Raw genomic sequence first — 242,540 nt, forward strand, 5'->3', positions numbered from 1 at the left:
ATTTCTCTGATGAGCAGCCGCGCTAAGGTGCCGTTTGGTGGAACCTAGTTAAATCGAGTAGCTGTGTATTTCCGAGCCTGGTAATTGCCCCTCTTTAGCGAAGAGCCTGGAGGAGTTGTCACACTCCAGCTGTCCCCAAGGGGCAAGGCTGATCATCACAGCGTTGTTGTTTATGATGGCGGTGGGGTGTCCATGGCAACCTGATGCCCATCACCGGGGAGGAGGACGTGCCCTTGGCGTCCAGGGCGGGGATTCTGAGCCGAGGAAAGCAACAGTCTAGGGCAGGCCAGTGGTCGGCTAACCGCGGCTCGCGAGCCACATGCGGCTCTTTGGCCCCTTGAGTGTAGCTCTTCCACAAAATACCACGTGCGGGCCCGCACCTACAGTGCGAAATTGACGTAACACTTTTAAAAAATATATATATATTTCTTTATTGATTTCAGAGAGGAAAGGAGAGAGAGATAGAAATATCCATGATGAGAGAGAATCATTGATTGGCTGTCTCCTGCATGCCCCCCACTGGGGATCAAGCCTGCAACCCGGACATGTGCCCTTGGCTGGAATCGAACCTGGGACCCTTCAATCCGCAGGCTCTATCCACTGAGCCAAGCCGGCCAGGGCTGACTTAAAACTTTAAGTAAAGTTTATTAAATTAATTTTAGGGAACGTTGTGGAGTGAAAGAAGATGTAGTGTCGAGGATTGAGAAAGGTCTGTTGAGATGGTTTGGACATATAGAGAGGATGAACGAAAGGAGATGGACGAAACAAGTATACAAGACGAGTGTGGATGGGAGAGTCGGAAGGGGTCGACCTCAGCGAAGGTACCTCAATCAGATTGAGGACGTTTTTAGCAAAGGCCAGCTTAGGAGCACCCCACTTAAGTTAATAACAATATACCTACCCATATAGTTTAAGTTTAAAAAATTTGGCTCTCAAAAGGAATTTCAGTCGTCGTACTGTTGATATTTGGCTCTGTTGACTCATGAGTGTGCTGACCACTGGGCTAGGCTGTGCACACAACGCAGGAATGGATCTGATGAGTGGATGAAGAAGGAGTGGACTTTACTCAGCCATAAAAGAAAATGAGGTCTTGTCATCTGCAGCAACATGAATAGACCTGGAGGGTATTATGCTAAGTGAAATAAGTCAGTCAGAGAAAGACAAATACCATGTGATTTCATTTATATGTGGAATCTAAGAACAAACAAACAGCCCTAGCCAGTGTGGCTCAGCGGATAGAGTGTCAGCCTGCCGACTGAAAGGTCCCGGGTTCTATTCCGGTCAAGAGCATGTACCTCGGTTGCAGGCCATATACCTCAGTTGCAGGCTCCTCCCTGGCCTGGGCCCTGGTCAGCCTGGGCCCTGGTCGGGATGCATGCAGGAGGCAACCAAACACATAGATATTTCTCTCTGTCTTTCCCTCTCTCTTCCACTGTCTCTAAAAATCAATGGAGAAATATCCTTGAGCCCTGGCTTGCGTGGCTCAGTGGTTGAGTGTCGACCTATGAACCAGGAGATCGGGGTTCGATTCCCAGTCAGGGCACATGCCTGGGTTGCCGGCTCGATCCCCAGTGTGAGGCGTGCAGGAGGCAGCTGATCAATGATTATCTCTCATCGTTGATGTTTCTATCTCTCTCTCCCTTTCCCTTCCTCTCTGAAATCAATGAAAATATACTTAAAAAACAAACAAACAACAAAACATTGTAAAAAAAAAAAAAACACCAGCATATCCTTGGGTGAGAATTTAAAAGAAAAAACATTATGCTTTATGCACATATCACGACTGTAAAAATGTGTGCCTGTTGCTGGAATATTTTCAAAGGGCTTGCTGTGCTCTGTGAACTTGCAGTCATTGGCATAAGCTAGGGCATTCCTGAATGAAGGCACGCCTTCTTAGCATATTTAACTGGCACACAGCTTTTTTTAACTATGCCCATTTGACAGATGTAAAACCGGAGGCTTGGGAGGCTCCAGCCACCTCCTCTAGCAGCCAGGATGGGCGACGCTAATGGTTTGTTGGTGTTAATTCAGGCGGGGGTGGGGGGGGATGGGGGGTGGGTGCCAGGGTACCAGGGAACCGGTTGGAGAGATTTGGCTCTGAGCCCAGTGCAGGAGGCAGAGTTAGAGGCGGGAGCTCCAGGGCTCCGTGGGTGCTGGTGGGAGTGTTTTCCCACAGTGCCCAGCCCCGTCCCCAGACCACACTGTGTGGTTGCAGGAACAGCCCCCTGGCCTCACGCTCTGCTGTGGGAGGCTGCCGCGGGCGGGACAACCCCTCGGGAAAACTTCTGGCAGAATCTACCAACGCTGGCCACGTGCACATCCCCTCCTCGCGGGTACCCAGCAGAAGTGGGTGCAGGCGGCTGCCAGGGGAGGCGGCTCCTGGCGCCCACAGCCCCGGGCGCTTGGCGATGAGCCCCAGCTGGAGGAGGCGGGCTGCGGGCTGGTCACGCCCGGCGGGTGTCTTTTTTAAGTTAGTAAAAAACGCTTCCCTGTTTTCATGTTTTTTCATTCAAAGCTCGTGAGTGTTTTCCCGTATGTTCCAGCAGCCAGGTGTAAAGATTAGTGTCGCCCTGACCCGCCCACTTCATGCCCCCAGGGGACACCCGTCCTGGCTTTGCTCAGCCTGCCCCGCGCCTTCCTGCTAACTGAGCTCCGTGCCTCTTACCCGCCGGCGAGAACACGAGGCTGAACCTTTCCGCCACTGGAACAAAATTAAAAAAAAAAAAATTAAATTGATTTTAGAGAGAGTGCCCCCAGGACAGGGCCCAGCCTGGCAGGCCAGGCCCCTGGCCACACTCTCCCTCGCGTGCCGTCACCTGTCACCTTTGCCGTGTAGACTCTGGCGCTCAGCACGGCCTGACTCACGCCTGCACACCCTGTTGGGTGCAGCTTTTCTCACCGGGAAGGCCCTCCCGTCCTCCTCTTCCCCCGGGAACATGCCCTTTGACCCCGCCACCCCAAGTCTAGGAATTGAGCTTTCAGATAACACTGGTGCACGAACTCCAAGGACTGAGCACGAGGACATTGGTTGCAGGACTCGTCATAGCAGCGGGGAAATCAGCCTGCGTGTTCATCAGGAGGGGGCTGTCCCGGGAGCCCCTCTTCAAGACGCGTTACTAAGTGAAAGACGAAAGGTGCAAAGCCCGGTGGACCCTGTGCCCTGCCCCTCCCTCCCTCCCTCCCTCCCTGGCTGCGTGGCCTTGGGAAATGGCCTCACCTCTCTTAACCTGCGTTTCCTCATCTACAACACAGGCTATTCATGATCTCAAAGGTCACGGTGAAGATTATAGGACAGAACACGTGGGGAAACCATCTATAGAGCATACAGTCAGCATTCAGAGAATGTTTGCTTTTTTCTTTTTTTAAAATATATTTTATTGATTTTTTACAGAGAGGGAGAGAGATAGAGAGTTAGAAACATCGATGAGAGAGAAACATCGATCAGCTGCCTCCTGCACACCCCCTACTGGGGATGTGCCCGCAACCCAGGTACATGCCCTTGACCGGAATCGAACCTGGGACCTTTCAGTCCGCAGGCCGACGCTCTATCCACTGAGCCAAACCGGGTTCAGCAAAGATGCTTTTATTGAGTGTTAGAGAGAGGGGAAGGGAGAGGGAGAGAAGCAGGGATGTGAGAGTGGAACATCGATCGGCTGCCTCCTGCACTCCCCCCCCCCGCCCCCCAGCCCAAACCGGCAACCTTCTGGTGCACGGGACGATGTCCAAGCAACTGGGCCACACCAGCCAGGGCCAGAAAATGTTTGCTTTTAATACTAGGGTGGAGGTTGTCAAACTTCTGTGAAGGGCCAGATAGTAAGTATTTTTGGCTTTGCAGACTATATGATCCCTGTTGTAACCACTCACCTCTGTTGTAGCCAAAAGCAGCCACATTCAGTGCATCAATGAGGGACCCAGCTGTGTTTCAATAAAACCTTATTTGATAAGACCTACGGCTTGGAAACAAATAAAACCAGCGGGCCGTCCATGGGCCCTGGGCAGCCAGCTCCCGTAATAGAACTGAAAAAGAGGCGACTGTTCCATAGGCTTACTGTGCACTCCTCCTCCGCAGTCCTTCTCACACCGCATTGTGCCTGGAGGGACACGGACATTCAGTCCATAACTGGAGAGTGTGGGGCAGTGGGCAGCGGGAGGGGGGAGGGGACGGGATCCAACTGAGGTGTGAACATGAACAAAGGTTCATGATCAGAGCAAGTGACAAGCTAGTTTCAGAGTTTGTAAGGCTGTCAGTAGAGAAGATTCTTTTATTTTAAAAAATGTGTTTTTGTCCATTTTTAGAGAGAAAGGAAGGGAGAGAGAGAAGCATGGATCGGTTGCCCGACTGGGGATCGCGTGCACCACCTGGACGTTTGGCCTGACTGGGAGTCGCACTCAACCAGCTGAGCCACACCGGCCAGGGAGAGCCGAGGGGATCTTAGATGTAGGGTTCAACGTTTCTTTTGCTGGAATGAAAGCAAGCAGGGACGATCCCCTTTATCTGCAGTTTCAATGAATGAGTTGTGTCGTGTTCGGACACCGGTGATGTCGGAGAGAGTCTGTGTGGCTTATTCTGCGTCAGTGGCGCCGGAGAGACTGCCCTGAGCCATGGGAGTGGACAAGCTCCCGGGCCATTTCTCCAAGGGGCTCTTCTGGGCTTCAAAGTCAATCTTTTTATTTTATTTTTTATTTTATTGAATTCAGAGAGGAAGGGAGAGGGAGAGAGAGATAGAAACATCAATGATGAGAGAGAATCACCGATTGGCTGCCTCCTGCACGCCCCACACTGGGATGGAGCCCGCAACCCGGGCATGTGCCCTGATCGGGAATCGAACCGTGACCTCCTGGTTCATAGGTCGACGCTCAACCACTGAGCCACGCCAGCCGGGCCGAAGTCAATCTGAATTCCTTAAAGCTTCCTGGCGACATCCAGAGTCTAGGCCTGTCTCTCTCGGGAGCCCCGCTTTTGTGGGCATGTTACTGTCAGTAATGCTGGCCGGGGTGATGGCTGTGACGGTTGGAGAGCTGGCACGGCGGCTGGCACCCACCAGAGGCCCCCAACCTCTGGCTGGGAGTGGGTCTGCCGGCTTCTCAGCCTCACAGCTGTTGGGGCTTCTCAGAGCCGCTCGCTGACGGCGTGAAATTGACACCGACGGTGGGAAAAGTCTCAGATTCTTACGGGAACCACGAACCCCGCCTCAGGACTCGACTCCCTCCTAACCGCATGGGTTTCAAACCAGGAAATGAGCAGGGCGGGGAACAGATTAAGCACCTCCGAGATGCCAAGGGAAATGCCATGCATGCCAGGTGATGAAATTCACGTTTGTTTCTCAGAGAGAGCAGTGTCAACACCACTCCTTTGGGCTACAGCTCAAGTGTGCCCTCCACAGACACACCCTCCCAGGCGCCCGATCTGATCCGCTCCCAGGGAGCAGCTGCCTGTCCCACCCCCTTCCTGGCCCCTTCTCTGCCCTGGTCTTCTTCTTTAAACATTTTATTATTATTATTATTATTTTAAAAAAATATATGTTATTGATTTCAGAGAGGAAGGGAGAGGGGGAGAGGATAGAAACATCCAGTGATGAGAGAGAACCATTGATTGGCTGCCTCCTGCACACCCCCTACTGGGGATCGAGCCTGCAACCCAGGCATGTGCCCTTGGCCGGAATCGAACCTGGGACCCTTCAGTCCACAGGCTGACGCTCTATCCACTGAGACACACCAGCTAGAGCTGCCCTGGGCTTCTTAGCGTGTGTGACCGTATGTTCAAGTCCTAGCCCCAGGAGCTCAGAACGTGACCTGACTTGGGAATAGGGTCATTGCCGATGGAATTAGTTAAGCTGAGCTCATACTAGCAGGATGGGCCCCTCATTCAACATGGCCTCACAAGAAGAACCCCATGTGAAGACACGGGCATGCAGCCCTGGCCGGTAGCTCCGTTGGTTAGTGCATCATCCCCATACACCAAGGTTGCAGGTTCGATCCCTGGTCAGGGCACATACAAGAAGCAACCAATGAATGCATAAATAAGTGGAATAGCAAGTCAATGTCTCTCTCTCTCTCTCTCTCTCTCTCTCTCTCTCTCTCTCTCTCTCAAATCAATAAGTAAAATAAAAATTTAAAGATACAGAGAAAGCCCTAGCCAGTTTGGCTCAGTGGCTAGACTAGAGTGTCGGCCTGTTGACGGATATTTCTCTCCCTCCCTTCTACTCTATCTTAAAAAAAAAAAAAAAAAAAAAAAATCAATGGAAAAATATCCTCGGGTGAGGATTAACAATATCAACAAAAAAAGATTGGTTTTTTTTTTTTTTAAAAATGAAGATCTATAATAATAAAAGGGTAATATGCTAATTAGACCAGACTTCATTCCAGACGTCCTTCCTGATAAAGCCGGTGCCAGAGGGAAGCCAGTGCCAGCAGCCGGGGGGAAGGAAGGCCTACTCTTGCACAAATTTTCATGCATCGGGCCTCTAGTACAGAGATAAAAACAAATAAAGATACAGAGATGCAGAGGGACCACGCCATATGCCTCAGAGGGTATGTACTGGTCTGTCTGAGGGAGTCAGAGAAGTCTTTCTGAAAGAGGGGATAATTGCAGTGGGTGTTGAAGGATGAGTAGGAGTTCGCCAGGCAGAGACAAGGGAGGGAATTCTGGGTAAAGGGAGCTGTGCTTATGCAGAGATGAAAGAGAGTACTTTTAGTGACCACAAAGGCAGGCTCGGGGTGATGTAGCTGTAAGCCACGATATGGCAGAGATTGCCAGGCACTGTCAGAGGCGAGGAAGAGGCGAGGAGGGTTCTCTCCTACAGGCCTGGGGGGAGTAGGGCCCTGCTGACGCCCGGGTCTCAGGCTCCGGCCTCCAGAACTGTTTCCACTTTGGCAACACAGAGACGTACTGGCGGCTTATTTTGTAGAATGGCCTTAGGTGTGGGTGGGTTTGATGTTTTGATGGAGGTGAAGCACTCTGGGCAGGAACACATGGAAGTGACGCGTGTCCTGCTCCGTGAAGACATCAGGGAGCCCAAGATGCCAGGAACTCTCACTTTTGATCGTATCAGCTTTGTCAGCTTGCTTCAGGCACTGTCTTCCTGGCGTCTCCTCTAAACGTAACTATTTTCCACACAGGTTCCCTTAGAGCAGCGGTTCTCAACCTGTGGGTCGCGACCCCTTTGGGGGCCGAACGACCCTTTCACAGGGGTCGCCTAAGACCATCCTGCATATCAGATATTTACATGACGATTCATAACAGTAGCAACATGACAGTGATGAAGTAGCAACGGAAATAATGTTATGGTTGGGTCACAACATGAGGAACTGTAGTTAACGGGCCAGGAGGTTGAGAACCACTGGCTTAGCGGTTAACGATTACTTATCCTTCTTCCCGCATTTACTGAGCACGTGCCCCGTGCCAGGCCCTGTCCCAGAGGTTGTGGCAGCTAAGACGAGGAACAGCCCTGGCCGGGTTGCTCAGTGGATAGAGCGTCAGCCTGTGGACCAATGGGTCCCGGTTCGATTCTGGTCAAGGGCGCGTGCAGGAGGCAGCTAGTCGATGTGTTTCTCTCGCATCGATGTTTCTCTCTGTCTTTCCCTCTCTCTTCCACTCTCCCTAAAAAGCAATGGAAAAATATTCTCAGGTGAGGATGAACAAAACAAAACAAAAAAATAGTTGCAATAAAATGACATGTTTATGTTTGTTTGTTTGTTTTAAAAAAAAGATGAGTAATACTTTTCCCTCTGGGAGGTGAGGTCACACCCATAAGGAAGACTGATAGGTGGTCAGAAACGCACAATTGAAAGAGACTGCTAGGTGACCACAGTGTCACAGGGGACTGCAGGGGCTCAGAGGGTGTGCACCGGTCTGTCTGAAGGTGTCAGAGAAGTCTTTCTGGAAGAGGGGATATCTGCGGTGGGTGTTGAAGGATGAGTAGGAGTTGGCCAGGCAGAGACAAGGGAGGGAATTCTGGGTAAAGGGAGCTGTGCTTATGCAGAGATGAAAGAGAGTACTTCCAATGCCAGACTGAAAGGCTGGAATTCTGTCCTGGAAGCGCGGGGAGGGCTGTGAGCAGGGGAGGGGAGGGTCTTCTCTGAGTATTAGAAAGACCCTGTGGGGCCACATGGGGAACAGGCCAGAGGGGAGAACCTGGACGCTTGGGAGGAGGCTGGGATAAGGACCCAGCGGGGAGAGGACGAGGCCTGAATTGAAGTTGGGGCCAAGGGATGGGGAGCAGGGCTTGGGGCAGAGGCCAGGGTGGGGGCCAGGAACAGAGATGCCGTGACCACGGCGCCCCTGGTATCTGATTGAGGTACCTGGCCGTCCTAAGAAATCTCTCACCAAGAGGGAGGAGGATACAGGTGTGGGAGCAGGCTGGGCAGGGAAGGGCATGAGCCCTGCTTTGGCATAAGCGCTTGGCACTCCTGGGAGAGCTCTCCTTCCAGGCTGGCTTGGCCCCACGACGGGCGTGGAGTTTAAAGAGTTAATCCCTCTGCTGTTTGGAGAAGAAAGGGCTTGGCTGAGGTGTTCTCTGTCGCTCCCACAATTTCTCTGGGAATAAACACATGTCAGATATCATCGAAACCCATTAGACGGCAGTGATGCGAGGATTTTTTTAATGTTTAATGTAATGAGTACTTACTCGGCGCCAGATCATTATTACTGCAGTTCATGGTTTTTTCTCCTTCTCATCTCTCCTTGATTTCTCCCTTTCCTCGCCCCCAGTGGTCTGACAGAGTAACACACCCATGTAACCGCCAGAAGGCTGTCCTACCGCAGGAGACAGGCTGGTTTCCCTGTAGATAGTTCTAGAGCAGCGGTTCTCAACCTGTGGGTCGTGACCCCTTTGGGGGGGTCGAACGACCCTTTCACAGCGGTCGCCTAAGACCATCGGAACGCACATATATCATGACATATTGTTTTTGTGATGAATCGCTATGCTTTCATGATGTTTCATTTGTAACAATGAAATCGGGGGTCACCACAACCTGAGGAACTGTATTAGAGGGTCGCGGCATCAGGAAGGTTGAGAACCACTGCTGCAGAGAGTTCTAGAACGTCCTGCGATGTTGGAAATGTTGCCTCTCTGTGCCGCTGGAGCCACCAACCTCATGTGGCTGTTGAGCTCAGTATGTGGCCAGCTGGACTGAGGAACTCAATTTTTAATCTCATTTCATTCTTAAAAAAAAAAGTTTCTATTGATTTTTAGAGAGAGAGGAAGAGAGAGGAATAGAAAGATAGAAACATCGATTGGCTGCCTCCCACACGCCCCCTACTGGGGATCGAGCCTGAAACCCTGGGCATGTGCCCTGACCGGGAATCGAACCTGCGACCTCTGGTTCATGGGCCAATGCTCAATCACTGAGGCACACTGGCCGGACAATCTTCTCTCATTTTAATTTATTTAAACTTAAATGTACTTATGTGACTAGTGGCTCCCATATTGGGCAGTTTGGTCCTAAAACTAAGCCTACTTCCCAGGAAGTGTACAAATTTACTGTGCGTTTTTAAAATATATATATATAGAGATAGATAGATAGATAGATAGATAGATAGATAGATAGATAGATGATAGATAGATATAGATATGATATAGATATAGATATAGATATAGATATAGATATAGATATATTGATTTCAGAGAGGAAGGGAGAGGGAGAGAGAGATAGAAACATCAATGAGTCGTAACCGGTTTGGCTCAGTGGATAGAGCGTCAGCCTGCGGACTGAAGGGTCCCAGGTTCGATTCCGGTCAAGGGCATGTACCTTGGTTGCGAGCACATCCCCAGTAGGGAGTGTGCAGGAGGCAGCTGATCGATGTTTCTGACTCTCTATCCCTCTCTCTTCCTGTCTGTAAAAAATCAATAATATATATATATATATATATATATATATATATATATATATATATGAAACATCAATGAGGATAGAGAATCCATTGATTGGCTGCCTCCCGCACACCCCCTACTGGGGATTGAACCCGAAAACCAGGCATGTGCCCTTGGCCGGAATGGAACCCAGGACCTTTTGGTCCGCAAAGCCTCCGGGACAGCTGAGGTGACAGGGGAGGGGGGAGAAGAGAGGGGAGAGAGAGAGAGAGAGAGAGAGAGAGAGAGAGAGAGAGAGAGAAGAATAACAAAAGAGGGCGTGTGGGGACCCTTCTACTCGGAGGATGGGAGCGTGAATTGAGTTAGACAAATAGAAGGGACACGCGTCCTTCCTGGAACTCAGTAATGAAAAGACAAACAACCCAATTCAAACACGGACCAAAGACCTGAGCAGACACTGAGCAGACACTTCTCAAAGGAGCGGATGCAAATGGCCAGGAAGCGCATAACAATGCCCTTAGTCACCAGGGAAGGGCCCACTGAACCCGACGTGAGAGGCCAGGCCCTGCCCGACGGCTGATGTGAAAGGGACTGACGGACGGACGATGTTACACCTGGCAAGGATGGGGGGCCACGGGAACGGCTGGCGGGGATGGGAAAGGCAAGCAGAACAGTATCCCCCAGGAGTACCACACCCCCCTCCCCAGGACCTGTGAGTGTGACCTCACATGGCTAAAGGGAATTGGCAAATGTGATTCAAGTGGGAATCTTTTTTAAAAAATTGATTTCAGCCCTGGCCGGTTTGCTCAATCGATAGAGCATCGGCCTGCCGACTGAAGGGTCTCAGGTTCGGTTCCGATCAAGGGCATGTACCTGGGTTGCGGGCACATCCCCAGTAGGAGATGTGCAGGAGGCAGCTGATCGATGTTTCTCTCTCATCGATGTTTCTAACTCTCTATCCCTCTCCCTTCCTCTCTGTAAAAAAAATCAATAAAATATATTTACAAAAAAATTTATTTCAGCCCTGGCCAGTTTGGCTCAGTGGATAGAGCGTTGGCCTGTGAACCGAAGGGTCCCTGGTTTGGTTCCAGTCAAAGGCATGTGCCTCAGTGGCAGGTTCCTCCCTGGCCTGGGCCCTGGTCGGTGCATGTGCAGGAGGCAACCAATCAATATTTCTATCTCACATCGATGTTTCTCTCTGTCTCTCTTTCTCTTCCACTCTCTCTGAAAATCAATGAAAAAATATCCTTGGATGAAGATTGAAAATAAATAAATAAATAAATAAATAAATAAATAAATAAAATTTTTGAAAAAATTGATTTCAGAGGGAGAGGGAGAGAGAAACATTGATCGGTTGCTCCTTTTGGTGCATGGGATGCTGCTGCAACCATCTGAACTCCCCAGCCAGGGCTAAATTAAGAATCTTGAGTTGGCACCCTGGCCGGTGTGGCTCAGTTGCTTGAGCATTGTCCCGTGTGCACCAAGTGGTCACAGGTTCCATTCCCGGTCAGGGCACACTTCCGGATTTGGGGCTTGATCCCCAGTAGGGGGCATGCAGGAGGCAGCTGGTTGATGTTTCACTCTCACATCCACGTTTCTCTCTCTCCCTCTCCCTTCCTCTCTCTCTCAAAAGAAAAACACACACAATAAAAACGTATTTTATTTTATTTTTTAAAATATTTCTTTATTGATTTCAGAGAGGAAGGAAGCGGGAGAGAGATATAGAAACATCAATGATGATAGAGAATCATTGATTGGCTGCCTCCTGCACGCCCCCAACTGGGGGTTGAGCCCGCAACCTGGGCATGTGCCCTTGGTCAGAATCAAACCTGGGACCCTTCAGTCAGCAGGCCGATGCTCTATCCACTGAGCAAAACTGGCTAGGGCTAAAAACGTATTTTAAATAAAGAATCTTATATTTTTAAATGTTTTTATTGATTACAGACAGAGGAAGGGAGAGGGAGAGAAGTACAGAAACCTCAACGATGAGACAGAATCACTGATCGGCTGCCTCCTGCACACCCCACCCTGGGGGTGGAGCCCGCAACTCGGGCATGTGCCCTGCCTGACTGGGAAGCAAACCGTGACCTCCTGGCTCATAGGTCGACACTTAACCACTGACCCATGCCAGACGGGTGCAAAAAGAATCTTGAGCCCTAACTGGTTTGGCTCAGCGGATAGAGCGTCGGCCTGTGGACTCAAGGGTCCCAGGTTCGATTCCGGTCAAGGGCATGTGCCTTGGTTGCGGGCACATCCCCAGTGGGAGGTGTGAAGGAGGCAGCTGATCGATGTTTTTCTCTCATCGATGTTTCTAACTCTCTATCTCTCTCCCTTCCTCTCTGTAAAAAAATCAATAAAATATATTAAAAAAAAAAAGAATCTTGAGTTGGAGAGATTTTTCTGAACTCTCTGGTGGATCCTAAATGTCACACAAAGGCCTGTATATGAGGAAGGCAGAAGGGTTCGTTTCAGAGGAGATGTGATGATGGAAGTAGAGGCTGGAGCGATGAGGCCACAAGCCAAGGAATGCAGGCAGCCTTGAGAAGCTGCAAAGGGATGGGAAATTCTGCTCTCACCGTGGCTCTAGCCCTGAAACACCCACTTCAGGCACCTGACCTCCAGAACGACAAGAAGATAAATCTGTGCTATGTGAAGCCCTTAAGACGGTGGCAAGTTGTTACAGTTGCCATGGAAACCTAAAGCAGCTACCTTGGGAAAGGTCTGGCTTTTTTTTTTTCTTTTTTCTTTTTTAATACATTAAACCTCCTATTCCATGACTAAGAAATTTCATTCCGGTATTTTCTCAAGAGAAATAAAAACATGTGCCCACAAAAGAGGGGCGCAGGAATGCTGATAGCAGCTCTATTCACAATAGCCCCAACCTGGAAACACGCCAGGCGTCCCTGCGCGGGAGGATGGGTAAACAAATGGGTCCGTCCACACAAGGGGATACCACGGACAATAGACGGCAACAAAGATCCTGGTTCCAATAACAACCGGTCTGGAAATCAAAAGCATGACGGGAACGAAGGAAATCAGGTACAAAGGATCACCTACTCGAGGATTCTGTGTGTGAAAAGGCCCAGAACAGACCAAACTAACCGACGATGACAAAAACCAGCACAGAAGCTGTCTGGGGCGGGGTCAGGGGGTGGGTGGAGGTTGGGATTGAGCATAACAGGGAGAGAGCACATAACATCCTGGGATATGGAAATGCTCTATTTTTTTTAAAAATAGTTGGGTATATATTTGTTAAAACACATTGAATGGTATACTTAGGAGTTGTGCATTTCTTTTTTTTAAATATATTTTTATTGATTTCAGAGAGGAAGGGAGAGGGAGAGAGAGAGATAGAAACATCAATGGTGAGAGAGAATCATTGATTGGCTGCCTCCTGCACGCCCCCTGATGGGGATCCAGCCCACAACCTAGGCATGTGCCCTTGACTGGAATCGAACCCAGGACCCCTTCAGTCTGCAGGCCGACGCTCTATCCACTGAGCCAAACCGGCCAGGGCGGAACTGTGCATTTCACTGCTTATAAATTTTACCTCAAAAAGGGAACAATAGCTCTAACCGGTTTGGCTCAGTGGATAGAGCGTCGGCCTGCAGACTGAAGGGGTCCTGGGTTCGATTCCGGTCAAGGGCATGTACCTTGGTTGCGGGCACATCCCCAGTAGGGAGTGTGCAGGAGGCAGCTGATCGATGTTTCTGACTCTCTATCTCTCTCCCTTCTTCTCTGTAAAAAATCAATAAAATATATTTTTTTAAAAAGGGGGGGAACCATAGCCGTGGCTGATGTGGCTCAGTTGGTTGGGCTTTGTCTTGTGTATTGAAAGGTTGCTGGTCAGGACACATGCCCGGGTTTCAGCTCTATCCCTAAAGGATGAGGAGCTGAGCTATTGAACTGTGCCTTTTAGGGGGTATGCAGGAGGCAGCTGATTGATGATCTACTCTCACATAGATGTCTCTCTCTCTCTCTCTCTCTCTCTCTCTCTTTCCCCTCTCCTTTCCTTTCTCCCTAAAATCAATAAAAACATATTTAAAAAACTATTCTGAGGCCCTGCTGGCGTGACTCAGTGGTTGAACATCGACCTATGAACCAGGAGGTCACGGTTTGATTCCCGGTCAGGGCACATGCCCAGGACACGGCTGGATCCCCAGTAGGGGGCGTGCAGGAGAGAGCCGATCCATGATTCTCTCTCCTCATTGGTGTTTCTAGCTCTCCCTCCCTCTCCCAAATCAATAAGTAAAATATATTTTTTTAAAAAAACGATTCTGAGGACTCTGCGGGTTTTATCAGACACTGAAGGGATCCGTCACAAGGTAAGAACCAGTAGGTGCAGGAGGCAGGCTCGGGGGCTGGGCGGGGGCACGGCCTGGGCACATCAGTCTCACCTGGCTAGATGCCAATGGGAGGGGAAGGAAGGACTGTCCAAGGAGAGGGCCCTGCCTGGGCCCAGGTGGAGGCTCGGGGGCAGGTCCGACCAGGGGACTGGAATGCAGGGAGCCAGCAGGGCGTGGCCGAGGGGAGAAGAGGCAGGAGGCCGGTTGAAACCAGATGGGGACTCTCGGTGTCCACGGTCTCTCCCCTGTCACCAGGCTGTTATCACCTGGGGCCTGCCATATATTCGTTAATTATACACCTGCCTTATCTGCCCTCCCAGCCCGTGCTCTGTTCAGGTGAGCAGATGGTTCTGGAGGCCCAAGGGATACCGGCCGCCATGCTGGGCTCTAAGGAACCGGAGGCGAACCGACCTTGGTCCCTACCCTCAAGGAGATCTCAGACCAGCCGGGGAGACCCACAGGTGAGCAGGCAGTGCCCCACCTGGGAGAGAGGGTATAGTGGAGGGGCCACAGGGCCCAGCAGAGCTCCCTACTAGAAATCACGGAAGGCTTCCCGTAGGAGGAGGCACTGGGGAAGGCCTTTCCCAATGTCCTGAGGCCAATCTCAAAAAAGAATACATGAGCCCCGGCTGGTTTGGCTCAGTGGATAGAGCATCGGCCTGCAGACTGAAGGGTCCAGAGTTTGATTCCGGTCAAGGGCATATGCCCGGGTTACGGGCTCAATTCCTAGTAGCAGGCATGCAGGAGGCAGCCAATCAATGATTCTTTCTCATCATTGATGTTTCTATCTCTCTCTCCCCCTCTCCCTTCCTCTCTGAAATCAATAAAAAAAAATAGATTAAAAAAAGTACTCTATATGGTAGAAACTTCAATCATCATCCCCTTGTACAGATTAGGAAAATTGAGGCACAGATTCGGTTTCCCACCCCCCAAAATGCTCCTGGTCTGGTTGGGAAGACAGTCGCGGACAGAGACTCCACCTAGTGATCTTGTACTTTTAATGGTGACAGCTTCCGGCTCCGGAGGGAGTGGCGGGTGGGGAAGACCTCCGAGAAGAGAAGGACCTAAGATGCATCCTCTTGCAGGACATGGAGTTAGGCCCCTAGAGCTGCGGCATATTTTCAGCTGTTGTCTCCCTGTCACTTGTCCACACCCTATTTTCCCTCCCCCTCCCCCTCTTTGCCCTTTAATTCTCTGGCTTATTCCTGTTTCCTCCCCGGCGCCCTTGGACAAAGGTTCCGCATCCGTGCACCGTTGGGTAGGGACAAAGGCCTGCAGACCAGCCAGCATTGCTGAGTAGAACTCTACCTTCTCAATCCATACGGAAGATATAAATTATATCTTTTTAAAATATATATATATTTCTTTATTGATTTCAGAGAGGAAGGGAGAGGGATAGAGAGATAGAAACACCAATGATGAGAGAGAATCATTGACCGGCTGCCTCCTGTACAACCCCCACTGGGGACCAAGCCAGCAACCCAGGCATGTGCCCTTGGCCAGAATCGAACCCGGGACCCCTCAATCCGCAGGCTGACGCTCTATCCACTGAGCCAAGGCAGCCAGGGCATAAATTATATCTTTAGAGTGGTGCTATAGGCCTGATTTTTTTCTTACTTTCCCCCTCAACATTAGGTTTTTAGGATCTCCCCATGTTCCCATATGTAGCCCATCTCTTGCTTCCAGGACACCATGAGGAATCCACTCCCTCTGACTCACCATCTCCCCAAGGAAGAGACCCCAGCCCCACCTCCCTGTCCCCACCCCCACCCCATGCTGTCCGGGGCACCTTCAGACCTGTCCTTGTCTATCACCTGGGTCAACCTCTCCTGGGGGTTCCTAGTGGGAGATGGGGTTGCTGGGACACAGGGTAAGTGCGTAGTTAATGCCACAAAAATTCTGTCCCATCCTCTCAGGTGGATGTTGGGGTCCTTGCGGAGCAGGGCAGAGAAGGGTGGGGAAGGGAATGGCCAGCCCAGGGGGCGAGACAGTCCAGGGTGCGTCCCGGGGTCAGAAGGTGATGGGCGCACCTCCTCGAGGCGTGGAGCCTTCCACAGAACAGCCATGTCATAAGTACTTGCTCTCTCTTTCTTTTTCCCTAAAAAGGAAACTAGTATTGTTGTGGGGGGCGTTTGGCGATATCTATTTAAAAATCTTTACTGCGTTATACTCTTTGGCCCAGCCATCTCCCTGTGTGTACGCGGGGAAGCGGGTAAAAGGTCACTGGGCTGCCACTAAAGGTGACAAATGGAAAGCTCAGATACTAGAAGACGGGTCAGTTAACTGCAGACTGGGACTGCGGAATACTACGCAGGTGTGAAAAAGGTTAGGGTGCATTTAAATCTAGGGGCATGGAAAGTTCCCCAGGATACATTGCTTAGTAAGAAAAGTCACAGTTCAATAGCCCAGTATATCGAGTATTAGCCTATTTACTCATCACATGAAATCATCAGGAATATTTTTTCAGTTATTTATTTCAGCAGGTCCTTGAATAGCATTGTTTGGTTCGATGCTGGTGCATGATAACACCGATGTGATGCCGTAAAATTTTTTTTAAATATATTTTTATTGATTTCAGAGAGGAAGGGAGAGGGAGAGAGAGATAGAAACACCAATGATGAGAATCATTGATTGGCTGCCTCCTGCATGCCCCCTACTGGGGATCGAGCCCACAACCCTGGCATGTGCCCTTGACTGGAATCGAACCTGGGACCCTTCAGTCCCCAGGCCGACGGTCTATTCACTGAGCCAAACCGGCCAGGGCTGATGCCATAAACTTAACTCTTGCTTCTACCCATGAGCCTCTGGTAAGGTTGATTTTTTCATACGTTGTTTCACTTACCGACTACATTAAGGGAGGACTTAGTGTATATAAATCCAGAGGCTGGTAAACTTTTCCTGTGAAGTCTTCAAATAGTAAATATTTTTAGCTTTGAACTGGAAATCATATGGTCTTTATCATAACTCCTCAACTTACCGTTGTAGTGTGAAAGCAGCCATAGATGATCATAGACAAATGAATGACCTTGGCTGTGCGCCAATAAAACTTTATTTACAAACACAGGCCGAGGGCCAGGCATGACCCACAGGCTGTCATCGGCTGACCCCTGATGTAAATAACAGTACAAGTGTTTGGAAGAATTCACACCAGAATATTACCTGGAATACATCTGGAAGGGGGCGGGGAGAGAAGGAAGGTGCTGGTCGAGGTGACTGTTTCCACCTTGTGTAATTCCAATGGTGTTACTTCGAAAAGAAAATCATGTTTTAAAAGTAGCATGGGTGGCCCTCTCACCCTTCCTGATGACAAGGTAATGACTGTCATGTTAGGAATGCCAGCAGCAAGTAAAAGTAATGAGGAAGTAAAGTTCCCCGTCATTCTACTGGCGGGAGCAGAATTTCCTCAGGGGTTTATTTCATCCGGGGGACAGGGGGCCAGCACTCACTGTGTGGGGAACTGTCCCAGGTGCTGGGCACAGAGTCCGAATGAAGCCGAGTCCCCCCCCTCTCTCTACGGCTCGTAGCCTGTGGCCCAGGAGATACAGACAACAAAGAGCAAACACGGTAAATAAGTAGATGACATAAGAGGTTGGAAGGTTAGATGTGCTAGAGCAGCGGTTCTCAACCTGTGGGTCGCGACCCCTTTGGGGGTCGAACGACCCAATCACAGGGGTCGCCTAAGACCATCGGAAAACACATATATAATTACATATGGTTTTTGTGATGAATCACTATGCTTTCATTATGTTCAGTTTGTCACAATGAAAAGACATCCTGCAGATCAGATATTTACATGACGATTCATAACAGTAGCAAAATTACAGTGATGAAGCCGAAACCGGTTTGGCTCAGTGGATAGAGCGTTGGCCTGCGGACTGAAAGGTCCCAGGTTCGATTCCGGTCAAGGGCATGTACCTGGGTTGCGGGCACATCCCCAGGAAGAGGTGTGCAGGAGGCAGCTGATCGATGTTTCTCTCTCATCGATGTTTCTAACTCTCTATCCCTCTCCCTTCCTCTCTGTAAAAAACCAATAAAATATATTTTTTAAAAAAAATTACAGTGATGAAGTAGCAACGAAAATAATGTTATGGTTGGGGGTCACCACCACATGAGGAACTGTATTAAAGGGTGGCGGCGTCAGGAAGGTTGAGAACCACTGTGCTATATAAATAGAAACAGGAGAGTCGGCGAAGGGGGCTGGGGGGCTCCTGGGGGCTGGTTGCGATATTCAAGGGGATGGTGAGAGAGCACCTCATTGCCGAGACCAGGATGAATGGGGGGAGCGGGCCATGGGGGTGTCTGGGAGGAAGAGCTTTCCAGACAGCGGGAGCAGCCCGTGCAAAGGCCCTGAGGTGGGAGCATGCCGGTGTGTTCAAGGGGCAGAGAGGAGGGCGGTGAGGCTGGAGCAGAGGGAGGGGGGGGAGAGGGCGGGCAGTGAGGTCAGGAGGAGACACGGGGGCCATCGCCTGCTGGCTCTCACGGTGAGAACTTGGCTTTTATTCGGAATGAGCTGGGAACCAACCGGGGGAGGGCTCTGAGCGGAGGAGGGACGTGAGCGATCGTGGGGGTTAGACCGAGGAAGGGGAGGAGCAGAAGCAGGGAGACCAGAGAGGAGGTGACCAGCGTGGTCAAGGCAGGAGACAGTGGAGGGCTGAGTAGACCAGAGTGGCAACAAGGGGTCAGGTTCTGGATCCTTTTTGAAGGGCAACTTGACCTTCCATCGGTTCATTCATGCATTAACTGATTCTTCCAGCCATCTGCCCACTGACTTATTTATTCCTTGTGTGCGCCCTCCATTTATTCATCCACTCAGACGCCTCTGTTGGTCCTGAGGGTGCAGAAAAGGCTCAGGAACTCAGAAATGGAGGTAGATGGAATATCAGGATATGTGTTGGGAGGGGTGGGGAATGGGAATGTGGGAGAATTCAGAGCTCCCAGAGAGAGGGATTCCCACCAGCTGGCACAGCCCTCATCATTCTAAAGTCATAAGCACCTTGTTGAGCCTAATCTGAGTAATGGGCAGCACAGGTGTGGGGGCAAAGCCAGTGGGGAGCCAAGCTCATTTATCAGAATAAAACGTTGGCTCTGGCTGGTTTGGCTCAGTGGATAGAGCGTCAGCCTGCAGACTGAAGCGTTGGCCTGCAGACTGAAGGGTGCCGGGTTCTATTCTGGTCAAGGGCCCATGCCCAGTTTTCAGGCTCGATCCCCAGTAGGGGGCATGCAGGAGGCAGCCGATCAATGGTTCTCTCTCGTTATTGAGGTTTCTATCTCTCTCTTCCTCTCCCTTTCTCTCTGAAGTCAATAAAAATATATAAAATGAGCATGAAAAATGCAGAAAAAAAGGGAAATAAATATCAGAAACTATTAAAGTGCTTTGTACAGGCGTCCAGTTCATAGACCACCCTCAGTGGAAGGAAGCTTATTGTTATTATTCAGTGATGTCATCTTTGACCCCAGAGATGGAGCAGAATTCATGACATCTCCAGTTTAGATCCTTGGTGGGAATGATGACATCGTTAGTTGCCAGGTAGAGTTAGCCCTAACTAGGGCTGATGACATCACCGGTTACCAGGCAGAATATGGCTAGAATGTAGGTGCCCGGGCTTGCTTTCCTGTTGAAATGTCCGTTGTGTCCCAATCACACACTCTTCCCCTGGTGCCCTCAGGCACATGGAATTTTTATGGGTCTGAGCCTCGATTTTCTATCGGTCAAATGGGGATAATAAAAGCACCGCTCTCATAAGATTGTCCGGAGAGTCCAATGCGTGAGTTCATACATACAAAAGACGCAATGGCCCTAACCGCTTTGGCTCAGTGGATAGAGCGTTGGACTGCGGACTCAAGGGTCCCAGGTTCGATTCCGGTCAAGGGCCCTCAGCTCAGTCTTGGTTAAGCGCACACACTCTGGGGTCTGACCTAGTGCAGTCTGAGCCCAGATCTGCCATCAGTGGCAGCCAGGAGACCCTGGGCACATGGTTGGCTTATAAGGTGTGGAAATGACAGTGCTAACCTTATAGGGCTGGCACAAGGGTGCATGGAGATCATGACAGTCATGTTCCCAGCACATAATCAAGCTGCAGCCGCCCTCAGTAAGGTCCCTCCCTCCCTCGATAATGGACCCGAAACCAGTGTCCCCAAGTGCATGGAAGTGGGCAGTGCCCTGGCCATGTCAATGCCTCTTACCCACAAGGACTTGCCAAGCCCATGCGTTGGGGGCTGGATGCTTGTACCAATATCTGCCTTCCCCTCAACTCCAGCCTCCCCTGCTGTCTCTTCGTTCCCCCCCTCTTACCTCTCAACCTCTTCCCTTCTCTGGCTCTTTCCCTTGTTCTGGACTTTCTCCCTCTCATTTCTCTCCCACATGTGATCAGAAGGCTGTTTGTAGGGAAATAATAAGGATGATGATAACCATCATTATCTGTTTATTTAGTCTTTTCCCAATGCATCAGCTCTTTGCATGCATCGACTCTTCTCTTTGCATGCACTGACTCGTTGAATTCACACAATGCAAAGACTTATCAGTATCGACTCCACACTTACTGAGTGCCTGCTGTGTGCCAGGCCCTGAAGAGCCATCACTGAACAAAACGAAGATCCTTGCCCTTGTGGGACTTGCATTCTAGTGGGGACACGGAGGATAAAGAAATAAACTCTGCCAGAGCCACGAGCTGAAACCAAGCAGGGTCCTGGGGAGAGAGTGAGGAGGGGCGCTGCTTTATATAGAAGGGTCAGGGAAGGCCTCCTGCAGGAGGTGACATTGGAGCAGACCTGAGGCTGTGAGAGGGATGCAGCAGGAAGAGGAAAAGTAAATGCAAAGGACCTGGGGCAGGACCAGGCTTGGGAAGCATTTCAGGAATTGAGGAAGGGCCAGAGGCCAGTGTGGCTGGAGGCAAATGAGAAGGAGATGAGCCCTGGCCCATGTGACTCAGTGATTAGACCAGGGGTGGGCAAACTTTTTGACTCGAGGGCCACAATGGGTTCTTAAACTGGACCTGAGGGCCGGAACAAAAGCATGGATGGAGTGTTTGTGTGAACTAATATAAATTCAAAGTAAACATCATTACATAAAAGGGTACGGTCTTTTTTTTTGTTTTGTTTTATTCATTTCAAACGGGGGCCCGCGGGCTGTAGTTTGCCCACGGCTGGAATAGACCATGGGCCTGAGCACCAAAGGGTCTGAGGTTAGATTCCTGGTCAGGGTTGCGCACTTGGGTTGCAGGTTTGATCCTTGGCCCCTGTCAGGACGAGTGCGGGAGCCAACCAATTGATGTGTCCCTCTCACATCTCTCTCTCTCTCTCTCTCTCTCTCTCTCTCTCTCTCTCTCTCTCTCTCTCCCTCCTTCCATTCTCTCTAAAAATCAATGGAAAAAATAACCTCGGGTGAGGATTAACAAAAAAAGAAAAGAAAAGGCGATGAGATCAGACAGGGGTGAGTATGGGGTAGGTGTCATGCAGGGCCTGTGGGCCACGGTGTGCACATCGGCGTTTACTTGAAATGGAGCCATGAAAGGTTCTAAACCAGCGGTTCTCAACCTGTGGGTCGCGACCCCTTTGGGGGTCGAACGACCCTTTCACAGGGGTCGCCTAAGACCATCGGAAAACACATATATAATGACATATTGTTTTTGTGATGAATCACTATGCTTTCATTATGTTCAATTTGTAACAATGAAAATACATCCTGCGCATCAGATATTTACATGACGATTCATAACAGTAGCAACATTACAGTGATGAAGTAGCAACGAAAATAATTTTATGGTTGGGGGTCACCACAACATGAGGAACTGTATTAAAGGGTCGCGGCATTAGGAAGGTTGAGAACCACTGTTCTAAACAGAGGAGGGGAGCTGTCAGAATAAAGTTTACCAGGATTCCATTGGCAGTAGACAGTCTCTGTGTTTGGGGGGTTGTCAGAGTGGAGGCAGAGAGCCATCACCCCCGTTCTACAGATGCAGGAATAAATGGAACCTCAAAAGAGGCCAGCAGCTGGCCCAAGCCCACACAGCTGGTGAACAGCAGAGCCAGGCTGGCAGACTGGAGCCCCAGTGACCACCTGTAAAATGGGGACACAGCTCAAAGACTAGGGGTGCAGGGCTCACCAGCCAGCCACAGGTTAGCTGCACTCGCGGTCACCGCCTCGGGGTTTAGCAGAGCCTTTTCTTTGTGACTTTGAGAAGTCGCCTGACTTCTCTTGAGCTTGTTTTCCCATCTGTCAATTGAGAAGCATTAACCAACGTTTGGGTGTAGCATGGTGGTTAAGGGCAGAAGTTCTGGCCCTCGCTGGTTTGGCTCAGTGGATAGAGCGTGGGCCGGAGGAGGTTCGACTCCAGTATCCTCCGGTGAGGATTAACAATGAATGAATGAATAAATGAATGAATAGCTTCCTGCTGAAATAATAATTTAAAAAAAGCAGAATTTTTGAAGTTAGGTTTAGTGGGATCCGAGTTCTTGCTTTGCCACTTGCCGGCTCCGTCACTTTCTGCAACTAACAACCCTCTTTCTAAGCTTCGGTTTACCTCACCTGCAAGATGAAGATCTTAATAGCATCAATTCCAAAGGGGAGTTGTAAGGAATCACATGAGATCATGCCGGTAAAGCGCTTAGCACAGCTCCTGGCATACACCGGGCACTCAGTGAATGATCATTATTACGGACCGTACTGCCCACACCTCCCCGGTGGGTGAGAGCCTGGGAGAGTGCCTGGTACGCGGTCGGCGTTCGACAAAAGTGAATTCTCTCTCCGGTCTCTGCTGCCCGCCAGCTCCCCGGGGACCCAGGCATTCCGGCCTCCAGTCGGCCCCCCCACGCGGGCCCTCACAAAGGCCCCCATTCATCTTCCCTTACAAAGCGACCCATTCACCCGGGTCCCTTGGGCCTACCGCCCCCAGCCGCCCCCCGCGCCTCGCCATTGGTCTAACGCGCTGCCCGTCAGGCCTCGCGTCCCGCCCACAACCGCGCCGCCAGACTCCGAACTCCGGCGCGGTTCTTTTCCCACGGCTGGCACACTCCGGAAACTTCTGATTGGCTTCGCTCGCCAGCTGCTTCTCTTGATTGGGTGGCTCGGCGCCCCCATGGGCGGGGCCGTAGCCTGCCGCAGCGGGCTCCGATTGGCCTCTTCTGCGCTCGTGTGGGCGGGGCTTTCCTGACGGGCCCGCCCCTCTTTCTCCTCAGGCCGAAGCCTCGGGACGGCCCTGGAAGCCGGTGAGTGGCCGGGGTTCACTGCCCGCCGGCGGCGGCGGAGTCGGGCTGGACCCGGGAGGCTGGGCCTCGGGGCTGCGAACGGGCCCCGGAGGCCTGGGCAAGTGGCAGGGCAGGAGCGGCGACGGGGACACTCACCTTGTGCTCTGCGGGACTGCGGCGGGGGGTGGAGGGGGGGACGGCGGCGCTGGGCGACTCTTCTCCCCGCCCCCTCCCTCCCCCCCAACGCGAGTTCCTACTGTGTGCACGGCCGGGTCGGGGTCCTCGCCGGCGGCCCCGGGCCTGTTCCGTAGACGGGGAAACTGAGGCTCGCTTTGGGACCTGGAACCCTTGAATACCTGAGTCATCGCCGGCAGTGCCCGCCCCCAGAAGACAGTGTCTCCGTTTTCACTTGTAAAAACTGCGGACCCGAAACCGGGGTCGGGGCTGGCCGAGGCAGAGCGGTGGGGAAAGACATCTGTAAAAGCGCCTACCATGCACGGGGGCTGGCTTTTATTTTCTTGTAACTAAATAACGCCCCTTAGTCATAACTCCAAGTGGGCTAGAGTGTACCCATTTCACAGAGGGGCAAACCGAGGCTGGACAGAGCTGGTGACTGCAAGGGGCCGGCGTTGAGGGTAACACTTGGGAGGCCGACCGTGTGCTGGGTGCCTTAGCCTTCGCCACCCCGCAGTCGTCCCCTGAGGAAGCCTGCGGGGCCCTGTGGCTTGCGGGGAGGCGGGGGGGGGGGGCGGCGCGGGGAGCCGGCTGGAGGGGGTTACCAAATGAGAGGAGAAAATGAGCCTCTTTGAGGACCCAATACTACACGTCTCCCCCCCCCCCAAACCCTTTAGATTAGAATGGCAGAAAAGGACCTGGGCTTGAACCCAACTCTCCTTGCTCCTGTCGGTCTGACCTTGAGCGCTTTACCTCGGTTTCCCCATCGGAGAAGTAGAGGTGGTCATGGTCCCCATCTCATTTAAAAAAAATTTTTTTTGAGATCATTCTCGGAGTTGAAGCTCGGAGAGCTGTTCTAAGAGCAGAAAACACCAGGCACATAGTAGGTGCGCTGGCCCCTATGGAGCCCCCATTTCACCCATGAGGAGACGAGCTCCGCAGGACAGGGAGCCACGTTTTGTCGTCTTCTTGGGTTTTGTCGTCCGCTTCTCCTCTGCAGACAAATTTCCAGGGCCGGGGACACCGAGGCTCAGAGAGATTAAGCGAGGTCCCGAGGCTGGGCTCTTTCTCCCATGGCGTTTTTATGTATTTCTCTGGGCGTAATTGATAGAGAGGAACGTCGAGGCCCAAAAAGCTGGAGCGGGATTCGAACCCTGGAGTGGCCAGCCCTCTCCGCCGCGGGCGCCTGACCTTTACCCGCGGGAAGGAGGGGGCCCCTGGCGCCGTCGCTGCCGCCGCGGCCGCCCACCTGGCCACTGGCTCATCCCGCCTCCCCCACCCCCCGGTCCAGGGCCCTGCTCCAGGACCCGCCCCCTTCCCCAGCCCGGCAGGTGCCGGTGACATCAGAGCCCGGCTCCCTCCTGGTGACGCGACGTGGCCCCGCCCCGCGCTGGACCGCCGAGGGAGCCTCACCTGAGAGCTCTGAAAGGGACTCGGGATTCCCGCGCCCCCGCCCCGTCTTCCCGCTTCCCGCTTCCCGCACCGGCCGGCCGGCGCCCCCAGGTAGTGCCGAGGATCCGCGGGGTAAGCGGGGGCGGCGATCGCACGCTTGGGTCTCAGGGAAATGTGGGTTGGGTGCCGGAATCCTGGTTCGGAGGAGGGGGGTGGGGGGCCTGGACTCCTGGGTCTGAGGGAGGAGGGGCTGGGAGCCTGGACCCCTGGGTCTGAAGGAAGAGGGGGCTGGGGGCCTGGACTCCTGGGTTTGAGGAAGGGGTGGGAGGCCTGGACTCCTGGGTCTGAGGGAGGAGGGGCTGGGAGCCTGGACCCCTGGGTCTGAGGGAGGAGGGACTGGGGGCCTGGACCCCTGGGTCTGAGGGAGGAGGGACTGGGGGCCTGGACCCCTGGGTCTGAGGGAGGAGGGACTGGGGGCCTGGACCCCTGGGTCTGAGGGAGGAGGGGGCTGGGGGCCTGGACCCCTGGGTCTGAGGGAGGAGGGGTGGGGGGCCTGGACCCCTGGGTCTGAGGGAGGAGTGGCGGGGGGCCTGGACCCCTGGGTCTGAGGGAGGAGGGGCTGGGGGCCTGGACCCCTGGGTCTGAGGGAGGAGGGGTGGGGGGCCTGGACCCCTGGGTCTGAGGGAGGAGTGGCGGGGGGCCTGGACCCCTGGGTCTGAGGGAGGAGGGGCTGGGGGCCTGGACCCCTGGGTCTGAGGGAGGAGGGGCTGGGGGCCTGGACCCCTGGGTCTGAGGGAGGAGGGGCTGGGGGCCTGGACCCCTGGGTCTGAGGGAGGAGGGGCTGGGGGCCTGGACCCCTGGGTCTGAGGGAGGAGGGGCTGAGATCCCAGGTTTCTGGGTCTGGGGGAGGAGGGGCTCCTGAATACTAGCATTCTGCTGAGGTCAGAGGCTGGATGCCAAGGGCCCCAACCCTTGCCCCAGGGGCGGATCCCTGGCTCCTTTTCCTTTCCTAGCCCGGCCGCTCTGCCCCTCCCAGTTGCAGGTGCTTTCACCTGCCCTGGTGACAGTAATGAGCCCGGGCAGAGGCGTTCCTGCCGGCAAAAAAGGGTGGGGCTGCCGGAGGGGCTCGGGCTGAGGCCTGCAGCCACGCCTGGCCGGGCTGTCAGAATCAGCCCCAGGCATCCTCACCTCTGTCCCCCCTCCCCCGCCCCGGGTAGTGAGGTGAGGGGCCCTGGACTTCTGGGGCTAAGGGAGGAGGGGGCTGAGGGTTTAGATTTCTTGGTCCTGGGTGACGAGGGTGCCGGGAGCCTGGACTCCTGGCTCTAGGGACTGAAAATACAGGCCTGGGTCATTGCAAAAACTCCCAAACCCTTCCTGGTCAAAGGCCGAGGGCTGGAGAGGAAGTGGGTGAGGCGGGGTGGCGTGAAGGTGGGGGTAAAGTCCCAGGGATGGGCTGGGCCACGGGTGGAACGGGGCCACCCTGGAGGCCTGGGCTGAGCCTTGGCAATTTGGGGCCTGGGAGGTGGAGAAACGCCATCCGCTGGTGGTGGGACCCTGTTTGAGTGCAGGGGGGCCCCGGGTTTGAGGCCCCAGAGCTTCGGGAGCAAGCATAGCCGTGGGCGGGGACTGCGGGTGCTGGGCGGGCAGGAGAGGCGAGGGCCTGGGAGGCAGTGGGCCAGGGGCAAAGGCTCTGCAGGAAAGAGGAGAGAGCCTGACGGAGGACCAGATCTGGGGGTGCCTCCAGAGGTGCTGGGTGTTTGAAGGGACTTCTCCAGGGGTACGTTGGAGGCGGTGCCCTGGAGGGCGGAGGCAGAAGCACCAAGGTGGGGGAGACAAATGTTCCTGTGACTGGGGCGGGGGGGGGGGGGGGGGAGCAATGCAGATGCCTGAGGCAGCGGAAAAGAATAGACTGCAGCGGTTCTCAACCTGTGGGTCGCGACCCCTTTGGGGGTCGAACGACCCTTTCACAGGGGTTGCCTAAGACCATCGGAAAACACATATATAATGACATATTGTTTTTGTGATGAATCACTAGGCTGTAATTATGTTCAATTTGTAACAAATGACATTGGGGGTCACCACAGCATGAGGAGCTGTATGAAAGGGGCGCGGCATTAGGAAGGTTGAGAACCATTGGAATGGAGGCTCCTTCTTCAGGAGGAGGGCGCATCGAGTGACGGGAGCGTGTTTTTGCTGATGGTGCTTAGTTCCGGAATTGCTGTGTTCTGTTCGCCACTGGTCTGTGACCCCTCGGAGGGCGCCGAGGGACCTAGCTCGTTTGGGCACATCCAGCGCTTCCCTTATTGCTCAGTTGGGTTGTGACCATCTGAGACTAGACCCGGATCACCAGGAGCTCCTCAAGGCTTCGCCCGACTGGTCTCAGGGCCCCCAGACTCCTTGGCCTAGGGCAGTGGCCGGCAAACTGCGGCTCGCGAGCCACACGCGGCTCTTTGGCCCCTTGAGTGTGGCTCTTCCACAAAATACCGACTTCTGCGCATGGGCCACGAAGTTTCAACTGCACTATACGTGCGTGCCCGCGCGTGGTATTTTGTGGAAGAGCCACACTCAAGGGGCCAAAGAGCCGCATGTGGCTCGTGAGCCACAGTTTGCCGGCCACTGGCCTAGGGAATGAATGGGGCCAGTCTCCCCATTGTACAGAGAAGGAAGGCGCTGTTAACTGAGGTGGAGTTTCGAGTCTGTTCTGCGGGCATGGGGCAGACCAGAGGTGTAGCCTGGGTACCTGGGACACAGACATCAGATTGACACCCTTCCAGGGCTCCCAGCTAAGAGGTCAAGTTCTTCGTCGTGACCTGCCCTGGCCCGCTTCTCCCCCAGTCTTACCTCACCTCCCACCCTCTCCCCCTCCATAACTAGACTCCAGCCTCCCTGGCCTCTCGCAATGCCAGACATACAGGTCACTCCTGCCCCAGGGCCTTTGCACGGGCTGCTCTCCCAGCCTGGCATGCTTTCCTCCTGACATTCCCATGACTTGCTCCCTTCATTCCCCCTGAGGTCTATGTTCAAATGCCACATCAGAGAGACCTGCCCCGGCCTCTCTTCCAATTAAAAACTGCAGCACCTCTCAATCCTAGCATCCACCGTTCCCTGCCTTATTTCCCCCTGGGCATTTCTCATTATTTAACATACTATATAATTATTTATCTTTTTATCTGTCTCCTGGGATTGCAGCAGCATCATTCAATAGAAACATAATGCAAGCCAAATGTATAATTTAAAATTTTCTAGTAGCATCATTAAACTTTTTTTAAAACTAAAAATTAATGTTAGCTCTGACCAGGCGGTTCAGTTGGTTGAGGCATTGTCCCTTACACTGAGAAGTGGCAGGTTCTATTCCCGGTCAGAAGACATACCCAGGTTTGGGGTTCAACCGATCAATGTTTCTCTCTCTCTCTCCTCCTTTCCTCTCTCTAAAATCAATAAACATATCTTGGGGGAGGATCCCCCCCCATTGATTTTTAGAGAGAGTGGAAGGGAGCCGGGAGGGGGAGAGAGAGGGAGAGAGAGAAGCATCAATGTGACTGAGACACACCGATTGGTTGCGTTCCAATCCCACCTCGACTGGGAGGCGGGGATTGGACCTGCAACCTAAGTACGTGCCCTTTACTGGGAATCGAACCCAGGACCCTCTGGTAACCACTGAGTCACATGGGCCAGGGCTTGGGTGAGGAATTTTTTTTAAGTAAAAATTAATGTTAAAGGTATATTTTTTAAATACTCAATATGTCCAAAATATTATTGCAGTATGTCATCAGCTAGGAATCTGGTATATATGGTATATTCATATAACCCCATCTCCGTTTGGATTCTCCCTTTCAAGTGCCCCGTAGCCACATGGGGCCATTTATATTTAAATTTAATTAAAGTTGAATACAATTAAAAATTTATTTCCTCAGTCCCACTTGCCGCATTTCATGTGCCCAGTGGCCACATGGTGCGGTGGCTTCGTATTGGACAGCTCAGGGCTAGAATGTAAACGCTTTATAAAGTCAGGGGTCTTTTTCTGGCATGTTCGTTGCCACATGACCAGAGTCTTGAACAGTGCCTGGCTCACAGGCTGACTTATTCTATAGTTATTGAATACATGAATGAACGAATGAATGAATGGATGGATGAAGAGGTGAATAAATGAACTAAGAGGTCTGTGGACCCATTTTACAGAAGTATAAAAAGAGGTCCGATGAACAAAGACAGTGGGGACTGCCTGGGGGGAGACTTAAGGGGGGTTGGAGCCCCATATGACCTCCATCCTCTTCTCTTCCCCTGCAGACCATGGCAGCAGTGACCATGACGGTGCCCGGGCGGAAGGCGCCCCCCAGGACGGGCCCGGTGCCCGAGGCGGCCCAGCCCTACCTGTTCACAGCCCAGGGGCCAAGCTTGGGTGCCGGGCCTGGGGGCTTGGCCACCTCCCCGGAGTGGACCGCGCGGCGCCTGGTGTGGGTGCCTTCGGAGCTGCACGGGTTCGAGGCGGCGGTGCTGCGAGATGAGGGCGAGGAAGAGGCCGAGGTGGAGCTGGCGGAGAGCGGACGGCGGCTGCGGCTGCCGCGGGACCAGGTCCAGCGCATGAACCCGCCCAAGTTCAGCAAAGCCGAGGACATGGCCGAGCTGACCTGCCTCAACGAGGCCTCGGTGCTGCACAACCTCCGCGAGCGCTACTACTCCGGCCTCATCTACGTGAGTGCCCCCTGCCCGGCGGCGCATGGCTGGGGCGGGAGCTGGCGGCAGCGCCCTGCCTTGAATGAACGTGGGGCTGGCTGTGCATAATCTTTATCCCACGCCCTGTGACCATGCCCAACCTTAGTTGCCAAATTATAAATTATTGGGGTTACCAGGACTTCCTCGGACCCCAGTGGGGGTGCCCCAGGATTTGTATGGTAGACGTATCTTATTATTTCCCTAAAGTAGAAAGAATTCTGAATTCTCCCCTGGAGTGGGCACCCAGCGTGCTCCGAGAAATGGAAGTGGGTCTCTAATGATAACTAGAACCACTGAGTATGGAAAAACACTACGTGCCTGCCATACATGAATTCATCTCCTCTTCCTCACACGGGTAGAGTCTGTTATCGTCCCCATTTTATCTAAAAGGGAACCGAGGCCCAGAGAAATTTAATACAATACAAGCTAACATTTATTCATTTATTTATTTAGGAAGAGAGAGGGAGTGATAGAAATATCAATGATGAGCCCTAGGTGGTTTGGCTCAATGGATAGAGCGTTGGCCTGTGGACTGAAGGGTCCCAGGTTCGATTCCGGCCAAGGGCACATGCCTGGGTTGCAGGTTTGATCCCCAGGAGGGGGCGTGCAGGAGGCAGCCAGTCGATGATTCTCTCTCATCATTGATGTTTCTATCTCTCTCCGCCTCTCCCTTCCTCTCTAAAGTCAATAAAATATATTTTTTTTAAAAAAGAAAATAAAATATCAATGATGAGAGAGAATCGTCGATTGGCTGCCTCCTGCAAGCCCACGCCGGGGAATGGAACCAGAATCCCTAGGTTCATGGGTCAACACTCAACCACTAAGCAATACCGGCTGGGCATAAACTATCATTTATTAAGCATATACGAGGCTCTCTAAAATATATTATCTCATGGGGGTGGCTGAAAAAAAATTAGGGTAGCAGATTGTAATGACATATACTTCGAGGAGATAAAAACTGATGAACACACACAGCTTACATAAAAACATGCATATTGTCTCAATACGTCTTCACAATTATAAAGCATTTATAAAGAAACTGAAGCACAGAAAGATCAAGTTCCTTGACCAAGGTTACCCAGTTGGACACGGTGGCCCTGAGTGGTCCAGTTCTAGGCTCTACCATTTTGCCAGGTTGCCTCTGAGATTAAGACGGGATCGAGGAGCCCTGCCCGAGGTTGCTCAGTGGTTAGAGCCTCACCTGGCACACCAAAAGGCCCAGGGTTTGATTCCCGGTCAAGGGTGCATACCTGGGTGGTAGGTTTGATCCCCTGTCTGGGTGCATGCAAGAAGCAACCCATTGATGTGTCTCTCTCACATCGATGTTTCCTCTCTTTCCCTTCAACTCTCTCTAAAATTCAATGGAGCCCAGCTGGCATGGCTCAGTGCTTGAGTGTCAACCTATGAACCAAGAGGTCAGGGTTCGATTCCCAGTCAGGGCACATGCCTGGGTTGTGGGCTCGATCCCCAATAGGGGGTATGCGGGAGGCAGCCGATCAATGATTCTCTCTCATCATTGATGTTTCTATCTCTCTCTTCCTCTCCCTTCCTCTCTGAAATCAATAAAAAATATATATACATATTTTTAAAATATATTTTATTGATTTCAGAGAGGAAGGGCGAGGGACAGAGAGTCAGAAACATCAATGAGAGAGAAACATCGATCAGCTGCCTCCTGCACACCTCCTACTGGGGATGTACCCGCAACCGAGGTACATGCCTTTGACGAGGAATCGAACCTGGGACCCTTGAGTCATCCACTGAGCCAAACCGTCTAGGGCTAAAAATATATTTTTTAAAAAATCAATGGAAAAAATATCCTCAGGTGAGGAGTAGCAAACAAACAAACTGAAAGACAGGATCGGCCATAGCGAGGAGGACTGCGGCAGGGCAGTCTCTGTTAACAAAGCATTTCATGTCTCACGTTATGTAATCTTCACAGCAAACAGACGAACGAGGGCAGCGGTTCCTAGCCCTGCCTTCACATTAGGATCACCTGGGGAATTTTTTATTTTTTTAAATACCCACACCCGAGTCCCACTCCAACCCATTACACCCAGGCTCTCGGGGGGTGTGGCGGGGTATTTGGCATTTTTAATAAGCTTCCAGGGCAGTTTTAAAGGGCAGCCAGAGCGTTGTTCAGAGCAAACAGGATTAGAGAGACTGACAAGGAATGTCGAGAATAATAGTGAAGAATAATCATGGTGGGTGGCTAGCAAATATTGACCGAGCACTTACGCGGTGCCAAGGACTGTTCCGAGGGCTGTGTGGGGGTTATCAGCTCGCCTCTGTCGCCTGATGTTCAGGAATGTTGAGTGTCTCGGGTCCCGGGTCACACACACATGATGGAGTCCTGCCAGGATTTGAACCCGGACAGCTGGCCCCGGAGTTAATTCTCCAAACACCAGCTTGGAGGGCTGGGGTCTCACTGCTTTGCTCTTTTAAAGTGGCCACACCGAAGAAATCATCAAAATGCCTAGCTAAGCCCTAGCCCAGCGGTTCTCAACCTGTGGGTCGCGACCCCTTTGGCGGACGAACGACCCTTTCACAGGGGTCGCCTAAGACCATCCTGCATATCAGATATTTACATGACGATTCATAACAGTAGCAACATGACAGTTATGAAATAGCAACGAAAATAATGTTATGGTTGGGTCACAACATGAGAAACTGTATTTAAAGGGCCAGAAGGTTGAGAACCACTGCCCTAGCCAGTTTGGCTCAGTGGATAGAGCGTCAGCCTGCAGACTCAAGGGTCCCAGGTTCGATTCTGGTCAAGGGCACATGCTCGGGTTGTGAGCTCGGTCCCCAGTGCGGGGTATGCAGGAGGCAGCCGATCAATGATTCCCTTTCATCATTGATGTTTCTATCTCTCTCTTCCCTCTCTTCCTCTCAGAAATCAATAAAAAATTTTTTAAAAAATGCCTAGCTAAAAGCCTAAAAGGCAAAGTGCTAGTTTTATATTTTAAAAAAGCTACAAAAACTCAATGAGAATAATACATTTTTTTCAATAAATGATGCGATATATAAAAATATGAAAATGAATAAACTGGCTCCAATATCCACCCTCGTAAGGGTCACAAAACACAAGATTCGATTTTTTAAAATTATATATATTTTTATCGATTTCAGAGAGGAAGGGAGAAGGAGAGAGAGACAGAAACATCAATGATGAGAGAGAATCATTGATCAGCTGCCTCCTGCAAACCCCACACTAGGGATTGAGCCCACAACCTGGACATGTGCCCTGACCGGGAATCGAACCGTGGTCTCTTGGTTCATAGGTCAATGCTCAGTCACTGAGCCATGCTGGCCGGGCAAGATTAGATATTTTTATGAGTTTTGACTCCTGATTGGGAAGGAGGAGACCAAGGCTGGGAGGGGCCAGTGGTTGGCTCAGGGCCCCTCAGCTTGTGGTGGCAGATGTGGATTTGAATTGGGGGCTCTCTGATCCTGGATGGGGTTGGCACCTTCCCCAGGCTGCACTGGCCTCTTCCGATTCCTCACGCGCCTTTGTAGGCCCTGGGAAGGGGGCCTCTGCCCCAGCCACTGCCCTGCTCACCAAAGGCAGGGAGATCGGAGAGACACCCACAACACCCAGCCACCCTTTGCCTCTTTTTGTTGTTAATCCTCACCCGAGGATATTTTTCCATTGATTTTAGATAGAGTGGAAGGAGGGAGGGAGGGAGATACACAGATGTGAGAGACACATTGCAATTGGTTGCCTCCTGCACATGCCAGACCAGGGCTGGGGGGTCTAACCTGCAACCCAGGTACATGCCCCTGACTGGGAATTGGACCCTGGACCCTTCAGTGCTCAGGCCAACATCCTAACCACGTAGAGGCACCGGCCTGGGCCACCTTTGCCTCTTAATAAATACTCTGAACTCTCTCAGTAGCCTGGTAAGGTATCTGCTGGCACCCCCATTCTTCCAGTGGGGAAATTGAGCTTTAGAGAGGGGCCAGGACGTGGACGAAGCCCCAGGGCTAGTAACAGGCTAAACTGGGACTTGAACCCAGGTCATCTGACTCCAAACACCACGTCCTGTCTACTGCAGTAGGAAGACCATTGGGAAAGTTCAGGGGAAAACAAATGGTGAGGCCTGAGCTACGATTGTGGCCCAGGAACCAGAGAGCTGGGGCCTGACAAGGGGAAGTGAAACGAAAGGTTCCAGAAGCCCAGATGGGAAGTGAGTTGGGCCTGGGGGTGAGGGGATTAAGGGAGATAATGATTTCCCATTGGGTGCTATTGTAAACTTCCTTCCCGTATGCTCTTGTTGACCCCTCTCTACATACGGCTGTGAGGTAGGGATTCTCCCCCCTCCTCCCACAGCTTGGAGAGGAGAAGCCATTGGCCCAGCAGAAGTTAACAGCTAACGTATCATGCACATTTGGTCTTCTGGGGCCCATGCTCGGCTCTGTGCGTGCAACATGAATTCGTGGGTGGCTCCCAGCATCCCTATATGGGGGCACTGTTCCCGGCCCCATTTGAGGAGAAAATGAGACTCAGCAAGGGCAAGGTGGATGTTAGCTGGATGTCAGCAGTGCAGTGTGCCCAGCCGGCGTGGCTCAGTGGTTGAGCGTCATCCTATGAACCTGGAGGTCACAGTTCGATTCCCGGTCAGGGCACATCCCTGGGTTGCAGGCTCGATCCCCCGTGTGGGGCGTGCAGGAGGCAGCTGATCAATGATTCTCTTTCATCATTCATGTTTCTATCTCTCTCTCCCTCTCCTTTCCTCTCTGAAATCAGTTTAAAAAAATTTTTTTTAATTAAAAAAAAGAAGTGCAGTGCAAGCTGTGGCCTGCTTGTTAAGCCCAGGCCTTGCTTAATACATATCTGCTGACAGGCCACTGGTGATGGGGAGGTAGTGTTTCCCAGTGGAAAGTAGGGCTTCTGGGGCCCCAGAAATCCGGTTTCTGCCTCTAAGAGTCACTCAGGGTCACCGTCCTTGACTGGGACGCTTGGGGCAGGGAGGGCACCTGTCTGTTGAATACTCCTGGTGCTCCCTGCTCTGTGGGACACCGGGAGGTGCATTGTGGGCCTTCACTTTTATGTATGTATTTATTTAATATATTTTTATTGATTTCAGAGAGGAAGGGAGAGGGAGAAAGAGAGAAACATCAATGATGTGAGAGAATCATTGATCGGCTGCCTCCTGCACGCCCCCTACTGGGGATCCAGCACGCAGCCTTGACTGGAATGGAACCCGGGACCCTTCAGTCCGCAGGCGGATGCTTTATCCACTGAGCCACACCAGCTAGGGCTGGGCCTTTACTTTTAGAGTCCTTCTAGGACTCGGTGGTGGTGTGAAAAGTCCCATTTTCCAGGAGTGGAGACTGAGGCTCCGCGAGGGCACACCCCTTGTGTGAAGTCACACAGCTAGACACCCCCGGGGCCGAGCGAGCGCCTAGCTCCCAGGTGGATGGGTAAGAGCGTCCCAGGGTAATAGTGCGAGTGCTTTATGGGCCCCGCCTTGGGCCGGCTGGTTTTTACTCATTATCTCCCTTAATCCCTGCAGACTCTGTAATGAAGTGGGGAGTGTCACCCCAGTTTCTCAAGGGGGAAACCGAGACTGGGGAGAGTCTCGGGCTGAGAAGAGGTGGAGGCGGGAGCTGGGCCCCCTCGGGGCTGCCTTCAGGGCCCCCAGTGCTGGGACAGCCACTCCAGACCCGTCCGGACAGTCTTCCCCTCCTGCTCTCTGGGCGCAGCAGCCTCTGCCCTTTGGCCCTGGCCTTGGCAGCCGGCTCAGGTTCCTGTTGAGGTGTCACCCAGGCGACAAGGTGTGGCTGGCAGGATGGGGCTGGGGTGGGAGGGTGGCGTGGGGAGTGGGTTCGTCCGCCAGCCAGGAGTGGGGGCCGGGGCGCCAGCAGCCATGAGATACCCTCCCAGGGAATGTGGTCCGGCCGCCCCGCCCTCGGAGAGCCCGGGAGCTCCCCGAGCACCCAGCAAACCGGTTGCTCTGCTCCTGGCTGGCCACCCACCCTCCGCCTGTGAAAAGCCTGGCACCTGGGAGCCGGGCAGCTTGTGGTGGCCACACCCTGCGCTGCTGGAGCAGCACAAGCTGTCAGGGAGTTGAAAGCAGCCCTGTTACTAACCAACTAAGTAACCGGCCAGCCAGCTAACTAGCTGCTTAGCTGTCTGAGTGGCTAACTGGTTTAGTAGTTAACTAGCTAAGCCACTAAGCGGCTAATTTTCTGGCTAGCTCAGCTAGTTAGCTCTCTGGGTTAGTGTAGCCAGGTAACTAGCTAGCTCTCTCGTTGTCTAACTACCTCTATCAGTCCTGAGTGCCTGTTGTCTACCTGGGGCCCGGAGGGAGCTGGAGCAGTTCTCAAACCGCCCCAGGGTCCCGAATCCAGGCCCAATGGGTGTGTGCACATATTCAGGAAGTCTGTGAACATGAATGCCAAAAAAAAAAAAAAAAAAAAATTAAAGAAGATTACATCTTAATTTCCATGCACCTGGATCCTGAATTCTAGCATTTCCTCCAATAAGAGTGAACCCCAAGTTTGAGTATAATAGACAATCTACACTATACCTGTTTTATGCAGCAACATACTTATTGTTTTTAAAAATTTTTTTTATTGATTTCAGAGAGGAAGGGAGAGGGAGGGAGAGAAACATCAGTGATGAGAATCATTGATCGGCTGCCTCCTGCAGGCACCACATTGGGGATCGAGTCTGCAACCCGGGCATGTGCCCTGACTGGAAATTGAACCGTGACCTCCTGGTTCATAGGTCGATGCTTAACCACTGAGCTACGCTGGCTGGGCTAGGCAGCAACATACTGAGATGTCACGTTTTTATGCTCACATTATAAATTTGCATTTAATCATAGGTAACACTTATTTGGTTATATAATCTAATTTGTGTAAGCAAGACCCATGAGTCTGTATTAACAGAAACCGCAGAATATGTTTCAGTCGAGGCTGAGATTGTGATCACCCTTTCCCAGATATGTGTGTATTCAGGCACATACACAAAAACATCCTGCCCCCCCCCTTCCCCCCTGCCCCGTGCCATGCTAACACTCCCGCCTGGTTTCCTGTCCCTTGATAATGTTTCCGAGATCACTCCATCCCCGTTCGCCGAGAGCATCATAGAACCATGTACAGACACGTATCCAGGTCGTTGCCGTGTGAAGAATGCTGCGGCAGAGGAGTTTGCACGGGGCCCTTTCAGGCGTGTGAGTCCAGGCAGTGACAGGCTGTGACCCACAACTGGCCGGCTGCAAAGCCCACCTTCTCTCTCTGGGTGAATCCTTGCCCATGCAGCCCCTCCGTGCAATTTGGAAAGATTCTTTCCCACCGGCCGCCTGACAATGTTTGTAACATGTTCAAAGCCGACATTGCCCGGCGGGTGTGGCTCGGTAGTTGAGCATCAGCTCATGCACCCAGAAGTCCCTGGTTCGATTCCCCGTCAGGGCACATGCCAGGGTGGTCGGCTCGGCCCCCAGTCAGGGGCGTGCAGGAGGCAGCCGATGGATGGTTCTCTCTCATTGATGTTTCTATCTCTCTCTCCCTCTCCTTCCTTCTCTCTCTCAAAAAAATTAATAAATCAATAAAAAATATTTTTAAAAAATTTGACATTGCCCTGGCTGGTTTGGCTCAGTGGATAGAGCATTGGCCTGCGGACTGAAGGGTCCCAGGTTTGATTCGGGTCAAGGACATGTACCTTGGTTGCAGGCATATCCCCAGTAGGGGTTATGCAGGAGGCAGCTGATCGATGTTTCTCTCTCATCGATGTTTCTAACTTTCTATCCCTCTCCCTTCCTCTCTGTAAAAAAATCAGTAAAATATACTTTTTAAAAAAATTGACATTGTCACTGTGAATGGCAGCCCCTTTGAGGGATGTCGTGCAGTGGGCAGCCCGCCCACCCGGCTGTCCATGGCGGTCCCGCGCTGCCCCCAGGCCGGGCGGCGGGCAGGAGCTGAGTCCTCTTCCTTCTCGTCCGCTGCAGACGTACTCGGGCCTGTTCTGTGTGGTCATCAACCCGTACAAGCAGCTCCCCATCTACACGGAGGCGATTGTGGAGATGTACCGGGGCAAGAAGCGCCACGAAGTGCCGCCCCACGTGTACGCTGTGACGGAGGGGGCCTACCGCAGCATGCTCCAGGGTGAGTGTGGGCCGGGCGCGGGATCTCAGCCTCTGCGGCTTCTTGTGGGGCAGAAGGAGACACAGTGGTGGGCGGGCCTCTGAGTCCCGCTGACAGGCCCCTTTTTCATCGGCCTCCGTGGCCACCCCTTCTCGCAACAAGCACCGTTTGGGAGTCACGTGGGCCAGGGTTCTGCCAAAATGTCTCTTGAGACAGTGATTCTCAGAGCACTCATCCGCTCACCGTCTCTGCTGCTGGTGGGATCTGCATGGACATGGGTGGAGAGCAGCCCCTTACGTGATGGGCAGATGGGGTTGCCGGACCGCTGGGCAGGTTGTGCACTGCACAGGGGTGTCTGTTAAAGGGGCCGCCGTTCGTCCCACGCCAATGTGAATCAGTCCTGGCGAAATTACACGGCCCACACACAATGTGCTCATTCCTTATTTACTATACATCACCTATTTTATTTTATTTTTTGTTAATCCTCACTCGAGGATCTTTTTTCCATTGATTTTGAGAGAGAGAGTGGAAGAGAGGGAGAGAGGGAGAGAGAGAGACATTGATGTGAGAGAGGCACATTGACTGGTGCTTCCCATGCACCCTGACCAGGGCCAGGATCAAACCTGTAACCCAGATACAAGGCCTTATGCAGGAATCGAACCTACAGCGCTTTGGTGCGTGGGCTGACGCTCTAACTATTGAGCAACACCAGCCAGCGCTATCATCTACCAGTATTTTAATAAATATTTTGTATGTATTAAGATACATATTAAATATTTTAAAATGTATACCTTTCAATCATATGACATAGAAGAGTATGCAGCAGTATATGTGTATTGTATGTATTATACTTACATCATTTAATAAATGCTATGTGTATTAGCATTTATTAGGGTGTATTATAATGATATATTTATGTCGTAGCACGCAGCGGCTCTCAGCGTGCCGTGTCACCAGCAGCAGCAGCAGCACCTGCTGAGTCAGAAACTGGGGGGAGGCTCAGCAGACAGTGTTTAATGAGACCCCCAGGCTCCTTCTGCAGACCCTGAAGCAGGCGGCGGGTGTAATGGACGATCTAGAATGCGCCTGTTTCATGCAGTAGGACGAGTTTAGATGTCACGTTTTTATATTCGCGTTATACATGTATCCTTCACCCTTGGTGACACATGTTTACATAGTCTAATTTGTTATACATTTATTTGTATAATTTTCAGCTCTTATTATATCCCACTTATTATTATACCTTAGGGATAAATGTACAATAAAGTAAGGGTGAGTGCCTACTTCGCGCCAAGCACATTTCGTGGATTAGCACGTTTAACCTCATAGCAACCCCATGAAGCAGGTGAGCTCATCTCCCTGGCTTCCAGGTGGGGAAACTGAGGCACAGTCCTTGCCCCCACTGGTGGCTGAGGTAGGATTTGAACCCAAGCTCCCTGACTCTAGCCTCCCTGGGGTCCAGGATGCCCCTCTCATGTCTTTGGATCTCACATGGCACAGGGTAGGGGCTCAAATTGATGTTTGATGAATGAATGCCATGCTATTCAGTTGGAGTTTGTTGTCTCCTCAGGTGAGTAAACTGAGGCTCGGAGAGGGGCAGCTGCTTTTCCAGGGACACACAGAAAGCAGGAGTTGGGTGTGGTATTAGAATCCAGGGTGTCGCACATCAAAACCCAAGCCTTCCCTTATCCTCCAGGAATTATTTTGATTAGGGAGTGGCCAGCATAAGGGGCCTGGGGTCCTGCAGGAGAGACCCTCCCAAGTGACATGTTCTCCTCTCTCCCCTACAGATCGTGAGGATCAGTCCATTCTCTGCACGTGAGTAGTCCTGAGGGCTTCCTGGTGGAGGTGGTCCCAGCTGGGTGTGGCTCTCCTTGGAGCGGAATCATTGCTGACCCCTCTTGCTTCCCCTTGTTCCCCCCACAGTGGGGAGTCCGGAGCCGGGAAGACAGAAAACACCAAGAAGGTCATCCAGTACCTCGCCCACGTGGCATCGTCACCGAAGGGCAGGAAGGAGCCGGGCGTACCGGTAAGTGCCCTGCTCTAGAGCCTGCCACCTGCAGTGCCCCCTCCATCTCAGGCTCAGCTTCCCCCATAATTCCCTATCTTCCTCAGGGGGGCCATCGTTGTGGGTCTTCTCCTGGCTTCCCATGCTGCTTGAGCACCCACTGTGTGCCTAATAGATTGCTGGGAGCCGTGGCAGGTGGGAAAGAAATGCAAGGGCCAGTTGCTGGCCTTTGGAACAGTATCGGGCACATAGTAGGTGCTTACATTCCTGAGCACCCACTGTGTGTCAGGCCTAATTCAGATACCTGCAGTGCCCTTGTTGGCTTTATAAGCGGGCATTTATATAGCGCTTGTCCCTGTGCTCACATTAATTTAACGCTCCAGGGACGTGGGTGGGGTGTTGTTTCCCTGTGTCAAAATGAGAAACCGAAGAAAGGGCTGGAGGAGGTCACACACTCAGCAAGGGCTAGAGTGGATTCAGACCCAGGCATGTGGTCCCCCCAGGCCACCCGGCTCCACCCGCCCAGTTTCCCCTTGTCGCTCTCCTGCCCTGCCCACTGCCTGAGACCACCAGCTCACTTGTGTGTCTGTCCACGTTTCATGTGCTGTGTCCTGATCCATGTCCCGGTCCGTGTCTCGTGTCCCGTGACTTCCTCAGGCTTCCACCGGCACCATGTCTTATGTGAGTAGCAGGGAATCACCTCGAGTCATGATGCCACCCAGGTCACCCCAAACTACAGTCTTTCTGACACACAGGGCCCAAGGCATTGACGGTTATACCTGCTAGGGAGTCACAACTGCTGCTTATGGTGGTCCTACTAGGTGCACACCAGGCCCTGCACTGTCACTTAATGCAACCCTGCTACGTACACACAGCCCCCCGCTCCCACTGTGTACACACACCTAGGGCCCGTGCTGTCATTTAATGTGGTCCTACTGTGTGTACAGACCCAGTCTGAATTGCTACTTATATTAGCTCTAAGGAGTGTGCAGACTGGCCACAAATATCAACATGAAATAACTCAGAGACCAAAAGTACCATTTATTGCCGATCTGCTAAATGTTTGTAGATGGGGCCCTTAGACACCATGAATTCACACAACCCAGAGACACACACTGCCATGTACAGTTCCTCGGCTCAGGCTGGTCTCTGAGGGCTCTCAAGGAAATTAAAGAAATAGGCCACGCCCTAGAGAGCCTGGCTAGGAAGGAGGAAAAGAAAATTGACATTTATTGAGCACCTACTATGTTCCTGGCTCTGACACCAAGGGGCTGTGGGGAAGTTCAGAGTCAGAGCCCCCACCCACAGGGAAGGAAACTGCCGTTTCTTGAATGCCTACAATGTGCCAGTTGGAGGCACTTTATGTACAGATGGTATAGATTTTTCCTCAATCATTTCACAAGTAATGCATGCGTACGTATTCCCTGTAACAACAGCAAAAGCAGATCAAGTGGAATTCCTTTCTTCCTGTCAGTGCCTCTTCCTTGGAGTGGCTTACACTGTTGACAGTTTGGTGTGTATCCTTGCAGACCTTTCTCTAAATGTTTACAAACATATATACATACCTGTAGAATCGGGAGTCTTGTTTTGGGTGGGGTTTTTTTCCCCTCAATTTATTTATTTATTCTTTTTTTTATTTTATTGATTTCAGAGAGGGATAGAGAGATATAAACATCAGTGATGAGAGAGAATCATTCATTGGCTGCCTCCTGCCTGCCCCCTACTTGGGGGGGATCGAGCCGGCAACCCAGGCATGTGTCCTTGGCTGGAATCGAACCTGGGACCCTTTAGTCCACAGGCCGACACTCTATCCACTGAGTCAAACCAGCTAGGGCTTAATTTGTTGTGTGGTTGTTTGTTTGTTTTTTTTTATCAGTGGGATTACATTGTAGGTACTGTCCTGCAGGGTTTTGTTTTGTTTTGTTTGCTTTGTTTCCACTCAACAATATGTCTTGGAGATGGTTGCTAGTTCCCCTCACCGTAGATTGACAGCACCACCCGGATGCAGGGAGGTGGGCACACACCCAGACACACAAAAGGCCCCCCCCCCCACATTCGGTCAGCTGCAGCACAGACCCCCATCTCCTGCCCCCTTCTCACTGAGGTGCCCCCCTCCCAGGGTGAGCTGGAGCGGCAGCTTCTTCAGGCCAACCCCATCCTGGAGGCCTTCGGCAACGCCAAGACGGTGAAGAATGACAACTCCTCCCGATTTGTGAGTGCAGGGAGCGCGCTGCCTGGATGCCTGGCGCCAAACAGCAGCTGGGCATGAGGGGGGGGGGGGGTCGGGGTGTGGGGGGGTGCAAGATGTGTGAGTCGGCCGAAGGGGGAGGGGCTGGGGGCCTGGGTCCCGAGGAAAGAAGTCAAAGGAGCCTGGACCTTGGATTCCCCAGGGAGCCCCCACTGAGACCCCGTGATTGGGGCGGGGTTCAGGTGCAGGGAGAGAAAGACAAGAGGCAGGCCTGGCTCCGGGAGGGGTGGGTGTGGGTGAGGGCTGCTCTTCAGACCCTCAGCTAAGCCCCCACGTGCTTACCTCCCAGGGCAAGTTCATCCGCATCAACTTCGACGTCGCCGGGTACATCGTGGGCGCCAACATCGAGACCTGTATCCTTCCCGGCCTGGGGGCCTGGGGGAGGCGCTGGGGATCTCACCGCTTCCAGGGAACAGGCTTCTGTCTACACGCACAGGAAGCCCTGGCTCCCCGCTGCGCAGAAACCGTGCCTCAGTCTCCCCCTCAGTGGAAAGGGAAGGATCACAGAACCTCAGGAAAGGACAGAGACGGCATCTCTATGTGGAGGGAGGAGGGGAGGGGCTCCCGCTGCGTTTAGGGGAAGGCGGGCACAGCCCCGCTGGGGGGCGGTGGGTCGGGGTCCCCAGCACCATCTCCGGGTTCGGTGACCCACTCGGAGGACTCACAGGCCTGGGCACACAGTCACGCTCACGCCCTGGTTCATCACGGCGGAAGGACACCGCACAGTTAGCCAGGGAAGCAGCCCGGCTTCCAGACCCCTCTCCCGGGGCCGCCACAGGGGCACGCGCGTCCCCCATACGCGCGTCCCCCAGCAGAGAGAGGGGCCAGGAAGCTCGTCAGAGGCGCGGCGCCCAGGGTTTTATTGGGGGCAGGTCCCCAGTCAGCACCCCCTGCCCGGAACATGCCCATCCCAGCTCCCAAGGGAACGCAGATGCCAGCAGAAGCCCCGTTGTTTGGGAGAGTTTAGGGCCGGCTCAGGGAGCCCCGCCCGAAACCCAGGCTCCCGCACACCAGCCAGGGGCAGCCGCAGGCGCGCAGGGGCCTCAGGCCTGCTGTGTCTGCCCGGTTCTGTGTCAGGCCTGCACGCGCCGCAGGAATTTACAAGCTAAAACAGGGGCCCCAAGTGCAGATGGAACAAGGCGCCGAGCTGGGCTCCAGTCCAGCTCTGCTGTTTTGAGGCTGTTGGGACCCTGGGCACATGATGAGACCTCTCTGTGCCTCAGTTTCCTTCCATAGAAGGGGAAGGATCACAGAACCTGCCCCAGAAGGGTTTAGAGAACAGCGTGGGTCAGATTCTCAGCACTGCGCCCACCACATAGTAAGCAGTCAATAATGAGCTCTAGTTATTAAAAGTAAATTAATATTATTTTAATCCTCACCTGAAGATATGTTTTTGTTGATTTTGAGAGAGAGAGAGAGAGAGAGAGAGAGAGAGAGAGAAACATTGATCGGTTGCCACCTGGACAGGAAAAGCCCCATCCGGGAATGAAACCCACAACCTAGGCATGTGCCCTGACCAGGAATCGAACCCAAAATCTTTTGGTTTGTGAGACGACGCTCCAACTAATTGAGCCACCCAGCCAGGACTTGATGTTAATATCCCTGATTCATAATCATTCATCACCATGTTAACGGCATTAATAAGAAACTGCATCCCTGCCCAGCTGGCGTGGCTCCGTGGTTGAGCGTCAACCTATGAACCAGGAGGTCACGGTTCGATTCCCAGTCTGGGTTTTGGGCTTGATCCCCAGTGATTTCACCATGTCTGTCTCTCAGCCCCCCTCTCTGAGCCCGCGAGTCGGGTGCCGTCATCACCCCGTGTAACAGGAGGGAACTGAGGCTGGGGCTCTCTGCATCCAGGGTCACATGGGTCGTGTACGCTTCCCCCACCCTCCCTGCCCTGTGCGACCCTCCCCCCTGCGGCTCCCCGTTTCCCAGGGGTTGGTGACCCCAGGGTTTAAGTCAAAGGACAGCCCGTGTTAACGACTGTCACGCAACATACGTGTCCGTGGGCCATGCACAGGGGATACAGAGGGGTGAAAGAGTTGTTGGGCGTTTTATTTACCCTGAGGTGTGTCGCCGATTGTTAGTATGTGCACGAGTCACATGGCTTTCCTAGAGGGGAGGAGCCAGTAGCCCCGATATCCGTGCAGGGAAACTGAGGCTGGGAGGGTACTGATGGCAGGAGATGTTCTTACTGTAACTCGTCTACCCTCCCAGCGACTCGTTGGTGGGTGTTGTGATCAAGCCCCTTTCACAGATGAGGAAACTGAGGCACAGGGTTTCAGTGACGTCGTGCTCAAGTCCGCTCAGCCAGTCAGTGGCAGGGCCCCGGGCGGGGCTGGGAAGGGCTCCACAGCCTTACGGGATAGCAGGGGGGCTGAGGGGATCGAGGGGGCTGGGCGGGGTCCGCTCAACCCTCTTCTGCGGCACCTTGACTCCTCCACCCAGATCTGCTGGAGAAGTCGCGGGCCATCCGCCAGGCCAAGGACGAGTGCAGCTTCCACATCTTCTACCAGCTGCTGGGCGGCGCCAGCGAGCAGCTCAAGGGTCTGTGTTGCTGCTGGGCCCCAGCAGGAGGCGTGGGAGGAGGAAGGGGGGGGCCCTGGTGCCTGTCCGGCTCCTGCTGGGCAGTGGATGCTGCCGCCTCCTGGATCCCGCGGCCCCTGGTTCCTGTGGCCTCACGACTTGTGCCCACAGAGTCCCGCCACCCGCCCTGGCCCCCGCTGCCCTCTGGCCCTGCTGCCTCCCGGGTCTTGATCACACTGGCCCGGTGGCCACGTGGCTCCTGCTCACGCTCATGTCTCTCTGCTCACTCCAGCGGGTGTGACTCCAGCTTTGCTGTGTCCTCTCCTCCCGTGGTCCTGGCCTGGGCGGCTTCCCAGCTCTCCTTGCTCTGCTGCTGCCTGAGGTTCTCCTGCCTCTCGCTCCTGCTCCTCCCGCCACTCCTCCCGCTCCTGCTCCTCCTGCCGGTGGCTACGACAGCAGCCCCCACTGTCCCCGCTGCCTGCTGTTCGAGGCTCCTCTCATTCTGGCTCCTGCCCCCCTCCCGGCCCCCCCTCACCCAGGCTCCCGCTTACGGTGGCTTCTGAGCCACACGCCCTCTGCTGCTGCCCCTGCCATGGCTTCTGCTAACTCGGCGCCCCTCGGGCCTGTTGCTTCTGCCGACCAGCGGCTCCTGCCTGCTCTGGGCAACCCCGGCACAGGAGAATCCCTATGGGAGGAGGGAAGACTAATGGTCTAAGACGTGCTAAGTAAGCACCCACTCCACCCCCCGTCCAAACCGGGCCCGTGAGGAAAGGCTCCTCCCTCGTTTCACCGAGGAGGAGACCGAGGGTCCCAGTGGGGAAGGGCCTGCCTGGGGTGGCCTCCGAGGAAGCTGGGATGTGAGTCGACCTCCACCGTTCGCCCTTGACCTCGGCCCCCACTCCTTCCCCTGCAGCCGACCTCCTCCTGGAGCCTTGCTCCCACTACCGCTTCCTCACCAACGGGCCCGCGTCCTCCCCCGGCCAGGAGCGCGAGCTCTTCCAGGAGACGCTGGAGTCCCTGCGTGTCCTGGGGTTCACCCACGAGGAGATCACCTGTGAGTGTGCCCTGGGCCCGCGAAGGGTGGGGTGGGCTCTGCATGGGCAGGCAGGGCGGGTGGGGGGGAGGGCTGGTCATTCATTCCGTGGATTATTCGCTCGAGCGTTTATTGAGCAAGTACTGTGTGCACACTGGGTATGAGACCGATAAGCATTCCTGCCTCCGGGAGACTGGCTAAAGGAGAACTACAGTCCAGATAAATCAGGAATTCTGTGCTCTCCCAGAAGGCGATGAATGCCAGGGAGGAAAATAGAACCAGGGATGGAGCGGGGAAGAGGGGACAGCTTTAAGTGGGGAATCAGGAGGGGCCCACGGAGATGGTGAGCAAAGGCCTGGGGAAGCTCAGGGGGTGAGCATTGGTGATATCAGGGAAGAGCATTTCAGGCAGGGGAGCCGCCTGTGCAAAGGCCCTGGGGCAGGGAAGGCATGGCATGTTTGAGGGATGAGACTTCCATCTACTATGTGATAGAAGGGAGTGAGGGATGGAGCTGCAGAGGCAGGTGGGGCCTCAAATTCCAGCCTGAGGAGGGGCTGGGGCTTGTCCTGGGGGCCCTGGGGAGCCTTGGAGAGCTCAGGGCAGGCCAGGGCAGCTCTGGGCCGTGCGGAGGATGGACGGAGGTCAGGAGGAGGCGGAGGCGAGGGTGCAGGGAAAATGGTGTTGTTCCGGGTGTGGGATACTCAGATCGTCACCTTGTGTGATGCTGGTTTGCCCCTGAGCTTGTCACCAAACAGTGTGTTTTGACCCTAGTCCAGCTGCAGTGCTGTATTCGCTCACTAGGCCACCGTAACAAAGGACCCCACCCCGAGCCCCTCAAACGGCAGGAATGGGTTTGTGTCACGTTGTGGCGTCCGGGAGACCAGGCGTGGGCAGGGTCGGCTGGTCCTGGGAGAATCTGTCCCCCGCCCCTCCCCTCTCTTCTGGTGGTTTCCTGGCAACCTGCCCAGCTCCTGCGCCTGTAGGAGCGTCACCTGATCTGCCTGTGTTCACATGGCACTCTCCCCGTGCGCACACCTGTGCGTGCAACTTCCGCCTGGTGTGAGGACGCCCACCCCGTCCCACTGGATTAGGGGCCCAGTGCGACCTCGTCTTAGCTGCCGTGATGACACCTGCCATGACCCCACACCCAGATGCGGCCACATTCTGAGGGGCCCTGGGGTTAGGGCTTCAGCATACCTTTGTGGGGAGGGCATGATTCCTCCCATAGCAAGCACATAGAGGTGCACCTCCGCCATGTTCCGGCGGCGCCTGAGGTTCGGTGGTTTGGGTGGCCTGTGGTTTTTTTCACCGAGGAAAGACCCTGATTTCCTCATTCTCCTCTGGTCCCTGGCGCTGCGGGAGGCCCCGGGAGCCAGGGTTGGTGGCTCCAGGGCCCAACTGGGAGGGCTGCAGACCGAGAGCCAGCTTGGCCGCCTCCCGGGGCCCATTGACACAGGTCGCTGGCCTCCCCTGCCGCATTTCCCAATCGCTGTTGCACAACGCCCGCCTGCCCGTCTCCGCTCGCCTCCCTGGGCAGCTGGCAAACAGATTCAGATGGTGGGGGCCTGGGCCGCCTGCCTGGCCCCTCAGGTTCCGCCTGACCTCCTGACACATGTCACCTCAAATAACCCTCCCGGCCCAACGAATGGCACGCAGCGACAGGTGAATAGGCCAAAGGTCGCCCTGGGAAAACCAAGTCTCCTAACCCCCCCACCTCCACCCCCCTGCCACCTGAATTTCACACCATTAAGCTTCCTGCTTCTCCTTGTAGAAATATTTCAGATAACTTAGAAAAGATGCACATATTTTTCCCGTGATGACAGGCATTCTCTAGCCGAGGGCTGGTGCTCAGCTGAGCTGGTGATTCAACTGTTAAGATGCTTCTCCACCGATTTAAAATGTCCCCCACAGCCTTGCTCCAGGTGGGCCCTGCCCCCTGACCTTCCTCCCAAGACACCTGAGATGCCCGACCAGCAGGTGAAAACCACCTGGCACGTCAGCCCCACGTCGGGTCCCAGGGTTAGGCAGCTCATCACCCAGTGATCGGGGGCTTTGCTCCCCGCTTTTCCCACCAAACGGTGCATTTTGGCCATCATTGTGTTTTAGTCCCTGTGGGCGAAATCCAGTCCTTTTCTGTGGCTGCGTAAGTTTTCATTGTTTATAATATACTAGAGACCTGGTGCATGAAATCCATGCACAGTTAGGGTCCCTAGGCCTGGCCGGCGATCAGGGTCGATCTGTGGGGCGACTGGCAGGGCAGTCGAGGGCCCCCGGTGGCACCTGCCTTGGCTGGCCTGGGACATGCAGGCTGGGGGCAGCTCCTGCATTGAGCGTCTGCCCCCTGGTGGTGAGTGTATGTCATAGCGACTGGTCATTCCACCTGTCAGTCTATTTGCCTATTAGGATTTTATTATATAGGATATTTTTTAACCCTCACCTGAGGATATGTGTTTACTGATTTTTAGAGAGAGAGAGAAAGAGAGAGAGAAACATCCATGTGCGAGAGAAACATTGGTTAGTTGCCTCCCATACCCGCTCTGCCTGGGGATTGAACCGGCAACCTTTTGGTGTATGGGATGATGCTCCAACCAACCGAGCCACTGGGCCAGGGCAGCTTTCACTGTTTAGATGAACCATGAGTCTTTTTTCCAAACCCTGTTCCTGGGAGGTAGACCCTTGGGGTGACTACCTCCCATTGCTATTGGACGACCAAAAAGAATGCCCTGAATATCCTTGTCCCTCGTCTTCCTGCTCATGTGAGAACAGGCCTGTAGGTTCAGTTCTTAGAGGAGATAGGGGGGACTCAGGGAGAGGTGCAGGCTTTGTTTTTATCCTGTTTACATGTTTACCAGCCTTAGTGAGATGTGATTAACCTACCCAGCCGTTCACCTAGTTCATTGGTCGGCAAACTGCGGCTCGAGAGCCACATGCGGCTCTTTGGCGCCTTGAGTGTGGCTCTTCCACAAAATACCACATGCGGGCGCGCACATACAGTGCGATTGAAACTTCGTGGCCCATGCGCAGCAGAAGTCCGTATTTTGTGGAAGAGCCACACTCAAGAGGCCAAAGAGCCGCATGTGGCTCTCGAGCCGCAGTTTGCCGACCACTGACCTATTTCAAGGGCACAAGCCTGTGGCTTTCATTGCGTTCGCAGAGGTGTGCGTCCATCACCACCAACGATGTGAGACATTTTCCATGGCCCAAGGAGATAACTTTCGCCCTTTGCCGTCACCCTCCCGTTTCCTCCGCCAGCCCCCGGCAGCCACTCACCGGCTTCCCGACTGCGGATTTGCTTATCCTGGGCTGGTCCTGTCAGTGGGATCATAGAGGCCCCCTGTGCCTGGCTTGTCACTCAGCATGAGTTTCCCCGTGCACCCATGAGGTAGCCTGTATCAGCGTCGCTCCTTTTTATTGCTGAATAGTTTTGATTTTCTTTTTATTATGGGAAATTTCAAACACGTGTGCAAGTAGAGCAGAGGGTGATGACCCCTGGGCACCTGGCATCAGGACCAACAAGTACCCACTTGTGGGTTTTTGGGTTTCACCTCTGACCTCCCCCCACCTTCTGTTAATTTTAATTGTAGAGAATCAACCTCATCGCGGACCAGTAGGTGGCGCTAGTTCCCACTCCCCGTGCCTGCTCGCTGGCTCTCTGGCTCGCACAGCCTTTGTGAGTTTGTTGGTAGATTTTGTGTTTCACTTATAAGGAGTGGAGCCAGCGGGTCACCTTTTCATAGACTGTTCTTTTGACAAAAGGAGACAGAGGTCCAGGGACATGGGGCATCTGCCTGGGACTCACCCCACTGTGGCTGCAAGGCCAGCCCCAGGTCCTTCCCAGAGAGGCAGGTGGGTACCTCTGGGTTGCCCTCCGGACGCCCAGGGCAGCCTGCTGTAGGTGTGCTATGTGGTCGACTCAAATGCCGAGCGCAGCTTTGCTGTGGGAAGCCAGAGGGTTCTGAAATGCTGGCCAAATCTACATAAAATTCTGAACAAAAGTAACAACAGTCTTTCCTCCGATTACACAGTCCCCCCCCACCCCCCCCGGAAAATTCACTGTGCATTCAAACCAGATGCTTATGTGTTTATACGTAAAACAGGAGGGATTCTTGTCAGATCACTGCAAACCATTACTTCACAGATGTGACTGCCCAATGGGACATTTAGGAGTCACACGGGATGTGGGCAATTTTTTTTTTTAATATGTTCTTATTGATTTCAGACAGGAAGGGAGAAAGAGAGATAGAAACATCAATGATGAGAGAGAATCATGGATCAGCTGCACCCTGCACGCCCCCTACTGGGGATCGAGCCCGCAACCCGGTCATGTGCCCTTGACCAGAGTCAAACCTGGGACCCTTCTGTCTGCTGGCCAACGCTCTATCCACTGAGCCAAACCGGCTGGGGCTGATGTGGGCGATTCTTTGCAGTAAGAGGGGCGTCTGCCTTGTCCCCACCTGCCCACTCCCTGGGACACCCAGAAACACTCCACTCCTTGCCTCAATGTCCCCCAACTTTACATCAGCCAAGTCCTACACATTCCTGAGATGTACACTAGGGGGCAGCATTGCCCACTTTAAATTTTTTAAAATTGATTTGAGAAACATTTGATGTGAGAGGGAAACATCTATCAATTGCCTCCAGCACGTGATCCAGCCAGGGATCGAACCCAGAACCTGGGCATGTGCCCTGGCCGGGAATTGAACCGCCAGTTTTCAGTGCACGGGACGATGCTCCAACCAACTGAGCCGCACCGGCCGGGGCAGCATTGCCCGCTTTTGGAGCTCTGCACAGACTGGCAAATACAGACGCTCTTAGACTTACGCTGCGGTTGCCTCTCAATAAACCCATGGGAAGTTGAAAATGTCATAAATCGAAAATGCATCTAACACACCTACTGGACATCACAGCTTAGCCTTGCCAACCCACTGCTGGGCAAAACCACCTCACACAAAGCTTTTTTTTTTTTTTTTTTTTAATATTTTTTTATTGGTTTCAGAGAAGAAGGAAAAGGGAGAGAGAGAAACATCAATGATGAGAGAGAATCATTGATCGGCTGCCTCCTGCACGCCCCCAACTGGGGATCGAGCCCGAAACCCAGGCATGTGCCCTGACCGGAATCGAACCTGGGACCCTTCAGTCCTCAGGCCGACGCTCTATCCGCTGAGCCCAACCGGCCAGGGCTAACACAAAGCTTTTATGCTAAAGTGTCAAATACCTCCTGGAACTTATGTGATTATGGCTGTGGCCTTCATGCTGGGCAACGATGTTGAGTTTCGTCTCAAGAGTGATTGCCACTCTAACATACTCCTGTGCGTTATAACCAGTACTCCTGGTGCGTTATAACCAGCACTCCTGGTGCATTAGAACCAGTACTCCTGGTGCGTTATAACCAGCACTCCTGGTGGGTTATAACCAGCACTCCAGGTGCGTTATAACCAGCACTCCTGGTGCGTTATAACCAGCACTCCTGGTGTGTTATAACCAGTACTCCTGGTGCGTTATAACCAGCACTCCTGTTCATTATAACCAGTACTCCTGGTGCGTTAGAACCAGCACTCCTGTGCGTTATAACCAGTACTCCTGGTGCGTTATAACCAGCACTCCTGGTGCATTAGAACCAGCACTCCTGTGCGTTATAACCAGCACTCCTGGTGCGTTATAACCAGCACTCCTGGTGGGTTATAACCAGCACTCCTGGTGCGTTATAACCAGCACTCCTGTGCATTAGAACCAGCACTCCTGGTGCGTTATAACCAGCACTCCTGGTGCATTAGAACCAGTACTCCTGGTGCGTTATAACCAGTACTCCTGTTCATTATAACCAGCACTCCTGGTGCGTTATAACCAGCACTCCTGGTGCGTTATAACCAGCACTCCTGGTGCGTTATAACCAGTACTCCTGTGCGTTATAACCAGTACTCCTGTGCGTTATAACCAGTACTCCTGGTGCGTTAGAACCAGTACTCCTGTTCATTATAACCAGCACTCCTGTTCATTATAACCAGCACTCCTGTTCATTATAACCAGTACTCCTGGTGCGTTATAACCAGTACTCCTGGTGCGTTATAACCAGCACTCCTGTTCATTATAACCAGCACTCCTGGTGCGTTATAACCAGCACTCCTGGTGCGTTATAACCAGTACTCCTGGTGCGTTATAACCAGCACTCCTGGTGCGTTATAACCAGCACTCCTGTGCGTTATAACCAGTACTCCTGGTGCGTTATAACCAGCACTCCTGTGCTTTATAACCAGCACTCCTGGTGCGTTATAACCAGTACTCCTGTGCGTTATAACCAGTACTCCTGGTGCGTTAGAACCAGCACTCCTGGTGCATTAGAACCAGTACTCCTGGTGCGTTATAACCAGTACTCCTGTGCATTATAACCAGCACTCCTGGTGCATTAGAACCAGTACTCCTCGTGCGTTATAACCAGTACTCCTGTTCATTATAACCAGCACTCCTGGTGCGTTATAACCAGCACTCCTGGTGCGTTATAACCAGTACTCCTGTGCGTTATAACCAGCACTCCTGGTGCGTTATAACCAGCACTCCTGGTGCGTTATAACCAGTACTCCTGTGCGTTATAACCAGCACTCCTGGTGGGTTATAACCAGCACTCCTGGTGCGTTATAACCAGTACTCCTGTGCGTTATAACCAGCACTCCTGGTGCGTTATAACCAGCACTCCTGGTGCGTTATAACCAGTACTCCTGTGCGTTATAACCAGCACTCCTGGTGCGTTAGAACCAGCACTCCTGTTCATTATAACCAGTACTCCTGGTGCGTTATAACCAGCACTCCTGTTCATTATAACCAGCACTCCTGTTCATTATAACCAGCACTCCTGGTGCGTTAGAACCAGCACTCCTGGTGCGTTATAGTCAGTACTCCTGTGCTTTATTACCAGTACTCCTGGTGCGTTATAACCAGTACTCCTGTGCGTTAGAACCAGCACTCCTGTGCATTATAACCAGTACTCCTGGTGCGTTATAACCAGTACTCCTGTGCGTTAGAACCAGCACTCCTGTGCGTTATAACCAGTACTCCTGGTGCGTTATAACCAGCACTCCTGTGCTTTATAACCAGCACTCCTGGTGGGTTATAACCAGTACTCCTGTGCGTTATAACCAGTACTCCTGTGCGTTATGACCAGTACTCCTGGTGCATTATAACCAGTACTCCTGTGCGTTATAACCAGCACTCCTGGTGCATTATAACCTGTACTACTGGTGCGTTATAACCAGTACTCCTGTGCGTTATAACCAGTACTCCTGGTGCGTTATAACCAGTACTCCTGTGCGTTATAACCAGTACTCCTGGTGCGTTATAACCAGCACTCCTGGTGCGTTATAACCAGCACTCCTGGTGCATTATAACCAGCACTCCTGGTGCGTTATAACCAGTACTCCTGTGCGTTATAACCAGTACTCCTGGTGCGTTATAACCAGCACTCCTGGTGCGTTATAACCAGTACTCCTGTGCGTTATAACCAGTACTCCTGGTGCGTTATAACCAGCACTCCTGTGCGTTAGAACCAGCACTCCTGGTGCATTAGAACCAGCACTCCTGTGCATTATAACCAGCACTCCTGTGCGTTAGAACCAGTACTCCTGGTGCGTTATAACCAGCACTCCTGGTGCGTTATAACCAGTACTCCTGTGCGTTATAACCAGTACTCCTGGTGCGTTATAACCAGCACTCCTGTGCGTTAGAACCAGCACTCCTGGTGCATTAGAACCAGCACTCCTGTGCATTATAACCAGCACTCCTGTGCGTTAGAACCAGTACTCCTGGTGCGTTATAACCAGCACTCCTGTGCGTTAGAAGCAGCACTCCTGTGCATTAGAACCAGCACTCCTGGTGCGTTAGAACCAGCACTCCTGGTGTGTTTGTGGTCATTCACTGAGGGGTGAACGTTTTGAGTTGCGCGGTGCATACCGCTGAGGTCAGCTCTCCTCCCGTGAACCAGTGTCCTTTGGTGTTCTGTTGGGTTTTTAGCATTTTGTGCTTTTGTTGATGGTGGTGAGTGTGTCTGTAATGCCTTCCAAGCGGAGCGCTGGAGCGCTGGCCGCGTTCCTGAGCACACGGCTGGATGTGCCTTGCGGAGAGAGAATCTGTGTTAGCCGAGCTTCCTTCAGGCGCGCTTACAGTGCTGTTGGCTGGGAGCTCCGTGTGAATGAAGTGACAATACACAGGGTGGGGCAAACGCAGCTTGACAGCTGTGAGCACGGATGCACGGAGTTTGTTCTTGCATCATCACTTATTAATTAGTGTGTTATTTTCCATGTGAACAGCTGTAAACCTACTTTTGACCTACCCTGTGTATGAATAAGATGTTTTTATTTTTAAAATATATTTTTATTGATTTCAGAGAGGAAGGGAGAGGGAGAGAGAGAGAGAGAGAAACATCAATGATGAGAGAGAATCATTGATCAGTTGCCTCCTGCACATCCCCTACTGGGGATCCAGCCCGCAACTGGGCATGTGCCCTGAATGGGAATCGAACAGGTGACCTTTGGTTCCTGGGTGGACGCTCAACCACTGAGCCATGCCGGCCGGGCTGGCAGGGTTTTGAAGCTCCGTGTCTAAGGGGTAGCTAATCTGGAGCCGCAGTGACCTCTCTCTCTGCCCCCCCTAGCCATGCTGCGGATGGTCTCGGCCGTGCTCCAGTTTGGCAACATCGTCCTGAAGCGAGAACGGAACAACGACCAGGCCTCCATGCCTGACAACACAGGTGACGCCCCCTGCCTGCTGCCCACCCACAGAGCACCCCTGCCCAGCCGGGCGCTCTCAGATCCCGCCCTTGGCTGAGTCTTTTCCAAAATAGCATTTCCCACCGTCTTCCTGGTTTTAAGTGCAATCCCCACTCAAAGTTTGACTGGCACCAGCGTGCCAGCGGGGAGTGGGGTTGGGGGAGAGGGCATGGGGGTGGCAGGGGAGGAGCAGGGTCCCCGGGCATCCCAGCCCCTCAGACACCTGCCTTTAGCATTGGGCATGTCTCCTCCTGGCCTCTGGGCTTGCATATATATATATATTTTTTGCCTTTCAGAAGCAGAATTATAGTTGATATTCTTTTTTCTATCCAACTGGAAATAGCTCTGCTTTATTATTATTATTATTTTAATATATTCTTTTTTTTTTTTTTTTTTAGCATACCTAGTGCCAAGATCTTGGTCTCTTTTTTTAAAAAAAATATATTTTATTGATTTTTTTTACAGAGAGTAAGGGAGAGGGACAGGGATAGAGAGTTAGAAACATCGATGAGAGAGACATCGATCAGCTCCTTCCTGCACACCTCCTACTGGGGATGTGCCCGTAACCAAGGTACATGCCCTTGAGCAGAATCGAACCTGGGACCCTTCAGTCCACAGGCCGATGCTCTATACACTGAGCCAAACCAGTCAGGGCTATTTTAATATATTCTTATTGATTTCAGAGAGGAAGGGAGAGGGAGAGAGAGAGAAACATCAACGATGAAAGGGAAACATGGCCGAAACCGGTTTGGCTCGGTGGATAGAGCGTCGGCTTGCGGACTGAAAGGTCCCGGGTTCGATTCTGGTCGGGGGCATGTGCCTGGGTTGCGGGCACATCCCCAGTGGGAGATGTGCAGGAGGCGGCTGATCGATGTTTCTCTCTCATCGATGTTTCTAACTCTCTATCTCTCTCCCTTCCTCTCTGTGAAAAATCAATAAAATATATATTTAAAAAAAAAAAAAAGAAAGAAAGAAAGGGAAACATGGATTGGCTGCCCCCTGCACGCCCCCTAGTGGGCATTGAGCCGGGAACCGGGCATGTGCCCTTGGCCGGAATGGAACCCGGAACCCTTCAGTCCACAGGCCGACGCTCTACCCACTGAACCAAACTGGCTCGGGCAAGGGGAGCTCACTCTTAGGACCGGAGGTGCCTGTGGTGGGAAAGGCGGGGCTTCTGTTCCCCACAGCGAGGGGCGGTGCCCCTTCCCGGTGCTGAGGGGTCCGCGTGCCCGTCTGTCCTCAGCTGCCCAGAAGCTCTGCCGCCTGCTGGGACTCGGGGTGACGGACTTCTCCCGCGCCCTGCTCACCCCCCGCATCAAAGTTGGCCGGGACTACGTGCAGAAAGCGCAGACCAAAGAGCAGGTGGGCAGTGCGGAGAGGGGGGTCGGGGGGACAGGCGTGGGGAGAACCCCAGCCAAGGTCCCGGGTCTCAGTGGCTTATGCCGTTTTTCCTCGCTCACTCAACCAACTTTTGCTGGGTGTTGGCCCAGTTACGGCTCTGGTCTGGGTGCCGGGGATAAAAGCAGTGGTAGGAACACAGATAATACAAGATAAACAGGATGCTTCGAGGCGGGGATGCCTTCCATGAAGGAGAGGGCCAGGTGGTCAGGAAGGTCCTCTCCGGGGAGGTGATGTTCAAGTTGAGACCTGGACGTGCAAAGGCCCTGGGGTTGGAACAAGCCTGGCGAGTTGGGAACATTAAGGAGGTCAGTGAGGCTAGAGAGTGGGGAAGAGGGTGGTTGAAGCTGCAGGCAGAGGTTGGGAGGGGATAGATCATAGAGGGTCTTAGAGGCCACAGTAAGGAGGTGAGTTTTATTAAAAGTGCAGCAGGAAGCCAGCGAGGGTTTAAGCCAGGGAGCAAGTTGACTCCGTTTGTTTTGTGTAAAAAAAAAAAAAAAAAAAATCTCCTTTTCTTCTTCTTTTTTTTTGGTTAATTTTCACTCGAGGACATTTTTCCATTGATATTTAGGGAGAGTGTGAGAGAAACACATCGATCGGTTGCCTCCTGCATGAGCCCTGACCAGAGCCCAGGCCAGGGAAGAGCCTGCAACCGAGGTACATGCCCTTGACCAGAATCGAACCTGGGACCCTTTGGCCTGTAGGCCAATGGTCTATGCACTGAGCCAAACCGCCTGGGGCTCCTTACCTTCTTATAAAAAAAATGTTTTTATTGGTTTCAGAGAGGACGGGAGAGAGAGAGAGATAGAAACATCAATGATGAGAGAGAATCATGGATCGGCTGCCTCCTGCACGCCCCCCACTGGGGATCGAGCCTGCAACCTGGGCATGTGCCCTGACTGGGGATCAAACCCTGACCTCCTGGTTCATAGGTGGACACTCAACCACTGAGCCACACCAGCCGGGCAAGGTCTCCTTATCTCCTGTGTGGAGAACGGAGTGCAGGGGGCACGGTGGAAGCAGCGAGTCATGACGAGGCTGCTGCCATAATCCGAGCAAATGACCATGAGGCTGAGCCCGGGCTCACAATAGCCGGGGGAGGAAAGGAGTCAACATGGGCTAGAGGTTTGCAGGGTCCAGCTCTTGGGCAGAGGCCTCTGCCTGCCCCAGGCTGGGCACTCGAGGTGCAAGAATGAAGACACACAGGGGGAGACGGGGACCAGAGGTCGGAGGTCACACTGACCAGGATTCTGCTCTCTGCTGAGGTACGGTTAGGATCCATTTCACAGATGAGGACATTGAGGCACAGAGAGGTTTATTCACATGTCTGCGGTAACACAGCCTCATGGCAGAGCCAGGATTCAAACCCAGGTTGGCAGGCCCCAGAGTCCACCCTCTTGCTGTGATGCTGTCTAGTTAGTTCAGGGAGTAGGGGGAGGACGAACGGACTGATGAGCCCCGAGTGCTTCACACCCCAGGGCTCGAGGAATGGTCGGCTGCTGTTCATGACCTCCTTAAACCATGGGGAGTGGGGAGGGGGCCAAGGACGGGCTGGGGCCCCGGTGTGCGGGTCGGGCCTCACTGTGCATCCTGTCCCGCACGCAGGCTGACTTCGCGCTGGAAGCCCTGGCCAAGGCCACCTATGAGCGCCTCTTCCGCTGGCTGGTCCTGCGCCTCAACCGGGCCCTGGACCGCAGCCCCCGGCAGGGCGCCTCCTTCCTGGGCATCCTGGACATCGCCGGCTTCGAGATTTTCCAGGTCTGCACTCGGTGCCGGCCGAGGCCTGAGGGCCCCATCACGCTGCCCCTCACCCTCCCTCTGGGTCCCTGTCCCCCTCCTTCTGGACCCCTGTCCCCCACCCTCTGGGTCCCCGTCCCCCTCCCTCTGGGTCCCCGTCCCCTCTCTCTGGGTCCCTGTCCCCCTCCCTCTGGGTCCCCGTCCCCTCCCTCTGGGTCCCTGTCCCCCTCCCTCTGGGTCCCCGTCCCCCGCCCTCTGAACCCCTGTCCCCCTCCCTCTGGGTCCCCGTCCCCTGCCCTCTGGACCCCTGTCCCCCTCCCTCTGGACCCCTGTCCCCCTCCCTCTGGGCCCCTGTCCCCCACCCTCTGGGTCCCCGTCCCCCTCCCTCTGGGTCCCCGTCCCCTCTCTCTGGGTCCCTGTCCCCCTCCCTCTGGGTCCCCGTCCCCCTCCCTCTGGGTCCCCGTCCCCTCTCTCTGGACCCCTGTGCCCCTCCCTCCGTACCCCTGTCCCCCTCCCTCCGGGTCCCCGTCCCCCTCCCTCCGGGTCCCCGTCCCCCTCCCTCTGGGTCCCCGTCCCCCTCCCTCTGAGCCCCCGTCCTTTCTCACACTCCCCCTCCTCCCCGCAGCTGAACTCCTTCGAGCAGCTGTGCATCAACTACACGAACGAGAAGCTGCAGCAGCTGTTCAACCACACCATGTTCGTGCTGGAGCAGGAGGAGTACCAGCGCGAGGGCATCCCCTGGACCTTCCTGGACTTCGGCCTCGACCTGCAGCCCTGCATCGACCTCATCGAGCGGCCGGTGAGCCCGCCCACAGCTCTGCCCGCCGCCCACAGCGTCCCCCCACCCTCCTGTGGCCCAGGTCCAGGCCCCCCCCCACCCCACCCCCCCTCCCGCCTCGGGCCTCCCCATCAGTTAAATGGAGAAAACAACCCAGATCTGTGTGACCCTGGGACGAGCTGCCTCAGGGCCCGGCTCCAACCACGGGCTCATCATGGCTGTCACTGTAACTGTTGTCCTCATGTTCCGTCCGACATCCACGTGTCAGTTATAAGAACTAAAAACCAGCCACCGCCTAAGTGCCCAGTATCTGGGGACCTGACTCGCTCTCCCTTCCTGTCAATGGTCAGGCCAACCCGCCTGGGCTCCTGGCCCTCCTGGACGAGGAGTGCTGGTTTCCCAAGGCCACGGACAAGTCCTTTGTGGAGAAGGTGGCGCAGGAGCAGGGCGGCCACCCCAAGTTCCAGCGGCCGCGGCAGCTGCGGGACCAGGCCGACTTCAGCGTCTTGCACTACGCGGGCAAGGTAGGGGATTGGGGCATGTGGGTGGGAGTGGGGGCCACTTGGCTACAGATCGGGGGGAGGGTGCTGACCACCAGAGGTCCACTGGGACAGGACACAGCCAGGCCAGGGGCTAGGAAAGCCCCAGGAGGAGTGAGGACTCTGTCTGGTGACGTCAACAATGGCTTCCTGGAGGAGGGGATTTTCACAGTAGGTTTTGAGGGGTGGGTAGGAGTTCGCCAAGAGGAGAATCATGTGCATTTTATCTACTCACTCAGCAAACAGGCGTCCTTGTGCACCCAGCCCTGTGCTGAGCAAAGTCGGGGTCCCAAGTCAGACATGGTTTCTGTCCTCACTGACTTCCTTATCTGGAAGAAAGAGAAATACAAACTATTGGCATGTAAGGCTGACGGGTACTTTGGTCGGGGTCCCTAAGGGCAGTGTCAAAGCCAAAGCCCAGATGGGGAGCCCCAGGGACGGTTTCACAGAGAAGAGCAGCGCTTGATCTGAAACCTAAACGAAGGGCCAGCGAACAGTTTCTGTAAATAGCTACAGCTTCGTGGGCCAGACACTGTCACAACCACTCGCTTCTGCCACTGCAGTGTGACGGAAGCCACTGGTAACTCATAAATGAAGACCTAAATGAATGCCATATTCCAATAAAACTTTATTTACAAAAACAGGTGGCAGGCCCGATCTGGCCTGCGGGCTGTCTGGCCTAAATGATGTGTGACAGGGGCCAGAAAGGACGGGTGAAGGGCGGGAAGGGCTCTGCAGGTGGAGGGAACAGCATGCACGGCGGCTGGGAGGCAGGGCCCCCTGTGTCCTGTGTAGGGCACTAAGTTTCCCAAACATTTTCTAAGATCTGTGTGCCTAGCTCTGTGCTGGGCTGGGATAGGCCCGGGCTCTGGCCTCAGGGAGCCCCTGTCTGGTGTGTGTGTGTGGGGGGGGGGCATGGGGGCGGGGACAGGGACATATGCAGGGTGTTGTGGTCAAGACCGTGACTCTGTGGGATCCTCAAAACAAAACCCTGAATTCTCCCAAGCAACCATCCGTGGGAAATGCCACAGCGAGGGGCTCCCAGGTGGGGGGCGGGGGGCGGCAGAGGTAAAATCTTGAGGAAGTGAGGTGCACGTTTGAGGAACAGCGTGGAAGCCGTGTGTCTGGAGTGGAATGAATAAGGAAGAAAGTGGACGAGGTCAGTGGTGGACCGGGAAGCACAGGGAGAGGGGTCATGCTGGCGGAGGGTGCAGTTCCAGAGATGGACACAAGGTGGCACCAATGCTCTCCGGTGGTGAGCCCCAGAGCCGGAGCCTCAGAACTTCTGGGGGGGCTCCTGGAGAACTCAGGAGAGCCCCCGAACCTGCAAGTTCACCCCCTCCCGTGCCCGACTCCACTCAGGTCGACTACAAGGCCAGTGAGTGGCTGATGAAAAACATGGACCCTCTGAATGACAATGTCGCGGCCCTGCTGCACCAGAGCACAGACCGGCTGACGGCGGAGATCTGGAAAGACGGTGAGGACCCGCTTCCCCGGCCCCGCAGTTCTTGGCGTCCCTTCCCCAGCCCACAGTGTGAGCTCCTTGTTTCCGGGGCTGAGTTGTCTGCTCAGGTGCAGAACTTACACAGGCCGGCCAGTCGGTCTCACAGCAGTGTTCGCAATGAGTGGTTGATTGATGTCTCAAGCCAGCATCCTATCCTATATACGGTGGGGCCTTGACTTACGAGTGTCCCGACTAACGAGTTTTTCGAGATACCAGCCGTCTCTTGGCCGATTTTTTGCTTTGAGTTGCGAGCTAAAATTCGGGTCACGAGCCAGCTTCAGACACCCCACCGCTAGTTGGCGCAGCGAACGTCACAGTGAACGCCACATCAGCCCAGCATCACCTGTCTCATTCGTTCACTTTAAGCGGTTAGCTCTTAGTTGAAGCATCAGTGTTGTGCTCGCATTTGTGCTTGCAGTTATTTTGCAAAACTTTGTTTTTTGGGTGTCCGGAATGGATTAATGACATTTCAATTCATTGTAATGGTGAAAATTGATTTGACATACGAGTAATTTGAGTTATGAGCTCCGTCACGGAACGAATTAAACTCGTAAGTCAAGGCCTCACTGTAATAAAAGGGTAAAATGCAAATCGATAAAGCGGAAGAACACAGGTCGCTATGATGCGCACTGACCACCAGGGGGCAGACACTCAACGCAGGAGCTGCCCCCTGGTGGTCAGTACACTCCCACAGGGGGCGCGCTGCTCAGCCAGAAGCCAGGCTCAGGCTGGCGAGGGCAGCGGCGGTGGTGGGAGCCTCTCCCACCACCTTCGCTGCAGGCGGGCAGTAAGGAGCAAGGGGGGGTCTGGGACTGTGAGATGGATGTCTGACTGCCAGCTTAGGCCTGATCCCCGGAGGGAGCGGGCCTAAGCTGGCAGGCAGACATCCCCCAAGGGCTTCCAGACTGTGAGAGGGTGCAGGCTGGGCTGAGGGACACCCCCACTCCAGTGCACGATTTTTGTGCACCAGGCCTCTAGTTCAATGATAAAACACTGCTCCTTAAACAAGACAAGGATGCCCACGGTCAACACTGCTGTGAAACACTTTTTTAGCGATACTAGCCTATGCAATCAGATGAGAAAAAGAAATAAGTGTGCGCGCATTGTAAAGAAAGAGATAACATTATTTGTAGATGGCATATGACCACCCTGCCTCCCCTAAAACGCACACACACACACACACACACAAGAGATTTGACTGGAAAAGAATTAATAACAATAACAAGCCCTAGCCAGTTTGGCTCAGTGGATAGAGTGTCAGCCTGCGGACTGAAGGGTCCCAGGTTCGATTCCAGTCAAGGGCATGTACCTTGGTTGTGGACACATCCCCAGTAGGGGCGTGCAGGAGGCAGCTGATCGATGTTTCTCTCTCATCGATGTTTCTAACTCTATCCCTCTCCCTTCCTCTCTGTGAAAAATCAATAAAATATATATATATTTTTTAAAAAAGAATTAATAATGAGAACTCAGAAGGGAGTACTTTACAGGTAGATCAACTTTTAGACTTTTATTTATTTTTATATGTTTGTATTGATTTTAGAGAGGAAGGGAGATGGGGAGAGAGAGAGAAAACATCAATGATGAGAGGGAATCATTGATCAGCTGCCTCCTGCAACCCCACCCTGGGAATCAAACCTGAAACCCGGGCACTTGCCTTGACCGGGAATCGAACCATGACGTCCTGGTTCCTAGGTCGATGCTCAACCACTGAGCCACGCGGGCTGGCTCGACCTTTATTGATTTGCTTTCTCACAAAGTTCCCTTCGGGGCCCCTGGGAAGAAGGAAGGTAGCAACAGGCTGAGATACAGTGTTGGAGCTTTCTTGCTCCAAAAGGGCCAGTGGGAATTTGCCGTTAGTCTTCTCGGAATGTCACTTCTAAGAGGCCCGGGCAGAAGCCGATTGCCCGTGAGGTGGGCCCCGGGGCTTTCCCCAGCCTCATCGGTGGCCCCCGTCCTGAGAGGAGGTTTGAGAGCTGATTGGCTACAACTGGCAGCACCAGCACCCAGGTTTCCTGAAAGTGTCGATGTGCCTTAGTCTCTGATGAAGTGAAAAGCGTAGCTGTAGAGGCGCCAGCCCATGCAACCAGACAGGAGAACAGAATGAGCAGGATGAGTGGTTCCCGGAGCAAACCCGCAGGCACACGGGCGTGGCGCCTCGACCTTGTGAGCTGACTCGAGGAGGGAAGCTTTGACACCTGGGTCTCATCTGGTTTACACTAGAGGGATTGCCACGCAGGGTTTGACGTTCGGCAACAAAACCAGGTCCTGCTAGGAGAGGCAGCGCCTTCAGACCGAAAGGCCCCCCCTGCCCCACGTCTTTAACGTCTGCGCCTCGTTCACGGACACACGGTGTCCCCGGTGACCGCTCCCACGTCCCGCCCCATCTGTGGCCGACTCTGAGGTTTCCTAGAGGAAAAGTGGGAGCAGCAAAGCGCTCCCCGAGTCCCAGCCTGGAACATGGCACAGGGTCCCCCCAGGTCCCCTGAACACAGCAGCCACAGGCCAGCCCAGGCTCAAGGAGCTGCAAGTCACATGAGGGGTGGGAAACTGAGGCTACTGGGGCATGAATCCCTCTTACAGCTGCCCTGAGCCCACAGCTGGGTGCCCAGCGTCCTGGAAGCCCCGAGGGGGCGGGTGGGAGACAGATGAAACGCGAGACAAAGGCAGCAGCCTGGGCGGAAGCGTGGAGCGAGTCCGTGAGTCCGTGAGCTTCCGGGTGGTCGGGGGGCAAAGAGACACTAACAAAACAGACACAGAAGGAACCTCCAGGGAGAGAGACCTTTTTCCCTCCGGCACGAGCTCCTCCCAGAGGACACGCGTCCCGCAGCCACGCTGACGCCCGGCGGGTGGACACAGCGGTGACCGGGGCCGCCTCCCCGGCTGTGAAGGTCTATGGTCGGGGCTCAGGCTTCCCTCCTGCTCCGCCTCGCGCTGCTGACTAACCATCCTCTCGTCTCTCTCTCTGTGCCACCTTCTCTCCCTTGTCCCGTCCATACTGCTCCCTTCGCATCCCCCCATCTCTCTGCCATCTGCCCTCTCCCCCCATCTGTCTCCTCCCCCAGAACAGGGGGGCTTCCAGCAATTCTCTTTCCTTGGCTCCTTCCCACCAGCACCCCCAGGATCTTCAGGGAGGCACGGCTCTGCCATCTCTCCGCCAGGGGGTGGGTGTTGCTCTGCGTGGATGGGTGAGATTTGCCAGACGAGGAGGGTGGGCCTGTTGGACCGGGGACCTGGTTTTGAACACCCGCCCCTTTTCTCTCCACAAGGAGGCCTCGCATGCATCCTCTTCCTCCCTGTCAGCTCCCTCAGCGGTGTCCAGATCCAGTGCCTTCCTCTAAGTCTAACCAAATTGCTCAGATCAGCTGGCGTTTAATGACACCAACTGTGTGCCTCGCTCTGTGCAAAGCCCTTCTACGATTTTTAACACATAGAGTCCTCTGAGCGGCCCACTGAGGCAGGTGTTAGCACTATGACCCGCCCTTACACAGATGAGGAATTCAAGCACAGAGAGGTCAAGTCACCAGCCCGAGATCACACAGCCAGTATGTGGCGGAGCCGGGATTTGAACCCAGGATATCGAGTCCCCAAGCCTCAGCTCTTAGCTGTGCTGTAAGAGCTTAATAAGTGATCATTATCCTTTTGATAATAACTGTAAGTGTGGGAGGGAGCGTTGAAACCTGGGTAGAAAAATGCTATATCTGAGCCCCCACCACACATCACGTCCTCCCTAAATGCAGATGATCAGGTGGAGCCTATGACCCTCATCGCCAGGGACAGCAGGGCAGCAGATTGGGCCCCGGCTGCAGGGTCCTGAGAAACCGGGCATGATGCGATCACCGAAGTTGAGTGGGTGTTTCTCACTTGCTGAAGTGACACCATCAAGTGACAATAGAGAAACAGAGTTGCCGTGAAATCAGGCCTTTCTAAAAGCATGCTTAATGTGAAGGCAGATTGCCTTATCTCACACATTGCACAGGAAAGCCGGACTCCATTCCATTTTTTAGAAATGTTTTATTGATTTTTTTTTTTTTTTTTTTTTTTTAGAGAGAGAGAGAGAGGAGGCGAGAGAGATAGAGAGAGAAAGAAGCATTGATCAACTGCCTCCCTCCCACATGTTCCCCCCAGAGATCAAACCTGCAACCTGAGCATGTGTCCTGACCAGGGAATGGAACCGGCAACCTCTCGGTGGCCTGGGACAACGCTCAACCAACTGTGCCACACCCACCAGGGCTCTATTCCATTTTTTAAAAAAATATATTTTTTTATTGATTTCAGAGAGGAAGGGAGAGAGAAACATCAATGATGAGAGAGAATCATTGACCAGCTGCCTCCTGCGCACCCCCTGCTGGGGATCGAGCCGACAACCAGAGCATGTGCCCTTGACAGGAATCGAACCCGGGACCCTTCAGTCCGCAGCCCGATGCTCTATCCACTGAGCCAAACCAGCCAGGGCCCTAATCCATGTTTAATGTGACTGTCTTGTGTTCCTAACAATGCAGCGTTGCTGTGTTTGTGGCTACCCTTTTCCTTCTCTGTGACTTGGTTCCCTCATCTGTAAAATGGGAGCGACACTGTCTGTCTTATGAAAAAGCCAGAGGAGGTAAAGTCTTTTTGAACAGTGCCCGGCAGAGGATACGTGCTAAGTAAGCATTTGCTGTCCTCGTCATATCTGCCCATAGGAAAAATGGAGAGCTTAGTCCTTGAGGAGCAGAGGGGTCAGAGGTCAGGGTTTGCGAGGACTCACACTGCCTGGGTTTAAGTCCTGGACCTGCAGTTTCTAAGCTGTGTGGCCTGGGGCGCAGTTTCCCCCTTTTTCCGAGCCTCAGATGCCCGCCAGTCCAGTGGGGCTGGGACTCCCTACCCTACCAGGCTGTGTGAGGTGTTTCATATGTAAAGTGCCACGCCCTATAAATAATAAGACCCTTCACCTTTGGCCAGCCCGGTGCCCCCAAACTGAATCCCGGTCCCCTCCTAACCCTGCATCTGATTTCCTCTTCCCACAGTGGAGGGCATCGTGGGGCTGGAGCAGGTGAGCAGCCTCGGGGATGGCCCCCCGGGTGGCCGCCCCCGCCGGGGCATGTTCCGGACCGTGGGACAGCTCTACAAGGAGTCCCTGAGCCGCCTCATGGCCACACTCAGCAACACCAACCCCAGCTTCGTCCGCTGCATTGTCCCCAACCACGAGAAGAGGGTGAGTGACCTGGGCCCGGACCGGGGAGGCTCTGGCAGCGGGTAAAGGCCTGGCTGCAGGAGCCACATCTGTGCCAGGCTCACCTCTGACCAGATGTGTGACCTTGAGGGACTCACTCCCCTCCCAGAATGAGTGCCCTGTTCAGGAAATTTCACTGGTTCATGGGACTTAAATTTTATTGAGCACCTATTACGTGCCAGGTACTAGGGGTACACTGGAGAGAAGCACAGTCAACCCCTATTCTCACAATCTAATGCAGAACACAGATGTGCAACTAACCACCCACAGTGAACGTCTGGTTGAATTTGTAAGGGTGGTAAGCACCGCATAAGGCTTGTTCTGCTCAGTGAATTCAGGGAGGGCTCCCTGGAGGAGGTGACAACTGAGCTCTGAAGGATAAGTGGTATTCTGAGCAGAGAATAGCTTGTGCAAAGGTCCAGTGGTAGGTCAGAGCATGTAAGGTACAAGGGATGGAAAGATGGCCTTTGGGGCTGGGGATGGCATGTAGATTTGGGGAGATCATCTCTGGCCTCCCAGGGCACTGAACTTTTTTTTTTCAATTGGGAAAACCAAAGAGCAGGCCCACAGAGAAGGGAAAATGAGTCCACAAAGTTAGGTGCTTGAGGCTTACACTGTCCTTAAAAGGCAGCTGTGGTTACTGGGCAGGTGGGTGTCCTTTCTCAGGTCTGCAGACACTATATTTTATCAAATCTAAGATGCATTTATTTCTGACACTTTAGCATCTCTAAAGTGGGGATGTGGCTATTCATCAATAGCTTGTCAGAGTGTTGTGTGGTTTTTGTTTTTAATTTTTATTGTTGCTTGTCAGAGTTTAATTGCTCTCTTGGCGGTATATAAAATCACAGTGTGTCTTACTATTGGTGGTGGCTTATATTTGATGAAATGTAACAGACACAGCCATTTCTTCAAGAAGCCCTGGTGTTTTTTAGTGGAGAATGGTGCTTAGAGTCGAAGATCGATCTGGGTGCTAAGTGTGCTCAATGGTGCTAGGGTGTCACTCCCGGGACACGCCGGCTGGGCAACATACTGTTTAGATTTTTACCATTTTTACCAAAAATAATGATGTATGAGCTTTGTTCACACAGCACCTTGGCTGACTATCCTATGTGCTAATTCAGCCCTCCCTGCTCTCCCCCCTCCTGTTCTGTTCTACTTAATACTTATTGCTATTTGTTTATTTCATTTATTAGGGATTTTGCCACCACATTTCCCGCCAGTCTCTCCCACGGGACTGTGAGCTCCCGCAGGGCAGGGATTTCCGCCAGGCACGTAGTAGATGCTCAGTAAATTATAGATCAAACTACACGAAATTGCCAACCATTGTTGACCAGGCTGTCGGCCAATGAATGGCGCCCCCGTGCGGCCGTCCGTGGAGTGGCGCCCCCGTGCGGCCGCCGCTGACCCTGCGTGTCCGCCTTGCTCTCCACAGGCCGGGAAGCTGGAGCCGCGGCTGGTGCTGGACCAGCTGCGCTGTAACGGCGTCCTGGAGGGCATCCGCATCTGTCGCCAGGGCTTCCCCAACCGCATCCTCTTCCAGGAGTTCCGGCAGCGGTGAGCGAGTGAGGGTGGGGTGAGGGGGCTCGGGTCTGGAAGCCACCATCCCTGCATCCAAAACCTCCCACCACTCCTCCTCCTCCTCCTCCTCCTCCTCCTCCTCCTCCTCCTCCCTCTCCTTCTCCTCCCCCCACTTCTTCTTCTTCCTCTTCCTCTTCCCCTTCCTCCTCCTCCTCCTCCTCCTCTTTCTTCTCCTCCTCCTCCTCCTCTTCCTCCTCTTCCTCTTCCTCCTCCTTTCCCTCCTCCTCCTCCTCCCCCCACTTCTTCTTCCTCTTCCTCTTCCCCTTCCTCCTCCTCCTCCTCCTCCTCTTTCTTCTCCTTCTCCTTCTTCTTTGATTTCAGAGAGGAAGGGAGAGGGAGAGATAGAAACATCAATGATGAGAGAGAATCATTGATCTGCTGCCTCCTGCACGCCCCCTACTGGGGATCGAGCCCACAACCTGGGCATGTGCCCTTGACCAGAATCGAACCCAGGACCCTTCAGCCCACAGGCAGATGCTCTATCCACTGAGCCAAACCAGCTAAAGCCCACGGCTACTTCTGAGCCTGGACCCCGGGGAAGCTCCTTAGGTTTGCTGAGCTTCAGCCTTCTCCTCTGTGGTGTGGGCAAGCAGTACCCACTCAGTGCGCTCCCAGAGAAAAAGGGCATAGAGCGTCACATGGCAATCAATGTGTTGTAATTGGCATTTCTTTATTTTTTTATTTGTTTGTTTGTTTTGTTAATCCTCACCCGAGGATATTTTTCCATTGATCTTTTAGAGAGAGTGGAAGAGAGAGGGAAAGACAGAGAGAAATGTCAGTGTGAGAGAAACACATTCATTGGTTGCCTCCTGCACACGCCCTGACCAGGGCCCGGGCCAGGGAGAATCCTGCAACCGAGGTATGTGCCCTTGACCGGAATCAAACCCGGGACCCTTCAGTCTGCCTGTCGATGCTCTATCTGCTGAGCCAAACAAGCTAGGACTATTTTTTATTTTTTAAATATATTTTTATTGATTTCAGAGAAGGGAGAGGGAGAGAGATAGAAACATCAGTGATGAAAAGAATCATTGATCGGCTGCCTTCTGCATGCCCCACCCTGGGGATCGAGCCCACAACCCGGGCATGTGCCCTGACCGGAAGCGGAACTGTGACCTCCTGGTTCATAGGACGATGCTCAACCACTATGCCATGCTGGTCGGGCTGCTTCAGTTTTTAAATTTAAATTTCAGTTGTGAAAATTAAATACAGTTATTGGGTCAAAATGGCGAGCCAGCATCAAGCCGGTGGCTGGAGGGGCCTGGAAAATGGTATTACAGTGCTGCGGGATCCCACAAACCGAGGTTAATGAGAGAGATACACTACATGGGTATGAGGATGTGAAAGAAGCGTAGGCAGGCTTCCTGAGAACGTGTGTGACGACAGGGTGTTTCGTGTTAAGCGAGCACTGGGCCTGCCCACAGATCTGCCTAAAGAGCAGTGGACAGGACGTGAGGAGGGTGCACCGTGCCTCGCACCGTACCTGAAAGAGGTTGTTCAGGAAAGGAGAGAAAGAGGAGAATGGGCGAGGCAGCAATCATGCAGTCGAAATCTGTGGGCGCGTCTGTCGTCAGAATGTTAATTTTGTTGGTTAAACCTGAAATGTACAATTTAGAACCATCTGGGTTTCCACTATATTACTTTAAATAAATGTCTCTTATAACAAAACAAAAAAAGAAAGTTAAATACAGTTAAAAATCTAGCTCAATTGGCCCTGGGAGGTGGCTAGGCTGGTTGGAGCGTCGTCCCGTTCACCAAAAGGTTGTAGGTTCGATTCCCGCCAGGGCACATGCCTAGGCACGCACATACACGTTTCTTAATCACCAACCATAAAATAATGTATATAGTTATTTTTAAAGGATTCTTTTTTTTAAAAAATGTGTTTTTAAAATTGATTTTAGAGAGAGAGGAAGGGAGAGGGAGAGGGAGAGAGAAACATCGATGGGCTGCCTCCTGCACTCCTCCTGTCAGGAATCAAGCCCACAACCCGGGCATGTGCTCTGACCGGGAATTGAACCAGCGACCTCTCAGTGCACAGGATGACACTCAATCAGCTGAGCCACACCGGCCAGGGCAAGATAATGTACATTATATACGACATATAAATGTGAACATACTTATATACATATTATATATATAATATACATTATTTTATAAGAAATGCTGAGGGCACGGCAGGGGAGAGGCACTGAGAACAGACACGTATATGTTTATAAAATGTATTTTTAAAATTCAGAGTTCACTCAGAAATTTGAAAGAAATTGCTGTAAATCACTTAGCCCAGGCCTGGCACATAAAAAGTGTAAAAATATCAGCCGTGCCCGGCCGGCGTGGCTCAGGGGTTGAGCATCGACCTATGAACCAGGAGGTCACTGTTCAATTCCCAGTCAGGGCACGTGCCCGGGTTCCAGGCTAGATCCCCAGTGGGGGAGGTGTGCAGGAGGCAGTCGATCAATGGTTCTCTCTCATCATTGACGTTTCTCTCTCTCTCTCTCCTTCTCCCTTCCTCTCTGAAATCAACAAAAACGCATTTTTAAAGCATCCGCCGCTGTTTTTTGTTATTCTCATCTTCCCATTCTGAGACCTGCCGCTGTTTCCGTCTCGGTGAACTATGTGGTGATGTAATAAATACTCCTAGCGCCCTGACCGGTTTGGCTCAGTGGATAGAGCGTTGGCCTGCGGACTCAGGGGTCCCGGGTTCGATTCCGGTCAGGGGCAGGTACCTTGGTTGCGGGCGCATCCCCAGTGGGGGGTGTGCAGGAGGCAGCTGATTGATGTTTCTCTCTCATCGATGTTTCTGGCTCTCTATCCCTCTCCCTTCCTCTCTGTAAAAAATCAATAAAATATATTTAAAAAATAAACACTCCTAGTCCGCACACAACAGCTGTCCAAGGACTGGGGCTTTTATTGTCGCTGTGGGTGGCGGCATGAACGCTCAGCCCAGTGTGTGGCTGAGAGCGAACGTCCATATTTCTTTCTGTTCTTGTCATTGGTTATTGCTATTTGTCACTCTGAGCCCAGGGCCCTCCATGGTGACAGTTGCTGTAACACCCCCCCCCTCCCCACACCTCTGCCCACCTCGTCCCTGCAGGTATGAGATCCTGACGCCCAATGCCATCCCCAAGGGCTTCATGGATGGGAAGCAGGCCTGTGAGAAGATGGTGAGTGAGGGAAGATGTGTGTGGGGGGCGGGGGGGGGGGCCAGGACCTCCCCTGTCATTGCATCTTCTCCGTATCACCCCTACCCGCCACAGATCCAAGCCCTAGAACTGGACCCCAACCTCTATCGCGTGGGACAGAGTAAGATTTTCTTCCGGGCGGGAGTCCTGGCCCAGCTGGAGGAGGAGCGGGACCTGAAGGTCACGGACATCATCGTGTCCTTCCAGGCGGCTGCCCGGGGATACCTGGCTCGCAGGTGGGGCACCAGGCTGTCTGCCGCGGTCCCCTTGGCTGAGGCTGGCAGGGAGGGGTTGACCAGGTGGCCCCCGGTGTCAAAGCCTCTGAGATGGTGGAGGGGCTAAGAGACCAAGGGAGGGAGCCACCAGGTCCTGCGGCCCCTGCGGCCCCTGCAGGCCAGGCCAGTGCTGAGCGATGCTGGAGGCACCACGAAGAGCTAGACTCTGTCGTCGGTGACCAGCCTGGCGCTGGCGGGACCCCGGGGGCACGGGTTCCAGTGCTAACACAGAGAAAGCGCCGGGGAAACTAGGTCAAGGTGGTCACCCTACCGGCCTCAAGTGTGAGGGGCTGCCATCTGGCGGGGCAGACAACGCAGGCACAAGCGTCATGGCTGTGCTTTGATGGGGTCGTATGCTTGCAGGGGAGGCCCTGACCACCAAGGCATCCCAGGTCACACTTGACAACCAGGTAGACCGAGGCGGTGGGAAAGGTGTTCCAGGCTCAGGAGCGAGCAGGAAGTCTGCAGGAGTGTCTCCTTCCCTCCTCAGACCTGGCCCAGAGGAAGGATCAGCAAATACAGGGCCCCCAAACCCCAGGCTGAGGGGCGGGGACCCTGTTTAGGGTGCTGGGAGCCACCGGAGGGCTGTGAGAAGGGGGGGAGGGTGTAGAAAGACCCCCTGGAGGCGCATTAGGATGGACTGGAGGCCGGGAGGCTGGGGAGGAGGCTGGGTGAGGGTCCCGGTGGGTGAAGGTGAGGCCTGCATTGGGGCTGGGGCTACGGGGGCAGAGGAGGGGACAGGGCAGAGAGGGTCAAGGGCAGGACTGATGAATTGTCCACAACAAGAGTTGCCCAATGACAGAATGGTGCTTGCACACAGTAGGCATTTAATCATGGTTGATGAGCCGAAGAGAGCTCTCGGGGCCTGGAGGGGCCGAGCCCCCTCCCATGTGCCCATCCATCCGTCCGTCCGTCTCCCCGCACAGGGCCTTCCAGAAGCGGCAGCAGCAGCAGAGCGCACTGCGGGTGATGCAGCGGAACTGCGCGGCTTACCTCAAGCTACGACACTGGCAGTGGTGGCGGCTCTTCACCAAGGTGAGGGCACCCGGGAGGTGGCCTGAGCGGCAAGGAGGCAGGACTGTGGGGGCAGGGCTGCTGGGCCTCAGATGGCTGCATCTGGAAAATGGGACCCATCAGCCTGACCTTTGCTCAGCAGGATCTGTGGGTAGCAAGTGACCCAAAACCCTGACTCCAACCGACGTGGATAAAAGCTGCAGGACAGCTTCAGGTGCAGGTGGATCCAGGGCTGGACTAGGGGGTCCTGGGACTCCTCAGATCCAACGATGCACTGGGAGAACTCAGGGAAATGGCTGCTGGTGATACTCCTGCTCACCCTTTATTCAGGTTAAGGATACAGATTAAAATCAGTAAAGAGGAAAGGCGCACAGGGCCGAGCTCAGGAGAGACCGGGTGCCAGCTTCCAGGTGTCTCCCAGTGGCGTCGTATAGACAGCTCCGGACCTTCCAGAAACGATGCGTGACAACACTCATGGGGAATTTGCCCACTGGGAAACCTCACTGAGCCTCAGTGTCCAGGGGATTTTGGTTTTGTTTTGTTTAATGTATTTTGATTGATTTCAGAGAGGAAGGGAGAGGGGGAGAGAGATAGAAACATCAATGATGAGAGAGAACCATTGATCAACTGCCTCCTGCACGCCCCCCACTGGGGATCGAGCCTGCAACCCAGGCATGTGCCCTGACCGGGAATTGAACTGTGACCCTCCTGGTTCACAGGCCAGTGCTCAACCACTGAGCCACGCCGGCCGGGCAGTGTCCAGGGTTTTGATTGTGGTCACTCACGTAGGCATGGCTGACCGCCCACGTAATTGACCTCTGTGACAACCTCCAGCCCTTGCAGAGGTCAGGTTGATACCACGTGTCCCCAACCACCAGATAAACCAAGTCACATATCAGACCGATACTCTAAGGCAGTGGTTCTCAACCTTCTGGCTCTTTAAATACAGTTCCTCATGTTGTGACCCAACCATAACATTATTTTCGTTGCTACTTCATAACTGCAATGTTGCTACTGTGATGAATCGTCATGTAAATATCTGATATGCAGGATGGTCTTAGGCAACCCCTGTGAAAGGGTCGTTCGACCGCCAAAAGGGTCGTGACCCACAGGTTGAGAACCGCTGCTCTAAGTTCTTAGAGGTTTTCTCGAGGAGCCGGGCAAGGGCCAGTCCTTCCTTTGGGGTTTGGACACCACAGGCCTGGTGAGTGACCCCTCACAGACAGGGCCCACACAGGGATGTCAGCTCCCCAGCCTTCTGTCTCCTGCTTGACTGTCCTCTGTCATGGTCACCTGCAGACTTACCCGCCAGGGAGCCACCCGCCGACTCAGACTGGCCCCCAGCGAGGCTGGTGTGGGCTTGTCTTACCTCAGAGCTCAGAGTCTGGGTTTCGTTCCCACTGGCCCGGCTGCAGTCCTGTGACCATCCAGACCACTCACCACACATCAGATGAGCCAGGCCGACTGCCCGTGCCCACCCAAAGCCGAGGGGCAGAGCCAGGCCATCCGGGCCCCTGTGAGCTTCGAGCAGGGTGTTCCCCCAGAGGGGAACGGATAGGAGGCAGGAGGATGGAGATTTGGAGGAGAAAACGCAGCTTTTCAGTGTAATTCTCAATAAGACGTTTGAGCTATCAGCCTACGTGCCCTCAGCCAGTGTTAACTGAGCACCTACTGTGCGCCAGTAACGTTTTAGGGGACCGTGATAAAATGGTGAATAAAAATAGACAAAGCCATGCTCTATGGAGCCCTTAGTTCAGGGCAGGGGTTGGCAAACCCACAAGCCAGACGCCTATTTTTGTAAATGCCTGCTGGATGGTGTACTGTCTGGGGCTGCTTTTGTGTTACAGCAGCAGAGTGGAGTCGTTAAAGCAGAGACAGAGTGGCCTGCAGAGCCTCAGATATTTCCCTCGCTGGCCCTTTATTTATTTTTATATGTTTGGTGTGGTTTTTTTTTAGAGAGAGAAAGGAAGGGAGAGGGTAGAGAGGTAGAAACATTGATGAAAGAGAAACATCCATCAGCTGCCTCTTACACGTGCCTCACTTGGGATTGAGCCCACAACCTGGGCTTGTGCCCTGACGGGAAATTGAACCGTGACCTCCTGGTTTATAGGTTGACGCTCAACCACTGAGCCACACCGGCCGGGCATTAACTGTCCCTTTAAGAAAACGTTTGCCTACCCTAGGATGGGGGCTAGGGGTAGGCTTGACCGGCGTCAGTGAGTGAATCCCACAAATAAATATAAAGCTATAGCTGTGATAAGTGCTATGGAAGAGAAAATAATAGACTAGAAAAGACTCGAGCAGAGAAGAACCAGGAACCGCTAAGAACCGAATCCGAGGCGATGGAGCAGAAATGTGGCCAGGGGAGGGCGGTCTGTGAAACGTCATTTGGGTGATGGGTGCGCACCGTGTAAGGTGCGTTTCTCTCCTTGGACCCGGGGCCGAGGACTCTGAGAAACGCCTGCTGCTGGGTACCAGTGTCGCTTGTGTACAAAGGGTTCACTTAGCAAAAAGGAAACACGGACAGGGCTGCTCGCCCTGTTCCCGTACCCGGAAACCCTGCTATGGCCCCCCCTCCCCGCCCCTTGTATAGATGGGACCCTGCCGTGCCTGCCAGGTCCCTCGCTGGCCGGTGGAGGAGCTGGCCTTGCAGCCCAGGAGTCCGGCCCTTATTCAGAGCGTGAGCTCTTGGCTCCCGGGCCAAGCGGCCTCCCAGACACCCCGCCACCTTGACCTCCCCGTAGGTGAAGCCGCTGCTGCAGGTGACCCGGCAGGATGAGGTGCTGCAGGCGCGGGCGCAGGAGCTGCAGAAAGTGCAGGAGCTCCAGCAGCAGAGCGCCCGCGAGGTGGGCGAGCTGCAGAGCCGGCTGACACAGGTGAGGGGGCGGGGCCGTGGGGTGGGCGGGGCTTTCTGGAGGGGCGGGTTTGTGGGCGGGGCCTGGTTACAAGGGGCGGGGCTTGTGGCTGAGGGGGGGGGGCAGGGCTGCGGGGCGAAGCGGTAGGATGGGTGTATTGGGGCCGAATAGGGGTCGAAACTGTGGTGTGGTTTGAGCCATACTGTGCAGGATCCTGGGGTGTAGCCAGGGCATTGGGTGGGGAGGGCTGGTTCCTGCCGGGCTAAGATGCTCAGGGGGCGGGGCAGGGGACCAGCCGGGTAGCAGGATGCTGGTAGGCAGGCGGTGGGCCTCTCTTCCTCTCCAGGATTTCTGGCATCTTAAAATAATGCTGAAGCAAACCTCTGGAGCATTTGTCTGTTTGCTTTTCCTGCACTACTTCCCTTGGCTAAATTGCTGGGCGTGGGAGTATTAAATGAAATGTGAGGTGGTGGAAAGGCTTTCCTGGGGCTGTCTCGCGGGTGGACTGGAGGCGGGGAGGCTGGGGGGAATGTCCACTGGGAGAGGACGAGGCCTGAGTGTGTTGGGGCTACAGGGACAGAGGAGGGACAAAGCAAAGGGAGTCGGGGGGGGGGGCAGAAGGGACAGGGCTGGGGGCCCATGGGGTCATCCTGAGATGAGGACCTGGGGGAGGAATGGGGTTGGGGGCTGTACCTCAAAGAACAAATCAGGGGGCAGGAGGGACCTGGTGCTCCACTGAGGGCCGTCCTGGGGGCGCTGCCTGCTGACCTCTGACCTCCCACCCCACCCCCAGCTGGAAGAGGAGCGCACCCGCCTGGCAGAGCAGCTCCGAGCAGAGGCAGAGCTGTGCGCTGAGGCCGAGGAGACCCGGGGGCGGCTGGCAGCCCGCAAGCAGGAGCTGGAGCTGGTGGTGTCGGAGCTGGAGGCTCGCGTGGGGGAGGAGGAGGAGTGCAGCCGCCAGCTGCAGCACGAGAAGAAGAGGCTGCAGCAGCACATACAGGTCTGATCCCCACAGACCCCCTCCCCTCCTTTTCCCGTCTGTCCACCCTGCCTCCCTTTGCTGCTGCAAACAGTGTCTCTTTTGGCCATACATTTGCAGGAAAAAAACCCTCAAAGTGGATCAAGCAGAAAGAACTCTTTTTTGGGTTTAAATACTGGGAGACTCCAGAAAGGATAAGCTTCAGGCATGGCTGGATCCAGGTGCTGAAGTCAGCTCCTCCGTACTCGGCCTCTGTCCATCCGGCTCCATGGGCCTCCGTGCCACTGCATTCCCAGGCAGGCGCCCTCCCGTGGTTGGCCTTCAAAGCCCAGCGCGTAGTTTACACTTAAGGCACATCTCAGTTCAGGGGCCACGTTTGCATGGGCAATACTTCAAGTGCATTTACATCTCATCATTTGTTCAGTTGGAAAAGTTGATTTACATTCCCAGGTTGTTCCAAACATACTTAAAAGTTTTCCAGGGATTCATTGGGCGTCCGACTTTAAATTTAAAATAAACACAGCCGAAACCGGTTTGGCTCAGTGGATAGAACGTCGGCCTGCGGACTGAAAGGTCCCAGGTTCGATTCCGGTCAAGGGCATGTACCTGGGTTGCGGGCACATCCCCGGTGGGAGATGTGCAGGAGGCAGCTGATCGATGTTTCTCTCTCATCGATGTTTCTAACTCTCTATCTCTCTCCCTTTCTCTCTGTAAAAAATCAATAAAATATATTTTTTAAAAAAAATAATAAAATAAAATTAAATAAACACAATGAAATAAAAAGGGAGATTCAGTTGCTCGTTCACATTGGCCACGCTAAGAGCTCAGGAGTGGGTTTGTTTTTTTTTTGTTTGTTTGTTTTTTTAAATATATTTTATTGATTTTTTACAGAGAGGAAGGGAGAGAGATAGAGAGTTAGAAACATCAATGAGAGAGAAACATCGATCAGCTGCCTCCTGCACACCTCCCACTGGGGATGTGCCCGCAACCCAGGTACATGCCCCCGACCGGAATCGAACCTGGGACCCCTCAGTCCACAGACCGACGCTCTATCCACTGAGCCAAACCGGTTTTGGCAAGTGGGTTTGTTTTTAAAAAATACTTTTATCGATTTTATTTATTTTTTTATTTTACCGATTTTAGAGTGGAAGGGAGAGGGAGCATCATTGATTAGCTGCCTCCTGCATGTCCCCATGCCCCCCACTGGGAATCAAGCCCACAGCTTGGGCATGGGGACCTCCTGGTCCTTGGTCAACGCTCAACCACTGAGCCACAAGGACTGGGCAAACTGGAGTGTTTTGCTTTTTTTAAATATATTTTTATTGATTTCACAGAGGAAGGGAGAGGGAGGGATAGAAATATCCATGATGAGAGAGAATCATGGATCGGCTGCCTCCTGCACGCTCCCCACTGGGGAGTGAGCCTACAACCCAGGCACGTGCCCGGAACCGAACCCGGGACCCTTCAGTCCACAAGCCAATGCTCTATCCACTGAGCCAAACCGGTCAGGGCAGGAGTGTTTGAATTGCCTCCTCCTTACCTGGTTGGTGAGGGTGGGATCCTGCCCTTTGGTTACGGATTTGGCCTAACAGGCGAGGCAGGCAGCAGGTTATTAGTCGAGAATACTCACAGCTGAGCGAGCGGAGACCACGCCACAGAGAGCCGCGTGGGGGCGCACTGGGGAGGATGAATGAGCCGTGGCCGTGGGAGGCAGGCTTTGTACCAACAAGAGGGCGAGGTGGCCCTGTTCCTGCAGGAAGCAGGGATTGGTTTGTTTGACTAATTCCAGCTGGCAGGCGCCTGAGAGCCAGTCTGTGGGGATCAGCAGGCCTGTGCCTGGCCCCTGTCTTACAGCGGGCTCCCTGCTAGGGGCGCTGATCCCAGGAGCAGAGCGGGCAGGCGGTTGGGCTGCTGTAGGTCCCCCCAATTTTACCAGCTGTCAAGGCAGCTCATAATATTGCATCATAGTTTCTGGTTTCACACCAAGGCCTCCACATGTGCCAGTCACCGCCGTAGGGGACGGTGCCCATCGACACGATCTGTTTATTTATTATTTATTGATCAAGATCTTCACACACACAACAGTGCAGCTTCCACAGGACGAAGAAGTGTTTTGTTGATCCTCACCCGAGGGTAATTTTCTCATTGATTTTTTTTTTTTTAAATATATTTTATTGATTTTTTACAGAGAGGAAGGGAGAGATAGAGTTAGAAACATCGATGAGAGAGAAACATTGATCAGCCGCCTCCTGCACATCTCCTATTGGGGATGTGCCCGCAACCCAGGTACATGCCCTTGACCGGAACCGAACCCGGGACCTTTCAGTCCGCAGGCCGATGCTCAATCCACTGAGCCAAACCGGTTTCGGCTTCTCATTGATTTTTAGAGAGAGCGGAAGGGAGGAGGAGAGACACAGAGAGAGGCATTTATGTGAGAGAGACACATCGATTGGTTGCCTCCAGCACGTGCCCCGACCTGGGGTCTGGGGGATGAATCCACAACCCGGGTACCCACTCTTGGCTGGAAATCGAACCTGTGACCCTCTGGTACATGGGCTGATGATCTACCATTGAGCTACACTGGCCAGGGCCAATTATTTTTTAATTCAATTGAAAAGTTTTTCTTTATTTAGCGACTTACAATATATGTTTACTCCTGGGCCTTGAGAGAATATTTGGGATTGTACAGAAGTGAGGAACAGCCAGGGAAGGACAGGAGGTTTTTAGGTGAGAGACCAAGATTTAGAACAAAGACTTCTTTATTCAGGGCCAAATATTTTTTTTAGAGAGAGTAAAGTTGAGAGCAAGAGCGATAGAGGGACATCCATCAGTTGCCTCTGTACCCACCTCCACCAGGAATCGAACCCACAACCTTTCGGTGCACGGGATGATGCTCCAACCAACTGAGCCACCCGGCCAGGGCCAGGACAAAGGCTTTTTATCTCTCCTCGGTGCCCAGAACAGTGCCTGGCACACACGAGGCACTCGGTAAATGCTTGCTGAGCTGATGAATGAAACAGACCAGGAAGGGTTTTATCCTTCCCAGCCTCGTGCGGAGTGTGGACCTGTCTGAGCCGCCAGCCCGGGGGTCCATGGACCAGCCCCTCCCCACCCTCCCCATCACACCAGCCCCCGGTCCCTGGGTCCTCACTGCCCTCCTCCCACCCCAGGAGCTGGAGACCCACCTGGAGGCCGAGGAGGGGGCCCGGCAGAAGCTGCAGCTGGAGAAGGTGACGACGGAGGCAAAGCTGAAGAAATTTGAGGAGGATCTGCTGCTCCTGGAGGACCAGAACACCAAGCTGAGCAAGGTCGGTGGCCCGGAGCCCCCACGGGGGGCGGGGGGGGGAACGCTGGTGGCCCCTGGGCTCCTGTCTGCCTCTGCCCCCAGCCGGCCCTGCCTCCAGGATCTTGCTCACTCTTCGTCGGGGCTGTGTTTCCCTGGAGCCCTTTCTCTCTCCTCATCTCCCTTTGTCACACGGTCACCCAGGCAGCCGTGACTGAGCAACAGCCGTGTGTCATCATCACCTGTCCCTGTGTCACAGGCACCCCAAAGCCGCGTGGCTGGAAACAACGCCGTTTCATTGCGTCCCATCGTCCTGGGGGTCGGCTGCCAGGGCCCCCTGTCCGCCTGTGGCCCTCACAGCGGTCACCGTCACAGGGCGGCCGGACTGGATGTCCGGTGTCTCCGTGCTCCTGTGTGGCCTCTGTCCCCCCAGCGGAGCCGGAGTGTGTGACACAGCAGCGCGGGGCTCCGGGAGAGGGAGGCAGAGGCAGTGGCCTCCCTCCCATTGAATCCTGTCTGCCGCTCAGGTGTCGGCAAACGTTTCCAGATGGTGGACATCTGTGGGCCATTCCGCTTCTGCCACAACCACTCCGTTATTTTATCTTATTTTTAAAAATATATATTTTTATTGATTTCAGGGAGAAGGAGAGAGAGAGAGATAGAAATATCAATGAGAGAGAATCACTGATCGACTGCCTCCTGCACGCCCCACACTGGGGACCAAGCCTGCAACCTGGGCATGTGCCCTGACTGGGAATCAAACTGTGACCTCCTGGTTCATAGGCCAATGCTCAACCACTGAGCCACACCAGCTCGGCCAATTCTTTTTTATTTTATTTTAAAATTTGTTGATTTGAGAGAGAGAGAGACATCGATTTGTTGTGCCACTTCTTTGTGCATCCATTGGTTGATTCCTGTACGTGCCCCAACTGGGAATCAAACCCGACACCTTGGCGTGCCAGGATGACACTGTAACCCACTGAGCTACCCGGCCGGGGCACAGCCACTTAATCCCATTATTGTAGCGAGAGAGCGGCCACAGACTATGCATCACCGAATGGGGGTGGCTGTGTCCCAGTGGAACTTTAGGTATAAAAGCAGGCGCCGGGCTGCATTTGGCCTGCACACTGGTTTGCAGACCCCTGAGCTTAAAGCAGCCACAGATTCAAGAGGTGGGGAGTTAGACTCCATGTCAGAAAGGCACACAGGGAAGAATCTGCCACCGTCTGTAACCAGCCACAGCCTGGGCTGCGCTGGGCACGGGGGATATGGCATGGAACTAACTGGAAAGCCATCGGCGCCCTCACAGGGGAGAGGGGGCTGCGTCCCCAGAGGAAATCGATGTGATCGCACTTTGTAACTTAATTATAAGCTGTGTCGGAACAGGACAGAAAACGGGGGGGGGTGGGGGGGACGGGGAGGACATAGTCTGTTCCCGGCATCAGGGTGACCTGGGAGCTCCGTGGTGCACGGGGGCTTTCTGGAACATGCCTGTATGGATTTTGGAAACTGCTCACGGTTGGAAAAGTACTGCTCTGGCCTGTGCTTCTCAAACCCCGTGTGCCCCGGAACCCCGTGGGGAGCTGATGGAAGCAGACTCTGACGGAGCAGGTCCGGGTGGGGCGAGATTCGGCTTCTGAGGCTGACGCTGTGGGTCCGTGATCCCTGCTTCGGGCCGCAGCAAGGGTCCGGCGCTCGCACAGGGATGGGGCAGGTGCAAAGGACGTTGGCCGCAGTGTCGTTTATAAGAGCAAGTGATTAGACCCCCAGCCGGTTTGGCTCCGTGGATAGAGGGCCCGCCTGCAGACTGACAGGCCCAGGTTCGATTCCTGTCAGGGGCTCAGACCTCGGTTGCAGGCTCAATCCCTGGCCCTGGCAGAGGCAACCAATCACTGTATCCCTCTCACATCGATGTTTCTCTCTGTCTCCCACTCTCTCTGGAAATCAGTGGAAAAGTGTCCTCGGGTGAAAATTTAAAAAAAAAAAAAAAGAAAAAAGAGCAAATGATTAGAATCTCCCTCAGGGCCCATCAGGGGCTGGTGGTCATGAATGGTGCTGTGTTTCCAGTAATGGACGTCTACACTCACCGTGTGGATCGGGCCAGAGAATAGACCTTAGCAAGCATGTCCAACTCAAAGGCTAACACGGGCCAGATACACAAGGCATGTGGCCCGAGGACCGCGAGTCTGACATGTTTGCTTTAGAGAATGGAAGTGGGGAAGAGGTTGGGGCAGGAGGACAGGGCAGAATGGAGGCAGCAGACCCGCTGACGCCCCCGCCTCCCCCGCCCTCACCTCAGGAGCGGAGGCTGCTGGAGGAGCGGCTGGCCGAGTTCTCCTCCCAGGCCGCCGAGGAGGAGGAGAAGGTCAAGAGCCTCAATAAGCTGCGACTGAAATACGAGGCGACGATTGCGGACATGGAGGGTGAGCGTCGCCCGCAGTGGGGGCTGTGCACGCGGCCTGGGGGACCTCGGGCCGGCCGCCTGTGCTGCGGGGCCTCAGCGGTTGTACCTGCTAAATGGGGCAGGAAAGGAGGCTGGAGACAGGTTGGGTGTCTTCTCAGCGCTGAGTTTCTGTCTGGCTCAGGGCCATTCTCTTTGGTGTCCTGGGTCACTCTCTCTCTCTGACTGTCCCACCCACTGTTTCAGACATTTTTTTGTCTCTGTCCCTTGCAATGGACTCGGAATCAGAAGCCAAAGGGACCAAGCGCAGGAGGTGGCTGGGGAGACAGGGGAGAGTGGGGGGGCAGAGAGAGGCAGTGAGCAGGAGTAGGGGCTGTCCTTGCGGCGGGGAGGACAGTCTGGGGTCTGGCCCAGGGTCTGGGGCGCTCCCCGAGAGGGGGAAGCTGGAAAGAGGAGGCTGAGCTGAGCCTCACACACCCGGCAAGGGAGAGCGGGACCGTGGGTCTCCGTGGGAGCTGCGGCTGTGGGTGTGGAGCCCTCGCACACGGTCCCCTCCCGCCCCCAGACCGCCTGCGGAAGGAGGAGAAGGGCCGCCAGGAGCTGGAGAAGCTGAAGCGGCGGCTGGACGGCGAGAGCTCGGAGCTGCAGGAGCAGATGGTGGAGCAGCAGCAGCGGGTGGAGGAGCTGCGGGCCCAGCTGGGCCGCAAGGAGGAGGAGCTGCAGGCCGCCTTGGCCAGGTGCCCTGGGGAAGGGGGAGGAGCGCTTGGCGGGGCGCCAGGCACACAGCACAGCCTGCCGGTGAGATCCTCCCGGTGCAGAGCCCAGCGGAGAACCACGCACAGCCGTGCGCACCCCGCCCCCTCTGAGCCTCGGTATCCCCTTGTGTAAAACGGCCCGGGGGGCTCCAGCCCCGCCTGCTTAAGGGTCAGAAGCGAGGCCAGAAAATGCGTTTTCTTCTCCCCCTACTCCCCTCCCAACCCCGAGCAGCCCAGAGTCAGTGACTTGATAAGAGGTCTGACCATCTGAGGAATCATAATCATTACGACAGCCATTCACGATTATTGAGCGCCTACTGTGTGCCGGATAGGGCAGTGGGTTTTTTAGGTGCTTTTGACCCACTGTGCTTCATGCAAACTGAGACGCCTTGATTATAGGAGAGATGTGCTTCTTAGAATCGCTGGTACACGGTGTATATGTGTGTGTGTGTGGTTAAGAACACACAACTGGAGTCTGACTTCTGGGTTCCATTCCTGGCCATGTGACCTCACCCAAGTGACATTACCTCTGTGGCCTCAGATTCTTCATCTGTAAAATGGGGGTTAGTGTAGAATTAAATAAGAAGGTGCTCATCGAACGCTTGGCACACCCTGGGCCCTCGGTGAATGCTGGTGTGTCTGTTAACCACTTTTCATTATTTTATTCCTGTGGTCTTGTTATTTTCTCCTTTTTTAAAAATATATTTTTATTGATTTCACAGAGGAAGGGAGAGGGAGAGAGAAAAACACCAATGATGAGAGAGAATCATTGATCGGCTGCCTCCTGCACGCCCCCCACTGGGGATCGAGCCCACAACCCGGGCATGTGCCCTTGGCCAGAATCGAACCTGGGACCCTTCAGTTTGCAGGCCGACGCTCTATCCACTGAGTCACACCGGCTAGGGCTCCAGAATGTTTTCATCGCCCCCAAAAGGAGGCCCGGTGCCCACTAAGCTGTCACTCCCATTCCCCGCCCCCCCAGCCCCTGGCACCACCAACCCACTTACTGTCCACATAGGACATTCCCATTCTTTTTTTTTTTTTAATGTGTTTTTATTGATTTTGAGAGAGAGAGAAAGAGAGAGGGAGAGAGAGACGGAGAGGGAGAAACATTGATGTGAGAGAGAAACATTGATCAGTTGCCTCCAGCACACACCCTGACCAGGGACAGAACCCGAGACCCAGGCATGTGCCCTGACTGGAAATCAAATCGAGCCAGCCACCATTCTGTGCACAGGGCGATACCCAATCCACTGAGCAACACTGGCCAGGCAGACTTTCCTGTTCTTGACAACACGGATCATACAGCAGGTCGCCTTTTGCACTCCCGTCGTTTTTGTCGCCATTCCCGCAGCAACCCTGGGAGGTGGCTGTTCACATCCTCTCACAGGCCAGGACCTGCCGTTCAGAGAGGCTGTCACTTGCCAGGCAGATGGTGGCCCGGCAGGGGGTGCAAACCCATCTGCACAGCCCCGGCCTGCCCTGGCCTTCCATTCAGTTCTCTCTGCAAGAGGCTGTGTCCCTTAGGGCTCATGAGGTGGGTCTGTGCGGTCAGCTCTGCCACTCACTGACCGTGTGACCTGGGCAAGGCCTTTCCCTGCCCTGTGCCTCCGTTTCCTCATTTGTCATAAGCTCTGAATGAGACCATGGAGTAAAGGGCTTGCGTGTGGTAGGAGCTTCATAAATGTCCCTGGGATTACTATCAGCGTCGTTCCCATTTTACAGCTAGGTAAACTGAGGCTGAGTACTGGAGGCACATGCCCAGGGGCAGAGCTGAATTTGAACCCAAGACAGGTCGCCCCAAAGTCCTCATCTGGCCTCTTTGCCCCGAGAAGTCACCCTGCCCCCTGCCTGCTCCTGTGGCTAACTCCTTGGTCCTCGTCTGCCCCCAGGGTGGAGGAGGAGGGCGGGGCCCGTGCCCTGCTGCTCAAATCCCTGCGGGAGGCGCAAGCAGGACTGTCCGAGGCCCAGGAAGACCTGGAGGCCGAGCGCTTGGCCAGGGCCAAGGCCGAGAAGCAGCGGCGGGACCTGGGCGAGGAGCTGGAGGCCCTGCGGGGTGAGCTGGAGGACACGCTGGACTCCACCAATGCCCAGCAGGAGCTCCGGTGAGGCGGGCTGCCCGCGGCCGGCACAGCCTGGGCACATGCGGGGCGAGGGAGGGGAGAAGGACTGGGTGAGAATTCTCCATCTACACAGAGATTTAGTAATTCAGCAATTGGTTATTGAGTACCGGCTCTGGCCAACCTGGGGTTAGAGATGAGTCACACCCAGGCATTGCCCCCTGGAACTTCCAGTCTAGGGGAGGGCATATTTGGGCACAGAACAGACCCAATCCAGGACAAAGCCTGCTCTAATGGAGTAGCATTGCATGATAAGCGAAGGCCCCTAAGGCACATCTGTGGGACGGAGTTCAGGAAGACTTCCCTGAGAAGGGGCCTTTTGAACAGGGTTTTGAAGGATGAGTAGGAGTTCACCCTTAAAGCCACATTCCTTGCACAGCATCATTGTCTAGATTCTTTAAGGAATGTAGCATGAGGTCCCCATCCTTGGAGAGAAAGAATAAAAACAAGCACAACTCGCTATCAGGGGCTCCCCCAAAGTCCTTGCCTTCCTCTGTTCTGAAATTCTGTCCCCTCCCCTTGCCCCGAAGGTCCAAGAGGGAACAGGAGGTGACGGAGTTGAAGAAGGCTCTGGAGGAGGAGACCCGCATTCACGAGATGGCGGTGCAGGAGCTGAGACAGCGCCATGGCCAGGCGCTGGGAGAGCTGGCGGAACAGCTGGAGCAGGCCCGGAGGGTGGGTTAGGGCAGGAGTAGGGGGTTGAGGAGGGAGGAGGGAGGGCAGTTCTGGGGGCCATGGTGCTAGGTTGGAGGAGGTACCGCTGGCTGGTTCTAGGCCGGCCCATCTGTCTGGGATTGTTTCCTTACGTATTCATGTCCTCACTTCCCCTTCATTCAGCATTCACTGAGCACACACTGTGTTCCAGGGATGGTACTAGGCACCCAGCGGTGAACAAAACAACCAACGCTCTCTCCCCTGTGGGGTGCCCGTTCTGGCAGGAGCGGCAGAGAGCAGACAATATAAACTTTCCCACAGTACTAAGTGCTGTGGGAAAACGAGGGCCCAGAAGAGGGGATCAGGTGTGAGGTGGGCAGTTTGTGATTTTAAGCAGAACCTTGGAGGGACTGGGTGAGAAGGGGACATCGAATTAAGAAACTGAGGGAGGTGCCTGGCCACGGTGGCTCAGTGGTTGACCTATGACCCAGGAGGTCACGGTTCGATTCCTGGTCAGGGCACATGCCCAGGTTGCAGGCACCATCCCCAGTGTGGAACTTGCAGGAGACAGCCCATCCATGATCCTCTGTCATCACTGATGTTTCTTTTTTTTTTTTTTTTAATACATTTTTATTGATTTCAGAGAGGAAGGGAGAGGGAGAGAAGGATAGAAACATCAGTGATGAGAGAGAATCATGGATCGACTGCCTCCTGCATGCCCCACACTGGGGATCGAGCCCACAACCTGGGCATGTGCCCTGACCAGGAATCGAATCATGACCTTCTTGTTCATAGGTTGATGCTCAACCACTGAGCCATGCCAGCTGCACTCATCATTGATGTTTCCATCTCTCTCTCCTTTTCCCTTCCTCTCTGAAATCCATAAAAATATATTTAAATATATATATATTTTAAAACTGAGGGAGATGAGTTGAGCCATCCCGGCATCAGGGGGGGAAGTGAGTTCCAGGTAGAGGGAAGAGCCAGTGCAAAGGCCCTGAGGCAGGAATGTGCCCGGCCTGCTTGGTGGGGGAACCTTAAACCTTTGCTTGTTTCTCTCCCCCTGCCAGGGCAAAGGTGTCTGGGACAAGACCCGGCTGGCTCTGGAGACCGAGGTGTCTGAGCTGCGGGCAGAGCTGAGTAACCTGCAGGCCTCGCGGCAGGAGGGCGAGCAGCGGAGGCGCCGCCTGGAGTCACAGCTACAGGAGGTGCAGGGCCGGGCCGGCGACGGGGAGCGGGCACGCGCAGAGGCTGCGGAGAAGCTGCAGCGAGCCCAGGTGAGCGGGGCCGCGGTGGTCTCTGCTCTGTGACCTTGAGTGAGACCACCTCTCTGGGCTTCTGTTCGGTCCACGTCGGCCCTGTTGTCCGTCCCTTCCAACTTTTCCAACATCATCACGCATGGGTGGCTAGTATTTGGAGAGAGGTTACTGCGTACCAAACATCCTGTGTATTTCACGGCATCCTCCCGACTCCTCTTTGGTGGCAGTGCTAATCCTGTTCCCACTTTACGTACAAGGAAACTGAGGCCCAGGGAGGTGAGGTTGAGTGTTTAAAGCAGCGGTTCTCAACCTTCTGGTCCTTTAAATACAGTTCCTCATGTGGTGACCCCACCATAAAATTGTTTTCGTTGCTACTTCATAACTGTAATTTGCTACTGTTATGAATCGTAATGTAAATATCTGATATGCAGGATGGTCTTAGGTGACCCCTGTGAAAGGGTCGTTCGACCGCCAAAGGGGTCGGGACCCACAGGTTGAGAACCGCTGCTCTAAAGTCATTCAGAGCTAGAACTCGAACCCAGGCCTGCCTGACCCTGTAGCTCTTAAACCCTGCCATAGCCCAGCCTCCACTCTTCTCTTTGGGCCTTAAATGATCCATGGTCTGATTAGAAGAGGCCACTGTGAATGCCTGGAACCATGTGAGGACAATACCATTCTGTGAGTACGAGGCGAGCAGTGGGTTCTGGGCTTTTTAACTAAATGACCAGTACCTATTATTATTGAGGATACAACCAGCAAAAAGAACAGAGGGAAGACTGACCTTAATTCCCCAACACCCCCACACACACACAGGGGAAAACACCCCACCGCTACACTTCTTAATTTCCAGATGAAAAGTGTGTATTCATTAGAGTAAACGTTAGGCTGCTATAACAAAGAGACCCCAGAAATCATCATCTTGAATAAAATACACATCTTTCCCTCTCAAGAAACAGGCTCAAGCCCTAGCTGGTTTAGCTTAGTGGGTAGAGTGTCAGCCTGCGGCTGAAAGGGTCCCAGGTTTGATTCCAGTCAAGGGCACATGCCTGGGTTGCGGGCTCGATCCCCAGTGGGGGGCGTGCAGGAGGCAGCCAATCAATGATTCTCTCTCATCATTGATGTTTCTATCTTTCCCTCTTTCTTCCTCTCTGAAATCAATAAAAATATTTTAAAAAGAAAAAGGCTCAAGGTAAGCATTTGAGGCTGGCGGGACCCTATGCTCCATGCGGTCACTCACGAGCCCGGTCACTATTCCCGAGGGCGTTGACCTCGCCATCTTCAGAGTGGAATCTGGGTTGTGGGCACATCTGTGCTCCAGCTGAGGAAGGGACAGAATTTGCATACATCACTTGCTTGCATGTCATTGGCCATACCATAATCACATGACCACAGCTCACTGCAAGGGAGGCTGGGAAATGTAGTTTCTAGCTGATAGTCATGGGCCTGGTTAATAGCCGGTCACAGTGGGACCAAGGGAGAATGGATCTGGGGGGACCACAAGGGTCTATCCCAAATGGAACCATGCTATGCAGCCACCACTGTGCCAAGCACTTGGCATATTGCAGGAGTAAAAGTGGCACCAAGAGTCCAGTTTGGTGGCTGAGAGCAGAAGTCCTATCCAGAAGTTTCTTTAGTGTTGGGGATTTTCTGTATTTGTGCTGTCCACTTGGCTAGTGAGCCCTTGAAATGTGGCCAAGTACAGCGAGGAACTGGATTTTTGCTTTTATTTCGTTTTAGTGTAAATGGCTGCATCTGGCTGGTGGCTGCCATCTCGGACAGCTCAGCTCCAGAGCCATTCTGCCTGGGCTCAAATCTCAGTTCCACCAGCTATAGCTGTGTGCTCCCAGGCACCTTTCCTGACCTCTCTGTGCCTCAGCTTTCCTTTATGTAAACTGGGAATAGTAGTGGTATCTGCCTCTGAGGGTTGGTGTGTGAATCCAGTGAGCCAAAAGTTGTAAAGCCCTTAGAATAGTTCCTGGGCACGTTCTGTTTATCCACTCACCAGTTGATGAATATTTGAGTTGTTTCTACCTTTCTCTATTGTGATGTTGTGACTAATGCTGCTATGAACGTCCCTGTACATGTGTTTGCTTGGACATATGTTTTCATTTCTCTTGGGTTCACACCTCAGAGCGGAATTGCTAGGCAATAGGCAGACTCTATGTTAACCGTTGGAGGAACTGCCAGACTGTTTTCCACAGTGGCTGTGCCAGTCACATTCCCACCAGCCGTGTGGTAGGGATTGGAGGTGGAGGAGCTGCTGGGGTCGGCTGGGTGGAAGCCGCCATTGGAAGGTGCCCCTTTCCCACAGGCTGAACTCGAGAACGTGTCTGGAGCACTGAGTGAGGCCGAGTCCAGAGCCATCAGGCTGAGCAAGGAGCTGAGCAGCACAGAAGCCCAGCTGCACGATGCCCAGGTGACCTCTCCCCCCTCCCCGGCCCCCCGCCCTTGTACCCAGCCCCTCCCACCTTTCTGCCCACATCTGACCTCCATTCTCCCCCCCACCTACAGGAGCTTCTGCAGGAGGAGACCAGGGCAAAGCTGGCCTTGGGGTCCCGGGTGCGAGCCTTGGAGGCTGACGTGTCCGGGCTACGGGAGCAGCTGGAGGAGGAGGCGGCCGCCAGGGAGCGGGCCGGCCGTGAGCTGCAGACCGCCCAGGTCCAGGTTAGAAGTCCTGGGGGGAGACCAGGGGACACTTGGTCCCCCAACCTGCTCCTGCTGGTTCCCTGGCTCAGAGACAGCCCCGTTATCCGACCAGTCAGAGCCCAGACTTCTGGGTGCCCATCCCGCCTCTGACTCTCACTCAGCCCCATGACCCGTCGGTGCAGAGCCCGGACTTCCTGTTTTATCACCCACTTTCCGTCTACACCGCCCAGCCCTGCTGAGGCCCCGTCCTCTGCCCGTGGATCCTCCTCTCACCCTCCCTTCACGCCCCCCTGCCTCCGGTCTCTCCTCTCTCTTCCGGCTCATTCTCCGCACGGTCTTCCTGCCCCAGAGCTGGCCCTGCCCTCCCCTTGCTGACAGCCCGGCCGTGGCTCCCGGCTCCCCTGGACAAAGCGCATGCCTCTCAGCCGGGCGTCAGAGGCCCTGCATTCTCTGGTCCTCCCCTTTGTCTTTGGCTGCATTCCTCTCTCCTCTCTTTCCCCACTTCGCTTGGGAAACCCGTTTCATTCTTCAGGACTCAGCGTCAGCGCCCCCTATCGTGGGAAGTCCCTGGCTACCCTCCTCTGAGCTCCCACAACCCTCTTTCTCCCCGTTCCCATGCCAATCACCCTGGGCTGGAACACTCTCTGCCCATGAGTCCCCCCACCACCAAATGGGGAGCTCCTTTAAAGGGGGACCCTGAGTTAGATCTGGTCCCCAACGTGGGCCAACAGAGAGCCTGGTTTATGGGAGGCCTTGAGCAATGCCTGCTGAATGAATGAGCATGGAGTGCATGCCTGCAAATGTCCTCCTTTAACTGGCAAACTCCTGTGTATACTTTAAGATCCATTGCAAATGCCCCCTCCTCCAGGAAGTCTCCCTTAAATGTTCTAAACAGATGCTGAGCCCCTCCTGAGGACTCCCCTGGCTCCCATACCTTAGCCGCCGTCACCCTGGCTGCGACATTCAATTCTCTCCGTCAGACTGGGGGTTCCCCAGGGCAGAGCCCGGGTCTGACTCGCCGTCTTGTCCCAGAGGGAATAGTTTTAATCTTCTGGGAAAGCTGAGGGTTGTAGAACTCACAGCCTCAACCCTCCTCCAGTGCAGTGAGCCATTTCCCTCTTCAGGCCTCAGTCTCCTCATCTGGGAACTGGGGTGCTACCAGCTCACACCTCAGTCACAGCCATGACTGCCACCCACCCTCTCTCTCCCCCCCCCACCCCCCACCCCAGCTCTCAGAGTGGCGGCGGCGCCAGGAGGAGGAGGCAGGGGCACTGGAGGCAGGCGAGGAGGCCCGGCGCCGGGCTGCCCGCGAGGCGGAGGCCCTGATGCAACGCCTGACAGAAAAGACGGAGGCGGTGGAGCGGCTGGAGCGGGGCCGCCGGCGGCTGCAGCAGGAGCTGGACGACACCACCATGGACCTGGAGCAACAGCGGCAGCTCGTGAGCACACTGGAGAAGAAGCAGCGCAAATTCGACCAGGTGGGCCCCCTCGGTACCCCGTACCCCGTTACTCTGCTGGGCCGGCAGGATGCTAATCCTGCCTCCCAGGGTCACTGTGGGCAATGAGGAATGTGTGATGTCACAGCTCCACTGTGAACTTGGGGGGGTGGGGGGATCCTAGGGCAAGATGCTTCTTCCCTCTGAGTCTATAAAATAAGACACCCATTGGCAGCCCCTCCTTTTCCTCCCAAACATGTCCTGAAGGTGCACCAAAGGGTGCTGGCGGAGTTAAATGAAATACATCTCACTGCTCCTGCCGGCTCTCCGTGTGCCTTGGGCAAGCAGCTTTCCCCATTTCAGCCTCAATGTGCCCATCTAGGAAATGGGGATAATAACAAGCATCGGGCGATCTGAAGATGAAACAAAGATCACACAACCCCAGCGCATTAAGATCAGCCAGCCTGGAGTTTTGGATCTCAGCTCAGTCCCTTCCAGGCTGTGTGGCTGGGCAAACTGCTCCACCCTCTCTGAGCCTGGTGTTTTTTTCATCTAGAAAATGGAGGCATCACTATTGGGCCTTCACTTTTGAAAGCTATTTTCGCTGGATAGAGAATTCTAGGTAAACAGTTTTGTTCTTTCAGCACTTGGGAGAGATCATTCCATGATCTCTGGCTTCCATCGTCTCAAGTGAAAAGTTAGCAGACATTGAAATCATGGTTTCCCTGAGGGTCACGTGATATGTTTTTCTAGCTGGTTTCAGTTTGTTCTCTTTATCGTTGGTATTTGACAATATGTACCTCTTCTAGGTCCTACGCATTTTCATATGTATTTCAGAATCAGTTTGTCAGTTTCTGCACCACAAAAATCCTCCTGATTTGAGATTGCATTGAATCTCTAGGTCAATTTGGAAGGAACTGACATCTTAATAATATTGAGTTTTCCGGCCCAGGAACATGGTCCATTTATTTAGATCTTTATTTTTTTAAAATATTTTTTTTATTGATTTCAGAGAGGAAGGGAGAAAGAGAGGGATAGAAACATCAATGATGAGAGAGAATCATTGACCAGGCGCCTCCTGCATGCCCCCTGCTGGGAATCAAGCCTGCAACCAGGGCATGTGCCCTAGCTGGGCCCCAACCGGGAATGGAACCATGACCTCCTGATTCCCAGGTCAATGCTCAACCACTGAGCTACGCTAGCCGGGTTAGATCTTCTTTTTGGGGGAGAGTGGAATGGGGGCTTAGACTTTTAATTTAGCTCCGGAATATTTTGTAATTTTCAGGGTATATCTTTCACATCTTTTTTCAGATTTATTTCTAAGCATTTTATATTTTTGATGCTATTTTAATGGTATTGTTTTTGTTTCAATTTCTGACTGCTAGTGTATAGAAATACACGCAATTTTTGTATATTTTGATATTGTTTCCTACACTCTAGCTATACTCGCTCATTAGTGCTGGTAGATTTTTTTTTTCTAGATCCCATTGGGTTTCTTCCAGTTCCAAACACATGTATGTTTGACTGCCTGGTGCTGGCTTGTGGATTATTAAAGCTCTGTTAATTTTTTTAAAGTATATATTTTTATTGATTTCAGAGAGGAAGGGAGAAGGAGAGAGAGATGGAAACATCAATGATGAGAAAGAATCATTGATTGGTTGCCTCCTGCAAGCCCCCTCCTGGGGATCGAGCCCACAACCCTGGCATGTGCCCTTGACTGGAATTGAACCCAGGACCCTTCAGTCCACAAGCTGACGCTCTATCCACTGAGCCAAACCAGCTAGGACTGTTAATATTTTTACACTTTTTTTTTTCTTCACTCTATTTGGATCATTTCTATTAACCTGTTTTCAAGTATACTAATTCTTCTGTGTCTAATCTACCCTCAGTTTCTTCCATGGACATTTTGAGTTTGGAAATTACAGTTTTTAGTTCTGATTGGTTCTGTTTCACCATTTCTAATCCCTCCTGAAATAACCATCTCTTCATCCATTGTATCCGTCTTGTCCTGAAACTTACTTATCATAGCCCTTGTCTGATGATATCAAGGTCATCTGTGGATCTACTTTCATGGACTGATTTTTCTCTTGACTGAGCCCACCCTCTTCCTTGCTTTGCCTCTATTGTAAATGTTATTGTTTTAAATCACTGTGCCTGCAAAGAAAACAGTAAAGGTTCAAGTACATTTTTGAAATATAGGTATATGTTTTCTTCTATCATTTCCCCAAAAGGAAGAAGCCCTTTCCTCTGTTCAGTGTCCACAGTGAGCAGCTGATGAGTTTGACCCATTGGAGAGCGGAGCTAGTTTGCAATCTTAATCCCTCTACCTTCCTCTTGTGTCTCTGCCTCTGCCTGTCTGCCTGTCTGTCTGTCTGTCTCTATCCCTGGCTGCTCCCTATTCCCCACTCCCTTGTACACTCCTTTCAGCTAATCTATTTCCCCCACCCTGTCTCCCGCAACCCCCAAGCTCCTGGCAGAGGAGAAGGCCGCTGTGCTGCGGGCGGTGGAGGAGCGAGAGCGGGTGGAGGCCGAGGGCCGGGAGCGTGAGGCCCGGACCCTGTCGCTGACTCGGGCGCTGGAGGAGGAGCAGGAAGCGCGTGAGGAGCTGGAGCGGCAGAACCGGGCCCTCCGGGCGGAGCTGGAGGCACTGCTGAGCAGCAAGGATGACGTGGGCAAGAGCGTGAGTGGGGGCCCTCTCCCCAGACACCCCTGTGACAACTGCATGCACACGTGTGCTGTCGCCTGCAGAGCATGAAGGGACCCAGTCATCCATGTCACGTGTTCATACACACGCACACAACAGGAGCAGATCTGCTGACCAAACCCACGTGTTCACAGACACACAGACCAGGTGGAGAATCTTCCATCGAACACACATGTTCACACACAACACGTGAGCGCTGCCCACAAAACATACCTGTCCGTGTGTGTGTCCATGGCATGTGAGGAGAATCTTCCTACTGGGGATGTGCCCGCAACCAAGGTACATGCCCTTGACCGGAATCGAACCTGGGACCCTTCAGTCCACAGGCTGACGCTCTATCCAGTGAGCCAAACCGGCTAGGGCCTGAAGCACAGACATTCACATGTACACATAGAGCATGACCATCACTCGTCACACGTGTGTGTGAATATTCTGAGACAGAAAACATGAAGAGAACTTACTACAACACACACAGGCTGAGAATCACTCCCTAGACATGAGTATGTGCGCGCGCGCACACACACACACACGCACGCACGCACGCACACACGCACGCGCACACACGCGCACGCGCACACACACATGCACACACATGCACGCACACGCACGCGCGCGCACACACATGCACACGCGCACGCACACACGCGCACGCACACACACACGCACACACGCACACACGCACACACGCACACACGCACACACACACACAGTGTGAGGAGTCCCCACCTCGTCACCCCGAAGCCCACACAGGCCTCCCCCTCAGGCCCCTGTCTTCCCCCAGGAAGGGGGGACTCATCCCTCCCTCCAGGGCCTGTGAGGGGCACCCCAGGCCTGTTCCCAGGCCCCTCACCCAGCCAGTGCCCAGCCCTCTGAAAGGCCCACCCCCCCTTCCTCCTTCCTTCACCCAATACATACGTTTGTGAGGCACCAGCCATGCCAGGCCGGGGACAGAGCCACCTGCTTGATTTCAGCGGCACTGACTGAATGCGTGTTTATTATTATTGTTAAATATATTTTACTGATTTTTTACAGAGAGGAAGGGAGAGGGATAGAGTGTTAGAAACATCGATGAGAGAGAAGCATCGATCAGTTGCCTCCTGCACACCCCCTACTGGGGATGTGCCCGCAACCACGGCACATGCCCTTGACCGGAATCGAACCTGGGACCCTTCAGTCCGCAGGCCGACGCTCTACCCAGTGAGCCAAACCGGCTAGGGCCTGAATGCGTGTTTCGTTGAGTCCCTGGGCTTTGGCGTCGATACAATGGAGCTTTTAGCCAGGCCTGGAGAGAACCCCCAAACTTGAAATGGACCTTTGGCCTGCACCCCCCATGACTGGAGCCAAAATCCAACTCATTCTCAAGCTGCTAAAGCCTATCCTTGGGGGAAACTGTCAGGTTATATGGAGTGGAAAAGGGTATTGATGTGACAAAGTTGGACTCCTTCATGTAAACCAAGTTGATTGGCAGGTGCCAAATAGGAGGGGAGACCAGTGCCCCCCTCCCAGGGCTAAAAGTAGACACTGTCACTGACACATTCCCATGGGGGTCACTGAGCCATGGTCACACCAGACACAGTCCCTGCCCTGTGGAGCCGCAGTGCAGTGTGGGAGGCGGGTGTTGCGGAAGGACCGTTAGGCACGTGTTAAATGACTATTGATGAGGGGTGAGTCGGAGAGGGGCTCAGGGCCAGGAGTGTGGGTAACAGGGAGGCCCTGGCAGGTCAAGGGACACTTCTCTGAGGACGCGACAAAGAGAGATAGGGGAGGGGTTTCTCTCTAAGAATCCATAAGCCCAGATCTGTTTCACAGTGTATTTGTGTGGGATTTTTAAAAATAATTTATGCTTCCCTGAAAGGTCTGGGAGCCCCCCCGCCCCCAAGCTGAGATATCCTGGGGAGTCTGAAGTTGCACACCTTCAACCCATTTCCACACGAGATTCCTGAAGATGAAGTCCCAGTGAAATGAACTCACAATCCAAAATCACAAAACCCGTGAGAAAATAGCCCACCATGAGTGAGAGTCTGACCCAACAGACACTTGAATGGACTCTCAGGAGCTTTCAGATAATAGGATTATCATACTCGGGGTTCTTCATGTTTTTGAATGGCTCAGAATGAGACATAGTAAGTCTGTGTACAGGAAATGCCAGAGGCGTGAATGAGTGAACGAACTAGGATGGGCACATGGGTTTGGGGTCCCCTCACTCCCCCAGGGTCCTGGCCTGCCCCCTCCCTAGTGACCCCGGTGCCCCGTGCTCACTCTCTCTCCCCCCACCAGGTACATGAGCTGGAGCGAGCCCGCCGGGCGGCCGAACAGGCGGCCAGTGACCTGCGAACGCAGGTGACGGAGCTGGAGGACGAGCTGACGGCCGCCGAGGACGCCAAGCTGCGCCTGGAAGTGACCGTGCAGGCGCTCAAGGCCCAGCATGAGCGAGACCTGCAGGGCCGAGACGAGGCTGGCGAGGAGAGGCGGCGGCAGCTGGCCAAGCAGGTACCCGCGGGAGCTGCAGGGTGGCATCCAGCTGGCTGTGCCTTGGGGCTTCCAGGGGGCGAGAGGCCGGAAGTCCCACCCTCCCACCTACGCACCTGCTCTGCAAGTCCCACCAACCTCCTCTTCCCCAACTCATTCCCCACCAAGGCCCTAGCCCGCAGCACCCCCCTCCCCCCCCACACACTCATCACGTGCTCACTGGCCAGCTTGTCCACACCCTCTTCACCCACAACCTCACTCCCTCCTTCACTTCCTCTTCCACCTGCTTCCTCCTGTGTTCCATGCGTTCCCTCCGCACCATTCATTCATTGCTCTTCAGTCCTGTGGTCTGTGTTGGGCGGGGCCTGTTCCATGTGATGGGTGCTGAGCATGGGGGGCGGGGCAGCTCTGAGTGTCAGAATGACCACTGGGACCCTGGTGGGCAGCAGACTGGAAGGGGAGAAACTGGAGCTGGGAGGCCTGGAAAGAGAAATGGAAACCGTGACCCAGGCTGGGGGGTCTCTGAATATTATTAAAAAATATATTTTTATTGATTTCAAAGGGGAAAGGAGAGGGAGAAAGAGATAGAAAAACAATGATGAGAGAGAATCACAGATCAGCTGCCTCCTGCACGCCCCCTACTGGGGATTGAGCTGCAATGACTGGGAATAAACCAGTGACCTCTTGGTTTCTGGGTCATGCTCAACCGCTGAGCCATGCGGGCTGGGCTCTCTGGGTATTTTTTTTTTATCTCCCCTGATCCGGCCATGAGTGAAGGCCCAAGACTTGGCCCCCAGGGCGCTGGGGAGCCCACGAAGGCCAGGAGCAGGGAAGGGGCAGGGTCAACTCCGAGTGTAGAGAGACCCTCTGGAGCCCCGCAGGACCGGCCGGAGGGGCGATGGGCGCAGAGGGGAGGACTTGGGTGGGGCCGGGGCAGGAGGAACAGGGCTGCAGGTCCGGGCAGGGGTTGAACGTCTCTGTCACTGGCATGTAGGGGGAGCCTGGGCCCCCGCCCCACCCCCCCCTCGTGCCCTGAGCCCATCCCTCCCATCCCCCCCAGCTGCGGGATGCAGAGGTGGAGCGGGATGAGGAACGCAAGCAGCGCGCCCTGGCGGTGGCCGCGCGCAAGAAGCTGGAGGCGGAGCTGGAGGAGCTGAAGGCCCAGACCTCGGCCGCCGGGCAGGGCAAGGAGGAGGCGGTGAAGCAGCTGCGCAGGATGCAGGTGAGGGGCGGGGCCTAAGCCGGCGGGGGCGGGGCTAACGCCCGGGGATGGGTGGCCCCACCTTCGCTCCTGCGAGACCAGCTTGGGCCCCTCCCCCCCCCCCCCCCCCCCCCCCGCCCCAGCAGCACCCAGATTTCCCACCGGGTTTATAAACATCCATGCCCCAAAGGCTCACTTGGTTCTTTTAATATTTTTATTGCCTTTATTTAAAATGCTTAATTTTTAAGGCCAATTCACCCATTTTATTTAATTTTTGAAATGGAAATAACATGGTGAAAGTTATATTTGGCGGTTTAGGGAAAAAAAATTTTTTTTAATAATGATGTAAAAAGGTGGGTTCATCATTTGTAACAATGTCCCGCTCTGGGGGGGATGTCCATGGTGGGGAGGCGGTGCCTGGGGACAGGGGTCTATGGAAAACCTCTGCGCCTTCTGCCCAATATTGCCGTGAACCTAAAACTGCTCTAAAAAGCCAAGTCTATTTTATTCTTTAAAAATTTTGTAATCCTTGCTCAAGGATATGTCTTTATTGATTTTTAGAGAGAGGAAGGGAGAGGGATCGAGAGTTAGAAACATTTGCCGAAACCGGTTTGGCTCAGTGGATAGAGCGTCGGCCTGCGGACTGAAAGGTCCCAGGTTCGATTCCGGTCAAGGGCATGTACCTGGGTTGCGGGCACATCCCCAGTGGGAGATGTGCAGGAGGCAGCTGATCGATGTTTCTCTCTCATCAATGTTTCTAACTTTCTATCTCTCTCCCTTCCTCTCTGTGAAAAATCAATAAAATATATTTAAAAAAAAAAAAAAGAAAGAAACATTGATGAGAGAGAAACATCGATCAGCTGCCTCCTGCACACCCCCTACTGGGGATGTGCCCGCAACCAAGATACATGCCCTTGACCGGAATCGAACCCGGGATCCTTGAGTCCACAGGCTGACACTCTATCAACTGAGCCAAACCGGTGAGGGCATTGAACCCACAGTCTTTTGGTGCACGGGACATCACGCCAACCAACTGAGCCTGGTGGCCAGGGCACCAGGCCTCTTTTTTTCTTACGTATAGATCTGGGCTGTCCACAGTGGGTGCCAGCCCCGTGTGGCTTTTGGGGATCTATATAATGTGGTGGGTCCAAAATTATGATTACCTACTGGATTCGGAAGGCTTAGTACAAAAAAAGAGAAAAAAGGTAAAATGTCTCAATAATTTTTACATTATTAGAAGCAGAAATAACCTTTTGGGTGTATTAGGCTAAATTACCCTTCACACTCATTTCACCTCTCATGAAACTGCTTACATCCTCCTAGTGCGTTTCCACTGGGCAGCTCTGGGGCAGAAAGATCCCCCCGGAAGTAAGAATTGCCACAATGTGGTCCCGGAGAGAAAACGCCTACACTGAGAAGCTATTATTATCGAGCAAATGATATTTTTTTAAAAACATGTTCATTGATATCAGAGAGGAAGGGAGAGGGAGAGAGAGAGATAGAGACTTTGATGATGAGAGAGAATCATTAATCGGCTGCCTCCTGCACGCCCCCACTGGCGACCAAGCCTGCAACTCAGGCATGTGCCCTTGACTGGAATCGAACCCGGGACCCTTCAGTCCACAGGCCAACACTCTGTCCACTGAGCCAAACCAGCCAGGGCCAAGCAAATAATATTCATAACAGTGACAACGGTCTTACTACCCTCAAGCCCGCTGCTGCCCTCACTATGGTTACTAACAGCTATGCACTATTCTGTTGTAAAAATAGAGTGGGGGTTTTCATGGTGGCTTGTGTTTAATTTTTTTTAAAAAAAAAATTTATTGATTTTAGAGAGAAGAAGGGAGAGGGAGAGAGGGATAGAAACATCAATGATGAGAGAGAATCATCGACTGGCTGCCTCCTGCACACCTCCTACTGGGGATTGAGCCTACAACCCTTGACTGGGAATTGAACCGTGACCTCCTGGTTCATAGTCGACCCAACACTGAGCTGTGTTTAAATTTCCTTTGTTTTAAGCATCCTTGAAGAGAAAACCCTTACACACTCAAAGCCGTATTAACCAGGTGGCAAAGCAGCTAGAAGTGTAAGCCCTGAAACCGGACGGCCTGGGTTCGAGTCCCGCCCCGCCACTTACACCCTGGCCACTCATAAACCTCTCCTCTGTTCTGCGCAGGCCCAGATGAAGGAGCTGTGGCGGGAGGTGGAGGAGACACGCACCTCCCGGGAGGAGATCTTTGCCCAGAACCGGGAAAGTGACAAGCGCCTGAAAGGGCTGGAGGCGGAGGTGCTGCGGCTGCAGGAGGTGAAGCCCTGACGGACGGGGTCTGGGGTGGAAAGTGGGGGTGAGGGTGGGCCAAGCTGGGAAGTGGGGGGTGGTACCAACTACACTGGGCTTGGGGGTATGGGGGAGCCCTGGGGAGGGTTCTGAGCATGAGGGCAGCCTGGTCTGGGGCCTGAGGGAGGATGAGCAGGAGAGGGGCTGGAGGCAGGAAGTGGGAGAGAGGATGAGCCCTGAGTCCGGTCTCTGGGCACACGGAGGGAGGAACCAGGCAGAGAGCAAAGGGGCAGGATGGGCGTGGCTGTGGGTGGTAAGGGGTCAGAGGACGTGAGAAGAGAGGTGGGGGTCTGGCCCGGAGACTGGGGGAACCTCAAAGGGGGGCAGGTTTGAAAGGAGATGGTTGAGCTCAGTTTGGAGGTGATGAGGGTGAGGGGCCTGGGGATGGACAGCAAGAGGTGGATCGTGGCCAGGGCCCCGGAGAATTCTGTGTGTGGATTGAAGCTCACACCAAAGTCCCCCATGTTCATGTGCAATGAAAAAAAGGCCACAGGACTTGAGGCGTGAGAGGCAGCGAGGCTGGTGCCCAGGTGCCCGCCCCCCGCAACCCCGCTGACCACCCCTCCCTGGTCATCGCAGGAACTGGCCGCTTCCGACCGCGCCCGGCGGCAGGCCCAGCAGGAACGGGACGAGATGGCAGACGAGCTGGCCAACGGCAGCCTTAGCAAGTGAGTGGCCCACGGTCACGCGGGGCGAGGTTCCCCCCCCCCCCCCCCGGCCGTCCTGCCCTCTCACCCGCCTTGTCGCGTTCTCCTAGGGCAGCCATTCTGGACGAGAAGCGGCAGCTGGAGGGGCGCCTGGGGCAGATGGAAGAGGAGCTGGAGGAGGAGCAGAGCAACGCGGAGCTGCTCGGTGACCGCTACCGCAAGCTGCTGCTGCAGGTGAGCCGCCCAGCCCCGCGGCCGGCCCCACCGACCGACCAGAACCTCAGGCCTCTTATTCAACAGACATAACAAAAGGAGCGCCTGGGTTGGGTTTTGAAGGTTCAATAGGAGTTCTCAGGAAGGGAGGTAGTGATGCCTTCATTCGCTTGTATTTCTGAGGCTTCTTGAGGGCTGAGCCCAGAGATGAACTACACTGTCACATTACAGGTGGCATGTGCGGCAATAGGAGTGTCCTGGGCCCAGCGGGGAGGTAGTGGGAATTGGTCTCTGCAAGAGTCACAAGAAGAGAGAGAGAGAGAGAGAGAGAGAGAGAGAGAGAGAGAGAGAGAGAACACAAGAGAACATGGATTTGTTGCTCTAGTTATTTATGCATTCATTGGTTGCCCTAACTGGGTATCACCAGTGAAGGAAGGAAGGAAGGAAGGAAGGAAGGAAGCAGTAATCCTAAATTTGACTTGGATGTGTTCACACTTGTCCAAAAGGCCTAGAAACAATCATCAATCTAGTAGCATTGAGCACCCCTACACTCTAAATTGTGGTCTAGCCCTGGCTGGTTTGGCTCATGGATAGAGTGTCGGCCATGCGGACTGAAGGGTTCCGGGTTCTAGTCCGGTCAGGGCACATGCTGGGGTGGCAGGCTCGATCCCCGGTGTGGAGCAGTGTGGGGCATGCAGGAGGCAGCTGATCAATGATTCTCTCTCATCATTGATGTTTCTACCTCTCGCCCTCTCCCTTCCTCTCTCTCTAAAATCAATTAAAACTTTTTTTTTTTAAGTAGTCACTTCCCTTTTTTTAAAAAAAGCACATTCATGGAGGCCACTCAGACCTGCTGTATTACAGTCTCTGGAGGGTGAGACCATGCAGTCCGCATTTTTTTTTTCATAAGTTTCCCAGATGATACTGTTGCAAAAAAAAAAAAAAAAGTGTGATAACCCTTGGAATAGACTCATTCACAGTCAGAGGTAGAATTTATAGCATTTAAGCAAGTTTGTGATAGTCTTGTGGGCTTTTTAAAATAGCAAAAACCTGTTCTGGTTTTGGTTAGAGCATCGTCCCGATATGCCAAGGTTGTGGGTTCGATCCCCGGTCAGGGCACCTACAAGAAGCAACCAATGACTGCATAAATGAGTGGAACAACAAATTGATGTTTCTCTCTCTCCCTTCCCCTCTCTCTCTAAAATCAATCAATAACTTTCTTTTTCTAAAATAGCACAAATCTATCCAAAAAGTAATGCTGTCGGCTGCTAGGTGGATCTGGAAAAACACACGTTCATGTGTGTTGAGTGTTTAGTGTGTATCAGCTTTGTGCTCTGCACTTGGCAGTCATCTGCGTACTCAGCTGTGGGAGGTGCCTGGACTCACCCACCGCCTCTCCTCTGAGACACCCTGCCTCTCCCGCCGCTCCAGGTGGAATCGCTGACCACAGAGTTGTCTGCTGAGCGCAGCTTCTCAGCCAAGGCCGAGAGCGGGCGGCAGCAGCTGGAGCGACAGATCCAGGAGCTCCGGGAACGCCTGGGCGAGGAGGACGCGGGCGCCCGGGCCCGCCAGAAGATGACCATCGCTGCCCTCGAGTCGAAGCTGGCCCAGGCAGAGGAGCAGCTGGAGCAGGAAAGCAGGTAGGTGGGAGAGGGGTGTGTGGCTGGCGGGGGGGGGGGGGTGGGGGGGGAGGCAACCCTCACATTCTGGTCAATGAAATGAAGGGGAGTTGTTTTACAAACATCTGGTCTGAAACATCGCAAAGGCATCATAATACTAATGGTTGCTGACTTTCTGTATCATTTAAGAGGCTTTGAGCTGCAAGAACCTGTACTTCCACTACAAGTATGATTTAAACAGTAATGTAGCAGGTAGCTAAAGCTGCATAACAAATATCCTAAAACTTAGTGGCTTAAAACAACAACCATTTCCCCTGAAAACCAAATAATTTTATTAACCAAGTAGAGGCCCAGTGCACGAAATTCATGCGTGGGTGGGGTCCCTCAGCCCAGCCTGCACCCTCTCCAAATTGGGGCCCCCGGGGGATGTCCATCTGCAGGTTTAGGCCTGATCCCTGCAGGATTGAGCCTAAACCAGTAGTCGGACATCCCTCTCTCAATCCAGGACCACTGGCTCCTAACCGCTCACCTGCTTGCCTGCCTGATGCCCCTAACCACCTCTGCCTGCCTGCCTGATCTCCCCTATCTGCTCCCCTGCTGGCCCAATCACCCCTAACCGCCTCTGCATGCCTGCCTGATCACCCCTTAACTGCCTCTGCCTACCTGCCTGATCTCCCCTAACTGCTCCCCTGCTGGCCCAATCACCCCTAATCGCCTCTGCCTGCCTGCCTGATCGCCCCTAACTGCCCTCCCCTGCCAGCCTGGTCACTCTTAACTGCCCTCCCCTGCCAGCCTGACCGCCCCTAACCACCTCTGCCTTGGCTTCTGCCACCGTGGCTTTGTCCGGAAGGATGTCCGGAAGATGTCTGGTCTAATTAGCATATTACTCTTTTATTAGTATAGATGTCACCCCATGAAATCCAATTGAAAATTAGCATTTGCCACATGCGTAATAAGATTGAACACGTTTTCATTTGCTTACTGGCATTTTGGATCACCTCTTTTGTGAAATGATTGCCTGTTTAAGTCTTTTGCCCATTAAATAACAACCACCACCACCATTTATTATTGCTCAGGAGTCTTTGGACTGGCTGCTGGGTCAGCTGTTCTGAGCCTACAGGGTCTCACTCATGCGCCTTTGCTCACCTGAGGGTCAGCTAGATTGGTTTGCTGATCTTGGCTGGCTCTCCCATGTCGAAGGTCTCACCTGGGACAACGAGGCTAACTTGTCTCTGCTCCAGGCTGGCCCAGGATTGCTCACATGGCAGAGTCAAAGCTCCAAGAGGGAGGGAAAGTGTTAAAGGCGTTCAGGGCCCTAGTCAGAGGAGAACATTGAGAAAGAAAAGACAGAGGGAGAAAGAAAATTCCCGGCCCAGGAGGGAAGGTCAGGTGGGTGGGATGAGGTCTGAGCTGGGGGTTAAGGCTGTGAGGACAGGGAGGAGGGGTCAGGACAGAGTGCAGGGGGCAGTGGGACAGGGTTTGGGTACTGACAAGCTGGGGGCCGGGGGGCACGGGGCAAAGGAGGCACAGGGAGCCAGGACAGTGCCCATGGTTTGACCAGGGAACAGTGGTCAGTGGGTCAGCTTCTGAGTGGAGGATTAGGGGACATACAGTTGAGGGGGGGTGGCCCAGTGGGTTATAGAAAACTGATGGAGACGCTTTAAAGAACATCAGGCACCCAGCCGCCTTGGCTCAGTTGTTGAGCATCAACCTATGAACCAGGAGGTCAGAGTTCGATTCCCAATCAGGGTACATGCCCAGGTTTGGGGCTCGATCCCCAGTGGGGGATGTGCAGGAGGCAGCTGATCAATGATTTTCTCTCATTGTTGATGTTTCTATCTCTCCCTCCCTCTCTTTTCCTCTCTGAAATTAATTTTAAAAATATATTAAAAATCCTATATAATAAAAGCCTAATATGCTAAATGTCCAGTCATCTGGTTGTCCGTCCAACCAATCAAAGCATAATATGCTAATGATATGCTAAGGCCGCTCAACCGCTCACTGTGATGTGCACTGATCACCAGGGGGCAGACGCTCCAACCGGTAGGTTAACTTGCTGCTGGGTTCCAGCCAATTGGGACTGAGCGAGATGGGCCAGACATGCCCTGGAGTCCTCCCTCGGTCCCTCCCCGGCTGGCCAACCTCCTGTGTCCCTCTTAGGCCCCGATTGTGCACCAGTGGGGTCCCTCGGCCTGGCCTGCGCCCTCCCGCAATCTGGGACCCCTCGGGGGATGTCAGAGAGCCGGTTTTGGCCCGGTCCCACAGGCCAGGCTGAGGGATCCCACTGGTGCATGAATTTGTTCACCAGGCCTCTAGTAAATAAAGAAAACACCAGGCACCTTAGTAGAAGCCAAGGATGTGGGGAGCCTGGGTGCTAATGGCTGAGTGAACTGTGGGAGTCGGTTGGGGGTGGGAAAGCAGGAAAAGGCCAGTTAGAGAACAAGACAGCAGCCACTGGATGAGGCCAGGGGACAGAACTCAGAGTGCGCCTCTCCTGACTCTCCCCTTCACGCCTCTCTCCAGGGAGCGCATCCTCTCCGGCAAACTGGTGCGCAGAGCTGAGAAGCGGCTTAAAGAGGTGGTGCTGCAGGTGGAGGAGGAGCGGAGGGTGGCCGACCAGCTCAGGGACCAGGTGAGTGGCTGACCTCACTCGGGAGCAGTCAGGGTGGGGACCACTGACAGAGAAATAGCACACGCTACCTCTGGAGGCAGCGAGTTCCCATCACAGGAGGCAGCACGCAGGTGCTGCTGGACTGGAACTAATGCAGATACCATCCGGGGCGTGGGGCCATCGCAGAAGGCTGGAGTCAGTGACTTTGTGATCAATAAATATTGAATCTAGGAAAGCTGAGATTTCTGGGAGCTGAGACAGCCAAGGAGAGGCTAGGCCAGGGCTAAAATAACACATACTGTTTATTGAGTGCTTTCGATGAGCCAGGCACTCTGCTAAACACGTACTAGGTAGTCCATTTATTTCTTATCAGAACACTGTGGTAGTATACTGTTATTTTTCCCCTCGTGTCCAGATGAGGAAACTGAGGCACAGAAAGGTGAAGCAACTTGCTCAGAGGTATTTTGCTCAGAAGTATTTTGCTAGAAAGATCTTGAGTGAGGGTTCAGATCCCAGCACAGTGGCTGCAGAGCCCATGCTCTTAATTACTGAGCAGTTACTGAATCCCAAGTTCTGTGCTACCTGCTTTTTCTTTTTAAGTTCTTTTTTTTTTAATATATTTTATTGATTCCTTACAGAGAGGAAGGGAGAGGGACAGAGAGAAACATCGATCAGCTGCCTCCTACCCACTCCCCACCGGGGATGTGCCCGCAACCAAGGCACATGCCCCTGACCGGAATCGAACCTGGGACCCTTGAGTCCACAGGCCGACGCTCTATCCACTGAGCCAAACCGGCCAGGGCTTAAGTTCTTTTTTTAAAAGATGTTTTTATTGGTTTTAGAAGGAGGAAGGAAGAGAGATAGAGAGATAGAAACATTGATGAGAGAGAATCATCGATTGGCTGCCTCCTGCATGCCTTCCACTGGGGATCCAGCCCGCAACCCTGACTGGTAATTGAACCAGTGACCAAGAGGTTCATGAGTTGATGTTCAACCACTGAGCCACTTGCTTTATTTTTAGTGTATTTTTTATTGTTGATAGTATTACACATATCTCCCGTCTCTCCTTTCCCCCCTCTTCCCAACCCCTCCCCTCCCCCCCACCCGGTCTTCACTACCACTACTTAAATACCGCTTTTTAAAAAATACATGCTTGCGTTCTCTCACTAGCCTGATTTCCCAGGTGAAGAAACAAACTTTTAAAGGGGATATAATTTTCATCAAAGTCACAGTCAGTAAAGACAGAGCCTGGGTCAGATTCCAGGTGTGTCAGACTCTATACAGCAGTCACCAACCCGTGGTCCACAGACCACTGGTGGTCCATGAGGTCCAAAAGGTTGCGACCACTGCTCTATATAGTATCACTGTGCCCTTAAAAGCTCAGCTGTATTCACCATTCATTCCACAAACAATTATTTAGTACCCACTACATGTTGGGCACTGTGCTAGGCATTGGAAATATGGCTGTGAATGACACAGAGAAGGTCCCTGCCCTCACAGAGCTCACATTGTCAGCATAGAAAAAGAAAGGCACAAGGAATCAATAAATAAGCACAGATAATTACAGATTGTGACAAAGGCTATGAAGGAAAAAAGAGAATGAAGAGCAAGGGAGACACAGAGGACTGGGGAATCCTCTCTTAGGAGGGGACATGTGAATTGATACCTGGAGCTTGAGGAAGAGACAGGCAGAGGGAACGCCAGGTGAAAAGGTCTTGGGGTGTGGAAATAAGCTTGGTGAGTTTGGAGCAAAAAGATTACCAGTGTGGCTACGGAGAAGAACTGGGTGGTGGGGCAGATTGAGTGATAAGAACGATGCCTGAGGACGAGGACGACACCCAGAGGCATGACCTGGCCTCCTTGCTCCCACCAAGCTGGAGAAGGGGAACCTTCGAGTGAAGCAGCTGAAGCGGCAGCTGGAGGAGGCTGAGGAAGAGGCATCCAGGGCTCAGGCAGGTCGTCGAAGGCTGCAGCGTGAGCTGGAGGATGTCACAGAGTCTGCTGAGTCCATGAACCGCGAGGTGACCACGTTGAGGAACCGGCTCCGGTATGGCCGCCCTGCACATATACACCCTCACTCCATAAACTCCTGTCCCCCATTTCTCAGTCCTCCCATCACTCTCTGTCCCTTTATATCTTTTTGGTCTTCTGTCCCCATCATTCTCAGTCCCTCTGTCCTCATCTCTCTCTGTCCCTGTGTTCCCCCATTTCTCTCTGCCCCCACCCTTGCCCTCTGCCCATCTCTCTCCATTCCTCCCATCTCATCTCTCCCCTCTCGTTTTATGATATCTCTCTCCACCTCTCCCTATCTCTCACGTTTCTGCTGGTCTCTCCTTTTGCCCACAGACGCGGGCCCCTCACCTTCACCACCCGCACAGTGCGCCAGGTGTTCCGACTGGAGGAGGGTGTGGCATCAGATGAGGAGGCTGAGGAGGCAGAGCCAGGTTCTGGACCGCAGCCCCCGGAGTCTGATGGGCCCCAGGAAGTGCAGCCCCAGTGACCCCTCCCTGTTCCGAGCCATCAGCCCCTCCCTCCCTGGCCCTGGAGGGTGCAGGTCCCATGAACCCACCCTGTGGCTTCTTGCACTTTGGAAATGGTGCCACCTGCTGGCACTACCCACTTATCAACCGCACCCCAGAGGGCCCCCTGAGACCTCCGCAAACGCAGAACACTGGAGAGCCCAGGTGGGGAGCAGGAGGAAAGGACTGGGGCTCTCTCGCTGGAGTGGAAATTCGGGTGTAGTTTGCACGGTGGACCCATACAGCTCCCATACTTACTTCAGATGTTAATGGTCTTTATTAGGAAAGGAGCATGGCCCCCCTGCCCTCCTCAGCCAGGGCGGGCCATGGCCTCCCCCCACCCCCCCTCCACCCCGCCCCGTCTCCCAGGACTCCCAGCCTTTGATTCCTGCAGAGGAGCAGGATAAGGGGGCCTGTCTCATCCCACTCTTTCCGTGCTCTGCCCTCCCTTCTGTTGCTATTGTGTGATCACAGTCTGCTCTGGTTAGAGTCCCTGTGGGGGCTGGAGGGGTCTCCCTGACTTTCCAGCCTCCAGCTGTGGCAGAAATAAACTCCAGCCCCAACTGGACCCCGCCCGGGTGGTGTGTGTTCCTGCAGGGGGGGGTCTCTGGTGGGTCCAGAGGGGCACTGACTTCTTCCACCTGCTGGCTCTGGTCACAGCTGGCCAGTGGTGGGGGACCTCCTGGTACTGGACATTGCCCCACACCCCAGCCTCCCTTCAAAGCATTGCCTCCATTATACAGAGGAGGAGGCCGAGGCTCAGAGCTGTGCTGCCCCTCACTCTACACCAGGAGAGGCAGGAGGGGTGCTTGCTGTACTCTGGTCTCTGGCTGACCTTCCAGTCTTTGCAAAACAATGACATTGATGACTGTTGAGTCCGTGACCGTGGCCCTGACCGGCTATTTAGCGGTGCTGAACACACACCAGACGTTTGTCTCAGTTCTCAGCACAACCTCTAGAGGCGAGGATCGCCTTGCTTTCCAGCACCTAGGACAGTGCCTGGCTCCTAGCTGGCTTTCATAATATAGTTGCTGAATGACTAGATCACGCCGTCCTGGCCTTTTATTGTTTTAAAACGTATTTTTACCGATCTCAGAGAGGAAGGAAGAGATAGAAACATCAATGATGAGAGACTCATTGATCGGCTGCCTCCTGCATGCCCCCCACTGGGGATCAAGCCCACAACCCAGGCATGTGCCACCGGAATGGAACCTGGGACCCTTCAGTCCCCAGGCCACCGCTCTACCCACTGAGCCAAAGTGGCCACGGCCCGTCCTGGCCTTTTAGAGTGGCAAAAGCCCAGAGAGGGCGAGACTTGCCCAAGGACACACAGCTACGAAGTCGAACCCACGCAGACTGTCTCCATGGTCAGCAATGCGGAATGTGCTGCCCTTCGCCCTGAGCACACACTGGGGACCCAGGTCACTCCTCTCCTGGGGACTAGTCGCCCTCACTCAGGAGCTCCCATCATCCAGGGGCCCTCAGACTTCCCAGTGAGGGGTGTAGGCAGGCACTCACCCCAAACCACAAAGTGAGAGCTTTGTGTTCAAGGGGATTTCTGGGCCCCCAGGATGCACACCCATGCATGCCGCTTTCCAGCGGTTCTCAACCTTCTGGCTCTTTAAATACAGTTCCTCATGCTGTGACCCCCAACCATAACATTATTTTCGTTGCTACTTCATAACTGTCATGTTGCTACTGTTATGAATCGTCATGTAAATATCTGATAGGCAGGATGGTCTTAGGCGACGCCTGTGAAAGGGTCATTGGACCCCCCCCAGAGGGGTCGCGACCCACAGGTTGAGAACTGCTGCATCCGACCCCATGTCTTGAAGACCCAATCCCTCTGTGGACCCCCAAAAGCTCCCCAACCCTCCCCGGGACACACACACAGGACACAGCTTTTAAATGAAAAGGAAACTTTAATCTTGGTGGGGAATGAGAGGGCGGGCGGAAGGGGGCCATGACACTTTTTCTTTTGGGGGGTGACATGCGGCAGCTTCTGCATCGGGCGGTTCATGCACCCAGGGTGGGCGTGGGGGAGGCTTGGGGGAGGGGCCTGCCGACCCCTCCCTCCCTGCCCTGGGGGTGGGCTGAGAAGACCCGCCATTAGCACCAGAGTTGGACGATTTGCAGACCTCCCCTCCCCACACTGACTCCGGACACCCGCCCCCATCCCTGAGAGCGCCCCCTGGCCACCCCCCCTCCACCTGGACAGGCCAGGCTCGCCCCGCCCACGTTGGAGTGAGAGAAACTTATTGCTGTGTGTGTTGGGGAGGGGAGCCGCTGAGCTCGGGGGGACCCCCGCCATCCGATCCTCTCCCCCCGCCCCGCCCCCCGCCCCGTGCCCGTGCGTCCCGAGCGCAGGAGGGCGCCTCATGCGAGTGGGGAGCGTCATGCAGCGCATGCGTGCAGTTGCGGGCACCCTGGCGGCCGGGCGGAGGTGGGGGGGAGGGGGAGGAGGGAGCGGGACGTGGAAGTCGTCCCTTTAGCTCGCCCTCCCTCCCCGAGTCCCACGCTGTTTATTGACTTGGGGGATGAGAATCACGTGTTTGTAGAGGCTTGTCATGATCGTAGTTATTTTTAAAAGCTGAACTAAAAAGCTGGGTACGTGTGGCAGGTTGGCGAGCAGGGGGGAGACGGAGGGAAGAGGTCTGTACCCTTCGGAAAAGACCCTCGCCCCCTCCCCCCGCACCGTTCGTCTTCCGTGAGGGTCTGGGGAATGGGAGGGGGGGGGGACTTTTTTTTTTTTTAAAGAAGTTAAACCCTTTGGCAATATAATCAGTCCCCACCCCCGTACCCTGGTGTCTGGGGCCCCTAGCCCTTTGCCCCGCCCCGCTCCCCGCAGAACCTGCCCCACCCCTCACCCCAGATTCGCCAGGGTTTAGGGTCCGAGGGAAGGATGGGGGGGACTCAAAGTGCCCCTTGCATAGGAATCGTTGCATCAAGAATCGTGCTCAGTGACACCCCCCCAACCCTCGGGTGGGGTTCCTGAGGCTGTGGGAGCACAGGGAGGAAGGTTGCTAATTCTGCGGGCCCCCAGCTCCGAAAGGGGGGTTCTCTAAGGATTCTGGGACCGGTGTGGCCTCCAGGCGTGGGGGAGGTAGCGCATCCTTGAGCCAGGATGGGGTGTGAGGAGTGATTTTCCACCCGCGGGCGGGGCGGGGATCGCGGGGGGCGGCGGGCTGGGGTCCCCGCCCAGGTGGGTAGGTTGTTTCCTAAGCCTCGATGTCCCAGTGTCCGTCCGTCCGGCACAGCCTCTGGATGGAGACACTCAACCTAAACAAACGGCGTCCGGGCCGGCCGCACAGCACAACCTGGACTTACTGGCCTGTGAGCCAAGCGCCCCAAAGGGCAGACCCTCTCGGGGAAGACACAGCTTCCGGGTGTTTGTCCTCGCACTGCCTGGACCTCAGCACGTCAGGGGCACGAACACGACCCTCTGGGAAGCACTGGTGTCCGTGAAGGGGGTACCATTCAAGGGAAGACATGTTGGGGGGGCGGGGTTGGGCCTAAGAAACGGGGTGCCCTGCAAAGATCAGGTTCCCTGGAATTGCAGACAGGCCGGGCCCGTCTTGGAAATCCTAGCGGCAGGGGAACCTGAGGTGGATGTCTGGTGGCAGAGATCTGGGGGTGTCTGGTGGAGTGGAGGCCTGAGGATTTGGGGAAGGTTCTGGAGCATCCCAAAGGCTGAGATTGAGCTGCAGGCTGGGGCGCCCCTTGGAGGCCTGGGGCGCCGGGATGCACTCCAGGGAGTGGCTGGCGGCGGGGCTTGGTTGGGGCAGCATCTGTGTGCAGGGGTTAAGTTCCAGGGGTGCGTGGGCGTTTGGAGGATGCGGGGTGCCAGGAATTCTGGGTGCAGGGCTCATGTCCTGGGGACCCGGAGGGGCGCCGGGGAATTTCGTGTGCTAGGGCCAGACAACCCAGGAGTCTGGGGCGGGAGGTCTGAGTCCATGCAGCAAGATCAGAGGCGAGCAGATCCCTTGGGGGTAGGGGTGGGGGTGGGGATGACAGGGTGCAATTCACCAGAGGGATCCTCCTAAAGGCAGAGGGAGCAGCTGGCCGCAGCGCCCCGCTTCTACTATCTGAGCTCAGCTGGGGTTTGGGGCTGGGTGACTGTTCCTCCTTCCCCCGTATTGTCGCTAATTATTTTTTTTTTAAATCAATGCATGATGATGGGCTGCCCTCCAGGGGGGGAGGGTAAGAGGCTAGGAGACCCTCCTGCAGCCCCACCCGACTCCCTCGAGGTCCGCCCCCTCCCAGAATGCCCCTGCCCTCAACCGCGTGGCATGCAGCCCCTGGCGCTTATTGCTGAGGTGGAGTCGGGGGAGGGGTCCAGGTTGGAGCATGCACAGTAGGGGAGGTGCCCCCAATGTGATTGGCATAATTTGGACGTATTTACACGAGTGGATGGGAGAGGGTGTCCTATGGCTCATGGAGACCTGAGAAGGCTTTATTTGGGTGGGGGGAGAGTTGGAGGGCGTGGGCTTTGGCCCCTCCCCCTCCATCCTGGGGCCCAGGTCGGGGTGAGGGGCCCGGGGGTGTCTGCTGGCGTGGTCGTCTCCGTTGCATATTATAATGACTTTTGATTTTTTTAAAAAACCCTTTCCCCCACCCCCAGCTCCTTTGACCTTCTTCCCTGTCACCCCCGAGTCCCCCCACAGGGGGGAGGGGAGCGCTAGAGGATGGAGGGCAAGGTTGGGGGAGCGCGGCGGGCGGCCCTGGGAGAGCCGGGGGGAGTGGCTAGGGGCGCGAGGCGCAGGGACACCCCGCTCAGGCCCGCGATGCTGCTCAGGCTGCGGGATTTCTCGTAACCTGGGGGGAGGGGCGGAAACACGGGGAGGAAGCAGGGAGTAAGGGTGCAGGGGGAGGGTCCCACAGACAGAGAGACCCCAAGACAGCGGGTGGGAGGCAGGAGAGAATCAGACAGAGAGGATACCAGATGGAGAGAGAGACAGCGGCAGGGAAAGCAAGAGACAGAGAAGGCGAGAGCAGAGACATGGGAGAGAGAGAGGCCGGCAGGCACCAGGACACAGGAGACAGGGCGAGGCGGAGACGGACAGAGGCGGGCCAAGGAGATGGAGAGAGAGAGAAGTGAACAAATCGCACAGTCAGTCGCATCGAGGAGAAAGGTTCAGACATGGGGAGGGGGGAGAGACTCAGGGTTAGGAGGCAGGTGGCGCCCGCCGAGCCTCCCCCACCCATCCCTTCCCCACGCAGCCCGCCCCCCCAAAACCCGCCCCCCGTAGGCCCCCTCATCTGAGGCATAAAGTGGGGGCAGCAAGGCGGATGGTGGCAGCAAGGGCATGGGCGGGAGCTCGGTGGAAGCCACAGGGGAGCAGCCGGGGAGGGAGCGGGCAGGGCTGCAGGGGGAGCTGACCTACTGCAGAGAGTGAGGGGCTGAGTGGGGGGGCCGCGGCCGCAGCGCCCCTGGGGCCCCGCAGCTGCAGAGCAGTCGGAGGGGCGAGGCTGGCTCACCTGGAGGCGTGGCAGGGACGGTAGGGGCTCAGGGAGTTTCAATGGGAACCTTCTGCCCGGAAGGTCCTAACTGTCCCGACAGCCGGGACCTGAGATGGGTGCTAAGGTCAGGGAGCGGGTGGGGGGTCCTCGGAGCTGGGGGGCGCCTGCCAGCGCCAGGGGCTTTTCCAGGCAGAGCCAGGGGCCTGTCTGGGCACCGTGTCTAGACCACAGGAGACAGAGCCTGAGGGGTCGGGAGCCCACTGCCTCGGGGACACCCCTTCCCAGCCATTGCCCATTGCTAACCTGGGGGGAAGGGGCAGGGGGGGCCGAGGGTCTCTCGAGGCCTCAGGCGGTGACAAGAGCTGGGGACAGAAATACACAGAGTCATGGCGGGGGAGGGCGGTCGCGGGAACCCCCCCAACATGGTCTCACTGTTGGGGGTCGGAGAAAAGCCGGATCTCTTCCTCCTCTCTAGTGTTTTCCGGGGGGAGGGGAGCAGTGAAATGGGGCGGCCAGAGACATCAAATATGGGAGGAGCTTCCGGGGTGGCTGGGGGGGGGGGGAGGAGAAGGCTGGGGAGGAAGGGGAGCACGTGTCCAGGGTTATACTCCGGTGGCTGGGGAGGGAAGATGAGGAAGGGGGCGGTCCTGGGGCAGGTAGGGGACAGGCCAGGAGGAAGGGGGGGGGGGGGGAGACACAGTGGAGGGCGGGCCATGGGGGGGGAAGGTGAGGAAGGGGGGTCCAGGGTCCAGTCAGCCCCATCAGCTCCAGCCATTATTTGAGTTCAATGAATGGATTTCGGCATCAGAGGCAAGAGAAGCAGAGACCTCCCACCCCCAGCCCACCCCAGCCCTCCCTCACCCACATTCCCACCCCCACCCCCGCCCCTCAGTTCCAAGGGGCCCATCCAGACCTGAAGGAGGGGGACAAAGAGTGGGAAGGGGACTGGGTGCAAGCAGGGAGAGGGGTGAGATGGGAGCGGGAGGGGCTGGTGATGAGATGACAATGAAGATGTGGGGGGGGGGGGGGTGCAACAAGGAGGTGGAGAGAGGGAACAAGAGCAGACAGCCCCCTCGCGGTTCTGTCTGACCCGGAAGCCTGGGCTACCCTCCCTCTGCTGTGTGGCCTGGGTCGGTCATGGCCCTCCCTGAACTTCTGTGACACAAGGGGGCTTAGCCAAGGCCTTCCTGGAGGCTCCCCAAGTCCCACTCCAGCCTTTCCTTAGGCTGCCTGCGGGGATTTGGGATGTGTCTCTATTTCTAAGGAAGCATCCGCAGGTGTTTGTGGAACGAGGAAGTGATGGGTCAAATTCCTTCAGGTGGCTCCTCCTCACTCTTAAGGCCAGGCCAGGCCCTCACCGTGGCCAACACCCTCCTGCTCCTTCTGCACAGGCGGTCCGCACCCTCTCCCTTCGGCTGCTCAGCTCCGGCCTCACTTCCCTTTCAGCACCAAGCTCGCCCACTGGGGACCTCAGGGCCTTTGCACTCGCTGTTCCTTCTGCCTGGCCGGCCCTTTTCACCTTTAGGTTTCATGTCGCCTCCAAAAGCCCTTCCACAGACCAGAGACTTTTTTTTTTTTTTTTTTTAACTGGGTTTAATTTCTGCTTCCTCCAATCAGGGGGCATCAGGCTTTTCCTTAAAGGGCCAGGCAGTAAACATTTCGGCTCTGTGAGCCACACGGTCTCTGTCCTAACTATTCTAGTCCACTCTTGGAGCAGAACAGTGGCTATGTTCCAATAAAGTTTTATTTACAAAACAGCTGGCTGACAGAGCTGGCCCCTGGGCTGGAGTGTGCCAACCTGGGCTCTAGAGTATCAACTCTGAGGGCAGGTTCTGGCCTTGTGCGGTACTAGGTTACGGCGTCCTAGGAGTCAGTTGTGACATGAATGAATGGGTGGGTGAGTGGAGCTAGGGGTTCTCGAGGGTGGTGTGAGGGCTACAGAAGGTATGTTAAATTCCGGGCGTGTGGTACGTGCTGGGCTGTGTTTGCTGAATGATTCACTGACGAACAACTCTCTCTTCACTGTGTCCCCTGAGCTCCCAGGCCAGTCCCCAGCCCTTTTCCTCCCGTCCCCTCTCTCTGCCTCCCTTCCCTTCCATCCCCACAGCCCTGACCAGGTTCAGGACGTGTCCTGTCCCCACGGACCCTTCTCCTGGTCTCTTCCCTGGCCCTGACCGCCAGTCAATCCCCCAGGGCCCAGAGCTGAGCTGCTCTCCCGGGTCCCTGAACAAGGTCCCGGCCCTCAGCCAGCCCTGCCTTCCTGCCTCATGGCCACCTCCTTGCCCCGGTTGGTCCCTGGCTTTGCTGTGCTCTGCTGTGCTCTGCGGTCACTACAGTCTAACGCAGCGGTTCTCAACCTGTGGGTCGCGACCCCTTTGGCGGTCGAACGACCCTTTCACAGGGGTCGCCTAAGACCATCCTGCATATCAGATATTTCCATGACGATTCATAACAGTAGCAACATTACAGTTATGAAGTAGCAACGAAAATAATCTTATGGTTGGGTCACCACATGAGGAACTGTATTTAAAGGGCCAGAAGGTTGGGAACCACCGGTCTAACAGGACCACGTCCCCATCGAGTACCAATTCCTTCAGAAAGCCTTTCCTGTGGCTCCCCCACCCGGGGCTTTGCCTGCCCCTCTGACTGTACGTGCGACCTGTGCCACCGCCACCTCCACATGTCACCTCGACGGCGACTTTCTCCGACTGCGTCTGCCTCTCCCACACGGGGCTGCCGGGGAGGGGAGGCCCCTTTGCTCACTGACGTCTGTGCGGGACCTGTGGGTGCTTTGTGAGCTGGCCAATTCACAAGTGACTGACTGGGTGGCTGAGTCTTTCTCATCCCATCTTGCACCCCAAGAGCATCCTGGGCGTGTACCCCGTTTTCTTGGTGGAGTTTTTAAAACCCAGAAGGAGAGGCAGGGAGCAAGGCGTTGATGGGGGTGAGGATGGGTCAGTCGGGAGGGCTGGGAGGTCAGGCACATGGTGGGAAGGTTGGGGTCAGTGCCAGGGGGTTAGTGAGGGGTGGGCAAGTCCGGGTGGGCGGGTGTGGGGTCAGCGTCAGGGCCGAAGGTTAATTAGATGGAGCTCTTCATGGTGAGGGGCGCGAGTCTTGGTCAGTGGGGGCTGCATGTTCTCAGGGGGGTTAGTCAAAGGGCGGGGTTCAGAGGACAGGAGCTACTTACCCCGGGGGGAGGGGGTTCGTCCACTAGGGGGATATCCAGGCCGCAGCGTTGGCGTTGAGGTCGGGCAAGAAGCTTGGGGGGCCTGGCTTACGCCAGTCTGGGGGGGGCAGTGGGGGAGCACCGGTGGCTGGGGGTGGGGGAAGAGGCCAGAGGGTCGGGGTGGGGGAAATGGAGATGCAATAAAGACAGGTGAAGGATCAGTGGTGAGGAAACTTGGGGAGCGGGGGCAGGGGGGGGGCGCTTCTGGGAAGGAGATTTGGGGCCATGGAATGGGGAAAGGGAAGTCCATCACCTCCCCCCTCTCCCCCTCTCCCCCCTCCCCTAGGGGAGGCGAGAGAGGGAGGGTCCCGGGGGCCAGTGGAGGGCACCTCACCTTTCCGGATGGAGCCATCAGGGGAAGGGGAGTAGTCCGTGAGCAGGAAGCAGGCTCGGTCCCGGCTGTAGCGGCCCCGGCTCCCAGGGGTGATGGGGCTCTTGTCTTCCGGGGACATGGCGGGCTGATCGATGGGTGGGCAGTCCTCATGGGCGAGCGCAGCTGCTGCTGGGTCCCCGTTGGGGCGGGGATCTGTGTCCCAGGGTCAGACAGAGACACAAAGGAAGGGGTGAGTGTGGAAACGCAGGGCAGAGTGAGACCAACAGGGATGGGGTGCGGGTGGACTCAGGTGCAGGAAGATGACTCAAGGGCAAGGTGCCAGGAGATGACAGGAGGGGCTCAGTTGGGAGCAGGGTGTTAGGGGGCATGGCTGGTGGATTTGGGGAGCAGGTCACTGGGGAAGGATGTTGAGTTTCTTTTTGTTAACCCTCACCTGAGGATATTTTTCCATTGATTTTTAGAGAGAGAGGAAGGGAAAGGGGGAGCGGGAGAGACAGAGAGAGAAACATCGATGTGAGAAAGACATACCAACTGCTTGCCTCCCGCACACAGGGGATCAAGCTGCAACCCAGGTACCTGCACTTGACTGAGAATGGAACCCGACACCCCGAACCCGAGCACAGGCTGGCGCTCTAACCACTGGGAAACACCGGCCAGGGCGGAAGGGTGTTGCATTTTGAGGACAACAGGGTAGGCAGAGATGGTTAGGGGACAGGGTTGGATGAAGGTGAGTGGAGGAGGGTGCTGAGTGCTAGGAAGTGCTAGCCAGGCCAGGTGCCAGGGCTGGGAAGGGCAGGCTGGGGTTGGATGCTGGGTATTTGGAGGGATGGGTGGGGGAGGACATGGGTAAGAGGGGGCTGGGAAGGGGGCTGGGACAGAGTGTTGGGGGGGGTCGTTGGGTCAGGTGAACTGGGTCGGGCAGGACTGGGGTAGGGTGTGGGTTGGGGTAGATGGCTGGGCGCTGGAAAGGACACAGTGGGGAAGGGTTAAGGAGGTGACAGATGAAGGAGGGGGGAGTGGGGGTCCCCAGGCTCTGACTCGGGCTATTTTTAATTGGTGTGAAACTGGGTCAGTGGCTGAGGGAGCAAGATGGGGGCCGGGCGGCCCAGCTCCCTTTCTTGACCTACTTAAGACATGGGGGTGGGGCCCCCCGGCCTCTCCCTCCTCCCAGACTGACACCCCAGTCACTGCCTCGGAGGCAGCTCCCCTGGGGGAGGGACAGGCACAGGCACAGGCACAGTCCACTCCACTAGCGCCCTGGTCTCACCTCTTCCTCTTGGCAGCATCTGACTCTCCCAGACCCTTTCTGCAGAGCCCGAGTCTGGGCCTTGGGTCCCAAGCCACTGTCCTGTCACGTGGCCTTCCCACCCTCCGGCCGGTCCCCCCTGGACACCCTCTGACTCTTCGTGTTTAGTTTTAAGTCTTACTTCCTCTCTTGGTCTCGCTGTCATTCCAGCCTGAACTCCCTGCTGCCGACCCCTCACCGCTCCCTCCGTCTCTGCCCCCCATCCTTCTCAGGGACAGTCTCTTGGTTTCAGACTCGGTGGCTTTGGGACCATTTTCTCAGGCTCTCCTCCGGGAAGCTCAGACGCTGAAACCGTCTCTTGGTCTCCTCTCTGGCCAGCCCGTGGTTCACGTACGAGACCCTCTCCCCTGGGCCCCCCTGAATATTTGGCTGCAAGTCTGTTCCCCCCCCAAACTGGCTTTCACGGGAAATCTCTCTCTGTTGTTGTCTACCTCTGTGCCACTTCTCTGGCCCCAGCGATTGCTATTCGCTTTTCTCTCCCCTCTCTGCTGCTGACCATCCCGTCTCTCTGAACCTAGGGCACCCGCCTCCTGCCCCCCCTCAAAACCCCCCCACCTCCTCCCACGCATCTCCGCCTGTGCCCCCACAGCCCCTCAGGCCCGCTCCTCACCTGCCCGGTTGATCTCAATCACTTCCTCCTGAGCCAACGGGCAGGGCTCCCCAGGGGCTGGCAGAGGGGGCAGCCCCATGATCCCGAGCCCACCCGCTCCCCCCCTGAGCAGCCCGGGGTGCGAGTGGGGCCCCGGAGGGTAGGCCCCGGCCATCGTCATCCCCATGGAGGGCGGGGTGATGGGAGGCGGGGGGCTGATACCACCACTGCCATGGTGAGGGGGAGGCAGGGGCGGCAATGGCGGGTCGGGCTTGCAGTAATTGGGTGAGCCGGGCAGCGGGGGCCGGGGGATATGTTTATTCTTCTTCTTGGGCAGCTTCTGCTTGGCCATGGCCAGCGAGTAGTACATGCCAAAGTTGTTGACAATGACGGGCACGGGCATGGCGATGGTGAGCACCCCCGCCAGGGCACACAGCGCCCCGACCAGCATCCCCGACCACGTCTTGGGGTACATGTCTCCGTAGCCCAGGGTTGTCATGGTAACCACGGCCCACCAGAAGCCGATGGGGATGTTCTTGAAGTAGGTGTGGTTGGAGCCCAGGATGTCATCCGGGTCGGCGCCAATGCGCTCCGCATAGTAGATCATGGTGGCGAAGATGAGCACGCCCAGCGCCAGGAAGATGATGAGCAGCAGGAACTCGTTGGTGCTGGCGCGCAGCGTGTGGCCCAGCACGCGCAGCCCCACGAAGTGCCGCGTGAGCTTGAAGATGCGCAGGATGCGCACGAAGCGGACGACCCGCAGGAAGCCCAGCACGTCCTTGGCGGCCTTGGAGCTGAGGCCCGACAGGCCCACCTCGAGATAGAAGGGCAGGATGGCCACGCAGTCGATGATGTTGAGGCTGCTCTTGAGAAATTCCACCTTGTCCGGGCAGAAGGTGATGCGCATGAGGAACTCGAAGGTGAACCAGACCACGCACACGCCCTCCACGTAGGTCAGGAAGGGCTCCGTCTCCACCTCGATGTTGGTGATGTTCTCCGGGGGCGCCCCGGGGATCGGGGAGGCCTGCGTCACCGTCTTGTTGATGATGTGGATGAAGCCTTCGTGGGTCTCCAGGCAAAAGGTGGTGATGGAGATGAGGATGAAGAAGAGGGAGGCGAAGGCCACATACTGCGGGGCAGGTGGGAGAGAGAAGGCAAAAGGTGACCCAGGCATCTGGTCAGCCAGCCACCTCCATAGGACCCTCCCAGTGGCTCCTTTCCCAGCCCAAATGCTTCCCTCTCCCCACTAAAGCGGCAAAAGGGAAGGCAGGAGACGGGGCAGCTGTCCCCCGGCTTGCAGGAGGAGCTGGCCCCAGTAGCCGCAGCACATGAGCAACTTCTGTCCTGGAAACAGCAATTGCTGGCCTCAGGCTCTGTCGCCTAGACCAGTGGTCGGCAAACCGCGGCTCGCAAGCCACATGCGGCTCTTTGGCCCCTTGAGTGTGGCTCTTCCACAAGATACCACCTGTGGGCGCGCAGGTACAGTGCGATTGAAACTTCGTGGCCCATGCACAGAAGTCGGTATTTTGTGGAAGAGCCACACTCAAGGGGCCAAAGAGCCGCATGTGGCTCGCGAGCCGCGGTTTGCCGACCACGGGTCTAAACCACCCCCCCTCTTGTTCCCCATGTCCATCTCTGGCCTCAGGTGGGAGAGGAGGAACTGAGATCACTCACGCTCTGTATCTCAGAGGGTTTGGAGGTGGGCCTGGAGCTGAGGGAAGGGGAAGGGGGGAAGGTAGGTGGGGAGGCGGAATCATGAGGCGGCTAACAGTAAAGTCTTGGGTGTGAATCCAGCTTTCCCTCTGCCTGACTTGGGCAAAGCAATTAAGCTTCCCAAACCTCAAGTTTTTCCGGGATTATTGTGAGGATTACATTAGATGAGTAGACAGAAAGCCTAGCCGCAATAAACAGTGCTTGGCCCAGTGTCTGGAACTCGGTCAGGTCTGAGCTCTTAGGAGGGGATGGGGGCATCAGTTAGTGGGGGGGGCAAGGAGCCAGGGTTTAAGGACCTGGGTGCCAATGTCTGTGCCCCAGAAAAGCGAGAAGGCTGGGTGAGGCCCTGACCCAAGAGGACAGGGCAGGGGCGGAACCACAAAGTGGAGGGAGGTGTTAGGGCCCTGAAGGTGGAAGGAAGTGAAGTGTCAAGTCTGCAAAAGGGGAGGCGGTACCGATGAGGAGAGGTGGGGTTTAGAGCTCCCAAAGGAAGGGAGGGTCAGGGGCCTGGACCTTGGGGAAAGGGCAGGACTAGGGCCAAAGAAAGGTGAGGGGCTGTTCAGAGGTGCAGAGAATTGCGAGTGGAGGCGAGCCTGGTCCCTTCCGTGCGGGGGATGACTAGAGCCCTGCCAGACAGTGCTGTGGGATCTGATGAAAGCCCTGCGGAGGGGAGAAGGGGATGGATGAGGCCCTGCAGGTGACAGTGGGCTGCATCAAATGCGTAGAGGGGACGGAGGCTAGTCCTCGGCGAGGGAAGGGGATGAGCGTTGGGGCAAAGAGGAGGCTCTAAGCAGATGGGGAAGAGGAGGCGGAAGGGCCTGGGGTGCAGAGAAAAGAGGGGGGCCAGGGTCAGGCTGCGGAGACCCTCCGCCCCGCCCCCCTCCGTTTCTCCGCAGTGGTTTAAGAGGCCACAGGCCGCTGCAGAGCGCATGCCTGGCGCTCCCCCGCCCGCCCCGAGCCCCGGCGCGCGGCGCAGGCTGCGGCACCCGCAGTGGGGGCGGGCCGGCCGGGCCGGGGGGCGGGGCGCGGCGGCCAGCACCGCGGACAGCTCCCCCGCCGCAGTGCGCAGCCGCAGCCGCTGGGAGCCGCCTTAACCCCTTCGGCGCCGCGACCGAGCCGGCGGTGCGCAGCCGCAGTGCCGCCGCTTCGCCGCGGGAGGCCGCGGGCCCGGAGCTAGATTAACTCCTTCCCTCCCGGGACACAGAAAGGAAGGTGGGCCCCGCAGTGCACAGCTGTAGAGGCTGCACAGCGTCGGCACTGGTTTAACCCTCTGCCCCCAGATGGTTCAAAAGCAGAGTAGGCCATGAAGTCCCTGCAAGGAAGGGAGAGATGACGAAGAAGGGAGTGTAGTGTGTGTTGGGGGGCGGGGGAGGGGGATAGGTAGACACCCTCCACTTCTCATTGGTCTCAGCTCCTACCTCTACCAAGCTATCTACTTGGAGCCTGGAAAGGGGCACGCTGTGGGCACTCAAAAGATACTTGCAGAGTAAATGAGTGACCCCCTCTCCCCCCATAGCTGTCCCGGGCATCTAGCCTCACCTCAGGACCCTTCAATGGGGTAGTAAGAAGGAAGGGCACCCCAGGCCATGGGGGGGAAGGAGCCCTCAGAAGCCCGAGGGGGCATCTAGGGCCATGTCCCTCCTGTACCTCGTCCTCCGCACCTATCCCCACCCAACCCCAAATCTCGCCAACTCAGCGCTTCCTGGGGACCAAACTTTATGCGGTGCCTCCGGGCCCCCCTCCCCCTCGTTCCCTCCCCAGCGTGAATGCGGCACTGCGGCTCCGTGTCCTTCCCAGCTCAGGACGCGGCACGGTGGGGGGAGGGGGCCGAACGGGCTCCTCGGGGTGTCTGGGTCCCCAGGAGGCTAGGAGGGGTCCCTGCAGTCGCTACTCTTTCCCTCTAATTCCCCCCATTTTGAACTGCTCTCCTCTCTTCCAACACGGGGAGGAAGTTAGGACGAGAAAGGGAGAACTAGGGGGAAGGGTAGCTATTTAGCCTAGGAAGTTGGGAATGTTTAAAGTTATGAAAGTTTTGGGGGGAAGTAAAGGGAGCTGGAGGGGGTAAAATCTGGAATTTCAAGGGAAATAAGACTGGAGGGGTGCGCTCTCTGTTCACCTTGGGGATGGGGGAGAAGCTGAGGGCTTTGGACTGAGGCTGTCTCACTCAGGGGGGAGACTTGGGAAAGGGGGAGCAAGCAGGGCTGGGGTCAGGAGGAAAGATGCCACGGCAGGGAAGAAAGAAGTAGGAACTATTTTGAGAAGAAAGTTTTGGGGCTGATAACTTGAGGGAGGTCTGAGGATTAAGCTTAGATAAATTTCTGCAGCAGCAGCAGGAGAAGTGATTTATCTACTAGGAAAGTGGCTGGGAGGGTGGGGGGCAAGGGGTTGTCCCAGAGAGAGGGAGTGGGCTGTGCAGTAAATGATGGAAGGGAGAAGCTGGGAGGATCTGGGGGTGAAGAGGAGGCATTCTGGAGCGGATCAGCATATTATTGGGGGGGGGGGGGTCAGGAGAAACTGAGGGGTGGGGAAGGCTCTGGGGAAGTCTCGAGCTAATTTATGGGAAAGTCCTTGGGATGGGAGTTGGCGTGGAGGATGCAGGAAGGAACTTGAACAGAGGGGTCCAGAAGGTCCCAGGAGTAAAAATGTCCTAAGATTGATTGTTGCCGGGAGGGGGAGGTGTCCTAGCCAGAGCAAGTGGTTTGGAGGTTCAGAGGGGTCCAGGAGGCTCTGAAACTGGGGTGCAGGAGCCTTCTGAGACTTTGAGGGCAGAAGCAGGAGATTTCAAAAATAGCCAGGAGATTCTCACTTGGAAGGGGCCAGGGAGAGGGGCAAAGGGAAAATGAAGCAGGGAGCTGTTGGGAGAGCCTGAGTAAGTGAGCGCTGGAGAGGGGTGGGGGGCAGGAGGGGATCTGCAGGGGGCAAAGGAAGGGAGGCAGTTTTCACAGCACTTGGAACACTTGGAGGGGTAGCAGAGGATGTCTTTTGAGGGTCTGGAGAAGGTCCAAGACACTGGGGGCTGGGGAAGGGTCTTCTGAGGGTCTGAGGGTGCCCAAGGGAAGTGAGAAGGAGCTTAGAGGGGTTCCGGTGACCGAGGGCTGGGGAAAGGTCTTCTGAAGGTCTCGGGGGGGTCCAGGAAAGGTGGGGGTGAGGCTGTTCAGAGGAGCCCAGGAGGAAGTTCCTAAGGGCCTAGGCAGGGTGACCTAGAGAAGCGGGGTGAGGGTCGGAGGGATCTGGGGGTTCAGAAGGTTGGAGAAACGTCCCCTGAGCATCTGAGGATGACGGGACAGGGGGTGTGTTCCAAGGGGTGCGGGAGACCCAGGAGGGGCTGGAGGGCCCGTGGGAGTCTGAGGGTTGGATGGGGCGCCCCTGAGGGCCTGGGAGCGCGTGGGGAGGGGAGAGGGACGGGGGCTCCGACAGCGCTGCTCACCCTGGCTGCCCGCGACGAGTAGGGGTCCTCGAAGAGCGCCCACACGCGAGGTTGCCAGCGGCGCCACCACGTGCCGCCTGCGCCGCCCGCGCCCCCTGGCGGTCCCCCGGCGCCGCCGCCCGCTTCCTGGAAGCAGAGGCGCTTGAGTTCGCCGCCCGCGCCGTCCAGGCCGCCGCCGCCCACGCCCGCCTCGTCGTCCAGGCCCGCGTCGTGGGCGCCCGCGGCGTTGGCAGCGTTGGCGCCGCCCGCGGAGTCGGGCGCCTCGAAGGAGTCGAGCGCCTCCTCGGCATCGCGGTGCTGCCGGTAGGTCATCCAGCAGCAGGCCTCCACGTCGGTCTCGTCGATGCCCCAGAAGCCGAGCTCCTCCTCGAACAGCGGCCCGCACACGTCGGACGGGCAGTGCAGCTTGCCGGTGCGGTAGTAGTTGAGCACGTAGGCGAAGACGCCCGGGTGCCGATCGAAGAAGAACTCGTCGGTGCCGGGGTCGTAGTCGAAGCGCGCCGCCGCCTCGGGCTCCGTCAGGCAGGCCAGCCGCGTCCCCGGGAGGGTGCGCAGCGTCGAGCGGTACGTCTCATGGCGCACGCCGCCCACGTTGATCACGATCTTGCCGCTGTCGCCACCGCCGCCGCTGTGCCGCCCCATGGCCGCCGCCGGCAGCCCGGGGCATGGCTCGGCGCGCCGGTCCCCGGGCCCGCGGGATGCCGGGGCGCCCGCCGGGGACGCGGCGGGGCCGGGCTGCGCAGGCAGCTGCTGCTGCTGCAGCGGCGGCGGCGGCGGCGGCGGCGGAGGGGAGTCGGGAGGCTGCGGCGGTTGTGCGGTCTGCTGCTTGCCGGCCCCCTGGCGCCCGCGGAAGGACGAGACGCAGACTGAGCTCAGCATTGGACGGGGGGCGGGGCTGGAGGGGCGGGTCCTTGGTGGGCGGGGACTCAGGGGGACGACAGACGTGATTGGGTGGGGGAAAACTATAAATGAGGGGCGGGGCCTAAATAGAGTAGCAACGAAAGTGATTGGCCTGGAGGGGGATGGGGCGGAGTTGAAGCAGAGAGAGAGAAGGGCTGAGACACTAACCCGGCCCAGCTGAATGGGGCGGGGCGGCAAATGAAACACACCGATTGGGTCTTTCTGAAAACAGGGGCGGGCCGAGGTGCTAAGAAGGCGGAACGCACCGCTAATGTGGGCGGGCTTGGCAGCACCGAGAACGAAGGGGGCGGGGCTAGATATAACTGAAAAAAAAAGGATGGCGCGGAGCAGAGAAAAGGGACAAGTCCAAACTATTTAAAGAGGCAGGACTGGCCGTGACAGACGGGGCTAGGGGGCGGGGCCACAATCGGAGAGACCATTCTGATTGGACAGAGCAGGGGGCCCGAACCTAAAGAGTAGATAAGCAGAATCTGGTGGGGAAGGACAGATGGAGACTGTGGGGTTGGGCTCCTAACATTGCTTGGACTGGAAAGGGCGGATCTTAAAAAGAGGCGGGGACGGGGGGGGGGGGGGAAATGTAGTAGAAACTTCTTGATTCGTCTGGAGAGTGAGGGTAGGATGGGACTAAACGAAGGCGGGAGCTGGAAATGGAGAGTGGAGAGTACAGTCTGGAGAAATGGCGCTAGGCTGCTGGACTGAAAGGAGACAGGGCAGGGGTTACAGGAACTGAAACCCAGTGAGAAGTGGAGGAGATGAGCGAGCAGCCCTGCAAACCCGAGAGCGTCTGGCTAGGAATACCCGTCGGGGCCGGGGCTGCAAAGTTGGCCTAATTAGATGGGGCTGGACCGGGATAATTAGTGTCAGGACTGAGGAAGGTGGACGGGGTCTAAGAATGGCAGATAACCTCTTGAATGAGCTGAGGGAAGACGAGACTAAGGGAGGAGCGAGGCTTTAAGGGGCTTGAAAGCAACTAGGCTAGTCTGGGGCGAGGCAAGGGTAAGAGAGGGTAAAGAACGGGAGATGGGGGGAAGAACGGGAGATGGGGATGCTAAGGAACCTGTAAAGAGTACAAAGCTGCCCTAGCCAATTTGGCTTAGTGCACAGAGTGTCGGTCTGCAGACTGAAGGGTCCCAGGTTCGATTCTGGTCAAGGGCACATGCCTAGGTTGCAGGCTCAATCCCCAGTGTGGGGTGTGCAGGAGGCAGCTGATCAATGATTCTCTCTCCTTCTCCCTTCCTCTCTGAAATCAATAAAAATATATTTAAAAAAAAAAAAAAAGAGTACAAAGCTACCAGGCTGCAAGGGGGTGCGAGGACCTGGAACAGGGAGAGAGTCCTAAGGGTCAACAGCGGCTTAGAGGGCAGGGCGAAAACTTCCAACTGGTGAGGGAAAGAAGACAAGGTCTAGATACCGGCCGACTGCAGAGAAGAGGCCTAAAGGCTGGATAAGGACTGGTGAAGAAGGAGCCCCGAGGAAGGAAGACGGGAGAAACCCAAGCGCCAGGAAGCACAGTGGCCGAGCAATGGGCGGGGCGAGGTGTGAGTCCTGGTGGGAGGAGAGAGATGGGGGAGTGGGCGTGGCTAGTGGAGGGCGGGGCCAGAACTAGGGCTACTGTCCCGGAGCGGGCCAATCGGCTTCCCAGGCGGTCCTAGCGGGGGGCGGGTGGCAGGGCGCAGGCGCAGGGCTGGGGCGGGGCCAGCGGCTGCGGCGGGGCTGCGGCGCGAGGAGGCGGTGCCTGTGGGAGCGGAGGGGGCGGGTCAGGGGCTGCGGGGTTCCTCCCGCTGCTGGGCCCCTGGCCTGCCGCCTCCTTCTGCAGGTGCGGCGGCTGGTTCGTATCGCCCCCACCCCCACCCCCGCCACCTACCCCCGCTCCCGTTTCTGCGTGTCTTTTGAGCCCCTTTCTCTAAATATTTGTCCTCCCGTCTCTGCACTCCTACTTTTTTTTTTTTTTTTTTGCACTCACACTCCTAAGTCTCCCTCCCTCTGGGTTGCTGCCCCATTGCGTTTTGAATGTGTCCCCCTCTTTCTGAGTCTTTGCCCCTCTTCTGAGCGTCAGTGTCCTCTCCCACCGCCGTGTCTCGGTATTCCCAACCCCGGTCTCTTTCTCTTGGTCTTTATACCTTTTCCTCCGGGACTTGCCTTTCTCTCTGGGTCCCTGTCCCGCCCCCACCCCCCACCCCTCCCGGGCCTCTGTCCCTCCTCTGTGTTTCTCTGTCCTACACTGCCCCCACCCCAGGCTTTCTTCTCCCACTCTCTGGATCCCTGCCCATTCATCTGGGTCTGTCCCCACCACCCTTGCCATCTGGCCTCCCTCCCCGTGTCTTTTCCCCCTCCTCTGTCTCCGCACTCCCCCACTGCCTTTTCTCTTTCTGCCCTTTCTCTTCCTGGCTGTCCCCATCCACTGGTCTCTATTGCCCCCCTCCCAGGTCTTTTCATATCCCCCTCTGAGTCTCTGCCCCCCTCTCTTTGCCCGCATTTCTTTGGGACTCGGTCCCGCTGTCCTTCAGTCTCTGCCCCTGTCTCTGGGACCTCTGGGCATTTCTTTCAGGTTCCCCCACCCCCACCCCATCACCCCCTCTAACCCTCATCCTGGCCAGGACACCGGGCTGCGTCACTGCAGGGAGTTGCAGAAGTGGAGCTTGTCCTGCAGACCAGAGAGGTAGTTCCCCTCACCACGCAGACCCTGGGCTCCCCACTGCCCCTGATTCCATACTCTCGAGTCTTGAAGACCCCCCCAGGACCCAGGAGGGCAGAGAAAAGACATCATCGGGGCTTCCGACTCCTCTCTGCCCCGAATTCTGGTGTATCCCCGGGCAAAAGCAGTGAATCCTGACGTGTGGGATTGGGCTTGAGTTGAATGAGGCTCTGGGCAAGTCAGGGGGTTTGGTAGGCACTAGGAGCTGGGGGTAGGGGCCAGGGTAAGGACCTTAGTCAGCTATCCACCCTTATATCCCCCAACCCCCCAATGCTACTTTTATTTTCTGCTTTTGACAGCAGCTAGGCAGGGGATCAAGTTACCAAATCAGCGTTTTTTGCAAAGGTCAGGTGTGTGAGAAGGTGCGGGCTGGGATGGGGGTGGGGGGCTGGAGAAGGGAGAGTATGGCAGGAGACCCTGGAATAGAGACCATGAGAGGCGGGAGGCGGCCTCGGGCCAGGAGTAACGGGTTGGTCCAGGCTCCATCAGGCCCTGGGAAATTGGATGCCATCACTCCCTCATGGCTGTCCCCAGGCCCCACCGGAGTATGTGGGGGATTTGTGAGCTCGGATTCTCTACCCACGCAGGGCCGGAGTGAGTGGGGGACTTCTGGAGGCATTATGACGGCTCGGTTAGGAGATCAGTGCAAGTGGACTTGATTTTTTGGCCCCTGGCATCAGGTTGGGGCAGGCCCATGTCTGTCCGCGTCTTTAGATCGTTTCCTATCCCCTTCTCCTTCCCAAACCATCCTTTCCCAGGTCCTCAAGGCACAACATTCCGGAACGCTCCCAACTCCCACCTGTCATCCTCTGCGTCCCTTCCTAACTCTCCCTTCCCGGTTCCCCAAAGCCCTGGAATTGGGGGACTTCTAGGATATTGTTCCTTCTCCCCATTCCTGTCGGTTCCAAATCCAGGAAGGAAGGTCTCTCGGATACTAAGCTGAAAATGTGGGGACTCTGCCCACGATCCTTGGTCCCCGAGACCCTCCAAATACCTTGCCCCCGCCCCCCCAAAAATAGATCGCTACTGAGGGGGAATCTCTCCGCTGTAATTTCTGAGTCCCCGTCTCCCGAGTCCCCCGCCTCCACAACTAGGATTTGGACTGTCTCACCGTCCCTGTTTCCTGAGCCTTCTACCCGTCTCGGTACTCACCCCAAGTCGAGGCGGGGCGGGGATGGGGGAATCCGGGGCTGGCGATGGGGGGAGGGGTGACCCAGCTCTGGGCAGCAAAAGGCTGCGTAGGGGGAGTGACATCATCGCCGGAGGAGGGGCAGCACAGCGCCCCCAACCCAGGGGCTTCATACCCCGCCTTTCTGGGGTCCGAGAACCCAAGAGGGGAAGAGGAGGAACAGGAGATGAAGTCTGCGGGAACGATATCCCCTCCCCTTAGAATAAGAATCGGGAAACTCTTTACGATCTCATCCAACCCCCATTGCCACCTGTCGCTGCCGCCGCGACCTGTCGCCTCCCACGCATGTTGTGTCTGCGCCCGCCCCCAAGGCCGTGAACACCGCCCGAACTACAACGTCCGTGATGCTCCGCAATGCCGGGAGCCTTTGACGAGAGGCAGTGTGGGCGCAGGGCTTCATGGGACTCGTAGTATAAGACACCCGCACCAGTGCGAGCCCTGAAGAAGAGCGATACCTTTATCCTTCCTTTCCTCGACTACAGAGAGTCAGACACTAGTTTTTCTTGCCCAAAGTTGCGCACTTAAATAAAAGCTACTCGGGTAGGTTCAATGGAAATAGCGAATTTTTTATTGAGTAGCGGGACCTCGGCTGTCACCCAGTGCGCATGCGTCTAACCTGGGCGTCGTCGGGAGAACTGCGCCTGCGTGAACCCACTGCCGAGCGGTCCGGCGCGGCGAGGGCGAGCGCGCGCCAGCCCGACTCGGGCGCCTTTCTTCACGTCCCCGCGGTCGAAGACCGCCACGTAGCTGCGCAGGAAGACATCGCCGAGGATCCAGAGCGGCCCACTCGGCGGGGGCACGTCCAGGGCCTGGAAGCCTAGCAGGCAGACGCGGGCGCCACCGCGAGCGATCTGCAAGGTGACACGCCGGGCCACCGGGCGTCACGCCCACCGAGCCTGCTGCGGCCCTGGGAGCCAGAGCTCCGCCCCGCCCGCTACCCCGGGGCTCGGTCCAGGTTCCTCTGGCCCCTGCTCGGCCCTTGTGAGTGTGAGGTCTCACTCCCAGCTCCACCCTCTGAGGCACCCCCCCGCCCCCCACTTACCGCGTCCCCCTGACGTCGTGCTGACCGCTGCCTACCTGGATGACGTAGTCCTGGGAGGTGAGGTTAAACCAGGCACCCCCGAGGCTGAAGGACACGGGAGGGAGCGCGGGGATGACCGAGCACTCGATGATGTACTGCGGGGGAGAGGAACGAGTGGAGGTGCGGGCTTCCTGCTCCGCGCCAGGGCCTCCCGTGGCGCCCCAGGGCCGTAGGTGACTGGGCAGCCCTTACCCAGCCGGTGTGGCCCAGTGGTTGAGCGTCAGCCCATTCACCGAGAGGTCACCCGTTCTATTCCCCATCAGGGCACATGCCTGGGTTGCGCGCTCCATCCCCAGTCGGGGGTGTGCGGGAGGCAGTTGAGGTTGCCCTCTCAGGGATGTTTCTCTCTCTCCTTCAACCTTCCACTCTCTAAAGCAGCGGTTCTCAACCTTCCTACAGCCGAGACCCTTTAATACAGTTCCTCATGTTGTGGTGACCCCCAATTTCATTGTTACAAATCGAACATAATGAAAGCATAGTGATTCATCACCAAACAATATGTAATTATACATGTGTTTTCCGATGGTCTTAGGTGACCCCTGTGAAAGGGTCGTTTGACCCCCAAAGCGGTCGCGACCCACGGGTTGAGAACCGCTGCTCTAAAGTCAATAATTAAAAACACAAAGACATTAAACAAACAAAAAACACCCCTGATAGCCCGTTTTGGAGTGCCCAGGTGTATTTAATTTGTCTTACACTGGGTCTAAAATGTTTTTTGAGCCCAAACCGGTTTGGCTCAGTGGATAGAGCGTCAGCCTGCGGACTGAAAGGTCCCAGGTTCGATTCCGGTCAAGGGCATGTGCCTGGGTTGCGGGCACATCCCCAGTAGGAGATGTGCAGGAGGCGGCTGATCGATGTTTCTCTCTCATAGATGTTTCTAACTCTCTATCTCTCTCCCTTCCTCGCTGTAAAAAATCAATAAAATATATTTTAAAAAAATAAAAATAAAAAAATAATAATAAAATGTTTTTTGAAAGACTTTTTTAAAGAATATTTGTATTGATTCAGAGAGGAAAGGAGAGGGACAGGGAGAGAGAGAGAGAAACATCAATGAGGAGAGATAATCATTGATTGGCTGCCTCCTGCACACCCCCTACTGAGGATCCAGCCCTCCCCGGGAACAGGAATGGAACTGGTCTTTGCTCAACCACTGAGCCACATGGGCCAGGCTAAAATGATTTAAAAATTCATTACCACCTGTATGCCAGCACAGTACAGGTTGTATCCTGGGGAGCCTGCTGCTGTGCAACCTTACACAAGTTCCTGAACCTCTCTCTGCTCAGTTCCCAATCTGAACGTGGAGACGGTGATAACACTCACCTTGTGTGACAAAGAAGTGAGTTAGCTTGGGAAAATGCCTGACACATAGTGAGTGCTATTATTATTTACAAGCCAGGGGCTTTCAAAAAACCAGCGATCTGGCTTTCCCCGGATAGCAACACTTGGCTGGAGCTGCGTAGCTGAGAGCTACCCTTTTAGATTGATGGGGTATGTGCCCCCTCCAGTGTACCTCGATTTCCGCCACTCCCAAGGTCCGAATAATACAGTATTAGACTATTATTAACAACCCTAGACGTTTATCTTCCTGAAAAACCAATGGGAATGACCTCGTTGGGAAGACAGGAAATGATGGGAACAGGGCTGATGATAACATCAACAGGCAGGCATCAAGGCGTTGTTCCAAGCACCTTACGTGGATGTATCGATTCAGTCCTCACAGCACACCAGAGAAGTGGGCATTAGTAACCCCATTTTACAGATTGGGAAACTTAGGCCAAGGAATGTTAAGTGGCCTGTCCAAGATCACACAGCCACCCGGGGCCACGCACAGCCACAACCCCTGTCACCTCCCGGTTCCTTTAGCTCAGGGGTCCTCAAACTACGGCCCGCGGGCCACATGCAAATACAAATATTGTATTTGTTCCCGTTTTGTTTCTTTACTTCAAAATAAGATATGTGCAGTGTGCATAGGAATTTGTTCATAGTTTTTTTTTTTAACTATAGTCCGGCCCTCCAATGGTCTGAGGGACAGTGAACTGGCCCCCTGTTTAAAAAGTTTGAGGACCCCTGCTTTAGCTCATTACAGGCCTACAGACGTCCTAGGCGTTTCACTTGATCCTTAGCAACCGAGTTTTCTCCACCCTCAGAAGCGCCAAAGAGCACAGGGATGGAGTCACAGAAATTCAGACCTGGAAGGACCCGGGCACAGCAGGGCCGGAGGTGGAGGTGGGGGCAGCTCTTAGGTTGCACGGAGCCCCACTCCATGCGGGAAACACCCTTTGTGTGGCTTCCAGGAGCCTCCCCTCTCCAGGCACTCCTTCCTGCCTCTGGCTGCACCTGTCCTGTCCCCACTTTCACTCTAGGGGATTGTTTCCCCAGGATGTTCCTGGGACCCCTTCTGTCTCACCTTTCCATGGCTGTGATTACTGTCTGAGGGCTGGTGGCCCCTAAATGTGGTGCCTGAGCTTCTTCCATGCGTCCCCCCGAATGCCCCGGGACCCCTAGCCTTCTCACTCCCATCCAGTCCTGCACAGACCTGTCATCATCTCCTCCCTTCCACTGAGTCAGTGCAGACGGGTGGGCGGTGTCCTGCTTCCTCCCACTTCCCCAGCCCGTCTCACTGCCCAGTGCCTTCTGCCCTGGAATGCCTCCTGGCCACCCAGTTGTCACCTGTGGGCCCCAGCATCCTGCTCAGGTTCTGCCATTAAACCCCTATCAGCCTCCCCAGCCCGCCCCCAGCAGACACTGGGTCCTCACCTTCCCCAACAGGGGGAATCCCCCGATAGCTCTGTGCAGGGCCCGGATCTCCTCAGTGGGTCCCGTGATGAGAGATGTGCCTGTGTCCAGAATGGCAGGACAGCCCTGGGCACAAAGAGTCAGCCCTGTGCCCACCGTCACACTGTGATGTAGAAGGGGCAGTCATTAGAGCCGGTGTCCGAGGAGTCCAGGCCCCCAGGCCCTCCTCCCTCGGACCCAGGGGTCCAGGCCCCGGCCCCTCCTCCCTCGGACCCAGGAGTCCAGGCCCCCAGCCCCTCCTCCCTCAGACCCAGGGGTCCAGGCCCCCAGGCCCTCCTCCCTCAGACCCAGGAGTCCAGGCCCCCAGCCCCTCCTCCCTCAGACCCAGGAGTCCAGGCCCCCAGCCCCTCCTCCCTCGGACCCAGGGGTCCAGGCCCCCAGCCCTCCTCCCTCGGACCCAGGGGTCCAGGCCCCCAGCCCCTCCTCCCTCAGACCCAGGAGTCCAGGCCCCCAGCCCCTCCTCCCTCGGACCCAGGAGTCCAGCCACCAGCCCCTCCTCCCTCAGACCCAGGAGTCCAGCCACCAGCTCCCTTCCTGCCAGGACACTGGAGAGCAATCTCAGCACCACCACCCCCAACACCCACCCCTGCCAACCTAGCAGGCAGCTCCCTCACCGTTCCATGTGGACCTGCCAGTAGGCAGGAACCGTGACTGGGACGTAGGTGAGGGGTGGGATGTAGTGTGCTGGGTCGGAACCACCCAGAACCAGCTCTCCTCCTTCGGCCGCTTCAGGGTCCCTGCAGAGACAAGAGTGCTGCAGTGTCATCAGAGTTTGCCCTGCCAGCCCCTAACCGCCCCCCCCCACCTCCCCAGTGGCCAAGGGAGGAACTTTCTGACAGTGGGGTGGTTTCTGGGCTCTAGATGGGGCAGTGAGATGCAGGCAGGGCCTCCGTGTTGGAACTGGAAGCAAGAAGTGTAGCATTTCTTGGTATGAGGATTTTAAAAACAAGCAAACCATTGTTATTGATCTCAGAGAGGAAGGGAGAGGGATAGAGAGATAGAAACATCATCGATGAGAGAGAATCATGGATCAGCCGCCTCCGGCACGCCCCCTAGTGGGAATAGAACGCACGACCCTTTGGTCCGCAGGCCAATGCTCTATCCCAGGGGTGGGCAACCTTTTTGTGAGTGCGTGCCAAAACCAGCAAAATCTCCGACTCAGAATTCTCCTGCGTGCCAACCCTAATTTTTTGAGAACATGTTACGCATACTTGATATCTCTTAAGGTGTACGTATGTGAAGAACCTTGAAGAAATAATAAAATGCGTTCGAGCGACAAAAACACAGTATATGATGATGAAAAATACATTTATTTTTTAATGTATACATGTTATGTAAAATTATTTATTTATCTAAGATGCACCTACACTGAATTTATCTGAAAAATAAAAAAGTCGATATTAAGAAAAAAAATTGTAAACGGAAGATTATGAGAGAGGGTTTCGAGTGCCGGCAAAAGTTACTGGCGTGCTGTGTTTGGCACGCGTGCCAGGGGTTGCCCACCCCTGCTCTATCCACTGAGCCAAACCGACCAGGGCGTGTTGAGGACTTTATGGTCTTGCAGGCTGCCTGGGGTGGAAGTGGGACTTCCTGATTTGGCTGGGGGAGGTAGAACCTCTGGGGGTAAATTTTAATGAGTTTATTTGAGCTAAAACTGACACCATAGGCCAGGGAGCAAGATCTCAAATGTTCTTGGGGGGGGTGGGGCATGGATTTAGGTGGAGCATTGGGGTTTCCGGCCTGACTCTGAAGGTGTATGTGATTGTGGTAGAGTGGGGTGGCTTCCGAGTGGGTGCGGAGACTATTTGAATCCCATGTCTTGCAATTCAGAGGCCACAGCTTTCCTGAGTTGGCTGAGAGTGATGGGGGTGGGGGCCGGTCTTCCTGGAGGTGTGGGAGGGCAGGATCGACTAAGGCAGTGGTTCTCAACCTGTGGGTCGCGACCCCTTTGGCGGTCGAACGACCCTTTCACAGGGGTCGCCTAAGACCATCCTGCATATCAGATATTGACATGACGATTCATAACAGTAGCAACATGACAGTTATGAAGTAGCAACGAAAATAATTTTATGGTTGGGTCACCACATGAGGAACTGTATTTAAAGGGCCAGAAGGTTGAGAACCGCTGGCACTAAGAGGTGGGTGACTCCTGAGTAGGCTAAGGTCAGAATCACTGAATGGGTGTAGGATTTTCTGTCTGTGAGAGATGGGCCTGGGCAGGAAGGTGGCGACCCCCTGGACTGTCTGAGCATAAAGCTGAGCTTCCTAAGAGGTGAGTGGGTCTTCTTGGATTAAAACAGGCACTTCCTGCCCTGGCTGGTTTGGCTCAGTGGATAGAGCGTTGGCCTGCGGACTGAAGGGTCCCAGGTTCGATTCCGGTCGGGGGCATGTACCTGGGTTGCGGGCACTTCCCCAGTGGGGGATGTGCAGGAGGCAGCTGATCAATGTTTCTCTCTCATCAATGTTTCTAACTCTATCTCTCTCCCTTCCTCTCTGTAAAAAATCAATAAAATATATTTAAAAAAAAAAATGGGCAGTTCCTGACTTCTGGAGTGTTCTCCAATGGAGGGCGGGCTTTCTTTATGGTGAAGAAGGACTCTTAACTTGAGTATTTAACTGGGTCGGGCGTGAAATTCCCCGATCTGAGTTGGAAACACAGAGCTTTTTAACTGATGGTGAGTTTCTTGAGTATATTTTTGGGTGTTGCTTAGTGAGTGGGACTTATCTATCGGGGTCAGGTGTTTCTTATGGGGTATGTGAACTTGCTGGGCTGGGTGGATGACATCCTAGACCTGTGGTCGGCAAACCGCGGCTCGCGAGCCACATGCGGCTCTTTGGCCCCTTGAGTGTGGCTCTTCCACAAAATACCACGTGCGGGCGCACACGTCCAGTGCGATTGAAACTTCGTGGCCCGTGCGCAGAAGTCGGGATTTTGTGGAAGAGCCAGTATTTTGTGGAGGAGCCACGCTGGGCAGGTAGGCCCGCCCACATTACCTGTTGAGGTAGAAGGAGAACACAGGCTTGTCCAGCAGACCTTGGGCCACCATTGTGTCCAGCGGCGGCCGAACCCCGCCCACGGCCAGAACGGGAAACCCGAGGCCCAATATCCCATCGAAGTGGGCAAACACGAAGACCAGGCTGGGCTCCCACAGCGCCTCCCCGAAAACCACGGATGCGTTCATGATCCCCCCAATCTAGGGGGAAGAGTCCAATGGGGGGAGTTATTTCTGCGAGGACATTTCCCTTATATTCCCGAGGGGTCCCCATCGAAGGCCTGAATCCGGGGGATGTCGGGAAACAACTCCAGCAGCCTGGGGAGCTTCACTCCATCCCCCCCACCCTAAGGATCCCCACCCCTTTACCCGGGAAGCCCTGCCCATCTCCCCAGGAAGCTCCGCCTCCTCGAGCCCCTCCCTAAGCCAGACCATCTTAGACATCGGGGTTCTCCCAGCTTCAAGCCTTCCTGGGGTCAAGGTCGCTTACGGTCAGCTTGTCCTCACTCAGGATGCCGCTTAGCTGCCCGGATCCGTACTGAATGGCGAACTTGGTCCCGTTGGGCTTGAAGGTGCTGGAGGCTTTGGGGTCAAAGCGGTGGTGGAACCCTAGGTCGGGAGGGCAGGGGTCTGTCACTGGGGGAGCAGAGTCTCCCTTGCAAGGGCGTGTCAGAAGAGAAGGGTGCCCCCAAATCCCTTGGGAAGCTGAGGCCTGGCCCCCTTCTCCCTGGAACCCCACTCTTCCTCATTCTCCGCCCCCCGGAAGCTCACAGCAGGGCAGACTGAAGAAGCGGCATCTCCTGGACGGGACCCAGAGGTTGGAGGAGCCAGTGTCAAAGACAACAGAGAAGTTCTGGGGGGGCGTCCCCAGCCCGATCTTCCCGTAGTACTGGGCCTGAGGGCAAAACCAGGAAAGGAGGGGGGTGAGGGAAGAACCTGACATGAGGGCCAGAGAGCGGGGCTGTGGGGGCTGACACTCACATTCATGTAATTGGAGAGAGGCACAAAGGCGGACTTGCCCCCCGGGGGTGGGGCCCCCAGCCCGAGGGGCTCTTCTGGGCTCCCCCATCCCCTCAGGGGGTTCGGGGTCCTGCTCCCGGTGTAGACTCGGCGAAGAGGGATCCTGTGGGGAGGAGGATAGGGACAGCTAGGAAGGTACCCTTCCCATAGACCAGCGGTTCTCAACCTTCCTAACGCCGCGGCCCTTTCATACAGTTCCTCATGTTGTGGTGACCCCCAATTTCACTGTTACAAATTGAACATAATGAAAGCATCGTGATTCATCACAAAAACAATATGTAATTATATATGGGTTTTCCGATGGTCTTAGGCGGCCCCTGTGAAAGGGTTGTTCGACCCCCAAAGGGGTCGCGACCCACAGGTTGAGAACCGCTGCCATAGACCTTCTATCACAGTCTTTCCCAGATCCTCTATAATAAAAGCCTAATATGCTAAGTGGACGGTTGTCTGGTCGTCCGTTCAACCAATCAAAGCGTAATATGCTAATGATATGCTAAGGCTACTCAACTGCTTGCTATGAGGTGCACTGACCACCAGGGGCAGACAGTCCCACCGGTAGGTTAGCTTGCTGCTGGGGTCCGGCCCATTGGGACTGAGTGAGATGGGCCGGATATGCCCTGGAGCCCTCCTGCGTCCCTCCTCCGCCCCGATCATGCACTGGTGGGGTCCCTCGGCCTGGCCTGCGCCCTCTTGCAATCTGGAGCCCGTTGGGGGATGTCAGAGAGCTGATTTCAGCCCGATCCCACAGGCCAGGCCGAGGGACCCCACTGGTGCATGAATGCACCAGGCCTCTCGTAGAATATGATGCAAAGCAAACATCTCCGTGGCCCTACGGACAGGAACAGTCATTACCAGAAACGCTAACAAACACCGACCAGACCATGATGGCACATTTCCCCAAGACTTTACAAGAGCGAACCAGCCGAGACAGACCAACCCCAAAAGCTTTCCGTAAGAGACCCATTCCAATGAACATAAAATAACACTCACAAAGGTTCCCAAAGACCCTCCATAAAACTAGTCTTTTTTTTTTTTTAATATATTTTATTGGTTTTTTACAGAGAGGAAGGGAGAGAGATAGTTAGAAACATCGATGAGAGAGAAACATCGATCAGCTGCCTCTTGCACACCCCCCACTGGGGATGTGCCCGCAACCAAGGTACATGCCCTTGACCAGAATCGAACCCGGGACCTTTCAGTCCACAGGCCGACGCTCTATCCACTGAGCCAAACCAGTTAGGGCATTATCAATTATTATTATAAACACATTCCAGACATATCAACAACCTGGTGTGAAATGTAAAATGGTCAGAGCACTAGAAAGAAGCAAGATGTTTAAAGAGCCCCGCCGGTGTGGCTCAATTGGTTGAGCATCGTCCCATGCGCCAGAAAGTTGCCGGTTCGATTCCCGGTCGGGGCACATGCCCGGGTTGCAGGCTTGATCCCTGGCGCGGGAAGGGGGTTGGGGGGGTGCAGGAGGCAGCAGATTGCTGTTCTGCTCTCACATCGATGTTTCTCTCTCTTCCTCTCTCCGCTCCCGTCCTCTCTCTCTAAAATCAGTCCAAGCACTTTTAAAAGTTCTGAGCGCTTAGCTGCTGGTGGAGTAGATCTGGGAGGGGTCTGCGAAGTGGTGTTTCTAACAAGTCCCCCGGCACGGGGTGCTGTTGGCTGGACAACACTCAGAGAATCACTCTCTACGGGCAGCCGGACTTGGGGAATAAGGGCCGTGACCTATTAGGTAACACAAGCAGGTTAGCCAACCTCGGTGCAGTGCCAGCTCTTGTGCCTGCCTGCAGTCACTCCTGGAGCCCTGCCCCCCCTCACTGCTGTGCTCCCCTCCACCCCCACCACCCCCACCCCCGTCCCCGTGACTCCCTGCCGTGGTCCTTGAGAGGCCCAGGAATGTGAAGTGGGGAAAGTGCACCCCTCCTCCCCATCCGGAGTTTCCGGGGGTGGGGAGAGGAAGGGAGAGATTGAGGTGGCACTGGCCGGATGCGGGGGATCGTCGGGGTCCCCCAAAACTGGGCTTCCTGAGACCCGAACAGTTTGGAAGATGCGAATAGGAGGAAGTGTCCGTCTATAGGTCCCAGACCTGGGTCCCTGTCCCTGCAGGGAGGTGTTTCACCGCCTGGAGACCCCGGGTACCAGCTCATCAGAGCTCCCCAGACCATGAAGGGAGAAGAGGGGAGGGTCCCCAGTCAAGGGTTTTGGGGCTGAAGGATCGTGGACTAAAGGGGCTGTGTCTGCCCTAACCGGTTTGGCTCAGTGGATAGAGCGTCGGCCTGTGGACTGAAGGGTCCCAGGTTCCATTCAGGTCAAGGGCATGTACCTTGGTTGCGGGCACATCCCCAGTAGGAGGTGTGCAGGAGGCAGCTGATGGATGTTTCTCTCTCATCAATGTTTCTAACTCTCTCTCCCTCTCCCTTCCTCTCTGTAAAAAGTCAATAAAATATATTAAAAAAAATAAAATAAAAAGGCTGGAGTCTGCCCTGGTGAGAGTTGCTCAGTGGTTAGGGCGTGGCCTGTGCACTGTGGGGTCGGGGGTTCCATTCCAGGTCAAGGGCAGGTACCTGGGTTCTGCAGGTTCATCCCGGCCCCAGTCAGGGCTGCCTGCAGGAGGCAACCAGTGGATGTGTCTCTCTCACATCGATGTTTCTCTCTCTCTCTCTCTCCCTCCCTTCCCTCCCTTCCAGTCTCTCTAAAAAAATAAAATAAAAAAATCAGTGGGGTCTTAGGACATGGCAGGGTGGAGCCCCTGGAAGCAGTCAGGAGTTGGGGCGCCAGGGTGGAGAGTCCCTTGAAGGGGAAGGAGGGGAGAGTCCGTCCCAGGTTTGGGGGTGGGGTGGGGGTCCCCAGTACCGGATCAGTGCAGCGCCGGCGGGCCCCGCCGCGGTCAGCAGTGGCAGCAGCAGCAGCAGCAGCAGCGGGGGCGGTGGCGGCAGGGACATCTCTGGGGACCGGTGTGGGCCCGACCTCCCAGCTCCCTTTTCTCTCTCCCGAGACTCCGCCCTGCTCACCGCCCACCTCGGTTTTGGAGGTGAAAGTGGCCTGAGTCCCTGGGGGGCGGGGGGGGGGTGACGCAGGAGGAGGCGGCTGGCGGGGGGTGTTTTTGGACGGATGTGCAGAGTATTTTGGGGGTTTGCAGAAGCATCATCCAGTGTCACTGTCGCACCCCACTCCCAACTTCGGTGGCGGCGATGGCGGGGCGGGGGGGGGGGTCTCCTGCACCCCCAGCCCCCGTCTGTGAGCGCCTCCGGCTTTAGCGTGTCACTTCCACTTCCCTTTTCTGAGACTCATTAACCACAAGGGTTTTCTTGGGTGAGGAGTTGGTGGAAGGGCCGGGGGAAGGGAGAGGGGGCCAGACCAGACATCCTCCTTCCCCTGCCAGGTGGGCCCTCCAGAGGGTCAGGACCCCCCCCCCCGCAACTCTGTTTTATTGGAAAAATAACTGAAACACAAATAAAAGTCGCCCACAGCCCCACCACCAGCCGAAAAAGCACAGTCCTGGCTGGGTAGCTCATTGGTTAGAGCATCCTGCAACCTTGGCGTATCAGTCACGGTGACGCTCTAACCAACTGAGCTACCCAGCCAGGGCTAAAATGCACAAAACTTTTTTTTTTTTTTTAATCCTCACCCAAGCATATTTTTTCCATTGATTTTTTTAAAATATATTTTTTATTGATTTTTTTACAGGGAGGAAGAGAGAGGGATAGAGTTAGAAACATCGATGAGAGAGAAACATCGATCAGCTGCCTCCTGCACACCCCCCACCGGGGATGTGCCCGCAACCCAGGTACATGCCCTTGACCGGAATCGAACCCGGGACCCTTCAGTCCTCAGGCCGACACTCTATCCACTGAGCCAAACCAGTTAGGGCTTTCCATTGATTTTTATAGAGAGTGGAAGGAAGAAAGAGAGGAAGGGAGGGAAGGAGGGAGGGAGAGAGAGGAGGGGGAGAGAAACATCAATGTGAGAGAGACACATCGATTGGTTGCCTCCCGCATGAACCCCAACTGGGGCTGGGATTGAACCTGCAACCCAGGTACGTGCCCTTGACCGAGAATCGAACCCGGGACCCTTCAGTGCCCTGGCCAACCCTCTAACTGCTGAGCAACACCGGCCAGGGTTGAACTGCACAAATCTTTTTTTTTTTTTAATATATTTTATTTATTTTTTTACAGAGAGGAAGGGAGAGGGATAGAGAGTTAGAAACATCGATGAGAGAGAAACATCGATCAGCTGCCTCCTGCACATCTTCTACTGGGGATGTGCCCGCAACCCGGGTACATGCCCTCGACCGGAATCAAACCTGGGACCCTTCAGTCTGCAGGCCGACACTCTATCCACTGAGCCAAACCGGTTAGGGCTGCACAAATCTTAAGTACACAGCACTATGGCTTTATTTCTTTTTATTTTTAAATACATTTTTATTAATTTCAGGGAGGAAGGAAAGGGAGAGAGAGAGAACCATCAATGGTGAGAGAAAATCATTGATCGGCTGCCTCCTGCATGCTCCCCACTGGGGGTCGAGCCCACAGCCTGGGCATGTGCCCTTGACCGGAATCGAACCTGGGACCCTTGAGTCTGCAGGTCGACGCTCTATCCACTGAGCCAAACCGGCTAGGGCAATGGCTGTATGTCTTTTCCCTGACATACTGTTATGAAGATTTTGAAGCAAAGTTGAAAGAATTACACAGCGAACCCCCTTACTCACCACCTAGCTGCTGCGATTAACGTACTATGCCTGACTTCCTTCGTTATATGTCTATCCGGACGTCCCCCTATCCATCCAGCAACCTGTCTGCTCTCCTTCTATATTTCAAGAAAGTTGCCAACCTCACATACTTCACCCTTTAACTTTGGAGCATTTACGTGATCAGCTTACTGGGGTGTTATGTATATACCGGCTCAAGATGTAGCACATTTCCTGCTCCCCAGAAAGCTCTCTGTTGCTGTCTCCCGGTCAGTGTCCCCCCCAACAAGTACCCTGATGGCTATGGCCACAGATTAATTTCACCTGTTCTTGAATGTCACATAAAATGAATCACATGAATGCTTCCTTGGTGTCCAATTTTTATCACTCAATATTATGTCTTTGTGAGTCTTTTTGTTGTTATTAATTTTCATTGATTTTTAGGGTGAGTGCAAGGGAGGGAAGGAGAGAGGGAAAGAGGGAGGGGAGAGAGAGAGAGAGAGAGAGAGAGAGAAACATTGATGTGAGAGAGACACATCGATTGGTTGCCTCCCGCATGGACCCCAACTGGGGCCGGGGATCAAACCTGCAACCCAGGTACGTGCCCTTGACCGGGAATCAAACTCAAGACCCTTCAGTGTACAGGTTGATGCTCCAACCACTGAGCCACCCCGACCAGGGCCAGAAAAAGAGCTTAAAAAAATACAGAGGTGATTGCCAGAAAAACAATAGAATGTTTACATTATTACAACCCTGTAAATGCTCTTTTCATTTACAAGACTTGGAAAACCCTAAAGAAAAGCAGACTGGGGCGGGTGTACTTGTCAGCTAATGCTGTGTAACAAATCACCTCAAAACGGAGTGGTTTAAGACAGAAATAACCACGTTCTCTTCTGTGACCTCCCTGAGTTAGAAATTTGAAAGCAGCTTGGCCGCGGGGTTGCAGACAGATGTCAGCCGAGGCTGCCGTCATCTGACGGCTGGAGGATCTGCTTTTGGGATGGTGGGGACCCCAACTCTTGAACTTGGGTTTTTCTCTGTGTGTGTGTGTGTGTGTGTGTGTGTGTGTTTAGGTTGGTGTAGCAGGAAAGTCCCTTAGGTGGACCCTGGAGGAAAGGGATCTTAAGGATGGAGTTACAAAGGTGGGTGTGTCCCAGGCAAAGAGGTGGGTCTAAGATCCCCCCAAGTTTCAGAAAGCTTCCTCAGCAGCACCATGAGGAAGGGGGGCTATCCAGGGGGATCCTAAAGGAACAAAGGCTCAAGGGTTGTGCAAATAATGATGCAAGAGAGAGGAGGAAATACCGCAAGAGGGAATGTTTTGAGTAGGGACAGGGGGAGGGAGTGGGCGCCTGAGTGGAGGGTTGGCCTCTTACCGCTTGTCCAAACACGGCCATGGGAGGGGCAGCCGCGTGAGGCCCTCTGTGCATGGGCTGGGGATGTCCCTGGGGTCGCTTCTATTTTGTTCTTGCAGAAAAAGAAGAAGTGAGAATGAAGAGAGGAAGGGGCACTGGAGGCTGAGAAAGAGAAAGTGAAAAAATGATTTCTTGGCGACGGGAGAAGAGAACGGTGGGTTGCTTCTGAGTGTCCCCTTGATGTCTGCTGTCGCCCGTCTGAAGTGCTCCTCTCCTCTCGCAAGCTCAGCTGGGAGCGAACGGGCACAGAGAAGGCAGGGAGTTCCTGCTCACCAGGCAAGGACGAACCGGGGAGAAAGAGCAAGGAGGTTCGCCTTATGTGCACAAGGACTCGATCACGGTGGCTCACCGTCGAAGCTATGCGTTTGAAGAAGGAAGTGGAGCTGAAGGAAACAGAGAAAACCAAAGGGTGGGGTCAAAGGAGCAGAGGTACCAGTGGCATTACAGAACGGAAAGGCCCTACCTGATTTGGTCCCACTCCCTCCCTGCTGTCAGCTCTTCCCTCTCTGCCTCACTCACCCCAGTTCAGCCACAGTGGCTTCCTTGCTATTCCTCAGACACCCGAGACATGCTCCTGCCTCAGGACCTTTGCACAGGCTGATCTGCCTGAGAGTTTTCCCTCCAGAAAGCCTTGCTCCCTCTCCTCCTTCAAATTTTTGCTTAAATGTCACCTTCTTAGGGAAGTCAATCCTGAACACCCTATGGAACATGGCAGCCAATCTCCCCCACCATGTATCCTGATCTCCATTTTTCATAGCCTCCAGGCTTTCTAACATGCCACTGACTCTAAGATTGTGAGCCATGTGCATGTTAGAATCAGTGATAGTGTCTATGTTGGTAATTTACTTATTACCTTTAATGCCTGTTTCCCCCCCCCCTTTTTTGTGTAAGAGAGAGAGAGTGAAAGGGAGGAGGAGAAACGAGAGAGAGAGAGGGAGAGAGAGAGAGAGAAAGAGAGAGAGAGAAACATCGATTGGTTGCCTCCCACACGGCCCCAACCAGACCAGGGCTGGGGATTAAGCCTGCAACCGAGGTACATGCTCTTGACCGGAATTGAACCCGAGACCCTTCAGTCTATAGGCCAACGCTCTGCCCATTGAACCACACCGGCCAGGGCAGAATATTTTATCTTGATCCTTCAAGATCTCTGCACTAGCCCAGTCCCAGCCTGCATTTCCCCAGATGGCCACATGGTGGCGGTGTGGTCCTAGTTACACACACACACACACACACACACACACACACACACACACACGAGTTTGTTTGTTTTCTTTTTCTTTTAAGGGTCCTAGTTTATGACTTCTTCAAACGTTATGAGCCATATTCCTAACAGCTAGAATATTCCCTAATCAGTACGAGGAAAGTGTTTTCTGATAGACTATTTTTACATGAATTCCGGTAATACGGTTACATGTATTTTTCACGTACATCTCAACACACATTTTTTGAAAGTCATTTAAAAAGTAGTAATGCCCGCTCTAAAACTGGTTGACTCTGCACACAATGTTTTTACATTGGCATTGATATCTGATGAGCTTTCCTGAAACAAAGAACCAGTCTCTTAATTCAATTTAATTCTCTGCCATCCAACAAGCATTTTTTTAAAATATGTTTTTATTGATTTCAGAGAGGAAGGGAGAGGGAGAGACAGAAACATCAATGATGAGAGAGAATCACCTATCAGCCTACACACACACACACACACACACACACACACACCCCTGGGGATCGAGCCCACAACCTGGGCATATGCCCCTGACCAGAATTGAACGCAGAACCCTTCAGTCCGAAGGCTGATGCTCTATCCACTGAGCCCAACCAGCCAAGGCCCAAGTATTTTTTTTTAAATATATTTTCTTGATTTTTCACAGAGAGGAAGGGAGAGAGATAGAGAGTCAGAAACATCGATGAGAGAGAAACATCGATCAGCTGCCTTCTGCACATCTCCCATGTCAAGAGCACATGCCCATGCTGTGGGCTCGATCCCCAGTAGGGGGCGTGCAGGAGGCAGCCGATCCATGATTCTCTCGCATCATTTATGTTTCTCTCTCTCCCTCTCCCTTCCTCCCTGAAATCAATTTAAAAATATTAAAAATTTAAAAAAAAAATGTTACCTCCCCAGGTTCCTGGCAGCAATCCTGGAACACAGCTGGCTTTTTTAAGCTTCCCTGCTTTTGCCCCTACCCTTCCCACTGCCCGCTCTGTGGGAAAAGGGGCCCCCACCGCCCCTGCCCAAGGAAACCAGGAGATGTCTTCTGAACACACTCAGCAAAGGAGACCTGGGTCACCCCATTTTGTCACATAATGGTTTGTGACCAGGTCGACCTCCACCACCAGACTAGGTGACCCGTGAGGTAAGGCTCAGACCTGACTCCTTTCTGAGTCGTCAGACTTGCTCAGCACGATCCCAAAATTGGATAAGGAATTACTAGATTTTTCAATCCACCATTTTATTTAATGGCCCAGAAACCTTGTAAAAGAGGGATGATTGTGCACATTTCCTAGAAGAGAAGGGGGAGGGGACAGCCCGCCTGTGCTCTGGGTATTTGAACCCAGATCTTGAGGCTCCAGGCACCTTTGAGCCAGCCCAGAGCCTTGCTTTCAACCTTGCAGAGGCCGCTTTCGCTCCAGGTTCCCTTGACAGGAACACAGTCACATGGTCTCACCTAGCTGCAAGGGAGTCTGGGAAGTGTAGTCCACTTGTAGACATGGAGGGAAAAAAAAGTTCTTTGTTGTTGTTGTTTTGTTTTCTTGTGAATGCTCAGCCAGTGTTGGACAGGTCCGGCCCAGAGGGCCGCATGATCGGACCTCCATCCCACTTGGGTCTTACCTTGTACCCTCCTCCTCAGACCACTCACCTCTAGCCACCCTGGCTTCCTTTTTAAATATGCCAAATTGCCCTGGCGGGTTTGGCTCAGTGGATAGACCCTTGGCCTGTGGACTGAAGGGTTCCAGGTTCCATTCTGGTCAAGGGCACAGGCCTGGGTTCTGGGCTCAGTTCCCGGTGGGGGCGCATTCAGGAGGCAGCCGATCGATGATTCTGTCTCATTATTGATGTTTCTATCTCTTTCTGTCCTTCTCCCTTCCTCTCTGAAATCAATAAAAAATATTAAATAAATAAATAAATAAATATGCCAATTTACACAGGTGGGTGTGGCCCAGCGGTTAAGCACTGACCTATGAACCAGGAGGTCATGGTTCCATTCCTGCTCAGGGCACATGCGCTGGTTCCCGGGGCTCGATCCCCAGAAGGCGGCGTGCGGGAGGCAGCCGATCAATGTTTCTCTGTCATCATTGATGTTTTATCTCTCTCTCTCCCTCTCCCTTCCTCTCTAAAATCAATAAAAATATATTAAAACACACATAAAAATAAATATGCCAGAATTGTTCCTGCCTGGTCTTATTGATGACTTCATTAAGACTTGGCCACAGTTTTGGAAGAATCACATCACGCAGACAGTGCTATTTGAGGCATGTGAGTTGGCGACACGACACTCCTGGGTCAGACTGCACTGCAGCTTTCAAATTCACAGTAACTCTAGGTTTCAAAGTAAGACCTGACTACCACATCGTACCTCTCTTGTGTGCCTCTGGTGAAGTGCAAATCACTTTATTACCAGCTCTATTGACTTCTCTTTTGTATTGCAGTTGGTGAGGTAAAATGATATTTTGTTGTTGGGGACATAGATCCGCTATACTATCCCCGGGTTTCACTAGTAAAAGCAGAATTACACGTTACAAATTATTGGTGATAAAAGAAATCGAATTGGCTCTCAGAGAAGTGCAAATTAAAACCACAATGAAATATCACTTGGCACCCACTAGAATGGCTATCATAAAAAAAGATAGATAGGTAAGTGTGGGTAGGGATGTAGAGAAGTTGAAATCCTCGCATGTTACTGGTAGGACTATAACATGGTGCATGCAGTGTGGCAGCCCTCAAAAGGTTGAACATATATACAATCCCCGTAAATATGACCCGGTAATTCCATCCTAGGTATGTACCCAAGAGAAATGGAAACGTATCTACACAAACACTAGCATTTGAATGTTCATAGCAGTACTCTATGCAAGAATGGAAACAACCAAATGCCCATGCGCAGATGATGGGTAAATAAAATGTGGTCTAGGGAGTTAGTACTCAGACACAACAGAAACGAATACCTGATACAACATGGGTGAACCTTGAAAACCTTATGCTAAATGAAAGAAGCCAGCCCTAACCGGTTTGGCTCAGTGGATAGAGTGTCAGCCTGCAGACTCAAGAGTCCCAGGTTCGATTCTGGTCAAGGGCATGTACCTTGGTTGCGGGCACATCCCCAGTAAGGTGTGTGCAAAAGGCAGCTGATCGATGTTTCTCTGTCATCGATGTTTCTAACTCTCTATCCCTCTCCCTTCCTCTCTTTAAGAAATCAATAAAATATATTTAAAAAAATAAAAATCATCATTTTCCCCTTTAAAAAAAGAAAGAAAGGAAAAAGCCAGATACTGAAGGGCATATAGGCTAAGATTCCATCTATAGCAGTGGTTCTCAACCTTCCTAATGCCCCGACCCTTTAATACAGTTCCTCATGTTGTGGTGACGCCCGATTTCATTGTTACAAATTGAACATAATGAAAGCCTAGTGATTCATCACAAAAACAATATGTCATTATATGTGTGTTTTTCGATGGTCTTAGGCGACCCCTGTGAAAGGGCCGTTCGACCCCCAAAGGGGTCTCGACCCACAGGTTGAGAACCGCTGATCTATAGGAAATGGAATTTGCCAGGATAAACAAATCCATAGAGACAGAAAGTAGATTAATGTTTGCCTAGGGCTTGGGATGGGATAATTGAGGGTGATTTAGTGCAGTGGTAGCCAACCCTTCGGACCTCACGGACCACTGATTGGCGACAGCTGATTTAGTGGGTATGGGGTTCCTTTTCCAGTGGCGACAAACGTGTTATAAATAGTGGTGATGGGCCTAACCGGTTTGGCTCACTGGATAGAGCGTTGGCCTGTGGACTGAAGGGTCTCAGGTTCGATTCTGGTCAAGGGCATGTACCTTGGTTGGGGGCACATCCTCAGTGGGGGCTGTGCAGGAGGCAGCTGATCGATGTTTCTCTCTCATTGGTGTTTCTAACTCTCTATCCCTCTCCCTTCCTCTCTGTAAAAATATCAATAAAATATATTAAAAAAAATTGTGGTGATGGTTGCAATAAGTCCATGTATATACTAAAAACCATCAAATTGTACACTTAATTTAAAAAAATATGTTTGTATTGATTTTAGAGAAGAGAGGAGGGGGAGAGAGAGCTAGAAACATCAATGATGACAGAGAATCATGGGATCAGTTGCTTCCTGCACACCCCGCAATGGGAATTGAGCCCACAACCCAGGCCTGTGCCCTGACCGGGAATCGAACCGTGACCTCTTGGTTCATGGTTTGACGCTCAACCACTGAGCCATGCTGGCCAGGAAAATTGAACACTTTATTTATTTATTTTTTTAAATATATTTTATTGATTTTTTACAGCGAGGAAGGGAGAGGGACAGAGAGTCAGAAACATCGATGAGAGAGGAACATCGATCAGCCTCCTGCACACCCCCCACCGGGGATATGCCCGCAACCAAGGCACATGCCCCCGACTGGAATCGAACCCAGGACCCTTCAGTCTGCAGGCCAACGCTCTATCCCCTGAGCCAAACCAGTCAGGGCTATTTTTTATTTTTTAAATATATTTTTATTGAATTCAAAGAGGAAGAGACCCCCCCACCCACCCATGAGACTTGCCACCAGAGGAGCGATGGGCAGCGGCAGCTCGTCCTGAGCTAACCCCTGAACCCTTTCCTCTGACTCTCCAGGGAGCTGACGGCAGTCCCGCCGCGGCTCATTTCTTTTCTGTGACATTTCTAGAGAGCCAGCGCAGCCCGCCTCGTCTCCCTCCTGTTGCTTCTTCCGTCCTTAGGCCCATCCTCGTTTCACTGTCCCCAGCTTCCATAAACGTCCTCCAAGAAGCACTTAGGCCTGGCTGGCGTGGCTCAGTGGTTGAGCGTTGACCTGTGAACCAGGAGGTGGCAGTTCGATTTCCTGTCAGGGCACATGCCTGTGTTGCAGGCTCGATCCCCAGTGGGGGGTGTGCAGGCTACCGCTGCCCATCACTCCTATGGTTGCAAGTCCCAAGGGGGGGGGGTCCTTTAAAATTTAGGAGATGCACACCCGTGGTGGGGGAAAGAGGGAAAGGAAAAGGCTTGGGTGTGCTCCCTGGAGGGGAAGTGCAGGCTGGGTTCTTAGGTTTGCGGGTTTTAAAGGCTGGGAGTTAGGAGAGGGCTTAGGGAAGAGTTGCAACAGAATATTATCAGATTTTCCAGGTGCATTGTGTGTGTTTTTAAATATATGTTTATTTTTTATTGATTTCAGAGAGGAATAGAGAGGGAGAAATAGATAAAAACATCAATGATGAGAGGATTATTAATCTACTGCCTCCCGCATGCCCCCCACTGGGGATCGAGCCCACAACCCAGGCATGTGCCCCTGACGGGGATCGAACCCAGGACCCTTCGGTCCACAGGCCAACGCTCTATCCACTGAGCCAAACCGGCTAGGGCTAAATATATTTTTTATTGATTGCAGAGAGGAAGGGAGAAGAAGAGAAAGATAAAAACATCAATGATGAGAGAGATCATTGATCAGCTGCCTCCCGTACCCCCCCCCCCCCCCCGCACTGGGGATTGAGCCCACAACCCAGTCATGTTCCCCTGACCGGGATCGAACCCAGGGCCCTTCAGTCTGCAGGCCGATGCTCTATCCACTGAGCCAACCTAGCTAGGGCTCCAGGTGTATTGTTTCAGGGTCATGGTCTCTACTGATTGGTCAGTGTCAGGGGATGAGTCATCTAGCTGGTCTTGGTGTTGCTGGCCTGGTTTTGCTGCTTTTTGCTTTGCAGGGGCTTGGAGCTGGTATCTCCATGGAGGAAAGCTCAGGGCGTCAAAACCGCACGGCCAAGGACATGTCAGGGGAGGAAAGGCCACCCTGGGGGCCAGGTTCAGCACCAGTTTTGCCCTTTGTAGGCACCGAAGGCTTTTGGCCCTGGCGACCTGCTGAATCTGGCTGTAAAGTGTTCTGCCTGTTGGTTCAGTTATCTGCCTCAGTCTCCTCATTCCACTTGCCAAGGAATGTTCCTAGCTTCTTGCTATCCTGCCTCAAAGAGAATTTTCCCCGAGACCAAGAGGAACGCGGCTTGCTCCAAAACTGTTGCAATTCACCTGCATTCTATTTCAGCCCTTGGCACTGTTCTGCTGGTGAAAAGCTAAACACAACTTTAACATCCGCAAGAATGAACATAGCTCAACACCCTGGGCTCCTGATTTGAGCCTCGCCCGGTTCGTGCTTTTTACTTCACGTAATCCTAATGGCCATGCAGTGAGGTCTTGTTCCCAATTTACAGATGAAGAAACAGAGGCACAAGGAGGGTAATCAGCTTGGCTTAACATGACACAGCGAGAAGGCAGACATGGGTTCGGCCGGCCCCCCTGATGCCCACCTTAACCACTTTTTTTGTGTGTATTTTTAAAATATATATATATTTTTTTATTATTAATTTTAGAGAGGAAGGGAGAGGGAGAGAGAGATAGAAACATCGACCAGAGAGAATCACTGATTGGCTGCCTCCTGCGTGGCCCCCCACAAGGGATCCATCCAGCAATCTTGGCATGTGGCCTGACCGGACTCGAACCCTGACCTCCTGGTTCATAGGTCCATGTTCAACCACTGAGCCACACCAGCTGGGTTTAACCACTCGTTTTAATGGTAACATCCTCAGATGAAAAACGTCACAGCTTCAAGGCCATGCCAGATGGACTCAACAAGCTACGAAAATCATGGGTCAGACACTCCCATTTTTACAAAATATATACATGCTCAATATAGAGCTGATTGTCATGGGGAGGAAAAGACTTTGGAACAACTTCCATCTTTTACCTGGTCAAGTATTCTGAGTTTTCTTTAAAAGCTATTAGTTGTATCTTTTTTTACTAGGAGAAGGCTATGGTATTTTAATTCTTCCTATCACTAAGTTATTTAAAAAATGTTTTTGGCCCTGGCTGGTTTGGCTCAGTGGATAGAGCGTCGGCCTGCGGACTGCAAGGTCCCAGGTTCGATTCCAGTCAGGGGCATGTACCTTGGTTGCGGGCACATCCTCAGTGGGGAGTGTACAAGAGGCAGCTGATCGATGTGTCTCTCCCATTGATGTTTCTAACTCTCTATCCCTCTCCCTTCCTGTCTGTAAAAAAAAAAATCAATAAAAAAAAATGTTTTTGTTCTGGGTCAAGGTTTGTAATTTAACTTATTTAAAACTAATAATCAGAGCATCTCCAAATTGAGAAAACTTCTAACAGCCAAAAAGGGACAAACGTGCTTGAACTCAGTCCTGCGCGAAAAGGAGCGCTGGTTGGGGAGATAGATGCCGAGTGAGTCTTTTCCCGGGAGCCCAGAGAGACACTCGGCGCCTGGCGGGGAGGTTTGGCACTGGCCACGTCCGACAGAATGAGTCCGGAACGCTTTTGCCTCTAGTGGACCTGCCGGGAGGGTAAACTTCCAAAGGGCGCACGACTCCCCTGCGGGGCAACTGACTTGGCTAGTTCTAGGCGGACCGGAAGTCCGTCATCCCCGACTCCCCTCCCCTTGCCGGAAGTGATGCACAGTGGGGTTGCCGGAAGAAGTGGCGAAGTTACTTTTGAGAAGACCGGAGCGGCGGTGGCGTACAGGGGACACAGAAGAGGAGAAAGAGAAGCAGAGTAAGGGGACAGGCGCAGGTGCATCCGAGTGTGGGGAGATGCGGGGAGCGCCCCAAGCCCGGGGCTTCCCGGAGTTCCCCGCACTTCTCTGCTCAGCCCTTCTCTCCTTCTCGCCCTCCTTTCCGTAGCTCGCGTCGCCCCCGGCTGTTTCCAGGGCAACGGGAGCAGGAGACCCCGCGAGAGACCGCCCACGAGACCCTCGCGCGCAGCCATGAGCCCCGCCCCCCACTGGTGTTTGGAGAGGGGCGGGACCTGGAGAGAGGTGTGGGGGCGGGGCCTGATGGGCGGGACGGAGGCGGGGCTTCACGGGAGGGGAGGGGTCGGGGTCTGGGGGGAAGGGGACCGATGGAGCGGGGCAAAGTGATCGGCAGGCACTTGATGGGAGGAGTGAGGGTGCAACCTGGGCGGTGGAAAGGATGGGGGCGGAGCATAATGGGAGGAGGCGGGGGTAGAATGAGAGATGGGTTTTCTTCCTCGGCTGAGTGGGATGGAGTAAGAGTAGGTGGGATGAGCTCTAACCGGTTTGGCTCAGTGGATAGAGCGTCCGCCTGCGAGCTGAAGGGTCCCAGGTTCGATTCCGGTCAAGGGCATGTACCTTGGTTGGGGGTGTACCTTGGTTGGGGGCACATACTCAGTGGGGAGTGTGCAGGAGGCAGCTGATCGATGTTTCTCTCTCATCGATGTTTCTTAACTCCCTATCCCTCTCCCTTCCTCTGTAAAAAGTCAATAAAATATAAGCAACATATTTAAAAAAAAGAAAAAAACTTAGTGGTAAGAAGCGACGGGACCTGGACAGAGCTGGTGGGCAGAACCTGGAGTTGGGGGGGCCTGCAGGGGGCGGGATCTAGCTGAGGACGTGGCTTGAGGCCAAGCCAGGGGCTGTCCTGAAGTAGAAGGGGCGGGCCCTCTTAGAATTGGGGGGCTGGGCTTGGGTTCTGTATGCCCTAAGGGAGGAATCTGGGAACCTTGGAAGGAAGGTGTGCCCCCTCAAGACCCGTGGCTGAACTTCCCTGGCCCACAAGCCTCTCCGTCCCCCCCGTGTTTTGCAGGCTGCTCCGTGACCCCACCATGTCCACCCCGACCTCGAGTTCCCAGAACACCCCCTTGCCTGGTGAGTGAGCCCCTTCCCAGCCCAGCCCACACTGCTCCATCACACACGTGTCCGGAGAAACTCACTGTGCTTCCCTCTCTCAGGAAATGTCCCCCCTCAGCCCAGCGCCCCCTCTTCGAAACCCGTGGTAAAGGAGGAGCGTCCTGAGCCGTGGCCTGGGGGCCCGGACCCCGATGTCCCAGGCAGTGATGGGGTCGGCTCAGCCTGCAGCGTGGGTGAGAACGGGGTCCAGGAACCGGTTGGGACTTGGTACGGGAGGCTGGGGGAGGGATCCCGGGAGAGAGAAAGATCGGAAATGAGGACAAGGAGGCTCTGATTTCTTGTTGATATTTTTTCTTCTCCTCCTGGACCCCTCTCCATGTGATTCATTCTTGGGGTTCACTGACATACACATCTGTCCCTCTGAAGCGCCATCTCCCTGGGCCCCCCTCTGTACCCCCTCTGCTCGCTCATGGGCCTGTCTGGCTGGCTGGTTTGTTTTCGTGACTCTCTCCCGGCTTCCGTCCACTCGCCCCAGTCATCCCAGACCCCGCAGAGGAGCCAGAGCGCAAGCGCAAGAAGGGCCCGGCTCCGAAGATGCTGGGCCACGAGCTGTGCCGCGTGTGCGGGGACAAGGCCTCCGGCTTCCACTACAACGTGCTCAGTTGCGAAGGCTGCAAGGGCTTCTTCCGGCGCAGCGTGGTCCGAGGCGGCGCCGGGCGCTACGCCTGCCGGGGCGGCGGGACCTGCCAGATGGACGCCTTCATGCGCCGCAAGTGCCAGCAGTGCCGCCTGCGCAAGTGCAAGGAGGCCGGGATGAGGGAGCAGTGTGAGTGCCCGCGAGGGACCAGTGCCAGCCTGGCCGCTGCCCAGCCCTGGGGCCTCCGCTGAGGCCTGCCTCTCCCCGCAGGCGTCCTCTCGGAGGAGCAGATCCGGAAGAAGAAGATTCGGAAGCAGCAGCAGCAGCAGCAGTCACCCTCGGCGCCCGGAGTCAGCAGCGGCTCCGCCTCTGGGCCTGGGGCCTCCCCTGGAGGGTCCGACGGCGGTGGCCAGGGCCCCGGGGAAGGCGAGGGTGTCCAGCTAACAGCCGCCCAGGAACTGATGATCCAGCAGTTGGTGGCGGCCCAGCTGCAGTGCAACAAGCGCTCCTTCTCCGACCAGCCCAAAGTCACGGTACTGCCCCTGGCGCAGCCTTCAGGGGCCGTGGGCCTGGCATGGGAAGGGAATGAGGCTCCGGAGGGCAGGGGCTTGGAGAGGACGAGCTCCCGGGGTGCAGGCTTTGCCTCAAGGTGCCCCCCGGGCCTTGGGTTCTTGGGAAGAGTCCAGAGAATAACTCCCCCCCCCATCCCCACCCCACTCCCATGCCCCAGCCCTGGCCTCTGGGCGCAGACCCCCAGTCCCGCGATGCCCGCCAGCAGCGTTTCGCCCACTTCACGGAGCTGGCCATCATCTCAGTCCAGGAGATCGTGGACTTTGCCAAGCAGGTGCCCGGCTTCCTGCAGCTGGGCCGTGAGGACCAGATCGCCCTCCTGAAGGCGTCTACCATTGAGGTAACAGCCGGCCCTCCCTTCCCTCCTGCCTGCGAGATAAGCCCTAGAACAATCACAATCCCCCTAGTCCTTGCCTTTGTGGGCCTATATCTTTTTTTTGTTTTTTAAAATATATTTTTATTGATTTCAGAGAGGAAGGGAGAGGGAGAGAGAGATAGAAACATCAATGATGAGAGAGAATCATTGATTGGCTGCCTCCTGAATGCTCCCTACGGGGGATCGAGCCCAAAACCCAGGCATGTGTCCTTGACCAGAATTGAACCCGGGACCCTTCAGTCCGCAAGCCGATGCTCTATCCACTGAGCCAAACCAGCTAGGGCTGTGGGCCTGTCTCTTATGGAGGAATGTCAAAATACTAAACAAGGTCATCAGAGGTTCCCATGGGCCAAGGGGAGGAAGGAAATGGGCTGAGGCTGGAGGGACACGCTTGAGAACTTGCCAAGGAGCCTATTTGGAGTTGATGACATTTGAGCCAAAACAACGGTGACAAAGAAGGACTGAGTGCCTAGTGTGTGCCCGGCTCCCTTCCACGTGCTGGGCACCTGTCAGTGGACAGAACACACACAGCCCTCCCCTGCGCCTGCTGACCACCGGGGAGCACGTCCTGAGCGGACGGTGCTGAATGAGGAGGGAGAGAGCTTGGGGCGTCCAGCGTGCTGACTGCAGGCTGCTGTGGCTGAGAACGGGGGGGGGTTTGGGGGGGCAGAGGGACCAGGGATGATCCTGGTGAGATCGGGCCCCCTTCCAGGCCAGGAGAGGAGGGACTGGTGGCCAAAGGGGTCCCAGGGGCTCCTCACGCCCCTGCCTGCCCCCTCCCTGCTGCCCCCTCAGATCATGCTGCTGGAGACGGCCAGACGCTACAACCACGAGACGGAGTGCATCACTTTCCTGAAGGACTTCACCTACAGCAAGGACGACTTCCATCGCGCAGGTACGGCTGAGGGCAGCGGGGAGACCTGCCTGGGAGGCCTCGGCTGCCTCGTCCCTGTCCGAGCCGCCGTTTTTCCATCTCTAAAGCGGGGTGAGCCTGTGGCTCAATTGGCCGGGCATCGTCCCGTGCACTGAAAGGTTGCCGGTTCGGTTCCCAATCCGGGCACGTGCCCAGGTTGCAGCCTTGATCCCCGGTCGTAGGAGACATACAGAAACATCACATGGATGTTTCTCTCTTTCTCCCTCTTCCTTTTTCTCTCAGTAAAAAAAATCGTAAAAAGAAAAAAAAGTGGGGTGAGGGTTGAGTGCCCCCCGCAGTGCGGTAAGAGCACGTGTATTGGTGGTTGACGCTGCCCACTGGGACACAGTGCAGCAGGAGACAGAGGGCCCTGCTATCCCAGAAGGCATCTTGGTGGGGCTTGAAAGACACTCCGTCCACCCACAGCCCGGTCCCACCCGAGGGCGGCTGGCTCGCAGTCCATTGTGAAGTGTGCAGCCTACGCAGCTATGTAGGGCAACCCCAGTCCCTGCCCTCTCTCAGAGCACTTAACTTGGGGGCGTGGGCGTGTGGAGGAAGTGCAGGCGAGCTGAGGGCTGAGAGGCCTCGCCAAGGAAAAGGGGGGTGGGGAGTAGCATTGCCCCCATGTGCAGAGGCCTCTCTCTCGGCCTCTGGTCTTTCTCAGGAAGTCCTGCTCTCCCGGGGGCACCTGTCTGTACTCCCCGATGTCTGCTTCTCACCCCCTCTTCCCTTCCTCTAACGCGCGGCCCTCCCATCACCCGGACAGTCAGTCACCCTTTAAGTAGGAGGTTGTCAGCAGGGCACAGCGGGCAGGGTGTCAGCATGTGCAAAGGCCCTGAGGTGGAGAAGAGCTGGGCAGTTTTAAGGAACTACAAGGAAACCTTGGAGGCTGGAGCGCAGAGATAAGGCTGGAGAAAAGGTTGGGGTCCCACCACTCCCCCCACCCCCCCCATCCTCTGCCACTGCCACAGTCCAGGCCTCCGCTGTCTCCCTAGCCCACGGCAGGGTCCCTCATGGTCTCCCACCTCCACCCCTGCCCAGTATTAACACCCTATCGGCTCATGTCCCTCTGCTCAGAACCCTCCCTGGCTCCCATCCCCTGGGAGGGAAGTTACCACAGGCCTGCAGGGTCTGGCTCCATGCCCTCCCCTTCCTCATCTCCTGCCCCCTCTCCTCACTCACTCTCCTCCTGTCCTCCTGTCTCCTCTTTCTTATTTGAATCATCAAAGATACTCCCGCCTCAGAGCTTTTGTACTTGCTGGTCCCTTTGCCCAGAACTAGGGTACCAGCTTATCCTGGCTTCCTTCCCAGTGTTTCCCCCCTGTTTTGTGTGTATGTGTGTGTGTGTGTGTGTGTTTTCTGTTTTTTTTCCCCCCAATGTTTTAAAAATATATTTTTATTGATTTCAAAGAGGAAAGGAGAGGGAAAGAGAGATAGAATCATCAGCGATGAGAGAGAATCATTGATCAGCTGCCTCCTGCACGCCCCCTACTGGGGATCAAGCCCGCAACCAAGGTACATGCCCTTGACTGGAGTCGAACCTGGGACCCTTCAGTCCACAGGCCAACGCTCTATCCATTGAGCCAAACCAGCTAGGGCCATTTTTTTTTTTTTTAAATATATTTTATTGATTTTTTACAGAGAGGAAGGGAGAGAGATAGAGAGTTTGAAACATCGATGAGAGAGAAACATCGATCAGCTGCCTCCTGCACATCCCCCAATGGGGATATGCCCGCAACCCAGGTACATGCCCTTGACCGGAATCGAACCCGGGACCCTTCAGTCCGCAGGCCGACGCTCTATCCACTGAGCCAAACCGGTTTCGGCCATTTTTTTTTTTTTAATCCTCACCCGAGGATATGTTCTAATTGATTTGAGAGAGAGAGGCAGGGAGAGAGACACATCCATCGTTACACGCCCTGATCGGGGATCAAACCCTGGGTGGATGCTACAACCAACAGAGCCACGCCCGCAGGGCCTTCCAGCTTTAACACTGAATGTCTCGTGGCCCAAAAGGCCACGCAGGCTCGGGCAGAACAGATGGTAGTACCCCTCCCGGAACACTCACTTCCTCGTAACGCGCTCCCTTCCCTCCTTCCGGTCCTTGCTCAAAGGTCCCCCTCCACTGAGGCTCTCCCACAGCGTCCCCCTCACAACCGCCTTGTCCGAGACGCTGACATGATTCTCAGAGGCCCCTTCCCCTTCCCGACATTCGCTTGATCTCTAGACGTCACCACTGCCTCACAGGTTGGAGAGGACGTATCTGTTATCTGTCCCCTCGGCCCCCATGTGAGTTCCACCGAGCACGGACTTTGGCTTGTAAATGGCTCTCTCCACTGGCATGTAGTAGGTACCCAGGGAAGTTTGACGAATGAATGAATGAACGAATGAATGAATGAGTCCCTCTTGGGGATGAGTTCCACTGAGGGCAGTGGAAGCCACGGCAGGGGGCGACACACTGTGACCTGGGCTTCAAACTCTCCTTTTCCTGCCGAGAGGCCCCGGGAAGCCCAAAGAAGCGCAGGTGGTGATGGCGTAGCAATTGCTGCCCAAACGGCCGCTCTCAGACCCCGTTCCCTCACTCGGGGCAGGTTTATGGCACAGCTTCTCCGTGCCAGGCACTCCCCAGGCAGCGGGGACACGGGCCAGCGGAGGTGACGGGAGCACGAGCATGGCCGCCGCCTTCCTCATCCCGCTGGGCAGTGTCAGGCCGGGCGTGGGGGCCGGTTTCGGGCGGCGTGTTTATCGGGGGGGCCTCCACCTCCCGCCCCGCAGGCCTGCAGGTGGAGTTCATCAACCCCATCTTCGAGTTCTCCCGGGCCATGCGGCGGCTGGGCCTGGACGACGCCGAGTACGCCCTCCTCATTGCCATCAACATCTTCTCCGCCGACCGCCCCAACGTGCAGGAGCCCAGCCGCGTGGAGGCCCTGCAGCAGCCCTACGTGGAGGCGCTGCTCTCCTACACGCGCATCAAGAGGCCGCAGGTACCAGCTCCCGGGGTCTGGGAGGCCCAGCAAGTCCAGACCCACGTGGGGTCAGCTGGGGCCGGGGTCCTGCCTCCTGGTCTGAGCCTGGCTTGTCTGCCTCCCCGGCCTTCCCCGGCAGCACCCTGAGCTCTGGCCCATATCCTCTCATCAGAACCTGTGCCCAGGCCCTGTCCCCTCACCCAGGAGCTCGCCTCGTCCAAGCACAGGGGCGGGGTCCCCATGCTCTCCTTGGCCTCTGCCCACACTGGCTCTCCTGGCTCAGCCTGGGGAGGGGGGCCCTCCTGGCGGGCTGGCCAGAGCCTCAGCGCAGGGCCTGGCCAGCGCCCACCGTCCTCCTGTCGCCGGCAGGACCAGCTGCGCTTCCCCCGCATGCTGATGAAGCTGGTGAGCCTGCGCACGCTCAGCTCCGTGCACTCGGAGCAGGTCTTCGCCCTGCGGCTCCAGGACAAGAAGCTGCCGCCTCTGCTGTCTGAGATCTGGGACGTCCACGAGTGAGGGTCCAGCAACCCTGCCCGCAGCCCTGCACCTTCCAACGAATGGACGTGGCCGCGCCTTCCACCTGGGGGAGGGGGGGAAGGAGCCGAGCCTGGGGGCCCACCTTGTGGCTTGGAGCACAGGCCCTGGCCCAGCCAGCCCTTAGCCCTCAGGATAAGCCCCCGTCAGGGTCCAGGAGGCTCCCTCCCTGCCCACTGAGTCTTCCTGGGAGGTGTGGATGGGTCGCAGGCCCTGACCTCTGACCTCTCCAAGCACTTCCAGCTGCTCTCCCGCCCAGCTTACACTCAAGCCCACTGCGCAGTGCACCTTGAACAGAGGGAGGGGAGGCCCACGGCTCTCCCACAGCCTGAGAGACCGCAGGTCCCCTCTCCTTCTGCTTTTATTTAATAAAAACTAAAAGAAAAACCACACAAAAAAATGGGAAAATAAAATACGAATAGAAACCTGCCCTGAGCCAGAGTGAGTGTGAGGTGGGCTGGGGATGGGCCGCCAGGGTCTTACCCCACACTGGCCCTTTAGACCAGCGGTTCTCACCCTGTGGGTCGCAACCCCTTTGGTGGTCGAATGACCCCCTGAAAGGGTCGCCTAAGACCATCCTGCACATCAGATATTTACATGACGATTCATCACAGTAGCAACATTACAGTTATGAAGTAGCAACGAAAATAATTCTATGGTTGGGGATCAGCACATGAGGAACTGTATTGAAAGGGCCAGAAGGTTGGGAATCACTGCTTTAGACGGTTGCTGGGCGGGTGGGAGGGGTGTTCGCAGTGAGGGGTTCAGGAGAGGCCCCTGATGGCCTCAGGGTCACCCCCCTGTGTAAGGCGAGTGGGAGGCAGCTCATGAAAGAATTAACGTGGATGAGGGGGCTGGGACGTTCCCTCCGTCGACAAGTACTTGCCGAAGCCACCCGTGTCCGTTCTGGGAACACATGCCATTCCTTCTGGTATGTATGGAGGGTTTCCCATGTGCCAAACACGATTTTAGGCACCGGAAACCAGCAAACAAGACAGAGTCCCTCAGAGGTGGCAGCGGGGGAGTGCACGGGGACAGCTAGGATGCAGGGGGATGGGGGCGGGGGCCGGAGGAGAAAGGCAAGGCTTCACAAAGATCACGTCCTAGGCGGGACCTGAACCTGAGAGCACGGGGCCTGGGCCCCCACGTTGCAGGGCACGTGCCGGGTGTGGAAGGTGAGAGGCCCTGGTGAGTTCAGCATAGGGAGGGGCACCGAGGAGTTCTCTTAGCCGGATGGGCAGCCCTGGTTGAGGGTGAGGGAGGTTTTGCTTCGAGAGATGGGCTGGTTACTGAAAGGTTATGTGGTTTGTAGGACGGGGGAGAGGGCTGCAGAGATGAGAGGAGTTACAAACGGTGAGCTGGGCACCCCACTGCTGTGCCCGTCACCCCACTGGTGTGCCCGCCCCACGCTAGGTCTAGTTTACAGATGGGGAAACTTGAGGCCGTGAGACAACAGATCAGGCCGGACCTGAGCACGTATAGCCCAGCTTCTGCAGGGAGGGCGGACGTTGGGCTGCCGGTGCTCAGCTGGTCCCCGGAAGCCCCCGCGGGCAGCAGGCGGGAGGGGTTGCGGAGGCTGCGCGCGCAGCGCCCGGGGGGCTGGGGGGGGTGGTGCCCGGGGTGGCTGCGCGCGCAGCCTTCGCGTGGCCGCGAAGCAGCCGCAAGGAGGGGCGTGGCTTTGGGCAGCATAAGTCAACAGGGGGGCGGGTGTTTTCGAGAATTTGCCTGCAATTGGAAGGAGGGGGCGTGGCCTCCCCTACTTGGAAGAAGGGGGTGTGGCCCGGTGCCGTGGTGGGCGTGGTCTAGCCCTATTTGGGCGTGAGGGGGCGTGGCCTGCTCGGCGCGCCGCGGCTCTGGGCCTGCGCGCGCTGGAGTCAGGGGTCACGGCGGCGCAGTCCGTGGCGGGAAACGCTGTTTGAAGCGGGTGAGTACAGGGACGAGGGGGGATTGCCGGGGACCCCGCCTGGCAGGGAAGGGGGCTTGAGGCGCCGGCGCGTAGGCCTGAGAGAGGGTCGTGAGGGGTCGCTAGGGCGTGGCGGCGGGAGGGACCCCCTTGGCTCGGGGGCGCGCGGGGAGATGACGGGGCCGGGGGTACCTTGGCCTGCCGCTGGGCACCCAGTCCCGGGGCACCCGGTTCCGGGGCGAGATGGGGCACGCCTTCCGGAGGGTCTTTGGGGCCACCGGATCCCGGCGGCGGGGAGGACTGAGTTGTGCACGTGGGGGCCTGGTGTGGTACTTTATTCCCCAAATACGGAGCGCTCGGTGCCGGACGGTGTTGCCGAAGCAGGGGCTGCCGCACGAACCAGTGAGAGAAGGACAGGACAGGAGGGTCGGCGGGCCCGTAGTCAGGAGCAACGGGGAAGCAGCGCTTTCAGGCTCTGATGCCTGGTCCGAAGGGGCATGAGCAGGGCACCTGCTGCCTTGGCTGCGGTGGGCAGGAATGGCCCCTCGGGGGAAGTGGCATTGGAGAGAAGTCAGCCACGTAACGAGAAACCCGGGCAGAGGGACCGTCATGTGCCAAGGCCCTGAGGTCGGAAGGGAGCAGGTGAGGGTGGGGACGAGGTGGGGAAGCAGATCCGTAGGGCAGTGGTTCTCAACCTTCCTAACGCCGCGACCCTTTAATACAGTTCCTCATGTTGTGGTGACCCCCAGCCATAAAATTATTTTCGTTGCTACTTCATAACCGTAATTTTGCTACTGTTATGAATCGTCATGTAAATATCTGACATGCTACATGTGTTTTCCGGTGGTCGCGACCCACAGGTTGAGAACCGCTGCGGTAGGGCCTTGTGAACCTTGCTGGGGGGTTTGGCTCTTATTCGGGGTTCAGCGGGGCGTCGTGGGAGGTTTTCAGCGTTGGAGCCACGTGACCCCGCCCTGCGACTTGAGAAGCTGGCCGGTGGGGAGAAGATGGAATGGTAGCTGGAGGCAAGCAGCTGGAAGGAACCTGTCAGGCTCAGGTTGTCTGTGGGGTTTGAGGCAGCAGGACGCGGGGCTGGATGGAGAAGGCCGAGGGAGAGCAGGTCTGGGGGCGCCGCTCTGCAGGCAGAGCTTTCAGCGGTTTTTAACCTATGGGTCGCGAACAATGAAAATACATCCTGCGCATCAGATATTTACATGACGATTCATAACAGTAGCAAAATTACAGTGATGAAGTCGCAATGAAAATAATTTTATGGCCGAAGCCGGTTTGGCTCAGTGGATAGAGCGTCGGCCTGCGGACTGGAAGGTCCCAGGTTCGATTCCGGTCAAGGGCATGTGCCTGGGTTGCGGGCACATCCCCAGTAGGAGATGTGCAGGAGGCAGCTGATCGATGTTTCTCTCTCATCGATGTTTCTAACTATCTCTCTCCCTTCCTCTCTGTAAAAAAACAATAAAATATATTTAAAAAAAAATAATTTTATGGTTGAGGGTCACCACAACATGAGGAGCTGTATTAAAGGGTCGTGGCATTAGGAAGCTTGAGAACCACTGGGATGGGGTGAGTGGCAGGGTTTAGAGAGGGCAGGGTGACGTCAGTGTCCTGGCTTTGCAGCCCCACCTACTCTAAGAATCTGTTGTTGCCACATCACCACCCAGGCCTCCCATCTCTTAGGTTCCTTCCCCACTGGGGGGGCTGGGGGGGGGGCCTTTGCCACACCCGTCCCTCCTGCTGCAATGCTCTTCCCTTGCTTCAGGCCTCCAGGCAGCTGCTCTGTGGCAGGTCCTGTGCTGCGCATGAGGGAACCAGTGATAATTCAGTTCAGGTGGGGAAGACTCACAGGGTTGGGACACTCGAGAGCAGTCTAAACTGGCCCTGTGCTGGGGACCCCGACATGAGCGAGACCTTGACCCTATTTTGGGGGAGCTCGCAGCCTGAAGCACTCCCAGCTTGGGGTGCACGTGTGCAATGACAGACGTGGCACAAGGCACTGTGGGAGCCCCGAGGGGGCAGAGGGTCAGTCTGGAGTGAGGTGGCCGAGAAAAAGGAGGGTTTCGTTCAGCAAACACTTCCCAAGGCCACGCCCTGTGCTGGGCGATGCAGCTCAGAGGAGCGCCAGGCCCTGCCTTGCCCTCTGAGGGGTCCCTGTCTGAGACACAGGCCCGAGGGTCCCCGGCATGACAAGGGCAGCAGGAGGCGGGGAGGCCCGGGCTCTGCCCTGTGTACCTTACCCGGTGCGCCCGGAGGCCGGCACTCTGGAGTCCTGGTTAGCCGTAGGCTCCGCAGTCTGCCTGCCTGGCTGGGACCCTGGCTTTCCCCTCTGAGCTACCTGTGCCGCCTTGGGCAGGTAGCTTCCCCTCTCTGGGCCTGGGTCCCAGTAATTGTATGTGTTGGAGGGTAACGACAGCACCTCCCTCAGAAGTTTTTGTGACAATTCCATGCGTGCCCTCCTTCATTCTTCTGGAAGCTGTTTATTGAGTGTGTCCTCTGTCCCAGGCGCTTGGCAGGTGCATGAGACACAGCAGGAAACAAAAGATCTAGTCCCTGCTCTCAGAGCTCCCGTTCTCCCTGTGGGGACAGGCAGGAAGTGAGACCGATAAGCCATGGTTCTCAGACTTGAGCGCCGAGGGCCGGATTCAGTGGGTCCGGGCAGCGGCCCGACCGTTAGCATTGCAACCAGTTCCCACCCAGGGCTCAGGCTGCTAATCCAGGGGCCGCACTTGGAGAACTCGGAGAACTGATACAGGGCACCAGACAGTCACAAGTGGCAGCAAGAAAAATAAAGCAGGGAAAGGGGTTGGAGGTGTCAGGATGGGGCGGTGGGGCTGCACTTTTAAACAGGACTCACTGAGACTGACATTTGAACAAAGACCGGAAGGAGGGGAGAGAGGACGCCATAGTGCCATCTGGGGGAGAACATTTGGCCGGGCAGCGGGAGCAGCCTGTGCAAAGGTCCTGAGGCAGGGACTAAGCCTGGCGTGCTTCAGGAGCAGAGAGAAGGCAAGTGGCTGGAGCCGAGTGAGCAGGGGGGAGAGAGTGGGAGGTGGTGTCTGAAAGGAAACGAGGCGATTGTGCAGGGTCTTGGGGGCCACGATGAGGACTTTAACTCAGCGTGAGACGGGCCTCGGGGGTGGGCTCTGAGCAGAGAAGGGATGGGCTGATCAGACATATTTGTATAGGATCCTGCTGACTGCTGTGTGGAGAATACACTGAGGGGGGCGGGGTGGAATGAGGGAGCCCTGGAAAGGCTCTTTACTCATTCAACAGGTATTTCTTTTTATTTTTTTAAAAATATTTTATTGATTTTTTTTTACAGAGTGAAAGGGAGAGGGATAGAGAGTTAGAAACATCGATCAGCTGCCTCCTGCACACTCCCTGCTGGGGATGTGTCCGCAACCCAGGTACATGCCCTTGACCGGAATCGAACCTGGGACCTCTCAGTCCGCAGGGTGACGCTCTATCCACTGAGCCACACCGGTTAGGGCTCAACAGGTATTCCTCGAGGACCCTCTCTGTCCGACACTAGTAGACGCCTGCCGTATTTCAGTAAACAAACAGACGGGTCCTGGCCCTCACAGCTCATCTTCCAGCAGGGGGAGACAGACCAACAGCAATGTGCAAAATAAAGAAGCCAGCAGCAGCCTGAGGGAACAGAGGGGCCAGGCGGGTAGCCGGGGGCTGAGAAGCTGTGGGACTTAGGTCTCTTGGGAGGCAGAGCTGACGGGATTTGCAGAGAGAGTGAGCACGTGGCCTGAGGGGAAGAGAGAAGTCGGGGTGACCCCACATTAGCTGGCCTGATGGGAGCTGTCATTTGTTGAATAGGGGGAGACAGTCCATGAGGTGCAAGGAGCAGGTTTGGGGCGAGATCAGGGGCTGGTTTTGGAGTCTGAGGTGCCCAGAGAGACGTCCCCACAGTGGGCAGCTGGACCGGTCAGCCTGGAGCCCGAGGAGCGGTCGGGGCCAGAGACACAAAGGCAGGAGTGATCGGCATGGAGATGACATTTAAAGCCACAAGGTTAGCCCTGGCCGGTGTGGCTCAGTGGTTGGAGCATCCTCCCGTGCACCGAAAGGCTGTGGGTTCAATTCCCATCAGAGCACATACCCAGGTTGCGGGTTCGATTCCTGGTTGGGGTGCGTACAAGAGGCAACCGATGGATGTTTCTCTTTTACATCGAAGCTTCTCTTTCTCCCTCTCCCTTTCTCGATCTCTAAAAGCAATTAACACACACACACGCACACACACACACACGCACACACAATGCCGTGCAGTTAGGTGAAGTGCAGTGAGCACCGAGGGAGTGCGGGTCACAGAGAAACCAGCACTGACCCAGAGCGGGCACTCCGCATTGTGTTACTGCCGCGGGCGCTGCTCAGGATCTGCTGCCGAAGGGCTGGGAAGGGAGTACAGTTTGCCAGGCTCCCGTCTGGTGCCAGGCCAGCTGAGGGAACACACAGGGGCCTCCTTCCTTCTAACGCTGCCTTGCCTGAGGGTGCATTTAGGATGGTGCCGGGGATAGGGACCTCCACTTTGCTGCTAGTGACACCTTCCCTCCCGCCACACCCCGCTGGCCACAGCCCATGGACCCAGGGCAGCCCCCTTGTGCCTTTCTCTGCCAGGTCAGGCCAGGCCTCTCCTCGGGGCTCCTGTAAGCCCCTCAGCTTCCCGTGTCCCGCATTTTCTTAAACAACTTTTTATTTTTTTAAACAAATATATTTTATTGATTTTTTACAGAGAAGAAGGGAGAGGGATAGAGAGTTAGAAACATCAATGAGAGAGATCGATCAGCTGCCTCCTGCACGCCCCCTACTGGGGATGTGCCCGCAACCAAGGTACATGCCCTTGACCAGAATCAAAACCGGGACCCCTCAGTCCGCAGGCTGACGCCCTATCCACTGATCCAAACCGGTCGGCTTAAACAACTTTTTGAGTCCAAAAGATAACACTCTAAGTCCACCCTTCTGTGCCTTGCTTTCGCTCCCTAACAATGCGTCTTTGAGAGCCCTCCAGGTTAGCACACAGAGCGCTTCCTCATTCCTTTATCCAGCTGCATAATATTCCACGGGGCGGAATTAATGGGATTTATTCAAACAGTCCCCCAGGGGAGAACATTTAGGTGGTTTCCAGTCTTTTGAGATGGCAAACAATGCCGCCGGAAATAACCTCGTAAATGCAGTTTTTCATTGTGCGATAGTGTATCTGCAGCATAAACCCCTGGATGTGGGATGATGGCCGCCCCCCCTTTTATGTTTTTAATTGGGGTCTGATTTGCATAAAGTGGCATGCACGGTCTCGAGCGTACAGTTGGATGTACAGTATGTTGCTCTCACCCAGAAAATTCCCCCATGGCCCTCCCCAGTCAGTCTCCCACCAGAAGCAGCCGCTAGCCTGGACTCTAGCATCAGAGGTCAGTCAATGCTAGAACCCTGTGTAATGCCGTCATACAGTATATACTCAGTTTTTAAAAATCGATGTGGAGTGTCAGCCTGTGCACTAAAGGGTCGCAGGCTCGATACCTGGTCACAGACACGTACCTGGGTTGGGGTTTGCTCCCCACCCCAATCAGGGAGCGTGCGGAAGGCACCAGTCGATGTGTCTCTCTCTCTTGCATCAATGTTTCTCTCTCCCTCCCTCCTTTCTCTGAAGAGCAATGGAAAAAATATCCTCAGGTGAAGATTAACAAAAAAGGAAAGAAAATTGAGGTGAAATTAACTATCTTAAAGTGCACAGCCAGTGGCATTTAGGACATTCACAGTCTTGTGCAGCCACCACCTCTCTAGTTCTAGAACATTCCCATTAGCCCAGAATGGAAGAACATTCCCCTTCCCATTTGCAGTCACTCCCACCTTCCCCAGTGTGCACTCATGTGCCTGGCTTCTCTTACACGTTTGAGATACGTCCATCCTGTGTGTATATCAGTAGCTGCCTCTTTTTATATATATATATATATTATTGATTTCTCCACAGAGAGGAAGGGAGAGTGACAGAGAGCCAAAAACATCGATGAGAGAGTAACATCGATCGGCTGCCTCCCGCACACCCCCCACTGGTGACGTGCCCCCAACCAAGGCATATGCCCTTGACCAGAATCGAACCTGGGACCCTCCAGTCCGCAGGCCGACGCTCCATCCACTGAGCCAAACCGGTCAGGGCAGCTGCCTCCTTTTTAATGCTGAGAGATAATTCCATTGTGGACCGACATTTGCTGTAACACATCCCGGTCCAGAATTTTTCTGTGATGTCATGGTCTAGGCCAGTGGTTCTCAACCTTCTGGCCCATTAACTACAGCTCCACATGTGGTGACCCAACCATAGAATTATTTTCGTTGCTACCTCATAACTGTCATGTTGCTACTGTGATGAATCGTCCTGTAAATATCTGATATGCAGGATGGTCTTAGGCGACCCCTGTGAAAGGGTCGTTCGACCGCCAAAGGGGTCGCGACCCACAGGTTGAGAACCGCTGGTCTAGGCTAAACTCTGTAACAGAGGTTCCAAAGCACAGTGGCCCAGACAGGACACCAATCTGTGTAGCCACATAACTATGCAAAGGCAGGCAGGTGTGCTCCAGAGGCTGCTGAGGGCCCAGGTTCCCTCCGTCTTGTCGCTCTGTGTGCCCTGCAGTGTTGCCCTTGTCCTGGTGGTCAAGGTTGGCTCGTGGCCACCACACTCACGCTCCGGCCGCCTGGAAGGGGGCAGAAAGAGGATGGAGGGCAGGCTTCCTCTTCGGGCTGTCCTGAACGTCGCACTCCTTACAGTCACCCTAAGTCCGTGAGCTAGAACTTGATCCTGTGACCACCATCTAGCAGTGCATCCTGGGAAATGTAGTCTTGAGCTTGTCGGCTTGTGGTGCCTCCAAGACGAAGGATGTGTTGCCAAAGAAAGGACCAAAGGGAGACGGGATCTGGGGGGTAGTTATGGGATCCGGAGGTGTTCCCTTGACCCTGGGACAGCTGATTTGTCCCGAACCCCCTCCTCCCTCCCGTCTGGGGCTGGGATCTGCTGTAGGTTTCTGTAATCCCCTGTCTCAGCCAGGGAGACACATACTGTTTTACAATTCCTCATTTCTTTCTCTCTCTCCCCTGCTCCCTCCCTCCCTCCCTTCCCTTTTCCCTTTCATATTAATCCTCACTCAAGGATATTTTCCCATTGATTTTTAGAGACAGTGAAAGAGAGGGAGAGAGAGAAGCATTTATGTGAGAAAGACACATTGATTGGTTGCCACTCGCACATGCCCCAACTGGGGCTGGGGATCGAAGCTGCAGTTCAGGTACATGCCCTTGACTGGGAATGGATCCTGTGACCCCTCTGTGCACGGCCAGCACTATCCACTGAGCCACACCAGCTAGGGCTACAACTTTTTCTTTGTAAATAATTTCAAATGTATAGGAAGGTATACGACAAAGAACACTTGTTCACCCTTCACCCAGCGTCACCTGTTTTCACATTCTACCCTGTTTGTGTTATGATTTGCATGCACACTTCAAAAAAACACTTTCAGAGTAGCTTGTATACATCATGGCCATTTACCCCTGAATACCTGAGTGTGTTTCCTTAGAATATTCTCTTACTGGGTCACAGTGAAGTTACCAAATCGAATAGGCTTATCCTGAGTGCAGTCTTCAGTCTACCAGAGGATGTGTACCTTTATATCAATATATGTTGTCAAGCCCTAGCCGGTTTGGCTCAGTGGATAGAGCGTCAGCCTGTGGACCAAAGGGTCGCAGGTTTGATTCCGGTCAAGGGCACGTACCTCGGTTGCAGGCTCCTCCCCAGCCCTGGCCCTGGGGGTCAGTGGGGGCTGGGTGAGGGCTCCTGTCCTCACCACGGCCTCCCACGGGGATGCGTACAGGGGGCAACCAACTGATGTGTTTCTCTCACATCAGTATTTCTCTCTGTCTCTCCCTCTCCCTTCCACTCTCTCTAAAAATCAATGGAAAAATATCCTCGGGTGAGGATTGAATATATATATCTTGTTAAAATAATAATTTCTGCCGAAACCGGTTTGGCTCAGGGGATAGAGCGTCGGCCTGCGGACTGAAAGGTCCCAGGTTCGATTCCGGTCAAGGACATGTACATGGGTTTCGGGCACATCCCCAGTAGGAGGTGTGCAGGAGGCAGCGGGTCGATGTTTCTCTCTCATCGATGTTTCTGACTCTCTATCCCTCTCCCTTCCTCTCTGTAAAAAATCAATAAAATATATTTTAAAAAAATAAAATAAAATAATTTCTGATAGGTTACAATGAAGAAGACCACACTGAGAGGCCAGATGATGATGACCACCCCATCAGTACCGCATTGACACTTCCAAAAACACTGAATATTGAAAACTTCCTAAGCAGATACTCTCAAGGTTTTATTATTATTATTATTTGCGTAACTAATTCGCTTCATTGTACTGATGGGGCGGTCGTCATAATCTGGCCACTCAGTGTAGAAACGTACGTAAGTTATGATGACACGTGCGTATTACATACGGGAGCAGCGGGAGTGAAAGCAGAGGTGGCAGTACCTTGCGGCCTGGGGAGGTGGGGGAACGGTGCACATTCAAAGTAAGAAGGGCTTTTGCTTTTGTGTTTAACGGGACGGGAGCCTCTGAAGTGTGTTCGGCTGGGACGGGACCCGGTCAGATTGGTGTTTCAGCCACTCGCGGGCGCCCAGCGCAGTGACTGGCCCAGAGGAGGCACCTCCCAGCCGCTGGGTGAACAGGGGCCGGGCCGTGGGTGATGCTGGGTGATGGGTAGGCGAGGATCTCGGGGGCAGCTGGTAGGAAAGAGAGGAGAGAGCTGAGGACCAAGGCTGTGCCGGAGAGGGGGCATCCGGTCTGCAGGGGCAGGCGAACGGGTGAAAGGATGTGGAGGGCTGGGGCATGAGGAAAGGGTCAGACGGGTGGCAGTGGGCATAGTTACACTGATGGTGACTGCGCGTCGGGGATGCGCCAGCTCCTGTGAGCCCGCAGAGCTCTGAGGCTCAGCCACGGGTGCTCGGAGGCCGTGGGGGGGACAGGAGCCCTCACCCAACCCCCACTGGCCCCCAGGATGTATGACAAGCGGCGGCCGGGCCCGGGGGCCGGGGCCGGGGTGCCCCCGAAGCGGGCCCGCGGGGGCCTCTGGGATGAGGATGAGGCCCCTCGGCCATCCCAGTTTGAGGAGGAGCTGGCGCTGATGGAGGAGATGGAGGCCGAGCGCAGGCTGCAGGAGCTGGAGGAGGAGCTGCAGTCGGCCCAGGAGGGGGCTGCCGACCGTGAGACCTGGAGCGGGAGCCCCCACCCCCACCCCCCCACCCCCCCACCCCCCGCCCTTCTTGCCTCTGAACTGAGAGTCAGCCACAGAGCTGACCTGTATCCTCTGACCTCTGGCCCACTTTGGGCTCCACATCGGGCTGGCCTTTGACCCCGTGCCAGTATGCCCCCTCTGTTGTCTGCTGCTTTTACTCTGACCTTGACCCCTTGGCCTGGCAATCTCTTCCGAGTTTCCTGCCTGATCTAAGCCACCACCTCCACGGACCTTCCTTTTGCACTTTGGGAAGCCGCCTGGGCCGGGCTGGGAGGGAGGGTGGTTATTTACGTCTGAGGGAGGATCCCGGCTCCACTTAGTGTCATGTCATCCACCCCTGCCCCCACCCCCCCAGGGCACTTCTCCCCGACAGCCAGAGATGCCCGCTGGCTTCGGCCCACCCCACCTTCCCTGGACCCCCAGACGGAACCCCTCATCTTCCAGCAGTTGGAGATCGACCATTATGTGGGTGAGTTTGGGGACAGGCCCGGAGGGTGGCAGGTGGGGCCCTGGGCTCCTGGGGGGAGCAGGGCCCTGGTCAGCCCCTCTGGCTCTGTGTGTGGGAGGAGCTGGCCCAGGAGACCAGGGCTGTGTGCTGGAGGGGCAGGGCTGGGGCTGCCCAGGCTGGGCAACGAGGAGTCTGGCGAGGGGGTCGGGGTGCCTGTGCCAGGGGCTGGGGTGGGGAGGGGGCTATGACTGCAAAGGGGCGGCTCAAGGGAGCTATTTAAAATGACAGCTAGCCAGTTTGGCTCAGTGGATAGAGCATCGGACTGAGGACTGAAGGGTCCCGGGTTCGATTCCAGTCAAGGGCATGTGCCTCTGTTGCAGGGGTTGCAGGTCATTCCCCAGTTTTGGTGGTGATTGCACGAACCTACACCCATGTTCAAGTTCATAACAACACATGCAACACACCGAGTCCATTTTCCTTTTTCAAAGATTTTTTTTTTTTTTTCATTAACAGGTGGGGGCTCCCTCAAGCTGTGGGTGGGAAATGGACCACAGGGGCAGGTGGAAACAGAGGGGCTGAGACGACCCATGAGAAGCTGATGTGGGCGGAAGGGCTTCAAGCTGCAGGAATGGGGGCTGTGCTCCCAGGGCGGGAGGGGCCGGGGGACCCTTTGAGGAATGTGAGGAGCACCTGCCTTGCCTGTCCCCTCCCCAGGCCCAGCACGGCCCCTGCCTGGGGCGCCTGCACCCTCCCGCAGCTCCGTGCCTGTGCTCCGCGCCTTTGGGGTCACCGATGAGGGCGTCTCCGTCTGCTGCCACATCCACGGCTTCGCCCCCTATTTCTACACCCCAGCGCCCCCGGGTGAGTGGCCCGGCCCAGGAGACCCCTCTCCCTCCTGACCACCTGGTGGCCCCTGCGTTCCTGACCAGCCCTCCCCCCCCAGGCTTTGGGCCCGAGCACCTCGGTGACCTGCAGCGGGAGCTGAATGGGGCCATCAGCCGGGACCAGCGCGCGGGCAAGGAGCTACAGGGGCCGGCCGTGCTGGGCGTGGAGCTGTGCTCCCGAGAGAGTGAGTGCCACCCGGGGCTGAGCCGGTGGGGTCCCCCTGGGCCGGTGCCAGCCTCCTCTGTCCCCTGCAGGCATGTTCGGGTACCATGGGCACGGCCCCTCGCCGTTTCTGCGCATCACCCTGGCTCTGCCCCGCCTCGTGGCCCCCGCTCGCCGCCTCCTGGAGCAGGGAGTCCGTGTGGCAGGCCTGGGCACCCCCAGCTTTGCGTCCTATGAGGCCAACGTTGACTTTGAGATCCGGTACCAGCCCCCACCTCGCTTCTCCGCCCTCCGCCCCACTCCCCCCAGCTGGTCTCGGCCCACTGACCTCATCCCCCTCCAGGTTCATGGTGGATGCGGACATCGTGGGCTGCAATTGGCTGGAACTGCCCGCTGGGAAATACGTCCTGAGGCCGGAGGGGAAGGTGCGGACCTGCCAGGGGTGGGGGACAGGGAGCCGGGGACCCAGCAGCCACTGACACGCCTGTCCCCGCAGGCCACACTGTGTCAGCTGGAGGCAGACGTACTGTGGTCAGACGTGGTCAGCCACCCGCCAGAAGGGCAGTGGCAGCGAATCGCACCCCTGCGTGTGCTCAGCTTTGACATCGAGTGCGCCGGCCGCAAAGGTCTGTCCCCAGGGCGTGGGCTCCCCTTCCCTCCCTTTAGATCCGTGACTTGCCAGTCTCGCCCTGGGTCCCCGTGCTTCTGGGGAAAGAGGGAGTAAACATGCAGGTGTTTGGGTTATTGTAAGACTCGAGGGTGGTGGTGAGGGCGCTCCAGACGGGGTGCGAGTGGGGAGAGCATTTCCCACAGAGAGAGCAGCAAGTGCAAAGGTCCTGGGGCAGGACCATCCCCATCTGTGTGGGGGAGAGAAGGCAGGAGGTGAAGGCAGAGGGGAGCCAGGATGGATCTGGCGGGGTCTGTGGGCAGTCGGGAAGGAGCGGGGTAGACAGGCCAGGGGAGATTTAGAGGTGTCGCCCCCTGGTGTGTCCTGAGAGCGAGGAGGGGTCAGGTCCCCACATCCCCTCCCTCCCTCCCTCCCTCCCTGTGCAGGCATCTTTCCTGAGCCCGAGCGGGACCCTGTGATCCAGATCTGCTCGCTGGGCCTGCGCTGGGGCGAGCCGGAGCCCTTCCTGCGCCTGGCGCTCACCCTGCGGCCCTGCGCCCCCATCCTGGGTGCCCAGGTGCAGAGCTACGAGCGGGAGGAGGAGCTGCTCCAGGTGACTCGTTCGCGTCCCCCCCCGTTTTCCTGAGCGCCCCCACCCGAACCTTCATAGCCCAGGCTCCCCTGATCCCGAGACTCACGTCCAAGAGTTCAGACCCCTTCACACTGAGGGGTGAGCTTCCAGCAGCCCCTGCCAGGTCTTTCTACCACGAGCAGGAGGGCTTCCAGAACATTCCAGGATCGGGGGGGACTGGGGCAGGGGGTGACCAGGAGGACAAGCAGAGTGACCCTGCGTGTGCCTCCGCCCCCGCCAGGCCTGGTCGACCTTTATCCGCACCATAGATCCCGACGTGATCACCGGCTACAACATCCAGAACTTCGACCTACCCTACCTCATCTCCCGGGCCCAGCACCTCAAGGTAGGGCAGGCCACGGCGGGGGAGGCTCGCCTCAGACAGCGCCCTACACCTACCCCCACCCTCTCCCTGTAACTCTGTCCCCACGGAGGTCCACCTGGCTCTGCACCTGCCGCCCCAGCGGCAGATCTTCTAGGCTTTAACATATGTGAGCAACAAATAAAGAACCGGGGCGCTGGCTGGTTTGCTCAGTGGTTAGAGTGTTGGCCCGTGGGCCAAAGGGTCACAGGTTCCATTCCCGGTCAAGGGCACATACCTCAGGTGCAGGTTCCCCAGCCCCCGTAGGGGCACTTGCAGGAGGCAACCAAACTATGTGTCTCTGTCATGTTGGTGTTTCTCTCTCTCCCCCTCCTCCCTCCATCTCTCTCTCGCCCTCCTCCTTCCCCTCCACTCTCTCTAGAAATCAGTGGAAAAAATATCCTCGGGTGAGAATTAACAAATAATAATAAATAAAATAAGAAGATGGGGTCCTGGCCAGTGTGGCTCAGTTGGTCGCAGGTTGTCTTGTGCATGGACAGGTTGCCGGTTCGATTCCCAGTCAGGGCACATGCCCGGGCTGTGGGCTCGATTCCTGGTGGGGGGCATGCAGGAGGCAGCTGATCAGTGGTCTGCTCTCACATCAGTGTTTCTCTCTCTTCCTACCCCTTCCTCTCTCTCCAAAAATCAGTTAAAATAATTTTTTTTAAAAAATATATTTTTATTGATTTCAGAGGGAAAGGGAGAGGGAGATAGAAACATCAGTGATGAGAGAGAATCATTGATCGGCTGCCTCCTGCACGCCCCTTACTGTGGATCGAGCCCACAACCTGGGCATGTGCCCTTGACCGGAATCGAACCCGGAACCCTTCAGTCTGCAGGCTGACGCTCTATCCACCGAGCCAAACCGGCTCGGGCTAAAATAATCAACCAATAAGGAAATGGGGGTGTTCCTTGAAGTGTGTGGTGAGACCCGGATGCTCATTGAGTCCCAGCTCAGGGTATGAGGTGTGTTCAGACGAGCTGCCTGGAGGCTGCAAGTCCAAGATCCGGGTGCTGCAGGCTCAGTGCCCTCTGAGGCCTCCTGGCGTCTGCTGGCCTCAGGGCTCCTGGGTTTAGATGGCGCTCTCCCGCCTCCGCTGCACCCACCTCTGCGCCTCTCTGCTCAGATCACCCCTTCTGAGGATCGAGGCATATTGGGTCAGGCTCCCCTCCCTTTGCCCTGTGGCTCCAGCCCAGCTCAGGCCTCTGCTCTCTGCCTGGCCACTCCCAGGCGACCGTCTCCAGGGCAGACGCCTCTCCTGACCCCAGACCTGGTTCTCTGTGCCAACCCCGTGCTCCCACCTGGCCCTTCCCCAGGCCCCCACCCCGTGCACCCACCACCTTCCCACTGAGCTTGGCGTTATCCCACCTGCTCCTCCGGCTCCCCATCTGGGTGCAGCCCTCCAGCCATTTGAGCCGTCCTTGCCCCCTTTACCCTCACAGCCCTCAGGCCCCTGGCTCTCCCGGTCCGGTCTCCCGTCCTCCCCTCTAGTCCACACCTGCCCAGCCCCGGCCCCCTGGCCCCTCCAGCCGGAAGAGCTGTGTTGTGGGGAGTGGCATGGGTGGTCCGGTCTCCATTCCTCTGGCACAGGCCTGGGATCCCGGGTCAGGCGCCCGACCCCGTCTGCAGCTCCACCTGCTGTGCCCTCAGGTGCAGGACTTCCCCTTCCTGGGCCGTGTGGCTGGCCTCCGCTCCACCATCCGGGACTCGTCCTTCCAGTCGAAGCAGACTGGCCGGCGGGACAGCAAGGTGGTCAGCATGGTGGGCCGCGTGCAGATGGACATGCTGCAGGTGCGGCCCGGCCGGGTGGGGGGGCCTCGTCCTTGTGGGGCCGCTGCCCGGGGCCTGTGCCCACCCTGCGCCTCTGCCCCAGGTGCTGCTGCGGGAGTACAAGCTCCGCTCCTACACGCTCAACGCCGTGAGCTTCCACTTTCTGGGGGAGCAGAAGGAGGACGTGCAGCACAGCATCATCACCGACCTGCAGGTGAGCCTCAGCCGTGACCTCTGACCCCACCTCCTGCCCCTGATCTACTCCTCTGACCTTGGGCTTCAGCCTGTGCTCCTACCTTCACCTTGGCCTCCTGCCCCTAACCTCTGACCTCGCCCTGCAGATGTCATTTTTCTGCCCACTCACATGACCTTGATTCTGTACTTGTCTACACCAGCCTTTCAGACTCCCTCCCACCTGTCAACTCCCTGACCTCTGCCTGCTCCCGCCCGCCCAGACCCTGGCCCTCCCCACCCCCCGACGCCATCGGTGTCTGTCCCCAGAACGGGAACGACCAGACGCGCCGCCGCCTGGCAGTGTACTGCCTCAAGGACGCCTTCCTGCCGCTGCGGCTGCTGGAGCGGCTCATGGTGCTGGTGAACGCCATGGAGATGGCGCGCGTCACCGGCGTGCCCCTCGGCTACCTGCTCACCCGCGGCCAGCAGGTCAAGGTGGTGTCGCAGCTGCTGCGGCAGGTCAGTGGCAGAGCCCAGGGCGGGTTTCTGGCCCTAGCGGCGGCCCCTCCCTCTGCCTGTTCCCATGGGGCTGCCCTGTCGGCGCCCACCCTCCGTTTCCTGCCTTCTCCCCGCCCAGGCCATGCGCGAGGGGCTGCTGATGCCCGTGGTGAAGACAGAGGGTGGTGAGGACTACACGGGAGCCACGGTCATCGAGCCCCTGAAAGGGTGAGCCCCCTGGCCGGGCGGGGCTGGTGTGGGGGTGGCGAGCGGTCTCGCCCTGACTGCTGCCACTCCCAGGTACTACGACGTCCCCATCACCACCCTGGACTTCTCCTCGCTGTACCCGTCCATCATGATGGCCCACAACCTATGCTACACCACGCTCCTGCGGCCCGGCGCCGCCCAGAAACTGGGGTACGGCACCCCCTCGGCATGAGGGCCCCAAGACTGCCAGGGCCGGGCTCAGGCAGGGTGGGGTGGGGGACAGAAATAGTGCGGAGGGGAGAGGCCGGGGGGGAGGTGCCGAGGAGGAGGCCGGGCGTCACCCCCTGCCATCCCCCCACCCAGCCTGACTGAGGACCAGTTCATCAAGACGCCCACCGGGGACGAGTTTGTGAAGACGTCGGTGCGCAAGGGGCTGCTGCCCCAGATCCTGGAGAACCTGCTCAGCGCCCGGAAGAGGTGGGCTCCGGCCCCCCCGCCCACCCTGCTCAGAGCTCGGACCTGCTGAGGCTCCCCCGTGGGTGACCCTGTCCCTCGTGGGTCCCCGCGCTGCTGGGCACCTTCACTTTGTCTGTGTGGGAATTAGAACGAGTCGCCCCCTCTGGCAGCTCCCCTTCGCCCCTGTGCCTGCTGCCCCTGTGCAGTACACAGCACACCCAGCCACACACGCACCCCTTCCCAGAGAGGCACCCTGACCGCATGCCCAGACCCGGGCCTCGTCTCCCCGAGACCTGGGCGCCACCTGAGTGCCGTGCTTCCCCTCCCCCCAGGGCCAAGGCCGAGCTGGCCAAGGAGACAGACCCCCTGCGGCGGCAGGTCCTGGATGGGCGGCAGCTGGCGCTGAAAGTGAGCGCCAACTCTGTGTACGGCTTCACCGGCGCCCAGGTGGGCAAGCTGCCGTGCCTGGAGATCTCCCAGGTGAGTGCTCAGGCCCCGCGGCGGGCAGCTGGGGTCGGACAGCACCTTCTGGGAGAACCAGGGCCCGCGGGAGGGGCCGCCCGCTCGCCAGCCTTTTGGAGAGGGTGCTTGAGTGATGGGTCCGTTCTGTTGTTCACCAAATACTTGCCAGGCTGCCAGCGGTTGGGCCTTGTGCCCTGTGGGTCCAGCAGGTGGCAGGGCCAGGGAGAGTTCCTGCACAGGGAACCCTCATGCAGTGCCCAGCCCTTCGGGGACACAGCCCGTGGGCGTGAATGCGTACGGGAAGGCAGGCGTTGCCAGGGCCCTGCAGACACATGGGCAGGGCAGGCAGAGGCTGAGGGCTGTGGGGGAGAGCAGAGGCTTTGCTCATTCTTCATCTGCCACCGTCACCCCCATGTCCCCAGCAGCTGCACCCTAGCCCACATCCTCCCCGGTCCCCATGGGGGTGGGGGAGTGGCGGGCAGGCCCCCCTCCCTCCTGCTCATGGGAGAACAAGGCCAGTCTCTGCTGGGGGTCGGGTCCTGGGGCAGGACGGGGGGTCACCCACAGCACAGTCAGGCTCACCCATGGGTTGCTGTGTGTCCTTGGTCACCGTCAGATTAGACAGGAGGGTCCCCCCTCCAGCGGTGAGGTCCCCCCTGGGGATGTTGAGTGGGTGCTCGGTTAGTGCTCTGTGCTGAGGAGGAACTGGGCCCGTGGCCTCCCTCCCCACCCCCAGTAGCATCCTAGGCCTGTTTACTGGAGGCAGCTGTGCTCCCGGGACAGGAAAACAGACCCCAGCGAGACCACAGAGGCTCTGAGGTTCTGCCCAGCTGGGAGCGGCGCCTCAGCTCGCGGCCCAAGAGGTCCTTTGAAAAGTCTTCCTGTCCAGACTTGGTTACCTCCAGCCATGGGGAGCTCCCTCCCTGCCTGGCCATTGTGCGAGGCCTCTAGGCGAAAGGTTTGGAGGAATCCCCTCCCACATGCAGTTCAGTGGTGCCCCCGAGACCCCTCAGATCCAGTGATTGACTAGAAGGACTCAGAGATCTCAGAAGAGCCGTTTACTCACAGTTATGATTTGATACAGTGAAAGGAGAGGGATTAACACCAGCCGAAGGAGGAGGCCCGTGGGGCAGGGTCCGGAGACCAGGCACAGCGTCCGTGACTGCTTATTCCTCCCGTCGTGCGTGGCGCATCCCCGGGGTGAGGCCCACAGGGAGGCTGGTCCCGGAGGCGTGGCTGACCCCTGTGTGGCTGACGGGTCCTCCGCCCATGTCGGGGTCAAGCTGATACCATGTGGCCCCAGGTGAACAAAGACTCTCATCAGGCAGGACATTCCAAGGGCGAGAAGCTCACTCCCAGGGGCTAACCAATCGCCATTGACTACCCAGTCCCGGGCTTCCCTCAGCCCCTGGGTGTTTGGCCCTTAGGGTTTAGCACAGCCGTGGGCAAACTACGGCCCGCTGAATAAAACTAAAAAAAAAAAGACCGTACCCTTTTATGTAATGATGTTTACTTTGAATTTACATTAGTTCACACAAACACTCCATCCATGCTTTTGTTCCGGCCTTCGGGTCCAGTTTAAGAACCCACTGTGGCCCTCGAGTCAAAAAGTTCGCCCACCCCTGGTTTAGCCCCTGAGCAAGGCCCGGTGGGAAAATGCGGCTCTGCTCCCCCGGGACCCAGGGCTCCGTCAGCGGGGACTGCCGCTTCCTGGCCGTGTCGCTAGGTCTTTTCCCTCTCCGTTCCTCCCCTCTGTTTCTTAGCTTCTTTCCTTATTTCTGCCTCAAGTGTTTGGGAGCAGGGAGATGGAATAATTTTAAAATACGAAATCATTCCAGAAAAAGGTAGGAAAGCAAAAGGGACATGGAACGGTGGAACAAATAAAAGGCTGATTAAGTGAAGTGGTGGATTGAAGTCCAGAGCTAATGAGTAATTAATTACACTAAATGTAAGTGGCCTAAATGCTCTAGTTAAAAGACAAAGCTTTTCTGACTGGACCCAAACAAACAAAAACAGAAGAATCACACCCATCTTTCCTTACCTGTGCCCCTCCTCCCTCCCCCAGCCTCAGTGTCCTTATTTGTAAAGTAAGACTTGGAAAGGTACATTTCTTCATGGAGCTGGTGCAGACCCCTCCCTGGGGGCATTGGGCTGTGTGGTGTCATTCCCAGTTGCCCAAAGATGGGGGGTGGGGGAGGGAGGCCCTGCTGACTTGGGGGGAAGAGGCCATGAACATCAGTGGTCACGGCACCCCTGCGGAGAGAGACCCCGAGCTCACGGCTGCTTCTGGCTGCAGCACCTCCACTCGATGCAGCTCTTCCTCCTCCGCCAGGAGCCCGCTCTTCCCCACAGACCGCTGCGGACCAGCTCAGTAGCCCCGCTTGGCAGATTGGGAAACGGACGCACAAAGGGATAGAATGGCTTGCCCAGGCCCACACCTACAAGGAGCCGTGGAGGTGGGCCCCCAAGTGCGTGTCCGCTGCACACGGCTCCTGGGCCCTCACCGCGATTCTCTCCCCAACAGAGCGTCACCGGGTTCGGCCGCCAGATGATTGAGAAAACGAAGCAGCTGGTGGAGTCCAAGTACACAGTGGAGAACGGCTACAGCGCCAGCGCCAAGGTCAGGGCCACCCCGCCCGCTGCCCGGAACGGGCCTGGGATGGGCCTGGTGCGGGGAGCACGGGCCCGCGGTCACACGCCCCTCCCCGCCAGGTGGTGTACGGCGACACCGACTCCGTCATGTGCCGATTTGGTGTCTCCTCCGTGGCGGAAGCAATGGCTCTGGGGCGGGAGGCTGCAGACTGGGTGTCCGGCCACTTCCCCTCCCCCATCCGGCTGGAGTTTGAGAAGGTAAGGCCCCTCGCCCTGGGCTTGGGGTGGGCAGGTGAGGGAGGGTCTTGGCAGTTGCAGGGGGGCCTCTTTCTCAGGGTGCCTGCAAAGCTCACAGATGCCTACATTTGGGGTTCCCCTGGTCAGCATCTGGGAAACCCCAGTGTTGGCAGGGTCTTCCTTTTGGGGTGCCCGATTGGGGTACTCGGGGTGTCCTGCTCTTTGGGTTCATGGGCCCCGTGTCAAGGTGTTTTGCTGCCGGATCCTCCTGAGTTTGGGGCCTTGGCTATCAAAACCGCCAAAGCCTGGGCTCCGCACGCTGCGTGCTGTTTTGTGACAACCGGTCCGTCTCGGGGCGCCTCTGGTGTGGTTTCCCAGCACCTGTCTGGGGGTCTGTCCTGGGTGGCGGGGACTCTGACAGGCCAGGCCTGGGTCAGGGAGCCATTGTCTGGGGTTCCCGGCTCCTGGTGTGTGACAGGCTGGGATGGGGGGCTCTCACCGGACTTTATCCTCAGGGTTCAAACCAGGTCAGGCCAGGGGCACCCCTGCTCTTGGAATCAGAGCCTCCCAGTTTGGGAGGTCTGTGCCTCGGGGCTCACTCCAGGCCTCGTCTCCTCTCCGGGGGTGCCCCCTTCTGCCTCAGCTTCTGCCCCAGACCCAGATTTGGGGCTTTCAAGGCTTTAGCCCAGAGTCTGGATCTCATATTTGGGGCCTGTTTCTAGGTTTGTCCCAGCCTCTGTTTTAGACTTGGGGACCCTGGTCTGGGGTTCCCTGGAAAGCTGAGGGTGTTCCTGGGCTCAGGTGTTGGGGTCTCAGGGTCCAGTCCCCCAGGCATCCCAACCCTACATCTCAGGAACCATACCTGCCTGTCACTTTCTGGGGGGTGTCTCAGGATTGGACACCCTGCAGTCTCAGGGGCCTCAGCCACGGGTCCCCCCCAGGTCTACTTCCCTTACCTGCTCATCAGCAAGAAGCGCTATGCTGGCCTGCTCTTCTCCTCCCGGCCCGACACCCATGACCGCATGGACTGCAAGGGCCTGGAGGCTGTGCGCAGGGACAACTGCCCCCTGGTGGCCAACCTCGTCACCGCCTCACTTCGCCGCCTGCTCATCGACCGGTGTGTGAGATGAGACCCCTGGATCCAGACCCCAGTCCCCCTCCCTCAGGCCCGGGAGCCCGCCCCTCCTCCCTTGGGGACACGGGAGTCAGGCCCGCTTTTCCTCAGTGAGAAGCTTTTCCTCAGCGAGAAGCGGTGGGAGGCGTGTGGGGTTGGGCAGCTGTGGGGTTGTAGCCTGTGGCTGAGCAGACGCCCTCGTCCTGGACCTCAGCCCGGAGCCCGTCCTCGTCCCCAGCCTTGGGGGCGTGGAGGTGCCAGCCTGGCCCTCAGCAGCCACTGGAGATGCCCCATCTGGCCCACAGAGACCCCGAGGGCGCCGTGTCCCACGCACAGGACGTCATCTCGGACCTGCTGTGCAACCGCATCGACATCTCGCAGCTGGTCATCACCAAGGAGCTGACCCGCGCGGCCGCCGACTACGCTGGCAAGCAGGCCCACGTGGAGCTGGCCGAGAGGTCCGCTGGGGGCCTGGCCGCCCAGAAACAGCCCCTCCAGCCCTCCGAGCCCACCACTTCCTGGCCCCGCCCCCCTGCCGTCCACCTGCCCTCACCCACCCTCTCCCCGCAGGATGAGGAAGCGGGACCCCGGGAGCGCGCCCAGCCTGGGAGACCGGGTGCCCTACGTGATCATCGGGGCCGCCAAGGGCGTGGCTGCCTACATGAAGTCCGAGGTCAGGCCCACCTGGCTGCCCGCCGCCCAGCCCGCCCGCTCTCACTTCTGCTTTCCGCGGTGGGAAGGTGTTTCCCTCTCTGGGCCCCGTGGGGCCCTGCCAGCCGCCCCAGCACACCCGGGCGTCGGCTCCAGGATGCTCTGCTCCCAGCCGCCTGTGCCCGCTGGAGGGTGCCCCCACCCCAGTGTCTGACCTCTCCCTCGCTCCCCCTGGCGAGGGGTTCAGCCTCGCTGCACAGGGCGTCCCTCCATCTCTGTCTCCGTGTCTGTGTCCCCTTCTGTCTCCTTGGCCCTCGTTCTCCAGCCTCTGGGTCCCTGAGATCTGTACCCTCCATCCTGCTCAGACGTCTGTAACCTCTGACCTAGTTCTTGTCCCCCTTCATCCTTCATCGCTGTGACCTCTGACCCTTCCTTGATTACCTGAGGGCCCCACCTATGGACCTCAGCATGGATCACAGAGCCTGTGGCCAGGGACCCCCAATGACCTATGACCCCATCCCAGACCCCCCACCCCCTTCCTGGATGCCGCTCCCCACAGGGCAGCGCTGTGCCCAGGAACGGCCGCACACCACGGTCCCAGTCATGACTGGGGGAGCCCTGGGTGTTCTCAGTGCTTGTTGCCCCCGTGTCCTCTGTCCCAGGCCCAGTCCCTCCACGGCTCTGGCCTGGGGTGACCCTGCGCTCTGCCCGCAGGACCCCCTGTTCGTGCTGGAGCACAGCCTGCCCATCGACACGCAGTACTACCTGGAGCAGCAGCTCGCCAAGCCGCTCCTGCGCATCTTCGAGCCCATCCTGGGCGAGGGCCGCGCCGAGGCCGTGCTGCTGCGTACGGGATGCCCCGGGTGGGGGGCGCGCAGGGGTGCCTGGGGCCGGGGGGCACCAGCCCACGCCTGTTCTCACCCCTCACCCCTCACCTGCAGGGGGGGACCACACACGATGCAAGACTGTGCTCACCGGCAGGGTGGGCGGCCTCCTGGCCTTCGCCAAGCGGCAGAGCTGCTGTATCGGCTGCCGCACTGTCCTCAGCCACCAAGGTGAGCCGTCCCAGCCCCGCCCCTGCCCTCCATCCACCCCCGGGGCCCCCGAGGTCCCCGGCCCCTGCCCCACAAGCTGGCACTGCTGCCCAGATGGGGTCTCCCCTGGGTGGGGGTCTCCTCTCTGCAGTCACCCCAAGAGGGGGGTCCTGGCCCCCCACCCCAGGAGTTCCCCAGGGAGTTTTCCCCCCACACACTCTCTCCCTTGTTCTCCGTCTGTGGGGACTTTCAGAAGTCGGGATGGGCAGCGGGCGGGGAAGGGGCAGGGGTGGGGTGGCCTGGGCCCTGGCTCGGCCCCAGCTCCCCCATTGCCCCCCCCCCTCCCCCCCGCAGGAGCCGTGTGCAAGTTCTGCAAGCCCCGGGAGTCGGAGCTGTATCAGAAGGAGGTGAGGGTCGGGGAGGGTTGGGGCGAGGGGCCGGCCTGGGCTGCTACTGAGCCCCCCTCCCCCCCCCCCCCCCCCCCCCCCGTCCGCAGGTGTCACACCTGAACGCCCTGGAGGAGCGCTTCTCGCGCCTGTGGACGCAGTGCCAGCGCTGTCAGGGCAGCCTGCACGAGGATGTCATCTGCACCAGGTGCGCAGCCCGTGGCCCCGGGTCCCTCCATGCTCCCCAGACCTGGGGAGCTGGGCCCCAACTCCAGGGTCTCAAGCAGCCCCACCCCCACTTCCCTTCTGGCTGCAGAGTCCCCTGACCTCAGTGTCATGGCTGCAAAACAGGCCGTGCGCACCCAGCCCTCCCAGGGGTCGGGGTGGGGAGCCACTGAGTGGGGCAGGGTCGGGCGCCCAGTATCTGCCCCAGGGGAGATGGCTGCCCCGACCCCCTCCCCCAGGGTGGGGCTGGGCTTTCCCCAGGGAACGGGTGGGCGGGGCGGGTTCCCACGCCAGGTGACAGGTGATATACGGCTGTGGCCCAGCGCCTCCGCGGGCACCCGCTGTTATCGCTCCCCCCCATGCCCGCTGAGCAAACAGCCCCACACGGGAGGGGGGCGGGTGGGCAGCAGGCCGGGGCCAAAGTCCTGGGAACGGTCCGCTCCATCCTGGGGCTGGGCATCGGGCCTGCTGCAGCCCGGGCAGCCGCCCTGGCCCTGGCCCTGACCCGCCCGCCTGCCGCCCGCAGCCGGGACTGCCCCATCTTCTACATGCGCAAGAAGGTGCGCAAGGACCTGGAGGACCAGGAGCAGCTTCTGAGGCGCTTCGGGCCCCCTGGCCCCGAGGCCTGGTGACCCCTGACCTCCGCAGGCTTCCCAGGAGGGCCCTGCCGGCGGGGACCGGTGGAGAACTAATAAAGTTTGGACCTTTTGTTACCTGGTGCTTTGTGTTTGGTGTCTGGGGGGGGGACAAAGTCCACGGTCAGGCCCTGACCCCCAGGTGCCCCACTGGACGCCTCCCCCTGTGCAGGGCACCTGGGCTCCCGCCCCACTGCCAGCCCTCACAGGCCCGGCCTGCCTCAGTCTCCCCCCGGAGCCTGAGTGGGCATCTCTGGGCACCCACTCCCCTGCCGACAGCTCTGCTCTGCCCAACGCCCCCTCCGTGCGGCAGCTGGCCCTCCAGGTGCTGGCCCGTTTCCTCCAGGCCTGGGGCAGCCCCGGCTCGCGGGCTCCCACTCCCCACGACCCAGGGGACCCCCCTCCGTGTCCCACACCCACGATGTTTCCACCTTAGGGTCCCTCATCCGCATTGGGCCTGGGTTTTCCTCAGGGACACGCCCCCCTGCTTTGACCCCCACTTCACTGGCCAATGACCCCTTTTAGGGTCCCCCAAGTCCAGCTCCTCTCCACCCCTCAGGGTTACCCCTGCTCCCAACTGTGGGGATCCCCAAATCCAGCCAGCTCCCGGGCCCGCCCTCCCCACCACGTGACCCAGAGGTTGTGCAATCCAGCCCCCTCCCCTGGCCCCCTCCCTGAGGGGATTTTCCAGGAGGGCTGAGCTCAGGCACCCCTGCCCCCAGGGGGCCGGGCCAAGGTATAAATAGGGGTGGCGGCTGCCACCGGCAGTGAACACAGCCCGGCACCGCCATGCTCGCCCTGGAGGCTGCACAGTGAGTGGGGCCCCTAAACCTGCACACGGGACCCCGGCCCCCCACCCCCTGCCCCTCTGCCAGGCCTCCCCCAGCGGTGGTCTCGGCTGACAGCCTCACTGGGGGGTGTCCACGCTCACGCCCGCCCCTCTGGGTCTCTCTTCCCTCCCACCTCTGATTCTCTCCTCCATCCTCCTCCTGTCTCCCCCTGGACCCCACAGACCTCTCCTGGGAGGCTGGCCTCCCACCCACCCACCCACTCCCCTCCGACATCTCCAGGGCCCTCCACCCTGTCCCCCGGGCCCCCCCGGGTCCCCCGCTCCCTGTGTCTGCTCTCTCTGTGTTCTGCCTCCGCCTTGTGTTTCAGGGTCTCCTTTGCCTCTCGCTCCCTCTGTCTCAGCCTCTTTCCAATTCTCTGTCCACCTGTCTTACTTCTCCTGTCCCCCATCTCTCCCCCACCCCATCCCTCTATCTCCGGGGCTCAGTAAATACCTCTGCATCTGAGCGCGGACGGCTCCATACCTCTCTCCCTTCCCCGCTCTCACTCGCCCTCGCTGGGTCTCTGCGTCTCCCCGTAGCTCCCCTGGTCCAAGGTGGACCCATTAGACAGACTGGCTAAGGGAGGCCCCTCCCTGCCCCCACCCGCCCGCGGGCACCCTCATCTCCCTGGGGACTTTCTCTCCCTCACTTTCCCTACCCCCCCCCCCAGCCCCTGCCTATGCAAATCCCAGGGGACGGGGGACATTTGCCTGGCTCCCACCCCCACTTCCTGCACCAGTGAGGGAGTGGGGGGCTGGTCTCCCACACGAACACACAGCAGACGGCCGTGGTGGTCACAGCTGCAGCCGCCTCTCCCCGACGGCCCCCCAGCCACTGCGAACCTCAGGTGGCTGCAGGCACCCTGACATGCCCCTGTGTCTCTCCCCCTCCAGGCTCGACGGGCCCCACTTCAGCTGTCTGGTAAGTTGAGGCCCTGGGGGCCAAGGCAGGGCGGAGGGGGGGACCCACATGGCCTACTGTGACCTCCCTGCCTCAGTTTCCTTTCTGCTCCTTCCTGTCACTCTGTCTTTTTTACTTTCAGTGTCTCCCGCCACCACCCTCCAGCCACTCATCACAGATGTCTCTCCAATGTCTCTCTCCTCTCGGGCTCCGGGTGTGTGTGTGGGGGGGGGGGGGGGGGCGTTCTTTGTATCTTTGCCTTTCTATCTCGTTCTCTGTCCAGCCCACAGTCAGCAAATCTATTCCTCCCTCTTCCCTTCTCTTCTCTGCTTTATATTTTCAAAAATGTAGCCTGTAATAGATGAGACACACGATACTCGACCTAAAACCCGCAGTCCAGTCCGAGAAATAAAGCCTTACTCATGGCCCCGAAAGACACCCCCTCTGGGGCCCCTACCTCCCCCACATGACGAGTTTTGCTTTTTTTAAAAAAAAAATGGAGGCATAACTTGTGTCGGGCAAATGACACATCTTGTGTGCCGCGCAGTGAGGGCTGACCCGGCACACACCTGCGCGACCACTAACCAGCCGAGACCCCCGCGCTCCGTCACCCCGGAATACCCGCGGCCTTCTCCCTCGATACCCGCTCCGACGTTTCCACCACGTATTCGTTTTGCCTGGTTTTGAACTTTCCGTAGAGTGAATCATAGAGTGTGCCCTTTGAGGCCTGGCTTCCTTTGCTCAACATCGAGTGCGTGTCAGGCGCCGGATTTTTCCTTGCTGTATGTACTCCACCCCCCCACCACCACCTCATGTGTCCATTCCCCCGTCCATGACCGCTGGGGCTGTCTCCCCTTTGGTGTTTTTTTTTTTTAATACATTTTATTGATTTTTTGCAGAGAGGAAGGGAGAGGGATAGAGAGTTAGAAACATCGATGAGAGAGAAACATCCATCAGCTGCCTCCTGCACACACCCTACTGGGGATGTGCCCGCAACCCAGGTACATGCCCTTGACCGGAATCGAACCCGGGACCCTTCAGTCCGCAGGCCGACGCTCTATCCACTGAACCAAACCGGTTAGGGCTCCCCTTTGGTGCTTTTCATGACGCTGCTCTGGGTCTTCCTGGGCAAGGCTGTTTAGTGGACAGACGTTTTCCTGGGCAAATCCAGGCGTGAGATCGCTGGCATGGGGATGGTCTGTCTCCTGCTTTGGTCTTTAATTGCTAAAGCGAGACGATTCTTGAGATGAATGGAAGCAATGACGCGGAGGTGGGTAAAGGCAGCACTGAGACCAAAAAAGAGCTCCCACCCTTTACCCCGCCACCCAGGCAGACGAGGCCCGGGGAATTCTCATGACGATGACTGAGCACCGTGAGGTGAGGGGCTCCTGGCGGCCCATGGCTCAGTGTCTCTCTCCGGGTCTTCGTGCCTCTGCCGTGTTGTGTCTGTCCCCTCTCTCCGTATCTCTGTGCGTCTCTCTCTCTTTGCCCGTCTCTGGCGCCAGGTCTCTGTCTGTCTCTTTCTCTCTCTGTGCTTCTCTCTCTTTGAGTCCCCGTGTCTGTGGGATTGACCGTTAGCAGCTTTCTCTGTCTGGGCCTCTCCCCTCCTCTCCCTGCCCCTGTGGACGTCTCCCTGCTGGTCCAGGGTGGGGGTGGGGCTCCTCACAGCCCGCTGACTCCTCCTCCCCCCTCCCCCCAGCAGTACCCAGATGGCATCTTCTATGACTTGGACAGCTGCAAGCACCCCGGCTACTCCGACTCAGAGGGGGCTCCTGGTGAGTGACCCCGGCCCAGACCCCTCCCACACGCCCCTTGTGCCCATTTCACGGATGGGGAGCTGAGGCCCCGGGGGGAAATGGTCCCATAGCTCAGCAGGGCGAGGTCAGCCCAGGCCCTCAGCCTCCTCCCTTTCCTCCCTGGCCACTCGCCCATGCAAATCCCGGGGTCAGCCATTTGCATGGCCCACAATGGCCCTCCTGTGCTGGCGCTTCCAGTGGGAGGGGGCCAAGGCCACACCCCCCGGCTTCTGACTCAGTGCCCTTCCCCCAGACTCCCTGTGGGGCTGGACGGAGGTCCCGGCTGTGCCCGCCACCTCCTACGAAGCCTTCGACCCAGCCGTGGCCACCTTCAGCCACCCCCAGGACGCCCAGCTCTGTTATGGGCCATCCTCGACCTACAGCCCCGTGGGCAGCCTCAACCCAGCCGCCAGCCTCGAGGCCCCGGGGCCTGGCTTCCCAGCGTACCCCACGGAGGACTTCGCCTGCCAGGTGAGGGGCAGGGGGATCACTGACACCCCCATCGTGTGATTGAGGTTTGCTGGGTGCCAGGCACTGCATTAGGGCCAATGCATTATAACCCCTCCCTCCCTCTCTCCTTCCCTCTCTTTGAGGCTGAGCGCTGTCATTACTGCAAAACCAGTGACAGAGGGAGCCAGGGGGCAGCACAGGTGGCTGTCATCCGTGTGGCGCCGGCTTTCATGGAGGTGGCCGGGCGTCCCCTGGCCACACCATGGCTGTCTGAGCCGACCCAGGCTGTAAACGGAGTGGGGAGGGCCCAGGAGGAGGAAGCTGAGGGAGGGAGAGCAGCCCCCCCCTCGACGGGACGGCAGGTGACCCTGACCTTCCGCAGACCCTGGGCCCCCCGGCGTACGCCCCGTACCCCAGCCCCGTGCTGTCGGAAGAGGAGGACCTCTTGCTGGACAACCCCGCCCTGGAAGTCTCGGACAGCGAGTCGGACGAGGCCCTCATGGCTGGCCCCGAGGGCGGGGCATCCGAGGCAGGTAAGTGGGAGCAGGTCCGGCAGGGAACTCCCACAGGGGGCGGGAGGAGGGGGCTGAAGAGCCGTGGCTTCCCAAGCCTGTCCTATGCACCCCAGCTCTGAGGGCGGCCCAGGCTGTGTGCCCGGGGCAAGGGCCTCTGCCTACCTCTCTGCGCCTCGCCCTCCTGTCTGTACGGAGGGGTGACAGTCACGGTGACTGTTGCTCGTGTTTGGGAGGGTTCATAGGAGGATGTTGTGAGATAACGGCGCTGGGCAGAGACCCAGAGCTCAGGGAGGCTTCACCACCGTCGCCAACACAGCAGCACAGAAACCCTCCCAGTCTCAGCCTCAGCCCGTCAGCCCCTGCTTCCGCCCACGAGCCCGGCATCCGTTATGCACAGCCTCCTCCGGGAAGGTGGGATTGGTCCTTAGCAACTTTCTCTGTCTGGGCCACAGTTTCCCATCTGTAAAATGGGTTGTCGCCATCCCCCCGTCCCATGGGGCTGTGGTGAAGGTGAAATGAGCTCATAATTGTAAAGCCCCGGGCACGGAGCTTGTAAAAGTGAAATACCTGCACAGGGAAGCCTCATGTATAGCCGAGGCGATGCCAGCTCAGAGACGTTACGTCATCACCCCAGGGGCACACAGCTGGGAAATGGCAGAGCTGGGGTTCTTGGACCCGGTGCCCTGCTATATCCACCTGCTCCTGCTCTGAGGGGCCCAGCAGTGGACCCGTGGCCTCTCCCAGGATCCCAGTCCCTCTGGGCGGCGAGGCTGGAGAGGAGCCAGGCTGACTCAAACCCACCCCAGGGCTCTTTCCACCACCAGTCAGCTCCCTGTGGGGAGACTTTGAGGATCGCTGTCAACCCATTTCACAGCTTCTCTCATCCATGCGCTCAACAATATGTATTCATTCCTAGGCGCTGGCCACGGAGCAGAGCTCAGGCCAGGGGCAGATCCTGTAAAAGAAAGCAGGGAGGGGCCATGGGGGTGGGGTGGGGGCAGCTTCAGGGAGAGGGCGGCGCAGACAGAGCCAGGCAGGTGTCTCCATCAGCTAAATCTCTCCATGGGGAGACGGAGGCTGGGGGGGCGGGGCGGGCCGCCGGGCACCTCCCTGACACCCCGCCTCCCTCCGCAGGGGCCCGCAAGAAGCTGCGCCTGTACCAGTTCCTGCTCGGGCTGCTGACCCGCGGCGACATGCGCGAGTGCGTGTGGTGGGTGGAGCCGGGCGCCGGCGTCTTCCAGTTCTCGTCCAAGCACAAGGAGCTGCTGGCGCGCCGCTGGGGCCAGCAGAAGGGCAACCGCAAGCGCATGACCTACCAGAAGCTGGCCCGCGCGCTGCGCAACTACGCCAAGACCGGCGAGATCCGCAAGGTCAAGCGCAAGCTCACCTACCAGTTTGACATTGCGCTGCTGCCGGCCGCCCGCCGGGCCTGAGCCGGGGCGCTCCCGGGGGGCTCTCAGGGGCTCACCAGGCCGGTGTCACGTTGCTGTCCCCTCACCCTAGGTCATAGGACCCGTGGATCCCCCACACTGTGGGGGTGGGGGGCTGCCATAATCCCTAAGCCCTGCCCAGGGCCCCTCTGGGATTCCCGCGTCACGTCCAGGGTCCCCAGGATCTTCATGGCTTGGGTGGCAGGACTATGTGTCTGTGTGGAGTGGGGCGGGCTGGTGCTTCCAGAACCCCAGCCAGTGGGGACTGCTGTGTGTCTGTGATCCCACAATCCCATGGGGGGGGGGCGCGGCGGGTGAACCCACAGATCTTCACACCAGGACGGGGCGCTGCCAGCAGCCCTAGGCCCTGTCCAAGATCTGGGGGAGCTCTGCTCCTGTGAGTCCCTCCTGTCAGATCTGACATCTCCTAGTTATGCCCGAGACCCCCGGGATCCCTTAACCATAGCTCAGACCTCTGTGCCCAGCTGTGACTCTTGTCCTATCTGTCCCCCCAAATCCCTCGGTCATCTTTGGGATCCCCTAGTTCTCTGGAACCGCCCTGCTACCACTTTTTTTGTGTCTGGAATTCTCCAGTCACAGCTAGGGAGGCTCAGGGATCCTTCCGTCATGTCTGAAAATACTTGTCAGGTTGCAGGTGGGGGGGGGCACCTCATTGAACCCTGTCATGTCTGGGCCACCTCTGCCTGGGATTCTCCAACCACATCCATGCCCCTCTCTGGGATTTCCACCTGACATCCCCCTATGGGGACCCCACTAGCAGCTGAGTCGTCATGGAAACCCTCCCTCCCTCTCCTGGGGTGTCCCCTGTAGTCACATTCTGCAGATCATTCTGGCCACTGAGCTGATTTCTGGGTGATCTTGGCAGCCCCCCACATCAGTTCTAACTGATGACCGACTCCTTACCCCACACCCAGGGGGCAAGTCAGGTCCCCCTCCCCCGCCCCTCCCCCCTGCTGGGTTTTCTTTAATTCAGGGTCACAGTTTTGTTTGTTTTTGGAGGGGCATCCAATTTAACTGACATTTCAATGGAGGGAGATTTTGCAAAATCCTTCTGTTAAAACGTTGCACAATCCAGCGACCGGCTTTGGGGTGTGGAGGCTGGAGCAAGGCGGTGCTCCCTCACGCTCCCCCCCAGCCCCCCATGGGACCCTGTTCGCCACCAACCCCCTTGGCTGTCATACCCTGGTGGCTTCTCTCAGTTGCCTTGACCCTCAGCCACCTGCACTTTGACCCCTGGGTGAACCCAGCTGGGGTGAAGCCTGGATGGGCCGTGGTTGCTCTGCTTGGAAGCCCCAGGCCAGGGGCTGGGGCTGAGCCCCGAGTCCAGTCCTTGAGCCTCAGTGGCTGGGGGCCCTCGAGTCAAAGACGTGCTGCTTCTGGGCCTCCATTGTCCCTTCTGTGAAAGGGGAGAGGAAGAGGAGGAAGATGGTGACAGTCCCTCGCAGCCCCGTGGACAGGCCTTTGATACAGCTCCTGCAATCACCGCACCCCCTCTGATGGCCGGCGGAGGCCGAGGGGGGCGCATCAGGGACCCAGAGAGAAGAGGTCCTTGCAGGGGCGCCGGGTGCTGGCAGCAGCAAGAGCAGAACAGCCCCCCTGCCTTGGGGAGAGGCCAGAGCAGTGGGAGGGGGGGGGGGTGGCAAGATGTCCTCCCTGGGGCCTCCATTGCAAACGAGGTACCTTCTGCAGAAACCATCATCACCCCAAGTGTGGAATGAAATAAAATAAACAAAACAAATCAAGGTAGACAGGCCTCCTGGGACCCTTTGTCAGGGCCAGCAATGCTGGGACACGACCTGCTTGGCCCTCGGGGACACCGGGACAGGGAGGGGGGTAAGAGAGGAGATGGAAGAGGCGCTGAGAGCCAGACCAGGCTGAGCCTTGCGGGCCAGGGTAAGGGGCTTGAGCTATAGGACCTGGTGGTTCCGTCCAATTTTGTCCCTCTCTTCCTGACCAAGGGGCTCCTTCCCCGCCCGCTCCCTGCTGCCCTTTCCGTCCTCTCCCTTCCCTTCCTTTCCCCGCGCTCTCTCCGGGTCTCTGGCTCCACCCTCCGCCCTTTCTGGTCTCTGTCCTTCCTGGGACTCCTGTCCTCCCCGGGGCTGGCGGGGCAGCGCCGCCCTCCTGGCTCCCGCAGCTCTGCCCGCTCGCCGGCCGGGGAGCTGTGTGGTTGTCTGCCTGGTAACCCGTGACGCCACAGGAAGGCAGCCTCCGGATTGGCTTGGCGCTCCTTGGGGGCGGGAAGTTTCCGGCTCATAGGGGGTTTTGGAGACGGGAAGGGGGCGGGACTCGTCTTCCTCACCGGGTCCCTCGCCCCGCGGCCCCCCCGCCCCCCGCCCCCTGGCCCCGTCCCCCTCCGGCCCCCCAAGCCCTCCCCCGCCCCTCCCTCCCCATCCCACCTCGTCCTCTCAACACCTGGGTCCCCAAGACCCTCTCCTCCACCACCCCCCTCACCCCATCCAGGCAGCCGCAGGTCTCCCTGCCGGGAAGGGCGCCAGCGCCGGGCACCCCTCCAGGGCCTTCCCGGCCTCCCCCCGCCCCCGCCGGCGGCACCCGCGTCCGGTGCCCGCCGCGCCCGCTCCGGGAACCGTCCTGGGGACAGGCCGGGCGCGGTCCCAGGGGGGTGACGGCCAGGCCGGGGTCCCAGGGGGCCGGGGCCCAGACCTGGGTGCGCCCACGTCGGGGGGCGGACTCCGGAGTCCCCGAGCCCCAGGGCCCTCCTGCCGGCACGGGGACCCCTCCCGCCCGCGCGGGGAAGCCGGCCCCTCCCCCAGCCCCGGGCTCTGGTTTCCCGAAAACTCCTGACTTGCAGATACTAAGAATGGCCCTCAGGACCCTGTCTGCTCCCCACCCCGCCCCGCCCCCGCCCCGCCATTTACCCACTTTAGGCCCCAGCCCCTGCCTCTCCCTCTTCCTAGGACCCAGGAGCTCGGGCCCTCACCCTTCTCCTTCCCCCAGCACCCAAGGTCTGGAACCCAGGTCCCTTCTGCCCCCAGACCCTCCTCCTCCCTCGGACCCAGAAGCCAGACCCCAGCTCTCCTCCCTCGGACCCAGGAGTCCAGACCCCAGCCCTCCTCCCTCAGACCCAGGGGTCCAGGCCCCCGGCCCCTCCTCCCTCATATCCAGGAGTCCTTCCCCACCCCTCCTCCCTCAGACCCAGGAGTCCTTCCCCACCCCTCCTCCCTCAGACCCAGGAGTCCTTCCCCACCCCTCCTCCCTCAGACCCAGGAGTCCTTCCCCACCCCTCCTCCCTCAGACCCAGGAGTCCTTCCCCACCCCTCCTCCCTCACACCCAGGAGTCCTTCCCCACCCCTCCTCCCTCACACCCAGGAGTCCTTCCCCACACCTCCTCCCGCAGACCCAGGAGTCCTTCCCCACCCCTCCTCCCTCACACCCAGGAGTCCTTCCCCACCCCTCCTCCCTCAGACCCAGGAGTCCTTCCCCACCCCTCCTCCCTCAGACCCAGGAGTCCTTCCCCACCCCTCCTCCCTCAGACCCAGGAGTCCTTCCCCACCCCTCCTCCCTCAGACCCAGGAGTCCTTCCCCACCCCTCCTCCCTCACACCCAGGAGTCCTTCCCCACCCCTCCTCCCTCACACCCAGGAGTCCTTCCCCACCCCTCCTCCCTCACACCCAGGAGTCCTTCCCCACCCCTCCTCCCGCAGACCCAGGAGTCCCAAGCCTTCCGGGGACCTGGCGTTCAGCCTCTCTCCTTGTTGGGCCGTCCCTGTTGGCTCCCAGGGTCGGCTATGGGGAGGGTGGAGACTCCTGGGAGTCAGCTCACTCCTTAAAGGGTTCCCCCGCGGCCCACTGGTCCTCCCCAGGGCCCAGAGGGACACAGCTGTGGCCAGAGGAGCCAAGGCCGTCCGCTGACATGCCCGAGGCTAAACCAGGTGGCTTTGGCACTTCCCCCTGCGGAGGCCCGTCCTTTCAGAACGGGCATGGGGCTCCTCGCTCTGTGATTCAGGGAATGGGGCGCCTGCTCCGGGGGGAGCGGGCTTCCCCCCTTGCGTGTTAGCGGGAAGGTCCCCTTCCCTGTGCGGTGAGGGGGTCCCTTTGTGGGGACTGGGGAGGCCCCTCTCTGGGTGGGGAAGGTATGCCTCTGACTGTGTGTGTGAATCCCAGGGGGACGGGTCCTCTGGGTGGGGATCGGGCCTTGTTCTGTGGGGAGAGCCGTCCTCGCGGGCACAGAATCAGGGCGTCCTGTCTGCGCAGTGGGAGAGCTCATTAGGGTGAGGGCTTGCCTTCCTGTAGGAACCAGGGCTTCCACGTCAGAATCAGGGGCCCTAGCATAAGGGCTCCGAGCCTTTTTTTAATGTGCAGACTGGGGGGCACTTCTTGATATGGGGGTGGGGGTCCCTCTCGGTGGGGAAATGAACCTCCCGGGGTGTCCAGGCCACTGGCCCCAGGTCAGCCAGGCTGTGGGGTGGGGGTGCGGCCCCTCGCTGCCGCTGGGCCGCCCTGGAGCCAGGAGCCAGCAGGCCGGCCTGCCAGCAGAGGTGCTGTGGTCAGCACGAGGTGTCCAGTTTCCAGCACAGGCGGGCGGGCGGAAGAGCTAATTTTACCCCCAGGAACCAAAGGTCAGGGCCTGTGGCCTGGAGCATGGGGCACAGCCGGCCGGGGCGAGGGGAAACCTGATCGCACACACTCAGGAGTAGAGATAAACTTAATTTGTCTGGAAGGGGGCTGGGTTGGACCCCTGGGTCTGAGGGAGGAGGGGCTGGGGGTCTGGACTCCTGGGTCTGAGGGAGGAGGGGCTGGGGGCCTGGACCCCTGAGTCTGAGGGAGGAGGAGCTGGGGGCCTGGACTCCTGGGTCTGAGGGAGGAGGGGCTGGGGGCCTGGACCCCTGGGTCTGAGGGAGGAGGGGCTGGGGGCCTGGACCCCTGGGTCTGAGGGAGGAGAGGCTGGGGGCCTGGACCCCTGGGTCTGAGGGAGGAGAGGCTGGGGGCCTGGACTCCTGGGTCTGAGGGAGGAGGGGCTGGGGGTCTTGGACTCCTGGGTCTGAGGGAGGAGGGGCTGGGGGCCTGGGCTCCTGGGTCTGAGGGAGGAGGGGCTGGGGGCCTGGACCCCTGGGTCTGAGGGAGGAGAGGCTGGGGGCCTGGACTCCTGGGTCTGAGGGAGGAGGGGCTGGGGGTCTTGGACTCCTGGGTCTGAGGGAGGAGGGGCTGGGGGCCTGGGCTCCTGGGTCTGAGGGAGGAGGGGCTGGGGGCCTGGACCCCTGGGTCTGAGGGAGGAGGGGCTGGGGGCCTGGACCCCTGGGTCTGAGGGAGGAGGGGCTGGGGGCCTGGACCCCTGGGTCTGAGGGAGGAGGGGCTGGGGGCCTGGACCCCTGGGTCTGAGGGAGGAGGGGCTGGGGGCCTGGACCCCTGGGTCTGAGGGAGGAGGGACTGGGGGCCTGGACTCCTGGGTCTGAGGGAGGAGGGACTGGGGGCCTGGACCCCTGGGTCTGAGGGAGGAGGGGCTGAGCATGTGCTCAGTTGGCAACACCCATCTCACAGTGGCCAAAACGGCCCCGAAAGGCAAAGATGAGGCCAAACCTGCTGCCGAGGAAACCTCTCCCAAGGAATCCCCCACAGAGGAGGCCCCCCCGCAGTCCCCCAAAGGTGAGATGGTGTCCCGGGGGCTCAGCAGAGCTTGGACCTCACCGCCCAGGCTCCCCTGGACCTTCTGCACTCTCCCTGTCCTCCCACGGTGCCCCCAGAGCTGACCCGCCCCTCCCCAGCCTGCCATGGCTCCCCAGTGCCCCTGAGACAGAGCCCAGCTCCCCAGCCTGGCCTGCAAGCCCCCCCCACCCCCCAACACCTGGCTGATTGGTCACTGAGTCCTGCCCGCTGGGAACGCCCCGTCCAACTTGGCGCCTCTCCTATTGCACAGCCCCGCTCAGGACCATCCAGTCCACCCTCCCGTTCACAGATGGGGAAACTGAGGCCAAGGTCACGCAGCTTCCTGGGGTCACACGGTCTCTCCCAGGTCAGGAGAGGCCATGACGTACCACGGCCTTTGGCTTCTGAGCAGAGGGTCCCTCACTGGCTCTAAGCCCTGTCCCCGCAGTGGCCTGCTGCCCCGCCCAGGGCCTCAGGCCCCGTCCTGTCTCCCACCAGAAGCCCCATCTGAGGAGCAGTCCCCCACTGCCGAGGAGCCCACGGGCGTTTTCCTGAAGAAGCCAGACTCTGTGTCTGTAGAGAATGGTGAGGGGCCTGGGGGCGGAGGGGCTGGGGGCCTGGGCTCCTGGGTCTGAGGGAGGAGGGGCTGGGGGTCTGGCCTCCTGGGTCTGAGGGAGGAGGGGCTGGGGGCCTGGGCCCCTGGGTCTGAGGGAGGAGGGGCCGGGGGCCTGGGCCCCTGGGTCTGAGGGAGGAGGGTTGGGGGTCTGGACTCCTGGGTCTGAGGGAGGAGGGTTGGGGGTCTGGACTCCTGGGTCTGAGGGAGGAGGGTTGGGGGTCTGGACTCCTGGGTCTGAGGGAGGAGGGGCTGGGGGCCTGGACCCCTGGGTCTGAAGGAGGAGGGGCCGGAGGCCTGGACCCCTGGGTCTGAGGGAGGAGGAGCTGGGGGCCTGGACACCTGGATCTGAGGGAGGAGGACCTGGGGCTCCCAGCCTCCAGTCCTCTCTAGAGTCCGGGGTTCCCACCTCACCACTCCCTCTCATCCTTCACCCCCCTGCCCGCCCCCCCAGGAAAGGACGTGATGATCGTGGCCAAGGTGAACGGGAAGGAGCTCCCAGGCAAACCGACCATCAAGTGGTTCAAGGGGAAGTGGCTGGAGCTGGACATCAAGAGCGGGGCCCGGTTCACCTTCAAGACCACCCATGACTCCGCCAACAACGTGAGGGCCAGGGACACGGGTGGGGCCAGGGCTGGAGCCGCGCAGGCCTGTGAACACCTGGGTGTCATCCTGGGCCTGGGTTCCCAGGGATGGAGGCTGCTCGGGCTGCTTGGTAGAGGTTGTGTTGGGCAGGAGGGGAGACCGTTGGGGTTCAGGCACTTGGGCACGGTGTGTGCGCTCCCAGAAAGTCTCAGGGGGTCAGGGCAGGGGCCTCAGGCCTGGGTGGGGTGGGGAGAGAGGGCGGTGGGGTGGGGGAGTGATGGTGGGGTGGGGGAGGGATTGGAGGGAGAGTTGTGGGTGGGCTCTGGGGAGGTGGTCACGTGCACCCACACTCCCGGCCCCGGCCCCCAGGTGTACGACGTCGAACTGCACATTGCGAAGGTGGTGCTGGCGGACCGCGGAGACTACCGCCTCGAGGTCAAAGCCAAGGACTTCTGCGACAGCTGTGGCTTCAACATCGACGTGGAGGGTGCGCTGCCGGGGGTGGGATGGGAGGGGGTGGGGCCGAGGGTTTGGGGTCTGGGGTGGGGGACCAGGTCCAGGGGCCAGGATGTTCCCGACTGGGGAGACAGGCTGCATGCACAGAGCGTGAGGGGGGAAGGGTGCGGGTGGTCGGCTGTGCCTCCGAAGGCTCGGGTGGGGGTGGGGGGGGATGGGGGGGGTGCAAGTGCAGTCCATGGCAGGGTCCCGGCACACAGGTTTGAGAAAGGGGACAGAGGGTGTGCGGGTTAGGGGGAGGGTGTGCAGGATGAACGGGAGGTGACACAGATTTGGGGGCACGTGCATGGAGCCCCGAGGGTGTACAGGCTCTGGGCATCTGTAGCCCAGGAAGTGTGGGTGCTTAAATCTGGAAGGAGGATGCCCAGGCCTGAGGAGAAGGGCGTGCTGGCCCGGGTGGAGGGGGGATAGGCTGCCGAGAGGGTGGTACCTGGCAGCCAGGGAAATGAGTCTGGAAGCAGAGGGGTGTCTGGGCCTCAGAGAGAGGGTGTGCTGGCCCACGAGGTGGGAGGGGGCGGCGCGGGCCCGGAGGGGGTGACGTGGGCCCAGAGGGGGTGACGTGGGCCCAGAGGGGGTGGCGCGGGCCCGGAGGGGGTGACGTGGGCCCGGAGGGGGTGGCGCGGGCCCTGCGGGCTGCTCTTGGTCTGCGACAGGACGTGCCTCCAGCTCACCTTCTCTCCCCCCTTTGCCTCTCCCAGCGACTCAGGACTCCGCTGGGCCGGTTCTAGAAGAATTCAAGCGCTCGTAAGTGACCCTGGACCCTGGGGTTTCCCTTGGGAGAAGGGAGGATGGGGGAAGGCAAGGAGTGGGGACCCAAGGTGAGCCTGGGGGGACTTCAGAGGAGTTCACACCCCCCTCTCCACGGCCGCAGGGGTGAAGGGAAGTCCGAAGACGCGGGCGAGCTGGATTTCAGCGGCCTGCTGAAGAAGAGGTGAGCAGAGAGAAGAGGGAGGCTCATGGAGGAGGAGGGGGGTGAGGCCATCTATGGACTCCCTGCCCGGCCCTCCACCACCGCCTCCATCCCCCCGCCGCCCCCCCACCAGCCACCCAGCGTCTGCCCGCCAGTTCACCTCCCTGCACACCATTTAACCCTCCACCCTCACGTCCACTTTCCTACCCACTCCGGCTCCTTCTCATCCGCTTGTTCACCCAATCCAACACCTATGCAGCCATGTGCCCGCCCACCACCTGCCAATCTCACCCGCGCATCCAGCCAGCTCCCTACTGACCCATGGACTGATCCATCTACCCACCTACCTGCCTGCCCTTTGCCCATCCCTCTACCCACATGTCCATTTACCCACCCGCCGTCTCCCCGCCTGCCCTTTTGTCCGCCTGCCGTTACACTGAGCCACCCAGTTCCGAACGGGGAAGGGATGGCATCTGATGTGGGGGGCAGATTGCAGGGGGACAGACAGGATGGAGGCCAGGAGACCAGGGCGGAGGCTGGGGTGATGGTCCAGGAGGGAGAGAAGAAAGGATCACAGGCCCAGAGACAGAAAGTGGCCCGGGCAAGGCACCCAGCAGGCGGGCGGAGAAGGTGGGAGGAGACCCCGTGGTGGCCTGGCCTGCTCTCCCCGCCCGCAGGGAGGTGGTTGAGCAGGAGAAGAAGAAGAAGAAGGACGACGATGACCTGGGCATCCCGCCTGAGATTTGGGAGCTCCTGAAAGGGGCAAAGAAGAGCGAGTATGAGAAGATCGCCTTCCAGTACGGAATCACCGACCTCCGGGGCATGCTGAAGCGGCTCAAGAAGGCCAAGGTCGAGGTCAAGAAGAGTGAAGGTCAGTACCGGCCTGAGGGAGAGGGGCCCTGCGGCATCGTGGGCATCAGATGTTGGGACCCCGGACCCATCTTTTGGAGGCCCCAATCAGAAGAGTCAGAGAGTCCTCTTCTCAGGGACCTCCGAGCTCTTGACCTTGACCTCTTTTTGACCTTGGAGAGCTCATGGTCTGGGGAGGGAGACTCGGCAGCTCTGGGATGACCAGGGCGGTGAGGACCTCTTAGCTCCACCCGCCCTGCGTCCCTCGCCCTCCAGCCTTCACGAAGAAGCTGGACCCAGCCTACCAAGTGGACAGAGGCAACAAGATCAAGTTGGTGGTGGAGATCAGTGACCCAGACCTTCCCCTCAAGTGGTTCAAGAACGGCCAGGAGATCAAGCCGGGCAGCAAGTACGTGCGTGTGGCCGTCTCAGAGTGGGCTGGGGCGGGGACCTGGGGCCCAGAGAACCCCTCGAAATAAGGCCGGCCAATCTGAACCCAGAAAGGCCACTCCCTCCCCCATGTGAAAAGTCCAAGTACCTCAGTAGATGACTAGACAAAAGCACTGGAGACCAGGAATTCTGTTGAGAAGAGACGCAAATGGCTGGTGTGCTGTGAGGTACACATTCAGTCGTGCAGATGGTAAGAACAGCAATAACAGTAATAATGAAAATCAGCCCTACCTGGTTTGGCTCAGTGGATAGAGCGTCGGCCTGCGGACTGAAGGGTCCCGGGTTCGATTCCTGGTCAGGGGCACATGCCCGGGGTGTGGGCTCGATCCCCAGTGGGGGCCGATCAGGAGGCAGCTGATCAATGATTCTCTCTCGTCATTGATGTTTCTATCTCTCCCCTCTCCCTTCCTCTCTGAAATTGATAAAAATATATATTTTTAGCCGAAACCGGTTTGGCTCAGTGGATAGAGCGTCGGTCTGTGGACTGAAAGGTCCCGGGTTCGATTCCGGTCAGGGGCATGTACCTGGGTTGCGGCCACATCCCCAGTGGGAGATGCGCAGGAGGCAGCTGATCGATGTTTCTCTCTCATCGATGTTTCTAACTCTCTATCTCTCTCCCTTCCTCTCTGTAAAAAATCAATAAAATATATTAAAAAAAAAATATATATATATATATATTTTTAAAAGATACAAAAAAAGCCCATTTTGATGGTTCAATTTTAGGTATTTGTCTTAAGGGAACCATGGTGGTTATGCATATGTAGCTGCAAGGATGCTGACCTAAGCATTGGCTATTGTAGCAAAACATGGAAGACAACCAAAATGCACAATTCCGTGCTCAGGTGCTGTAAAGATATTCTAAAATACATGCTGACTGGGAGAGCTGTTTACGCTTATTGTGTGCAGAAGCACACTTCCCATCTGCTTCACAAAATGATTTTGCATATCCTATATAATAAAGAGGTAATATGCAAATTGACCACCACACCCTCACACAAAAGATGGCTGCCCCCATGTGGTCAAAGATGACCACCACAACAAGATGGCCAGCAGGGGAGGGTAGTTGGGGGCAACCAGGCTGGCAGGGGAGGGCATTTAGGGGTGACTAGGCTGGCAGGGGAGGGCAGTTGGAGGTGATCAGGCTGGCAGGGGAGCAGTTAGGCGTCGATCAGGCTGGCAGGGGAGTGGTTAAGGGGTGATCAGGCTGGCAGGCAGAAGCGGTTAGGGGCAATCAGGTAGGCAGGCAGGCAGGCGAGCAGTTGGGAGCCAGCAGTCCCGGATTGTGAGAGGGATGTCCGTCTGCCAGTTTAGGTCTGATCCCACAGGGACATCCCCTGAGGGGTCCCAGATTGGAGAGGGTGCAGGCTGGGCTGAAGGACACCCCCCCACCCCAGTGCACAAATTTTGTGCACTGGGCCCCTAGTCTATATATATAAAAGCCTAAGTGACCATTGCAACCAAACGACCAGAATGACCGGTCGACCAGTCACTATGACGTGCACTGACCACCTGGGGGCAGACGCTCAATACAGGAGCTGCCCCTGGTGGTCAGCGTGCTCCCACAGCTAACCTTCCACAGGCCTCATGGTCCCGATCACCAGCCAGGCCAAGGGACCCCACCTGTGCAAAAATTTGTGCACCGAGCCTCTAGTGTGTAGATAAAAAGATTGGCAAGACAGAGGCCAAAATGTTTGCATTTGGTGGGACAGTTATGGATGGGTCCTTTTTTTTTTTTTTTTTTAAATATATTTTATTGATTTTTTTACAGAGAGAAAGGGAGAGAGATAGAGAGTTAGAAACATCGATCAGCTGCCTCCTGCACATCTCCCACTGGGGATATGCCTGCAACCCAGGCACATGCCCTTGACCGGAATCGAACCTGGGACCTTTCAGTCCGCAGGCCGGCGCTCTATCCACTGAGCCAAACCGGTTTCGGCTTTTTTAGGATTTTTTATTAGTTTTTAGAGAGAGAGGAAGTGAGAGGGAGAGAGAAAAACATCCATGTGAGAAACATCCATCAGCTGCCTCCTGCATGCTCCCTATTGGGGATCAAGACCGAAACGGGGCATGTGCCCTGATCAGGAATTGAACCTTCAGTATGTGGGACAAAACCCAGCCAACTGAGCCACACTGGCCAGGGCTACATGTGTTGAGTGTTTTTCCTTCCACGACCCGCGTGGAATAGGGTTCGGTACCTGAAAGAAGAGCCGCACAACAAATGAGAGAAAAGACACGAGATAATTTTGCAATGTTGGAGGTCCAGGCGGGCAAGTCCAACTCAAGGAGAGGGACTTCCACCCATGCTCAGGCTGCTCCAATCTTTTATTGATCTGGAGTAGCCCTTAGGCAGGCGACCCCCCATTAACAGGCAGACTAGCCCATCAGCAAGGATTTACATAATAATAAATGGGGGAGTAGTTTCAGCTACCACTGTCTGGACAAACAGAGGTGGCGCCTAGCTCTGGGCTTTGCTAGGGCTTCAAAGGCACCCAGCCTTCGGGGGTTTCGGGAAGTGGTCTGTCTATGCTTATCAGATAGTGAAGGCAATAAACAGTTTCCCACATACATGGGTTCTTTTTAAAAATGGGTTTTTCCCCCTTGGCTGTGTTTTCTCAATTTGTCACCATGAGCATTTGGGGTAAGATAAAAAAGTTGTATTAGTGAAGGTGCAGGTTAAGTTGCTGTAACAGAGTCCCTAGATCACATGACTTTATTTAGGGCTGTATTTCTAGCTGGTGGAGGTAGGGGAACCAGCTCTTTTCTTACAGACTTTTCGGCATCCGAGTTTCCATATTTCTGGCTACACCGTCTGTATGGTTGAAGCTGGGCCGTAGGCACATCTGTGTCTGGAGGAAGGAAGGAGGGAAGGAGAGAAGTCCACAGCAGGCACTCAAAATTGGAGGTGACCTAGCACAGTGGTTCTCAACCTTCTGGCCCTTTAAATACAGTTCCTCATGTGGTGACCCAACCATAAAATTATTTTTGCTGCTACTTCATCACTGTCATGTTGCTACTGTTATGAATCGTCATGTAAATATCTGATATGCAGGATGTATTTCCATTGTTACAAATTGAACATAATGAAAGCATAGTGATTCATCACAAAAACAATATGTAATTATATATGTGTTTTCCGATGGTCTTGGGCGACCCCCGTGAAAGGGTCGTTCGACCCCCAAAGGGGTCGCGACCCACAGGTTGAGAACCGCTGGGATAGAGTGTCAGCCTGTGGACTGAAGGGTCCCAGGTTTTGATTCTGGTCAAGGGCACATGCCCGGGTTTCGGGCTCGATCCCCAGTTGGGGGCCTGCCGATCAATGATTCTCTTTCATCATTGATGTTTCTATCTCTCGCTCCCTCTCTCTTCCTCTCTGAAATCAATAAAGAAATATATTTTCAAAAAAAGAAAAAGAAGTTGGACTGTGTACCCCCTCCCCGACAGTTTGTCTCTGAGCGGGAGTGCCTTGCCTGGGAACTGGTGGGCGGCTGCACCCCAGGGCCAGGGTCTGCTCCGGGCCCTGGACCGAGGTGAGGTTCTTGCACCAGGTACGTGTTTGAGAACGTTGGTAAGAAGCGAATTCTCACCATCAACAAGTGCACGTTGGCGGACGATGCCGCGTATGAAGTCGCCGTCGGCGATGAGAAGTGTTTCACCGAGCTCTTCGTCAAAGGTGAGGCCGGGGTTGGGGCCTGGGCTTGGGGACTGGGGTCTGGAGGGGCTCCGGAGACCACTTGACCTCCTGTCCCCCACCCCCTGTGCCCACAGAACCTCCAGTGCTGATTGTGACACCCCTTGAGGACCAGCAGGTGTTTGTGGGCGACCGGGTGGAAATGGCCGTGGAGGTGTCGGAAGAAGGCGCCCAGGTCATGTGGTGAGTGAGCCCCCATCTCCACTCAGGTGCCCCCGCTTCTCCGCACCAGCCCGATCTTTACGGCCTCTCCTGGAGGCCCTGGGCCTCTACCCGGGAGTCCCCCAGAGGCCTCAGCCTCTCTCTCTAAATTCTGACCTTCACCATCTAGAAATCCTAGAACAGTGATGGCGAACCTATGACGCGCGTTGTCAGAGGTGACATGCGAACTCATTTTTTTGGTTGATTTTTCTTTGTTAAATGGCATTTAAATACATAAAATAAATATCAAAAATATAAGTCTTTGTTTTACTATGGTGGCAAATATCAAAAAATTTCTAAATGTGACACGGCACCAGAGTTAAGTTAGGGTTTTTCAAAATGCTGACATGCCGAGCTCAAAAGGTTCTCCATCACTGCTCTAGAACATCTGACTTCTATCTATTCCACCCCTTTTCCTGATCCCTGCTATTTAAGATTCATTAAATCATTTATTCATGCCCTAACCGGTTTAGCTCAGTGGATAGAGCGTCGGCCTGCGGACTGAAGGGTCCCAGGTTTGATTCCAGTCAAGGGCATGTACCTTGGTTGCGGGCACATCCCCAGTGGGGGGCGTGCAGGAGGCAGCTGATCGATGTTTCTCTCTCATCGATGTTTCTAACTCTCTATCTCTCTCCCTTCCTCTCTGTAAAAAACCAATAAAATATATTTTTAAAAAATCATTTATTCATCCATTTGACCAATCATCCATCCTCTGGCTTATCTATTCATCTCCCCAGCCCCCCAGCCCCCGTCCCCCAGCCCCCGTCCCCCCATCCACTCATCCATTCACTCATCTAGTTAGTTATTCATCCATCCATCCATCCATCCATCCACCCATCCACTCACCCACCCATCTACTCCTCCATTCATGCATCCCACATCTGTTCACCTGTCTGACAGATGTTTAGGAAGCACCTTCTGTGTGGCGGCACTCTTCTCTGTGTTGAGATAAATGGAAAGAAAATATGTCACCATGGCCCCTGCCCTTGTGGAGTTTATAATCTGGTAAATTTCCGGAGCGTGTGGGTGTGAGAGACGGAGACAGCTATTAGTCAAGTCATCACATGAATAAATATAAAAGTTTTGTTTTGACAAGCGTTTCAGAGGAGCCGTAACTGATGCTGTGACCAGTTTTTTAAAAATCCTCACCCCCCCCCCAAAAAAAAATCCTCACCCGAGGATATGTTGCTGTTTCGGTTTTTTAAAAAACATATTTCTTTATTGATTTCAGAGAGGAAGGGAGAAGGAGAGAGGGATAGAAACATCAATGATGAGAGAGAATCACTGATTGGCTGCCTCCTGCACACCCCCCACTGGGGATTGAGCCCGCATCCCAGGCCTGTGCCCTTGGCCAGATTCGAACCCGGGACCCTTCAGTCCACAGGCTGACGCTCTATCCACTGAGCCAAGGGCTGTTGCTGTTTTTTTAAATTGAATTTAGAGAGAGAGGTAGGGAGGGAGGGAGCGAGGGAAGAAAGAGAGAGAGAGAGAGAGAGAGAGAGAGAGAGAGAGAGATATGAGACCTACTGTAGGAGCCCTGACTGGGGATCGAACCTGCAACCTAGAAATGTGTCCTGACCAGGAATCCAACCGGTGACCTTTTTTTTTTTTTTTGGTGTCTGGGATGATGCACCAACCAACTGAGCCACTGACCAGGGCTGTAACCACCTTTTATTTTTTTCCTTTTAAATATTTTTATTGGTTTCAGAGAGGAAGAGAGAGAAACATCAATGATGAGAGGGAACCATTGATTGGCTGCCTTCTGCACGGGCCCCTTACTGGGGACTGAGCCTGTAACCCAGGATGTGCCCCTGACCAGAATCGAACCTGGGACCCTTCAGTCCGCAGGCCGACGCTCTGTCCACTGAGCCAAACCGACCAGGGCTGTAACCGCTTTTTAACAGGAAGAAGGGACTCCGGAAGTCAGGGAAGACTTCCTGGAGGAGGTGACGGTTGAGCTGAGATTTGAGGGATGAGGAGGAAGAAGTAGGAAGGAAGGAGTGTCCCAGGCAGGGGAAGGAGCACCATTTCCAGAGGCCGCACTATTTGGCATTTCTCTGTGACCTCAGGACACCCTCCATGCTCCTTCCTCTCCTCATGACCTCTTTTTGTGTCCCCTGACCTACAACGGACCTGGAGGCACCTCCCGGTGGCCTGTGACCTCCTCCCTTTTTCTCCCCTGGACCCTCCCCTGGGACCTACCTCTTCATTCAGGCTGCCTCTGCCAACCTTCATCCCTCTTCCCTCCCGTGACCTCCCTTTGGACGCCGGACCCCCACCGAGGGCCGTGTCTCTGGCCCAGGACCCACCCTCTGACATCCGGACCCCTCCCCCCCCCGCTCTGCGTCCCCTCCCCCCAGGATGAAGGACGGCGTGGAGATGACCAAGGAGGACTCCTACAAGGCGCGGTACCGCTTTAAGAAGGACGGGAAGCGTCACATCCTCATCTTCTCAGAAGTGACCCTGGAAGATGCGGGTCGGTTCAAGGTCATGACCAACGGCGGCCAGTGCGAGGCTGACCTCATTGTGGAAGGTTCGGGGGCCCCTGGGGGGGCGGGGGCCCCGGGCGCATGCTTCTCCGTGCTGCTCAGCGTCGCTCAGGCCCCATTTGGGATTGTCCTTGATGCCTCTCCTTGCCTCACACCCTTCATGCAATTCACCAGCAAGTCCTCAGAGGATCCTGAATCTGACTTCCCCCACCTCCGTGGCCCCCTCTCCCCCTCCCCCTCCCCCTCTCCGACTCCCCCCCCCCCCTGGTCCCGGTCTCCATCCCCTCATGCTCAGACCATTCTATACGGTGTCCCAAAATTCACGCAAGAAGTAATTTTGATAGAAAATACAGGTTTATAATTAAAAATGGTAAATTTTTTATTGATTCATGAAGTATATAGCATAGGGTTACGTATGGAATAGCACATCGTCGGGTAAATGGCCGCCACGGCTTTGCTGGCACAGACGCAAAGCCGTGGTCTGCATTGGTCTTCATTGCCCCTGCTCCTGGGCCATCATTGGTACTTGGTAATGTTATCAAATTGAAGGGATTGAAATCAAAGGGCAACAGATATTAGAATCTGCTTCAATAAACCAAGTAAAATTAGGCTTTTATTTGTTGTTGTTGTTGTTGTTAATACTCACGCAAAATTCAAATCTTGCGTGAATTTTGGGACACCTTATAGTAGACTCTTTCTGGTTGTTCTGTTTCCACACCTGCTCCCATCACACACACACACACACACACACACACACACAGACACTCCCCCCCCCCCCCAACCAGTGATCCTTGTAAAACATCAGTCAGATGGTCACCCCTGAACACCTTCTGTCGTCTGGGTGATGACAGTATTGCTCCCACGTCCACCTCCTGGATTGATTATTGGACTATGGGTGTCTAAGATGTCACCCATTTTTGCAAACTCCTGTGAGTCTACAATTCTTTAAATATGACAAAAGCTTGCGTGGCCGGCATGGCTCAGTGGTTGAGCACTGACCTCTGCACCAGGAGGTCACGGTTTGATTCCTGGTTGGGGGCTCAGTCCCCAGTGGGGGGTGTGCAGGAGGCAGCCGATCGATGATTCTCTTTCATCATTGATGTTTCTCTCTCTCCCTCCCCCTCTCCCTTCCTCTCTGAAATCTATAAAAACATATTTAAATATGACAAAAAAACCAAGCCATTTATGGACCAAGTTAATTACGTCATATTCACATGTAACCCTAAAAATGGGCAGCTTTTAATTACTGATGTGGAATTATTTCCAAGACACAGTAAGTCCTTACTTAACATTGCCGATCGGTTCTTAAAACTGCGGCGAAATGACCTATAACGAAACCATTCTTACCAAAGGCCGAGTGACAGAAACAAGAGTTAAGTTCCTGTCACATTTGATCGATGTTACTACAAAGTGATGTTGAAAGAAATGACGTTATTCAGGGACCTGCTGTATATTTTTAGGAGAAAAAGCAAATGTGCTGGCTGTTATTTGCATACTAGAGGCCTGTTGCACGAAAAGATTCGTGCAATAGGCCTTCCCTTCCCCCGGCTGCCGGCACTGGTTTTCCTCCGGCCCCCGGGACCCAGGCCTTCGCTCCGGCCAGAGCCGCCTTCAAGCCTTCGCTGCCCCGCCTGGCTGCCCCTGGTCGGGTCGCACATGGGGACCCCTGCTGCCCCGGGTCGCAGATAGCAGGCCCGGATGGCGTCAGGGCAGGCGGGACGGCGCTGTCCTGCCCTGCCTGTAGTATGCAAATTAGCCACCATCTTTTTTGGCAGTTAATTTGCATATCATGCTGATTAGCCAATGGGCAACGTGGCGAAGGTACGGTCAATTACCATGTTTGTCTATTAGACAGGATGGGGGGAAAGAGAGGAGGCAGGGAGAGAGGGAGAGAGGGAGGGAGGGAGGGAGGGAATGGAGGGAAGACAGAAAGAAAATGTATGTACGCATCTGTTTTTACAGCTCTAGACTGGATGGGTGACGCCTTCAGAGAAGGGCCTACGTCTAGATGATTGGTGGTGGGTGGGGATGAGACTTCCCCTCTATATCTAAAGCCTCTTCTAATTTAATTGAATTTTTGTTCATCCTCACTCAAGGATATATTTTCTATTGATTTATTATTATTTGTTTATTTTTATTGATTTCAGAGGGGAAGGGAGAGGGAGAGAGAGATACAAACATCAATGATGAGAGAGAATCATTGATCGGCTGCTTCCTGCACGCCCCCCACTGGGGGTCGAGCCCGGAACCGGACATGTGCCCTTGACTGGAATCGAACCCAGGACTCTCCACTCCATAGGTTGACGCTCTATCCACTGAGCTAAACCGGCTAGAGCTACTTTCCATTGATTTTTAAAGAGAGTGGAAAGGAGGGAGGGAGGAGAGAGAGAGAGAGATCAACTGGTTGCCTCTTGTAAGCATTTGTAAGCATCCTGGCTGGGGATCGAACCCACAACCTGGGCATGTGCCCTGACTGAGACTTGAACCCGTGACCTTTCTGTGCACAGGACAACGCTCCAACCAAATGAGGCTCACCGGCCAGGAGTGTATTTTTTTTTTTAAAAATATTTTTATTGATTCAGAGAGGAAGGGAGAGGTGAGAGAGAGACAGAAACATCAGTGATGAGAGAGAATCACGGATCGGCTGCCTCCCTGCACGGCCCCCACCGAGCCCACAACCCAGGCGTATGCCCTGACTGGGCATCAAACCATGACCTCCTGGGTCATAGGCCAACGCCCAACCACCGAGCCACGCCAGCTGCGCTGCATTGTTTTATTTAAAAAAACAAAAACTTTAAAAATGTAAGTCAGGTGCTAACCGGTTTGGCTCAGTGGATAGAGCGTCGGCCTGCGGACTGAAGGGTCCCAGGTTCGATTCCGGTCAAGGGCATGTACCTTGATTGTGGGCACATCCCCAGTAGGGGGTGTGCAGGAGGCAGCTGATCAATGTTTCTCTCTCATCGATGTTTCTAACTCTCTATCCCTCTCCCTTCCTCTCTGTAAAAAATCAATAAAGTATATTTTTTTAAAAAAAAGAATTGTTATAGAAATAACGGAATTCTCAAACCGCAAGAGAAAGTAAAAAAAATCATAATCATAAAAAAATAAAAATAAAAATGTAAGTCAGATCCCCGCTGTCTTCCCATCACCCTGCGCACTCCGGCCTTGCTCAGACTCCACACAGAGTCCTCTCCTGGGCCACAAGCCCCGGGATTGGGCCCCGGCTGCCCTGCCCGTTTCATCTCCTACCACGGCTCGCCTGCCTGCTGTTCCCACACCAACAAGCCCTCTCTGCTCCACAGGGCCTTTGCACACGCCGTCCTCTCCACCTGGGGACCCCTGTGTCCTCCTGTGGGCTCGTCCCCACCTGCCCTCAGGCTTCATGGCTCCCTCCTGTGACGTGAATGTGTTTCCCAGTTCACATGTCTGTGGACAGACGGGAGTTGTGACAGCCCCCTCTCCTTCTCTCCTCGTGCAGTGAAACAGCTGGAGGTCCTGCAGGACATTGCGGATCTGACAGTGAAGGCCTCGGACCAGGCCGTGTTCAAGTGCGAAGTGTCCGACGAAAAGGTGACGGGCAAGTGGTTCAAAAATGGGGTCGAGGTGCGGCCCAGCAAGAGGATCACCATCTCCCACACGGGGAGGTGCGGAGTAGACTATGGAGGTGACTGGGGGGATGGGGCGTGTGTATCAGCTAGCGCTAGCTGCGTAACAACCATCCCCAGACTTAGTGGTTCCGAAGAACAAGGACTTATTTAATGGAGCCTGTGGGTCGATGGGAGGCTGGCTGATAGAGGATCGCCTTCCTGGTGCTTGTGTGGTCAGCTGAGTGTCAGTTCTGCTCACCCTCCTGTGCTCTCTGGGGACTTGGAGGCGCTGGGCTGTGTCTGCGCTGGTCCTGATGATGCCTCATCTCCTAGTAGGGCTGGCCCTGGCATCATCACGTGCTAGAAACGGTTCTGAGGGCGTGCAGGGGAACATGACAGTGTGGCCTGGGCTGGGAACTGTCCCGTGTTGCTTCCACCATATTCCTTTTTTTTTTTTTTTAATATATTTTATTGATTTTTTTACAGAGAGGAAGGGAGAGGGATAGAGAGTTAGAAACATCGATCAGCTGCCTTCTGCACACCCTCCACAGGGGATGTGCCCGCAACCAAGGTACATGCCCCCGACCGGAATCGAACCTGGGACCCTTCAGTCCACAGGCCGACGCTCTATCCACTGAGCCAAACCGGTTAGGGCATTCCTTTTTTTTTTTGCATTGAAATTTTTAAAGAGAGAATGAAAGGGAGGGAGTGGGGGGAGAGAGAGGGAGAGAGAGAGAAAGAGAAACACGGTTGTGAGGGAGACACATGCATTGGTTGCCTCCCGCACGCACCCTGAGCAGAGCTGGGGATCGAGCCTGCAACCCAGGCCCACGCCCTCGACCGACGTTCTAAGCACGGAGCACGCCGGCCAGGGCACTTGCACCGCATTCTGTTGGGCGAAGGAAGTCAAAGGCTGCACGCTCTCCTGGCAAGGGGCGTGGACAGAGGGAGGGAAAATCGTAGTCCCATTTGCAGTCTGTACAGAATGCCACCGTAGTGCCACCGGATGCCGTGTCCTGTGGGTTCCGGACGGCAGCTCTGGGGGGAATGTGGCTTTCCCTGGGTTCTGTGTAGGAACTCTGCCTGCTTGTGGTTTCAGTGAGAAGAAACCCTACAGCTCACAGGGCACCCACTGCGTGCCGGGGAGCTTTCTAAATGCTTCGCAACCCTGGTGGGGATTGTTATCACTGCCCGTATTTTTTTGTAAATATATTTTTATTGATTTTAGAGAGGAAGGCAGAGGGAGAGAGAGAGAGAAACATCAGTGTTGAGAAAGAATGATCGATCGGCTGCCTCCTGCATGCCCCCACCTGGGGATCGAGCCCGCAACCCAGACATGTGCCCTTGACTGGAATTGAACCTGGGACCCTTCCGTCCATAGGCCGACGCTCTATCCACTGAGCCAAACTGGCTAGGGCACCTGTATATTTTAGAAATATATATTTTTATTGATTCTAGAGAGGAAGGGAGAGGGAGAGAGAATCATTGATCAGCTGCCTCCTGCACACCCCCACCTGGGGATGGAGCCCACAACCCGGGCATGCACCCTGACTGGGAATCAAACCGTGACCGCCTGGTTCATAGGTCGCCGCTCCACCCCTGAGCTACACCGGATGGGCATCATTGCCTGTATTTTATAGATGAAGGCTGAGGCACAGAGAGGTTAAGTAACTTGCCTAAGGCCACACAGCTAGGAGGGGGCAAAGCTGAGATTTGAACCCAGAGTTCCAAAGGCCAGAAGAAAAAGGGTGGGTGTGGCCCAGCTGGGGTTGCTCAGTGGTTGAGCGTCAACCCGTGAACCAAAAGGTCACTGGTGTGATTCTCTGTCAGGGCACATGCCCCATTGGGGGTCATCCCCAGTAGGGGGCGTGCAGGAGGCAGCCCATCAGTGTTTCTCTCTCATCGATGTTTCTCTCTCTATCCCTCTCCTATCCCCTCTCTCTAAAATCAATTTTAAAAAAACAACATATTAAAAAGAAAAAGGGTGGGTGTGAGCATGTACATTGCATCGAGGAGGATGTTTCTCCGTGGTGGTCCCAGGGCGACCTGGCTTGACCTCTGCCCTGTGCCCCCAACCCCTTAGGATCCACAAGCTGGTGATCAATGACGTCCGCCCGGAGGACGAGGGGGACTACACGTTCGTGCCCGATGGCTACGCCCTGTCTCTCTCAGCCAAGCTCAACTTCCTGGGTGAGGGGTCCCTTTGTTCTCCCCAGGGCCCGAGTGCCCCCTCAGGAGTAAGCTTCCCTCAGTGCACACTGGGGGGGGGGGGGGCAGTCAGACAGAAGATGAGGGAGAGCGTGACCAGGGGGGGACCAGTGGGACAGTCACGGTCCTGAGCCCACCCCAGCACCCCCGGGGCCCGGGTGACCCCAGGCCCTCCCCTCTGCCTCTGGGCGTGGGGGTGGGATCGGGCCCCATGGATTTAGACCTAACCATCCCCTCTCCTGTGTTCACCAGAAATCAAGGTGGAGTACGTCCCCAAGCAAGGTAGGGACCCTGTGGCTTTGGTAACTGGGGTCGGACTCCTGGGTCTGAGGGAGGAGGGGCTGGGGGTCTGGGCTCCTGGGTCTGAGGGAGGAGGGGCTGGGGGCCTGGACTCCTGGGTCTGAGGGAGGAGGGGCTGGCGGCCTGGACCCCTGGATTTGAGGGAGGAGGAGCTGGAAGCCTGGGTCTGAGGGAGGAGGGTCCGGGGCCTGGACTCCTGGGTCTGAGGGAGGAGGGTCCGGAGCCTGGACTCCTGGGTCTGAGGGAGGAGGGTCCGGAGCCTGGACTCCTGGGTCTGAGGGAGGAGGGGCTGGGGGCCTGGACTCCTGGGTCTGAGGGAGGAGGGGCTGGGGGCCTGGACCCCTGGATTTGAGGGAGGAGGAGCTGGAAGCCTGGGTCTGAGGGAGGAGGGTCCGGGGCCTGGACTCCTGGGTCTCTATGGCTGGGGCAACCCAGCTTCTCCGGAGACCCCCTGGAGGACTTTGTAACAGTCCCGCTGCTGACTCCCATGTTCCCGGAATCCCGTCTCTGCCGCTAGAGCCACCGAAGATCCACCTGGACTGCTCAGGGAAAACCTCGGAAAACTCCATCGTGGTCGTGGCTGGGAACAAGCTGAGGCTGGACGTGGCCATCACGGGGGAGCCCCCTCCTGTGGCCACCTGGCTGAAGGGGGACGAGGTATGTGGGGCTTCCCCTGTGCCCTGACCACCTGGCCGCTTGGCTCTGCTGGGCAGCTTTAGGCAAGTGGCTTTCCCTCTCTGAGCTGTAAAATGAGGATTGTGATTCCTTCTTCAGAGGGTGCTTTTGAAGATTGGAGATTCAGTTTGTCCATCTCAGGGGACTGTCCCAGCACATGGTGGGTGCTCCGTCCATCCATCTCTCCATCCGTCATTCTCCATCCATCCGTCTTCCCACTCATCAGTTAATTCACCCATCCATCCACTCATCCAGTATTTAATCCATTTGTCCAGTAGCCAACCCATTTATCCTGTCCATCATCCATCCATCCACCCATCCATCCATCCACCCGTCCATCCATCCTTCCTTCCACTCAACAAATATTTTGACCTTGTATGTTCCAGGCCCTGGGACAGTCCAGTGTGTCTGCTCTGGGCTCAGTTTCCTCTCCTGTAAGAGGGAGAGACTCTGTCTTCATTCACCCCTTCCCTCGGCAAACACCCCCTTTCTGCCAGGCCCTCTGTGCAGGCACCACGCTGATAGCCACGCATCAATCACTGACCACGCAGCCCCTGCCTCCCGGGAGCCCTCGCGCTGGGAGAGGGGCAGACACCGCTCGGATAGTCAGAGTCCAGGGTGATGGGGCTGAGATACAGGGAGGCACCCGATGCGATGAGAATTCAGGGGCTGGGCCGTCACTTTCCCTTGAGGGCATCCAGGAGGGCTTCCTGGAAGAGGCGGCACAGAGGGATGAGAGGAATGAGAACAGTAGAGCAGAGAGATACGTGGGTGGGTCGGGACATTGCCTGCAAAGTCTTGGCACGAGCCAGCCTGGTGTTTTCAGTGGAGGGCGGGGAGGGCCGTAGGGAGTGATGCGTGAGGCCGGTGCAGATCCCACGGCCTTGGCAGCTGGGTCCCCGGACTCCTGGGTCTGAGGGAGGAGGGGCTGACGGGAAGCCGCGGGGAGATCCGAGCAGGGCGGGGGCAGAGGAGGTCTGGTGGGAGAGGCGGCCCACGGCCCTCGGGCGCTGTGTCCAGGTGTTCTCGGCCAAGGAGGGCAGGATGCGCATCGAGCAGCGCGTGGAGTGCAGCAGCTTTGTGATCGAGAGTGCGGAGCGGGCGGACGAGGGCCGCTATACCATCAAGGTCGCCAACCCCGCTGGCGAGGACGTGGCCTCCATCTACGTGCGGGTTGTGGGTGAGCAGGGGGAGCCGAAGGGGCTGAGCTGGGGGGTGGCTCCCTGAGGCCGTGAGGAGCCCCCTGACCCTCCTCTCCCCCCCCCAGATGTCCCAGACCCCCCGGAGGCGGTGCGTGTCACCTCAGTCGGAGAGGACTGGGCCATCCTTGTCTGGGAGCCGCCCAAGTATGATGGGGGACAGCCAGTCACCGGTGAGTGCCTCGCACCAGTTCCCGTGACCTCCGACCCCCCGGGCCCCCTGGTTTCTCTTTGACCCCCCAGAGTCCTTAGCATCCTCAGTGCCCCCCCTTCCCCCCCAGACCTGGTTTCCATCTTTTTTAAAAAATATATATTTTTATTGATTTCAGAGAGAGGAAGGGAGAGGGAGAGAGAGAGAGAAACATCCATGATGAGAGAGAATCACTGATCGGCTGCCCACTGGGGAGGAGCCGGCCACCGGGGCATGTGCCCCGACGGGAATCGAACCCGGGACTCTTCAGTCCGCAGGCCGACGCTCTATCCATTGAGCCAAACTCCCTGACAACCTCGGAACCCTCCCTCAGAGCAATAGGCTGGGATTTTCTGTGACCCCTGACCCCTGGATTTATGACCCATGACCCCATGACGGGTGAACTCTGGCTGCTGGTGACCTTGAGATCAACCCAAAAGTCCTGGCCTCAGGCCTCTCTGGGCCACGTGGCCTGTCCCTGTGACCCTCGCTGCCCCAGCGGGCCTATGACCCCCGCCGTGGCCTCTCCATAACCCCGGCGACTCTCTGCCTGGCGGCGGGGCAGGGTACCTCCTGGAGCGGAAGAAGAAGGGCTCCCAGCGCTGGATGAAGCTGAACTTCGAGGTCTTCCCCGAGACGACCTACGAGTCCACCAGGATGATCGAGGGCGTCCTGTACGAGATGCGGGTCTTCGCCGTCAATGCCATCGGGGTGTCGCAGCCCAGCCTCAACACCAAGCCCTTCATGCCTATCGGTGAGGCCCCCGCCCCTCACTGGGCCCCTGGCTACCGCTCACCCCTGCCCTGGCTGTCGCTGACTTCTGACCCCACAGAGTCTGCCCGCTTCTGCCCGCTCTCACCCGACGACTCAGCGCATTGGCCCTGAGCCCGCCCCCCTCCTGCCCCGTTCCTGGCCTCCGTGCCCTACGCTCTGCGCTGCCGCCTGAGTATCGCGTTGACCTCTGACCTAGCAGACTAACCCCTGTCTCCGCCCTCGGAGACCTCACTTTTCCTTGATATCTTGTTTTTGTTTATTTTCAATTGATTTCAGAGAGGAAGGAAGAGGAAGGGGGGGTGGGGAGAGAGAGAGAGAGAGAGAGAGAGAGAGAGAGAGAGAGACATAGACATCAATGATGAGAGAGAATCATTGATCGGCTGCCTCCCCCACGCCCCCCAATGAGGATCCAGCCCACAACCCGGGCACACGCCCTTGACCGGGAATCGAACTGTGACCTCCAGTTGATAGGTCTATGTGCATCCACTGAGCCACGGCTGGCCGGGATATCTTGTTTTATTTTTTTATTTTTAAATATATTTTATTGATTTTCCACAGAGAGGAAGGGAGAGGGATAGAGAGCTAGAAACATCGATCAGCTGCCTCCTGCACGCCCCCCACTGGGGATGTGCCCGCAACCAAGGCACATGCCCTTGGCCTGAATCGAACCCGGGACCCTTCAGTCCGCAGGCTGACGCTCTATCCACTGAGCCACACCAGTCAGGGCCGGGATATCTTGCTTTAATTATCGTCGATGATGTGTCCTTGCTCATGGACTTCTGGCCCCTCTCTGACCAGGGACTCCAACTCTGACCTATGACCCTCCCTGCTGACCCCTGACCCCTCACTTGCCCCCACCGCCCCTTTCCCTGGATCCTTACAGCGCCCACAAGCGAACCCCGGCACCTGACAGTGGAGGACGTGACGGACACCACCACCACCCTCAAGTGGAGGCCCCCCGACAGGATCGGGGCGGGCGGCATCGACGGGTACCTGGTGGAGTACTGCCTGGAGGACTGTGAGTGGCCGGCAGGCCGGGGGGCGGGGCTCCCGGGTCCCCGTGGGTGTCTCGTCCCATCTGTCGAGCCTGGTCATAGTGCGCAATAACTGTCAGCTGCCGCCAGTTCCGGGCCGGGGAGGGGCCGGGGCTGAGGGGCCGGCCGGCTGGCCGGACGGTCGGTCGGAAGGCAGATCCCGGCACCGCCCTCTCTCCAGCCGAGGAGTGGATCCCCGCGAACACGGAGCCCGTCGAGCGCTGTGGCTTCACCGTCAAGGATCTTCCCACAGGAGCCAGAATCATTTTCCGGGTCGTTGGGGTCAACATCGCGGGGCGCAGCGAGCCGGCCACTCTGGCTCAGCCGGTCACCATCAGGGAGATCGTGGGTGAGCACCCCTGACCCCTGACCTTGCCCTCCCGCAGACCACGCGGGTGTCTTCTGGCCAGCCCTTCCCAGGCCATCGCTAGGGTCCCCACCCCCCCTACAGTCTCATCGCCACGGTCTCCTCGTCCCTCTCGAGGGTCCCCAAGCCCAGCGCTGACCTCCCTGGGGTCTGTCCGCAGAGCAACCCAAGATCCGACTCCCCCGGCACCTGCGCCAGACTTTCATCCGCAAAGTCGGGGAGCCCATCAACCTCGTCATCCCCTTCCAGGTGCGTAGTGGGGGGGTCAGGGTTGGGGTCAGGGTCAGGGGTCAGGGGCCAGTTCCCACAGGAGGGCCCGGCCGACCTCTGCCCCCTGCTGCCCTCCCGCCCAGGGAAAGCCGCGGCCCCAGGTGGTGTGGACGAAGGGCGGGGCGCCCGTGGACGCCTCCCGCGTGAACGTGCGCACCAGCGACACCGACACCGTGTTCTTCGTGCGCCAGGCGGCCCGCTCGGACTCGGGGGAGTACGAGCTGACCGTGCAGATCGAGAACATGAAGGACACGGCCACCCTCCGCATCCGGGTCGTGGGTGCGTGGCCGGGGCGGGGCGGGCGCCGGGGCCGGGAGGGGACAGAGGAGGGGAGCCAGGCTGGGAGGCGAGGACATGGGAGTGGGGGGGCAGGCCTGAGCGGTCAGGACAGGACAGGAGGCGAGGGTGGACATTTAGGGGCCTCGGGCTGGCCGGTAGCAACCACCTCCTTCCAGAGAAGGCAGGGCCCCCCGTGAACGTGACGGTGAAGGAGGTGTGGGGCACCAACGCGCTGGTGGAGTGGCAGCCCCCCAAAGACGACGGCAACAGTGAGGTCACCGGGTACTTCATCCAGAAAGCCGACAAGAAGACCATGGTGAGGGGCGGAGGGCCGGCGGGCGGGGTGAGCTGGGAGCTGGGGCGGGGGGCGGGAAGGGGCAGGAAAGCTGCCGGGGGTCAGAGCAGGCGCTGCCAGGCCCCGAGAGGTTGGGAGAACGGGCTGGGGCTGAGGTTTGGTGCATGATGGGTTTTCTTTCTTTTTCATTGTTTTTTTTGTTAATCTCACCTGAGGATATTTTTCCCCATTGAGTTTTAGAGAGAGTGACAGGGAGGGAGAGAGGGTAGGAGAGAAGATGGGGGGGGGGGCGGGAAGAGAGAGAGAGACATCCATGTGAGACACACATCAATCTGTTGCCTCCCACACACACCCTGACCAGGGCCGGGGATTAAACCTACAATCCAGGTCTGTGCCCTTGACTGGGAATCAAACCCACGACCCTTTGGTGGGAGGGCAGGTCCCTAACCACTGAGCAACACCAGCCAGGGCATCTTTCTTTAAATGGAGGTAAAATTCGCATAACGACATTAAGCATTGATTTCGAAGTGGCTCTTAGTACATTCCCAGTGGTGTGCAACCGCCACCTCTATCTAGTCCCGGGACACGTTTTTTAAAAAAAATTATTTTTATTGATTTCAGAGAGGAAGGGAGAGAGAGAAAGAGATGGAGAGAGAGAGAGAAACATCCATGATGAGAGAGAATCCTTGATCAGCTGCCTCCTGCAGGCCCTACCCTGGGGATGGAGCCTGCCACCCGGGCATGTGCCCTGAGCAGGAATCGAGCTGTGACCTTCTGGTTCATGGGTCGATGCCCAGCCACGGAGCCACGCCCGCTGGGCTGGTCCCGAGACATTTCGCACCTGAAAGGAAACCCCGTATCCACTAAGCAGTCACCCCCTCCCCTCCCCACTCCCCGGGCGACCCCCACCCCGCTCCCGGTGTCTGTGGGTTTGCCTCTTGGTTGCCTGGGAACAGAATCGCCCAATATGTGGCCTCTGGTGCCTGGCTGCTCTCAGCCTCCTGTTCTCCAGGTTTCAGGGTTTCGTCCCTTTTCCTGGCCCAGTGATAGCCCCTGGCTTGGCGGCTGCCATGTTGTGCTTCTCCATTCCAGATGGGCGTTTGGGTTCTATCTGCCGGCCGCTGTGAAGGGCAGGCTTGCTGGCTTCGCCCACATGTGGGGGTGCCTTCCTCACCCCACCCGGCCCTTCCCGGGTCTGTGTCCCTGACTTTTCCACCCCTCCCTGTCCCCCCCGCCAGGAATGGTTCAACGTCTATGAACACAACCGCCAAACCCACTGTACCGTGTCCGACCTCATCGTGGGCAACGAGTACTTTTTCCGGGTTTTCAGTGAGAACATCTGTGGGCTCAGCGAGTCCCCCGGCGTCTCCAAGGACCCGGCCCGGATCCTCAAGACGGGTAAGGCCCTCCCCGGGCAGGGCCCAGTCCCCCTCGCGGGGCGGCCTGGCCGTGGTGGCTCCTCTGCACCCTCCGCCCCGGACCCCAAGTTGATGGCACCGGGTGACAGAGGAGAGGCGGCTGGGAGCAGCAGGCTCAGTGGCCTCACAGGTTCGCCCGCCCGCCCGCAGGGATCAGCTGGAAACCGCCGGAGTACAAGGAGCATGACTTCCGGATGGCTCCCAAGTTCCTGACGCCGCTGCTGGACCGCGTGGTGGTGGCCGGCTACACTGCTGCTCTCAACTGCGCCGTCAGGGGCCACCCCAAGGTGCGTGTGTGTGTGTGTGCATGTGCGTGTGTGTGCGTGTGCATGTGCGTGTGCGTGTGTGTGCATGCGCGCGCGCGTGCGTGTGCGGTGATCCTGGAGGGGAATCGTCAGCAAGATGAAGCCCCTCCCAGACTTGTCTCTTCTCAGTTCATGGAATTTGCTCCCTTTTAACCAGCTGGTCAAACCCACCTGCCACCAGTTTCTCTAAATAAAGTTTTATTGGAACATGGCCCTGCACACTCGCTTGTGTATTGGCCATGGCCTCAGACCGCTCAGGGCCCACTGTCGTAAAATAGCAACTACAGTGGGGCCTTGACTTAGAGTTTAATTTGTTCCAAGACCGAGCTCGTTAAGGAGCTCTTTAAGGAGCTCGTTAACTCAAATTACTCTATCAACTCAATGCAAAAAAAAAATCGGCCGAGACACAGCTGGTATCTCAAAAAACTCGTTAGTGGGGACACTCGTAAGTCAAGGCCCCACTGGCCCTTTGCAACCAAAGTTTGCTGACTTCTGGTCTGATTTCCAAGTTGTTTTGTTTTCTGTTAATCTTCACCAGAGGATATATATATATATATATATATTTTTTAAATATATTTTTATTAATTTCAGAGAAGAAGGAAGAGGGAGAGAAACATCAATGATGAGAATCATTGATTGGCTGCCTTCTGCACGCTCCCCACTGGGGATTGAGCCCGCAACCTGGGCATGTGCCTTTTACCGGAATTGAACCTGGGACCCTTTAGTCCTCAGGTCAACGCTCCATCCACTGAGCCAAACCGGCCAGGGCCAGAGGATATTTTTTACATTTTTTTTTAAGAGAGAGTGAAAATGAGAGTGGGGAGGAGAGGAGAGAGAAACATTGATGAGAGAGAGATACATCGATTGATTGCCTCTCACTTGTGTGACCAAGGCTGAGGATCAAACCTGCAGTCCAGGTACATGCCCTTGACCGGGAATCGAACCTGTGACCCTCTGACTCGTGGGCTGACACTAACCATCGAGCACACCGGCCAGGGCTGCCTTTCACATTTTCAGGTTTGGCCCCGGTCGGCACACCGTGGGTTCATTAGTTCACCTCCTCCATCTCCATCTATCTGCTCATTCATGGGCTCCACGCATTCATTCACCCCATGCGGCCATCAGGAGGCGGCACAGCCAACGTGAGGACTCAGACCTCCCGCCCAGGGCCCGTTCTCCACGGCCCAGGCACCCTCTCTGAGCTGCCCACCTCCCCTCCCCTCTCCGCAGCCGAAGGTGGTCTGGATGAAGAACAAGATGGAAATCAGGGAGGACCCCAAGTACCTGATGACCAACTACCAGGGGATCCTGACGCTGAACATCCGCCGCCCGTCCCCCTTCGACGGGGGGACCTACACCTGCCGCGCGTTCAACGAGCTGGGGGAGGCGCTGGCCGAGTGCAAGCTGGAGGTCCGAGGTGAGAGCTCGTGCCCTTTGCAAAGCTACGGGAGTCAGAACCGCCAGAGGCCGCCCGGGGCGTCGGAGGGCGGGGCGGGGGCACCGGACCAGCCTGGGTAGTGTCCCAGGGGAGTTGAAGGACAAGAAAGAAGCGAGTGAGGAGAGCTTAGCAAGTGACGGCTGAGGCCCCCAGTGGGAGGCGCGTGGACGCAAACATGGGTTACGGCAGAGGCCCCGGGGCTGCGGGAGCCCAGAAACACACCTCCCTCCTGCACAGGCTGCCCCAGGCTGCCCCCCCCCCTCGCCCCACAGCCCCAGCTGTTGGTCCTCCCCCTTCTGAATGCTCGCCCGCAGCCACCCACCTCCGTGTCTCTCTCCAGCCCACCCCACACAGGGCCCCCGAGGACACTCTGCCCAGGGGTGACCTGCCCTCCAGGGGCTCCCCAGCAGCCCAGGCGCCCCTCAGCCTGGAGTCATGGTCCTGCATCTGACCCCCCCCCCGCCCCTCTCCGGCCTCATGTACCCCCGTTTTCCTCCACGCTGTTCCGGCCACACCGAGCTGTTGGCAGTAGGACAGACCGGCCATGCTTCCTCCTGGCCCTGGGCCTTTGCACATGCCATTGCGTCCACCCAGAACACGCTTCCTCGTCCCCCCGCCCCCCTACCGCCCCCCACCCCCCGCTACTCTCTGTGGGGAGCCTGCTATCCAGGTCCCTCCCCGACTGGGATTTCCCCTGGCCCGGATGACAGCCGGCAGATGGAAGGGACCCTCCACAAGGGCTCAGAGACCTCAGTCACGCCTCCAGGCCGCCGTCCCCTTTATCAGCTGTTCACCAGCTCAGAAAGACCCCCATCCAGGGTTCCGGGGTCAGCCTGTTGCCAGCCGCTGCTCAGAAATCCCTGCTCAGATAGATGGTCCCAGTTTAGGGTTCAAAGCTGCAGCCCTGGCCGCGGGGTGGCACCGGCAGAGATGAGGGTGGGGAGCAGGGCGGTGAAGGGGAGACGGCGCCCCCTGCTGGCCAAGCGAGTCCAGCAGGCGGCGGGGCCCGGCGGGGCGCTGGCACAGGGGAAGCGGGGTCCCTGCGTCCCCCGCAGCCACCCCCTCTCCTCTCGTCCCCCAGTGCCGCAGTGAACTCCCCACCCCCGGATCGCAGCTGCTGAGCCTGAGCGGAGCCCCCCCACCCCCGACAGCGGCTCTTTGCAGGAGCTGTCACTGAGCCGAGAAGATAACAATCTTGTCTGGAGACACACGTGTCTGTCCTTCTTGATCTGTAGCCCTGCCTTCCTCCCGGGTCAGGGGCTGGTGGCGGGGGAGGGGGGGGGGAAGAGCCAGGCCGCAGTGGCCACCCTCCTAAGACATCCCCTTGATGAAACAGACCACTCGGAGGCCGCCATCCAGAAATAACCACTTTAGTGCGACAAGCACGTTGCTATGGCAACCACGGAGCGTCAGGGTGCGGACCCAAGACGCCCTCTTAGACGGGCTCCCATGGGTGGGGACCGGGCCGGCTGCAGCTGCTGCGGGAAGAGTCGGGGAGGTGCCCAAGGCCAGGCTGGGGAAGGCTCCCTGGTGAGGGGGCCGCGGGGGAAATGGGGCGCTAGGTCTCTGGGGGGCGGCCCCCCAAGGAGCCGGACACGGTGCGAGGATGCGCGGGAGACCGCGCTGAGCATGTGAATGGGGGACATCGGCCAGACTGCTCCTGCCCGGGCTGTTGGTTCTGAAGTGGCCGATCCTTATTCACTTTAATCATCCATTTGTCTGGCCCCACGAGGGGAAGTTCCATCTCTGGTCCTCTGGGGACGCCAGAGCGTGTTGGGGGACTCGGGGTCCCCGCAGTAGGAGGCCTGTGGGTTCAGCCTGGCTCCCCTGCCTCGCAGCTGCGGACAGAGTCTGTCTCAGAGGCCGCGGCTGCAGATGTAGCTGCATTTGGGGGGGGGGGCGGGAGGGGACCCTGTACTTACTTACTGGGGAGGCGGGGAGCAGAGTCTCCAGAGGAAGGGGCCCCACGGGCTCCAGTGGCCCCACCTTCAAGGAGGGGCACACCTCCCCTCCCCAGGCCCACAGGACCTGGGTGTCGGGCCTGGCTGGCTCCACCCTTCAGGCCCGGGCATTCCCTCGCCAGATGCCCCTACGGAGAGAAGCTGGAAGGGGAGACGCCCAGTTAGGGAACTGCAGCCACCTTAGCTGGCCCCCCACGGCCATGACACCGCCCTGCTGAGTCCCTGCTGCCCTTCATCACGGACCTCACACCCCCTCAGGACCCGGAGTCCAGCCCCGTCACTGCCACGGTCAGACCCAGGCATCCGGGCCCCCAGCCCCTCCTCCCTCAGACCCAGGAGCCCAGGCCCCTGGCCCCTCCTCCCTCAGACCCAGGAGCCCAGGCCCCCAGCCCCTCCTCCCTCAGACCCAGGAGCCCAGGCCCCTGGCCCCTCCTCCCTCAGACCCAGGAGTCCAGGCCCCCAGCCCCTCCTCCCTCAGACCCAGGAGCCCAGGCCCCCAGCCCTCCTCCCTCAGACCCAGGAGCCCAGGCCCCCAGCCCCTCCTCCCTCAGACCCAGGGGTCCAGGCCCCCAGCCCCTCCTCCCTCAGACCCAGGAGCCCAGGCCCCCAGCCCCTCCTCCCTCAGACCCAGGAGTCCAGGCCCCCAGCCCCTCCTCCCTCAGACCCAGGAGCCCAGGCCCCCAGCCCTCCTCTCTCAGACCCAGGAGCCCAGGCCCCCAGCCCCTCCTCCCTCAGACCCAGGGGTCCAGGCCCCCGGCCCCTCCTCCCTCAGACCCAGGAGCCCAGGCCCCCGGCCCCTCCTCCCTCGGACCCAGGAGTCCAGGCCCCCAGCCTCTCCTCCCTCGGACCCAGGAGTCCAGGCCCCCGGCCTCTCCTCCCTCGGACCCAGGAGCCCAGGCCCCCGGCCCCTCCTCCCTCAGACCCAGGGGTCCAGGCCCATTTTCCACCCCTCCCTCCACCGTCCGCCCTCCTCTAAGCCCCATCCCTCCCTGCCTCCCTTTCAGTCAGATACTCCTCCTCCTCTTCATCTTCCTCTCCATCCTCCTGGGGGCTACTCTGGGCCGAGTGGAAGCGCAGGCAGTAGAGCAGCCGCACCCACTGGCAGAACTCGTAGTCGCAGGTCCTGGGCGGACCCCGCAGCTGCAGGTAGAAGGTGCGGCCGTTTTGCAACTTGACCTTGAGCTGTCTGCGGCTCTTGTCGTGGACGAAGAGCTGGACGAACTGCAAGGGGATCATCCTGGCGGGCGGAAGGGGCGCCTCAGGTCCTGCCTTCCCCGGCCGCCCCCTCCCCGCCGCCAGCCGGCGCCCTCGGAGTCGGGGTTGCCCACCTGGCCGCCCCCTTCTCTCCCCGAGTCCTTTCCACTCTCTCTGCCGCTTGAATCTTCTCCATCCCCTCCTGGCACCCACAAGGCACCCGCGTGCCTCCCGCTGGCCAGGCCTCTCTCCTAAACCCCCGAGTTGAATAGACACCCGCCTACTTGAAATCCAGTTCCATTTGGATGTGGGCTCGGCAGCTGACACAGAAAATGCCCAGCCACCACATTTCTGACCTCATCCCCACCCCAAACCCGCTCCTCTCCATCCTCCCGGTTTTAACTGCATCCACTTGCTCGGCCAGGAACCCGGAGGTGCTTCTGACTTTCCCTCTCACACCCTCACCCAGTCCTGCCCTCCCCCCAGAATCCTGATGGCCCTGCCCTTACAATGATCCACGATCCCGCCACTTCCAACCCCCAGCGCCTCCATGGGGGCCACCCAGCCCCAGTCTGTCCCCCACGCGGTCGCCAGAGGGAACCGGTCGACACCTGAGTTGGCCCAGGTCCCTCCCGTGGCTCAGAGTAAAAGCCAAGTCCTCAGCTTGGCCAGGACGCCCTGCACGGTCTGTCCCTTTTGTCCCCTCTCTGCCCTCACCTCCCGCCTACCTCCCTGGCTCACTCCGCTCCAGCCACACTGCCCTCCGCGCTGTTTCCTTAACCGGCTGGGCTCGGTCCTGCCTCAGGACCTTTGCACAGGCGGTTCCCTCTGCCTGAAGTCTCCCTCCAGCCACCCCCGTGGCTTGGCCCCCTCATCTCTCTCAGGGAAGTCTGTTTGCAATCCTGGGCCTATTTGCAGCCCTGTCCAGGCTTGCAGGCCTCCGCATGGTCCCCTCTCTGGGCCCTCATTCGGATCCACAGACCTTTTATCCCGTCGGACAAACTGCCATCTATTCCGTCTGCCTGCCCAGTAGAAGGTGAGCTGGAGGGCAGAGATTTGGGGCTGATTTTGTCACTGCTGCTTCCCTAGCACCCCAAGTGACACGAAGTACCGTGGAGACTTGTTGAGTATTTGAAGAAATGAATTGCTCTGCCTCCAGCCTGATTCAAGGTCCCAGGCAGAGGAAACAATCCAGAGAGGGTGGGTAAGCTGGCCTAGGTCACACAGCGGAATCTGTATTCTCAATCATAACCATGAGGAAGCCACAGAGGCACCCTCTGGCCCAGCAAGCCTACCTCTAGGACTTGGTCTTACGCCCTCCTACCCGGGCACATGGATGTCCCCTGCCTGCCACACTGGCTGTAACCCCAAGACACCAGACACCACCTCAGAGGGGGACGATCTTTGATTATATTCTCAAGATGGAAGAACAGCCATTGGCATTGACAGAGAGCTTACTCTGTGCCAGGCACCGCTGTCCTAAGCACTTTTATTCAGTTTACCCTCCCCCCCACAGCAGCCCTGGATGGGGGCTCTCCCCTCATCCCCATGTTCCAGATGAGGAAACTGAGGCACAGACAGGTAGGGAACTTGGGCCAAAACTAGTGAAAAGAGGGGAAGCCAGGACTTGAACCCAGGTCATCTGAGGGCGGCCTTTTGCTCAAGGCTGTTCCCTAGAACAGCAAGAATGCCCCCCCCCCCAAAAAAAAACAACAACCATAGAGTGGTGCCCGAGGGCCCAGAGTCTGTTCAGTCGTGTATGTCCACAAGGGGACCTGGTAGCTGCACTCGCGTGGATATGAAATGGGTATTGACATCCTGCTGACGGAGTGAGCGGAGGGAAAGTGGCCTCTAGCATGTGCCTGCAACTGTTAAAGGGCCAACACACACTAGATGTCCATCAGAAGTGGTGCAGCGAGCCCTGACCGGTTTGGCTCAGTGGATAGAGCGCCGGCCTGCGGACTCAAGGGTCCCGGGTTCGATTCCGGTCCAGGGCATGTACCTTGGTTGGGGGTGTGCAGGAGGCAGCTGACTGGTGTTTCTAACTCTCTATCCCTCTCCCTTCCTCTCTGTAAAAAATCAATAAATTATATATTTTTTTTAAAAAAGAAGTGTTCCAGAGTAACTGGCTGTAAGCTGGTCAGCAGGGAGGGGCCAGGGCGAGCCTTGAGGCTGAGTTTGCAGAGCAAGCTCAATGCTTTGACGTGGATGGTATGTTTATTTGGGGAGGGGGGGTTTCAGGGAGGGTGCTAAAGGAGATTATGGGGGTCAAAGCCTTCCCGCTGTGCCACCCTGAGCAGGTCACGGCTCAGTGGGCAGGGAGATCAATGGGTGGAATACAATTAGCACCGAAAAGAAAAGGAATGTTGTAGAAAAGGCCAGGCCACCATAAGACGCCTGGATACCGCTCTGTGGAACGTTTTAAACTGAGAGACAGGGATAACTAAAGGCTGTGAGACACCTTTAGTTCAGGTCAGAATCAGATTCTGCCGCCAAGTGAATTACAAAAAAGTCAGAGCCGCCCATCCGGCGTGGCTCAGTGGTTGAGCATCGACCCACAAACCAGGTCGTCACCGTTTAATTCCGGGTCAGGGCACATGCCCAGGTCTGGGGCTTGATCCCAGTAGGGGGTGCACAGGAGGGAGTCGATCCATGTTTCTCTCATCATTGATGTTTCTATCTCTCCCTCTCCCTTCCTCTCTCTCTAAAATAAATAAAACATTTTTTTTTTTTTAAATCAAAGTTGCCAAAACCGGTTTAGCTCGGTGGATAGAGCATCGGCCTGCGGACTGAAGGGTCCCAGGTTCGATTCCGGTCAAGGGCATGTACCTTGGTTGCGGGCACATCCCCAGTGGGGGGTGTGCAGGAGGCGGCTGGTCAATGTTTCTCTCTCATCGATGTTTCTAACTCTCTATCCCTCTCCCTTCCTCTCTGTAAAAAATCAATAAAATATATTAAAAAAAAAATCAAAGCCACTGGCAGAACACTTCTCTAAATACACAATACCCATGGGCATGTTTGGGTATTTGCGGCTGGAGTTGGACGCAGGAGCCTCGGATGGGGGAAAGGTATATCTTGTGTGTTTTTATACTTTGGAGTCGAATCTGCATTACGTTTCCCATGAAAACCCGGAGATCTGAAGGGGCAGTGCGCAGTGGGACACAGGTCGCCATGGTGAGGAGCCTGAGGTTCCGATCCCACCCCTGACCCATTGTGAGACCCTGGGCCGGCGGCTCCCCTCCTTGGGCCCCGTTTCTCTCTCTGGAGGATGGGGCTAAAGGCCCCCCCCCCCCCCGTATAAAAGCATGACGTCAGAGATGAGTGGCCCAGGGGGTGCTTGGCATGCAGTGGACGCTAGCGGCAGGTCATCCTCTTGACCCCTGCCAGGCCGTGGCTGAGGACTGCTCCCCCTGGTCGCTAACTATCCCTGATTTCTGGCCCCTGTGGACGGCCCTGTCCTGGTTCTTCTGGGGGCGGCCATCCAAGGTTCCTGGCCCTCAGGTCATGTGGGCACGAGGAGGAGCTGCAGGGAGCCCAGGGTGCCCTGAGCTGGGGAAGGAGGTCTGGGCTGGGCTGGGGGTGGGGCAGGCACCTGAAGAGCTGTAGGCGTCCGTCGTCCTTGGCGGGGCCTGCCAGCAGCAACAGGTCTGGGAGTTGCAGGGCCGGACTGGAGGCTGCCACCCCCATGGTTACCTTGTTGGCAACTTCTCCTAACCGGGTCACCTGGGGTGGGGGACAAGGGTTAGAAGCTGGATAGATGGTGGGGTGTGTGTGCAGAATTGGGGAGGGATCAGAGGTCAAGAAGAAGTAAGGGTCATGAACCTAGTGAATGAAACACCAAGACGGGAGTCAGATGTCCTGAGGTCAAAGATCATACAGGTGTTAAGTCAGGGAAACCGCAAGGGAGTCAAAGGCCAGGCTTCATAGAGAAGCTGAAGGTCTGCAGGTTTGGGGAAAGGGGTCGGTCAGGGATTCCAGGAGGTGGACGTTATGGGGGAGTTGTCAGAAGCGGGGAGAGCTGGGGTTCCCCAAGTCAGGAGGGGGGGGGGGCTCAGGCGGTCCTGGGGCTTCACACCTGCACGAAATTGCTCTCAAAGACGGTGAAGTCCCGCAGCTGGTCGAACTCCCCGCTCTGAAGGAGGCGTTGGAGCCGTCCAGGCCTGCCTGTGGGACAAGCTGAAACGAGGGTGTGTTCTAGGGGGGTCCAGTTCGGGGGTGTCTATTCCAGGAGGCTGAGCGTTGGGGGTACCGGGCTGTCGGTCTCCAATCGCCGGCCCCATCCCTCACCTGGCCCCGCCCCTGAGGCGTGGCTCCACCCCTCACCTGCCATCCAACCCACCTGGTCCCACTACACCTGCTCCATCGAGGGCCAGGGCCGTCCTGAGCTCTAGTCTCTGCTTCATCCTAGGAAGAAAACCGCGGAAGAAAACGGAGGGCGTGGCCACGGAGTGTGACGTCACAACGCAGCGGACCGGGAGACGCCGGTGATTGTGCCGTCACCCTAGGGGCGGGGCCAGCCAAGAGACGTCAGGCCCCGGTAGGGGGCGGGCACTAGTGCGCAGACGCGAGGAGCCGGCGCAGGCGCACGCGGGCGGGATGCGGTCCGTTCCTCCCAGAGTGCTCCGCGGCAACCGGCGCACTCTGGCCCGTGGGCTGGTGGGAAGGGGCCAAAATGGCGGCGGCCGGCGCCAGGGCCACTCGGCTGCTCCTGCTCTTGCTGATGGCGGCCGCAGCCCCCAGCCGCGCGCGGGGCAGTGGTTGCCGGTCCGGGGCCGCTGCACGGGGGGTGAGTACTCATAGGCGCGGCTGACAGAAATCGGGAGCCTCGGACTCTGAGGACGGCGAAGGCGAGAACGGGGCCGCACAGGGCCGAGAGGGAAGAGAGGTGAAAACACCGTGGAAGGCGAGCTTGCAGCCCTGCACCTGCAGGGGCCGCACAACTGGGAGGAAGCGGGAGGGGCGGGGCTCGGGTGGGACCTGGGCACCCGTATGCGCGGCGCGGTGACGGTCGGGGCCAGACTGCCTCTCCTTTCCCGCGTTCAGACCCTGGGAACCTGCCTTCATGAATATGCATGAGGAGGTGTGGCCCGGCTGGAATGCTGGCGAATCAGACCTCGGGCCGCTAAAATGAAAAAGGCGGGGTGGAGGGCTCTCGCGAGTTTGGAGGGGGGGGGGGGTGTGGGGTGTGTGTGTGTGGGTGTGTGTGTGTGTGTGTGTCTGTCTGTCTGTCTGTCTGTCTGTCTTGTGGACTGAATATGCATGAGGGGGGCGGGACTTGATCTGGGATTAAAATCTGGAAGGGAGGTTGCGCAGGTGCGAGAGTGGCGGATGCAGCAGAGTTAGGAGAAATTGGGAGATTTGGAGAAAAGGAGGGCGTGGATCCCTCCTTTTTGGGGGCAGTTAAGGCTACTTGGATATTATTAGCTTGGAAAGGAAGCGCAGGTGCCTTTTAACTCAGGCACATTAATGATACTGGGCGTGAGTGACCGGCGCGGATAAGTAGCCTTGGAAACGAGGTTAGCGTGCTTGCAGACTCTGGTTGTCTGGGGACCGTCCAGATCCTGGATTTTCATGAAATGGGCGGTTGGAGCCGTGAGCAAGCGTCAGTGTTTGGAGATGAGTGTGACAATAAGGCTCCTCTCCCAGGATGCCCGTCTGCCCGGGGTCAGGGCGAGGGCTCTGTTGGTCCTCACTTGGGGTCCTCTGTCCGCAGGCCGGGGTGGAAGGTCGCGACGAGGCCTGTGGCACCGTGGGGCTGCTGCTGGAGCACTCATTTGAGATCGGTGAGTCCGGCAGTGTCCTCGCCTGAACGCTTCCCCAGCGCCCCGTGAAGTCGGGAACCTTGGTTTGGGTGCTGTGCAGTGTGAGACACCCTCCCTTCACGAACAGCCTTGCTCCTGAGAGGGTGTTTGCATTGCCCTGGGGACGGGGGATACGGAGGGTGGGGGGAGGGGGGAGAGGGAGGGGGTGGATGTGTGTGGGGAGGGCACTCGAATAGAAACTATGCCTTAACTATAAGGCAAATCCAATGCAGCAGCCGTGATAACCTCAGAGAGCGCTTCTCTGACTCATTGCCTGCGCCCTGCACTAGTGGTTGGATGCTCTGCGTGTACCAACTCCAGCATCCTCACAACAGTCATTCAGGGGAGTAGGTGTGAGGGATGGCCCCATTTTTCAGAAGAGGAAACTGAGGCACAGAGAGGCACCACACGCCATGCCCAGCCTACACAGCCTTGACTCAGATGCCCCCAGAGCACAGATGTCAGTGTGGCCCAGGGGTTATTAATTAATTATTAATTATTAATCCAGCCTGGGAAGCAGCTCCCCATGTAACACCCAGGCCGGGGCCGGGTGGCGCACCAAGTGCTGCCCCCTGCAGCTTACAAAGGCCTTGATCTCTAGCTGACGCTGCCCGCGCGCCCCCTCTACCCCCACGCTCCTCCCCCGATTGCCCCCCCCCCCCCCAGATGGCTTCCCTTCCTGGCTCTGCTCACAGTACATTTTTATAACAGTTTCCTCTTGCAGCATCAGCTTGTTTTAAACTTTGATTAAAAATAATAATAATAATCCAGCCTGGGGCCCCAGACTCTGGGGGGCACTTGTTATAAACACTGAAGCTGGGCCTCTTAGACCTGGGTCTGACCCTGGTGTCTTCCTGAGGAAGCCAGGCTGATTGTGATGGCCCGGTGGGGGGTGGGAGGGTTTGGGGGGGGGGGGGAGGGACTCTTGGGCCCTGTATTTTGCAGCTGGGCAAACAGGCTCAGAGCAGTTATGTGAATGTCCCTGGGTCGCCTGGCAAGGCAGGAGGGCTTAGGAGCTGTGGGGTTGGGGCGTCTGCCTTGCTCTGTGAGGATGTGGTGGGGTGTCCCTCACCTGCAGGTGGGAAAATGGGGCCCAGGTTGGGGAAGCTGGTCAGAGCAAGGGTTGAGGGGTGCTGCGGGGGGTGCTCGCTGAGCCCAGGCTCCCACAGATGACAGCGCCCACTTCCGGAAGCGCGGCTCCATACTCTGGAACCAGCAGGACAGCACCTTGTCCCTGTCGCAGCGGCAGCTCAACGAGGAGGAGCGGGGCCGACTCCGGGTGAGGAGGGGACTGGGGCCCGGCGGGCAGGGGGACACCTGTGCCCTAGAGTGTGGCACGCATGCCTCAGGGCCTTGGCCCATGCTGCCCCTCCGCCCAGCACACCCTCCTCCGCCAGTTTTTTTACAAAATATATTTTTATTGATTTCAGAGAGGAAGGGAGAGGGAGAGAGAGAGAGAGAAACATCAATGATGAGAGAGTCATTGATCGGCTGCCTCCTGCACACCCCACATTGGGGATGGGGGGGTTGTCTAGGCTTGGCAGGTCCTGGCATCGTCCCCCTCACCGCCGCCTCTGCCCGCCCTGCAGGATGTGGCAGCTCTCAACGGCCTGTACCGGGTCCGGGTTCCGAGGCGGCCTGGCGCCCCTGACGGCCCAGAAGCTGGCGGCTACGTCTCCTCCTTCGTCCCCGCGGTGAGTCAGGGACGAGGACTGGCCTCTGTCCTTGTTCTTCCCACCCGTCCGGTCGGCTGCCACCATTCGGCCCCGGTGTTTATGGACGGGGAGGACTTGGCCTTGTCCTCGAGGCCTCCCAGCCGCGTCCATGCGGTGGGTTCTCTGAGGGGCAGCGCAGGGCGGTGGCCTGGGCTTGTGCCCGAGGGGCAGGCGGCCATGGAAGCTTGGAAGGTGCTGCTGGGGCCGTGGGCGGGGCCGGAGGCTGGGGCGGTGGGCGGGGCCGTGGGAGGGGCCGGAGGCTGGGGCGGTGGGCGGGGCCGGAGGCTGGGGGCGGTGGGCGGGCCCGGAGGCTGGGGGCGGTGGGCGGGCCCGGAGGCTGGGGGCGGTGGGCGGGCCCGGAGGCTGGGGGCGGTGGGCGGGCCCGGAGGCTGGGGGCGGTGGGCGGGCCCGGAGGCTGGGGCGGTGGGAGGGGCCGTGGGCGGGGCCGGAGGCTGGGGCGGTGGGAGGGGCCGTGGGCTGGGCTGGAGGCTGGGGCGGGCACCCAGTGCCGGCCAGGCCTGGGCAGCGGCCCCTGCTCCCCTCCTCCCGCAGTGCTCCCTGGTGGAGTCGCACCTCTCGGATCAGCTGACGCTGCATGTGGATGTGGCCGGCAACGTGGTGGGCCTGTCGGTGGTGACACACCCCGGGGGCTGCCGGGGCCAGGAGGTGGAGGACGTGGACCTGGAGCTGTTCAACACGTCTGTGCAGCTGCAGCCGCCGGTCACGGCCCCAGGGTGAGGGCAGGACGGGTACCCAGCCCCGCCGGCTTGGGGGTGGCTGACTCGGCCCCTCACCCATCTCCTCCTCCTCCTCCTCCTCCACCCCCGCAGCCCGGAGACGGCGGCCTTCATCGAGCGCCTGGAGATGGAGCAGGCCCAGAAGGCCAAGAACCCGCAGGAGCAGAAGTCCTTTTTCGCCAAATATGTGAGTGGGGTTCCGCCTGCCCTGCCCCCTTCTGACAAGCCCTGCGCCTCCTCCTCCTCCTCCCGGCCCCTCGTGCGGCCTCGGGCCTCCGTGCGTGTCCTCCTGGCCCTGGGCTGAGCCTAGGCCTGGACGGAGCCGTGAGGGCTGGAGCCCAGGCGCCCAGGCCCAGGGCGTGGCCGGCTCGGAGCTGGTGGTGCGGCCGGGCCCCGGGTGGGGCAGCCGGGTAGAGGCAGCGTCAGAACAGAGGCGGGTGGAGAAGGGGTGCGGGCAGCCCCAGGAGCAGCTGGGACGAGAGTCCAGTGGAGAGGACGCGGCCTGGGCCGGGCCGGGGCCGGGGCTGTGAGGCTGGAGATGGGGTGGCAGGTTTCAGAGGAACAGGGTGGCTGGTGGGGTCCCCCAGGTCCAGGAGCAGGCGGCTCTGGGCAGGAGTATTTGGGTGCCAGTGCTCTGGGCCAGGTGCCCGAGGCCAGGCCTGCGCTGCCAGAGAAGCCCCAAGGCTCAGGGTCCCGGGACCTGGGGGTGCTGGCTGAGGGGGTGGGCCCGCCAGGGGTGCGGCCGGGGCTGCGGGTGGGAGGATGCTGAGCCCTGCGTGTGGGCGCCGTGCCCGCAGGGCCTGAGGATAGCCCAGCCTGGGACTGTGAGGAAACAGGCCCAGAGAGGCCGAGAGCTTGCCTTCCTGGCTGCCCTCCCGAGGGCTGCAGGACCCACGGCCACCACTGGCCCTGACCCGCGCCCCTCCCTCCTCAGTGGCACCTCATCCTGGGGGGGGCCGTGTTGCTCACAGCCCTGCGTCCGGCCGCCCCGGGGCCCGCACCGTCTCCGCAGGAGGCCTGAGTCTGGAGGCCTGAGTGAGGACCCAGCCCCCCGCCTCTGCCCGCCGTGCACCCCCTGCCCTCCCGACCCGACCTGACCCGTAGTGACGTAGGGGACCTGGGCCCTCTCCTCACGCGGCCTCCCCTCACGCCAGCCCCCCTTCCGCGCCCTGGGGATGCTGCTCACACTCACCTCCTCTCTCTCTCTCTCTGTCCGTTGCCCGTCCTGTCCGCCCACAGTGGATGTACATCATTCCTGTCGTCCTGTTCCTCATGATGTCGGGAGCACCGGATGCCGGGGGCCAGGGGGGCGGTGGGGGTGGGGGTGGCGGAGGGGGCAGTGGCCGGTGAGGGCGCGGGGCTTCCTTCCTGCCCAGAGAGCCGGGCCTTGTTCATCCCAAAAGGCTTCGCTGGCCCCTCCCCCAGAGCCTCTCCCCTGGGGCCCCGTGTTCCTGTCTGGAGGGCGGTGGGGTTCTTGGCCCTGCTGCCCCCGTGGCCCCAAGGCTTCCCTCTGACCCCGTGTCCCGTCACCCCCAGCACCCCAAGCCCTGCAGACCAGGAGCTCTCCAGCTCCGCGCCTTTGTTCTCACCCTGGTTCCGGCTGGGCTCCATGGCCCCTACCTCCTGGGCCACACGCCTGTCCCTGTACCCTGAGGGCACAGCAGGCCGGGCGCCTGGCTCCGCTCCTCCCTGGCCCTGCCCTCGGGCCTGCTGCCCCTTTTCTGCCCAGGATGCCAGGCCCCGTGTCCACGTCAGCACAGAGCAGACGGCTTCCGTGCGCGCAGGCCCGGCCGTCACTCCCGCCGCCGGCTGCCTTCCCTGGGCCCCGGGCTCCGGGTGAGGACGCTGGGCCTCTGCTGTACCCCCCCCCCCCCCAAAGCTTACCTGGTTACAACCATTGAGAAGACACTGAAATACATGAAGGTTTGAAAGTTACCACTTCCAGCAGCCAAGTGCACTGTGGACCTGGCCCCTGGTGCGTGTGTGTGCACGTGTGTGCACGTGTGTAGCATTGCTGAATCTCCGTGTTCACGTGAATTATGCGGACACCCCAGGAGATGGCCCTCCTTGTTGTCATGGCTGCAGGACGCTCCTCCGCGCTGTGTGTCCTGATTAAACTGGTCCCAGTGTTCACTGTCTCGCTCGCTTCCCACTTCCTGTGGTTGTAACAGCCCCACAGGGAGCTCGTGGCCACCCCTGTGTGTGTGTTGTTTCCTGGGGACGTGTGACTGGAAGTGGGGTCACTGGCAGCTTAGAGGCCTTTTCATGAGCAGGTGAGGCGTGAGGCGTGAGGCGTGGGGTGGGAAGGTGTCCCCCCTCACTTTTACCCCTTGATTTTCCTCCTGGAGATTGATGAGCACAGGCAAGTGGGGGCGCTGTTGGTCTCCCTGCTGGTCACAGAATCAACTCCACATGCGCCTGCCACTGGCTTCACTCGGGCAGAATTCCTGGCCGGTGCCCAGAGAGGCCTGGTCCCTGTGCTCCCCAAAGAGTGCCCCTGAGCTCAGCTAACCAGGGACATGCAGGTGTAACTAAGATAAAACCCTGCGCCCCAGCTGGTGTGTTCAGTAGTTAGAGCACTGGCCTGCGCCCTGAAGGGTCTTGGGTTTGATTCCCAGTCAAGGGCCACATACCTGGGTTGCAGGTTTGATCCTGGCCCTGGTCGGGGCGAATGCAGAGGCAGCTGGTCAATGTGTCTCATATTGATTCTCTTACCCCCTTCCTCCCATTCTCTAAAAATCGATGGGAAAATGATCCTTGGGTGAGGACTAACAAAAAAACACAAAGCCCTGAACCAGAAGGCTGGGCGGATGGCCTTTGCCGCCGGATCCATGTCGCCGAGCTGCCTCCAGTCCCCTCCCACAGCCTCGCCGACAGGCGCCCAGGCTCAGCCTCTCAGAATGAGGCAGAGCGAGGCGGCACTGGATTGTCTGGGAACTTGGCCTTTGCTCAGTGGCGTTTACGTCTGAAGTCCTCTTGGGAGTCGCCTGGTGTTGCCGACCCCTGTTTTCTGAGGCCCTTGGACGGCCAGCTGCGGCCCTTCCCTCGACCCCTCTTCCTCCGCAGGCAGCCACCTGCCCTGCGCGGCGACAGGTGGCCTGAGAGGCCCAAGGGTCCCACCCTCACATTTCCTCAGTGTCTGTGTGACACACCTGTCAGCACTGGGGCTATTTCACCAGTTTGGTTTTTTTTTTTTTTTTTTTAAATATATTTTATTGATTTTTTACAGAGAGGAAGGGAGAGAGATAGAGAGTTAGAAACATCGATGAGAGAGAAACATCCATCAGCTGCCTCCTGCACATCTCCCACTGGGGATGTGCCTGCAACCAAGGTACATGCCCTTGACCGGAATCGAACCTGGGACCTTTCAGTCTGCAGGCCGACGCTCTATCCACTGAGCCAAACCGGCTTCGGCGCAGTTTGGTTTTTTAATATATTTTTTTATTGGTTTAAGAGAGGAAGGGAGAGATAGAAACATCCATGATGAGAGAATCATTGATGGGCTGCCTCCTGCACACCGCACACTGGGGATCCAGCCTGCAACCCGGGCACGTGCCCTGACCGGGAGTCGAACTAGCAACCTCTCTGCATGGGATGATGCCTGACCAGCGAGCCGCACTGGGCAGGGCTTGTCTTTTTTTTTTTTTTTTTTTTTTTTTAATATATTTTATTGATTTTTCTCAGAGAAGAAGGGAGAGAGATAGAGAGTTAGAAACATCAATGAGAGAGAAACATCGATCAGCTGCCTCCTGCACACTCCCTACTGGGGATGTGCCCACAACCAAGGTACATGCCCGTGACCGGAATCGAACCCGGGACCCTTCAGTCCGCAGGCCGACGCTCTATCCACTGAGCCAAACCGGTTAGGGCGGGGCTTGTCATTTTTTAGTGGACTGCAGTTTGAGTCTGTATTTATCTCCCCGCTTGTCCTCTAAGCCTGTCAATCGCTCTCAAGTGGCCACAGTTCTGGTGTGGAATGTTCTAGTCCTTGTCTGAGCTGTCCGGCTCCCCGGGCTCGGTCCTTACTAAACTTCCGCTTCTTGCCTGACCCTGGAGCGCGTGCTCCTGGCTCCGTTTATTGGCGAGTATCTGGGGGCACAGCATGAACCTCAGAAGGTACAGAAGGGTCCACAGCAAAGAGCCTTCTCCCCGGCCAACACTGCCCCCGCCCCCCCCCCCCCCCCCCCGCCCCGGGCCGTCCGGGGAACTGTTCCTGAGGGATTCTCCATAGACAACCCATCGTGTGCATCAATAGTTTTGCAAAAGTGTGTTGCTTTCATTCCCCCTCCCCCACTGGACATCAGTTGGAGAGGTTTCCGTCTCTGATGTAAAGTTCGTCCTCAGCCCAGCCGTGTTGCTCAGTGGTTGCGTGTGGACCTATGAACCAGGAGGTCATGGTTCGATTCCTGGCCAGGGCACATGCCCGGGGTTCGTGCGTGGTCCCCAGTGTGGGGCGTGCAGGAGGCAGCCGATCAATGATTGTCATCACTGATGTTTCTCTCCCTTCCTCTCTGAACTCAATAAAAATATATTAAAAACTAAATGAAGTGGGTCCTCACTTGTGGGCTGGCTCACGCGGGTTTCTTCGGGCCCATCAGTGGCCCTTTGGGTTTCCTGCGGGAATCCCCAGGCACCTCGTGGCTTTGCTCCTGCGTGTAGGTGCGGCCGCACTGCCGGGTGGGGACTTGCTGGGGCGTCAGTCCCCGCCCAGCCCCGCTGAGGTTCCAAACAGCACCTCTTCCTGGGTGATGCCCAAACCCGCCTCCCTCCCAGACCCTGCTGGTCTCCAGCCCCACAGCTGCTGCCCTGGACGTGCCTCAGGAACCACCGCGGAAGCCGGTGCCACCGTCGCCCATCAGCGCTGCTGGGGGCCTTTGTTCCAGCGAGTGGTGCCGCCACCTACCAGCCTCGCAGACCGGAGCGCTGCTCCCTGCATCCGTTCCTCTCTGCCTCCTCCCTTCACCCGTGTCCCCGTGACCACAGCCCTGGGCTCATCCTTCCCGCCTGGACCATCAGCCCACCTCCCCCTGACCACCATCATTCCCTCTCCGTCCATCCCCCTCATGGGGGCTTTCTGCCCGCTGCGCGGACCCCACTCCTCCTGCTCACAGCTGTGGCTGCCCAGTGCCCCCAGTGCCCCCAGGACCAGTCCCCGTCCCTCAGCTCGGCCTGTGAGGCCTGGAGTCGCTTAGCTGCCACCAGGCGGGGCTGCGGGCACAGTTCTCGCCCTCTCCGCCTCCCCACAGCGCCCCTCCTTTCTGCTCTGCCCCTTCTTTTCTTTTCTCCACTGAGCTCAGCCCTCATTTTTCCTCCTGGACACCCACCCCAGCCTCCCCAGCCTCCTGACCTCTGATGTGAGTGGGGGGGGGCACCTACAAGGTAACTCAGTGATTGCCCGTTTCCCAGTGTCCTTCCTCACCCCTTGGAGGCCCCTCTCCGCCCTACAGAACGTCACCCGCTCTGGCATCGGGGAACCCCTTCCCCAGCCTAGAGCTTCGCATTGGCATTTGGGGGTCCTTAGCATAGGGTTTGACAACTTTTTAAAGATATCTAAGACCCAGCTGGTGTGGCTCAGTGGTTGAACGTTGACCTATGAACGAGGAGGTCATGGTTCGATTCCCAGTTAGGGCACATTCCCATCAGTGATTTTCATCATTGATGTTTCTAGCCCTCTATCCAAAATAAATAAAAATATATTTGAAAATAAAATAAACTAATGCTGAAACCACAGGAGAGCACAAGAATATAAAACTAAAGAAAATATTTTTAAAGACTTTATGCCTAATTTTAGTATTTTTAAAAGCCTCTTTACTACCCAAAATGGCGCACTGTAGCCTGTGGCTTCTGGAAGCAATTGTACAGGAAGCAAATCTCTCAGATGGGACTCCATGGTGAGGACCAGAGGCCAATTGTTGGGGCCCCTTTAGCTGTCATTCATCTTTGCACCCACTTCCATTCAGTAAGGATTGTAACTGTCATTACAAAGGAAACACACTCAGTTTGTCCCAATTCTTAGAGACTTCCAAGCAAACTGTACACCAAATCCCACCTTCCTTTGTTTCCCATACAGTCCCGTATGCATCTCCATGGCAACACAGGAGAGAATCTACCCCCAGCATGACTGGAAGTCCAGAGGGTTACGTTGGCACACGCACAGGAAGCTGGTACGTATTGACTAGGAGTAAAAGGGTTTTATTGTTACAGAATTTTGGGAATCCTCCCTGCCCCCTCCTTCCCCACTAGCGCCCCCTCCCCATCCTGCTTTTTGCTGGCACCAGTCCCATGTCTAATACAGCTGGGTTGCAGTTCCACCCTCTGCCGCTAGGTGGAGGCAGAGGACTCCACGCCGAGACTGTCGCTGGCCTCAAGCCGACCCGGCGGCACCCCTCCCGGAGAGACGCGCCCAGCAGGGGGCGCTGGCGTCTGGTCCTTCGGGGAAGGTCGGGTTCCCACGGAGCCTGGGTCCCGGCAGATGCGGTCCCGGGAACACTGGGCGCCTGTTGTCTCCTCTGCAGGGAGAGCCCGGCCAGGTCCTCCCCGCTGCTGCTCTGCTCCCCGCGGCCTGGGGAGAGGAGGCGGTGGGGGCTGGGCAGGAGGATGGAGCAGGAAGGAGTAGCCCTCTTCTCGGTGAGCTCAGCCAGGAGTCCAGGGGTCAGCAGAGTGAGGGAGCCCATTCCCGGCCACCCCGGGGGCCCGCCCAGCCCTGGCCCTGCCACTCACGTGCTGTGTGTCTTTAGGCAGCTTGCTCCCAGTCTCTGAGCTTGTTCTCCGTTTGCTGCGTCCTGGGCCTGGGACAGGTCCGGTTCTTCCAGGCAGTGTCCAGCGTCCGGGACAGACAGAGAGGAGAGAAAATGGGGGTCACAGGGGTCCTCCCACCCCGGGGCTCTGGCTTGGCCGCCCCGCCGCCTCCACAAAGCCCGCGAGGACCCCTGGTGGCTCCCCTCCCGCTCAGAACTTGGGAACCTCAGCGCTTTGGGAGCAGGAGAGGGAGGCGCAGAGTGAGAGGGGAGCCCTGGGGTGGGAGAGGGGTGGGGGCAGGGATGCGGGGGGGCCCTGGACAGAGGCTGGGTGAAGACAAGGCACAGAGGGAGGGAGGGAGGGAGGCTGCTGGAAGGGGAGAACCCCTGGACTGGGGGGTGGGGGGCAGATTCATGGAGGAGAAAAAGGAATAAGATGGAAAGGAGAGGGGGAGACAAGAGAGAAAGGAGAAGACAGAGAAAGGGAGATGAGAAAAGGAGAGATTCAGAGGCGAGAACTCAAAGGAAGAGGGAGGGAGGAAGGAAAAGAGATGGAAGAGAGAAGGGAGGGGGAAGACATGGGGAGAAAGTGCAGGGAACAGGACGAGGGGAGAAGGAGGAGATGGGGCGCTCAGGAGAGGGGAGGGGGGAGCAGGGAGGGGAGCAGGGAGGGAAGGGGGGTGAGAGAGAAGGCAGAAGTGGGAGAAAAGGGAGACGGGGAGGAGGAGGGAGAGCTCGGGCCAGGGGAGAGGGGAGGAGAGGAGAAGAGAGGAGGGAGAGGAGAAGAGAGAATGAGGAGCAGGAGAAACGGGAAAGGACCGGGAGGGGGGGCAGGACAGGGAGCTGACGAGAGGGAGAGGGGGTGGCGGCACGTGGCCCTGAAGGAGGGAGAGAGCAGGAGCAGAACAAGAGGAAGAGGCCAGGAAGCAGGACGGGAAAGAGAAGGGAGAGGATGTGGGGGGAGAGGCAGGAGCAGGTGGGGGAGAGAGAAAGGCAGGGGACAGAGGAGTGAGGAGTGGGGTGGACAGGAGAGGGGGAGGAGGGCGGGAGGGAGGGGAGGTGTGAGGAGAGGCCAGGCCTCGGGAGGAGGAGAGGCGGGGGGAGCAGCAGGAGGAAGAGGTGAGAGGAGGGAGCCTGTGTAGGCGGGAGCAGGTGTGGAGACGCGGCTGAGAGAAGGGGAGGCAGGGACAGGGTGGAACAGAGGTCCCCCCTCACCCACACCCAGAGGCCGGGGGAGGTCTAGGGGAGGGCAGGGTGGAGGGAGGAGGCTGCGGGCTGGACAGGGATGGGGGAGGCCGGGGAGGAAACCCAGAGGCGGGAGGACGTGGCCTGAGCCAGGGAGCAGCGGGACGGTGGGGGGTGGGGGTTAGGGGGGGTGAGGGTGTGTCTGCCCAAGTCACAGCCTGGCGGATGCTGCCGCCCACACCTGGCAGCCACCCTGTGGGCATTTTTGTGACCAAGGGACAGAGTGACAAGTGGGAGGACAGACTGTGCACAGAGGAAGGTGCAGCAGAGAAGGAAGCGGTGAATAGAGTGGGAGGGAGGGAGCAGAAGGGGGAGAGACAGACAGACAGGGAGACAGACAGGGAGAGACATAGGGGAGGAGGGACAGGGAGAGAGGAGAGGACAGACGGGGAAGAGGGAAGGGAAGGTGGGCAGCCTCCAGGCCCGGGGCGTGTCCCCGTCCCGCGCCCCCTCGTCCCGTCCTGGCTCCCCTGAGCTGAGACTGACGGACACGGACACAGGGCCTGCGAGTGGGGAGGAAACATCAGTGAGCAGCAGGAGGCAGAGGAGAGGGACCCACGGGTGGATGAGGAGGCCCCCACGTGGGAGAAGGAGGCGAGGGAGGAGGAGTGGTGTGGGGGGGACTGAGGGACAGACGGACAGAGTCCAGCAGGAAGGCTGGGAGGTGTGAGAGGCTACAGAGGAAGGGACCTGGGAGAAGGGCCGGAGGGGGGAGGGGAGCGACCGAGCAGGGGAGGGCGGGCTGAGGGTGAACCTGGTGCAGGGCCTGGAGCGGGGGAGGAGGGGGAGGAAGAAGCTGTGAGGACCAGGTGGGGAGGAGAGAGGCTGTGGGGGGGGGCATGGGGGGCAGACAGAAAATAGGGAGACACTGAGATGGGGGGGGCAGTGGCCCAAGGAGATGAGAGGATGAGAAGAAGGATGTGATGAAGGAGGTGTGAGCAGAGGACAGTGGGACTGGTGTTCCAGGGAGACAGCTGTGTGAGGAGGAGACACAGGGAATGGAGAGAGAGAGAGAGAGAGAGAGAGAGAGAGAGAGAGAGAGAGAGAGAGAAATAATGAGATGGGGGAATGAGAGAGAGAATGAGAGAAAGAGAATGAGATAGAGCAAATGAGAGAGGGAGAGAGAAAGAATGAGACAGAGGGAATGAGATAAAGGGAATGAGAGAGAGAGAGAGAAAAAAAGAATGAGATGGAGGGAGTGAGAGCAAAAGTATGAGATAGAGCTTGAGAGAATTAGAGGGAATGAGAGAGAGAATGAGAGGGAATGAGAGAGAGCGACTGAGAGAGAATGAGACAGAGGGAATGAGAAAGAGAATGAGAGAGTGAGAGGGGATGAAAGAGGGAATGAGAGAGAGTGAGAAAGAATGAGACAGAGGGAATGAAAGAACGAGAGGAAATGAGAGGGAATGAAAGAGCAAGAGAATGAGAGAGTGAGAGAGCGATAGATGAGAGAGGGAATGAGAGGCAACATGAGAGAGAGAGAGAATTAGAGGGAATGAGAGAGAGAAAGAAGGAAGGAGAGAGCAAGGGATTGAGAGAGGGAATGAGAGAGAGGGAAAGATATAAAGGGAATGAGAGAATGAGATAGAATGAGTGAGAGGATGAGAGAGAGAAAGAAAGAATGAGACAGATGAGAGATAGAAAGAATGAGACTGAGGGAATGAGAGGGAAAGAATGAGATAGAGCTAGAGAGAGAGAATTCGACAGAGGAAGAATGAGATAGAGTGAATGAGAGAGAGAATGAGATAGAACGACTGAGAGAGAGAGATAGAATGATATACAGTGAATGAGAGAGAGATAGAACAAGAATGAGATGAAGGGAATTAGATAGCGAGAGAGAATGAGGGATGGAATGAGAGGTAGAATGAGAGAGTGAGAAAGAATGAGACAGAGGGAATGAGAAAGAATGAGAGAAAATTAGAAAGAGGAATGAGAGGGCGAGGGAATGATAGTGAGTGAGAGAGAGTAATAGAATGAGAGGGGGAATGAAAGAGAATGAGACGGAATGAGAGAGGGAATGAGGAGTAGAATTAGAGAGAGAGAGTGAGAGAGAGAAAGAATTAGAGTGAATGAGAGAGAGAAAGAAGGAAAGAATGAGACAGGTAATGAGAGCGAGGAATTGAGAGAGGGAATGAGACAGAGGGAAAGAGATAAAGGGAATGAGAGAATGAGATGGAATGAGAGAGAGGGTGATAGAGAGAAAGAAAGAATGAGACAGAAGGAGAGATAGAAAGAATGAGACGAAGGGAATGAGAGGGAAAGAATGAGATAGAAAGAAAGAGAGAGAGAAAGAATGAGACTGAGGGAATATGAGAGAGAGAGAGAGAGAGAGAGAGAGAGAGAGAGAGAGAGAGAGAGAGAGAATGAGACAGAGGGAAAGAGACAAAGGGAATGAGAGAGAAAGAGAGAGAGAAAATGAGATAGAGGGAATGTGATAGAGGTAATGATAGAGAGAGAAATAATGATCAGATGGAGGGAATGAGAGAGAGAAAGGATGAGGTAGAGGGAATGAGAGAGAGAAAGGATGAGGTAGAGGGAATGAGAAAGAAAGAGAATGGGACAGAGGGAATGAAAGAATGATAAAGGGAATGACAGAGGGAATGAGAGGGAATGAGCGAGATAATGAGAGAGTGAGAGGGAACAAATCAGACAGAGGGAGTGTGTGTAAGAGAGAGAGCAAGAAGGAGATGGAGGGAATGAGAGAGAGAAAGAATGATGTAGAGCAAATGAGAGAGAGAGAAAAAAGAATGAGACTGAGTGAATGAGAGAAAGCGAAAGGATGTGATGGAATGAGAGAGACAGAATGAGATAGAACTAGAGATAGAGAGAATTAGAGGGAATGAGAGAGAGATAGAATGATATACAGTGAATGAGAGAGAGACAGAACAAGAATGAGATGAAGTGAATTAGAGAGAGAAAAATGAGAGAGGGAATGAAAGAGAATGACACAGAGGGAATGAGAGTGAAAGAATGAGATGGAATGAGGAAGAGATAGGTGAGATAGGGGAATGAGAGAGAGAATGAGAGAGGCTGAATAGAGAGAGAGGGAATGAGAGAGAGAGGGATTGAGAGAGAATGAGACAGGGAATGAGAGAAATAATGAGACAGAGGGAATGAGAGAGAGAAAGGATGTGGTAGAAGGAATGAGAGAGAGTGAGAAAGAGTATGAGACAGAAGGAGAGAGAATGAGAGGGAATGAGGGAGAGAATGAGAGAGTGAGAGGGAAAGAATGAGACAGAAGGAGTGAGAGAGAGAGGTCAAGAAGGAGATGGAGGGAAGGACAGAGGGAGGGAGGGAGCGAGAGAGAGAGAGAGAGAGAGGAAGGATGAAATAGAGGGAGCAAGAGAGAGAATGAGATGGAGCTAGGAAGAGAGAGAAAGAGAGAGGAATAGATGCCATCCATCCGGAGAAAGGGGAGGGCGGTGCAGATGTTCACGGTTGAGAGGCAAGTAGACGTATAGAGCCCGTTCTCTTCCTCTGTCTGGGCCTCAGTTTCTGCTCCTGCTTCCTGGGTGGCGAGCGATGGAGCACTCAGGACTTAAAGACCAGGGAAGTGTCAGTGCCCATGTGCCCATCATTGTGCACTGCCATCTCCCGGGTTCTATTCCAGCATTTTTTTATCTCACTCTCTCCATTCTTATGATCTCCCCCGCCCCCCTCCCCAGTGGCTATCATCATCCACAAAGAAGAAGTGAAGTTGGAGCCCAGAGGTGCCCACTGAGAGCCCCAGGACAACTAACCCCTCTGTCAGGAAAACCTCACCGCTGCAATGCTGAGAGGAAAGGAACAGGGAAACGAGGAAGCCGGGGGGGGGGGGGGGGGGGGGTAGTGGGAGGGGCAGGAAGAACAGAGGGAGGGAGGAGAAGCCCCAGTGAGTGGCAATCGCCCAGCACACAGTTGGTGCTCAATTAGTGCCCCTTCCCTTTCCAGGTGGAGCACATGGAGAGTGAGCAGAGAGCTGGAGGCCGCAGGAGTGGAATGGGAAGGAGAAAGTGTGAGGAGGGGAGGCCATGCTTATAAACAGCCTGGCACACAGTAGGTGCTCAAGAAAGAGAAATCAGTAAGAAGGGAGATGAAGAAGTCACCACAGAGGAAAACAGGAGGAAAGAGCCTAAGGAGAGAGTGCTGCCCTCGCCGGTGGCTCAGTGGTTAGAGCATTGGCAGGAACACGGAAGAGTCTCAGGTTCCAGTCAGGGTTCATGCAGGGGGCAACCCAAAGGTGTGTCCCTCACATCCATGTTTCTGTCTCTCTTTCTCCCTTGCTCTCGCTCCCTCTCACTCTCCCCCCCCTCCCTCCCTCTCTCTCTCTCTGAAAAATCTGGCAAAAAATATCCTCAGGTGAGCATTGATGACAAATAAGAATAAGGAGGAGAAGGAGGAACAGATGGAGGAGGAGAGGGTGGAGGAGGATGATGAGTAGGAAGAGGAGAAGGAGTACAAAGAGAAGGAGGTGAAGGAGAAGGGGAGGAAGGAGATGAAGGAAAAGGAGAAGGAGGAGGAAGAAGAGGAGAAGGATGAGAAGGAGAAGGAGGAGGAAGAAGAGGAGAAGGAAGAGAAGGAGGAGGAGGAGAAGGAGGAGGAGGAGGAGGAAGAGAAGGGGAAGAGAAGGAGGAGGAAGAGAAGGAGGAGGAGGAGGAAGAGAAGGAGGAGGAGGAAGAGAAGGAGGAGGAAGAGAAGGAGGAGGAGGAGGAAGAGAAGGAGGAGGAGGAGGAGGAGGAGGATGAAGAGAAGGAAGAGGAGAAGGAGAGGTAGAGAAGGAGGAGGAAGAGAAGGAGGAAGAGAAAGGAGGAGGAGAAAGAGAAGGAGAAGGTAGAGAAGGAGGAGGAGGAAGAGGAGGAGGAGGAGAAAGAAAAGGAGGAAGAGAAGGAGAAGGATGAGAAGGAGGAGGAGGAAGAGAAGGAGGAGGAGGAGGAGGAGGAGGAGGAGGAGGATGAAGAGAAGGAAGAGGAGAAGGAGAGGTAGAGAAGGAGGAGGAAGAGAAGGAGGAGGAGGAAGAGAAGGAGGAGGAGGAGGAAGAGGAGGAGGAGGAGGAGGAAGAGAAGGAGGAGGAGGAAGAGAAGGAGGAGGAAGAGAAGGAGGAAGAGAAAGGAGGAGGAGAAAGAGAAGGAGGAAGAGAAAGGAGGAGGAGAAAGAGAAGGAGAAGGTAGAGAAGGAGGAGGAGGAAGAGGAGGAGGAGGAGAAAGAAAAGGAGGAAGAGAAGGAGAAGGATGAGAAGGAGGAGGAGGAAGAGGAAGGAGGAGGAGAAGGAGGAGGAGAAGGAGGAGAGGATGAAGAGAAGGAAGAGGAGAAGGAGAGGTAGAGAAGGAGGAGGA

The 242,540-nt window shown here is 56.6% G+C and overlaps 9 protein-coding genes across 19 annotated transcripts; 6 read left to right on the forward strand and 3 right to left on the reverse strand.

The window, feature by feature from the left end:
* The first annotated feature begins 23,349 nt into the window (after positions 1–23,349).
* Positions 23,350–106,773, forward strand: MYH14 (myosin heavy chain 14). Of its 2 annotated transcripts, XM_081106754.1 has the most exons (43): positions 23,350–23,362; positions 29,195–29,599; positions 37,579–37,735; positions 39,505–39,532; positions 39,641–39,743; positions 40,380–40,403; positions 41,842–41,934; positions 42,260–42,323; positions 44,422–44,520; positions 45,413–45,553; positions 54,174–54,269; positions 55,532–55,650; positions 57,292–57,444; positions 58,049–58,222; positions 58,552–58,725; positions 60,103–60,217; positions 63,307–63,405; positions 65,248–65,435; positions 66,886–67,007; positions 70,120–70,189; positions 70,283–70,443; positions 71,409–71,517; positions 74,241–74,372; positions 75,145–75,351; positions 78,501–78,638; positions 80,913–81,036; positions 81,580–81,751; positions 83,662–83,874; positions 84,420–84,564; positions 85,614–85,820; positions 88,114–88,218; positions 88,314–88,466; positions 89,678–89,926; positions 92,352–92,564; positions 94,866–95,078; positions 96,118–96,279; positions 98,435–98,563; positions 99,176–99,264; positions 99,354–99,477; positions 100,888–101,096; positions 103,599–103,707; positions 105,561–105,733; positions 106,033–106,773. In XM_081106754.1, exons 2-43 carry the CDS (start codon positions 29,198–29,200, stop codon positions 106,184–106,186), a joined length of 6,111 nt encoding a protein of 2,036 aa, XP_080962880.1. In that variant the 5' UTR covers positions 23,350–23,362; positions 29,195–29,197; the 3' UTR covers positions 106,187–106,773. The 2 variants fall into 2 exon arrangements, with proteins under 2 accessions (XP_080962880.1, XP_080962879.1); XM_081106753.1 differs by lacking the exons at positions 23,350–23,362; positions 63,307–63,405.
* Positions 106,774–108,107: 1,334 nt separating this feature from the next.
* KCNC3 (potassium voltage-gated channel subfamily C member 3) lies at positions 108,108–123,139 on the reverse strand (the record flags this gene model as incomplete). Of its 3 annotated transcripts, XM_081107693.1 has the most annotated exons (5): positions 108,108–111,020; positions 111,969–112,027; positions 115,226–115,417; positions 117,142–118,249; positions 122,261–123,139. In XM_081107693.1, 4 exons carry the CDS (start codon positions 123,137–123,139, stop codon positions 112,011–112,013), a joined length of 2,196 nt encoding a protein of 731 aa, XP_080963819.1. The 3 variants fall into 3 exon arrangements, with proteins under 3 accessions (XP_080963819.1, XP_080963817.1, XP_080963818.1); XM_081107691.1 differs by lacking the exon at positions 111,969–112,027; XM_081107692.1 differs by lacking the exons at positions 108,108–111,020; positions 111,969–112,027 and adding an exon at positions 114,876–114,979.
* A 4,468-nt stretch (positions 123,140–127,607) lies between these two features.
* NAPSA (napsin A aspartic peptidase) lies at positions 127,608–137,955 on the reverse strand. 4 transcript variants are annotated; one of them, XM_081107694.1, is made up of 9 exons: positions 137,815–137,955; positions 134,917–135,058; positions 134,707–134,830; positions 134,426–134,544; positions 133,937–134,136; positions 131,557–131,679; positions 130,904–131,045; positions 128,143–128,241; positions 127,608–127,916 (listed from the first exon to the last, which is right to left on the reverse strand). In XM_081107694.1, the coding sequence occupies exons 1-9, from the start codon at positions 137,901–137,903 to the stop codon at positions 127,677–127,679; spliced, it is 1,278 nt and encodes a 425-aa protein (XP_080963820.1). In that variant the 5' UTR covers positions 137,904–137,955; the 3' UTR covers positions 127,608–127,676. The 4 variants fall into 4 exon arrangements, with proteins under 4 accessions (XP_080963820.1, XP_080963822.1, XP_080963823.1 ...); XM_081107696.1 differs by having other exon boundaries at positions 127,608–127,882; positions 137,815–137,954; XM_081107697.1 differs by having other exon boundaries at positions 128,108–128,241; positions 137,815–137,954.
* An 11,478-nt stretch (positions 137,956–149,433) lies between these two features.
* NR1H2 (nuclear receptor subfamily 1 group H member 2) lies at positions 149,434–157,354 on the forward strand. 2 transcript variants are annotated; one of them, XM_081106755.1, is made up of 10 exons: positions 149,434–149,837; positions 149,966–150,099; positions 150,887–150,948; positions 151,032–151,163; positions 151,466–151,756; positions 151,838–152,100; positions 152,298–152,477; positions 153,309–153,408; positions 156,202–156,410; positions 156,762–157,354. In XM_081106755.1, exons 3-10 carry the CDS (start codon positions 150,906–150,908, stop codon positions 156,906–156,908), a joined length of 1,365 nt encoding a protein of 454 aa, XP_080962881.1. In that variant the 5' UTR covers positions 149,434–149,837; positions 149,966–150,099; positions 150,887–150,905; the 3' UTR covers positions 156,909–157,354. The 2 variants fall into 2 exon arrangements, with proteins under 2 accessions (XP_080962881.1, XP_080962882.1); XM_081106756.1 differs by lacking the exons at positions 149,434–149,837; positions 149,966–150,099 and having other exon boundaries at positions 150,860–150,948.
* A 1,474-nt stretch (positions 157,355–158,828) lies between these two features.
* POLD1 (DNA polymerase delta 1, catalytic subunit) lies at positions 158,829–181,734 on the forward strand. The gene is made up of 27 exons (XM_081106757.1): positions 158,829–158,850; positions 167,883–168,088; positions 168,476–168,589; positions 169,283–169,429; positions 169,512–169,637; positions 169,708–169,876; positions 169,959–170,040; positions 170,112–170,241; positions 170,669–170,835; positions 171,095–171,199; positions 172,866–173,006; positions 173,089–173,199; positions 173,487–173,678; positions 173,797–173,885; positions 173,958–174,074; positions 174,228–174,341; positions 174,653–174,800; positions 177,307–177,402; positions 177,495–177,632; positions 178,553–178,728; positions 179,031–179,183; positions 179,296–179,398; positions 180,091–180,223; positions 180,318–180,431; positions 180,765–180,817; positions 180,907–181,004; positions 181,548–181,734. The coding sequence occupies exons 2-27, from the start codon at positions 167,884–167,886 to the stop codon at positions 181,651–181,653; spliced, it is 3,327 nt and encodes a 1,108-aa protein (XP_080962883.1). The 5' UTR covers positions 158,829–158,850; position 167,883; the 3' UTR covers positions 181,654–181,734.
* Positions 181,735–183,353: 1,619 nt separating this feature from the next.
* On the forward strand, positions 183,354–187,580 carry SPIB (Spi-B transcription factor; the record flags this gene model as incomplete). Of its 3 annotated transcripts, XM_081107839.1 has the most annotated exons (5): positions 183,354–183,407; positions 185,089–185,161; positions 185,436–185,653; positions 186,015–186,165; positions 187,282–187,580. In XM_081107839.1, 5 exons carry the CDS (start codon positions 183,354–183,356, stop codon positions 187,578–187,580), a joined length of 795 nt encoding a protein of 264 aa, XP_080963965.1. The 3 variants fall into 3 exon arrangements, with proteins under 3 accessions (XP_080963965.1, XP_080963966.1, XP_080963967.1); XM_081107840.1 differs by lacking the exon at positions 183,354–183,407 and having other exon boundaries at positions 185,096–185,161; positions 186,050–186,165; XM_081107841.1 differs by lacking the exons at positions 183,354–183,407; positions 185,436–185,653 and having other exon boundaries at positions 185,096–185,161.
* Positions 187,581–191,417: 3,837 nt separating this feature from the next.
* On the forward strand, positions 191,418–219,047 carry MYBPC2 (myosin binding protein C2). Its single transcript, XM_081108274.1, has 28 exons — positions 191,418–191,487; positions 193,094–193,198; positions 193,697–193,783; positions 194,266–194,414; positions 194,766–194,883; positions 195,611–195,656; positions 195,784–195,843; positions 196,500–196,693; positions 196,948–197,080; positions 200,667–200,791; positions 200,887–200,992; positions 203,371–203,543; positions 206,978–207,143; positions 209,170–209,276; positions 209,547–209,576; positions 210,112–210,251; positions 211,290–211,449; positions 211,537–211,641; positions 212,224–212,412; positions 213,316–213,450; positions 213,648–213,815; positions 213,994–214,082; positions 214,187–214,382; positions 214,559–214,698; positions 215,916–216,075; positions 216,246–216,382; positions 217,631–217,817; positions 218,920–219,047. The coding sequence occupies exons 1-28, from the start codon at positions 191,469–191,471 to the stop codon at positions 218,928–218,930; spliced, it is 3,435 nt and encodes a 1,144-aa protein (XP_080964400.1). The 5' UTR covers positions 191,418–191,468; the 3' UTR covers positions 218,931–219,047.
* A 1,724-nt stretch (positions 219,048–220,771) lies between these two features.
* Positions 220,772–225,396, reverse strand: GARIN5A (golgi associated RAB2 interactor 5A; the record flags this gene model as incomplete). Its single annotated transcript, XM_081107356.1, has 4 exons — positions 220,772–221,036; positions 224,586–224,716; positions 225,069–225,169; positions 225,348–225,396. The coding sequence occupies 4 exons, from the start codon at positions 225,394–225,396 to the stop codon at positions 220,772–220,774; spliced, it is 546 nt and encodes a 181-aa protein (XP_080963482.1).
* A 255-nt stretch (positions 225,397–225,651) lies between these two features.
* EMC10 (ER membrane protein complex subunit 10) lies at positions 225,652–233,789 on the forward strand. 2 transcript variants are annotated; one of them, XM_081108302.1, is made up of 8 exons: positions 225,652–225,779; positions 226,707–226,776; positions 227,964–228,073; positions 228,384–228,488; positions 229,062–229,243; positions 229,340–229,433; positions 230,181–230,281; positions 230,486–230,544. In XM_081108302.1, the coding sequence occupies exons 1-7, from the start codon at positions 225,666–225,668 to the stop codon at positions 230,265–230,267; spliced, it is 762 nt and encodes a 253-aa protein (XP_080964428.1). In that variant the 5' UTR covers positions 225,652–225,665; the 3' UTR covers positions 230,268–230,281; positions 230,486–230,544. The 2 variants fall into 2 exon arrangements, with proteins under 2 accessions (XP_080964428.1, XP_080964427.1); XM_081108301.1 differs by lacking the exon at positions 230,181–230,281 and having other exon boundaries at positions 230,486–233,789.
* The last annotated feature ends 8,751 nt before the right edge of the window (positions 233,790–242,540 follow it).

The sequence above is a fragment of the Myotis nattereri genome (assembly GCF_964212035.1).
Source record: "Myotis nattereri genome assembly, chromosome: 15".
Taxonomy (NCBI): domain Eukaryota; kingdom Metazoa; phylum Chordata; class Mammalia; order Chiroptera; family Vespertilionidae; genus Myotis; species Myotis nattereri.

What these genes read in the sequence shown, in the direction of transcription:
- MYH14 (XM_081106754.1), top strand. Translation starts at nt 29,198, where the DNA reads ATGGCAGCAGTGACCATGACGGTGCCCGGGCGGAAGGCGCCCCCCAGG. An exon ending in CCACCGGCACCATGTCTTAT is followed by an intron (nt 40,404 to 41,841) that starts GTGAGTAGCAGG and finishes CCCCCCTCCCAG; the next exon opens with GGTGAGCTGGAGCGGCAGCT. An exon ending in AGCAGCGCAAATTCGACCAG is followed by an intron (nt 89,927 to 92,351) that starts GTGGGCCCCCTC and finishes GCAACCCCCAAG; the next exon opens with CTCCTGGCAGAGGAGAAGGC.
- NR1H2 (XM_081106755.1), top strand. Translation starts at nt 150,906, where the DNA reads ATGTCCACCCCGACCTCGAGTTCCCAGAACACCCCCTTGCCTG. An exon ending in GGCCGGGATGAGGGAGCAGT is followed by an intron (nt 151,757 to 151,837) that starts GTGAGTGCCCGC and finishes CTCTCCCCGCAG; the next exon opens with GCGTCCTCTCGGAGGAGCAG. An exon ending in CGCGCATCAAGAGGCCGCAG is followed by an intron (nt 156,411 to 156,761) that starts GTACCAGCTCCC and finishes TGTCGCCGGCAG; the next exon opens with GACCAGCTGCGCTTCCCCCG.
- EMC10 (XM_081108301.1), top strand. Translation starts at nt 225,666, where the DNA reads ATGGCGGCGGCCGGCGCCAGGGCCACTCGGCTGCTCCTGCTCTTGCTG. An exon ending in GGAGCACTCATTTGAGATCG is followed by an intron (nt 226,777 to 227,963) that starts GTGAGTCCGGCA and finishes AGGCTCCCACAG; the next exon opens with ATGACAGCGCCCACTTCCGG. An exon ending in AGTCCTTTTTCGCCAAATAT is followed by an intron (nt 229,434 to 230,485) that starts GTGAGTGGGGTT and finishes GTCCGCCCACAG; the next exon opens with TGGATGTACATCATTCCTGT.
- MYBPC2 (XM_081108274.1), top strand. An exon ending in CCCCCCGCAGTCCCCCAAAG is followed by an intron (nt 193,199 to 193,696) that starts GTGAGATGGTGT and finishes GTCTCCCACCAG; the next exon opens with AAGCCCCATCTGAGGAGCAG. An exon ending in GGAGTACTGCCTGGAGGACT is followed by an intron (nt 213,451 to 213,647) that starts GTGAGTGGCCGG and finishes CCCTCTCTCCAG; the next exon opens with CCGAGGAGTGGATCCCCGCG.
- POLD1 (XM_081106757.1), top strand. Translation starts at nt 167,884, where the DNA reads ATGTATGACAAGCGGCGGCCGGGCCCGGGGGCCGGGGCCGGGGTGCCC. An exon ending in GCTACAGCGCCAGCGCCAAG is followed by an intron (nt 177,403 to 177,494) that starts GTCAGGGCCACC and finishes CCTCCCCGCCAG; the next exon opens with GTGGTGTACGGCGACACCGA. An exon ending in TCCGGCTGGAGTTTGAGAAG is followed by an intron (nt 177,633 to 178,552) that starts GTAAGGCCCCTC and finishes GGTCCCCCCCAG; the next exon opens with GTCTACTTCCCTTACCTGCT.
- NAPSA (XM_081107694.1), bottom strand. Translation starts at nt 137,903, where the DNA reads ATGTCCCTGCCGCCACCGCCCCCGCTGCTGCTGCTGCTGCTGCTGCCA. An exon ending in CTCTCTCCAATTACATGAAT is followed by an intron (nt 134,831 to 134,916) that starts GTGAGTGTCAGC and finishes TTTTGCCCTCAG; the next exon opens with GCCCAGTACTACGGGAAGAT. An exon ending in TTCTCCTTCTACCTCAACAG is followed by an intron (nt 131,680 to 133,936) that starts GTAATGTGGGCG and finishes TTGTCTCTGCAG; the next exon opens with GGACCCTGAAGCGGCCGAAG.